This window comes from Ranitomeya variabilis, chromosome 3 (genome assembly GCF_051348905.1).
Source record: "Ranitomeya variabilis isolate aRanVar5 chromosome 3, aRanVar5.hap1, whole genome shotgun sequence".
NCBI classification, from domain to species: Eukaryota; Metazoa; Chordata; class Amphibia; order Anura; family Dendrobatidae; genus Ranitomeya; species Ranitomeya variabilis.
The window spans coordinates 631271613-631509051 of NC_135234.1; the positions used below are offsets into that span (position 1 = coordinate 631271613).

The window sequence follows — 237439 nt, forward strand, 5'->3', positions numbered from 1 at the left end:
ATCCGCACAAAAAAACACTGGAAATCTGCTGTAAATCCGCAGGTAAAACGCAGTGCCTTTTACCTGCAGATTTTTCAAAAATCGTGCGGAAAAATCTCACACGAATCCGCAACGTGGGCACATAGCCTTAGGGTTAGGGTTGGAATTAGGGCTAGGGTTTGAAATAGGGTTAAGATTAGGCTTGTGGTTAGGGTTACGGATAGGGTTAGGGGTGTGTTGGGGTTACAGTTGTGGTTAGGGTTGGGATTAGGGTTACGGTGGGGGTTAGGGTTAGGGTTGGAATTAGGGTTACGGGTGTGTTGCGGTTAGGGTTGTGGTTAGGGGTGTGTTGGGGTTAGGGTTGTGATTAGGGTTATGGCTACAGTTGGGATTAGGATTAGGGGTGTGTTGGGGTTAGTGTTGAAGTTAGAATTGAGGGGTTTCCACTGTTTAGGCACATCAGGGGTCTCCAAACGCAACATGGCGCCACCATTGATTCCAGCCAATCTTGCGTTCAAAAAGTCAAATGGTGCTCCCTCCCTTCCAAGCCCCGACGTGCGCCCAAACAGTGGTTTACCCCCACATTTGGGGTACCAGCGTACTCAGGACAAACTGGGCAACAACTGTTGGGGTCCAATTTCTCCTGTTACCCTTGCAAAAATAAAAAATTACTTGCTAAAACATAATTTTTGAGGAAAGAACAATTATTTTTTATTTTCACGGCTCTGCGTTATAAACTTCTGTGAAGCACTTGGGGGTTGAAAGTGCTCACCACACATCTAGATAAGTTACTTCGGGGGTCTAGTTTCCAAAATGGGGTCACTTGTGGGGTGTTTCTACTGTTTAGGCACATCAGGGGCTCTGCAAATGCAATGTGATGCCCGCAGACCATTCCATCAAAGTCTGCATTTCAAATGTCACTACTTCCCTTCCGAGCCCTGACGTGTGCCCAAACAGTGGTTTACCCCCACATATGGGGTATCATCGTACTCACAACAAACTGGGCAACAAATATTGGAGTCCAATTTCTCCTGTTACCCTTGTGAAAATAAAAAATTGCTTGCTAAAACATCTTTTTTGAGGAAAGAAAAATTATTTTTTATTTTCACGGCTCTGCGTTGTAAACTTCTGTGAAGCACTTGGGGGTTGAACATGCTCACCACACATCTAGATAAGTTCCTTGGGGGGTCTAGTTTCCAAAATGGGGTCACTTGTGGGGGGTTTCTACTGTTTAGGCATATCAGGGGCTCTGCAAACGTAACATGATGCCCGCAGACCATTCCATCAAAGTCTGCATTCCAAAACGTCACTACTTCCCTTCCGAGCCCCGGCATGTGCCCAAACAGTGGTTTACCCCCACATATGGGGTATCAGCATACTCAGGAGAAACTGGACAACAACTTTTGGGGTCCAATTTCTCCTGTTACTCTTGCAAAAATAAAAAATTCTGGCCTAAAAAAATATTTTTGAGGAAAGGAAACACATTTATTATTTTCACGGCTCTGCGTTATAAACTTCTGTGAAGCACTTGGGGGTTCAAAGTGCTCACCACACATCTAGATAAGTTCCCTTGGGGGTCTAGTTTCCAAAATGGAGTCACTTGTGGGGAGTTCCTACTGTTTAGGCACATCAGGGGCTCTGCAAACGCAACCTGATGCCCGCAGAGCATTCCATCAAAGTCTGCATTTCAAAACGTCACTACTTCCCTTCCGAACCCCGACGTGTGCCAAAACAGTGGTTTACCCCCACATATGGGGTATCAGCGTACTCAGGAGAAACTGGACAACAACTTTTGGGGTCCAATTTCTCCTGTTACCCTTGGGAAAATAAAAAATTGTGGGCTAAAAAATCATTTTTGAGAAAAGAAAAATTATTTTTTATTTTCATGGCTCTGCGTTATAAACTTCTGTGAAGCACTTGGGGGTTCAAAGTGCTCACCACACATCTAGATTAGTTCCTTGGGAGGTCTAGTTTCCAAAATGGGGTCACTTGTGCGGGAGCTCCAATGTTTAGGCACACAGGGGCTCTCCAAACGCGACATGGTGTCCGCTAATGATTGGAGCTAATTTTCCATTCAGAAAGCCAAATGGCGTGCCTTCCCTTCCGAGCCCTGCCGTGCGCCCAAACAGTGGTTTACCCCCACATATGGGGTATCATCGTACTCAGGACAAACTGGACAACAACATTTGGGGTCCAATTTCTCCTATTACCCTTGGGAAAATAAAAAATTCTGGGCTAAAAATCATTTTTGAGGAAAGAAAAATTATTTTTTATTTTCACGGCTCTGCGTTATAAACTTCTGTGAAGCACCTGGGGGTTATAAGTGCTCACTATGCATCTAGATAAGTTCCTTGGGGGGTCTAGTTTCCAAAATGGGGTCACTTGTAGGGGAGCTCCAATGTTTAGGCACACAGGGGCTCTCCAAACGCGACATGGTGTCCGCTAACGATTGGAGCTAATTTTCCATTCAAAAAGTCAAATGGCACGCCTCCCCTTCCGAGCCTTGCCGTGCACCCAAACAGTGGTTTACCCCCACATATGAGGTATCGGCGTACTCAGGAGAAATTGCCCAACAAATTTTAGGATCCATTTTATCCTGTTGCCCATGTGAAAATGAAAGAATTGAGGCTAAAAAAAATTTTGTGTGAAAAAAAAGTACTTTTTCATTTTTGCGGATCAATTTGTGAAGCACCTGGGGGTTTAAAGTGCTCACTATGCCTCTAGATGAGTTCCTTGGGGGGTCTAGTTTCCAAAATGGGGTCACTTGTGGAGGAGCTCCAATGTTTAGGCACACAGGGGCTTTCCAAACGCGACATGGTGTCCGCTAACGATGGAGATAATTTTTCATTCAAAAAGTCAAATGGCGCTCCTTCCCTTCCGAGCCTTACCATGTGCCCAAACAGTGGTTTACCCCCACATGTGAGGTATTGGTGTACTCAGGAGAAATTGCCCAACAAAATTTAGGATCCATTTTATCCTGTTGCCCATGTGAAAATGAAAAAATTGAGGCTAAAATAATTTTTTGTGAAAAAAAAGTACTTTTTCATTTTTACGGATCAATTTGTGAAGCACCTGGGGGTTTAAAGTGCTCACTATGCTTCTAGATAAGTTCCTTGGGGGGTCTAGTTTCCAAAATGGGGTCACTTGTGGGGGAGCTCCAATGTCATAGATTGTAAGCTTGCGAGCAGGGCCCTCATTCCTACTGGTATCTGTTTTGAACTGTGATTTCTGTTATGCTGTAATGTCTATTGTCTGTATAAGTCCCCTCTATAAGTTGTAAAGCGCTGCGGAATATGTTGGCGCTATATAAATAAAATTATTATTATTATTATTATAATGTTTAGGCACACGGGGGCTCTCCAAACGCGACATGGTGTCCGCTAAAGATTGGAGCCAATTTTTCATTCAAAAAGTCAAATGGCGCTCCTTCCCTTCCGAGCCCTGCCGTGCGCCCAAACAGTGGTTTACCCCCACATATGAGGTATCAGCGTACTCAGGACAAATTGGACAACAACGTCCGTGGTCCAGTTTCTCCTTTTACCCTTGGAAAAATAAAAAAATTGTTGCTAAAAGATCATTTTTGTGACTAAAAAGTTAAATGTTCATTTTTTACTTCCATGTTGCTTCTGCTGCTGTGAAACACCTGAAGGGTTAATAAACTTCTTGAATGTGGTTTTGAGCACCTTGAGGGGTGCAGTTTTTAGAATGGTGTCACTTTTGGGTATTTTCAGCCATATAGAACCCTCAAAATGACTTCAAATGTGAGGTGGTCCCTAAAAAAAATGGTTTTGTAAATTTTGTTGTAAAAATGAGAAATCACTGGTCAAATTTTAACCCTTATAACTTCCTAGCAAAAAAAAAAATTGTTTCCAAAATTGTGCTGATGTAAAGTAGACATGTGGGAAACGTTATTTATTAACTATTTTGTGTCACATAACTCTCTGGTTTAACAGAATAAAAATTCAAAATGTGAAAATTGCGAAATTTTCAAAATTTTTGCCAAATTTCTGTTTTTTTCACAAATAAACTCAGAAATTATCGACCTAAATTTACCACTATCATGAAGCCCAATATGTCACGAAAAAACAATTTCAGAATCGCTAGGATCCGTTGAAGCGTTCCTGAGTTATTACCTCATAAAGGGACACTGGTCAGAATTGCAAAAAACGGCAAGGTCATTAAGGCCAAAATAGGCTGGGTCATGAAGGGGTTAAATGTACCATATTTTTATGTGTGATAAAATAGATGGACACGAACAGAAAGCAGGTCAGAGACCGAAGTTCCATATTTTAGACTGTTTGCCTAATTGAAGTGAATAGCTACTCTACATCTGAAGAACAGCTGAATACTGGAGTGCTGAGCGGGGCAAGAACTGGTGGGAACCCAGAATAATCTTGCCGATGGAGCTGCTTAGGAACACTGCTAAGGTTAGGTTTACATTTTCAGATCAGCTACCGTTGGGCTGCAGTTCTTTTGTTTTATTGAGACTGTAAGGGAAAACCTAGCCAATGTTTGTTTGATTGCAAGCAGCATAGCAATATTCAGTTCCAGTTCCAGATTGACAGAGTATTTCTAGTGAGAGCTTCTTAGCTCTGACCACCCACTAACAGTATCCTCCACTATGGTTTGGTTAGGTTAGGACTTCACTAACCCTTCAGGACCGATTTGACACCTTACACTGTAGCTCTCTCCTTCTAGTGGCCTACGGGCTCTGTTTAATGCTATAGCAGGTACTCTCTGTTGGTGAAGGATCTTTCTTATTAGTATAAGGGGCGATATGTGTTCCTGTGAGCTAACTTCTGTCTCTGCACTCTGACCTTGCAGATGGTAAGCAGTAACAGTGTTCTGAACCTTAATGTAACACCCCAGGTAACCAGTTGTTACAGTGATGTTGCCTTCCTTTCAGGGAGGGCGATATCATGCGTGGAGGCAAAGGGGATTCTCTTTACCAAGTAAGCACACACATGCAACACATTCTGAGTCCAGGCCAGGAGGGGGAGCTCAGGACATGGATTCAGGGGAGCTTCCCTCAAATATGGACATATGTCCTGGTCTGGAGGAGGAGTTGGAGAGTCTGGGAGAGACAGTGGATGGAGACAGTTGGTCTCCAGGAGGGAGAGATAGAGGAAAGATGTCTGGAATAGACAGGGAGGCCAGCAGCCACGTGGGACCTGCAGCCTCCAGGAAGAGGAGAACCTGAGGGGTTGTTGCATGCAGTGGAGAATTGAGGAAAGGAGCGCAGGAGTGGAACAGGGCTCAGCAGGGAAACAGTGGCAGGACACCCTCAGAGCCAGAGCGCAGCAGCCGGGTACCGTGAGCCCGAGGCCTTAGTGGAACTGTAGGACACTTGGCAGAACCGGAGGACTAAGAACTTTATGTGATTGGCCCACACCACACCTGAGACGCAGCAGCACCTGAAGAGCCCAGGGCATGATAGAGTCCCTGTAAAATGGCTCAAGCTGCCCATTGTGCAGGTGCCTGTCTTAGGACAGGGGGAAAAGAGGACTTTGCTAAACAGCTTGAAGCATCAGGGACCTCATAGGACAGCGCTAGTTGGAAATGTTTACTTACCTCACCTGGGAGAGGGATTCCCCAATTGCCTCCAAGCCGGCTGGACCCTAACTACACTTGTACCTGGTACCCTGGACTGAGGCCTGCTACATCTACAGTAAACCAGGTAAAGACTTTACAACTTGTGTCCTTTACTCATTTACCGGCAAACACCATCATCGCCACACACCTTAGGACCCCTGGGGACCCCGCTTCACCTGTGGGAAGTGTTACCATCATTGCTGTGACAACATCCCCCAGAGGACCCCTTTAAAGCAGCATCTGTCCCCTCTATTGACCGAACACGACAGGTGGTGTCACGACAGACTTTACCACAATTCCCCTTAAAAGACCTTTCCCCTTTAATTGGACGCCCAGGGCCACGGACCGGGTGGCAGCCACCATGACATCCCCTTTGAGAGCGACTGGACCCGGTACCGAGTACCCCACGGCCCAGGTGGGGCGCTCCATTAACACTCTCCACTTGTGGCCTACTGATCAATAATACTTTTTATCTCTTCAGAATCTATTCAATAACTCTCAGTAACCAGAAACTCTTCTGGAAAATGCCCATGTAACTCCTCTCCACCTGGGCTGACACTATCTGTTAACCCTGTCACAGCCTAAGAAACTGCAGCAAAACAAATTACATGTAAGGTCACATATGAAACAGGTTATTGCAATGCATTAATACAAGAAGTCTTTAGAGAGGGTGTCAGGACAACTTCTCCACCTTTACACCACCCAATTCAGGCTTCGTCAATCCAGGATCTGAAATAGATATAAGCAGTATTGCAATATATTTATACAGCATTCAATTCTTAGACTGGTGACATCTGGATCTCTTTTTCGGGATGCAGCAGCCCTTGGCGCAGAATGCAAACCTTCTCGGTTAAGGACCCCGAACAGGAGATGGAGAAACTCTATTACAGTCTGTAAATACGATTTAATCTAGCCTTTCTTGGTAAGGATCCCAGAACATGAGGTAGAACACAGTCCAGAACATCACCAAGATTCCATTGCTTAGAGAGTAAAACTCTCCAGCGGTACTGGCACCCTTAATATAGCAGGAAAGAGCGCAACAGGAGCAACAGAAAATACAATAAAAATAAAAATTTTGCCTATCTGACTATCTTCAGGCCTATATTCGTCCACAAAGGTAACATAACAGCCCCTCCTTTTTTTTCTTCATTAACAATGACACATCAGAACACAGGGGATTAGCCTTAAACAACAGTACCTTTTTTTTTTAGACTTGTCTGGTCTCAGGTCATCCATCAAGTCACAGGGGTCTTCACAACCCAAACCTGACTCCCTTTTACAGAACATGTGGCTTACATGGCCTATAGCAGTGACTCTGATGGGAAAACAAGGAACACCACTCTCCTCTTCCTGATCTTCACTTTGATGTTCTGTCTTAGTGAGGCGACCTTCTCCACCCACAGGGTAGGTCCGAGTACCTTTTTCTGCAGGGCAAATCCATCCTGCCGATTATGCGAATTTGCGTGTAAGGGACAAAATTGGGCAATTATTGTTTAATTTCAAATGGCATAACTTTTTAGAGTGAAAGAATATTTCTCCTGAGAACGTCTTAGCTCTGACCTCCCACTGACAGTATCCTCCACTACGGTGCAGCACCCATTGCTCTTTCCTGGTCAGGTATTTTCTTCTTAGGGCTGTGCTTAGCATGTGATGGGCAAACTTTTCTGCTTTTCCATGTCCTCCACTCACACGATGGTCGGTGCTCTCCTTCTCTCCCGTAACACCATCCACCATCTTTGCAACTGTGTTCAAGTTTCATTTTCACTGCGCCATATGTCTTCCCCAAAATATTTTCTGCAGGGCAAATCCATCCTGGCGACTATGCAAATTTGAGTGTAAGGGACACAATTGGGCGATGATTGTTTATTTTCTAATGGCATAACATTTTAGAGTGACAGAATATTTCTTCTGAGAGCTTCTTAGTTCTGACCTCCCCATTGACAGTATCCTCCACTACTGTGCAGTACCCATTGCTCTTTCCTGGTTGGACTATGACTAAACCTCTATGACTGTTTTGACACCTTGCCCTGTAGCCCACTCCTTCTAGCTGCCTACGGAAAATACGCCTCCGTCAGCTCTGTTTATGCTACAGCAAGTACTTACTGTTGGTGAGGATCCTTCTTCTTAGTATAAGGGTCATATGGGTCAATGTGTGCTACATTTACAAATGACAGACTCTGTATTGGGGTCGGTTTTTATCAGTAACGTGACAGATCTGTTTCCTTTATGAGTTCAATGTTTCTATACCTGTGAAGGAAAATTAAGTAGATTTGAGAACGTGTGAATGTAGCCTAAGCCAATATCTCCTTAAGCCAAGTTTACATGAGTGTATTTCACAGTCTGTATTTGGATTGCAATGCTCTGACTCACCGTGGGTCTCCTGACCCTAACATACAGACTCAAAATCACATATGTATAAACACTGTATTGTCGAGTCAAGAGACGTGCCATTAGTCCTGATATTGCATTCTGGATGCAGACTGTAAAGCATGCCCTTGTGAACCCTACCTCAAAGTGACTATACACCTAAGCACAACTGTATGTACAAGAATCTAGACACAATTTCTGTAATGGAAGCTGCATATTTTTAACAGTGCAAACTCTTTGAAGGGAGTATGACCAGCAGGGTCGGACTGGCCATCTGGCAATTCTGGCAAATGGGCCACCTTGTCTGCAACATTGTTGACAGAATCGGTGTTCTCAAGACTCCCATACTGTTAAGAGTTCTGACGGAGCACAAAGTCGCTGAGTCCGACACTTCCCCCACCAGGCCATGTGTATCATTAGAAATATTGGTCTGGTAGTAAATCTTGCTTTCCTCCATCCAGGGTATATATCCCATCTGGTGCTTGGGGACGGGTACAGCATGGGCCTGTGTGATTTCAAATGCCAGGGCTGAATTTCAGCCCCAGTCCGTACCTGATGACCAGCATACTGTCTAAAAAGGTTAGATGTGTGCTGGAATCTCATAATAAAAACTGCATTTCAGCAAATTAATTGCCCATAACTAATCACTGGAGAAGGACATCATGACTGCAAAAACAAGGTGAAGAGGAAAACCAGCAACCTGATTGCTTGATACTAACAAGATAATGGTGGAGAAGATGGACCTATTTAGGCTTCCATCTTCCTATAGATTATTCATCCATCAAGTTGACATGGCTCGAGATCGAGTCGATTAACATTAAAAAAAATGTTGAATACATTCTCCAGGCTAAGGCAAGCTTTTACCAAGCAATGTACAGGTCCTTCTCAAAAAATTAGCATATAGTGTTAAATTTCATTATTTACCATAATGTCATGATTACAATTAAACTTTCATATATTATAGATTCATTATCCACCAACTGAAATTTGTCAGGTCTTTTATTGTTTTAATACTGATGATTTTGGCATACAACTCCTGATAACCCAAAAAACCTGTCTCAATAAATTAGCATATTTCACCCGACCAATCAAATAAAAGTGTTTTTTAATACCAAACAAAAAAAACATCAAATAATAATGTTCAGTTATGCACTCAATACTTGGTCGGGAATCCTTTGGCAGAAATGACTGCTTCAATGCGGCGTGGCATGGAGGCAATCAGCCTGTGACACTGCTGAGATGTTATGGAGGCCCAGGATGCTTCAATAGCGGCCTTAAGCTCATCCAGAGTGTTGGGTCTTGCGTCTCTCAACTTTCTCTTCACAATATCCCACAGATTCTCTATGGGGTTCAGGTCAGGAGAGTTGGCAGGCCAATTGAGCACAGTAATACCATGGTCAGTAAACCATTTACCAGTGGTTTTGGCACTGTGAGCAGGTGCCAGGTCGTGCTGAAAAATGAAATCTTCATCTCCATAAAGCATTTCAGCCGAGGGAAGCATGAAGTGCTCCAAAATCTCCTGATAGCTAGCTGCATTGACCCTGCCCTTGATGAAACACAGTGGACCAACACCAGCAGCTGACATGGCACCCCACACCATCACTGACTGTGGGTACTTGACACTGGACTTCAGGCATTTTGGCATTTCCTTCTCCCAAGTCTTCCTCCAGACTCTGGCACCTTGATTTCCGAATGACATGCAAAATTTGCTTTCATCAGAAAAAAGTACTTGGGACCACTTAGCAACAGTCCAGTGCTGCTGTTTATGGTTTAAAAGTGGCTTTACCTGGGGAATGCGGCACCTGTAGCCCATTTCCTGCACACGCCTGTGCACGGTGGCTCTGGATGTTTCCACACCAGACTCAGTCCACTGCTTCCTCAGGTTCCCCAAGGTCTGGAATCGGTCCTTCTCCACAATCTTCCTCAGGGTCCGGTCACCTCTTCTCGTTGTACAGCGTTTTCTGCCACATTGTTTCCTTCCAACAGACTTACCATTGAGGTGCCTTGATACAGCACTCTGGGAACAGCCTATTTGTTGAGAAATTTCTTTCTGGGTCTTACCCTCTTGCTTGAGGGTGTCAATGATGGCCTTCTTGACATCTGTCAGGTCGCTAGTCTTACCCATGATGGGGGTTTTGAGTAATGAACCAGGCAGGGAGTTTTTAAAAGCCTCAGGTATCTTTTGCATGTGTTTAGAGTTAATTAGTTGATTCAGAAGATTAGGGTAATAGGTCATTTAGAGAACCTTTTCTTGATATGCTAATTTATTGAGACAGGTTTTTTGGGTTATCAGGAGTTGTATGCCAAAATCATCAGTATTAAAACAATAAAAGACCTGACAAATTTCAGTTGGTGGATAATGAATCTATAATATATGAAAGTTTAATTGTAATCATTACATTATGGTAAATAATGAAATTTAACACTATATGCTAATTTTTTGAGAAGGACCTGTAGATTAACAATTTCTTACAGTGTGTAAAGTGCACACATTTGGGATTTGGCTCTGCTTGTCATAACATGACCTCAAGTAGGCTGACTTGTTTCAGTGAAAAGACGCAAGAAGAGTATCCTGTCTGTATGAGACCTCAAGTATGCAAATCGCATACTTGCAGTCACGTGAGGATAGAACGAATTGGCAAGCAAAGCTGAAACCTGATAATCTGCACATTTCACACTGTTAGGCCGGGGTCACACTAGTGAGGAATACGGACGAGGGAGAGGCGCAAAAACAACGCATTGCATGCGGACCAATGTTTCTCTATGGGGCAACTTCCATCAGCCGTATATTTCTCGGCCATATTTTACGGGCTGAGAAAATCGCAGCATACTGTGTTTGTCAGCGTATGGCGCAAAAAATCCGCCACTGAAAGTCTATGGGGCGAAAAAAATACAGATTACACACGGACCATCAGTGTGTCTTGCGAGAAATATGCATCAGTGTTCTATAGAAAAGCCTGCAATTCAGTGCGTTGCACAATAAAATCACACTGACAGGTTAGAATAGAATAGCTAAAATAAATGTGTACACATAAAATAGGTATATATAGGGCACACCTTCTCATTTTAAGATTTTTCTGTATTTTCATGACTATGAAAATTGTACATTCACACTGAAGGCATCAAAGCTATGAATTAACACATGTGGAATTATATACTTAACAAAAAAGTGTGAAACAACTGAAATTATGTCTTATATTCTAGGTTCATCAAAGTAGCCACCTTTTGCTATGATGACTGCTTTGCACACTCTTGGCATTCTCTTGATGAGCTTCAAGAGGTAGTCACTGGAAATAGTCTTCCAACAATCTTGAAGGAGTTCCCAGAGATGCTTAGCACTTGTTGGCCCTTTTGCCTTCACTCTGCGGTCCAGCTCACACCAAACCATCTCGATTGGGTTCAGGTCTGGTGACTGTGGAGGCCAGGTCATCTGGCGTAGCACCCCATCACTCTCCTTCTTGATCAAATAGCCCTTACACAGCCTGGAGGTGTGTTTGGGGTCATTGTCCTGTTGAAAAATAAATGATGGTCCAACTAAATGCAAACCGGATGGAATAGCATGCCGCTGCAAGATGCTGTGGTAGCCATGCTGGTTAAGTGTGCCTTCAGTTTTGAATAAATCCTCAACAGTGTCACCAGCAAAGCACCATCACACCTCCTCCATTGCTGGTGCAATATGCCTTCAATTTTTAATAAATCCCCAACAGTGTAATGAGCAAAGCACCCCCACACCATCACACCTCCTCCATGCTTCACAGTGGGAACCAGGTATGTAGAGTCCATCCGTTCACCTTTTCTGCGTCGCACAAAGACATGGTGGTTGGAACCAAAGATCTCAAATTTGAACTCATCAGACCAAAGCACAGATTTCCACTGGTCTAATGTCCATTCCTTGTGTTCTTTAGCCCAAACAAGTCTCTTCTGCTTATTGCCTGTCCTTAGCAGTGGTTTCCTAGCAGCTATTTTACCATGAAGGCCTGCTACACAAAGTCTCCTCTTAACAGTTGTTGTAGAGATGTATCTGCTGCTAGAACTCTGTGTGGCATTGACCTGGTCTCTAATCTGAGCTGCTGTTAACCTGCGATTTCTGATGCTGGTGACTTGGATAAACTTATCCTCAGAAGCAGAGGTGACTCTTGGTCTTCCTTTCATGAGGTGGTCCTCATGTGAATCAGTTTCTTTGTAGCACTTGATGGTTTTTGCCACTGCACTTGGGGACACTTTCAAAGTTTGCCCAATTTTTCGGATTGACTGACCTTTATTTCTTAAAATAATGATGGCCACTCGTTTTTCTTTACTTAGCTGCTTTTTTCTTTCCATAATACAAATTCTAACAGTCTATATATACACTGTACATACACTTTATTTTAACACCTAGAGCTTCAAAATTTTGCACACAAACATTACTAACATTATTAGTGAGGAATATGTAAAAATATAACGGATGTGAAATGGTTTACTGTATGTAAACCATGTCTCCTATCCTGTCGGGTTTGAGAAGGAGTTAGCAAAAGCCAGCAATTGAATTACCGGCTTTTCTGCTATCTAGCTCTGTATGAAATATAAATATACAGTGGGGCAAAAAAGTATTTAGTCATTCAGCAATAGTGCAAGTTCCACCACTTAAAAAGATGAGAGGCGTCTGTAATTTACATCATAGGTAGACCTCAACTATGGGAGACAAACTGAGAAATAAAAATCCAGAAAATCACATTGTCTGTTTTTTTATCATTTTATTTGCATATTATGGTGGAAAATAAGTATTTGGTCAGAAACAAACAATCAAGATTTCTGACTCCCACAGACCTGTAACTTCTTCTTTAAGAGTCTCCTCTTTCCTCCACTCATTACCTGTAGTAATGGCACCTGTTTAAACTTGTTATCAGTATAAAAAGACACCTGTGCACACCCTCAAACAGTCTGACTCCAAACTCCACTATGGTGAAGACCAAAGAGCTGTCAAAGGACACCAGAAACAAAATTGTAGCCCTGCACCAGGCTGGGAAGACTGAATCTGCAATAGCCAACCAGCTTGGAGTGAAGAAATCAACAGTGGGAGCAATAATTAGAAAATGGAAGACATTCAAGACCACTGATAATCTCCCTCGATCTGGGGCTCCAAGCAAAATCCCACCCCGTGGGGTCAGAATGATCACAAGAACGGTGAGCAAAAATCCCAGAACCATGCGGGGGGACCTAGTGAATGAACTGCAGAGAGCTGGGACCAATGTAACAAGGCCTACCATAAGTAACACACTACGCCACCATGGACTCAGATCCTGCAGTGCCAGACGTGTCCCACTGCTTAAGCCAGTACATGTCCGGGCCCGTCTGAAGTTTGCCAGAGAGCATTTGGATGATCCATAGGAGCTTTGGGAGAATGTCCTATGGTCTGATGAAACCAAACTGGAACTGTTTGGTAGAAACACAACTTGTCGTGTTTGGAGAAAAAAGAATACTGAGTTGCATCCATCAAACACCATACCTACTGTAAAGCATGGTGGTGGAAACATCATGCATTGGGGCTGTTTCTCTGCAAAAGGGCCAGGACGACTGATCCGGGTACATGAAAGAATTAATGGGGCCATGTATCGTGAGATTTTGAGTGCAAACCTCCTTCCATCAGCAAGGGCATTGAAGATAAAACGTGGCTGGGTCTTTCAACATGACAATGATCCAAAGCACACTGCCAGGGCAACGAAGGAGTGGCTTCGTAAGAAGCATTTCAAGGTCCTGGAGTGGCCTAGCCAGTCTCCAGATCTCAACCCTATAGAAAACCTTTGGAGGGAGTTGAAAGTCCGTGTTGCCAAGCAAAAAGCCAAAAACATCACTGCTCTAGAGGAGATCTGCATGGAGGAATGGGCCAACATACCAACAACAGTGTGTGGCAACCTTGTGAAGACTTACAGAAAACGTTTGACCTCTGTCATTGCCAACAAAGGATATATTACAAAGTATTGAGATGAAATTTTGTTTCTGACCAAATACTTATTTTCCACCATAATATGCAAATAAAATGATAAAAAAACAGACAATGTGATTTTCTGGATTTTTTTTTCTTAGTTTGTCTCCCATAGTTGAGGTCTACCTATGATGTAAATTACAGACGCCTCTCATCTTTTTAAGTGGTGGAACTTGCACTATTGCTGAATGACTAAATACTTTTTTGCCCCACTGTATATACGGTATATATATATATATATATATATATATATATATATATATATATATATATATATATATATATACATATATATATGTGTCTCACTGACATATATATAAATAAATATATATATATATATATATATATATATATACAGTGCCTACAAGTAGTATTCAACCCCCTGCAGATTTAGCAGGTTTACACATTTGGAATTAACTTGGCATTGTGACATTTGGACTGTAGATCAGCCTGGAAGTGTGAAATGCACTGCAGCAAAAAAGAATGTTATTTCTTTGTTTATTTTTTTTTAAATTGTGAAAAGTCTTTTCAGAGGGTCATTTATTATTCAACCCCTCAACCTACCAGAATTCTGTTTGGTTCCCCTAAAGTATTAAGAAGTAGTTCAGGCACAAAGAACAATGAGCTTCACATGTTTGGATTAATTATCTCTTTTTCCAGCCTTTTCTGACTATTTAAGACCCTCCCCAAACTTGTGAACAGCACTCATACATGGTCAACATGGGAAAGACAAAGGAGCATTCCAAGGCCATCAGAGACAAGATCGTGGAGGGTCACAAGGCTGGCAAGGGGTACAAAACCCTTTCCAAGGAGTTGGGCCTACCTGTCTCCACTGTTGGGAGCATCATCCAGAAGTGGAAGGCTTATGGAACTACTGTTAGCCTTCCATGACCTGGACAGCCTTTGAAAGTTTCCTACCGTGCCGAGGCCAGGCTTGTCCGAAGAGTCAAGGCTAACCCAAGGACAACAAGGAAGGAGCTCCGGGAAGATCTCATGGCAGTGGGGACATTGGTTTCAGTCAATACCATAAGTAACATACTCCACCGCAATGGTCTCCGTTCCAGACGAGCCCGTAAGGTACCTTTTCTTTCAAAGCGTCATGTCAAGGCTCATCTACAGTTTGCTCATGATCACTTGGAGGACTCTGAGACTGACTGGTTCAAGGTTCTCTGGTCTGATGAGACCAAGATCGAGATCTTTGGTGCCAACCACACACGTGACGTTTGGAGACTGGATGGCACTGCATACGACCCCAAGAATACCATCCCTACAGTCAAGCATGGTGGTGGCAGCATCATGCTGTGGGGCTGTTTCTCAGCCAAGGGGCCTGGCCATCTGGTCCGCATCCATGGGAAGATGGATAGCACGGCCTACCTGGAGATTTTGGCCAAGAACCTCCGCTCCTCCATCAAGGATCTTAAGATGGGTCATCATTTCATTTTCCAACAAGACAACGACCCAAAGCATACAGCCAAGAAAACCAAGGCCTGGTTCAAGAGGCAAAAAATCAAGGTGTTGCAGTGGCCTAGTCAGTCTCCTGACCTTAACCCAATTGAAAACTTGTGGAAGGAGCTCAAGATTAAAGTCCACATGAGACACCCAAAGAACCTAGATAACTTGGAGAAGATCTGCATGGAGGAGTGGGCCAAGATATCTCCAGAGACCTGTGCCGGCCTGATCAGGTCTTATAAAAGACGATTATTAGCTGTAATTGCAAACAAAGGTTATTCCACAAAATATTAAACCTAGGGGTTGAATAATAATTGACCCACACTTTTATGTTTAAAATTTATAAAAAATTTAACTGAGCAACAAAACTTTTTGGTTTGTAAGATTTATGCATCTGTTAATAAATCCTGCTCTTGTTTGAAGTTTGAAGGCTCTAACTTATTTGCATCTTATTAAACCTGCTAAATCTGCAGGGGGTTGAATACTACTTGTAGGCACTGTATATATATATACAGTGCCTACAAGTAGTATTCAACCCCCTGCAGATTTAGCAGGTTTACACATTTGGAATTAACTTGGCATTGTGACATTTGGACTGTAGATCAGCCTGGAAGTGTGAAATGCACTGCAGCAAAAAAGAATGTTATTTGTTTGTCTATTTTTTTTTTAAATTGGGAAAAGTCTTTTCAGAGGGTCATTTATTATTCAACCCCTCAACCCACCAGAATTCTGTTTGGTTCCCCTAAAGTATTAAGAAGTAGTTCGGGCACAAAGAACAATGAGCTTCACATGTTTGGATTAATTATCTCTTTTTCCAGCCTTTTCTGACTATTTAAGACCCTCCCCAAACTTGTGAACAGCACTCATACATGGTCAACATGGGAAAGACAAAGGAGCATTCCAAGGCCATCAGAGACAAGATCGTGGAGGGTCACAAGGCTGGCAAGGGGCACAAAACCCTTTCCAAGGAGTTGGGCCTACCTGTCTCCACTGTTGGGAGCATCATCCGGAAGTGGAAAGCTTATGGAACTACTGTTAGCCTTCCACGGCCTGGACAGCCTTTGAAAGTTTCCTCCCGTGCTGAGGCCAGGCTTGTCCGAAGAGTCAAGGCTAACCCAAGGACAACAAGGAAGGAGCTCCAGGAAGATCTCATGGCAGTGGGGACATTGGTTTCAGTCAATACCATAAGTAACGTACTCCACCGCAATGGTCTCCGTTCCAGACGAGCCCGTAAGGTACCTTTACTTTCAAAGCGTCATGTCAAGGCTCGTCTACAGTTTGCTCATGATCACTTGGAGGACTCTGAGACTGACTGGTTCAAGGTTCTCTGGTCTGATGAGACCAAGATCGAGATCTTTGGTGCCAACCACACACGTGACGTTTGGAGACTGGATGGCACTGCATATGACCCCAAGAATACCATCCCTACAGTCAAGCATGGTGGTGGCAGCATCATGCTGTGGGGCTGTTTCTCAGCCAAGGGGCCTGGCCATCTGGTCCGCATCCATGGGAAGATGGATAGCACGGCCTACCTGGAGATTTTGGCCAAGAACCTCCGCTCCTCCATCAAGGATCTTAAGATGGGTCATCATTTCATCTTCCAACAAGACAACGACCCAAAGCACACAGCCAAGAAAACCAAGGCCTGGTTCAAGAGGCAAAAAATCAAGGTGTTGCAGTCTCCTAGTCAGTCTCCTGACCTTAACCCAATTGAAAACTTGTGGAAGGAGCTCAAGATTAAAGTCCACATGGGACACCCAAAGAACCTAGATAACTTGGAGAAGATCTGCATGGAGGAGTGGGCCAAGATAACTCCAGAGACCTGTGCCGGCCTGATCAGGTCTTAGAAAAGACGATTATTAGCTGTAATTGCAAACAAAGGTTATTCCACAAAATATTAAACCTAGGGGTTGAATAATAATTGACCCACACTTTTATGTTTAAAATTTATAAAAATTTAACTGAGCAACAAAACTTTTTGGTTTGTAAGATTTATGCATCTGTTAATAAATCCTGCTCTTGTTTGAAGTTTGAAGGCTCTAACTTATTTGCATCTTATTAAACCTGCTAAATCTGCAGGGGGTTGAATACTACTTGTAGGCACTGTATATATATATATATATATATATATATATATAGACTGTATATATGTTTTTACGAATATTTGAGCCCATGGATCCATTCTACGTCCATTTTGCAAGCCGGTGAGAAAATCTCGCCCTACGGATACCATACGGATGACACACGGATAATTTTTGGAGAAAAAATTGCATCCTCGCATTGAATACGGATCACTATTCAGGAACTTTTCTGCGTATCTCGGCCGTAAAAAAACGGACCATATTTTGATACGTTGGGTGTGACTCCGGCCTTAGGTTCAGCAAGTAACACTGATTGATGAAAATTTGTCTTAGACTGGAAAATCTCTTTAATCACTAGTATAGAAATCAGTAATATCTATATATTACTTGATGATTCATAATAGTTATAGGACATATATAAAATACAGAATAAGACTGTTCACATCTCAGTTTTGAGTTGTGATCTGTTACAGAAATATAAACACAGAATTCATGTGGAAAATGGATACCTGAATGAGGCCTTATGTAAGGAGGTGGCGGAGAACCTCATTGCATTTTATATGGTACCCGAATGGTGTACCCGTTTAGCAATGTTCGTATTTCTTATGCCTTGCATATTAATGTATAAACCTTTTTATTCCTATGCTGTGATCTGTGTTAATTTGTAATGTAATGTATGTGTCATGTTTGTAATGTCTGATAATGTTATGTAGAGGCAGGGACAGAAGGAGTTAACCCAGAGGGTTGGGTTAACAGTCCCCAAAAGGAGCAGGACATGCCTGCTCCTCAGTTAGAGCCGAGGCAGGCTTGCCTACGACAAAACGTGCTCCCCTGTGGGGAGCTGACCAAAGCCCAGGAGGGGAAAGACTGCTGCCCCGGAACCACAGGCAGTGAAACGGACACTAGGACTACGGATGTGCCCTGCCAGTAGTGTAGCTACTGGGGGGGCAGAGGGGGCCATCGCCCTGGGCCCCGTTCTCTGAGGGGGCCCACCCGGAGCTACGCAACTGTAACTGCATCAGCGTGCACAGTGCAGCTATACAGTTACATTCTGTGGCAGAGCAGGAAGAATCGATCTCCCTGCTGTGCCGCCTGGCCGCTATGGGGCCCATGAACAGGCGGGGGGGCCTGGTGCCAGCAGTGGGCCCCCTGCCCATCATCGCAGGTTCAACTGTATTTGCTAGATGCCGATACAGCTGACCACATTGATGAGAGAAATAGCATTATGCCCATTCTCTCATCCTCCCCCTGTCAGCGTCTGACGTCACCGACGCCGACACTGACAGCGGGCGCGATGACATTACTACCCAGCGCCCACTGTGCAGGAGATGAGCAGGAGCTCAGAGCAGCGCAGGAACCAGGAGGAAGAGAGGTGAGTATTGGTTTTTTTTATTATTGAGGTGCATCATATTATAGATAATATGAGCGCTGCCTTATATTGGAGTCTACAAAACAAAAAGACAAGGCCTGCACCCGCTACCCAGTAGGGAAAGGTGCAATAATTAAAGGGTAAGTGCCAACAATGAATAAAAATCATATAAAAGAAAAGCACCACAACAACCAGAAATAATAAAGAGTACAAAATTTTATTAAGTAAATATATTTAAAAGGTAAGAACCAAAACAACAAGGGATGTGACAAGGTAAGCCAGAATCAGGTGGCACCATAGGCAGAGACAGGTACATTCAGGTACAGGAAGATACAATGCCAATGCTCAAGACTATACTACTACTACTATATACCTGTTTCTGCCTATGGTGCCACCTGATTCTGGCTTACCTTGTCACATCCCTTGTTGTTTTGGTTCTTCTTACCTTTTAAATTTATTTACTTAATAAAATTTTGTACTCTTTATTATTTCTGGTTGTTGTGGTGCTTTTCTTTTATATGATTCTTATATTGGAGTCTGCCTGGGGGTGCATTATATCAGAGTCTGCCTGGGGGTGCATTATATTAAAGTCTGCCTGGGGAGTGTATTATATCAGAGTCTGCCTGGGGGTGCATTATATTAGAGTCTGCCTGGAGAGTGCATTATATTAAAGTCTGCCTGAGGGGTGCATTATATCAAAGTCTGCCTGGGGGGGTGCATTATATTAGAGTCTGCCTGGGGGTACATTATATTAAAGTCTGCCTATGGGGGCTGCATTATATCAGAGTCTGCTTGGGGGGTGCATGATATTAAAATGTGCCTATGGGGGGCGGCATTATATCAGAGTCTGTCTGGGGGGTATGTGGCGCCCCTGAGGGTCCAGTCGCCTCAGAGGTACTGCACCTCAGCCAGAGGTGTGGTACTCCGCTCTCGGGTAAGGAAGGGGCACTACCCAGGACTCGCACATGTGCATTCAACACTACACTGCTCCAGGCAAGGGGGGGGGGCCAGCTCTGGCAGGGAGTGTTGTGACAGTTGGAGGGAAAGTAGTCAGGAGTTGGTGGGAAGGAGTTGATCAGAGCAGATGTGAAGATAGGAGCTCCAGTAAGAGAAGAGGTCCTAGGGGCCAGGGAAGTGAGGAATCCACCCATGGCGCCCGAATCCATGCCGACCGTAGTCGGGTGGAAGGACCAGGTTGCAGTGGGGGACCGGCCCCAGACTAGTGGAGAGACTGTAGGACTCAGCTAGCAAACCGGAAGCTGTGGTATCTGTATATGCCACAGCCAAATCCACACACATTCACTGAAAAGGCAGCCATATAGGATCAAGGGGACCAAGAGAGAGTCGCCCGACAGGACCCGAGGCTACTGACTTGGGACACTGTGTGTGAGGCGCAGGGCAGGAGGGCGAAGCCACCGTAGAGAGACGGCCTGGGAAGGTACACCAGAAAAGGAGTCTCGGGAAAGTGCACCCAAATTACCTGAGTGCTGGCAGGACCACAGACCCGGAGGACACAGAACCCGGCTGGAGACTGTATCCCATAAACTGTGAGTAAAGAGTCAAAACTGCACCCTGCTGTGTCCTCAGAATTATTACTGCGTCACCTGTCCTGCACTACAACAGTTCATCATTGACTTTAACACTTTAACTGCCCTCTACCCGTGGAGAGCTGTAACATCTCAGCTGCATCACCAACTGCCCCAGTGGACCTGAATCACAGTGTCGGCCATCTTCTTATTGCCGAACACCACAGGTGGCATCATAAACTAATCCCCTATAAACTTTATTCCCCTTCTATTTCAATTTTATTGGATGTCCAGGGGCACGGACCGAGTCACTGCTGCCATGACAACCCCCGAAGAACTGTCAGTCCTGGACTGAGTACCCCATGGCCCTAGGGGGCATTCTATTTTGGCGTCACGAACAGGATGGATCGACCAGGTAAAGCGGGTCCTGTGCACCTGTCGTGGGCCGGGTTGCCAAGCGGTGCAAAAGCCATAACCTCCCACTGTAAAGACTGCAATGAAAAATAAACTTGTTCGTCGGCCAGGGGGATCTGCCTCCTGGCTTGGAGTGGCAGGAAAAGGAAAAAGGGACCGCCCACGAAGGACAGAGCGGAAGAAGCACGCAGGAAAGTGTGCTGCAGGAGAGGCAGCAAAGAACCCGGTGAGCACCATGGTGAGCACTGGATGGAGGGATCCGGAGCGTGGGGTGGAAGCTGTGAACTCCCCCAGCCGATAGGAGGACTCAGACCAGCTGTCCGCAGTGGACCCGGAGTTCCTTGGAGCAGAGGTGAAGGAGCTAAGTCGCCAGCTCCTGAAGACGCAGCATAATGCGGTTGTGGGATGGAAAGAGGCCCTGCTGAAGAAGATGTCCAGACGGAGGGGGTGGTACACCCTCAATGTAAAGAAATATACGTGGGGATGTGTTGTTCCCGTGCTAACGGGAGCAATGCCAAAAAGGCAACTGGCAGCTTCAACCCCGGATGCTGCACCAGTCCCTGCAGCTCCAGTAAACATGGCAGTGCGGACACAGGCCACTCAGACCCCGACTGCAGGACTTCCTCCATTTTAGTTACCTGCCGTGATGCATGACCAAAAACTTGGCCAGAAGGTTGCAGGCACCAAGTACTGCTTTGGAAAAGGAAGTAGAAAGTGACTACTAAGACAAGTTAGACTGAGTGTGCAGTTTAAAGACAATGTGGTCATGGACGGTGAATGGCCAGAACTTTTATTGTAAATAGTTAGCACTTAACTAAAGTTAGTTAGCACTAAACAAAGATGGCTACAGCAAAATAATAAAGAAGGAGGAGGGAGGGGCAAGGGCTAACATCATCAACTACCGACGGGACAAAAAGACAAACTTAGAGGGTAGAGCTTCTCCATAGCAACAACAGAATGCAATGCATGCATAGAAAAACACAAGTTGTTCCCATTCATGGGACACAACAGGGTTCATTATTCTGTATGGAGAATTATATGGGTCCATCCTGTATGGAACACTATATTAGGCTCATTATTTTGTATTGAGCAATATATGGGGCTCATTATTTTGTAGGGAGCATTATATGGGGTCCATTATTCTGTATGGAGCAATATATAGGGCCCATTATTTTGTATAGAGCACTATGTGGTGCCCATAATACTGTATGGAGTAATATATGGGGCTCATTATACTGTATGGAGCACTATATGGTACCCAAAAAAATTTGTGGAGCAATATATGGGGCTCATTATACTGTATGGAGCAATATATGGGGCATGTTATTCTGTATGGAGCGCTGTGCGGTGCCCACAATACTGTATGAAAGACTATGTGGTGCCCATAATACTGTATGGACGAATATACTGTCTGGTTTCTGAGCTTTAGTATCACTCATGTAATGTAAGAAGTAAGTGAAATATTTGGCATTGTACTATACCTATATTTCTCTGCCGTATCTGTGCATCATGAATTGTGGTGTGTGTTAAAGGGGCCCACTGCGACTCTTTCGCCAGGGGCAAAGGAAAACCTGGAGCTGGCCCTGTATAGGAGGCTATATGGGTGCTCATACTGTATATAGGGAGGTATGTGTGGGTTCATACTGTATACAGAAGGCTTTATGGGGCTCATATTGTATCTAAGTCGCTATGTGGGGGATCATACTGTATATTGGGGGCTATGTGAGGATTCATACTGCATGTAGGGGCTGTTTGTGCTCTCACACCAAATATAAGGGGCTATGTGGAGGCTAATATTGTATGTAGAGGGCTTTGTGGGGCATATTGCCTGGGCCTGTGAGCTGTTATCCTCTTTGCAATATGGCTTATGGTCTCCTTTTCTTGTTCTGATTGAAGGAATTCCCTGATGAACCACTGAATGACCGAAAGAGGGGGGAAATACGTCAGAGGAAGATGCCATTAAGATAAGTACACAAATGATCAGGTCATTTAAGGTCTCTCTCTCTCTGTGACTATGTGGTATATGGGTTTTAAAACTAACTAAATAGAGAATTTTTTTATGGTGTACATATACTGTATAAGGCTCCTTGGGAAAATTAATCTCCCACCCCTGCTCTATTTTGTATAGCACCATGTTATGTATAGTGCTGTACATAAGGGAAAAATTTGCACTGTGTGCTTTGAGTGCCTCCATAATTTTCCATTTACAGATGTGCACCAGAGCACCTGTGTGTTACTGAAATGACCTATCACATGATCTATCAAAGAGGATCATGTGACATGTCGCGTGATACATCAGGTACCTAGGGTGCCGCCTTCTAAACTGCCCTGGGGCCCTGACTACTCTTAATCCGCCCATGCTTGTGAGTAGTGACTGTAGTTGCTCCGGGCATGCCTGCAAGTGTAACACCACAGGTAACCAGTTGTTACAGTGATGTTGCCTTCCTTTCGGGGAGGGCGATGTCATGCTTGGAAGCAAGGAGGATTCCCTTTACCAGGTAAAGCACCTACATGCAACACATTCTGAATCCAGGCCAGAATTGGGAGCTCTGAACCCAGATTCAGGGGACCTTCCCTAGATATATATATTCTGGTCTGGAGGAGGAGTTAGGCAGATGGTAGCAGACGTTGGAGGAGAGAGGAGTGGGAGCAGAGAGTGGGGCCGTGCAGCCACATGTGTGCTGCAGCTCCAGGACGGAAGAGAACCAGGAGGGTTGCAGTGATAGTGAGCACTTGAGGGGAGAAGCAAAGGAGAAGAGAAGAGCTTGGAAGGGAACTGTGACAGGGCACCCTCTAAGCTAAAGCGCATAAACCGGGCACTGGGAGCCCGAGGCTGTGTCGAACTTCAAGTCTCACAGCAGAACCGGAAGGATAGAGGATTGCAAGTCATCTGTCCACACCTATGTTAGGCTAGGTTCACATTGCGTTAGTGGGTGATCGCTAACGAACAGCGTTGCACGGTGAAAATGTCGCAATTAACGCCGTGCAACGGGTCCGTTAGTGCACCCATTGACAGCAATGTAAATTTCGCCTGTAGCGCATCGCTAGCGCGTGCCATTTTCGGCTCGCGCTAGCGATGTGCCGTTCTTTTGTAGCGCGCCTCGGACGCTGCTTGCAGCGTCCGCGGCGCGCCCGAGGTCCGTTCCCTGCTCTCGCAGATCGGGGATCTGCGAGAGCGGGGACGTTAGCGCGACCCCTAAACGCGGCCCCTACAAAAACATTACGTTAGCGCAATCCGCTAGCGCTAGCGCTAAACGGATTGCCCTAATGCAATGTGAACCTAGTCTAAGAGGGTGGTGCTGTTACGGACAGTAAGGAACACGCTGTCACTTTAAGAGACTGCACCCCCTTGTCTGGCATGATGGAATGTTCTGCTTCTCCCCTGCAATAGACTGTGTGAATGAACTGGACTGAGCAGAGGGTGGGGGTGGAGCCTGGACAGAGTGTGAGAACTGAAGCTGCTGCAGAGAGAACATTGTGCTGTTTGCTGCAAGAGAGGACCCACAGCCTGTAATGGAGTGGACTTGTGAAATTTGACAGACTTTTCCGGGTGCAACAAGAGTGGCTGTCCTGTGTGAGTTTGAGAAGCCACGAAGATACCGAGAAAGGGATTTACAGTTTCCAGGAGCATCTCCAGGACCCGAAAGCAAGTAGAAGACCATGTTTCGTGGAGCTGGCAGAAAGCCGTGAGCACCACCATACTAGACTGCTGGGGGGCCCCCAGGACTGGATCTGAGTCCTCAACATCACTGTGATTTTGTTAATGTTTTGTGCACATGTTGGCGCCTAGTGTAGGCCTCAATAGTCAGAACACGGCAGCCGTGAGGCCTGCTTAGTAAAGGCCAGGGAGAATATATGTATATGTTTGCATTTACTTGTGTGACATATATTGAGCCTGTAACAGTTGGAGCAAAGTGCTATTTTACGGACAAGCTAAAGAATATAACTCTTGTAAATTATCTTTTGCCATTGCATACCGCTGTTTGCATCTTCCTTATCCACTTCATTACTTGCCTTTCTATAAATCTACCCTTTGTTGTTTGCACCTCATCTTGTGTACGGTAGTATTCCTGCACCGTGGTGGTCCCCCGGCCATCGCTTCAAGTGGCGCTGCGAGCAGGGTACTGTCACCAAGATGGAGACAGCAGACAGCAACGGTGGGAATGTTAATGAAGATGCTGTGGGCATTTGTGGAACCCCTGCAAGGACACTCCCTATGGGCACCATATTTAGTGTGCTACCAAAGTTTGACAGCAATAATTTGCCACTGTCCGCCTGGGTGTCCCGGCTGCAAAGCACCCTGAAGATTTATAACATCAGTCCAGACCTTGAAGCGGACATTGCTTTAACTGCCCTAGAGGGAGAAGCCCGTAGAAATGTCTGCCTACAACCAGAACTCATCCGCAGTACCCTGAAGGAGCTGATGGAGCAAACTGTCACCTCATGGGTGAAAGTGCATCGGCAACGATTACAAACGATACGGCGGTTGGCGGGTCAGCAGCTGCAAGAAAAAGAACATACAGGCCGTAAACCGACTCAAGAGTTACCGCTCCAACCCAGAGACCGAGTATTAGTCAGAGAGAAACGCCCCAAGGGAAAACTAAGTGAGAGATGGAAAGTACAGCCTTATAGAGTAATTGAGCGAGTGTATGCTAACGGCTGTGTCTACAAGGTGCAGATTGAGAGTGGGGTGTCTGCCCCTAGAGTACTTCACAGAAATATGCTGCGGCCCTGCTGGTCTGAGATCTGTTCTACGCCATTGTCGCCTGAAAGCGCTACTCCACATCCTGAATCTGTCATGCCTGATGGTGAAATCGATGACGAGTGGTGGACCGCCCCTGAGACAGTAGGGGGTCCTCAGCCGCACAGAGACGGTAATCACATGGATGTACCAGTACCGTCACGCGAGGACGAGACCAGACAAGAGCCCACGATGACTCCTGCAGCAAGTGTTCCTCTGGAAGATAGTCAAGCCTTGCCTGACAGCCAAGAGCTCCGGAGATCCCAGAAGTCTAATGCAGGGGTTCCACCAGTCAGATATGTAGAACAATGTGCTCTGTATGTTTTTCAAACTTTGTTGCCTCCTCTATAGGTGCTGTTTCTGCATTGCACATTCCTTCATTACACTTTGACCTTGATGCTGTGATGGTCGAGAATGACCATCATTAAGAAGGTAGGCATGTAAGAGGGTGGTGCTGTTATGGACAGTAAGGAACACGCTGTCACTTTAAGAGACTGTACCCCCTTGTCTGGCGGGATGGAATGTTCTGATTCTCCCCTGCATTAGACTGTGTGAATGAACTGGACTGAGCAGAGGGTGGGGGTGTAGCCTGGACAGCGTGTGAGAACTGAAGCTGCTGCAGAGAGAACTTTGTGCTGTTTGCTGCAAGAGAGGACCCACAGCCTGTAACGGAGTGGACTTGCGAAATTTGACAGACTTTTCCGGGTGCAGCAAGAGTGGCTGTCCTGTGTGAGTTTGTGAAGCCACGAAGATAACGAGAAAGGGATTTACAGTTTCCAGAAGCATCTCCAGGACCCCGAAGTAAGGAGAAGACCACGTTTCACGGAGCTGGCAGAAAGCCGTGCGCACCACCATACTAGACTGCTGGGGGCCCCCCGGGACTGGATCTGAGTCTCCAACATCACTGTGAGTTTGTTCCTGTTTTGTGCACATGTCACGGCCTAGTGTAGGCTTCAATAGTCAGAACACGGCAGCCGTGAGGCCTGCTTAGTAAAGGCCAGGGAGGTTATATGTAGAGTAGCATTATTCTTTGTTTATTGTTTGCATTTACTTGTGTGACATATATTGAATCTGTAACAGTTGGAGCACCGTGCCATTTTACGGACAAGCTAAACAATATAACTCTTGTAAATTATCTTTTGCCATTGCGTACTACTATTTGTATCTTCCTCATCCACTTCATTCCTTGCCTTCCAATAAATCTACCCTTTGTTGTTTGCACCTCATCTTGTGTTCGGTAGTCTTCCTGCACCCTGGTGGTCCCCCGACCATCACTTCACCTACACCTGAAGGTGCAACAGTACACAGAGAAGCCTGGGTCATGATAGAGACCCTGTAAAAAGGCTCGCACTGCCCACCATACAGGTTACTGTCCCGGGACAGGAGAGAGAGGACTTTGTAGGGGAGCCGCAGGCAGCAAGAACCTCACATAAGAGCACGAGCAGGAAGGCTTACAAACCTCACCTGGGAGAGGGATCCATCACTGCCTCCAGGTCGGCCGGACCACATCACCACCTGTCGCTGGTACCCTGGACTGTGGCTTACTACAACCAGTAAACCAGGTAAAGAGACTGTAACCGTGTGTCCTCCGTTTATTTCGGGCACCACACCACTCTGGTCAAACAAACCTGGAGCCCTGGGGACCCCGCTTCACCTGTGGGAAGCGACACCATCTTTGCTGCAGCACCATCACCCCCAGAGGACCCCTTTAAGCAGCGTCAGTCACCTCTGACTGAGAACCACAGATGGCATCACAAACTTTTATTATTTTCACATCCCCTTTCAAGACCATCCCTTTTACTTGGGTGCCCAGGGCCACGGACCTGGTCGCCACCACCGTGACCACCCCTTTAACAACAACCGGACCAGAGTACCCCTAGGCCCTGGCAGGCATCGCACATGACTGAAATCTGGTGGCTCCCCAGAGAAATAAAGTTGTTTTTCTCCTGGGTACTGCGCTTTCAGTAGTGTAGTTGGGCACCTACAGTTGTGTGAAAAGTGTTTGCCTCCTTCCTGTCTGTGACACACGTTTGTTGTGAATTTGGATTCTGGGCTCCCCCGGTGGCCGCTTGTGGAATTGGACTTGTCATCCTTTTTCCTGTTTCACCTGGTTCCATCAGTAGTGGGTGTCGCTATTTAAGCTCATTTCTCTGGTGGTTTCTTGCCGGTCAACAATGTTATCTGATGCCTCTCAGTGCTTGTTCCTGCTTCTGACAACTACTAGATAAGTTGGACTTTTGTCCATGTTTTGTTTTGCCTATTTGTTCCAGTTCACAGCTGAAGTTTTGTTACTGTGTCTGGAAAGCTCTCGTTGATCAGGGATTGCTACTCTGGCGTTATGAGTTAATGCCAGAGTTTAAGGTAATCTCTGGATGGTGTTTTGTTAGTGTTTTTCTGCTGACCATGAAAGTATACTATCTGTCTTCTGCTATCTAGTAAGCGGACCTCAAATTTGCTAAGACTATTTTCCTGCTGCGTTTGTAGTTTCATCTGAACTCACCGTCATTATATGTGGGGGGCTACTGTCTTCTTTGGAATATTTCTCTAGAGGTGAGCCAGGTCTTATATTTCCCTCTGCTAGCTATTTAGGTCTTAGGCCAGAGCTGGGCATCTAGCGATAAATAGGAAATGCTACCTGGCTATTTCTAGTTGCGCGGCAGGCTTAGTTCATGGTCAGTATAGTTCCATCTTCCGAGAGCTTGTCCCTCTATAGGCTTGCTATGATCTCTGCCTGCAGAGATCATGACAGTTTGACCGGCCAGTAAAGTGTTAAAGACCCAGGTTGAGAAAGGAGAGTTATAAGAAGTCTGCTGGAATTTTTTTTTTTTCTCCAGTCTGCCTTGCTGCAGTCTTTTTTCTCTCTCTCCTCCTAATCTCTGTATGCTCTGTGTGCACCTGACAATAATGGATCTCCAGAGTGTAACTGCGGGTTTGAATAATCTCATCACGAAAGTACAAAATTTACAAGATTTTGTGGTACATGCTCCGGTATCTGAGCCGAGAATTCCTTTGCCGGAGTTCTTCACAGGGAATAGAGCTAGCTTCCAGAATTTCCGAAATAATTGTAAGCTTTATTTGTCCCTGAAGTCTCGTACAGCTGGAGACCCTGCTCAGCAGGTTAGGATTGTGATTTCCTTGCTCAGGGGTGACCCTCAAGATTGGGCCTTCTCATTGCCAGCAGGGGATCCTGCGCTACGCGATGTGGATGCGTTTTTTCTGGCCTTGGGCTTGCTTTATGAGGAACCTCATTTGGAACTTCAGGCAGAAAAAACTTTGATGGCACTATCTCAGGGGCAAGACGAAGCTGAAGTTTTCTGCCAAAAATTCCGTAAATGGTCTGTGCTTACTCAGTGGAATGAGTGCGCTTTGGCGGCAACTTTCAGAGAAGGTCTCTCTGATGCCGTTAAGGATGTTATGGTGGGGTTCCCTTTGCCTGAAGGTCTGAATGAGTCCATGACAATGGCTATTCAGATTGATAGGCGTCTGCGGGAGCGCAAACCGGTGCACCATCTGGCGGTGTCTATGGAAAAGACGCCAGAAAGTATGCAGTGTGATAGAATTCTGTCCAGGAGCGAGCGACAGAATTTTAGACGGAAGAATGGATTGTGTTTCTATTGTGGGGATTCTACTCATGTTATATCAGCATGCTCTAGGCGTACAAAGAAGCTTGATAGGTCTGTTTCCATTGGCACCATTCAGTCTAAGTTTATTTTGTCTGTAACCCTGATTTGCTCTTTGTCATCCATTGCCACGAACGCCTATGTTGACTCTGGCGCCGCTCTGAGTCTTATGGATTGGTCCTTTGCCAATCGTTGTGGTTTTAATTTAGAGCCTTTGGAGACTCTTATTCCTCTGAAGGGGATTGACTCCACCCCATTGGCTAATAATAAACCACAATACTGGACACAAGTAACCATGCGTATCAATCCGGATCACCAGGAGATTATTCGTTTCCTGGTGCTGTATAATTTACATGACGATTTGGTACTGGGATTGCCATGGTTGCAGTCTCACAACCCAGTCTTGGACTGGAGAGCAATGTCTGTGTTGAGCTGGGGATGTAAGGGTATTCATGGGGACGTACCTTTGGTTTCTATTTCGTCGTCCATTCCCTCTGAAGTCCCTGAGTTCCTCTCTGATTATCAAGACGTCTTTGACGAACCCAAGCTTGGGTCGTTACCTCCGCACCGTGAGTGCGATTGTGCCATAGATTTGATACCGGGTTGTAAATATCCAAAGGGTCGTTTGTTTAATTTGTCTGTGCCGGAACATGCTGCTATGCGGGAATATATAAAGGAGTCTTTGGAAAAGGGACATATTCGTCCATCTTCTTCTCCCTTGGGAGCTGGGTTTTTCTTTGTCTCAAAAAAAGACGGCTCTTTGAGACCATGTATTGATTATCGGCTTCTGAATAAGATCACTGTTAAGTATCAATACCCATTGCCATTGCTTACTGATTTGTTTGCTCGTATAGAGGGTGCTAAGTGGTTCTCTAAAATTGATCTTCGTGGGGCGTATAATTTGGTGCGGATCAGGCAGGGGGATGAGTGGAAGACCGCATTTAATACGCCCGAGGGCCACTTTGAGTATTTGGTCATGCCTTTTGGTCTTTCTAATGCCCCTTCAGTTTTCCAGTCTTTTATGCATGATATTTTCCGCGATTTTCTGGATAAATTTATGATAATATATCTGGATGATATTCTGATTTTTTCTGATGACTGGGACTCTCATGTCCAGCAGGTCAGGAGAGTTTTTCAGGTTTTGCGGTCTAATTCTTTATGTGTGAAGGGGTCTAAGTGCGTTTTTGGGGTCCAGAAAATTTCCTTTTTGGGGTATATTTTTTCTCCCTCTTCCATTGAGATGGATCCCGTCAAGGTGCAAGCTATTTGTGACTGGACTCAGCCCTCCTCTCTTAAGGGTCTTCAGAGATTTTTGGGCTTTGCCAACTTTTACCGCCGATTTATTGCTGGTTTTTCGGATGTCGTTAAACCACTGACTGATTTGACCAGACAAGGCGCTGATGTTGCTAATTGGTCCCCTCATGCTGTAGAGGCCTTTCAGGAGCTTAAGCGCCGTTTTGCCTCTGCCCCTGTGTTGCGTCAGCCTGATGTGAATCTGCCTTTTCAGGTTGAGGTTGACGCTTCGGAGATCGGAGCTGGGGCAGTGTTGTCGCAGAAAGGTTCCGACTGCTCCGTCATTAGGCCTTGTGCCTTCTTTTCTCGCAAATTTTCGCCCGCAGAGCGGAATTATGATGTTGGGAATCGGGAGCTTTTGGCCATGAAGTGGGCATTTGAGGAGTGGCGCCATTGGCTCGAGGGGGCTAGGCATCAGGTGGTGGTATTGACTGACCACAAAAATTTGATTTATCTTGAGACTGCCAGACGCCTGAATCCTAGACAGGCGCGCTGGTCTTTATTTTTTTCTCGCTTTAATTTTGTGGTGTCATACCTACCGGGTTCTAAGAATGTTAAGGCAGATGCCCTTTCTAGGAGTTTTGACCCGGACTCTCCTGGTAATTCTGAACCCACAGGTATCCTTAGGGAGGGAGTAATTTTGTCGGCCGTTTCTCCTGATCTGCGGCGGTCCTTGCAAGAGTTTCAGGCGGATAGACCGGATCGTTGTCCGCCTGATAGACTGTTTGTTCCGGATGATTGGACCAGCAGAGTCATCTCTGAGGTACATTCTTCTGCATTGGCAGGTCATCCCGGAATTTTTGGTACCAGGGATTTGGTGGCAAGATCCTTCTGGTGGCCTTCCCTGTCACGAGATGTGCGAGTCTTTGTGCAGTCATGTGACGTTTGTGCTCGGGCCAAGTCTTGTAGTTCTCGGGCTAGCGGACTGCTGTTGCCCTTGCCTATTCCTAAGAGGCCTTGGACACACATCTCGATGGATTTTATTTCAGATCTGCCTGTTTCCCAGAAGATGTCTGTCATCTGGGTGGTCTGTGACCGTTTCTCTAAAATGGTCCATTTGGTTCCTCTGCCCAAGTTGCCTTCTTCTTCTGAGTTGGTTCCTCTGTTTTTTCAGAATGTTGTCCGATTGCACGGTATTCCTGAGAATATTGTTTCTGACAGAGGTACCCAATTTGTGTCTAGATTTTGGCGGGCATTCTGTGCTAGGATGGGCATAGATTTGTCTTTTTCATCTGCTTTTCACCCTCAGACTAATGGCCAGACCGAGCGGACTAATCAGACCCTTGAGACATATCTGAGGTGTTTTGTCTCTGCTGACCAGGATGATTGGGTTGCTTTTTTGCCATTGGCAGAGTTCGCCCTCAATAATCGGGCCAGTTCTTCCACCTTGGTGTCCCCGTTTTTCTGTAATTCGGGGTTTCACCCTCGATTTTCCTCCGGTCAGGTGGAATCCTCGGATTGTCCTGGAGTGGATGCGGTGGTGGAGAGATTGCATCACATCTGGGGGCAGGTTATGGACAATTTGAAGTTGTCCCAGGAGAAGACTCAGCGTTTTGCCAACCGTCATCGTCGTGTTGGTTCTCGGCTTTGTGTTGGAGATTTGGTGTGGTTGTCTTCTCGTTTTGTCCCTATGAGGGTCTCTTCTCCTAAGTTTAAACCTCGGTTCATCGGCCCTTATAGAATATTGGAGATTCTTAATCCTGTTTCTTTCCGTTTGGACCTCCCTGCGTCCTTTTCCATTCATAACGTTTTTCATCGGTCGTTATTGCGCAGGTATGAGGTACCTGTTGTACCTTCAGTTGAGCCTCCTGCTCCGGTGTTGGTTGAGGGTGAGTTGGAGTACGTTGTGGAGAAAATTTTGGACTCTCGTGTTTCCAGACGGAAACTCCAGTATCTGGTCAACTGGAAGGGTTACGGCCAGGAGGATAATTCTTGGGTCAATGCATCTGATGTTCATGCTTCTGATCTTGTTCGTGCCTTCCATAGGGCTCATCCTGGTCGCCCTGGTGGATCTGGTGAGGGTTCGGTGCCCCCTCCTTGAGGGGGGGGTACTGTTGTGAATTTGGATTCTGGGCTCCCCCGGTGGCCGCTTGTGGAATTGGACTTGTCATCCTTTTTCCTGTTTCACCTGGTTCCATCAGTAGTGGGTGTCGCTATTTAAGCTCATTTCTCTGGTGGTTTCTTGCCGGTCAACAATGTTATCTGATGCCTCTCAGTGCTTGTTCCTGCTTCTGACAACTACTAGATAAGTTGGACTTTTGTCCATGTTTTGTTTTGCCTATTTGTTCCAGTTCACAGCTGAAGTTTTGTTACTGTGTCTGGAAAGCTCTCGTTGATCAGGGATTGCTACTCTGGCGTTATGAGTTAATGCCAGAGTTTAAGGTAATCTCTGGATGGTGTTTTGTTAGTGTTTTTCTGCTGACCATGAAAGTATACTATCTGTCTTCTGCTATCTAGTAAGCGGACCTCAAATTTGCTAAGACTATTTTCCTGCTGCGTTTGTAGTTTCATCTGAACTCACCGTCATTATATGTGGGGGGCTACTGTCTTCTTTGGAATATTTCTCTAGAGGTGAGCCAGGTCTTATATTTCCCTCTGCTAGCTATTTAGGTCTTAGGCCAGAGCTGGGCATCTAGCGATAAATAGGAAATGCTACCTGGCTATTTCTAGTTGCGCGGCAGGCTTAGTTCATGGTCAGTATAGTTCCATCTTCCGAGAGCTTGTCCCTCTATAGGCTTGCTATGATCTCTGCCTGCAGAGATCATGACACACGTTACTTGCTGCTTTGGCGGAGGAAGTGGGCCCCTTTATCTCTGGTGTTGATGTGTGGCTGCACAGGTTGCACCAATGGTATGTATAGATGATAATAGCACATGCTGCACATTTAAATAAAGAAATAGTTCAAATACTGATTTGAAAAACACATGTGAAGGAGGCCTAAATGCCACTTCTACTTGACTTTTCCAGAGTGCCCTTCATTTTTGTGTGGTGGTGGGTTAGAGCATAAAATGCAACAACAAATATGAGACAAATAGCAAATATTTCTTTATATGTTGATGAAAATTGGGGGTTGCAGGATGGTATTTTTTTACTTAGTATATCTTTTTTACTGCCAAGTTTTGTCTGTTTATACTGTACAAATAATTATTATGTTTTTGAGATGTGTTTTCAAATATCCCTTTTTTTCAAGTTTGACTGTTTTATTTGGACAAACTACATATACATGAGGGTTATTTTCCTATCTTCAATGCCTAATCTGCCAACAATAACCTAAAAATGTAAAAATAAAAAATACACAATTCAGCCTAAAATCTCCCCTTTGTTCCATGGAGGAGGGTCAATTTGTGGCATTCACTCAAGTGATTGCATCAATTATTCTCTCTTGAAAGCACTTCTATCAGCATTGTTCCTTTAAGGAGATGAGCGGGTGTGTCGGGAGTAGCTATGGAAACTTCAAGCCGAGAATAAAGGCGAATCTCAGGCAAACCGTTTAGAGAAGACTGTAACGCACACAGGCAAGCACAGAACAGGGATATGAGGATTTTGGATACTGAAGTTCAAGAGGGTGGCCATAACTCTTGAGAAGAAGAAGAATATCATCATCCATGTCACAGGTGTCTTCTATTGACCCTCCCTCATCTTATATGTCTTCTGCTGGTCTCCTGGGGAGAGATGGACATCAGGTGAGAAGATGCAGGTGTTAATGGGTTTGTCGCACCTTTGTCTCAAGTGACTGAGTTTCCTTCATTGTCTTGTATGAGTCTCTATAATGGTGAAAGGTTTAGTCACGTTTGCACTTATTACACAGCCAGAGCTAAGTATAGATCGCCTTGCCGCCCCTTTATCTTAGATAGTCATCTAATCTATGTCAGCACGAGTTCCAGGAAAATTGGCGTAGCCGGCTTAAAGTATTTGCAAACAACTTGGGCACAGATGTCCTTCAATGATATCCACAGCCGAAGGCTATTTCCAAATGCTCAGTTCTAGGGTCTACAGAATAGTGGTACAGGCATGGTGAATGCGGAACTACAGGAAATATTCACTGCCGAGTAAATCACGCTGTGACCCAGCATTTACTGACAGGCAGTGCTTGATTTTTGATAATAATTTGGCCCCCTAACCACAGACAGTCACATGGCACAAATCAGCGGCCGCCAGCCTGTCCGGTGCCGCAAACACAAACATTGGAACATACTTTGTAATAGCTTTTGTCAGGCAGATTGGTGACAGATTTGTCTGTTTTTAGTTCCAGCCCGTGCTTGGCGAGCGGGTACAGTGAGAAGTAGATGATGCCAGCCATGAGAGGGCTGCTTGCTCCTCAGAATACATTCCTAGATACCATAGCGACCAGGTTCGATGGAACACGTAAGTAATACACCTATCATCTTACTTCTCGCTTATATATATCTTTAATTGCAAGGAAGAAAGTATCCAGCAGGACAGGTATAGATGCTATGGGAAAAGTTAGCAATTTGACCATAGAGGACATTCATGAACAATTATTGGCACATTTATGGGACTAAAATAATCAGATACAACCAATGGATCGATAAAGGAATAGATTCTAATTGCTTACACAGTATGTTGCTTGCTATACAGAATATAATGATAGAGGATCACTGGTATCATACATGTTCTGTGATTTTGCACTTTGTAAGTGATAATTGTGGAGCAGCCCCCAAACGCAAGACGGCGGGGTACTCGGTACCGGGTCTATCGGTTCTGAGGATGTCACGGTGGCCTGACCCGGTCCGTGGTCCTGCTAAGGGGCGCCCAATAAAAGGTGAAGGTGGTGGTGTAGGTCGCAGTAAATAACGAGGACACAGGGTTGCAGTCTCTTTACCGAAGGCTTCGACATCCGCAATCCAGAGCACTGTTAACAGGGCTGGCTGAGACCGGCCGGTCTGAAGGCACATCCAGAGTTCCCTTTGCAGGTGGAAATTAGTGCCTACCTACTAGCGCCTGGGTGTTGTAGTACTTCCCTGCTGAGCACCACAGGATAGTCCTCACAACTGTCATGTATGTTTCTGTTCTTTCTCTCCGTCCCCCAGATAATATGGATAGGACGCACCCGTATGACGGGGTAGGCCTGGAGTTATTTTATAGGCACCCTAGAGACGCCCCTCTCCCACAATTGCCTCCGTTGTCTTCATTAGGTGATTTAGGTGAGGCAGCCAACCTATAATTAACTGCCCTGCCGTTGGTTTGAAGTAAGGCGTGGAGCCCAATACTTCCTCGGCGTTCCGGCCACCGGCTACGCGCCTCAGTAGGATGTTGCCGATCTCGGGGCACGACTCCTACTGGTTCTATCGCCTTTGTGCTGTGATCTCGTTCTCACTTCTTCACAGTATACTTCGCTTTGTGTCCTTTCTTAAGATGCCGCCGCAATGAGGTGCAGGCACGGCTCCGTAACGATCTGTCCTTTTCGCTAGGCCTCTGCCAGGATCCCACCCCTGACAGGGGCCCCCTGGATCTTCCCAAACAACGCTCTTCTCTCACAAGGTGTTACCTGGGCAAAACCCAGTCAGCTTCTCACTAACTTCCTATCCAGCCCCCAGTTTTACCAGAGTGTGAGGAGTGGCCTAATACATAGAACCTTTTGCTCCCCCTGGTGGCCAGAGTGTGAAGTGTAATGTGTGACTGTGATACCTGGTCAGGTGAACTCCTTAAGTGCCATCAGACGTACCATCACTCCCCTTAATGGCGGAGCGACAGTACTGCAACGACCAGACCAGGACTCTGGGGCGCTGCACTTGCAAGGCCCAAAAACCTATCATGATTGTATATTTCACCTTCTAAAGGGGTTTTCTGGCACAAATTTACTTTTTCCTATTGGGCTAAGAACTGACAGGCAGGTAGTTACTAATTACCTGCCTCTTCTGTGCAGAGTGGTCACAGACTGCTCCTGCCGACAATTCTGCTGTTTTACGTTAACAGAGCAGTTCTTCTTCTGGGCTCCTCTCTTGATAGAGCATGATTGTTGACATCATGCTGATTGACAGCCGCCTCCCTGCATTATGCAATGGGGAGCCAACTGTCATTCTGCATGACATCGGCAGAGATGCACTGTCAACAGAGCAGAGCAGAAAAGAAGCAGCTGCTCTGTCGACGTGCAGTGAAATGACGAGTCGACGGATGTTGTGAAAACAGATGAAAACGTGTGTGACGCATCCAGTATTATGACGGATGCGTCGTCTGAGTTCGTGGCCGAATTTTATAATATAAGATTCGAGAGAGATAGAGGAGAGAGACTTTTCCCCGGGTTGGAATATGCTTCCAGGCATGCTCAGATGTAAAAACTGCATCCGTCACTGGATTCCTGCGTTTCACAGTGTGCGCAGGATCCAGTGTCCATAGGCTCCCATTCTGTGGAACTACGTATGCCGCAGGAGGCGTCGGGGAACGTTTTTCCACTGCACACAAAAAACGTTTCATGGAACGTTTTTTTGCAAAAGACGGGCAGTCAAATTCCGCAGGATCCAGTGCACGACTGATGAAACCTGTGGCCATCCATCGCGATACGTCGCTAATACAAGTCTATGAGAAAATGCTGGATCCTGCAAATTTTTTTGCAGGATCCTGTTTTCTCAAAAAACTACGTATCTCGACCGGTCTACAAAGACGGAAGTGTGAAAGAGGCCTTAGGCTGCTTTCACACTAGCGTCGGTACGGGGCCGTCGCGCTGCGTCGGCCCGACGTACCGACGCATGCTGTGAAAAAAATGCCCAACGTGGGCAGCGGAAGCAGTCTTAGGACGCTTCCTCTGCCTCATTGCAAGGTCTGGGGAGGAGGGGGCGGAGTTTCGCCCGCACATGCGCGGCCGAAAATGGCGGTCTCGATGCACAAAAAAACGTTACATGTAACTGTTTTTGTGGTGGCGGTCCGCCAAAACACGACGCAACCGTCACACGACGGTTGCGACGTGTGGCACTGCGTCGCAATAAAAGTCTATGGAGAAAAAACGCATCCTGCGGGCAAATTTGCAGGATGCGTTTTTTTCTCCACAACGACGCATTACGACGTGCAGTGCCCGACGCTAGTGTGAAAGTAGCCTTATTTTCTCTCCTGTGTCACGATTTGCATTCGTGTTGCATCTGTTTTTTTTTCTCATCCACTTTTAAAAACTGAAGCAGGTAGACTGCTAGACTGTCTGTTTTTTTAATAGTCTTCCTTGTTTCATCCATTTTAATATGAATCTCCAAAGACTTAGTAGCTGAGTCTGATCTGCAAAATAGATCAGAACTAAACAAGCTCTGAGTCTCACGGATCGGAGACATGAATCCGTTTTTAAAACTGATATGCGCATGGATCAATTAAACTCTATGGTTCAGTGTGTGTTCTGAGAAAACAACAGACAGCACTAGCATGTGTCACACGTATGTGTGAATGTAGACCTAATGGACGATGAGGCAATAAGTGCTAACTATGATCAGGATAATTCTAGTATCTACTTGTATTTTGTAAGGCAATGGTATTATGTAACAGCTCTTTATGGCCAAAAGTTTTGATACAGCAGTCTAAACTGATAGGAACGTAATTATATGAGAAAGATTATAGACAACATGTGTGTCACGGGTTTACCGTGGCAGAGAGGAGCCAGAAGAATGCAGTGTCTGATTGCTCCTACTTCTGCTCTGATTATAAGCACTTCACCTTCTTATTAAATGGTGTCAATTTCTTTTGGCAGTGCAGGGGTTAAGCTGCTCTGTTGAGAGCTCCTAAAGCATTAAGGCTCTCAGCTGTGCACTGTTAGCCACTCCCATCTCCTATATAAACTGGGCCCCGGCTAGCACTCATTGTCAGAACTAGCTTATGCTGCATGGATGGAGGTTGTTGTTGGTTAAAATAGGAGAAAGGCATTTGTTGGATTTATCTGTGACTGTTGCTAGGTTTTGAGTGTGTGATAATTCCCTTTCTTCTCCTACTTTGGTTTACCCCCATCCTCCACTCCCTGGTGCATTAAAGTTATATGTGTGAGTATATTTGTATGTTAGGTATTTTTCATTACCCCTGTACCTATTACCTTGTTGGTGTGGTTGGTGTACTACGGTACACTACTACCCCCCTCTTCCCTTGGTGGGGGAAGGGTATAGACTGAGGGTGGACATACAGAAGCTAAGGTAAGGTACTTGGCCCAGCGTCTTCATCATCAGAAGTAATCCGGGGAGCAGGGCGAGCTGGGGCGCCGCTTGTGTTAGGTGTTATGGTTCTGGTGGTAAGAACACATGAACTGACCTGATAGGTAAACCAAAAAATAGGACAAGCTCTGGGAATGTGGGAACTTTACTGACCGCAATCCTGATCCTATCAACACACACTATAGGCAGCCGTGGAGCGTTCCTAACTTGGCCTAGACGCCTCTGCACAGCCTGAGAAACTAGCTACCCCTAGAGAGAAACAAAGCCTCACTTGCCTCAGAGAAATTTTCCCCAAAGTGAGAGCAGCCCCCAAAAATAATGACGGTGAGTTAAGAGGAAAACACAAACATAGAAATGAAAATAGGTTTTAGCAAATGAGGCCCGCTAATAACTAAATAGTCAGAGGATAGCAAGGAATCTGTGCGGTCAGTATAAAATACTACAAAAATTATCCACGCAGAGAATACAAAAAGACCCCCACACCGACTCACGATGTGAGGGGCGCAACTCCGCACCCCAGAGCTTCCAGCTAGCAATCAAATAGCATATAAGCAAGCTGGACTGAACTCATCATATACTGAGAAACATTTTCAAATAGCAATGAGCAAAAATAGACTAGCATGAACTTAGCTTCTCCACGAGGAGACAGGTCACAAGAGAAGTCCCAGAGAGATCTGAACCAGTACTGAATACAACGACAGCAGGCAACAAGTAAAGGTCCAGGTGGAGTTAAATAGGCAGCAAGCCTAGCAGGAAATGAGGCAGCTGGAGTCCAGCTACAGATCAGCCGTAACTGTTGTGAATTTGGTTTTTGGGCTCCCCCGGTGGTCACTGGTGGTACTGGACTTGTGTGCTTCACTTTCTCTGTTCACCTGTTTCCATCAGGATATGGGAGTATCCTATTTAGCCTTGCTGCTCAGTTATTCTAGTGCCGGCCATCAATGTAACCAGAGCCTTTCTGTTGCATGTTCCTGCTTCTAGACTACTATCAGCTAAGTTGGACTCTTAGTCCTGTTTGTTTGCATTTTTGTTCCAGTTCACAGTTATGTTATGTTTCTGTAGCTGGAAGCTCTTGTGGGCCGAAATTACCACTCCGGTGTCATGAGTTGACACATGAGTCTTAAGGTAATTTCTGGATGGTATTTTAATAGGGTTTTCAGCTGACCGTGAAGTTCCCTATTGTATCTTCTTGCTATCTAGTAAGCGGACCTCGCTTTGCTGAACCTACCTTCATACTGCGTATGTCTTTTCCTCTGAACTCACCGTCAATATATGTGGGGGGCTTCTGTCTCCTTTTTGGGGGAATTTCCCTAGAGGTAAGCCAGGTCTGTTTTTTCCTCTATTAGGGTTAGTTAGTTCTCCGGCTGGCGCTGGGCGTCTAGGGATAAAACGTAGGTACGTCACCCGGCCACTGTTAGTTGTGTGGTAGGTTTAGCTCACGGTCAGCTCGAGATTCCATCACCCAAGAGCTAGTCTGTTGTTTAAGTTCTCTGACGTTCCCTTGCCATTGGGAACCATGACACGTAACATTCAAAGCCACCAGAGGGAGCCCAAGAACAGAACTCACAAAGTACCACTCATGACCATAGGAGGGAGCCCGAGAACGGAATTCACAACAGTACCCCCCCTTGAGGAGGGGTCACCGAACCCTCACCAGAGCCCCCATGCCGATCAGGACGAGCCAAATGAAAGGCAAGAACCAAATCGGCAGCATGGACATCAGAGGCAACAACCCAGGAATTATCCTCCTGACCATAGCCCTTCCATTTAACCAAGTACTGAAGCTTCCGTCTCGAAATACAAGAATCCAAGATCTTCTCCACTGCATACTCCAATTCTCCCTCGACCAACACCGGAGCAGGAGGAATCAACAGAAGGAACCACAGGCACCACATACCTCCGCAACAATGACCTATGGAACACATTATGAATGGCAAAAGATGCTGGGAGGTCCAAACGAAATGACACAGGATTGAGGATTTCTGAAATCTTATAAGGACCGATGAAACGAGGTTTAAACTTAGGAGAGGAAACCTTCATAGGAACGTAACGAGATGACAACCATACCAAATCCCCCACACGAAGTCGGGGACCCACACAGCGACGGCGATTAGCAAAGCGCTGAGCCTTCTCCTGTGACAACGTCAAATTGTCCACTACGTGGTTCCAAATCTGCTGCAACCTATCCACCACAGAATCCACCCCAGGACAGTCAGAAGGCTCAACCTGACCTGAGGAAAAACGAGGATGAAAACCAGAATTACAAAAAAAAGGCGAAACCAAAGTAGCAGAACTAGCCCGATTATTGAGGGCGAACTCAGCCAATGGCAAAAAAGTCACCCAATCATCCTGATCAGTAGAAACAAAACATCTCAGATAAGCTTCCAAGGTCTGATTAGTTCGTTCAGTTTGGCCATTTGTCTGAGGATGGAAGGCCGAAGAAAAAGACAAATCAATGCCCATCTTAGCACAAAAGGACCGCCAAAATCTGGACACAAACTGGGATCCTCTGTCAGACACAATGTTCTCCGGAATACCATGTAAACGAACCACATTCTGAAAAAACAGCGGAACCAAATCAGAGGAGGAGGGCAACTTAGGCAAGGGCACCAAATGGACCATTTTAGAAAAACGATCACAAACCACCCAGATGACAGACATCCTCTGAGAGACTGGAAGATCCGAAATAAAATCCATGGAAATATGCGTCCAAGGCCTCTTCGGGACAGGCAAAGGCAAAAGCAATCCACTGGCACGAGAACAGCAAGGCTTGGCCCGAGCACAAATCCCACAGGACTGCACAAAGGAACGCACATCCCGCGACAAGGAAGGCCACCAAAAGGACTTGGCCACCAGATCCCTGGTACCAAAAATCCCAGGATGACCCGCCAACACCGAAGAATGAACCTCGGAAATAACTCTACTGTTCCATCTATCCGGGACAAACAGTCTCTCCAGTGGACAACGGTCAGGTCTATCGGCCTGAAATTCCTGCAGCACCCGCCGCAAATCAGGGGAGATGGCAGACAAAATCACCCCCTCTCTGAGGATACCAGCCGGCTCAGAAACTCCCGGAGAGTCAGGCACAAAACTCCTAGAAAGGGCATCAGCCTTCACATTCTTTGAGCCCGGAAGGTACGAAACCACAAAATCAAAACGGGAGAAAAACAGCGACCAACGAGCCTGTCTAGGATTTGACCGCTGGGCAGACTCGAGATAAATCAAATTCTTGTGATCCGTCAAGACCACCACGCGATGCTTGGCTCCCTCAAGCCAATGTCGCCACTCCTCGAATGCCCACTTCATTGCCAACAACTCCCGATTACCAACATCATAATTCCGCTCGGCAGGAGAAAACTTTCTAGAAAAGAAAGCACATGGTCTCATCACCGAGCCATCAGAGCTTCTCTGTGACAAGACAGCCCCTGCTCCAATCTCAGAAGCATCAACCTCGACCTGAAAGGGAAGAGAGACATCAGGCTGACGCAAGACAGGAGCCGAAGAAAACCGATGTTTCAGCTCCTGAAAGGCCTCAACGGCCGCAGAAGACCAATTCATCACATCAGCATCCTTTCTAGTCAAATCCGTCAAAGGTTTAACCACACTAGAAAAATTTGTGATGAAGCGACGGTAAAAATTAGCAAAGCTCAAGAACTTCTGAAGACTCTTCACCGATGTAGGTTGAGTCCAGTCATAGATGGCCTGGACTTTAACTGGATCCATCTCGATAGTAAAAGGGGAAAAAATGAAGCCCAAAAAGGAAACCTTCTGGACTCCAAAGAGACATTTAGAGCCCTTCACAAACAAGGCATTGGCACGCAGGACCTGAAACACCATCCTGACCTGCTTCCCATGAGACTCCCAATCATCAGAAAAGACCAAAATATCATCCAGGTACACAATCATAAATCTATCCAGATACTCTCGGAAGATTTCGTGCATGAAGGACTGAAACACGGAAGGGGCATTAGAAAGCCCAAAAGGCATCACCAAGTACTCAAAATGACCTTCGGGCGTATTAAATGCTGTTTTCCATTCATCGCCCTGCTTTATACGCACAAGATTATAAGCTCCTCGAAGATCTATCTTGGTGAACCAACTAGCCCCCCTAATCCGAGCAAACAGATCGGACAGCAGAGGCAAAGGGTACTGAAATTTGACCGTGATTTTATTTAGAAGGCGATAATCTATACAGGGTCTCAGAGAACCATCCTTCTTGGCCACAAAAAAGAACCCTGCACCCAAAGGTGACGAGGACGGACGAATATGCCCTTTCTCCAAAGACTCCTTTATATAAGTCCGCATAGCGGTATGTTCTGGTACAGATAAATTAAAAAGTCGACCCTTAGGGAACTTACTACCAGGAATCAAATTTATAGCACAATCACAATCCCTATGAGGAGGTAGGTCACTGGATTTGGGCTCATCAAATACATCCTGGTAATCCGACAAAAATTCAGGGACTTCTGAAGGAGTAGAAGAAGCAATTGACACCAAAGGAACATCGCCATGTACCCCTTGACAACCCCAACTTGACACAGACATTGCTTTCCAATCCAGGACTGGATTATGAACCTGCAGCCATGGCAGACCCAACACGACAACATCATGCAAATTATGCAACACCAGAAAGCGAATAACGTCCTGATGTGCAGGAGTCATGCACATAGTCACTTGAGTCCAGTACTGAGGCTTATTCTTGGCCAATGGCGTAGCATCAATTCCCTTTAGTGGAATAGGGAATTGCAATGGCTCTAAGATAAAACCACAGCGCCTGGCAAATGACAAATCCATCAAATTCAGGGCAGCGCCTGAATCCACAAAAGCCATAACAGAGTAGGATGACAGAGAGCAAATCAAAGTAACAGACAAAATGAATTTAGGCTGTACAGTACCAATGGTGACAGACTTAGCGAACCTTTTTGTGCGCTTAGAACAGTCAGAAATAACATGAGTGGAGTCACCACAGTAAAAGCACAACCCATTCTGACATCTGTGATTTTGCCGTTCAATTCTGGTCAGAATCCTGTCACATTGCATAGACTCAGGCTTCTGTTCAGAAAACACCGCCAGATGGTGCACAGGTTTGCGCTCCCGCAAGCGCCAATCAATCTGAATGGCCAAAGACATTGACTCATTCAGACCCGCAGGCGTGGGGAACCCCACCATAACATCCTTAAGGGCTTCAGAAAGACCCTTTCTGAAAATCGCTGCCAGGGCACACTCATTCCACTGAGTGAGCACAGACCATTTCCTAAACTTCTGACAGTAAACCTCTGCTTCATCCTGACCCTGAGAGAGCCAGCAAAATCTTTTCTGCCTGGTCCTCTAGATTAGGTTCCTCATAAAGCAATCCAAGCGCCAGAAAAAACGCATCCACATTTAGCAATGCAGGATCTCCTGGCGCCAGGGAGAATGCCCAATCTTTAGGGTCACCACGTAACAAAGAAATAATAATTTTAACTTGCTGAGCAGGGTCACCAGAGGAACGAGGTCTCAGAGAAAAAAACAATTTGCAATTATTTTTGAAATTCAAAAACCTAGACCTATCTCCAGAGAACAGCTCAGGAATTGGTATTTTAGGTTCTGACATAGGACTGTGAATTACATAATCCTGAATGCTTTGTATCCTTGTAGCGAGCTGATCCACACAAGAAGACAGACCTTGAATGTCCATATCTGCAGCTGAGTCCTGAACCACCAAGAGATTAAGGGGTGGAGAGAGGCTAAACACACTGCAGAGGAAAAAAAAAACCTCAGAGCTTCTCTTATCCCTCTTTTGCGATGCATTAACACTTTACGGGCCTGCTGTACTGTTATGGTTCTGGTGGTAAGAACACATGAACTGACCTGATAGGTAAACCAAAAAATAGGACAAGCTCTGGGAATGTGGGAACTTTACTGACCGCAATCCTGATCCTATCAACACACACTATAGGCAGCCGTGGAGCATTCCTAACTTGGCCTAGACGCCTCTGTACAGCCTGAGAAACTAGCTACCCCTAGAGAGAAACAAAGCCTCACTTGCCTCAGAGAAATTTTCCCCAAAGTGAGAGCAGCTCCCACAAATAATGACGGTGAGTTAAGAGGAAAACACAAACATAGAAATGAAAATAGGTTTTAGCAAATGAGGCCCGCTAATAACTAAATAGTCAGAGGAGAGCAAGGAATCTGTGCGGTCAGTATAAAATACTACAAAAATTATCCACGCAGAGAATACAAAAAGACCCCCACACCGACTCACGATGTGAGGGGCGCAACTCCGCACCCCAGAGCTTCCAGCTAGCAATCAAATAGCATATTAGCAAGCTGGACTGAACTCATCATATACTGAGAAACATTTTCAAATAGCAATGAGCAAAAATAGACTAGCATGAACATAGCTTCTCCACGAGGAGACAGGTCACAAGGGAAGTCCCAGAGAGATCTGAACCAGTACTGAATACAACGACAGCAGGCAACAAGTAAAGGTCCAGGTGGAGTTAAATAGGCAGCAAGCCTAGCAGGAAACGAGGCAGCTGGAGTCCAGCTACAGACCAGCCGTAACACTCAAAGCCACCAGAGGGAGCCCAAGAACAGAACTCACAAAGTACCACTCATGACCACAGGAGGGAGCCCGAGAACGGAATTCACAACAGTTAGGGACAGGGCAGGAGCCCCTGGTCCCAGGACACCCAGCAACAGAGACGTGACAATGTGCAGTTGAAAGATTTGCCAAAAGTTAGCAAAAGGCCAATTTGGCTCTCTCATCTGTGTTTTAAGAATAAGAATCAAGGTTAAAATGCCCTCACTGGTTTGCAATGTAGAAGAGCTGGAAAAAACAATGTGCAATAGTGTTTTGTCCAAGTGACAGGAACACTAGGGCACAGGGAATTGCTCACCTGGTCAGGTTCTGAACCCCAAAACACAATACCCTGGATGAAGCTGCTGCAGGCCCGCACCAGTGTCCACGAAACAAGAAGTAAGGAAAAAGCATTGTGTAATAAGACTCTGCTGACTGCTACATGCTGTACAGATAAGAGTGACCTGGGGGGCAGCAGTCCTCTTCCCACACTTCCAATGCATCATTGCTGACAAGAAGTAAATTCTTGAAATCCTGAATCTAACCGTCTTTTATCTTCATCTAAATTGCTGCTTCATACGCTTTCCTTTCTTACGTCAGTCACTAAGTTATGCTAGGTTCACACCAGCCATCTGAGTTCTATATTAGGAACAGAATGAGAGAACTGATGGCAAATATGTAACCTAATGGATCTTATTAGAACCAGATAGACCCCACTGACCTAAAGGGAGTATGCCACCGCAAAGATGCAAATTAAAATACCTAAACATCAAACATTTTAGTATTTTAGTTACAGAGAAATCAACGTATATTTAATGTGGATATGAGGGCGCTTCGGTGCACCTTGGAAGTGTCCAAGGACTCATTGCACCAATACATCATCCAATTTTCATATGGAGCACTTTCTGTGATCTTGATTAATAGCATTTGCTTGCCCAGAGCAAGCGCTGCCTAAACTCAACCTGCATTGCTGCACATGTGTACTGACACAGGAAGAGCCCAGCGGCACGCATGCAGTGTCAATGCGCATTCAGTGTGGCTGCAGGTGCATTTTGATCCCAGGCTTCTTTTTGAAATCGCTCACTCAATATATAGGTGCTTCTCACAAAATTAGAATATCATCAAAAAGTTAATTTATTTCTGTTCTTCAATACAAAAAGTGAAACTCATATTATATAGAGTCATTACAAACAGATCTATTTCAAGTGCTTACTTCTGTTAATGTTGATGATTATGGCTTACAGCCAATGAAAACCCAAAAGTCATTATCTCAGTAAATTAGAATAGCTAACAAAAACACCCGCAAAGGCTTCCTAAGCGTTTCACAAGGCCCCTTAGTCTGTTTTAGTGGGCTCCACAATCATGGGGAAGACTGCTGACTTGACAGATGTCCAGAAGGCAGTCATTGACACACTCCACAAGGAAGGTAAGCCACAAAAAGGTCATTGCTAAAGACACTGGCTTTTCACAGAGTGTTGTATCCAAGCATAGTAATGGAAAGTTGAGTGGAAGGAAAAAGTGTGGTAGAAAAATGTGCCCAAGCAACTGGGATAACCTCATTTTGGCCTATATTCAAGCCAGTTGATGTCCAAGGCACAAAACAAAATGGTGACTCTCCCTCAACTGAAAATCAGAAAGAAACAATGTGTGTGCTCTTAATAACACTTAAAGCAGAAATAGTAACACAGTTTTACATATTTCCAGTATAATCATGGAGCATGATACATTTCTTTATTCTACCACCCAACACTGTCATTCTCTACCATATATTGAATGTAGCAATCCTAAAATCATATAGCAATGATTTAGGAAAGAAGTTAAACCCCAAACTACAGACACGTAATTAAGGGGTGTTTGGCTGGGTGAGAGGCCTATCACAGGTGTCTATGTATGCAATCAGGAAAGTAAATATGAGAAAGTCTGTTACATGTTACATACATTGAAAAAAGATATTGGTCCATCAAGTTCAAAACTTCTCCACCAGCTATACATTGTCTATCATTAGATTATTTATAACCCACAATGCCATTTCTTGTGAGCAAAGCATCTGGCCCTTTTTTAAAAGCTGTTATAGTGTCTGCCATTACTACCTCTTGTGGTCGGCATTCCACAGTCTGATTGCTCTAACTGTAAAGAACCCTTTCCTATGTAGATGTAACATATAATATCTAAGTAGCATTTACTGGTCATTACAGATCTTGTTGGACTTAGATGACGTATGTGCCAAAATGCTAAGGCTCATTTAGCATAGTACGCTGTTTATGAATCGATGTCTTAGTATTGTATAATCATTCTGTCCCAATCTTCTAGTCTTCTCTTCTCCATGGAGTCGTTTTCTGATGAGGATGTGAGACTTTTCCAAAGTTTTTTCCCAGTGATTACAATCTGACATTCTTATAGATCTATAGAATAGATGTCTATTGCAGTTAAATAAGTAGATGGAATAAAATGTTAGGTTATTAATCATGCAAATCGCCTCTTATGAGAAAAAGGGGACTTAACTCTATAGCGCCACCTGTTGGAAGTAGCGATCCTACAAGTCACAATCAACCCTCTAGTAACGAGTCGTGCAATATGACTTAGGATAAAAGCCAAATCAGTATCTCAATTCGCAGACACGGTGTTTCGGGCTGTTGGCCCTCGTTATTAATCAACACTGTAATTTGCTATACAACTCCTGAAATTCCTGTATTTTCCTATTTACCTACACAAGCCTCCTGTACATTTTATGAGGACACTCGCGAAATAGAGATGTCAGAAGCATTATGGGGATTCGAATCCAAAGAAAAACATTTAGCTCATATGGTGCGTACGGCGCCTCCTTAATTATACAGTTCACAGTGTCTTTTTCCAGTAGTGTCAGCGAGGCACCTGTTCCAGATAACTAGCCGAGAATTTGTAGAGAATCCACTGAAGTTTAATCAGAGGCTCTGTGGCAGCTTGTGCCGAGCACAGACACTTTTAAGCCTCCTTCGTTTCTGTCCTCCCCCTGTGTAACTAGAGGTGATAGGGAGGGCTGAGAGCCAGCAGTAATAATACTCTCTGAGAACGCTCACTCCCCCAGGAGCACATCAATACATGTTATTTAGATGAAGGATTGCATGGTGTAACAAGTCAACAACAAGAAAAATGGTTTAGAAATGCAAGCAAGAGACCGGCCATGCCTGGTGTAAACAGACAAATTTACTTTATGCCTAGGAAGTGATAAAGACACATGCTAGAGTGAATCTAAAAGAATACAAAAGGTTTTGGTATCATGTTAGCCAGCTGAAAAAAAGATTGATTTCTCTCAATGGGAGGAACAAAATAATAAACTTGTTGTTGTGATACCTTTTAATGGATGACAAAAATAAAGTTAGCGATGCTACAAAGCAAGTTTTCGGGACTACTTAGGTCCCTTCATCAGGCTGGGTATAACAAAGAAAAACCAATCGAAATGAACTGGAGTATAAGTTGGTATTCATGCAATGTGTAGGAAGGAACATGTTCACACCGTCCATTAACATGACAAAGATAAGAACCAAGATAGAAACAAAATGAACATATAGCCTGCTGCAAGTAAGTAAAAAGCAATAGTACATATAAATATCATACAGTACGTAGTAAACACTGTTTAATATTTTTTCTTAAAAAATCGTAAAAGCCATCCCATCCTTACCATGTGTCAAAAATTACCTCTACGTAAATTAAGACCGAGCAGGACAAAGCCCAACTGTGGACACTGAGCAATGGGAAGCTACATAAATGTAATGCCTAACCCTTGTTCACTAAGTGCCAAAACCTAAGGCCTCTTTCACAGGTCAGTGTGTCCTGTATGTGTGGTGACAGTTTTCACATGTACTAGAGACATTGGAATAGAATTGGTCTGTGCATATCTCAGTGTGCTTCCACAAAACGTATGTCCGTGGGCAGAACATGCTGACATGTCTGTTTTTTAACAGCAGCACAGGCCACAAAACGTCCCGCACATGTGCACACGAATGACATCCGTGTGTCATCAGTGTGACACGTACTGACACATGGGAAGCAATGGTACAGTCAGGGTCAACCTGGCCCACCGGAGAGCCGGAGGATATATATGCATAAATATGGTGTTCCAAATCTATTTTTGGCAAGAAAAAGCTTCTTTTATTGGTATCACTGTAATCATACTGATTTGAAGAATGAAGCTGCCTTATCAATTTTACCACATTTGGAATGGTATGAAAAAACCCTCCAAAATGATTCCTGAGTTACTGGTTTTTGTTCATTCAACCTCCAAAAAATCGGTATAGAAAGTGATCAAAAAATGTCAGCCGCCAAACATAAAAAAGCTATAAATCTGGCATCGCTATAAGCGTGCCAACACGAAGAATAAAGTCGCCATATCACTTGTACCACACGATGAATGTGTAGAAGATAAATAAAACTACTGCTCTTGCTGTTGATTTTTCATTCTGCCATCCAAAGATCGCAGTAAGACTTGGCTTCTGTACTCTGCGCTCTACGCTTACACCGGGACTTCCGTGTAAATCTCTGAAATATGTGATTCAGATGGAACTCCCCAGCAGAAGATTCCCTACAATGAGGCAGATGCATGCACTGTAGATGCCATGTGAATGACTATGTTCCGTCAGTGTCAAACGTGTGTAAAAGTGCGGTCCTCCACAGTTTTGTGCACCTATGAAAAGATGGACATAGCTAAACAGAGGCCAGACATATGGGGTATTGGCGTACTCAGGAGAAATTGCACAACAAATTGTGGGGTCAATTTTCCATTGTTAACTTTGTGAACATAAAAAAATTAGGGCTAAAAGGACATTTTTGTTGGAAAAAAATGTGATTTTCTTTTTTTCACGGCTCAACGCTATTAACTTCTGTGAAGCACCTGGGGGTTCAAGGTGCTCACCACACATCTAGATAAATTCCTTGAGAGGTCTAATTTCCAAAATAGGGTCACTTGTGGAGGGTTTCCACTCTTTAGGCACGTCAGGGGCTCTCCAAATTTAACATGGCATCCGCTAATGATTCCAGCAAATTATTCATTCAATAAGTCAAATGGCGCTCCTTCCATTCCAAGCCCTGTCATGCGCCCAAACCGTGGTTTTCCCACATATATGGGGTATCTGCGTACTAAGGAGAAATTGCACAACAAATTTTGCTATCTATTTTTTCCTGTTACCCTTGCGAAAGTAAAAACATTTGGGGCTAAAGTAAAATGTTTGTGAAAAAAAAGTTAAATGTTTATTTTTTCTTGTCACGTTCCATTAATTCCTGTGAAGCACGTAAAGGTTTTGAACACCTTGAGGGGTGCAGTTTTTAGAATGGTGTCACTTTTGGATATTTTCTGTCATATAGGCCCCTCAAAGTCACTTCAAATGTGATGTGGTCCCTAAAAAAATGGTTTTGTAAATTTTGTTGGAAAAATGAGAAATCGTTGTTCAATAGTGATGAGCGAGTAACTTGTTGCTCGGGTTTTCCCGAGCATGATTGGGTGGTCTCTGAGTATTTGTGACTGCTCGGAGATTTAGTTTTTGTTGACTCAGCTGCATGATTTATGGCTGCTAGCCAGCCTGAGTACATGTGGGGGTTGCCTGGTTGCTAGGGAATCCCCACATGTAATCAAGCTGTCTAGTAGCCGGACATCTGATTATCAGGAGCGCTCCAGGTATCCGGGTTCCCTCTACAGCTTATTCGGTAACTGCTATAGCTTGCTGAATAAGGAGGGAGCTTAAGATATTCACTCATCTCTAGTTATGACCCTTTCCAGATTTCAGGTTATTGCTTGTGTAAGGGGTCACAGAGACTGTTTTATACCCCAAGTACGTCCCATTTAAACGTTGCTGAATGTTGCTAATTGTATATGTTTTAATAATTAATAATAAGCGCTATAGCTTGCCGAATAAGGAGGGAGCCGAAGATATTCGCATATGTCTAGTCATAACCCAAAAAGCGGTTCAAGGGATTTGAAATCGCAAAAAAAATGCACTTTTACCGTTAATGTTTGACTAGTTGGAACATATATCCTTGTGGAGCCCAACATATGATTGAAGTGGAATCAGCAGCAATTCCAAAGCCCAAATTCACACACTGATTCATCCCATTCACTCATGCTAAACCATGTGTGGCTACCCACAACAGTTTCCATGTGGTTTTAAAAAAAAAAACACTTCAATACGTGGCAGGTTACTCATTGAAGCGGTTTTCACATTTTCAACTGAAGAAAATCTGATTCTATGCAAACGACAAAGCAAATGTTAATAGGAACATTTTATGCATAAAAAAAGCAGAGTGCAAAAGAAAGAGTCCAAGAATATTCAGTCTGCACTCAACCAGCCTGACTGACAGCTCCAGCATTTACTAAGCAGTGTGAGATTTCAGTAGCAGAAAGTTGGAAGAACACTGAGAAAATGGTCAATGGGTGGAGATCGAGTTTAAAGTTTCAAAAAGGAATTTACAGCCATTCTAATATGGGCTTTCTTAGTAAGAAGGTCAGCCTCATCAGGTGTATGAGATCAGTTTAATCATTTATGAAGGACTGTAAAACCTGGTGACAGATTTGGTTTATTTTGTTATTCAGCACCTTTTAACAAAGGGAGATGAATGAATACATATGGAGGTGTAACAAAACCATAACGATTCAGCAGTACTCTGCAAAGTCATTCGCATCCTTTGGTGAACACCATAAAAATCTGCACTAAACAAAAAGGCCCATATCTCTGGAATCATATGATGGATTTGAAAAAAAAAGCAAATACAAAAATACTCAGGAGAGTAGTAAGAGTAAAATAAGTGATAAATTGTCCACTTTTGACCTGTTGAAAAGTCTTCTTTAATACACTGTGTGCAGAATTATTAGGCAAGTTGTATTTTGATCACATGATACTTTTTATACATATGTTGTCCTACTCCAAGCTGTTCAGGCTTGAGAGCCAACTACCAATTAAGTAAATCAGGTGATGTGCATCTCTGTAATGAGGAGGGGTGTTGTCTAATGACATCAAAACCCTATATAAGGTGTGCTTAATTATTAGGCAACTTCCTTTCCTTGGCAAATTGGGTCAGATGAGAGATTTGACGGGCTCTGAAAAGTCCAAAATTGTGAGATGCAGCAGTCTTGAAATTGCCAAACTTTTGAAGCGTGATCACCGAACAATCACGCGTTTCATGGCAAATAGCCAACAGGGTCGCAAGAAGCGTGTTGGGCAAAAAAGGCGCAAAATAACTGCCCATGAATTGAGGAAAATCAAGCGTGAAGCTGCCAAGATGCCATTTGCCACCAGTTTTGCCATATTTCAGAGCTGCAACGTTACTGGAGTAACAAAAAGCACAAGGTGTGCGATACTCATGGACATTGCCAAGGTAAGGAAGGCTGAAAAACGACCACCTTTGAACAAGAAACATAAGATAAAACGTCAAGACTGGGCCAAGAAATATCTTCAGACTGACTTTTCAAAGGTTTTATGGACGGATGAAATGAGAGTGACTCTTGATGAGCCAGATGGATGGACCAGAGGCTGGATCAGTAAAGGGCAGAGAGCTCCACTCCGACTCAGACGCCAGCAAGGTGGAGGTGGGGTACTGGTAGGTGCTGGTATCATCAAAGATGAACTTGTGGGACCTTTTCGGGTTGAGGATGGAGTGAAGCTCAACTCCCAGACGTACTGCCTGTTTCTGAAAGGCAACTTCTTCAAGCAGTGGTACAGGGAGAAGTCGGTATCATTCAAGAAAAACATGATTTTCATGCAGGACAATGCTCCATCACATGCCTCCAACTACTCCACAGCGTGGCTGGCCAGTAAAGGTCTCAAAGAAGAAAAAATAATGACATGGCCCCCTTGTTCACCTGGTCTGAACCCAATAGAGAACCTGTGGTCCCTCATAAAATGTGAGATCTACAGGGAGGGAAAACAGTCCACCTCTCGGAACAGTGTCTGGGAGGCTGTGGTGGCTGCTGCACGCAATGTTGATCATAAACAGATCAAGCAACTGACAGAATCTATGGATGGAAGGCTGCTGCGTGTCATCATAAAGAAAGGTGGCTATATTGGTCACTAATTTTGGGGGGGTTTGTTTTTGCATGTCAGAAATGTTTATTTCTAAATTTTGTGCAGTTTTATTGGTTTACCTTGTGAAAATAAACAAGTGAGATGAGAATATATTTGGTTTTTATTAAGTTGCCTAATAATTCTGCACAGTAATAGTTACCTGCACAAACAGCCAAATCTAAAAAAACCCACTCCAACTTCCAAAAATATTAAGCTTTGATATTTATGAGTCTTTTGGGTTGATTGAGAACATAGCTGTTGATCAATAATAAAAAATAATCCTCTAAATTACAACTTGCCTAATAATTCTGCACACAGTGTATATAGATTTTTTTTAGATTGCATATCTGCTATATTTATTATACTTATATTTTTATCAAACTGTAAGAGCCCACATTAAAAAAAATGCACTTTGTATTAATGCAGAACACATTCTGTGAGCTCCTTTTATCTCTGGTATAGTTGTAAAGTGACCGAGAGTGGTAGGCATGGATGAGCTGCTGCTCCATAACGTCCTGGCACTTTACAGAAATATCATGTCCCAGTCCAAATGTGCTGTCAAGTATGGGGTATAGCATACTTTCTTGTAGGCTGCAGGCCTCTGCTACCCAAGGGTCTCCATTTCCCGAAGCCGCACATGACTTCGGGGACATGCAGTTCCTTTCAACACACAAAAGTTTACTGGACAGTTCAAGTTCATTGGATTGTAACATGAAGTTTCAGGCACAACACTTCTTATCTCTTGTTTCCTTAATACACTACATTTTCATCATTGCTATTCGTTCCTCATGGACTATCCCCACGTTTACTGGCTCTGTCAGCTGCAGGGATTTCCCATCCAGTTCTTCAGTACGCCTGGGATCCGTTATCTTCCCTTTACGCAGTTCCATGTTCAACTTCCTCTGTACGCCAGAGGAAAAGGCACTCTTCATAGTACCTGTCCATGAGCTCTGGACATTGCAGGAATATCCACAAGGGATTCCAGTAAGGCCTCCCACTGTCCCGAACCATAGATCATTGCCCACTGCAACTTGAACTTGACCTTGTTAATGAACTTCCCTATCTGACTACAAGGAAGCAGTCCCTTTTTACTGGGGCTTACCCCTCCGATTATAGGCTAGTCCCAAACTTTAACTGTGTGTGTCTCTACGTCTGTAGCTGACAGATCTCTTTCATAACATTATGCAATACATTTATGTACATTATACCTATTACACCTATAATGCTTACCAAAGTCTATCTTACCGTATAGTCACTGCCATATGTCGTAAACGTAACCTATGTATTACTCTATGCTTTATACATTACCATATCACAGTCTATAACACAAAGCACACTAAAGACCGCAGTTCATAGTTCACACTTCACATGACACAATATATGTATATAAACGCATGACATCATTTACATAACCCGATAGTTGTCTTTAGGAGCAGGAACGTGACAGCACAGTCCACTACTCTTAGGCTGCGTGCCCACGATCAGGAATAGTAGCGTTTTGGATGCAGCATATTTTCGTTAAGTCTAAAACACTGCGTTCTACATTACAAGCACAGTGGATGGGATTTATAGAAATCTCATTCCCTCTGTGCTTCTTTTTAATGCTGCATAAACTTACCCACGGTGCGGGTTTCCGAGCCTCTGCATGTCAATTTCTGTAGCATTAGTTCTAAAAGACAAATACATATGTAGAACGCTGCATTTTGGGCACAGAAAAAAACACTATTATTCCTGATCGTGGGCACGTAATCTTACATAGGCAGAGTAAACATAGATGTACAACAGTGCGGAGATCTCTTGTACAGCATTATGGCCAGCGGGGCGCTGCCTCCAGCACCAAGGACAGAGCATTGTCCTCTGTGGCAGTCAAGAACCATTCTACTCAAAGTGTGAATATCTACTAAGTGGTTCTGCAAACCATAGTTTACGCATAAAGCAACAACGACTTTGGTGTTGTGGCATGTTAGAGCTTTAAGTTTAACAGCTTTAGAATAAATCATTTATTCTGCAATTATGTAGCTATTATATAATTTCATCTTCACCGCGGCACATGGGAATCCAGCATTCACAATCATTACCTTAGTCTACAATCTAATAGTTAATTCTGTGTTCATTGTTAGGACTATATGGAAAATGAATAGGGTTAAAACTGAAATCTGGCTACATGGAAAATCAATAGTGTTTTCCTAAAGACTCCTCCCTCCGGCAAGGAAAATTAGTGTCTTCAGTGATTTAGTGGTACATTAAGATGGTCGTTGGTATAAAATCCTGAGCACAAACAATATATAGGCGATATTTATCAAGCTGTTCAGCAGCGAAGCAGAAGAATTGAAAACAAATTGCTGGGCAATAATTTGATCTATGGGAGCGAGCACAGCAACTCATCAACCAATAATAATTATGTCGCTGGAGATGCCGCTAATATTTTTGTCCTTGGAGTGTCCAGTAATTGCCAGTGATGTGTTCTGGTTTACAAGCTTTTTATTCCCCATCAATTGCCAGCACTATAGGGACGTTACTGCAAACTTTGTGTTCAAGTTCTGCTGGAATAGGAAAAAAGATAAAGCCGGACTTGAGAATTATTGGACTTTTAGCATTCAATCAACATCCTGGAGAATTATCTTTCTATGCTTCTGCACAAGGTCATTTCCAAGCCATCCACGGAGGACTCCTAAGTGGGGATTTTCACCACAGATAAGCCCTTTAGGCTATGTGCACACGTTGCGGATTTTGCTGCGGATCCCCAGCGGATCTGCAGCTGCGGGTCCGCAGCAGCTTTCCATGCGTTTACAGTACAATGTAAACCTATGGAAACGTAATCCGCAGTGCCCCCAAAAAACGCGCAGAAGTGCTGTGGGTTACATTCCGCAGCATGTCAATTCTTTGTGCGGATTTCGCAGTGGTTTACACCTGCTCCATAATAGGAATCCGCAGGTGTAAAACCGCAGGTGAAATCCACACAAAAACCGCAGTAAATCCACAGTAAATCTGCAGGTAAAACGCAGTGCCTTTTACCTGCAGATTTCTCAAATCCGCTGTGGAAAATCCGCAAAGCTCAAAACTACGTGTGCACATAGCCTTAGAATGAGAGCTGCTATGACAATCAGTATTGTTCTTGAGGGCTCCAACAAGCTTGATTTTGTTGCAACTACATAAGGGGAAATATAGCATTACATGGTGCCCAACTAGAATATTCCACTCTGGCTAGTAGACAGATGTCTTGAACAGCTGTACTATAATGTCTTCATAGGACATACGTAAACGGTGTGTCAAGTTAAAACGAACCTTTCAGCAGGATTTTGCTAAGTAAACGACAGGCTCTGTCAGGTTGGTGCCGTTATACTGATTACTGATACATCGGTTGATGAAATCTGTCTTGTGGTTGTTGTTTAGTATTTATTTGTAACTTCGGTTAATGAGATTCTCATTCTCCGGGGCGGCCTGTGGGGGGATTTTAATGTGGTGCTCTGCTTACATATTCATCTGTCAGGGCTTATGACAAGTCACTGATTCCTCAGTGACCTGCCCTCTATTTTGCTTACTGTATATCTTATTGTTTTGAAAAAAAAAATTACATTCTTCATGCAGGTATCGACGGCTGTAGCATGATCAGATCTATAATATCCATATATTCATTTTATTTAGTGATATAAATTTCTTGAGAAAAAAAAAATCTTCCTCAAAATGGTGCCGTCTGCGCCTGCACAGTAGCATCATTTGGAACGTGCAATGGATCACCGATCGATGCTACTATGCAGGTGCAGCTGACAGCTTCTTGGTGGAGACAATGTTTTTTTCCTCTAGCAAAATGGTGCCGGAGGTGGCGCCCGCGCAGTAGCATCTATTGCGCATTCCAAATTATGCTACTGTGCAGGTGCAGACAGCACCATTTTGAGGAAGATGTTTTTTTTCTCAAGAAACTTATATCACTAAATAAAATATTAATATTTGGATATTATAGATCCGATCATGCTACATTGCAGTCGCCGGCGCCTGTATGATGAATGTAATTCTTTTTTTCCAAACAATAAGATATACAGTATGTAAAATAGGGGACAGATCAATGAGAAATCAGTGACCTGTAATAAGCCATACATATGTATACTTAATCAGAGCACCACATGAAGCCCCCTTCACAGGTCGCCCCGGAGCATGAGAGTCTCATTAACTGAAAACTACAGATACAGATTAAACAACAACCACAAGACGGATTTCATCACCCAGGTATCATTTTAGTCAGTATAACGGCGCCAACCTGACAATGTCTGTTGTTTACTGATCACATTCCTGCTGACAGGTTCGACAACGGTTTTAAATACAATCTGATGATTTCCATCTATAACACAATATCTGCTGACACTAGTTAGCTACATTTCAGGCAATATTACTTCTGTGTTTGGACCCTGAAAATTCTTAATTATAAGAAGATTTCAGATCAATTTTGAGTTTTAGATGATTTTGATTTTGCTTGACTAACTGGAAATCTACATCTTCATCCAATGACAGATTAGTTACTATCAAATTATGGGGTAAGGTTTCTCCTTGTGGAGAGTGACATGCCATGTCTAGCATGCCAGAATGAGGAGACTTAAAGACTCCTCACACTGGCGTGCCATACCTGACATGTCACTCTCCACAAGGAGAAACCTTACCCTTAGATTCCAGTCTTAAGGCCCCGTCTCATATAGCGAGATCGCTAGCGAGATCGCTGCTGAGTCACAAGTTTTGTGACGCAACAGCGACCTCAGTAGCGATCTCGCTATGTGTGACACGTACCAGCGATCAGGCCCCTGCTGCGAGATCGCTGGTCGTGTCGGAATGGCCTGGGCCGTTTTTTGATCGTTGAGGTCCCGCTGACATCGCTGAATCGGTGTGTGTGACACCGATCCAGCGATGTCTTCACTGGTAACCAGGGTAAACATCGGGTTACTAAGCGCAGGGCCGTGCTTAGTAACCCGATGTTTACCCTGGTTACCAGCGTAAATGTAAAAAAAAACAAACAGTACATACTCACCATCTGATGTCCGTCAGGTCCCTTGCCGTCTGCTTCCCGCACTGACTGAGCGCCGCAAAGTGAAAGTGAAAGCACAGCACAGCGGTGACGTCACCGCTGCGCTCTGCTCTCACTGTACGGCGGCAGTCAGTCAGAGCAGGAAGCAGACGGCAAGGGACCTGACGGACATCAGATGGTGAGTATGTACTGTTTGGTTTTTTTGGTAACCAGGGTAAACATCGGGTTACTAAGCGCGGCCCTGCGCTTAGTAACCCGATGTTTACCCTGGTTACCCGGGTGCTGCAGGGGGACTTCGGCATCGTTGAAGACAGTTTCAACGATGCCGAAGTCGTTCCCCTGATCGTTGGTCGCTGGAGAGAGCTGTCTGTGTGACAGCTCCCCAGCGACCACACAGCGACAAAACAGCGACGCTGCAGCGATCAGCATCGTTGTCTGTATCGCTGCAGCGTCGCTGTGTGTGACGGGGCCTTAATCCTCTCACCTAGCCAAATCAGATCTCATACTTTGCACTGATGAGGGGCAATACCCTGAAACACTGTGTCTGCAAATTGAGTTTCTGTTTGGCTTTTAGCCCAAGTCACATTACAAGGCTCGTTAAAGGGTCGATATTGACATGTAGGATTGCTACTTCCATTAGGGGGCACTAGAGTTCAAGTCCTCTTCCTTTCTGAAGAGTCAATTAAAAAATAGTCAGTGATATTACCCAAAATATACTTCTCAACATTAAAATTGCAAACAAAGAAGGAAACATCATGGAATTATGGAAATTTCAGGATCAATAGACTTGTTAAAGGGGGTGTCTGGTCTTAAACTACAAATCTGCAGTCACTTTACATGACTGCAGACTTGTGAATCCTCACATCGCATGCTCTGCACTGTGAGGATTCCCCAGTGCTGGGAACAGTGGTCATGTGACCGCAAATACAGTGCCTACAAGTAGTATTCAACCCCCTGCAGATTTAGCAGGTTTACACATTTGGAATTAACTTGGCATTGTGACATTTGGACTGTAGATCAGCCTGGAAGTGTGAAATGCACTGCAGCAAAAAAGAATGTTATTTCTTTGTTTATTTTTTTTTTAAATTGTGAAAAGTCTTTTCAGAGGGTCAGTTATTATTCAACCCCTCAACCCACCAGAATTCTGTTTGGTTCCCCTAAAGTATTAAGAAGTAGTTCAGGCACAAAGAACAATGAGCTTCACATGTTTGGATTAATTATCTCTTTTTCCAGCCTTTTCTGACTATTTAAGACCCTCCCCAAACTTGTGAACAGCACTCAAACATGGTCAACATGGGAAAGACAAAGGAGCATTCCAAGGCCATTAGAGACAAGATCGTGGAGGGTCACAAGGCTGGCAAGGGGTACAAAACCCTTTCCAAGGAGTTGGGCCTACCTGTCTCCACTGTTGGGAGCATCATCCGGAAGTGGAAGGCTTATGGAACTACTGTTAGCCTTCCACGGCCTGGACAGCCTTTGAAAGTTTCCTCCCGTGCCGAGGCCATGCTTGTCCGAAGAGTCAAGGCTAACCCAAGGACAACAAGGAAGGAGCTCCGGGAAGATCTCATGGCAGTGGGGACATTGGTTTCAGTCAATACCATAAGTAACGTACTCCACCGCAATGGTCTCCATTCCAGACGAGCCCGTAAGGTACCTTTACTTTCAAAGCGTCATGTCAAGGCTCGTCTACAGTTTGCTCATGATCACTTGGAGGACTCTGAGACTGACTGGTTCAAGGTTCTCTGGTCTGATGAGACCAAGATTGAGATCTTTGGTGCCAACCACACACGTGACGTTTGGAGACTGGATGGCACTGCATACGACCCCAAGAATACCATCCCTACAGTCAAGCATGGTGGTGGCAGCATCATGCTGTGGGGCTGTTTCTCAGCCAAGGGGCCTGGCCATCTGTTCCGCATCCATGGGAGGATGGATAGCACGGCCTACCTGGAGATTTTGGCCAAGAACCTCCGCTCCTCCATTAAGGATCTTAAGATGGGTCGTCATTTCATCTTCCAACAAGACAATGACCCAAAGCACACAGCCAAGAAAACCAAGGCCTGGTTCAAGAGGCAAAAAATCAAGGTGTTGCAGTGGCCTAGTCAGTCTCCTGACCTTAACACAATTGAAAACTTGTGGAAGGAGCTCAAGATTAAAGTCCACATGAGACACCCAAATAACCTAGATAACTTGGAGAAGATCTGCATGGAGGAGTGGGCCAAGATAACTCCAGAGACCTGTGCCGGCCTGATCAGGTCTTATAAAAGATGATTATTAGCTGTAATTGCAAACAACGGTTATTCCACAAAATATTAAACCTAGGGGTTGAATAATAATTGACCCACACTTTTATGTTTAAAATTTATAAAAATTTAACTGAGCAACAAAACTTTTTGGTTTGTAAGATTTATGCATCTGTTAATAAATCCTGCTCTTGTTTGAAGTTTGAAGGCTCTAACTTATTTGCATCTTTTTAAACCTGCTAAATCTGCAGGGGGTTGAATACTACTTGTAGGCACTGTATGTGATATGCATATTCCTGACCACATTCTGTGTAGAGTGACTGCAGATTTGTAGTTTAAGATGAAAAACCTCTTAATGATATGCAGATGTTGAAAAATTGGAAGAAAAATTGTCAAAACCACAAATTACACACATTTACATGCCTTGGCTGCTATTAGTGAGGTTATTAGTGGTTGTCTGGGTTATTAGTGGTTGTCTGCTGCTCACAATTGGCAATCAATGAAGTCCCACACATGCTCGTTACAAGACAAGCCCAGAGATGCTGCAGTCCTTGTTAGCATGTTTAGGCCATAAAGGCTGCTCAAAGTAGCAAAAATAACATACACTGACGTTGTGTCGAAAAATGGCTTTTTCATGTTCTCTCATGATGGTCTTTTCATGGAGTTGCTGACTTGGTCTCCAGATTATTCTACAGCTATTGTTGCATCCAAGAAATAAGCGGGACGCATTGCTGAAGAGGACATACCTCTTTTCCCACCTCCATTGTCATCTTGGTCTGCACCGTGATAATCTTTGAAAGCAGGGATGTAAGATCAAAAGAAACCCTGCAGCTGGGCGCTTGGTTCCTAGCACAATGTTTTGCAAACGCCTTCTGATGGTTTGGTTAGACACTGTTTGATGTCTTCTGCTTGGTTCTGTAACATCTAATATCAGTTGCAGTACAGAATGGATCTCTATGCGCTATTTTTTTTAATCTGACATGACCACTTGGACAACACCATGAAGAAACTTTGACAAGGTTATGTCACACCGGTCCTACTCCCAGTATTATGATTTATGATAGCCGGAGTCTTTTAGTCTTTTATTCTAGGTACACTGACAGCTCAGCATTACATAGATTTGGTTGTGGCCCCAACAACAATTTCTCCCAATTATCTAAGGGGTTATTTTTCAACACAACACCAGGTGCATGTTTTTGGTGCTACTGTGAGTAGCCTGTGTGGCCTACATGTGCTACCATTGCCTGCAGCATCTTCGGACTTGTCTTTTATCAAGCACATCTGGGAAATGATTGGTCTCCAATTGCAAAGTGAGCTGCCAGCAGTGGATGGTCATGATTTGTGTGCCCAATTGCAGAACATTCCTCAGACAACCATCATTAACCTCATATAATGTTAAGGGTAGGTTAATTTTAACATTGAGAGATAGAATATCAAAAATAAAATCCAGAAAATCACATTGTATAAATGATATACATTTATTTGCATTTTGCATTGAGAAATAAGTATTTGACCCAACCATTAAGAGTTCTGGCTCCTACAGACCAGTTAGACGCTCCTAATCAACTCGTTACCTGCATTAAAGATAGCTGTCTTATATAGTCACCTTTACAAAAGACTCCTGTGGACAGGAGTCTTTTGTAAAGACTCCTGTCCACAGACTCAATTAATCAGTCAGAGTCTAACCTCTACAACATGGGCAAGACCAAAGAGCTTTATAAGGATTTCAGGGACAAGATCATAGACCTGCACAAAGCCTGAATGGGCTACAAAACCATAAGTAAGAAGCTGGGTGAGAAAGAGACAACTGTTGGTGCAATAGTAAGAAAATGGAAGAAATGGAAAATGACTGTCAATGGACATCGATCTGGGGTACCATGCAAAATCTCACCTTGTGCGGTATCCTTAATCATGAGCAAAGTGAGAGATCAGCCTAAAAATACACAGGGGGAACTTGTTAATGATCTCAAGGCAGCTGGGACCACAGTCACCAAGAAAACCATTGGTAATACATTTCGCCGTAAAGGTTTAAAATCCTGCAGTGCCCACAAGGTCTCCCTGCTCAAGAAGGCACATGTGCAGGCCCGTCTGAAGTTTGCCAGTGAACACCTGGATGATTCTCTGAGTGATTGGGAGGAAGTGCTGTGGTCAGATGAGACAAAAATTTAGGTCTTTGGCATTAACTCACTTGCCGTGTTTGGAGGAAGAGAAATGCTGCCTATGGCCCAAAGAACACCATCCCCACTGTCAAGCATGGAGGTGGAAACATTATGTTTTGGGGGTCTTTCTCTGCTAAGGGCACATGACTACTTCACCGCATCAATGGGAGAATGGATGGAGCCATGTACCGTAAAATCCTGAGTGACAACCTCCTTCCCTCCTCCAGGAGATTAAAAATGGGTCGTGGCTGGGTGAAGACAATGACCCAAAATATACAGCCAAGGCAACAAAGGAGTGGCTTAAAAAGAAGCACATTATGGTCATGGAGTGGCCTAGCCAGTGTACAGACCTTAATCTGATAGAAAACTTATGGAGGGAGTTGAAGCACCGAGTTGCCAAGTGACAGCCTCAAAATCTTAATGATTTAGAGATGATCTACAAAGAGGAGTGGACCAAAATTCCTCCTGACATGTGTGCAAACCTCATCATCAGCTACAAAAAAGTCTGACTGCTGTGCTTGCCAACAAGGGTTTTGCCACCAAGTATTAAGTCTTGTTTGTCGGAGGGATCATATACTTATTTCTCACTGCAAAATGCAAATACATTTATATAATTTAAACAATGTGATTTTCTGGATTTTATTTTTGATATTCTATCTCTCAATGTTAAAATTAACCTACCCTTAAAATTATAGACTGTTCATGTCTTTGTCAGTGGGTAAATCTACAAAATCCGCAAGGGATCAAACATTTATTCCCCCCTGTTGTGAACTCTATTTTTAGGCTCCCTCTAGTGGTCACAAGTGGTACTGTGTAGTGTTGTCTTCTGCAGGTTGGCTGCATCAGCTGGTTCGTTATCCTTGGTTCGTTTCCTATTTAACTCACCTGGATACTCAGTTCCTTGCCTGCTATCAATGTATTCAGTGCTCTTCAGATTCCTTGTGATTACCTTGCTCCCAGCCTCTCCAAGACAAGCTAAGTTTTTGTCTGTTCATTTTTTGATTATCAGCATTCATCATGTTTCTTGTCCAGCTTGCTAAGATGTGATCTCCTCGCTTGCTGGTTGCTCTAGGGGACTGAGTTTCTCCCCCCACACCGTTAGTTGGTGCGGGGGTTCTTGAAATCTCAGTGTGGATATTTTGTTAGGGTTTTTTACTGACCGCACAGACCCCTTACTATTTTCTGCTATCTAGTATTAGTGGGCCTCATTTGCTGAATCTGTTTTCACCCCTGTGTATGTGCCTTCCTCTTACCTCACCGTTATTATTTGTTGGGGGCTTCTATATCTTTGGGGATTATTTCCCTGGAGGCAAGAGAGGTCTTTCTTTCTCTCTAGGGGTAGTTAGTTCCTCAGGCCGGCTCGAGACGTCTAGGATTTTTTAGGCACGTTCACCGGCTACTTCTAGTGTGTTTGGATAGGTTCAGATTTGCGGTTAGTCCAGTTTGCCACCTACCTAGAGCTTGTCCTATGTTTGTTACTTAGCTGGAGTAATTCGTGATCCTCAACCACTAAGGATCATAACAGTATAGCAGGCCTAAAGAGTGTTTAATGCATCGCAGAAGTGGGATAAAAAGAAGACCTGAGTACATTTTTTTTTTTTTTTTCCCGCTTTTCCTTTGCTGCAGTCTGTTTAGTTTCTTTCATCCCCTTGAACTCTGGGTGGTTTTGAGCTCAGCTGCAGACATGAATATTCAGACTCTGACTTCTAGTGTGGATCATCTTACTGCACGGGTGCAAAGTATTCAGGATTTTGTTATTCATAGCCCTATGTCAGAACCAAAGATACCCATTCCTGAGTTGTTTTCTGGAGATAGATCTAGGTTTCAGAATTTTAAAAATAATTGTAAGTTATTTCTGTCTCTGAGACCTCGTTCCTCTGGTGATTCCACTCGGCAAGTTAAAATTGTTATCTCCTTGTGGCGCGGCGACCCTCAAGATTGGGCCTTCTCTCTGGCGCCAGGAGATCCTGCATTGCTTAATGTAGATGCATTTTTTCTGGCTCTTGGACTGCTTTATGAGGAGCCTAATCTTGAGAATCAGGCAGAAAAAGCGTTGCTGGCTATCTCTCAAGGTCTGGATGAAGCAGAGGTGTATTGTCAAAAATTTCGGAGATGGTCGGTGCTTACTCAATGGAATGAGTGTGCCCTGGCTGCAAATTTCAGAGAAGGTCTTTCTGAGGCCGTTAAGAATGTTATGGTGGGGTTTCCCACCCCTACAAGTCTGAGTGATTCTATGGCTTTAGCCATTCAGGTTGATCGGCGTTTGCGGGAGCGCAAATCTGTTCATCCTTTGGCGGTATTTTCTGAACAGAGACCTGAGTCTATGCAATGTGACCGAACTCTGACCAGAATTGAGCGACAAAGTCATAGACGTCAAAATGGGTTGTGCTTTTACTGTGGTGATTCTACTCATGTTATCTCAGCATGCTCTAAACGTTTAAAAAAAATCGCTAAACCTGTCACCTGTCACTGTTTCTTGATTTATATCTAGTTACCTTGTATTTTGGGTATGGCGCCCCCGTCTGGTGTCCCTCTGTCACTGGAGATTTAGGACTTGTCCGCTGTGTATGTTGAAGTCTGGTCCACTGTCTGGCGTTCTATCTTCATCCTGGCACACTTCAGCTCACCAAATTGGTCTGGAATGAATAAGAAGTTGGGAGTCTTGTTCAGCATTATATATTTGTAATTTTTATATGACACTAATGAAATTAATTGTATTAATAATTTTTTTTTTATAATGTGTTAAATGTATGTTGGTTATTGTTTGCATCACTTATTGGTCACTAAGCATACTTGATCTTTACATTTTGTATTTATATATGAATCTGTAATTTTTATTCTCCCTATGTGGAGTTCTAATCATTATTTCCCTTTTAATTAATCACTTTTTTCTAATTGCACATATTTCACTTTCCCTTGTTGTTGCTTTTGCCGTATTCTCTAAATCTTTTATTGCGGTTCTCCTTCCTCTCCAGCGTTTATTAACATACCACTCCGCCTCTGTATTGAGGGCGGTCGTTTCCAGGCCCACCGTGCGCATGCCATGTGACGTCCTTGATCCAGGGCATTGTGGGAGGCGCTGCTGGATGACGTGTGCGGTTCACGGGGGCCAGGTGACTGGCCTGCTGAACCACGGCGCCATTTTTGATGCCTGGCCGCGATGCAGTTCCTGGCGGGGCGTCATGCGGCTATGCGCCGAGACAGGTGGACGTTTTATAGTTATATTGGGGACACTATATAATGTAGTGCCGGAACAGCCAATAACACTGCCCCCTGAGGAAGCAAGCTAACGCGAAACGTGCGTTGGGGCTGCGGTGTGGCTCGGTCGTGGTGCTAATCCATAGGTAAGAGTCCGGGGGGAGGACTTATGGTTCGGATATGTGATATATGAGTCTGTGTACAGGGCTCTTGCTATTTGCTAATTGATATATATTCTAGTATATGCCCCCCATCTCTGTACCTATGTTACACTTTGCACTATGCAAGTAAGCCTTTCTGACATTTGGCATCTGACCGATTCCCGCACCGTCTTCTGGTCTGTGCTACCCCTACTCTTCTAATGCTTGATATTTTAATCGTTTTATGCATTTTCTATGTATTTGGAAACTATTGGTTAAAATTAGTCTTTTGTAAATTAATAAAAATATTTAAATGTTTTTGGACATGCAACTCCGTTTTTTGTTTGTTTTATTATATTGGTTATAGGAGTGTCCCTATCATACTGAACGCATCCTCCGGGTAGTCTCCCCCACTTGGGTTGTGAGCATGCGGAGGAATTTGTTGTTGTTTTCTTTCATTTTGGGTCTTTTTTACCTGTCACCATTGGTACGATACAGCCTAAATTTATTTTGTCTGTTACTTTGATTTGTTCTTTGTCGTCCTACCCGGTTATGGCTTTTGTGGATTCGGGTGCTGCCCTGAATCTGATGGATTTGTCATTTGCCAGGCGCTGTGGTTTTGTCCTGGAGCCTTTGGAATTTCCTATTCCTCTGAGGGGAATTGATGCTACGCCATTGGCTGAGAATAAGCCTCAGTATTGGACGCAAATGACCATGTGCATGACTCCCGTACATCAGGAGGTGATTCGTTTTCTCGTTCTGCATAATTTGCATGATGTTGTCGTTTTGGGTCTGCCATGGCTGCAGGCTCATAATCCAGTTTTAGATTGGAAAGCTATGTCTGTGTCAAGTTGGGGTTGTCAGGGAATTCATGGCGATACTCTGTTGGTGTCTATTGCTTCTTCCACTCCTTCTGAGGTCCCTGAGTTTTTGTCTGACTACCAGGATGTATTTAATGAGCCCAGGTCCAGTGCCCTGCCCCCTCATAGGGATTGTGACTGTGCTATAAATTTAATTCCTGGTAGTAAATTCCCTAAGGGACGACTTTTTAATTTGTCTATACCAGAGCATGCCGCGATGCGGAGTTATACAAAGGAGTCTTTGGAGAAGGGACATATTCGCCCATCCTCTTCCCCTCTTGGTGCAGGATTTTTTTTTTGTGGCCAAGAAGGACAGTTCTTTGAGACCTTGTATAGATTATCGTCTTCTGAATAAAATCACAGTCAAATTTCAGTATCCTTTGCCACTATTGTCTGATTTGTTTGCTCGGATTAAGGGGGCCAGTTGGTTCACCAAGATAGATCTCCGTGGTGCGTATAACCTTGTGCGCATTAAGCAGAGAGATGAATGGAAAACAGCATTTAATACGCCCGAAGGCCATTTTGAGTACTTAGTGATGCCTTTTGGACTCTCTAATGCTCCTTCTGTGTTTCAGTCCTTCATGCATGACATCTTCCGAGAATATCTGGATAAATTTATGATTGTTTATCTGGATGACATTTTGGTCTTTTCTGATGATTGGGAGTCCCATGTGAAGCAGGTCAGGATGGTGTTTCAGGTCCTGCGTGCTAATGCTTTATTTGTGAAGGGCTCAAAATGCCTCTTCGGAGTACAGAAGGTCTCCTTTTTGGGTTTTATTTTTTCTCCTTCTACTGTGGAGATGGACCCAGTCAAGGTCCAGGCTATTCATGACTGGACTCAGCCTACGTCTGTTAAGAGTCTTCAGAAGTTCTTGGGTTTTGCTAATATTTACCGTCGTTTCATCGCTAATTTTTCTAGCGTGGTTAAACCTTTGACGGATTTGACCAAGAAGGGTTCAGATGTGACTAATTGGTCTCCTGCGGCTGTGGAGGCCTTTCGGGAACTGAAGCACCGGTTTCTTCAGCTCCAGTCTTATGTCAACCAGATGTCTCTCTCCCCTTCCAGGTCGAGGTTGATGCTTCTGAGATTGGAGCAGGGGCTGTTTTGTCGCAGAGAAGCTCTGATGGCTCTGTGATGAAGCCATGTGCTTTCTTTTCAAGAAAGTTTTCGCCTGCCGAGCGGAATTATGATGTTGGTAATCGGGAGTTGTTGGCTATGAAGTGGGCATTTGAGGAGTGGCGACATTGGCTCGAAGGAGCTAAACATCGTGTGGTGGTCTTGACTGATCACAAAAACCTGATTTACCTCGAATCTGCCAAGCGCCTGAATCCTAGACAGGCTCGTTGGTCGCTGTTTTTCTCCCGTTTCAACTTTGTGGTCTCATACCTGCCTGATTCGAAGAACGTGAAGGCTGATGCACTTTCTAGGAGTTTTGTGCCTGACTCTCCGGGAGTTTCTGAGCCGGCTGGTATTCTCAGAGAGGGAGTGATTTTGTCTGCCATTTCCCCAGATTTGCGACGAGTGCTGCAGAAATTTCAGGCGGATAGACCTGACCGTTGTCCACCAGAGAGACTGTTTGTTCCGGATAGATGGACCAGCAGAGTTATTTCCGAGGTTCATTCTTCGGTGTTGGCGGGTCATCCTGGGATTTTTGGTACCAGAGATTTGGTGGCTAGGTCCTTCTGGTGGCCTTCCTTGTCGCGGGATGTGCGTTCCTTTGTGCAGTCTTGTGGGATTTGTGCTCGGGCTAAGCCTTGCTGTTCTCGTGCCAGCGGTTTACTTTTGCCTTTGCCTGTCCCGAAGAGGCTTTGGATGCACATTTCCATGGATTTTATTTCGGATCTTCCAGTATCTCAGAAAATGTCTGTCATCTGGGTGGTGTGTGATCGTTTTTCCAAGATGGTCCATTTGGTGCCCTTGCCTAAGTTGCCTTCCTCCTCCGATTTGGTTCCTCTATTTTTTCAGAATGTGGTTCACTTGCACGGCATTCCTGAAAATATTGTGTCTGATAGAGGATCCCAGTTTGTGTCCAGGTTTTGGCGGACTTTTTGTGCTAAGATGGGCATTGATTTATCTTTTTCGTCGGCCTTCCATCCTCAGACTAATGGCCAAACCGAGCGAACTAATCAGACGTTGGAAACTTATTTGAGATGTTTTGTTTCTGCTGATCAGGATGATTGGGTGACTTTTTTGCCATTGGCCGAGTTTGCCCTTAATAATCGGGCTAGTTCTGCTACTTTGGTTTCGCCTTTTTTCTGCAATTCTGGTTTCCATTCTCGTTTTTCCTCGGGTCAGGTTGAGTCTTCTGACTGTCCTGGGGTGGATTCTGTGGTGGATAGGTTGCAGCAGATTTGGAACCATGTGGTGGACAATTTGAGGTTGTCACAGGAGAAGGCTCAGCGCTTTGCCAACCGCCGCCGCGGTGTGGGTCCCCGACTTCATGTTGGGGATTTGGTGTGGCTGTCTTCTCGGTATGTTCCTATGAAGGTCTCCTCTCCTAAATTCAAGCCTCGCTTCATCGGTCCTTATAAGATCTTGGAAATCCTTAACCCGGTGTATTTTCGTTTGGATCTCCCAGCATCGTTTGCCATTCTGTTATGACCCCAATGGCAGAGGGTCTCAAAAGTGAATAACAAGTCTGCAAACACAAAAAACCAGCTCATAGGGCAGTGGTAACTGGGCTGACCGTATATCTAATCCTAGCACCACAAATAGCAGCAGCCGGGGAACGTGCCTACGTTGGTTCTAGACGTCTCGCGCCAGCCGGAGAACTAACTAACCCTAGAAGGGAAAAGATAGACCTTTCTTGCCTCCAGAGAAAAGACCCCAAAAGTTGGATACAAGCCCCCAACAAATAATAACGGTGAGTGTTGTGAATTTGCTTTTTGCTCCCTCTAGTGGTTACTAGTTTTTTGACTCTGGTTTTTCTGTCATTCCTTTTATCCGCACCTGGGTCGTTAGTTAGGGGTGTTGCTATATAAGCTCCCTGGACCTTCAGTTCAATGCCTGGCAACGTAGTTATCAGAGCTAGTCTGCTGTGCTCTTGTCTACTGATCCTGGTTCCAGTTATATCAGCTAAGTCTGCCTTTTGCTTTTTGCTATTTGTTTTGGTTTTGTATTTTTGTCCAGCTTGTTCCAAATCTATATCCTGACCTTTGCTGGAAGCTCTAGGGGGCTGGTGTTCTCCCCCCGGACCGTTAGACGGTTCGGGGGTTCTTGAATTTCCAGTGTGGATTTTGATAGGGTTTTTGTTGACCATATAAGTTACCTTTCTTTATTCTGCTATCAGTAAGCGGGCCTCTCTGTGCTAAACCTGGTTCATTTCTGTGTTTGTCATTTCCTCTTACCTCACCGTCATTATTTGTGGGGGGCTTCTATCCAGCTTTGGGGTCCCCTTCTCTGGAGGCAAGAAAGGTCTTTGTTTTCCTCTACTAGGGGTAGCTAGATTCTCCGGCTGGCGCGTGTCATCTAGAATCAACGTAGGAATGATCCCCGGCTACTTCTAGTGTTGGCGTTAGGAGTAGATATATGGTCAACCCAGTTACCACTGCCCTATGAGCTGGATTTTTGTAATCTGCAGACTTCCACGTTCCTCTGAGACCCTCGCCATTGGGGTCATAACAGTTTGCCAGGCCAGTATTAAATGTTTAATGCATTGCAGAAGAGGGATTATAAGAAAGAAGATTCTGAGTTTTTTTTTTTTTTCTTTCTCCTTCCCCTTTACCTCAGAGTGGCTATGCTTGCTGCAGACATGAATGTCCAGACCTTGATTACAAGTGTGGACCAGCTGGCTACTCGTGTGCAGGGCATACAAGACTATGTTATCAGAAATCCTAGGTCAGAACCTAAAATACCGATTCCTGAACTGTTTTCCGGAGACAGGTTTAAGTTTAGGAATTTCGTGAATAATTGTAAATTGTTTTTGTCCCTGAGACCCTGTTCATCTGGAGATTCTGCTCAGCAAGTAAAAATTGTTATTTCGTTCTTACGGGGCGACCCTCAGGATTGGGCTTTTTCGCTGGCGCCAGGAGATCCGGCATTGGCTGATCTTGATGCGTTTTTTCTGGCGCTCGGTTTACTTTATGAGGAACCCAATCTTGAGATTCAGGCTGAAAAGGCCTTGCTGGCTATGTCTCAGGGGCAGGACGAGGCTGAAGTGTATTGCCAAAAATTTCGGAAATGGTCCGTGCTGACACATTGGAACGAGTGTGCACTGGCCGCTAATTTTAGAAATGGCCTTTCTGAAGCCATTAAGAATGTTATGGTGGGTTTTCCCATTCCCACAGGTCTGAATGATACTATGGCACTGGCTATTCAAATTGACCGGCGGTTGCGGGAGCGCAAAACCGCAAATTCCCTCATGGTGTTGTCTGAACATTCACCTGATTTAATGCAATGTGATAGAATCCTGACTAGAAATGAGCGGAAAATTCATAGACGCCGGAATGGCTTGTGCTACTACTGTGGTGATTCTACACATGTTATCTCAGCATGCTCTAAACGTATAGCTAAGGTTGTTAGTCCTGTCACCGTTGGTAATTTGCAACCTAAATTTATTCTGTCTGTAACTTTGATTTGCTCACTGTCATCTTATCCTGTCATGGCGTTTGTAGATTCAGGTGCTGCCCTGAGTCTCATGGATCTCTCATTTGCTAAGCGCTATGGATTTACTCTTGAACCATTAGAAAATCCTATTCCTCTTAGGGGTATTGATGCTACACCATTGGCAGCAAATAAACCGCAGTATTGGACTCAGGTTACCATGTGCATGACTCCTGAACACCGCGAGGTGATACGTTTCCTGGTTTTACATAAAATGCATGATTTGGTTGTTTTAGGGCTGCCATGGTTACAGACCCATAATCCAGTCCTGGACTGGAAGGCTATGTCAGTCTCAAGTTGGGGCTGTCGTGGTATTCATGAGGATTCCCTGCCTGTGTCTATTGCTTCTTCTACGCCTTCGGAAGTTCCGGAGTATTTGTCTGATTATCAGGATGTCTTCAGTGAGTCTGAGTCCAGTGCACTGCCTCCTCATAGGGACTGTGACTGTGCTATAGATTTGATCCCAGGCAGTAAATTTCCTAAAGGAAGACTGTTTAATCTGTCGGTACCTGAACATACCGCTATGCGTTCATATATCAAGGAGTCTCTGGAAAAAGGACATATTCGTCCGTCTTCTTCCCCTCTTGGTGCGGGATTCTTTTTTGTGGCAAAAAAGGACGGATCTTTGAGACCTTGTATTGATTATCGGCTTTTGAATAAGATCACTGTCAAATTTCAGTATCCTTTACCGCTGTTGTCTGACTTGTTTGCCCGGATTAAGGGTGCCAAGTGGTTCACCAAGATAGACCTTCGTGGTGCGTACAACCTTGTGCGCATTAAGCAAGGTGATGAATGGAAAACCGCATTCAATACGCCCGAAGGTCATTTTGAGTACTTGGTGATGCCTTTTGGGCTCTCCAATGCGCCTTCAGTTTTTCAGTCCTTTATGCATGACATTTTCCGGAAGTATCTGGATAAATTTTTGATTGTTTATCTGGATGATATTTTGGTTTTTTCTGATAATTGGGATTCGCATGTGGAGCAGGTCAGGTTGGTCTTTAAAATTTTGCGTGAAAATTCTTTGTTTGTCAAGGGCTCAAAGTGTCTCTTTGGTGTACAGAAGGTTCCCTTTTTGGGGTTCATTTTTTCCCCTTCTGCTGTGGAGATGGACCCAGTCAAGGTCCGAGCTATTCTTGATTGGACTCAGCCCTCGTCAGTTAAGAGTCTTCAGAAGTTCTTGGGCTTCGCTAACTTCTACCGTCGTTTTATCGCTAATTTTTCTAGCATTGTGAAACCTTTGACGGATATGACCAAGAAGGGCTCCGATGTAGCTAACTGGGCTCCTGCTGCCGTGGAGGCTTTCCAGGAGTTGAAACGCCGGTTTACTTCGGCGCCTGTTTTGTGCCAGCCTGACGTCTCACTTCCCTTTCAGGTTGAGGTGGATGCTTCGGAGATTGGGGCAGGGGCCGTTTTGTCGCAGAGAGGCCCTGGTTGCTCTGTTATGAAACCTTGTGCCTTTTTCTCTAGGAAGTTTTCGCCTGCCGAGCGAAATTATGATGTGGGCAATCGGGAGTTGTTGGCCATGAAATGGGCATTTGAGGAGTGGCGTCATTGGCTCGAGGGTGCTAAGCATCGTGTGGTGGTCTTGACTGATCACAAAAATCTGATGTATCTCGAGTCTGCTAAACGCCTTAATCCGAGACAGGCCCGCTGGTCATTGTTTTTCTCCCGCTTTGATTTTGTTGTCTCGTATTTACCAGGTTCAAAGAATGTGAAGGCCGATGCTCTTTCTAGGAGCTTTGTGCCTGATGCTCCTGGAGTCGCTGATCCTGTTGGTATTCTTAAAGATGGAGTTATCTTGTCAGCTATTTCTCCGGATCTGCGACGTGTGTTGCAGAGATTTCAGGCTGATAGGCCTGAGTCTTGTCCACCTGACAGACTGTTTGTCCCGGATAAGTGGACCAGCAGAGTCATTTCCGAGGTTCATTCCTCGGTGTTGGCAGGTCACCCGGGAATTTTTGGCACCAGAGATCTGGTGGCCAGGTCCTTTTGGTGGCCTTCCTTGTCAAGGGATGTGCGGTCATTTGTGCAGTCCTGTGGGACTTGTGCTCGAGCTAAGCCTTGCTGTTCTCGTGCCAGCGGTTTGCTCTTGCCCTTGCCTGTCCCGAAGAGACCTTGGACACATATCTCCATGGATTTCATTTCTGATCTTCCGCTATCTCAGGGCATGTCCGTTATCTGGGTGATATGTGATCGCTTCTCCAAGATGGTCCATTTGGTTCCTTTGCCTAAGCTGCCTTCCTCTTCCGATCTGGTTCCTGTGTTTTTCCAGAACGTGGTTCGTTTGCACGGCATCCCTGAGAATATTGTGTCAGACAGAGGATCCCAGTTCGTTTCCAGGTTCTGGCGATCCTTTTGTAGTAGGATGGGCATTGATTTGTCGTTTTCGTCTGCTTTCCATCCTCAGACTAATGGACAGACGGAGCGAACCAATCAGACTTTGGAGGCTTATTTGAGGTGTTTTGTCTCTGCTGATCAGGACGATTGGGTGATATTCTTGCCGTTGGCTGAGTTTGCCCTTAATAATCGGGCTAGTTCCGCCACCTTGGTTTCGCCTTTTTTCTGCAACTCTGGTTTCCATCCTCGCTTTTCTTCGGGTCATGTGGAGCCTTCTGACTGTCCTGGGGTGGATTCTGTGGTGGATAGGTTGCAGCAGATCTGGAATCATGTGGTGGACAACTTGAAGTTGTCACAGGAGAAGGCTCAGCGCTTTGCCAACCGCCGCCGCGGTGTGGGTCCCCGACTACGCGTTGGGGATTTGGTGTGGCTTTCTTCCCGCTTTGTTCCTATGAAGGTCTCCTCTCCCAAATTTAAACCTCGTTTTATTGGGCCTTACAAGATATTGGAAATCCTTAATCCTGTATCTTTTCGTCTGGATCTTCCTGTGTCGTTTGCTATTCACAATGTATTTCATAGGTCCTTGTTGCGGCGGTACATTGTGCCTGTAGTTCCTTCTGCTGAGCCTCCTGCTCCGGTGTTGGTTGAGGGCGAGTTGGAGTACGTGGTGGAGAAGATCTTGGATTCTCGCCTCTCCAGGCGGAGGCTTCAGTACCTGGTCAAGTGGAAGGGCTATGGTCAGGAGGATAATTCCTGGGTGGTCGCCTCTGATGTTCATGCGGCCGATTTAGTTCGTGCCTTTCATGCCGCTCATCCTGATCGCCCTGGTGGTCGTGGTGAGGGTTCGGTGACCCCTCACTAAGGGGGGGGTACTGTTGTGAATTTGCTTTTTGCTCCCTCTAGTGGTTACTAGTTTTTTGACTCTGGTTTTTCTGTCATTCCTTTTATCCGCACCTGGGTCGTTAGTTAGGGGTGTTGCTATATAAGCTCCCTGGACCTTCAGTTCAATGCCTGGCAACGTAGTTATCAGAGCTAGTCTGCTGTGCTCTTGTCTACTGATCCTGGTTCCAGTTATATCAGCTAAGTCTGCCTTTTGCTTTTTGCTATTTGTTTTGGTTTTGTATTTTTGTCCAGCTTGTTCCAAATCTATATCCTGACCTTTGCTGGAAGCTCTAGGGGGCTGGTGTTCTCCCCCCGGACCGTTAGACGGTTCGGGGGTTCTTGAATTTCCAGTGTGGATTTTGATAGGGTTTTTGTTGACCATATAAGTTACCTTTCTTTATTCTGCTATCAGTAAGCGGGCCTCTCTGTGCTAAACCTGGTTCATTTCTGTGTTTGTCATTTCCTCTTACCTCACCGTCATTATTTGTGGGGGGCTTCTATCCAGCTTTGGGGTCCCCTTCTCTGGAGGCAAGAAAGGTCTTTGTTTTCCTCTACTAGGGGTAGCTAGATTCTCCGGCTGGCGCGTGTCATCTAGAATCAACGTAGGAATGATCCCCGGCTACTTCTAGTGTTGGCGTTAGGAGTAGATATATGGTCAACCCAGTTACCACTGCCCTATGAGCTGGATTTTTGTATTCTGCAGACTTCCACGTTCCTCTGAGACCCTCGCCATTGGGGTCATAACAGGTGAGGTAAGAAGAAAAGACAAACGTAAGAATGAACTAGATATTTAGCAAAGAGAGGCCCACTGACTAATAGCAGAATATAGTAAGATGACTTATACGGTCAGCAAAAACCCTATCAAAATTTCCACGCTGGATATTCAAGAACCCCGAACCGTCTAACGGCCCGGGGGGAGAATACCAGCCCCCTAGAGCTTCCAGCAAAAATCAGGAATCACATTTAGTACAAGCTGGACAAAAAATAAGAGCAATGCAAATAACCAAAAAACCAAGAAGCAGGACTTAGCTTAATTTTGCAAGATCCAGGACCAGCAGACAGGAGCAAACAGAAAGGAACTGATTACAACGATGCCAGGCACCAGACTGAGAATTCAGGAAGTTTATATAGCAACACCCCTGGACTAACGACCCAGGTGGGTGCCAAACTGAGGAAAGACAATCCCAGAGTCATATCACTAGTGACCACAAGAGGGAGCCAAAAAAGTCTAATTCACAACAGTACCCCCCCCTTTAAGGAGGGGTCACCGAACCCTCACCAAGACCACCAGGGCGATCAGGATGAGCAGCGTGAAAGGCACGAACTAAATCGGCCGCATGCACATCAGAGGCAACCACCCAGGAATTATCCTCCTGACCATAGCCCTTCCACTTGACCAGATACTGAAGCCTCCGCCTGGAGAGACGAGAATCCAAGATCTTCTCCACCACATACTCCAACTCGCCCTCAACCAACACCGGAGCAGGAGGCTCAACAGAAGTAACCACAGGCACAACGTACCGCCGCAACAAAGACCTATGGAACACGTTGTGAATGGCAAACGACACCGGAAGATCCAAGCGAAAGGACACAGGATTAAGGATTTCCAATATCTTGTAAGGACCGATGAAGCGAGGCTTAAATTTAGGAGAGGAGACCTTCATAGGAACAAATCGAGAAGACAGCCATACCAAATCCCCAACACGAAGTCGGGGACCCACACCGCGGCGGCGGTTGGCAAAACGCTGAGCCTTCTCCTGTGACAACTTTACGTTGTCCACCACATGATTCCAAATCTGCTGCAACCTATCCACCACGGAATCTACCCCAGGACAGTCAGAAGGCTCCACATGTCCCGAGGAAAAACGAGGATGGAAACCAGAGTTGCAGAAAAATGGCGAAACCAAAGTAGCGGAACTAGCCCGATTATTAAGGGCAAACTCAGCCAACGGCAAGAAGGTCACCCAATCATCCTGATCAGTAGAAACAAAACACCTCAAATAAGCCTCCAGAGTCTGATTAGTTCGCTCCGTCTGTCCATTAGTCTGAGGATGAAAGGCAGACGAAAACAACAAATCAATGCCCATCTTAGCACAAAAGGATCGCCAGAACCTGGAAACAAACTGGGATCCTCTGTCAGACACAATATTCTCAGGAATGCCGTGTAAACGAACCACATTCTGAAAGAACAAAGGAACCAGATCGGAAGAGGAAGGCAGCTTAGGCAAAGATACCAAATGGACCATCTTGGAAAAGCGATCACATACCACCCAGATGACAGACATGCCCTGAGACACCGGAAGATCTGAAATGAAATCCATGGAAATGTGTGTCCAAGGCCTCTTCGGGACAGGCAAGGGCAAGAGCAACCCGCTGGCACGAGAACAGCAAGGCTTAGCTCGAGCACAAGTCCCACAGGACTGCACAAAAGACCGCACATTGTTATGACCCCAATGGCAGAGGGTCTCAGGAATAAATACCAAGTCTGCAAACATAAAAAACCAGCTCATAGGGCAGTGGTAACTGGGCTGACCATATATCTAATCCTAGCACCACAAATAGAAGTAGCCGGGGAACGTGCCTACGTTGGTTCTAGACGTCTCGCGCCAGCCGGAGAACTAACTAACCCTAGAAGGGAAAAGAAAAGACCTTTCTTGCCTCCAGAGAAAAGACCCCCAAAGTTGGATACAAGCCCCCAACAAATAATAACGGTGAGGCAAGAGGAAAAGACAAACATAAGAATGAGCTAGGTATTTAGCAAAGAGAGGCCCACTAGCTAATAGCAGAATATAGTAAGATGACTTATATGGTCAGCAAAAACCCTATTAAAACATCCACGCTGGATATTCAAGAACCCCCAAACCGTCTAACGGCCGGGGGGAGAACACCAGCCCCCTAGAGCTTCCAGCAAAGTCAGAAATCACATTTAGTACAAGCTGGACAAAAATAGAAGCAAAGCAAATAACCAAAAAACAAGGAAGCAGGACTTAGCTTAATTTTGCAAGAGCCAGGACCAGCAGACAGGAGCAACAGAAGGATCTGATTACAACGATGCCAGGCACTGGACTAAGGATCCAGAAAGTTTATATAGCGACACCCCTGGACTAACGACCCAGGTGAGTGCCAAACTGAAGAAAGACAATCCCAGAGTCATATCACTAGTGACCACAAGAGGGAGCCAAAAAGTCTAATTCACAACAGTACCCCCCCCCTTAAGGAGGGGTCACCGAACCCTCACCAAGACCACCAGGACGATCAGGATGAGCAGCGTGAAAGGCACGAACTAAATCGGCCGCATGCTCATCAGAGGCAACCACCCAGGAATTATCCTCCTGACCATAGCCCTTCCACTTGACCAGATACTGAAGCCTCCGCCTGGAGAGACGAGAATCCAAGATCTTCTCCACCACGTACTCCAACTCGCCCTCAACCAACACCGGAGCAGGAGGCTCAACAGAAGGAACCATAGGTACAACGTACCGCCGCAACAAAGACCTATGGAACACGTTGTGAATGGCAAATGACACCGGAAGATCCAAGCGAAAGGACACAGGATTAAGGATTTCCAATATCTTGTAAGGACCGATGAAGCGAGGCTTAAATTTAGGAGAGGAGACCTTCATAGGAACAAATCGAGAAGACAGCCATACCAAATCCCCAACACGAAGTCGGGGACCCACACCGCGGCGGCGGTTGGCAAAACGCTGAGCCTTCTCTTGTGACAACTTTAAGTTGTCCACCACATGATTCCAGATCTGCTGCAACTTATCCACCACAGAATCTACCCCAGGACAGTCAGAAGGCTCCACATGTCCCGAGGAAAAACGAGGATGGAAACCAGAGTTACAGAAAAATGGCGAAACCAATGTAGCGGAACTAGCCCGATTATTAAGGGCAAACTCAGCCAACGGCAAGAAGGTCACCCAATCATCCTGATCCGCAGAAACAAAACACCTCAAATAAGCCTCCAGAGTCTGATTAGTTCGCTCCGTTTGTCCATTAGTCTGAGGATGAAAGGCAGACGAAAACGACAACTCAATGCCCATCCTAGCACAAAAGGATCGCCAGAACCTGGAAACAAACTGGGATCCTCTGTCAGACACAATATTCTCAGGAATGCCGTGTAAACGAACCACATTCTGAAAGAACACAGGAACCAGATCGGAAGAGGAAGGCAGCTTAGGCAAAGGCACCAAATGGACCATCTTAGAAAAGCGATCACATACCACCCAGATGACAGACATGCCCTGAGACACCGGGAGATCTGAAATGAAATCCATGGAAATGTGTGTCCAAGGCCTCTTCGGGACAGGCAAGGGCAAGAGCAACCTGCTGGCACGAGAACAGCAAGGCTTAGCTCGAGCACAAGTCCCACAGGACTGCACAAACGACCGCACATCCCGTGACAAGGAAGGCCACCAAAAGGACCTAGCCACCAGATCTCTGGTGCCAAAAATTCCCGGATGCCCTGCCAACACCGAGGAATGAACCTCGGAAATGACTCTGCTGGTCCACTTATCAGGAACAAACAGTCTGTCAGGTGGACAAGAGTCAGGTCTACCAGCCTGAAATCTCTGCAACACACGTCGCAAATCCGGAGAAATGGCTGACAAGATAACTCCCTCTTTAAGAATACCAACCGGTTCTGCGACTCCCGGAGAGTCAGGCACAAAGCTCCTTGAAAGAGCATCAGCCTTCACATTCTTTGAACCTGGTAAATACGAGACCACAAAGTCAAAACGGGAGAAAAACAATGACCAGCGGGCCTGTCTAGGATTCAGGCGTTTAGCAGACTCGAGATACATCAAATTTTTGTGATCAGTCAAGACCACCACACGATGCTTAGCACCCTCGAGCCAATGACGCCACTCCTCAAATGCCCACTTCATGGCCAACAACTCCCGATTGCCAACATCATAATTCCGCTCAGCAGGCGAAAACTTCCTCGAGAAAAAGGCACAAGGTCTCATCACAGAGCAACCAGGGCCTCTCTGCGACAAAACGGCCCCTGCCCCAATCTCAGAAGCATCCACTTCAACCTGAAAGGGAAGTGAGACATCAGGCTGGCACAAAACAGGCGCCGAAGTAAACCGGCACTTCAACTCCTGGAAAGCCTCCACGGCTGCAGGAGCCCAGTTAGCAACATCAGAACCTTTCTTGGTCATATCCGTCAAAGGTTTAACAATGCTAGAAAAATTAGCAATAAAACGACGGTAGAAGTTAGCAAAACCCAAGAACTTCTGAAGACTCTTAACTGACGTGGGTTGAGTCCAATCATGAATAGCTCGGACCTTGACTGGGTCCATCTCCACCGCAGAAGGGGAAAAAATAAAACCCAAAAAGGGAACCTTCTGTACTCCAAAGAGACACTTTGAGCCCTTAACAAATAAAGCATTCTCACGCAAAACCTGAAACACCATCCTGACCTGCTCTACATGCGAGTCCCAGTCATCAGAAAAAAACAGAAAATCATCCAGATAAACGATCATAAATTTATCCAGATACTTCCGGAAAATATCATGCATAAAGGACTGAAACACTGAAGGAGCGTTAGAGAGCCCAAAAGGCATCACCAAGTACTCAAAATGACCTTCGGGCGTATTAAATGCGGTTTTCCATTCATCTCCTCGCTTAATGCGCACAAGGTTGTATGCACCACGAAGATCTATCTTGGTGAACCACTTGGCACCTTTAATTCGGGCAAACAAGTCTGACAACAGAGGCAAAGGATACTGAAATTTAACAGTGATTTTATTCAAAAGCCGATAGTCAATACAAGGTCTCAAAGATCCGTCCTTCTTGGCCACAAAAAAGAATCCCGCACCAAGAGGGGAAGAGGAAGGACGGATATGCCCCTTCTCCAGAGATTCCTTGATATACGAACGCATTGCGGTATGCTCAGGTACAGACAGATTAAATAGTCTTCCCTTAGGAAATTTGCTACCTGGAATCAAATCTATGGCACAGTCACAGTCCCTATGAGGAGGCAAAGCACTGGACCTGGACTCGCTGAATACATCCTGATAATCAGACAAATACTCAGGAACTTCCGAAGGAGTAGAGGAAGCAATAGACACCGGCGGGGAATCACCATGAATTCCCTGACAGCCCCAACTTGACACAGACATTGCCTCCCAATCCAAGACTGGATTATGGGTCTGTAACCATGGCAGACCCAAAACGACCAAATCATGCATTTTATGCAGAACAAGAAAACGAATCACCTCCCGATGTTCAGGAGTCATGCACATGGTTACCTGTGTCCAAAACTGCGGTTTATTTTCCGCCAATGGCGTAGCATCAATACCCCTAAGAGGGATAGGATCTACCAACGGCTCAAGAACAAAACCACAGCGCTTGGCAAACGACAGATCCATAAGACTCAGGGCAGCACCTGAATCCACAAACGCCATAACAGGGTAGGAGGACAATGAGCAAATTAAAGTCACAGACAAAATAAATTTAGGTTGCAAATTACCAATGGCGACCGGACTAACAACCCTTATTAGGCGTTTAGAGCATGCTGATATAACATGTGTAGAATCACCACAGTAAAAACACAACCCATTCTGACGTCTATGATTTTTCCGTTCATTTCTAGTCTGAATTCTACCACATTGCATTAAATCAGGTGTTTGTTCAGACAACACCACCAGAGGATTAGCGGCTTTGCGCTCCCGCAAACGCCCGTCAATTTGAATAGCCAGCGCCATGGAATCATTCAGACTTGTAGGAATGGGGAAACCCACCATCACATTCTTAATGGCTTTAGAAAGGCCATTTCTGAAATTTGCGGCCAGAGCACACTCATTCCACTGAGTAAGCACGGACCATTTCCGAAATTTTTGGCAATACACTTCAGCTTCATCCTGGCCCTGAGAAATAGCCAGCAAGGCTTTTTCTGCCTGAATTTCAAGATTGGGTTCCTCGTAAAGAAATCCGAGCGCCAGAAAAAACGCATCAATATTTGCCAATGCCGGATCTCCTGGCGCTAGCGAGAAAGCCCAATCCTGAGGGTCGCCCCGTAAGAAAGAGATAACAATTTTAACTTGCTGAGCTGAGTCTCCAGATGAACGGGGTCTCAGAAATAGAAACAATTTACAATTATTCCTGAAATTCCTAAACTTAAATCGGTCTCCAGAGAACAGTTCAGGAATAGGTATTTTAGGTTCAGACATTGGACTACTGGTAACAAAATCTTGTATGCCCTGCACACGAGCAGCAAGCTGATCTACACTTGTAATCAAGGTCTGGACATTCATGTCTGCAGCAAGCTCAAGCCACTCAGAGGTAAAGGGGAGGAAGAAAGAGAGGAAGAAAAAAAAAAAAAACTCAGAATTTCCTTTCTTATTATCCCACTTCTGCAATGCATTAAACATTCAACTTTGGCCTGGCATACTATTATGACCCCAATGGCAGAGGGTCTCAAAAGTGAATACCAAGTCTGCAAACACAAAAAACCAGCTCATAGGGCAGTGGTAACTGGGCTGACCGTATATCTAATCCTAGCACCACAAATAGCAGCAGCCGGGGAACGTGCCTACGTTGGTTCTAGACGTCTCGCGCCAGCCGGAGAACTAACTAACCCTAGAAGGGAAAAGATAGACCTTTCTTGCCTCCAGAGAAAAGACCCCAAAAGTTGGATACAAGCCCCCAACAAATAATAACGGTGAGGTAAGAAGAAAAGACAAACGTAAGAATGAACTAGATATTTAGCAAAGAGAGGCCCACTGACTAATAGCAGAATATAGTAAGATGACTTATACGGTCAGCAAAAACCCTATCAAAATTTCCACGCTGGATATTCAAGAACCCCCGAACCATCTAACGGCCCGGGGGGAGAATACCAGCCCCCTAGAGCTTCCAGCAAAAATCAGGAATCACATTTAGTACAAGCTGGACAAAAAATAAGAGCCATGCAAATAACCAAAAAACCAAGAAGCAGGACTTAGCTTAATTTTGCAAGATCCAGGACCAGCAGACAGGAGCAAACAGAAAGGAACTGATTACAACGATGCCAGGCACCAGACTGAGAATTCAGGAAGTTTATATAGCAACACCCCTGGACTAACGACCCAGGTGGGTGCCAAACTGAGGAAAGACAATCCCAGAGTAATATCACTAGTGACCACAAGAGGGAGCCAAAAAAGTCTAATTCACAACACCATTCATAATGTGTTCCATAGGTCTTTGTTGCGTAGGTATGTGGTACCTGTGGCTCCTTCTGTTGACCCTCCTGCTCCGATACTGGTCGAGGGTGAATTGGAGTACGTGGTGGAGAAGATTTTGGATTCTCGTATCTCTAGACGGAGGCTTCAGTATTTGGTGAAGTGGAAGGGCTATGGTCAGGAGGATAATTCCTGGGTTGTCGCCTCTGATGTTCATGCGTCCGATTTGGTTCGTGCCTTCCACGCGGCTCATCCTGATCGCCCTGGGGGTCTTGATGAGGGTTCGGTGACCCCTCCTCAAGGGGGGGTACTGTTGTGAACTCTATTTTTAGGCTCCCTCTAGTGGTCACAAGCGGTACTGTGTAGTGTTGTCTTCTGCAGGTTGGCTGCATCAGCTGGTTCGTTATCCTTGGTTCGTTTCCTATTTAACTCACCTGGATACTCAGTTCCTTGCCTGCTATCAATGTATTCAGTGCTCTTCAGATTCCTTGTGATTACCTTGCTCCCAGCCTCTCCAAGACAAGCTAAGTTTTTGCCCGTTCATTTTTTGATTATCAGCATTCATCATGTTTCTTGTCCAGCTTGCTAAGATGTGATCTCCTCACTTGCTGGTTGCTCTAGGGGACTGAGTTTCTCCCCCCACACCGTTAGTTGGTGCGGGGGTTCTTGAAATCTCGGTGTGGATAATTTGTTAGGGTTTTTTACTGACCGCACAGACCCCTTACTATTTTCTGCTATCTAGTATTAGTGGGCCTCATTTGCTGAATCTGTTTTCACCCCTGTGTATGTGCCTTCCTCTTACCTCACCGTTATTATTTGTTGGGGGCTTCTATATCTTTGGGGATTATTTCTCTGGAGGCAAGAGAGGTCTTTCTTTCTCTCTAGGGGTAGTTAGTTCCTCAGGCCGGCTCGAGACGTCTAGGATTTTTTAGGCACGTTCACCGGCTACTTCTAGTGTGTTTGGATAGGTTCAGATTTGCGGTTAGTCCAGATTGCCACCTCCCTAGAGCTTGTCCTATGTTTGTTACTTAGCTGGAGTAATTCGTGATCCTCAACCACTAAGGATCATAACACCCCCCCACTGTATGTGCATGGTGCATACTCAATACTAATTAAATTAAGATGTTTTGAAAATGGTGTTTCCATTTTTTCATCACTTGCATATCATTAACATGTCTAATTCATCCTGTGATTTCCATGATTATTCCTTCTTGATGTTGTAATTTCATGGATGTGCTGGTATTTTTTTCTATTTGTATTAAAGCCTTTTTGGACATGTGCACTCCCATCAGCCACAGGTGATTTTAAGTAGTTAGCTGGTCCACTCCTGTCCCATAAATGTTAGGCTTTTTTGACCAGGACAGGTGACATATCAGGACAGGGACCCAATTTTCGAAGGACGCCTTGATGTGGCAGTTGAGCTCACATATTAGCCAATCTATGCGCTGTAGCATGGCTAAAGGTTGTATAGTCGACGGGAGGTATGTATCACAGAGAAGGCTTGTCCCTGTGATGTAACCCAGAGTGTTTTCTTTAATGCACATAAAGCAATAAGGAATTGTTTGGTATATTTGGGTCCGGGTTACGGGTAGCTATGAGAGATGGGAGGGTCTGGCTACCCATATACCTCACCCTTGGGTAAGGGGCATAACCATGCCTATCTATGTTTGTTTCAGGACCTGTGGTGATGTCAGAACCACATGTCTAATCATGTGACAGGTACCTGGGTGTGGTTTCAGGCTACATAATGGAGGTGTGTTTGGCACATGCTGGGGAGTGTTTGGAAGTCTGTCAGAGTGGACACACTTCCATGTGTCTTGGCTGGACACTGCAGAATGGCCTGTGTGTTGGACGGTTCCAAGTGGGGACAGACGTCCTGGAAGCACACAGAGACCATATTTAGGCTGGAGAGCCTACGTGCTGGACATGGCACAGCCTGTATGCCTACAGGTCTGAGAGAGAGCAGAGCTCTACTATGGACACTGAGGATTTATCCATCTGATGTAAGACTGTTTACCTTTGTTTTGCTGCCTTAAATGGTTTATGGAGTGAATAAACCTACAGCGCTAAGTACCTTCCTTTTTTTCATAGCAATTTTTGCAGATGAATATTTCATATATACATTATATAGCACTTTTTTCCCATTTTCTATGGCAGCAATGCAGTTTCAATGTTCTACAGTAGTCATTCTTGGTAAATTATGGTGCAACCTTTAGGGTATGTGCACACGTCAGGATTTCTTGCAGAAATTTCCTGAAGAAAACCGGAAATTTTCTGCAAGAAATCCGCATGTTTCTTTTTGCGTTTTTTTCACGTTTTTTCGCGTTTTGTTTAGCATTTTGCAAGCGTAATTAGCTTGCAGAATGCTAAAGTTTTCCAAGCGATCTGTAGCATCGCTTGGAAAACTGATTGACAGGTTGGTCACACTTGTCAAACATAGTGTTTGATAAGTGTGACCAACTTTTTACTATAGATGCAGCCTATGCAGCATCAATAGTAAAAGATAGAATGTTAAAAATAATAAAAAAAATAAAAAAATGGTTATACTCACCTTCTGCAGACAGCCGATCTCCTCAGCGGCTTCCTTTCCTATAGATGGTGTGTGCAGGACCTTCGATGACGTCATCGGAGGTCCTTCACACACACCAGCTGTAGGAACGGAAGTGGCAGCGTGCACCGCTGAGAGGCGGGAAGACTGCGGGGGCCATCGAAGGTGAGTATATGACTATTTTTTATTTTAATTCTTTTTTTTTTACCAATTATACGGTGCCCAGTCTGTGGAGGAGAGTCTCCTCTCCTCCACCCTGGGTACCAACCGCACATGATCTGCTTACTTCCCGCATGGTGGGCATAGCCACATGCGGAAAGTAAGCAGATCAATGCATTCCTAGGTGTGCGGAATCCCCGCAATTCCGCAAATTTAATGAACATGTTGCTTTTTTTTCCGCTATGGGATTTTTTCGCGGAAAAAAATGCAACATTTGCACAAGATATGCGGAATACACTGAAAATAATGGGAGGCATATGTAAGCGTTTTTTTCGCGTTTTTTTGCGTTTTTATCACGTTTTTATAGCGAAAAAACGTGAAAAAAACGCGAAAAATACTGAACGTGTGCACATGGCCTTATTGTTTTTTAACTTATTTGACATTTTATGTTATATTTATGAAACCTTCCACAGACAACTGTGTCATAAAAGTGTGTTCTTCAGAGTGACATATGTACGGTCATTGATCTGGAGCAGTTTATGGTGATGTGCCTTGTAGATGAATGCGGCACATAGAGCACATTGTGCCAGACACGTGCTATCATTTATAGATGCTTGGTTGTTCAGTTTGCTAAATTTGAAATTCATGCTCCAAAAAAACAGGTTGTTAAAATTAAACAGTTATACAAACATACATACACATAGAAATATACATATATATAAACACATACATACATTATACTGATCATGCAAATATATTGTCCTTTATACATCATGATTTGCACTTTCAGCTGCTGATTCTGGGACTATCTCATTATCATTAGTAAAAATGTAAGCCTCCTAAAATGTTCACTTACATAATAAGTAAAAAAAAAAAATTAAAGGAAATGTTAAAATAATGTATAATTAGCTAGAAGGAACGTTAAGTGCAGCTCGGAAGAAGAGCAATTACAGTCATTCATATGTATGTAAATGTTTCTGGAGGTTCTCAGGACTAGAGATGTGTGAGAATAAGTAGTGATCCTGGGAGCTGACATTTTTCAGATTTCTTGGCTGCTCAATTACAATATTTTTAGTGTCTAACTTGACCGAAATAGACGATGAAAGGCAGGAGCGAACACAGACAAGAGAGCGCCCTTGTGTAAAAACAATATCTGCATCCTCTGCAGTTCAATAGCTCATCATAATGCACAATTCCACCTACTTTGGAGGTAGATGTGGCACTCTTACCTCTTGGGTCCATATGCGGCTTCACTGGCTGCACCAATGGTATGTGAGCCCATAATTAAAGGTCCCTGTATAGTTTAAATGGAATCTGTCAGCAGGTTTTTGCTGTGTAATCTGAGAGCAGCACAATGTAGGAAAAGAGACCCTGATGAGAGTGATGTGTCATTTACTGGGCTGTAGCAATTTGTGGCAAAAATGCCCTCTACTGCTATGTGTATGGGTACCCTAGTAAAATATTATATAGAATTCACCTATCACTACAGACAATATAAATGTGGTTACCCATTTCTGGTGACTCAATTTCTTCATATTAACCACTATTATTAATCACTCCATTTTTCGTTTTCTCCATCATGTTTCCATCCTCCCCTGTCTGTCCCTCTCTCCTCTCTCCGCTCTCTTTGTCTATACAGACAGCAACTTTGTCCTTGGCAATGCTCAGCTGCCACACTCCTACCCTGTGGTGTATTGCTCAGATGGGTTTTGTGAGTTGACTGGCTTTGCCCGTGCGGAGGTCATGCAGAGGTCCTGTGCTTGCACCTTTTTGTATGGCACTGATACCGGAGAACAGGTCAAGCAATGCATCCAAAAAGCTCTGAACGACAAACAAGAGCTGAAGTGTGAGTTATTGCTTTACAGGAAAAACGGTGAGTGAATGGGCCGGAATAAACTATTACTACAGTAAATGAGAATACTTATCGGTATGCTATATAATAACTGGGTGTGAGTTAAGCGAAGAGATCTATACATTAGTATGTTTGTTATGTTTCCATGCATCCATCTATCTGGACCACTGTTCATCTTCTCTGGTTTCTGGAATTGTATCACTATGTCACAAAGACTGGATTGGCAAAAAAATAACCAGCTGATATATAAATCTGCCCCAGTTATGTGATTTTTGCCAAGAGATCCCAAAAATCTTGCTGGCATCCATTGACCGTTCTCATTTTAGCAATGCATGCATGTCTATTTCAATGAGGAGTGAAGGATAAGCTGCTGCCAAACCCCTCAAGCAACAGCTTATCTTCCATGGGAACCAAAGATTAGCAACGCTGAAACCCAACAAGTCCAATTTATCTGCTGTCAGGAGACAGTAAGGATACATTCTTACTAATATAATTCCTGTCATTTCGACACCTCCAAGTTCTCTTCCAGTTTGTATTGAATATTTCCTGTCTCGCAATAGGACCAGAGTTGTTTTTGAAGTGTACTGGATGATCATCCACTGCAATAGCTAAGCCAGCCCCGCTCCCGCCAACAGAGGCTGTATAGACCGAGAATGGGGCTTACCAATTGAATGGTGCTTTCTTACCAATATTTCAGCAAGAGAGGTGAAATTTATAAAAAACAAACATTTTATTCCACCCTGCAATATTACATGTCCAGTTCAACATGAAACATTTGGTGAAAGGTCCTCTTTAACAACACTTTTTTATATATCTGGACAGTAGGGTTGAAAACCTGATATTTTAATTTTTCTGGACAATGTATCCAAAAATCACAGACAACCAACATTTTTATGGACAAATTAGAAAAATATAATGGCTTAAAAAGATTCTAAGTACATGTCTAGAACTCCAATATACGGATATAAATGTATTTATTAAGAGCTATAAGATGATGAAAACAATTACAATAGTCTGGTCAACTACCACCAGTCTAAAGCAAAGCGTCGATGGATCAAATTTCTTATTTTTATGGACTTTTCAGGAATTTAAAGAGAGATGACAACTCTGCTGAACCCTTCCATTTATTAAAAAAACTGTCCTCAGGATTTTATGCCCCAATCTAATGACATGTATATAAACATGCTTAATGCTGAATAAACCCCTAGCTTTCTTTTAGAAATCAGTTTTTCTGTTTCAAAGAAATCCATTGTTGAAATTGTATGCTAATGAGTTGTAAGTGCAGTGGGTGGGCGCTGCACTTACAGCTCTCCTGCTTCTCTCCTTATTACCCATCTGCTGCCTGCCCCCCTGTATCTAGCGGACAGGTCACTGAAACATTAGTGACCTGTAAGTCAGAGACAGATGGCAGGCAGCAGGAAGGGAAAATGGAGAGAACAGGAGAGCTGTAAGTGCAGCGCCCACCCACTGCACTTACAACTCATTAGAATACAACTTCAACTAGTGATTTCTCTAAAACAGCAAAATGGATTTCTACAAGAAAGGTAAGAAGTTACTCAGCATTAAGCTTCTTTATATACATGTTTGGGGTATAAAATCCTGATGACAGGTTCTTTTTAAGCAATGTCTTGGATTGAACATTTACAGCATTGTACTTTGTTAATAAAGCCCCCATATGCAATAGATATCTGTCAGCTGAATGACGGTTTCACAATCTTTTGACGCAGCGTCAGTCAGAGAAGAATTAAGTGGCCCCCATTCACACTGGACTGCCGATTGATATTGGTGGATACAGCCGAAATTAGTCTAATGGATATGGGGGTCTTTAGTAATTAGTGTTTACTTGCATTATACCACTTTATGTTGCCAGGTAGGACAATGCTATAAATAATATCACTCCGTGGATGTCTCATCAATTGAAGCAATTTTATGCATTCAATACATTTTATAAAAAAAGAGAGTTGTTTTTTTCATGTGATTTTTTTTTTTTGCTTTCAGGCTCACAGTTTTGGTGTTTGTTGGATGTTGTACCAATCAAGAACGAAAAAGGAGAGGTGGTTCTCTTCTTAGTTTCACATAAAGATATCACAGATGTCAAGAACCGTACAGGAACAACGAGCTGGAAAGAGATAGGTGCACAAAATTTGTTCTGTCACCTGAGTAATATGGCCCCGATTCATCAAGACTGACATGCACCCCTTAATGAAACTGGCGCATCTTTCAGCTTCCATGTGCCAAAGAAAGAGATAAAAGGCAATCACAAGCTGGCGTACAATTCTGTTAAAATACACTCCACTTTTATGGCATAAAAACAGGATGAATTTGTTGGGTGCGCATAGCCATGTTATGTTCAGCTCAAAGGTTTGATCCCTTTTAAAAGGGACTAGAGTTGAAATTACAAAAGTTACAAAATTTTTGCACAACTATGAGTTGTACAAACATTTTGGGACATTTCAAGCAGTTTTACTCCAGAAAACCGGTAAACTGATTGATGGATTGTCCCCCCCCATATTTTAGATTTCAGATAAAGTGGCGCTATGAAATCGACTGATGTTTAATGTCCTCTCTTAGCAGGAAGGGGGGAGCAGCCTTCTCGTGCCATAGGAAAAGGTTTTAATGCCAATCGTAGAAGAAGCCGAGCTGTACTTTACCACCTTTCAGGGCATCTGCAAAAGCAAAATAAAACTAAAGCAAAAATTGGAAAGGTATGGACACTGTTCAGTTCTACATGTGTGTTTATAGATTGGTGAGAAATAAACCCATATGATCCATAGTCTATGTGTCTGTTGTATACTGTGAAAACTACAAATTATTTCAATCACCAAATAAATTAATTAATTAATGCACATGTGATGCACGTAGAAATAGATGAAGCAAATACAAAACAAACATTTGAAGCAATAGTTAAATGGGCAGCATAATTTTATAAAACAGAGGTCTTAGGCCGGCGTCACACTGGCGAGTTTTACGGACGTAAGAGCGCAGAAATTACGTCCGTAAAACTCGCAAAATAAACGGCACAATTATTCTCAATGGGGCTGCTCCTATCAGCCGTATATTACGGTTCAGTATTATACGGCTTTCTACGGCCGTACAAAATCGCAGCATGCTGCGTTTGTCAGCGCATTGCGCAAAAAAATCGCCAATGAAAGTCTATGGGGGCGAGAAAAATACGGATTCCACACGGACCAGCAGTGTGACTTGCGAGAAATACGCAGCGGTGTTAGTGAAAAGTCGGTAATTCAATTGCCGGCTTTTCATTTCTCCTGCACAAACCCGACATGATATGAGACATGGTTTACATACAGTAAACCATCTCATATCCCCTTTTTTTTTGCATATTCCACACTACTAATGTTAGTACTGTGTATGTGCAAAATTTCAGCGCTGTAGCTGCTAAAATAAAGGGTTAAATGGCGGAAAAAATTGGTGTGGGCTCCCGCGCAATTTTCTCTGCCAGAATGGTAAAGCCAGTGACTGAGGGCAGATATTAATAGCCAGGAGAGGGTCCATAGTTATTGCCCCCCCCCCCTGGCTACAAACATCTGCCCCCAGCCACCCCAGAAAAGGCACATCTGGAAGATGCGCCTATTCTGGCACTTGGCCACTCTCTTCCCACTACCGTGTAGCGGTGGGATATGGGGTAATGAAGGGTTAATGCCACCTTGCTATTGTAAGGTGACATTAAGCCAGATTAATAATGGAGAGGCGTCAATTATGACACCTATCCATTATTAATCCAATTGTTTGAAAGGGTTAAAACACACACACACACACACATTATTAAAAAGTATTTTAATGAAATAAACACACAGGTTGTTTTAATATTTTATTGCTCTCTCAATCCATTTGCAGGCCCTCGCTTGGCAAAATAATAAACGCACAAGATACATACCCTCAGCTGAACCGTCACGTCCCACGATGTAATCCATCTGAAGGGGTTAAAATAATTTACAAGTAGGAGCCCTGCTAATGCAGCTGTGTGCTCGTGCTTGTAATTCCCCGGCGAATGAATGAAATGTAGGTCATTGACCTACATTTCCTTCAGTCGCGGTGAAGCGCCCCCTGGTGGATGTCCTCATATCACCTGGAGCGTGGGAAAAAGTTCCCAGGCTGCAGTTCATGAGAACATCCAGCAGGGGCGCATCACCGCGACTCAATGTAAGTACAGATCCAGCTTTCCTTTCAGCACCCGGGGGATTACAGGCGCGAGCGAGTGGTTTTTCGCAGCTCGTGCCTGTAATATTAGTTAACCCCTTCAGATGGATCACCTCGTGGGACGTGATCGGAACTCAGAAGGTATGTATCTTGTGCGTTTATTATTTTGCCAAGCGAGGGTCTGCAAATGGATTGAGAGAGCAATAAATTATTAAAACAACCGCTGTGTTTATTTCATTAAAATACTTTTAAATAATGTGTGTGTGTGTTTTTTAACCCTTTCAAACAATTGGATTAATAATGGATAGGTGACATAATTGACGCCTCTCCATTATTAATCTGGCTTAATGTCACCTTACAATAGCAAGGTGGCATTAACCCTTCATTACCCCATATCCCACCGCTACAGGGAGTGGGAAGAGAGTGGCCAAGTGCCAGAATAGGCGCATCTTCCAGATGTGCCTTTTCTGGGGTGGCTGGGGGCAGATGTTTTTAGCCACGGGGGGGGCCAATAACCATGGACCCTCTCCTGGCTATTAATATCTGCCCTCAGTCACTGGCTTTACCATTCTGGCGGAGAAAATTGCGCGGGAGCCCACGCCAATTTTTTCCGCCATTTAACCCTTTATTTTAGCAGCTACAGCGCTGAAATTTTGCACATACACTACTAACATTAGTAGTGTGGAATATGCAAAAAAAATGGAGATATGAGATGGTTTACTATATGTAAACCATGTCTCATATCCTGTCGGGTTTGTGCAGGAGAAATGAAAAGCCGGCAATTGAATTACCGGCTGTTCACAGATATCGCGCTGAATTAAATCTAAATACAGAATATATATATATGTGTCTCAATGACATATATATATATACTGTATATATGTTTTCCCGAACATTTGAGCACATAAATCCATTAGATGTCAGTTTTGCAAGCCTGCGCGAAAATCTCGCAGTACGGATGCCATACGGATTACATACGGAGGATGCCATGCGCAAAATACGCTGACACACCCTGACTACGGATCAATATTTTGGGAACATTTCTCCGTATTACGGCCGTAGTACGGACGTATAATACGTGGCGTGTTGTCTTACGCTGAGTGTGACGCCGGCCTTACTTTGTGTCTGAGCTGCAATATTAGACGTATCATATGCACTAATTCTGAGACAAAAACAGACCTTTAGACCTATGAACTAATTTCTTACAACTCCTTAAAAGAAAGCCATCATTGGGAAATGACCACAAGTTTTTATGTTAAATGTATTTTCTTTTTTTATAATTTTTGTCAATGTGTTTTTGTTTTTGTCTTTTTTTACATGTCCAATTCTGTATTAAAATTAAAAATCCGACAATTATCACATTGGCAACAAAGGCTTTTTTTTTTAGAAATAATTCATGTTTTATGTATACATGTATATATGTATACCACAATTATTAGATCCCGATCTTATCTTTTGTATTGAAGTGTCTAACGAACATTTGCAAAGGTCATTGCAAAGGGAAGAGGCAGAGTCAGCTGTGACAATGCCCATTGTTATTGGTCAATCCTGTGTTATCATCTGGGTATAGAGGTGTTATCTGTCATTTTAATCCTGCCTCTGATGATAATGTGGAGTCTTTCTGGAAACTCTTCCTGACATAACAACATGAAGCATGAATCAAAAAAATCCCCAGTGGCTGGTGTGAAAATTGCATTTTTGGAATATGAAAAAAAAATTAGTAAATTTACTTTAGCCCCTTTCTGACATCGGATGTACTATCCCGTCGAGGTGGGGTGGGCCCGTATGACCACCGATGGGATAGTACGTCCAGCGCGATCGGCCGTGCTCACGGGAGAAGCGCGGCCGATCGCAGCCGGGTGTCAGCTGACTATCGCAGCTGACATCCGGCACTATGTGCCAGGAGCGGTCACGGACCGCCCCCGGCATATTAACCCCCGGCACACTGCGATAAAGCATGATTGCAGTGTTCCGGCGGTATAGGGAAGCATCGCGCAGGGAGGGGGCTCCCTGCGTGCTTCCCTGAGACCCTTGGAGCAACGCGATGTGATCGCGTTGCTCCGAGCATCTCTTACCTCCTATCCCTGGAGGCCCCGGATCCAAAATGGCCGCGGGGCTGCATCCGGGTCCTGCACGGACTACTTCCGGGTCCAGGTTTTATTATATAAAAGCGCCAAAACATTAAAAAAATATAAATGAGGGATTGGTGTAATCATTCTGACCCGAAGAATAAAACTGACTTATCAATATTACCAAACACGGAACGGCATAAACCCCCACCCCCCTCCAAAAAAAAGAGAAACACATGAATTGCTGCTTTTTGGTAATTCTGCCTCACAAAAATCGGAATAAAAAGCGATCAAAAACTGTCAAGTGTCCGAAAATGTTACCAATAAAAATGTCAGCTCGTCCCGCAAAAAACAAGACCTCACATGACTCTGTGGACCAAAATATGGAAAAATTATAGGTCTCAAAATGTGGAGACGCAAAAACTTTTTTGCTATAAAAAGCGTCTTTTAGTGTGTGACAGCTGCCAATCAAAAAAATCCGCTATGAAAAACGCTATAAAAGTAAATCAAACCCCCCTTCATCACCCCCTTAGTTAGGGAAAAATAATAAAATTAAAAAAATGTATTTATTTCCATTTTACCATTAGGGTTAGGGCTAGGGTTAAGGTTAGGGCTAGGGTTAGGGCTAGGGTTAGGGCTAGGGTTAGGGTTGGGGATAGGGTTGGAGCTAAAGTTAGGGTTAGGGTTGCGGCTAAAGTTAGGGTTAGGGTTGGGGCTAAAGTTAGGGTTAGGGTTGGGGCTAAAGTTAGGGTTAGGGTTGGGGCTAAAGTTAGGGTTAGGGTTGGGGCTAAAGTTAGGGTTGGGGTTTGGATTACATTTACGGTTGGGATTAGGGTTGGGATTAGAGTTAGGGGTGTGTCAGGGTTAGGGGTGTGGTTAGAGTTACCGTTGGGATTAGAGTTAGGGGTGTTGTTGTGAATTCTGTTCTCGAACTCCCTCCTGTGGTTATGAATGGTACTTCGGTGAGTTCTGTTCATGGACTCCCTCTGGTGGCTGTGAGTGGAGCTGCTGGTTCTGAGGTTCCTTCTCCAGCTGACCTCGTTTAGGCCTTGGCTGGCTGCTCTATTTAACTCCACTCAGATCGTTGCTTGATGCCAGCTGTCAATGTCCTAGTACTGGTTCAGTTCACTTGGATCTTTCAGATGACCTGTCTACTTCAGCAAAAGCTAAGTCCCTGCTAGCTTATTTGTTACCACTGTGTTTTTGTCCAGCTTGCTATTATGATTTTGTCTTGTTAGCTGGAAGCTCTGGGATGCAGAGTGGCACCACCGCGCCGTGAGTCGGTGCAGTGCTCTCTTTTGCACACTCTGCGTGGTTTTTTGTTAGTTTTTTATGCTGACCGCAAAGATACCTTTTCTATCCTCAGTCTGTCTAGTTAAGCCTGGCCTCCTTTGCTGAAACCTATTTCATTCCTGTGTTTATGACTTCCATCTTAACTCACAGTCAATATGTGTGGGGGCTGCCTTTTTTCTTTAGGCAGAGTCAGGAACGCTCCATGGCTATTTCTAGATGTTGTGATAGGATTAGGGGTTGCGGTCAGCAGAGCTCCCACTTCCCAGAGCTCGTCCTGTATTACTAGTTTGCTCATCTGGTCATTTCTAGTACTCCTAACCACCGGTTCAATCATATCAGTACAGCTGGCCAGTAAAGTGTTAATTCATCTCAATAGAGGGATAAGAGAAGTCCTGAGACCATTTTTTTTTTTTTCTCTGCAGTGTGTTTTGTTTCTCTTTTCCCCTAAATCTCTGGGTGGTTCAGGACACAGGTGTAGATATGGACATTCAGGGTCTGTCCTCTTGTGTGGATCAACTCACTGCAAGGGTACAAGGCATTCAAGATTATGTAGTTCAGAACCCGATGTTAGAGCCCAGAATTCCAATTCCTGATTTGTTTTCTGGGGATAGATCTAAGTTCCTGAATTTCAAAAATAATTGTAGACTGTTTTTTGCTTTGAAACCCCGCTCCTCTGGTGACCCCATTCAGCAAGTAAAAATCATTATTTCTTTGCTGCATGGCGACCCTCAAGACTGGGCATTTTCCCTTGCGCCAGGAGATCCTGCATTGCGTAATGTAGATGCGTTTTTTCTGGCGCTTGGATTGCTTTATGATGAACCAGATTCAGTGGATCAGGCAGAGAAAATTTTGCTGGCTTTGTGTCAGGGTCAGGATGAAGCGGAGGTATATTGTCAGAAGTTTAGAAAGTGGTCTGTGCTTACTCAGTGGAATGAATGTGCCCTGGCGGCAATTTTCAGAAAGGGTCTTTCTGAAGCCCTTAAGGATGTTATGGTGGGATTCCCAACGCCTGCTGGTCTGAATGAGTCTATGTCCTTGGCCATTCAGATCGATCGACGCTTACGTGAGCGCAAAAATGTGCACCATTTGGTGGTGTTTTCTGAGCAGAGGCCTGAGCCTATGCAATGTGACAGGACCTTGACCAGAGCTGAACGGCAAGAGTACAGACGTCAGAATGGGCTGTGTTTTTACCGTGGTGACTCCACTCATGCTATCTCTGATTGTCCTAAGCGCACTAAACGGTTCGCAAGGTCTGCCACCATTGGTACGGTACAGCCAAAATTTCTTTTGTCCGTTACTCTGATTTGCTCTTTGTCGTCCTATTCTGTTATGGCATTTGTGGATTCAGGCGCTGCCCTTAATTTGATGGACTTGGAGTTTGCCAGGCGCTGTGGTTATTTCTTGGAGCCCTTACAGTATCCTATTCCATTGAGAGGAATTGATGCTACACCTTTGGCCAAGAATAAGCCTCAGTACTGGACTCAATTGACCATGTGCATGGCTCCTGCACATCAGGAGGATATTCGCTTTTTGGTGTTGCATAATCTGCATGATGTGGTCGTTTTGGGTTTGCCATGGCTACAGGTCCATAATCCAGTATTGGATTGGAAATCAATGTCTGTATCCAGTTGGGGTTGTCAAGGGGTACATGGGGATGTCCCATTGTTGTCTATTTCGTCTTCCCATCCTTCTGAAGTCCCTGAGTTCTTGTCAGATTACCGGGATGTATTTGATGAGCCCAAATCCAGTGCCCTACCTCCTCATAGGGATTGCGATTGTGCTATTAATTTGATTCCTGGTAGTAAGTTTCCGAAGGGCCGACTGTTCAATTTATCTGTGCCAGAACACGCTGCAATGCGGAGTTATATAAAGGAGTCCTTGGAGAAAGGGTATATTCGCCCGTCGTCATCACCGTTGGGAGCAGGGTTCTTTTTTGTGGCCAAGAAGGATGGTTCTCTGAGACCTTGTATAGATTACCGCCTTCTTAATAAAATCACCATCAAATTTCAGTACCCTTTGCCGCTACTGTCTGATTTGTTTGCTCGGATTAAGGGGGCTAGCTGGTTCACCAAGATAGATCTTCGAGGGGCGTATAATCTTGTGCGTATTAAACGGGGCGACGAATGGAAAACAGCATTTAATACGCCCGAGGGCCATTTTGAGTACTTGGTGATGCCATTCGGGCTTTCTAATGCTCCATCTGTGTTTCAGTCCTTTATGCATGACATCTTCCGAAAGTACCTGGATAGATTCATGATTGTATATTTGGATGATATTTTGGTCTTTTCGGACGATTGGAAGTCTCATGTGAAGCAGGTCAGAATGGTGTTCCAGGTCCTTCGTGCTAACTCCTTGTTTGTGAAGGGGTCTAAATGTCTCTTTGGAGTTCAGAAGGTTTCATTTTTGGGCTTAATTTTTTCCCCTCCTACTATCGAGATGGACCCTGTTAAAGTTCAGGCCATTTATGATTGGACTCAGCCTACTTCTGTGAAGAGCCTTCAGAAATTCCTGGGCTTTGCTAATTTTTACCGTCGCTTCATCGCTAATTTTTCTAGTGTTGTTAAACCATTGACTGATTTGACCAAGAAAGGTGCTGATGTGGTCAATTGGTCCTCTGCGGCCGTTGAGGCTTTTCAGGAGCTGAAGCGTCGTTTTTCTTCTGCCCCTGTGTTGTGTCAGCCAGATGTTTCGCTCCCGTTTCAGGTCGAGGTGGATGCTTCTGAGATTGGAGCAGGGGCTGTTTTGTCTCAAAGAGGTTCTGATGGCTCTGTGATGAAACCATGTGCTTTCTTTTCTAGAAAGTTTTCGCCTGCTGAGCGCAATTATGATGTGGGCAATCGAGAGTTGTTGGCTATGAAGTGGGCGTTTGAGGAGTGGCGACATTGGCTTGAAGGAGCCAAGCATCGCGTGGTGGTCTTGACGGATCACAAGAATCTGACTTATCTCGAGTCTGCCAAGCGGTTGAATCCTAGACAGGCTCGATGGTCGCTGTTTTTCTCCCGCTTCAATTTTGTGGTTTCGTACCTTCCGGGTTCTAAGAATGTGAATGTGTACCCCAAGAAAATATTTACTGACAACTCAATAAATAATTTTTGATCAAATTCATTTTATTTATATTAATAGGACATTACACAACAATTGTCAATATTTTATTAAAAAGTTTTTGCCGTTAAAATAACTAAAGATATATAAAAGTATATAAAAATTATATATTATTATTAAGACTGTATGTGGGGGGCTGTGGTACACAGAACTCGACTGGCAAAGTCAATAACAATAAACCACATAAAGTGCTAATGCAATCAAATCAAAATTGTCTATACATTGAATATTAAAAACACAATCATGAACCGGCCATAATGTGCAAAATATGCAAAAGAATTGGAGGAAAAGTTTTTTATATATATATATATATATATATATATATATATATATATATATATATATATATATGCAAGATACAAATATGAGAACCTAATTGATATACAATTGGAAAAATCAAATAAATATATAAATATATATGAATATAAAAAATATATATAAAAAATATATTATAATGAATATATAAAAAAAATGTGTAGATATAATATGTTAAAGTGAATACTGTGCAATGAAACAATGTCTATATATGTATATATACTAATAATTGATTAGTGAAAATTGCAATTAACACACAATTTACAAAATCATATATGAAAAAGCTAAAAGGTCAATATCTCTAAATTTTATATAAATGAACACATCAAGAAAATACCTGTGAATGTGAATAAAAAAATATATATTATATATAATATATATATGTGACGAAGCAGGTGCGAAACGTGCGTTGGAGTGGTGTGTGTGGGGGCTGCGGTGCACTTCTCTGTTTGGTAAGGTCCGGCTTCCATTTGTGTATGCTTTTACATACTTGTGCATATTTTGAAGAGTGTGTTATAACTAATTACATTATCATTGCACTTTAGAATTTGGAGGGTTAGCAATATACTATGGTAGCATTATAGATGTACAATTGGCTATAGTATAATTGATTACATTGTTATTATATGTTCACATTTTGGCACACATATATATATTATATATAATATATATTTTTTTATTCACATTCACAGGTATTTTCTTGATGTGTTCATTTATATAAAATTTAGAGATATTGACCTTTTAGCTTTTTCATATATGATTTTGTAAATTGTGTGTTAATTGCAATTTTCACTAATCAATTATTAGTATATATACATATATAGACATTGTTTCATTGCACAGTATTCACTTTAACATATTATATCTACACATTTTTTTTATATATTCATTATAATATATTTTTTATATATATTTTTTATATTCATATATATTTATATATTTATTTGATTTTTCCAATTGTATATCAATTAGGTTCTCATATTTGTATCTTGCACATATATATATATATATATATATATATATATATATATATATATATATATATATATATATATATATATATATATAAAAAAAAAAACTTTTCCTCCAATTCTTTTGCATATTTTGCACATTATGGCCGGTTCATGATTGTGTTTTTAATATTCAATGTATAGACAATTTTGATTTGATTGCATTAGCACTTTATGTGGTTTATTGTTATTGACTTTGCCAGTCGAGTTCTGTGTACCACAGCCCCCCACATACAGTCTTAATAATAATATATAATTTTTATATACTTTTATATATCTTTAGTTATTTTAACGGCAAAAACTTTTTAATAAAATATTGACAATTGTTGTGTAATGTCCTATTAATATAAATAAAATGAATTTGATCAAAAATTATTTATTGAGTTGTCAGTAAATATTTTCTTGGGGTACATGTTTGTTGTGCAATATTTACTGGATAGATTATATTTTGAGAACTATTTGGTATTTCTTTTCTATATAGGATTTTTTTCTAAGAATGTGAAGGCTGATGCCCTTTCAAGGAGTTTTGTGCCTGATTCTCCGGGAGTTCCTGAGCCGGCTGGTATTCTCAAAGAAGGGGTAGTTTTGTCTGCCATCTCCCCTGATTTGCGGCGGGTGCTGCAGGAGTTTCAGGCTGATAGACCTGACCGTTGCCCAGCGGAGAAGCTGTTTGTCCCCGATAGATGGACTAGTAGAGTTATCTCTGAGGTTCATTGTTCGGTGTTGGCTGGTCATCCTGGAATCTTTGATACCAGAGATTTGGTGGCTAGATCCTTTTGGTGGCCTTCTTTGTCACGGGATGTGCGTTCTTTTGTGCAGTCCTGTGGGACTTGTGCGCGGGCCAAGCCTTGCTGTTCCCGCGCCAGTGGGTTGCTTTTGCCCTTGCCGGTCCCGAAAAGGCCCTGGACGCATATTTCCATGGATTTTATTTCAGATCTCCCTGTCTCTCAGAGGATGTCAGTTATCTGGGTGGTTTCTGATCGCTTCTCTAAGATGGTCCATTTGGTACCTTTGCCTAAATTGCCTTCCTCCTCTGATTTGGTTCCATTGTTTTTCCAGCATGTGGTTCGTTTACATGGCATTCCGGAGAACATCGTGTCGGACAGAGGCTCCCAGTTTGTTTCAAGATTTTGGCGGTCCTTTTGTGCTAAGATGGGCATTGATTTGTCTTTTTCTTCAGCTTTCCATCCTCAGACAAATGGCCAAACCGAACGAACCAATCAGACTTTGGAAACATATCTGAGATGCTTTGTTTCTGCTGATCAGGATGATTGGGTATCCTTCTTGCCTTTGGCTGAGTTCGCCCTTAATAATCGGGCCAGCTCGGCCACTTTGGTTTCGCCCTTTTTCTGTAATTCTGGTTTCCACCCTCGTTTTTCTTCAGGGCAGGTTGAGCCTTCGGACTGTCCTGGTGTGGATTCTGTGGTGGACAGGTTGCAGCAGATTTGGACTCACGTAGTGGACAATTTGACATTGTCCCAGGAGAAGGCTCAACGTTTCGCTAACCGCCGTCGCTCTGTTGGTCCCCGACTTCGTGTTGGGGATTTGGTTTGGTTGTCGTCTCGTTATGTTCCTATGAAGGTTTCGTCTCCTAAGTTTAAGCCTCGTTTCATTGGTCCTTATAAGATTTCTGAAATTCTTAATCCTGTGTCATTTCGTTTGGACCTTCCAGCTTCTTTCGCCATCCATGATGTGTTCCATAGGTCGTTATTGCGGAGATATGTGGCTCCTATGATTCCCTCCGTTGATCCTCCTGCCCCGGTGTTGGTTGAGGGGGAGTTGGAGTATGTGGTGGAGAAGATTTTGGATTCTCGTGTTTCGAGATGGAAACTTCAGTACCTAGTCAAGTGGAAAGGTTATGGTCAGGAGGATAATTCCTGGGTGGTTGCCTCTGATGTTCATGCTGCCGATCTTGTTCGTGCCTTTCATTTGGCTCGTCCGGATCGGCCTGGAGGCTCTGGTGAGGGTTCGGTGACCCCTCCTCAAGGGGGGGGTACTGTTGTGAATTCTGTTCTCGAACTCCCTCCTGTGGTTATGAATGGTACTTCGGCGAGTTCTGTTCATGGACTCCCTCTGGTGGCTGTGAGTGGAGCTGCTGGTTCTGAGGTTCCTTCTCCAGCTGACCTCGTTTAGGCCTTGGCTGGCTGCTCTATTTAACTCCACTCAGATCGTTGCTTGATGTCAGCTGTCAATGTCCTAGTACTAGTTCAGTTCACTTGGATCTTTCAGATGACCTGTCTACTTCAGCAAAAGCTAAGTCCCTGCTAGCTTATTTGTTACCACTGTGTTTTTGTCCAGCTTGCTATTATGATTTTGTCTTGTTAGCTGGAAGCTCTGGGATGCAGAGTGGCACCACCGCGCCGTGAGTCGGTGCGGTGCTCTCTTTTGCACACTCTGCGTGGTTTTTTGTTAGTTTTTATGCTGACCGCAAAGATACCTTTTCTATCCTCAGTCTGTCTAGTTAAGCCTGGCCTCCTTTGCTGAAACCTATTTCATTCCTGTGTTTGTGACTTCCATCTTAACTCAGTCAATATGTGTGGGGGGCTGCCTTTTTCTTTGGGAAATTTCTCTGAGGCAAGGTAGGCTGTATTTTTTATCTTTAGGGGTAGTTAGCTCTTAGGCTGTGAAGAGGCGTCTAGGCAGAGTCAGGAACGCTCCACGGCTATTTCTAGTTGTTGTGATAGGATTAGGGGTTGCGGTCAGCAGAGCTCCCACTTCCCAGAGCTCGTCCTGTATTACTAGTTTGCTCATCTGGTCATTTCTAGTGCTCCTAACCACCAGTTCAATCATAACAGGGTGTGTTTGGATTAGGGTTTCAGGTACAATTGGGGAGTTTCCACTGTTCAGGCACATCAGGGGCTCTCCAAACGCGACATGGCGTCCGATCTCAATTCCTGCCAATTCTGCATTGAAAAAGTAAAACAGTGCTCCTTCCCTTCTGAGCTCTCCCGTGCACCCAAACAGGGGTTTACCCCAACATATGGGGTATCAGCATACTCGGGACAAATTGGACAACAACTTTTGGGGTCAAAGTTCTCTTGTTATCCTTGGGAAAATAAAAATTTAGGGGGACTAAAAATCATTTTTGTGGGAAAAAAAAGATTTTTTATTTTCACGGCTCTGCGTTGTAAACTGTAGTGAAACACTTGGGGGTTCAAAGTTCTCACAACACATCTAGATAAGTTCCTTGGGAGGTCTAGTTTCCAATATGGGGTCACTTGTTTGGGGTTTCTACTGTTTGTGTACATCAGGGGCTTTGCAAATGCAACGTGACGCCTGTGGACCAATCCATCTAAGTCTGCATTCCAAATGGCGCTCCTTCCCTTCCGAGCTCTGCCATGCGCCCAAACAGTGGTTTTCCCCCACATACGGGGTATCAGCGTACTCAGGACAAATTGGACAACTTTTGGGGTCAAATTTCTTCTGTTCCCCTTGGGAAAATACAAAACTGGGGGCTAAAAAATCATTTTTGTGAAAAAAAAATTATTTTCATGGCTCTGCGTTATAAACTGTAGTGAAACACTTGGGGGTTCAAAGCTCTCAAAACACATCTAGATAAGTTCCTTAGGGGGTCTACTTTCCAAAATGGTGTCACTTGTGGGGGTTTTAATGTTTAGGCACATCAGGGGCTCTCCAAACGCAACATGGCGTCCCATCTCAATTCCAGTCAATTTTGCATTGAAAAGTCAAACGGCGCTCCTTCCCTTCCGAGCTCTGCCATGCGCCCAAACAGTCGTTTACCCCCACATATGGGGTATCAGCGTACTCAGGACAAATTGAACAACAACTTTTGGGAAAATAAAAAATTGGGGGCGAAAAGATCATTTTTGTGAAAAAATATGATTTTTTATTTTTACGGCTCTACACTATAAACTTCTGTGAAGCACTTGTTGGGTCAAAGTGCTCACCGCACATCTAGATAAGTTCCTTAAGGGGTCTAGTTTCCAAAATGGTGTCACTTGTGGGGGGTTTCAATGTTTAGGCACATCAGGGGCTCTCCAAACGCAACATGGCATCCCATCTTAATTCCAGTCAATTTTGCATTGAAAAGTAAAATGGCGCTCCTTTCTTTCTGAGCTCTGCTATGCGCCCAAACAGTAGTTTACCCCCACATATGGGGTATCGTCATATTCAGGACAAATTGCACAACATCTTTTGTGGTCTAATTTCTTCTCTTACCCTTAGGAAAATAAAAAATTGGGGGCGAAAATATCATTTTTGTGAAAAAATATGATTTTCTATTTTTACGGCTCTGCATTATAAACTTCTGTGAATCATTTAATGGGTCAAAGTGCTCACCACACATCTAGATAAGTTCCTTAGGGGGTCTACTTTCCAAAATGGTGTCACTTGTGGGGGGTTTCAATGTTTAGGCACGTCAGTGGCTCTCCAAATGCAACATGGCGTCCCATCTCAATTCCTGTCAATTTTGCATTGAAAAGTCAAATGGCGCTCCTTTGCTTCCGAGCTCTGCCATGCGCCCAAACAGTGGTTTACCCCCACATATGGGGTATCATCGTACTCAGGACAAATTTCGCAACAACTATTGTGGTCTAATTTCTTCTCTTACCCTTGGGAAAATAAAAAATTGGGGGTGAAAAGATCATTTTTGTGAAAAAATATGATTTTTTATTTTTACGGCTCTGCATTATAAACTTCTGTGAAGCACTTGGTGGGTCAAAGTGCTCACCACACATCTAGATAAGTTCCTTAGGGGTTCCACTTTCCAAAATGGTGTCACTTGTGGGGGTGTTATGATTGAACCGGTGGTTAGGAGCACTAGAAATGACCAGATGAGCAAACTAGTAATACAGGACGAGCTCTGGGAAGTGGGAGCTCTGCTGACCGCAACCCCTAATCCTATCACAACAACTAGAAATAGCCGTGGAGCATTCCTGACTCTGCCTAGACGCCTCTTCACAGCCTAAGAGCTAACTACCCCTAAAGATAGAAAATACAGCCTACCTTGCCTCAGAGAAATTCCCCAAAGAAAAAAGGCAGCCCCCACACATATTGACTGTGAGTTAAGATGGAAGTCATAAACACAGGAATGAAATAGGTTTCAGCAAAGGAGGCCAGGCTTAACTAGACAGACTGAGGATAGAAAAGGTATCTTTGCGGTCAACATAAAAAACTAACAAAAAACCACGCAGAGTGTGCAAAAGAGAGCACCGCACCGACTCACGGCGCGGTGGTGCCACTCTGCATCCCAGAGCTTCCAGCTAACAAGACAAAATCATAATAGCAAGCTGAACAAAAACACAGTGGTAACAAATAAGCTAGCAGGGACTTAGCTTTTGCTGAAGTAAACAGGTCATCTGAAAGATCCAAGTGAACTGAACCAGTACTAGGACATTGACAGCTGGCATCAAGCAACGATCTGAGTGGAATTAAATAGAGCAGCCAGCCAAGGCCTAAACGAGGTCAGCTGGGGAAGGAACCTCAGAACCAGCAGCTCCACTCACAGCCACCAGAGGGAGTCCATGAACAGAACTCACCGAAGTACCATTCATAACCACAGGAGGGAGTTCGAGAACAGAATTCACAACAGTACCCCCCCCCCTTGAGGAGGGGTCACTGAACCCTCACCAGAGCCTCCAGGCCGATCCGGACGAGCCAAATGAAAGGCACGAACAAGATCGGCAGCATGAACATCAGAGACAACCACCCAGGAATTATCCTCCTGACCATAACCTTTCCACTTGACTAGGTACTGAAGTTTCCATCTCGAAACACGAGAATCCAAAATCTTCTCCACCACATACTCCAACTCCCCCTCAACCAACACCGGGGCAGGAGGATCAACGGAGGGAACCATAGGAGCCACATATCTCCGCAATAACGACCTATGGAACACATTATGGATGGCGAAAGAAGCTGGAAGGTCCAAACGAAATGACACAGGATTAAGAATTTCAGAAAAGGACCAATGAAACGAGGCTTAAACTTAGGAGACGAAACCTTCATAGGAACATAACGACACGACAACCAAACCAAATCCCCAACACGAAGTCAGGGACCAACACAGCGACGGCGGTTAGCGAAACGTTGAGCCTTCTCCTGGGACAATGTCAAATTGTCCACTACGTGAGTCCAAATCTGCTGCAACCTGTCCACCACAGAATCCACACCAGGACAGTCCGAAGGCTCAACCTGCCCTGAAGAAAAATGAGGGTGGAAACCAGAATTACAGAAAAAGGGCGAAACCAAAGTGGCCGAGCTGGCCCGATTATTAAGGGCGAACTCAGCCAAAGGCAAGAAGGACACCCAATCATCCTGATCAGCGGAAACAAAGCATCTCAGATATGTTTCCAAAGTCTGATTGGTTCGTTCGGTTTGGCCATTTGTCTGAGGATGGAAAGCTGAAGAAAAAGACAAATCAATGCCCATCTTAGCACAAAAGGACCGCCAAAATCTTGAAACAAACTGGGAGCCTCGGTCCGGCACGATGTTCTCCGGAATGCCATGTAAACGAACCACATGCTGGAAAAACAATGGAACCAAATCAGAGGAGGAAGGCAATTTAGGCAAAGGTACCAAATGGACCATCTCAGAGAAGCGATCACAAACCATCCAGATAACTGACATCCTCTGAGAGACAGGGAGATCTGAAATAAAATCCATGGAAATATGCGTCCAGGGCCTTTTCGGGACCGGCAAGGGCAAAAGTAACCCACTGGCGCGGGAACAGCAAGGCTTGGCCCGCGCACAAGTCCCACAGGACTGCACAAAAGAACGCACATCCCGTGACAAAGAAGGCCACCAAAAGGATCTAGCCACCAAATCTCTGGTACCAAAGATTCCAGGATGACCAGCCAACACCGAACAATGAACCTCAGAGATAACTCTACTAGTCCATCTATCGGGGACAAACAGCTTCTCCGCTGGGCAACGGTCAGGTCTATCAGCCTGAAACTCCTGCAGCTCCCGCCGCAAATCAGGGGAGATGGCAGACAAAACTACCCCCTCTTTGAGAATACCAGCCGGCTCAGGAACTCCCGGAGAATCAGGCACAAAACTCCTTGAAAGGGCATCAGCCTTCACATTCTTAGAACCCGGAAGGTACGAAACCACAAAATTGAAGCGGGAGAAAAACAGCGACCATCGAGCCTGTCTAGGATTCAACCGCTTGGCAGACTCGAGATAAGTCAGATTCTTGTGATCCGTCAAGACCACCACGCGATGCTTGGCTCCTTCAAGCCAATGTCGCCACTCCTCAAACGCCCACTTCATAGCCAACAACTCTCGATTGCCCACATCATAATTGCGCTCAGCAGGCGAAAACTTTCCAGAAAAGAAAGCACATGGTTTCATCACAGAGCCATCAGAACCTCTTTGAGACAAAACAGCCCCTGCTCCAATCTCAGAAGCATCCACCTCGACCTGAAACGGGAGTGAAACATCTGGCTGACACAACACAGGGGCAGAAGAAAAACGACGCTTCAGCTCCTGAAAAGCCTCAACGGCCGCAGAGGACCAATTGACCACATCAGCACCTTTCTTGGTCAAATCAGTCAATGGTTTAACAACACTAGAAAAATTAGCGATGAAGCGACGGTAAAAATTAGCAAAGCCCAGGAATTTCTGAAGGCTCTTCACAGAAGTAGGCTGAGTCCAATCATAAATGGCCTGAACTTTAACAGGGTCCATCTCGATAGTAGAAGGGGAAAAAATTAAGCCAAAAAATGAAACCTTCTGAACTCCAAAGAGACATTTAGACCCCTTCACAAACAAGGAATTAGCACGAAGGACCTGGAACACCATTTTGACCTGCTTCACATGAGACTCCCAATCGTCCGAAAAGACCAAAATATCATCCAAATATACAATCATGAATCTATCCAGGTGCTTTCGGAAGATGTCATGCATAAAGGACTGAAACACAGATGGAGCATTAGAAAGCCCGAATGGCATCACCAAGTACTCAAAATGGCCCTCGGGCGTATTAAATGCTATTTTCCATTCGTCGCCCCGTTTAATACGCACAAGATTATATGCCCCTCGAAGATCTATCTTGGTGAACCAGCTAGCCCCCTTAATCCGAGCAAACAAATCAGACAGTAGCAGCAAAGGGTACTGAAATTTGACGGTGATTTTATTAAGAAGGCGGTAATCTATACAAGGTCTCAGAGAACCATCCTTATTGGCCACAAAAAAGAACCCTGCTCCCAACGGTGACGACGACGGGCGAATATGCCCTTTCTCCAAGGACTCCTTTATATAACTCCGCATTGCAGCGTGTTCTGGCACAGATAAATTGAACAGTCGGCCCTTCGGAAACTTACTACCAGGAATCAAATTAATAGCACAATCGCAATCCCTATGAGGAGGTAGGGCACTGGATTTGGGCTCATCAAATACATCCCGGTAATCTGACAAGAACTCAGGGACTTCAGAAGGATGGGAAGACGAAATAGACAACAATGGGACATCCCCATGTACCCCTTGACAACCCCAACTGGATACAGACATTGATTTCCAATCCAATACTGGATTATGGACCTGTAGCCATGGCAAACCCAAAACGACCACATCATGCAGATTATGCAACACCAAAAAGCGAATATCCTCCTGATGTGCAGGAGCCATGCAAATGGTCAATTGAGTCCAGTACTGAGGCTTATTCTTGGCCAAAGGTGTAGCATCAATTCCTCTCAATGGAATAGGATACTGTAAGGGCTCCAAGAAAAAACCACAGCGCCTGGCAAACTCCAAGTCCATCAAATTAAGGGCAGCGCCTGAATCCACAAATGCCATAACAGAATAGGATGACAAAGAGCAAATCAGAGTAACGGACAAAAGAAATTTTGGCTGTACCATACCAATAGTGGCAGACCTAGCAAACCATTTAGTGCGCTTAGGACAATCAGAGATAGCATGAGTGGAGTCACCACAGTAAAAACACAGCCCATTCTGACGTCTGTACTCTTGCCGTTCAGCTCTGGTCAAGGTCCTGTCACATTGCATAGGCTCAGGCCTCTGCTCAGAAAACACCACCAAATGGTGCACATTTTTGCGCTCACGTAAGCGTCGATCGATCTGAATGGCCAAGGACATAGACTCATTCAGACCAGCAGGCGTGGGGAATCCCACCATAACATCCTTAAGGGCTTCAGAAAGACCCTTTCTGAAAATTGCCGCCAGGGCACATTCATTCCACTGAGTAAGAACAGACCACTTTCTAAACTTCTGACAATATACCTCCGCTTCATCCTGACCCTGACACAAAGCCAGCAAAATTTTCTCTGCCTGATCCACTGAATCTGGTTCATCATAAAGCAATCCAAGCGCCAGAAAAAACGCATCTACATTACGCAATGCAGGATCTCCTGGCGCAAGGGAAAATGCCCAGTCTTGAGGGTCGCCACGCAGCAAAGAAATAATGATTTTTACTTGCTGAATGGGGTCACCAGAGGAGCGGGGTTTCAAAGGAAAAAACAGTCTACAATTATTTTTGAAATTCAGGAACTTAGATCTATCCCCAGAAAACAAATCAGGAATTGGAATTCTGGGTTCTAACATCGGGTTCTGAACTACATAATCTTGAATGCCTTGTACCCTTGCAGTGAGTTGATCCACACAAGAGGACAGACCTTGAATGTCCATATCTACACCTGTGTCCTGAACCACCCAGAGATTTAGGGGAAAAGAGAAACAAAACACACTGCAGAGAAAAAAAAAATGGTCTCAGGACTTCTCTTATCCCTCTATTGAGATACATTAACACTTTACGGGCCAGCTGTACTGTTATGATTGAACCGGTGGTTAAGAGCACTAGAAATGACCAGATGAGCAAACTAGTAATACAGGATGAGCTCTGGGAAGTGGGAGCTCTGCTGACCGCAACCCCTAATCCTATCACAACAACTAGAAATTGCCGTGGAGCGTTCCTGACTCTGCCTAGATGCCTCTTCACAGCCTAAGAGCTAACTACCCCTAAAGATAGAAAATACAGCCTACCTTGCCTCAGAGAAATTCCCCAAAGAAAAAAGGCAGCCCCCACACATATTGACTGTGAGTTAAGATGGAAGACACAAACACAGGAATGAAATAGGTTTCAGCAAAGGAGGCCAGGCTTAACTAGACAGACTGAGGATAGAAAAGGTATCTTTGCGGTCAACATAAAAAACTAACAAAAAACCACGCAGAGTGTGCAAAAGAGAGCACCGCACCGACTCACGGCGCGGTGGTGCCACTCTGCATCCCAGAGCTTCCAGCTAACAAGACAAAATCATAATAGCAAGCTGGACAAAAACACAGTGGTAACAAATAGGCTAGCAGGGACTTAGCTTTTGCTGAAGTACACAGGTCATCTGAAAGATCCAAGTGAACTGAACCAGTACTAGGACATTGACAGCTGGCATCAAGTATCGATCTGAGTGGAATTAAATAGAGCAGCCAGCCAAGGCCTAAACGAGGTCAGCTGGGGAAGGAACCTCAGAACCAGCAGCTCCACTCACAGCCACCAGAGGGAGTCCATGAACAGAACTCGCCGAAGTACCATTCATAACCACAGGAGGGAGTTCGAGAACAGAATTCACAACATGGGGGGTTTCAATGTTTAGGCACATCAGGGGCTCTCCAAACGCAACATGGCGTCCCATCTCAATTCCAGTCAATTTTGCATTGAAAAGTAAAATGGCGCTCCTTTCCTTCCGAGCTCTGCCATGCGCCCAAACAGTGGTTTACCCCCACATATGGGGTATCAGCGTTCTCAGGACAAATTGTACAACAACTTTTGGGGTCCATTTTCTCCTGTTACTCTTTGTAAAATAAAACAAATTGGAGCTGAAATAAATTTTGTGTGAAAAAAAGTTAAATGTTCATTTTTATTTAAGCATTCCAAAAATTCCTGTGAAACACCTGAAGGGTTAATAAACTTCTTGAATGTGGTTTTGAGCACCTTGAGGGGTGCAGTTTTTAGAATGGTGTCACACTTTGGTATTTTCTATCATATAGACCCCTCAAAATGACTTCAAATGAGATGTGGTCCCTAAAAAAAAATGGTGTAGTAAAAATGAGAACTTTCTGGTCAACTTTTAACCCTTATAACTCCCTAACAAAAAAAAAATTTTGGTTCCAAAATTGTGGTGATGTAAAGTAGACATGTGGGAAATGTTACTTAATAAGTATTTTGCGTGACATATCTCTGTGATTTAAGGGCATAAAAATTCAAAGTTGGAAAATTGTGAAATTTTCAAAATTTTTGCCAAATTTCCATTTTTTTCACAAATAAACGCAGGTAATATCAAATAAATTTTACCACTATCATGAAGTACAATATGTTATGAGAATACAATGTCAGAATCACCGGGATCCGTTGAAGCGTTCCAGAGTTATAACCTCATAAAGGGACAGTGGTCAGAATTGTAAGAATTGGCCTGGTCATTAACGTGCAAACCACCCTTGGGGGTAAAGGGGTTAAAAAATACATTGAACACAAAATGTGATATAAACTATAAGTAATTTCCCGATGATAGTTTACATTTTCAACGGTGTAGGTAAATGCTGCAACTGACCACACCGCCAAAACTATTCCCCCTGCAGTGGACCAATGGCTGCACATTCGTGGAAGGAACAAAATCGTGCAGCCATTGACAAGCCACAAACAAGCAGAGTTTCAGCCATAGCATGTGGCCGTACTCTTAAGCTTTATAAATCAGATTTCGCAAAATTTACAGTTAAAGCACCATTCCAGCATTTTTTTTATTTCAGCACTGGAGTGGTGCCATTATTGTAAATTATGAGCAAAAAAGGGCGAAAAGCTAAATGAGAACGGCACTCACCACTGGTGTGTGAAAAAGCAGCACTTTATTGTGGTCGTCACATGAGGAGAGGGGACTTAGCAGGAGGAAGCGTAGTTTACGTCACTTACCTCGTTATGTCTCCTCTCCCCATGTGACGACCACAATAAAGTGCTGCTTTTTCACATACCAGTGGTGAGTGCTGCACTTATTTAGCTTTTCATGCTTTTTTGCTCCCAATTTTATACAGCTGAGCATCACTATATCTGGTAATCCGCAAAGATTGCCTGAATGTATTCCTGGAGGGTCTTTTAGCGGTGTCAGTATTTCATTATCATAAGTTCCCTGACCATAATAATATACTTACCAGCCGCCATTTTGGAAAAAAAAAATCGCTGAAGTGGTGCTTTAAATAACCACAGTTGACATCAAGTAATCTTCTTCCCTTCATCTTATCTCAGGGTGTTTTTGGTGAGAAGCCTCGAGTTCCAGAATATAAAGTGGTCTCTGTGCGTAAATCTCCTTTTATTCTCCTTCACTATGGTCCATTCAAAGCTTGCTGGGACTGTTTAATCCTCCTTGCCACCCTCTATGTAGCGGTGACTGTACCATACAGTTTCTGCTTCAACACTGGAAAAGAGGAAGGTGTTCAGAATCAAAGGAGTCCACCAAGTGCATGTGATATTGCAGTGGAAATCTTGTTCATTTTAGGTAAGTAAGATACAAAAATAGTTTTTAATAAGATTACACTTCCAGGACTAATCAATGACTTTTAGCCTTGTGACAGGAGATTGCCATGTCCTACTGCCATGATGGCAGGACTTGATTTCTGCTGACTGTCAGGCAGTAATCATGGCCCCTTTTTGGGTTTGGAGCCCAAACCAATTCGCTATAATTAAGTCACTGCCACAAGTCACCTTGCAGCCACAAGCCTAAGTAATGATTATAAAACATGCATTAATTGCAATACAATGTTTTTAAAGCAACTTCCTTCACTAGAAGGCAAAGCACATTACATAGCGTGGAAACACAGTTAATAAGTTATTACTGATGATTCCCATAGCTCAATCTAAAGAAATATTTGCACAGAAGGATCCTCCTGAACTGACTAGGAGAGTGAATTACACCTTACTAGAGAATGTACTGTATTTTTCAGACTATTAGACGCATCGGACCGTAAGACGAACCTAGGTATTAGAGGAGGAAATTAGAAAAAAAATTGAAGCAAAAAAATGTGGTCAATTCTGTACTAATATCACCTATCCTGCAATATATGGTCCCCTCATCCCTATCCTGCAATATATGGTCCCCTCATCCCCATCCTAGTATGCATGACCCCCTCATCTCTATCCTGGTATACATGGCCCCTTCATTCCTATCCTGTATGCATGGCCTCCTCATCCCTATCCTGGTAAGTATGGCCTACTCATCCCTATCCTGGTAGGCATGGCCTACTCATCCCTATCCTGGTATGCATGGCCCCCTCAACCTATCCTGGTAGGCATGGTCCCCCTTTCCCTATCCTGGTATGCATAGCCCCCTCATCCCTATCCTGGTATGCATGGGTAGGCATGGTCTCCTCATCCCTATCCTGGTACGCATGGCTCACTCATCCTTATCCTGGTATGCAGGGCCCCCATCTCTGTCCTGGTATGCATGACCCCATCCTTATCCTGATATGATTGGCCTCCATCCTGGTATGCATGTCCCCCATCAGAAAAACATAAAAAAAACCATAAACCATTATACTTACCTTCCTGTGCTCCTTTGCACTGTCTTGTTCCGATGCCAGCAGCTGATTTATGCTTGTAACAGCGCATGGCAGTGACGTCATGCACTGCTTACAAGCCGAGGGCAGCTGCCAAAATACTCACTGCTCCCCACGCTAGGACTATGTGTGTGGTGAGCAGTGAATATTCATTGCTCTTTAATAGCGGGCACAGTGTTAGCCTTCAGCTGCCGGGCGTTATCGTGTGCCCGCTACTAAAGGGAATGCATATTCACTGCATTCCAAGCCTCCTCATTTTTCTTTTTGCTGATGAGAGTTCCTAATGACATTCGCTATACATTTGGGGTAGTTGTCCTGCTGCATAATAAATTTGAAGCTAATCAGATCCCTCCATGATAGTAGTACTGCATGATGGATAAGTATCTGTCTTGATTTCTCAACATTGAGGACATTAACAAATAGGCATCGTTGTGGACCTCAGAGTGATCAACTAAGGAAACTGTTCAGTATCTGAAAAACACATCATGCTTGCTTCCCTTCGAAATTGGAAGAGGTTTACCAGCGCCATCTGCTTAGAAATTTCAGCAGCCCATGGGACTCAGCTACGCCCATCTACTGATTGGAGAAGTCTGTCCAGAAGTGGTCTTTGTTGACAAATTGAAGTCAAATAGCCATACCTTTGACATGGAAACAAGGCTGTGACTAAACTATGCACAAAAACATAGGAACTGAAATGCAGAACAATGGCAGCAAGTGCTCTGGACTGATGAGTCAGTATCTCAAATTTATGGAAATCGCAGAAAGTAGTTTGTTCATTGAAACACTGGAGAATGGTACAATAATGAGTGTCAGCAGGCAACAGTGAGGCACGGTGGAGGTTCCTGTGCAATACAGGCAGATACTTATCCGTTATGCAATACCATCTGTGAGGCTCAAAATTTATTCCGCAGCAACATGTCATTAAAAATTATCTTCAGTGTAAAGACCAAAGAATCCTGGAAGTGATGATTTGATCTCGACAGCATCAAAAGTGTCTAGGGTTGCATAATGGGACATAACAACAATCCACTACATCCACAGAAGATCTGTTTTTAGTTCTCCAAGATGTTTGGAACAACCTCCCTGATGAGTTGCTTCAAAAACTGTGTGCAAGTGCTCCAAGAAGAATTGGTGCTTTGATGCTATTTTGAAGGAAAAGGTTCGTCATACCAAATATTGATTTGATTTAGATATACCTTTTGGTCACTCACTTTGCATTTTCCTAATTGCTAAATTATAACTAATAAAACTTGTAGCATTTTTTCAAAACCTGCCTACAACTTTTGCACAGTACTGTATACATGCCAACTGTGTAGCAAAATTACACCAAATGGCTTGCACGTGACCATGGAGACAACAGTGCATACATTAGGAGATGTTTTTGGTGTACATGCCAACAGTGTACCACAGATGTGGTCAGAATGGCTTCTTCAAAATTGATTACCGGTACTTGAAATACTCACATGAAATGTAGATATCTGGATGGTCAGTTCTTGGCAGAGTGGAGGAGATGATTAGCATTGATCGGTATGTTATGATTAGTTTATTTGCGTGGAACAAATGAATTTTCAGCATCGACTTTGAATGGTGAAGCAAGGGTGAACGTGATCAATAAGATATCAGTAAAATTATGATTATTCTGTCACAATTAGTAAATTAATTAAGAAGTTTCAGAAATTTTCCTGAAACTACAGGTGTAGCATGCATTATTAGGACCTTTATTGGTAAATCTTTCTTAAAGAAAGCCTGTTAAATATTTTGTAAAAATTCCTGAGCTCACCTGTTTCTGCTACTATTCTCTGTTTTTTTGCTGTGTTGTTCAATGATGGAGATAATGTTCATTTGCTTCTTCGCGAGCACACTATGTGAAATGTCTACTTTGCAGTTCAACTGAGTATATGTTCACAGTTTTCTCTGGAAATGTGCACTTTCCCCTCTCCCTTCCATATGCTGCCAGTCACCGCTCAGCAGCTGATCTAGCAGTCCATCGGTCTCAGATCCTGCTGAGCTATGGTTGGCAGTGTCTGGGAGGGAATGGGGAAAGTACACGTCCTCAGAGAAGACTGAAGAAATGACTAGTTAGACTACAAGCAGAGATTTCACATACTGCACTCCAGAGGAAACAAATGTGAATCTCTCTGCAAAAGGGTGGTGCAGTGCAAAAAGGAAAAAAACAGAATCAGGGCAACTGGGGGAAATTTAAGTGGTAGTTAACTCAGGTTTTATAAGAATGTGACTGGTCTTCTTTAAAGTCTGTCGGCAGCACACCAAATCAAAGCTTCTTGCCACTAAACCCATACAACAATACAATGTTTAAAGAAGCACTCCCATAAAAAATGTTCTCCTCCTAATATATTGTAGTCAACCTATTATATAGCACTGTGTACTTACAATTGCTCATTACGCCTTTCTACCCAGCTAATTCTTCTCTTCTCCATTAGGTCTATGACATCACGTGATTAAGAACTGCCGTGCTAAATCCTTCTAAGCTCTATGTAGGAACAGGAGGTCAATTTTCCCTGCATGACTCCCATCAGTCACTGCAAAAGTCGTTGGCGGGGTGGAGGAATGGAACAGCTGTGCCAGGAGTTGAAAATGGGACAAGAAACATCTTGTTTCTTCATAGAGCAGAAAAAAGAAGAACTGACTGGGTAGAAATGCAAAATTAGCAATTTTATATGCATAGTGCCATATAATATGATGACTGCAGTATATTGAGAGGATAAAAAATTTAATGAGAGTGCTTCTTTAAACACCTTTTTATGTCTCCTGTCTGATGATGTCAGTAGTTTTACAAAGTCAAAACTTCTGTTCTGACAAAGTCCCTTTAATGACTAGTCAAAATCTGTGCATTTAGTTGTGTCCCCAGTAAAGCCTAACATCTTCCTTGTTTGTCATACATGGTGCCGAAAAGCTGAGATATGTGAACTGTTTGTTCATGTCTGTGCCAATAATAATGCAGGTTATCATTGATCACAAGCTATACACTGCTAACATTAGTGTAGACATGCTTCTTTTGTAAATAGGCAAAGGTAATTTTCTTCCATGTCAAAGGCAGCTATCATCTATATATATAAAAACGAGTGTACAGTATATATGTGTGTGTGTGTAACGTTGATGATGTCATAATGGTTGCCATGGTGACGATATCATAAAGGTTGCCACGGCGAACGATTATGTAATAATAGGTTGCAAACGGGACGGTGATGTCACAATGGTTGTTATGGAGACGATGCTGTCATAGTAATAGTGCTATAATAGTGACGGTTATGTCATAATGGTTGCCATGGTAACGATGATGTCATAATAAGTTGCTATGGCGATGATGATGTCAGAATGGTTGCCAAGGCGAAGATGATGTCAATGGGTATATTGGCACGGAACTATGGGATGGAGGATGTGTGATGGGTATATGGGCACAGGAAAATGGGATGGAGGATATGTATGATGGGTATATGGGCACAGGACTATGGGATGGAGGATGTGTGATGGGTATATGGGCACAGAACTATGGGATGGAGGATATGTATGATGGGTATATGGGCACGAGACTATGGGATGGAGGATGTGTGAAGGGTATTAGGGCACAGGACTATGCGATGGAGGATATGTAGGATGGGTATGTGGGCACGGGACTATGGGATGGAGGATGTGTATGATGGGTATATGGTAATGGGACTATGGAATGGAGGATGTGTATGATGGGTATATGGGCACAGGACTATGGGATAGAGGATGTGTATGATGGGTATATGGGCACGGGACTATGGGATGGAGGATGTGTGATGGGTATTAGGACACAGGACTATGCGATGGAGGATATGTAGGATGGGTATGTGGGCACGGGACTATGGGATGGAGGATGTGTATGATGGGTATATGGTCATGGGACTATGGAATGGAGGATGTGTATGATGGGTATATGGGCACAGGACTATGGGATGGAGGATGTGTATGATGGGTATATGGGTACGGGACTATGGGATGGAGGATATGTATGATGGGTATATGGGCACGGGACAATGGGATGGAGAATAATTATTATAATTTGTTATAACTAACCACAGCTAGTTACTATGCCCGGGCAACACCGGGCTCTTCAGCTAGTTTTATAATGAAAGCAACTTTACAATGCAAGAACCCCACTAATTCCCCATAATTTAGTTTCTTCATCTGGGAAGCAGAATATTCGTTTCTGCTGTGATCACATAAAGTGGTATTCCCTTAATCAGAACTCATCATTTATCAACAGGATAAGTGTCTAATCGCTGGAGGCAAATGGATCCCCACTGTTCATGAGAATGGTAATCAAAGAGCTTTTGTAAAAAATTTACATATTGATTACCTATCCCTGAGATAGATCATCTATATGAGCTAAATGTGGGTTTAGCAGCCAGGGATCAGCTGATATGTGGTCCTGTAGTGACCAGATGTAAGCCATGTATGGAGCAGGACATAGCAGCTATGTACAATGATTAGGTGCTGAGTACTTGAAGCTTATCACATATTCAGCTTTTTGGCAGGGATGCATGATGTTTGACCCCCACCAATCTTATATTATAGGTCATCAATATGGATGTCCTATGCAACCCCTTTAACAATATTTATGTTTTATAAATAAATGTATTTCATTAATGTATAGAGAATTTTCTACAGTAGTGTATCATTCAACAGATATCATCTTGAATTTCCGCACAACATTCGTCAGTGAGTCAGGACAGGTCGTGTTCTCTTCACGTCTTATCTTCCTCCATTACATCAGGACATGGTTTCTGTTGGATCTTCTAGCTGCTCTCCCTGTGGACCTGCTCTACAGCTTCAACATCAATATAGTGAGTCGCTGTGGTTTATATTTAATACCTTCTGTAGTTTATATTATATCACGACTGTTCCAGTGTCTCGGTGACTTGTATATAAATACCAGCTCTACTAACTAGGACCTTTCACCTAAGAACAAGGTGAAAGAATCCAGACATGAGATGTGATCTTATCAAATGTATTTGATATCTTTAACTGTGGCAGGATGTGAAGCCAGTGTCTATATGAATACATTATGATGCAGGTATGGAAATGCAATAGCAGAAGAGTAATTTACACAAAACAAAGCTTCTAGATTCCATCACAAAATCATTATTAAGGCAACCCACCAACCATGTGCTATTTATGCTTGTGTCTTCTAAATTGGCAGAAGGATCCTAACTAGTGATGAGCAAATATACTTGTTACTCGAGATTTCCCGAGCACGCTCGGGGGTCCTTCGAGTATTTTTTAGTGCTTTGAGATTTAGTTTTCCTCACCTCAGCTGAATGATTTACATCTCTTAGCCAGCTTGATTACATGTGGGGATTCCCTATCATCCAGGCAACCCCCACATGTACTTATGCTGGCTAACAGATGTAAATCATTCAGCTGCGGCGATGAAAACTAAATCTCCGAGCACTAAAAAATACTCGGAGGTCACCAGAGCGTGCTTGGAAAATCTCGAGTAACGAGTATATTCGCTCATCACTAATCCTAACCTCACTTTCCACCCATGCACAATAGATAGCTGTCAGCCAACACATCGTTCGGGAGCTCTCTCCCCAATTTCTCCATGCACGGAAGAGCTTGGATCATCCATCTGCTGCCATACGCCTCTGGCGGCTGTTTATCTCCCAGATAACAGAAAGGTTGTCAGTCCAAAATCAGACATGCCAGATCCTTCACAGCCTCAACATTATGTGTGGAGGGAGAGTTGCAAGGCCCATACATATAAGACTGTCAGTTCATCCTGCCGGGTTCAGCCAGTCAGTCTGTGTATGATAGCCTTTTGGCTACCCTTCGGCACTAGGTCCCAGGTTCAACTGCTACCTTTACACAGCCTACAGGTATAGTACAACAGGACTGTTTAGATCAGAGGTCTCAAAGGTCTCAAACTGCATTCCTCAAGGGCCGCAAACAGGTCATGTTTTCAGGATTTCCTTGTACTGCACATGTGATAATTTATTCACCTACACAGATAATGATTACAGCACCTTGTGCAATGCTAAGGAAATCTTGAAAACACGCATGGTTTGCAGTGCTCAAGGAATGCAGTTTGAGACCCCTGGTTTAGATAGAATGCGTTGTACAAGATCCACCCAGACAACATTAAAATTTCATTAAACACTAGTGATGAGCGAGTATACTCGTTGCTCGGGTTTTTCCGAGAATGCTTGGGTGGTATTCGAGTATTTAGACGTGCTCGGGGATTTAGTTTATGTTGATGCAGCTGCATGATTTGCGACTGCTTGACAGCTTGAATACATGTGGGGATTGCCTAACAAACAGGCAACCCCCACATGTATTCAAGCTGTCTAGCAGCCACAAATCATGCAGCTGCGTCGACATAAACTAAATCCCCGAGCACACCGAAATACTCTGAGACCACCTGAGCATGCTCAGGAAAACCGGAGCAACGAGTATACTCGCTCATCACTATTAAACACCTGTGGTTTGAGGTATCATATTAGTGGAAATTTACATTTTTGGTATTTCGGTTTGACAATTCTGAGGCGTTGAAAGCACTTACTAGTTTTCCATTTGATATAGTTTGGATTTACCCTGTGTGTACAATTATTAGGCAATTGAGTATTTTGACCAAATCATCATTTTTATCCAAATTTTTCAACTCCATGCTGTATAAACTTGAATGCTTATTGGATGAAGCAGATTAGGTGACGTGTATATCTGTAAGGGTGCAGCCTAATTATATCACCACCCTATATCAAGGTGTGCAGAATTATTAGGGAGCTTGTTTTCCTTATGCAAAATTGCCAAAAAATGTAACTGACTCTAAAAAGTCAAAAATTGTTACAAGTCTTATAGGGGATGCAGCACTCTTGAAATTACTAAGATATTGGGTAGTGATCACAGAACAGTCAAAAGTTGTGTGGCAAATAATCGACAATGTGGTGTAAATTATGTTGAGATAAAAAGCCGCGCATTAACTGCCCAATAATTCTGCACAAAAATATTCTCCTAAGAAAGACAAAACCTCATTTTTACTGTAAGTGTTTAGATTTCAGGTTCATTAACCTTTTGGATTGACCAACAGCTTTGTAGTTGTTCAATAAATGAATTCATCATCAAAAATACAAGTTGCATAATAATTATGCACCCAATGTATGTATGTCTCATATATATATATCTAATATATAAAGCTGAATGTGTGTGTGTGTGTATGTATGTATGTATGTATGTATGTCCGGGATTGGCATCTGAACCGTAGCAGCTACAGCCACAAAATTTTGCACAGTCACACGTCTGGACCCCGAGAGCGTCATAGGCTATGTTGTGAGGTGAAATTTTAACCCCGCGCTTTCCAATTCACCAAACAATTTTGCCCCTATCTACATAATGGGGAAAAAGTGAAAGGAAAAGTGTTGGAGGCGTCGCAGCTACAGGCACAAAATTTTGCACAGTCACACGTCTGGACCCTGAGAGCGTCAAAGCTATATTGTGAGGTGAAATTTTAACCCCGCGCTTTCCAAGTCACCAAACAATTTTGCCCCTATCTACATAATGGGGAAAAAATGAAAGGAAAAGTGTTGGAGGCAAATTAACAGCTGCCAGATGTGAACAAGGGGGACTTAAAGAATGACAGCGATGGCACCAAAGAGTATATACTGTACAGTTGCTAAGGTGGGGCCCCAACATGGGATAATCACACCACCACGGGGATATGAACACACACACAAAATGCGCCACACACTACCACGTGCTCGAACACATATACCACCCTCAGTGCACATTTCACCACACATACACCAACCTCGCCACATAAAAGTAGAAACACAAAAGTCGCCGCTCAAAACTCGCCACGCGCAAAACTCTCCACATGCAAAACTCGCCACACGTGCAAAACTCGCCACACGCAAAACTTGCACACGCAGAAAAATTGCCACACGCAGAAAAATTGCCACATGCACAAAAGTTGCAACACATGCAAAAGTTGCCTCACACAAAACTTGCACATACTCAAAAGGCACCACACATAAAACTCGCCACGCGCAAAACTCGCCATGCGCAAAACTTGCTGCACACAACTTGCTACACTAACCTGTCACATGCAACTCGACACACAAAAAGTTGCTACACGCATGTCGCCACACAAAACTCATCTCACAAAAGTCCCTACATGCATGTCGCCACACGCAACTCAACACACACAACTTGACACACGAAACTCGCCCTAAAACACACACAAGTCTGGTATCCTTCAAAAATAAAAATCTGATTAATAAGCAGACAAACTACAAGAGCAACAAATGTACCATATAGGAATCCGGCAGCTGTCAGTCACATGACCAGTCTATTATGTGTATGTGTGAGCTAATATATACTGCCAGGGGGTGGGCTTACTGTTGGCTGGGGATTTATCAGGCTGCCATTTTAGCTTACAAATACTGAGGTAAAAATACTGACCAAATAACGTGTGAACGAGGGCTAATACAGGAGGAGATGGCATACAGCTATATACTATATACAGGAGATGACACACAGGTATATACTATTTACAGGGGAGATGACACACAGGTATATACTATATACAGGAGGAGATGACACACAGATATATACTATATACAGGAGAGATGACACACAGGTATATACTATATAGAGGAGGAGATGACATACAGGTACATACTACATACAGGAGGAGATGACATACAGGTATATACTATATACAGGAGGAGATGACACACAGGTATATACTATATACAGGAGCAGATTACCTACAGGTATATAGTATATACAGGAGGAGATGACACAGGTATATGCTATGTATAGGAGGAGATGACATACAGGTATATACTATATACAGGAGATGACACACAGATATATACTATATATAGGTGAGATGACACACAGGTATATACTATATACAGGAGATTACATACAGGTATATCTAATATATAAAGCTGAATGTGTGTATGTATGTATGTGTGTATGTCCGGGATTGGCATCTGTACCGTCGCAGCTACAGCCACAAAATTTTGCACAGTCACACGTCTGGACCCCGAGAGCGTCATAGGCTATGTTGTGAGGTGAAATTTTAACCCCGCGCGTTCCAATTCACCAAACAATTTTGCTCCTATCTACATAATGGGGAAAAAGTGAAGGGAAAAGTGTTGGAGGAAAATTGACAGCTGCCAGATGTGAACAATGAGGACTTAAAGAATGAGAGCGATGGCGACAAAGAGTATATACCGTACAGTTGCTAAGGTGGGGCCCCGACATGGGATACTCACCACACACGGGGATATGAACACAAACACAAAATGCGCCACACACTACCACGTGCTTGAACACATATACCACCCTCAGCACACATTTCACCACACACACACACCAACCTCGCCACATAAAAGTCGAAACACAAAAGTCACCACTCAAAACTCGCTACATGCAAAACTCGCCATATGCAAAACTAGGCTCACGCAAAACTCGCCACACGTGCAAAACTCACCTCATGGAAAACTCACCTCATGCAAAACTTGCACACACAGAAAAATTGCCACATGTACAAAAGTTGCACCACATGCAAAAGTTGCCTCACACAAAACTTGCACATACTCAAAATGCACCACACATAAAACTCGCCACGCGCAAAACTCGCCATGCACAAATCTTGCTGCACACAACTTGCTACACTAACCTGTCACATGCAACTCAACACACAAAATGTTGCTACACGCATGTCGCCACACAAAACTCATCTCACAAAAGTCGCTACATGCATGTCGCCACACGCAACTCAACACACACAACTTGACACATAAAACTCGCCCTAAAACACACACAAGTCTGGTATTGTCCTTCAAAAATAAAAATCTGATTAATAAGCAAACTACAAGAGCAACAAATGTACCATATAGGAAATACGGCAGCTGTCAGTCACATGACCTGTCTATTATGTGTATGTGTGAGCTAATATATACTGCCAGGGGGGAGGGCTTCCTGTTGGCTGGGGATTTATCAGGCTGCCAATAGCAACCAATCACAGCTCAGCTTCTATTTTGCTACAGTTAATTAACCTGAGCTCTGATTGGTTAATATAGGCAACAAAGACATTCTCAGTATAACAAAGCTAATATATGTTGTGAAATGCTTCTATTTGCTTAGTTTTTGCCTTTTAATAATTACATTTCTATCTATTTGTTTTGTGGTTTTTGTGTGCAGAATAAATTTTTGTTAACACATTCTATTTTGCTAACAGCAGTCATTAACCCGGGCGAAGCCGGGTAGTACAGCTAGTATATATATATATATATATATATATATATATATATATATATATATATATATATATATATCTCCACATACATGCAATTATTATGCTATATATATATAGACACACACATACATATTTATACATACATATACACACGAACACCAATAATATGTTTTATGTCTGTTCACTTCTAGTATTTGTTAATGTGTTGTCTTCCTTCAGTATTTTGGGGCTCACCTCCTAAAGACTGTACGTCTGTTACGGCTGCTGCGCCTTCTCCCAAGACTGGACCGCTATTCTCAGTACAGTGCCGTTGTTCTCAGCCTGTTGATGGTTGTCTTTGCTCTCCTGGCTCATTGGGTGGCCTGTGTCTGGTATTTCATTGGTCAGCAAGAAATTGAAAGCAATCAGTCAGAAGTCCCAGAAATCGGTAGGTCTATTAATCCATGATTTTTTACATTTTATTCTTTGTTCCATTTTTTTACGGTTTCTCTGTTTACTTTTTTTTTTAATTTTTGGATCTCAAATAACTTTCTACTGCATTTCAGCAGTAGGTACTCTTCTTCTTTTCCTGGTTAGGATTGTTTAGAAAAGGTTGAAAAAGTGTGCAAATTATTTTTTTTAGACTTTTGTATGAAAAGAAATGCTAGGCAAGTGGAGCTCCTTGCAACATTTGGCTAAGTTCACACGCACATATAAAAAAGTCTGATTTTCAGACAGACAATTTTTCATCTGTATTGTCATCTGTAGGGCATTCTTATGGCATTTGTTTTTATCCATCAGCAGTGAACAAAACTTATAAGACCAAAAACAGATTCCTATATTAGGATGTACTTGTAAAACTGTGGTGCTATACGATTGATCTGTAGGCAATCCAATTTTTTCCATTGCGCACCTATAGACTTGAAAAGGCAAGGTGCCCTTCAAAACCCAAAAGAGACTAGTGTATGGTGCATTTTATTTTCACGCAGACATTCTGTCCTGTGAAAAAAAGTCATGTGAACTATCCAGTTGAATAACACTAATTTTAGTCCTTTTTTGTTCACAGCGCTTGGACAAAAATACAGTTGTATGAATCACAGCCAAAATAAGCCAAATTCAGGAGTGGGACCATCAGAGGAAAAGTATGATAGAAACACGTCACCACTTCTGCATTACCACCCACTGATTTTGGCTTACAAATACTGATGTAAAATACGGACCAAATACTGAACGCGTTCTTTTTGTGTGGATTACCTTATACTGGATGTACCAGTTCTAGAAATGGAAACCTGTAGACAAGAAATATACCGTATGTAATGATAGCCTGTGAGCAGTTTTTTACTGTTTTATCATGTATTGACCACCACTAGGCCAAGGGCTAAGATCTAATTTTTATTGCTATTTATTACAAACTCAATATGGATTTCTTTGATTTTTTTTCCAAGGTTATATATCTTACTTTAATCCTTGTGGAAGTATTATGGTTCAGTTTTACAAACTCTAGAATGATCCTTACCTACTGAATTGAAATTCTCTTTATGAAGGCCATGTCTTGGACACAAAACTTGTCTTTTGGACCAGTAATTGTTTACTCCTGTCCTCACGGCCCCCAACAGAACAGGTTTGCAGGATTTCCTTAGTATTGCACAAGTGATGTAATTATTAATGTAGCGCCCCCACTGCCGCAGGGCTGAGGGGTACCCAGTACCAGGTCTCTGAGTCTCTGTTCTGGGGTTGTCACGGTGGCTAGACCTGGTCCGTGACCCTGCTGAGGGGCGTACAATGAAGGTGGAGAGAATGGTGGTGATGTTGTGGTGGTGCGGTGCAGGGTAAATAACGAGGACACCAGGTTGCAGTCTCTTTACCTCTTTACTGAAGGTCCCAGGATCCTCAGTCCGGAATACGGTTAACCGGGCTGCGCAAGTCCGGCCGGTCCGATGGCACCTCCAGAGTTCCCTTTGCAGGTGGAAATCTGTGCCTACCTTCTAGCGCTTGTGTGTTGCGGTCCTCCCCTGCTGTGCTCACGGGATAGTCCCCACAACTGTTGTGTCTGTTTCTCGTGTTCCCTCACAACTCGATTCTGATGTTCTTCTTCGTCCCCCAGATGATATGGCTAGGACGCACCCGTATGACGGGTAGGCTCGGAGCTCTTCCGGGACCCTAGTGTCGCCCTTCTCCTATTGTTGCCCCCTGTGTCTTCATAGGTGATTTGTGTGAGACAGCCCGCCTATAGCTGACTGTCCTGCCGTAGGTTTGAAGTATTGCTTGGAGCCTAATACCTTCTCGGCGTTCCGGCCACCGGCTACGCGCCTCAGTAGGATGTTGCCTCGTCTTACAGCACGACTCCTACTGGTATTTCTCCTTGTTGCGTTGATCTCGTTTCTCACTCAGCACAATATACCTCGCTTCTTGTCCTTTCTTAGAGCAACGCCGCTATCTAGTGCAGGCGCGGTCCCGTAACCTTCTCTCTGTTCGCTAGGCCTCTGTCAGGATCCCACCCCTGACAGGGACCCCCCTGAGTTTCTCCCCGCAACACCCTCTGCCACAGGATGTTGCCTGTTCGATTCCCAGTCAGCTTCTGTCTAACTTTCTGCCTAACCCCCAGTTTTACCAGATTGTGAGGAGTGGCCTAATACATAGTACCCTTAGCTCCCCCTGGAGGCCAGACTGTGAAGTGTATTGGTGACTGTGATACCTGGTCAGAAGAACTCCTTCAGTGCCATCAGACGTACCATAGCCCCCCTTAGCGGCGGAGCATCAGTACTGCAACGACCAGGGCTCTGGGGCGCTGCATTAACAAGGCATCAGAAAATGGTTTTTACTCTAGGATATCCTGAAATTAGGATTGTTAGGGGATTGTTTGGAACTGGGGTAGAGAATCACTGTATTAGGCAATCCATACATATTAAAGACCCCAAGATAGTCCTTTTATTCTTGGTGAAGAATTTTTCTAAAATTTAGAGTCAAAAGAGAGTCTTTGTCAGCCTTTGTATTTTCATACAAATTTTCCCAAAAATGATACCCAGTTGACCGTCTATTGTTTTGTAAGGTCATAACAGAGACAATAAATTGTTTTGAGGAACCAAATGTAAGTTTGTACCCCAAATAAAAGGCTAAGTAAGGCTCAAATTATACAATTAGTGGAAACTGCATAGTGAAAGTGGGTATAATATACATGCATATAATGCATAACAGCAAAATAATGACACTGCTTCTAATATCTAACTTGTTTTTCTTAGATAATTGAGAGTTTCACTTATTTGAAGTACTCAAATAGAACAAAAACAGAACAGAAGTTCAGGTATGAGGGTCCCTTAGGGCATGACAATTGATCACATGAAGTCAGACATTCTTATTAAACCTTTTCTGCCTTTTTTTTAATTGAAAAGGGAAAATGAAGAATATCAGATGAGCCCTAATATAAATAGGAGAAGTGCCTCCTAGGTCAGGATACATGACAACTGCAACTTGTATTCCTCCTGGTCACTCCATTCAAGAGTCTTTTGTCTTGGTAGAGTTCATCCAAATGCAGAAAAAATGGGAGACTATAAGTTATGTCCACAGGGCGTGAAGATGTATAGTGGACTCACTAGACCACTGATGGTGCACTTGTAGCTGTATACCCGATACTCAAGAGACAGGAGAATGAGCTTCATAAAATCAAAGATATTTATTAAAGGAAGTTTAACAAAAGGGAAAAGGTGTCTGAGGGGAGGACCCTCTGGATCACGACACTGTACCATGTAGTGGAGCACCGAGCAAGGTATACCCCGATACAGGGATTTCTCCATCACAACACCAGGAGGCCTTAATGCTGCGAATACCGGACCAGAGAGACAACCCGTAAAGACCAGATAGCAGAGACTGTCGGTGGAGAGAATCCCAGGAGTTCCGTGTAATCCTGGAAAGACTGATCCAGCCGATACTGGTATCTGGATAGATCCCAGAGGAATCCAGGATAGGGAAGTGCCAGCAGAGGATTCTGTGGAGAAAGAGATATTAATATAGTGCAAAATCACAGACTTCCAATCACAGAGCATAGCAGAGAGTGGCCTGAGCAGGAGGAAACGATCCTAAGAATGAACATGTTGCCCAGGTACCTTCCTTAAGAGGAGGATGCCTTTTATGCACAAAGCATCCCAGCATCTAGAACGCACCAGGCTCTAAAGATGTCACCGTGTCTCCTGGGTATTAAGGCGGACAGGTAATGTGAAGTTCAGCTGTCCTGCCAGTCTCTGATGTAAGTCATAGAGGGCCTTACAACCTCGGTGTTCCGGCTACCGGTCTCTACGCCTCAGAAGGAGGCAGCCTGCTCATGGCTGGTCTCCCGCTGGTATCCTCTTCTGTGCTTCGCTCTCCTACATGCTTACTGCAATGTATTCGGCTTTCTGTATGTCTCTTTCCAGGAGCTGCAGCACTGTGGCTACACAGCTCTGTAAACCCTCTTCTGCCTCAGACTGATCCAGTCTATTTCCTGGCAAGAACTGTTCTCTGACCTTTCCTTCCAAAACTACCAGATATATGGGGAGTCACCTAGTAAATAGGATCAAAAGCTCCCCTGGTGGCCTGGAGTGTGAATGTGTTGCATATTTGTGTTTACCTGGTGACAGTTATCCCTTTTTGCCTCCAAGCGTAACATCACCTCCCCCGTGAGGGAAGCAATGCTACTGTGACGACCAGGACCCTGGGGCTTCACACATGTCCCTGCATACTCAATGATAAAGATAGGTACGCAGGACGATGCATGACGCATGCGGAAGTAGGCGGAGCTTAAGGGAGGATGTACGCAGCCATATGCAGACCAGCCAAACGCAAATGTGAAACCAGCCTAAGTTAGTTGAATACCAGAGTATTTCAGCTCTACCTTTCTTCTATTTTTCAGGTTGGCTACAAGAACTAGCCCGACGTTTGGAAACTCCTTATTACATAGGAAGAAAAAATATTACCACAGTATTACCAGCTCAAACCAATTACAGTGAGGAATCCTCCAATGAGACTGGATTGGTGTTATTAGGAGGACCTTCTTCCAGGAGCTCGTATATCACATCCCTATACTTTGCCCTCAGCAGCCTAACCAGTGTTGGCTTTGGGAATGTATCGGCTAACACAGACACTGAAAAAATCTTCTCTATCTGTATCATGCTAATAGGAGGTAAGATCGTTATTGAGGTACTGGACAAAATTAGATTAATTTGGGAAGATGTATATTTCAGAGATTCATTCATAGTCAAAATACGCGGGTGCAAAGCTCTTTTATGACATTATTGAACATTAGCAGATTTTGGCATGGCTAGTCTTCTGAATTCGTGCTACTTGTATGTTCTAGTTTTATTTTCATAAATTATACTAAATAGGGTACACTCACACATGGCAGATTTGTTGAAGAAATTGATTTGACTGTCCTATTAATTGGAACAACCCTTGCAGAAATCCATGTGCTTCCTGCCAAAAGAAACCCATTCAGATGTATGGAACAGATTTCAGCCCCAGAAATGTCTGCAATAAATCTGTTGAGTGTGAAAATACACTTAGATGTAGAAAAGCAACACTGTTCCAATATCATAACAAACTTTTTTCTTTTGTATTCATTTCTACAACCTATGCCAAGGTTTTTCTAAAATTCTATTAAAATCCTAGAGAATAAGCCTCTAATACCCATTATATTACAATTTTACCATATTCTTACTCTCTGTGGCCGCTGCTTTATAGGGATAAACTGCATAACTATACACACATTATTTCTTTGACATGGAGGTGAAGTCCGCATATATTTCTTGCTCTGTTAGACCAACTCCTCTATGAAAATATATCTTAGGTACTGTAGCTGTGTGTTTCTCTGATATATTCCTTAGCCATATACAGTATTTCTCTGATATGTTGTGTAGCCATGTGTTTCTCTGATAGATATCGTTGCTATGTATTTCTCTGATATGTACTGTAGCTGTGTATTCCTCTGATAAGAGCTGTAGCTATGTGATTCTCAGATAGGTACCAAGAGTTTTATTGTTCTCTGGTATGTACCATAACTGTGTTATTATCTGATAGGTACCCGAGCTGTATGCTGCTCTGATGATATCACAGATGTATGCTTCTCCGATAGGGACCATAGCTCTATGCTTCTCTGTTAGTTACTATAACTGTTTGATTCTTTGATAGGTATCGCAGCTGTGTATTTCTGTGTTAGGTACTGTAGCTGTGTGTTTCTCTATTAGGCACTGTGATTTGGGTATCACAAGACATTCACTTTTCAGTTTTGGAAAGTATTCTCAAAAAAGTGACCTAACATGAAACAAATTCTGCCAGTTAGAATAAAGTTTTCATGACTTTGCTGTGAAAGACATGACATTCACAAAAATCGAAAAGAAAGAATTAAGTACATTCTCCTTAAGATGAAAATATTGTAAAATGTAATAGAAACCTGCTGATTTATATCATAATACATAAATGTAAATACAGTGCCTTGCAAAAGTATTCGGCCCCCTGGATCTTTTCAACCTTTTCCCACATATCATGCTTCAAACATAAAGATACCAAATGTAAATTTTTGGTGAAGAATCAACAACAAGTGGAACACAATTGTAAAGCTGAACGAAATTTATTGGTTATTTTACATTTTTGTGGAAATTCAAAAACTGAAAAGTGGGGCGTGCAATATTATTTGGCCCCTTTAACTTAATACTTTGTTGCGCCACCTTTTGCTGCGATTACAGCTGCAAGTCGCTTGGGGTATGTCTCTATCAGTTTCGCACATCAAGAGACTGAAATTCTTCCCCATTCTTACTTAGCAAACAGCTCGAGCTCAGTGAGGTTTGATGGAGATCGTTTGTGAACAGAAGTTTTCAGCTCTTTCCACAGATTCTCGATTGGATTGAGGTCTGGACTTTGACTTGGCCATTCTAACACCTGGATACATTTATTTGTGAGCCATTACATTGTAGATTTTGCTTTATGTTTGGGATCATTGTCTTGTTGAAGACAAATCTCCGTCCCAGTCTCAGGTCTTTTGCAGACTCCAACAGGTTTTCTTCAAGAATGGTCCTGTATTTGGCTCCATCCATCCTCCCATCAATTTTAACCAGCTGAAGAAAAGCAGGCCCAAACCAGGATGCTGCCATCACCATGTTTGACAGTGGGGATGGTGTGTACAGGGTGATGAGCTGTGTGGCCATTACGCCAAACATATCGTTTGGCATTGTTACCAAAAAGTTAGATTTTGGTTTCATCTGACCAGAGCACCTTCTTCCACATGTTTGGTAACTCCCCCAGATGGCTTGTTGCAAACTTTCGATTTGTGCAGTGTACCTGATTATTGTCCCATGGATAGACTGTCGCATCTCAGCTGTAGATCTCTGCAGTTCATCCAGAGTGATCATGGACCTCTTGGCTGCATCTCTGGTCAGTATTCTGCTTGTTTGAGATGAACGTTTAGAGGGACGGCCGGGTCTTGGTAGATTTGCAGTATTATGATACTCCTTCCATTTCAATATGATCGCTTGCACAGTGCTCCTTGGGATGTTTAAAGTTTTGGAAATCATTTTGTATCCAAATTGGGCTTTAAACTTCTCTACAACAGTATCACGGACCTGCCTGTTGTGTTCCTTGGTCTTCATGATGCTCTCTGTGCTTCAAAGAGAACCCTGAGACTATCACAGAGCAGGTGCATTTATACGAAGACTTGATTACACACAGGTGGATTATATTTATCATCATTAGACATTTAGGACAACATTGGATCATTCAGAGATCCACAATGAACTTCTGGAGTGAGTTTGCTGCACTGAAAGTAAGGGGCCGAATAATATTGCACGCCCCACTTCTCAGTTATTGAATTTCCACAAAAATGTAAAATAACCAATAAATTTCATTTAACTTCACAATTGTGTTCCACTTGTTGCTGATTCTTCACCAAAAATTTACATTTGGTATCTTTTTGTTTGAAACATGATATGTGGGAAAAGGTTGAAACGTTCCAGGGGGCTGAATATTTTCGCAAGACACTGTACATTTAAAAAGACACCTATTCAAGTACAAAGAGCTTCTTTAGCTCAGTGTTTGATATACTGTGTACTTCATATATGAAGAGTGATAGGGGGTTAATGACTGCTGTGACAGCTGATAGCATTCATTATAAAAGGTCACATACATTGCAGGTCTCAGTATATTGGTCTTAGAAGACAGAATATAACTGAAGTATGATAATGTCAAAAGAGCATGTTAGATTGCCCAGCAGGTCTCATTGACATTATTAATGTGGTTATATACATGAGAGATATATACAGTACCACTGATAAGTTTGGAACCTTTGAAAAATGTAAAAATTCCATTGAACTTTTATTCTCCGAAAGGTTATTGACTTAATAAAAAAAATTGTATAATCAAGAAAATAATAATTTGAAATTAAAAATTTCTGCAAGAAAAAAAAGATAATTTTTCAAACTTTGTTTCAATCTATTAATCCTCAGTTAGCAGCAATTATAGCCTCGCCTACATCTTAGCTGTCACATCACTAAGGTAATATGCACATACTTCACTCCATGCTTCCAGAAGCCCATCCTAGTTGGCTGAGTTTCAGAGAAAATATAGTTTAAACTGGGATAAGAAGCAAGTCCATTAGGCTAGGTTCAGATTGCGTTAGTGCAATCCGTTTAGCGCTAGCGCTAGCGGATTGCGCTAACGCAATGTCTTTTTCGGGGCCGCGTTCAGGGGTCGCGTTAACGTCCCCGCTCTCGCAGATCCCCGATCTGCGAGAGCGGGGAACGGACCTCTGGCGCGCCGCGGACGCTGCAAGCAGCGTCCGAGGCGCGCTACAAAAGACCGGCACATCGCTAGCGCGTGCCGAAAATGACACGCGCTAGCAATGCGCTCTAACATTGCCGGCAATGGGAGCGCTAACGGACGCGGTGCACGGCGTTAATTTCGCCGTGCAACGCTGTCCGTTAGCGCTATCCCATTAACGCAATGGGAACCTAGCCTTAGTGATCGAGGTGGGACTCCGTCAACTTCTATCTAAACGGCTCTGTGTGACTGACAGACAGGTCAATGTGTGTATAGTGAGAAAACTGTCAATGCTTCTGAGAGTGACAGGAAGAAGTGAGCAGGGACCCACCCCAATTACTAATATTTTCAGTCTCCTCATTCTTGGCCACTTTTTAAGAGCCACAGTATTTCAGAGAAAAACATTGATATTTGCAATGAGCAAGTCCCTGACTCATGCTGCTTGAACTATGGGCAGCAGGAACCTGACACTTTCCACTTCTCGGCCAATCCCTTCTGAATCCCTTTGTTTGCCCCCAGTAAAATAATACCACTTTTACTAACCTCTGGTTTTGACACTGTTCCAGCGGTTTCCGCACTGGCTGTCTTTGGAATTTCCATGTCATTATGTTATGCGATCACTGCAGCCAATCATCACTGACTTATTAGTTAGGGAGGGGGCCAATATCCATGGCCCCTACCCAGCCTATTAATACCATCCCGCAGCTGTGTGTTTAGCCTTTGCTGATTATTAACATGGAGCTCCTTGCAACATTTGGCTAAGTTCACACGCGCATATAAAAAAGTCTGATTTTCAGACAGACAATTTTTCATCTGTATTGTCATCTGTAGGGCATTCTTTTGGCATTTGTTTTTATCCATCAGCAGTGAACAAAACTTATAAGACCAAAAACAGATTCCTATATTAGGAATTACAATGTATTCGTAAAACTGCGATGCTATACGATTGATCTGTACGCAATCCAATTTTTTTCATTGCGCACCTATAGACTTGAAAAGGCAAGGTGCCCTTCAAAACCCAAAAGAGACTAGTGTATGCTGCATTTTATTTTTCACGCAGACATTCTGTCCTGTGAAAAAAAGTCATCTGAACTATCCAGTTGAATTACACTAATTTTAGTCCTTTTTTGTTCACAACGCTTGGGCAAAAATACGGTTGTATGAAACACAGCCAAAATAAGCCAAAATCAGGAGTAGGACCATCAGAGGAAAAGTTATTAACATTAGGGGGGATCCTACGTAATTTATTTTTTGGGGGGTCACCCCTTTTCAATAACCAGCAAAGGCTAAACAGACAGTGCATGCATTGGCGCGCATCTCATTTAAATGTTGATGTCAGAGATCATCTTCGGCCGCGGCTGTTAGAGACTGATGACAGATTTTAATATAGCCTGCATCAGCTGCGTGAGGAAGTAGCTCAGGTGTCGATGATTCTACACATGCGATCACCAATGCAATCATATACTTATATGTCATATTGCGTTAAGGGTTTAAGCAGCAAAAAAAATCATCTATGATAATATAGGGGTATCCTTGTTGCCCTAGTGCACAGGATTCTCCATAATTACAGTCTGGGATTCTCTACAGTAAGAGCAGTGAGACTTAGGAACTGTCTGACACAATGATTAATTCACTGAACAAGTTCCGGGATGCCTTTCATAAAAATATAATATAGCAGGTTATGGACACTTAGATTTCTGGAGACGGGAGGCAATTCAGACATTTATTTTCATATTTGAAATCGATCAATACTTTTTTCCTCAATATGGTACAAAAGCAGCATCTGCCTTTTTTGATTCTATCTCCTATTTAATCCACAAATTACTTGATAGCTTGATGGACCTGTGACTATATTTTAGTCGTGGTGATTCACCGGGCTGGCAGCTGACTTACAAGCTTTATTTGACAGATCCCAGTGTCAGTAGGAACAACCTACAGCCAAACACAAGAGCAGATGTGTGAGCAGATTTTTCTAAATAAATAAATATTAATTTATGTAAAATTCCATATTGATGGGTTGGATATAAAGGGAAACAGATCATAATGTGGAGAAGGAAGGAAGCTGCGATAAGTCTACTGCTCTATACTGTAGAGATGTACACAGACGAAGGGTATTGGGCTCATTGTAATTATACAGATAAATATTGTGCTGCTAAATACGTCTATACAAACATTATATATCCATCCTACTAGACATTATGATAGTGGCTTCTATATATACATACATTATATTTTCCATGTCGCTTTTCAATTACAAGATGCTTTGTAACTTCCGTGGGTGGATTTTATTACCGGTGTTACATTTAACCCACAAATGTTGTCTTTACTTTGTATGAAGATCGGAAGACTTCTTGTAGGGAAAATATTCAGATTCAGACGATATGTATTTTTACCATAAAATGAGTGCGCGTGTTAGAGATCTGATTAGTTAGACATGTTCACTGTTGATTCTTTACACTACCTGTCATTATCTCTATTTTTTTTTTTTTTTTTACTAAATCCTTGTTGATTGGAAATTTACAGAAGTGGGCAGATTTCTGAGCTGTGTGTGTGGGACAAGCGTGGGACATTTCTATGGAGACGGCATGTTCATACGTGTGCGTGGGCGTATGTGTCTGCATGTGCTGGTTGGTGGATCATGGCCCAATTTGTGTATTAATAGCTTCCTCTGAAGTGGTAGCGCTCAGAAGAGTAATCAATAATCGTGATATAATAATACATCTAGCAGCTAATATACTGTGCTGTGTAGTATATAACTCTACACACAGTCCTCCGCTAGAAATTCACCATGGACACCTTGAAAAACATCTGTGAACTTAGTCGCTTCACAAATATTTAAATCGCAGCCATCTTATATATAACGGCGGATGCGTCCTACTGTCGGAAGCCGAGCTGGGCGGCGTCAGTGCACATAGCGTCAGAGTCAGCGCATACCGCACTACGGCGCCATTTTCATTGTTATGTCTAATGTGTGTATTCAGTTTGAGTATGACATGTGTGCTGCATGTATCCAATGTATGCATAATGGGTAACATTTAGTAATCTATTAGTTCTTTTTCAAGGCCTTGTAAATGTTTCATTACGTGTTAATGCCGAAAATGTTTGCTACATGCTTAAAGGGGTTATTCAGGACATTGGTTACTTTTTCCTATGGGGCTAAGAACTTACAGACCAGTGACATCAAAAAGACAGAGCAGCTCCTTCTCTTCTACTCTGCACATGGGGTGTGACTGCCAATGTCATGCTGGTTGAAAGACTGCTCCCCACAGCATAGCTGCAGGGAGCCAGCGGTTAATCAGTATGATGTTGGCAGTGGTGCCCTGTCAGCAGAGCAGACTGGAAGAAAAAGAGCTGCTCTGTTGACATGAGTTGAAATTAAGTAGCAGATTCGCCAGGCTGAGCTGTCTGTGATGATTCTGAGCCGGCAGAGATAGGTGTCAGGCAGGTAATTAGAAATTATCTGCCTGTAAGTTCTGAGCCCCATAGAAAAAAATAAGCAAAGACCCAGATAACTCCTTTAATAATATGATGACTTAAATTAATGTATTTCAGTTATAGGATCATGCGTTCCGTTTTACTTGGTGGTACCATCTTTATGAAGTTTGTTAGTTCTTCTCAATTTTGATTGGTTTCTTCTCAGCAGTTCAGTGTTTTGCCATAGTCCTAAACAAATACTAACTATATGAGAATCCTACTACTGACAAATTTAAAAAGTTTGTGCTGGCACCATGTAAATGAATAATAAAGAGATACAGAAAAAGGGATATTTCGTTACTACCTTCATCACTTCACAGTTGTCTTTAACAATTAATCTTTTCTTCTCACCAGCCCTGATGCACGCTCTGGTGTTTGGAAATGTCACAGCAATCATCCAGCGTCTCTATGCAAGGAGATTCCTGTACCATAGCCGTACGCGGGATCTACGGGATTACATCCGCATTCATGGGATTCCCAAACCTCTAAAACAGCGCATGTTAGAGTACGTCCAGACAACATGGGCAATGAACAATGGTATCGATACCAATGCGGTAAGAGAATATTACCTTTCCAAATGCTAAAGTGATTATTTGGACCAACATACAAATGATTGATATATATATATGATAAAGTCTATAAAGCACTGTGGGATAAGATGGCCCTATATAAGTAAATAAAACAAATAAATAAATCTTTGTCATATTAGCTGATATATGTGTCTACTTTCTGGTTTTCCAGGTATTATTTTTACCAGTTAAAGGGAATCTTAGCAGGTTTTTGCTATTTAATATGCGAACAACATGATGGAGGGGCAGAGACCCTGGTTCCAGCAATGTGTAACTTACTGGCCTGCTTGTTGTAGTTTCAATAAAATCAGTGTTTTATCAGCAGGAGATTATCAGTAGAGGACTAGGCGTCTCCTGTTATGTAGTCCTCCTGCTCTGTGTAACCGCGCCCCCACCACTGATTGGTAACTTTCTGCCTTTGTACAGTGTCACAGAACGCAGCCAATCAGTGGTGTGGGCAGGGTTATAAAGAGTTTTGCATTCAGAGAACTTCTATATTTGCAGCAGAAAAAACTGTGATTTTATCAAAGCTTCAGCAACCAAAGCAGTAAGTGATACATCGCTGGAATCATGGCTTCTACCCCTATATCATGCTGCTCTCAGATTACAGAACAAAAACCTTTTGCCACATTTCACTTAAAAAAAAAAAAAAAAAAAGAAAACTGGAAGAATATACATTCAAAGCTATTTCTATTTTTTGAAAACAGACTCCCCCAGAATTATGAAACAAGAATTGCAATGAGGAAGTGCAGATCTGCGTAATTTTTTTCAGCTGTATTTGGCATGATAAAAAATTTGTAGCATGATGTGATTTGTCTCCAAAATCTGACAGTGCAAGAAAAAAAAAAATCGCATGCCATAGTATGGCTTCCAATTTTTACAGATACATTACAGTTCTGTAGCATAAGGCTGCGTGTCCACGCTCAGGATGGCCGGCGGTATCACCGCAGCGGCGAAGCCGCTCGGCGCTAAGCCCCGCCCCCTTTCTGGGACGCGATCATGCCGGATGTGTACAGTACACATCCGGGATCATCGCACCCATCGCCATAGGGCCCTGTGATATTACCTGCGGCGACGCAGCGTCGCCGCAGGTAGCACGGACATGCTACGATCTGAAAAGACGCGCAGCATGTCCGGAGTCGCAGGGCCGCCGCGTGCGGGTTTCCACGCATAGTGGACACGGGATTTCACAAAATCCCCTCCACTATGCTGGAACATCTGGACGCTGCGTGTTTGACGCTGCAGCGTCAATCACGCAGCGTTTACTTACCGTGGACACTCACCCTATGAATCTATAAATGGTTCTGCAAAAGATTAATAGCTGCTGAGTAAAAAACAGAGAGCGTACGGACAGTACACGGATAACACATGGATGACAAGTGAGAATAACTTGTCCCACTTTCCTGGATGGGACTGATCTGTACGTTAGGGCTCATACCAATTTGAGAGAAAAAAAAAGGACGAGTGCCATGCGAGTGTCGTGCGAGTGCCATGCGTGTACAATGCGATTTTTCTCTGCTACTATTTTTCTACAATCATTTACAGGACCATTTACAGTGTTCTATGCCACAGAATGGTAAGGTATCTGTAAAAAACGGGCGGCATACGGATGGTCCGTATGTCGTGCGATTTTTCTCTCGCACCCATTGACTTGCATTGGCGAGTCTCATCCGAGATACGCAGCAAATCGCAGCATGCTGCGATTTTTTTCTCAGTCCGATTTCAGCTGAGAAAAAAATCGCAAATCAGATGTCACCTATTGACTAACTTTGGTCCGAGGGCAATCCGATTTTTTTATCGGATTTAACTCGTCCGTTTTTCTCACAAATGAGTATGAGCCCTAAGTATGAGTGAAGATTTAGCCAACGTTCAGGAGGCATTCATTTTACCCTTCCCTCACAAGAATATGAGAATGTGTTGCTTACCACTATGCACGATGTGGTACCAGTGAGATTTCAACTGCAGCTGAGGCCCCTTCACACGTTCCTAGAATACCGGTATCTCATAGTAATCGATCTACCTAATATCAATCTGTGTTTTTGCACAACTTAAACACCTAAACATCTTTCATTTCTATTTTGCATTCTATTCCGGTATGTTTCTCATGGATTGTGAACACGGACGACACACTCATAAACATGGATGTCACATCAAAACATCGTATCTATTCCAAAATCGTATCATTAAAAATGTAAAATCGGCGCAAAAAATAAGTCCTCACCCAGCCCCAGATCACAAAAAATGGAAACACTGCAAGTCTTGGAACATGGCAACATTTTATTTTTACTTACATACTTTGGATTTTTTTTTCACCACTTTAATAAAAAAACCTATACATCTTAGATACAATGGGTAAGATAGAATTCAGACACCTTTAAATGTTTCACTCTTTGTTCATTGCTGCCATTTGGTAAATTGAAAAAAGTTCATTTTTTTCTCATTAATGTACACTCTGCACCCCATCTTGACTAAAGAAAACAGAAATGTAGAAATTTCACAAATATTCCGACCCTTTGCTCAGATACACATATTTAAGTCACATGCTGTCCATTTCCTTGTGATCCTCCTTGAGATGGTTCTACTCCTTCATTGGAGTCCAGCTGTATTTATTTAAACTGATAGGACTTGATTTGGAAAGGCACACACCTGTCTATATAAGACCTTACAGCTCACAGTGCATGTCAGACCAAATGAGAATCATGAGGTCAAAGGAACTGGCCAAGGAGCTCAGAGACAGAATTGTGGCAAGGCACAGATCTGGCCAAGGTTACAAAATAATTTTTGCAGTAGTCAAGGTTCCTAAGAGCACAGTGGCCTCCATAATCCTTAAATGGAAGAAGTTTGAGACCACCAGAAGTCTTCCTACACCTGGTCGTCCAGCCAAACTGAGCAATCATGGGAGAAGTGCCTTGGTGAGAGAGGTAAAGAAGAACCCCGAGATCACTGTGGCTGAGCTCCAGAGATGCAGTAGGGAGATGGGAGAAAGTTACACAAAGTCAACTATCACTGCAGCCCTCCACCAGTCGGGCCTTTATGGCTGAGTGGCCCTTTGCTCAGTGCAAGACATATGGAAGCCCGCATACAGTTTGCTAAAAAACACATGAAGGACTCCCAGACTATGAGAAATAAGATTCTTTGGTTTGATGAGACAAAGATAGACCTTTTTGGTGATATTCTAAGCGGTATGTGTGGAGAAAACCAGGCACTGCTCATCACCTGCCCAATACAATCCCAACAGTGAAACATGGTGGTGGCAGCATTATGCTATGGTGGTGTTTTCAGCTGCAGGGACAGGATGACTGGTTGCCATTGAAGGAAACATGAATGTGGCCAAGTAAACAGATATCCAGGATGAAAACTTCTTCTATAGTTCTCTGGACCTCAGACTTGGCCAAAGGTACACCTTCCAACAAGACAATGACCCTAAGCACACAGCTAAAATAACAAAGGAGTGTCTTCAGAACAACTCTGACCATTCTTGACTGGCCCAGCCAGAGCCCTGACCTAAACCCAACTGAGCATCTCCGGAGAGACCTGAAAATGGCTGTCGACCAACGTTCACCATCCAACCTGACGGAACTGGAGAGGATCTGCAAGGAAAAATGGCAGAGGTTCCCCAAATCCAGATGTGAAAAAGTTGTTGCATCATTCCCAAGAAGACTCATGGCTGTACTAGCTCAAAAGGGTGCTTCTACTCAATACTGAGCAAAAAGTCTGAATTCTTATGACCATGTGATATTTCAGTTTTTGTTTTTTAATAAATTTGCAAAAATTTCTACATTTCTGTTTTTTTTCAGTCAAGATGGGGTGCAGAGTGTACATTAATGAGAAAAAAATTAATTTACCAAATGGCTGCAATGAAACAGAGTGAAAAATTTAAAGGGGTATGAATACATTCTATACCCACTGTATCAGTGTACTTGTAATGACCTGGAGAATCATAATGTCACGTCAGTTTTAGCATTTAGTGAACATGGTAAATAGAATAAACAAAAATCAATTGTGGAATTGTACTTTTTTTGCAGTTTCACCATACTTGGAATTTTTTTCTCGGTTTCCAGAACACTATATGGTAAACTCAATGGTGTTATTCAAAAGTATGACTCAATCCTCATATGGCTACATTGACAGAAAAATAAAAAAAGTTATAGGTCTGGGAAGAAGGGGAGAAAACAAAAACAGATAATCGCCCAGGAATGAAGGGGTTAAATATTCAATGTACTGGAAAACAAGGAAGAAAAATTTCAACTGTGGTGAAATAGTGAAAAAAATGCAATTCTCTGAATCATTTTTACAGTTAAACCCAACTTTATTTTTGTGTCTGCAATTTTGGAGACCCAAAACGTTTTTATTTTTCTTTCGATTGAGCTGGGTGAGGGCTTGTATAGTTGTGTAGCGAGTAGTGTTGAGCGATACCGTCCGATACTTGAAAGTATCGGTATCGGAAAGTATCGGCCGATACCGGCAAAGTATCGGATCTAATCCGATACCGATACCCGATACCAATACAAGTCAATGGGACTCATGTATCGGACGGTATTCCTGATGGTTCCCAGGGTCTGAAGGAGAGGAAACTCTCCTTCAGGCCCTGGGAACCATATTAATGTGTAAAATAAAGAATTAAAATAAAAAATATTGCTATACTCACCTCTCCGACGCAGGCTGGACTTCAGCGAGGGAACCGGCAGCGTTGTTTGCTTAAAATTCGCGCTTTAACTTCCTTACTTGAAGTCCCGGCTTGTGATTGGTCGCGCGCCGCCCATGTGACCGCGACGCGACCAATCACAGCAAGCCGTGACGTAATTTTAGGTCCTTCAGGATTTTACGTTCCGGCGTTGTGATTGGTTGCGTCGCGGTCACATGGGCGGCGCGACCAATCACAAGCCATGACGTCACGGGACGCAGCCAATCACAACGCCGGAACGTAATTTTAAAATCCTGAAGGACCTAAAATTACGTCACGGCTTGCTGTGATTGGTCGCGTCGCGGTCACATGGGCGGCGCGACCAATCACAAGCCGGGACTTCAAGTAAGGAAGTTAAAGCGCGAATTTTAAGCAAACAACGCTGCCGGTTCCCTCGGTAAGGTGCAGGCTGCGTCGGAGAGGTGAGTATAGCAATATTTTTTATTTTAATTCTTTATTTTACACATTAATGTTGTTTCGATACCGATACCCGATACCACAAAAGTATCGGATCTCGGTATCGGAATTCCGATACAGCAAATATCGGCCGATACCCGATACTTGCGGTATCGGAATGCTCAACACTAGTAGCGAGCTGACGGCTTTATTGATATCATTTTAGGGAACATATTACATTTTGATCAGTTTTTCAAATGATAACCAAAAACACTTCTAGAATTTAATTTTTTTTTTTCTCATTCTGGCATTTACAGATCGGGTTAACTAATTTTTTATTTTGATAGACCGGACTTTTACAAATACAGCTATACCAGATATGTTTATTTATTTCTCTATTTTTAATGAGGGAAAAAGTGGGTGAACTTTTATAGTTTTTTAATTAAAAAAACAAACTTTTTTTACTTGTATATATTGCAGTATATATTCAAAATTGCAGTCTCTTTTGAAACTTAGCATATAACTGATCTCCAGAGGATCAAGAGGCCAGTCATGGTACTGATTGTGGGATGCCAAAGTCAAACGGTACGTGTCAAATACACACGCCAGGAGGTCACGCTGAACCCACCACTGTTAGCACTTTGTCACAGTTGACACCGGAGAGATCACACAAATCCCACCGCTGCCACCAGTTGTCATGGAAACGTAACTCCGCTGCCTCCAATCGTCAAGAAAATTATGCAGTTGTATGACGAGTGATAGATGAGGCCGCAGCTGCTTCAGCTAGTAGGCTTGTAATTGGGGAACTAACAGAGAGAATATGGTATATACACCTCCAATTCAGATTCCTGAAAGTTATGTATCCCCCCCGCCCATGTACGGTCACTGCCAGCTCCACAATAACAAAAAATGAAGCACTACCTGCCACCATCAATCCTTTATACAGGCTGATTGGACATTCGTTACAGGTAGCGTATGGCTTTCTGAGGTGCGGTTTATAGAGCAAGAGGAACAGAGCTATTAAATTTTAAAGCACGCAAGATTTTATCTGCAGGTAAATAGCATTTCTGCACATGACAGTTTCTCTTTATGGTCTTTGATTTCCTCTGGTTGTAAGAAGGTTCTCAAAGGGTTTTAAAAAAAAATTGTGTTTCTGTGATGCATATTGAAAATGCATCAGTATAATTATCTCTCTGCTAATACACACATGTTCTGCAGAAGTAACATTCTGGGTTTGTATACTCTGACCCTTTTTAAGTCATTTTTTATGTGTTGCAGCTCTTGCGCAGTCTTCCAGATGAACTACGAGCTGATATTGCCATGCACCTCAATAAGGAGCTTCTCCAAATGCCTCTGTTCTCCTTAGCAAGTCGCGGCTGCTTGCGCTCTCTGTCGCTAAATATTAGGACTTCATTCTGCACTCCAGGCGAATACCTCATCCGGCAGGGGGATGCTTTGGAAGCTCTGTACTGTGTGTGCTCTGGATCAATGGAAGTCCTCAAGGATGGAGTTGTGTTGGCGATACTGGGTGCGTAGAGACACTGTTGACAATAAGCACTCATAAAGCCCTTGAAGGGAACCTTGTACATGCAATCCGACCTGAAGACAGTATGATATAGAGAAGAAGCTGAGCAGAATTGTTTATAAAAGATTGTAAAAAATAAAGACTCAGTATACTTTTATTACATTCATTGAAATCCTTGGTGTCTGTATGTATGAGTCCAGTGGGCGGTCCTACTAGTGACTGACAGCTATCTCTATATGTACAGTCATACAGGAAAGACTGTCAATCACTGAGCAGCACCGCCCACTGGACCCATATGCAAATAAACATCAGACATTTCAATGAAAAAAATACAAGCTTTACTAAAATTATTGCCACAAAAATATCAGCTCCTTCTTATCTGTATAACGTCCTGCCTGCAGACACATAACATTTTCAACTTGACAGGTTCCCTTTAAACTCATCTTATTTTATTTCATCACAAAACATACAGCTTTGGCAAAAATTAAGAGACCACCACATCAAAACCCTGTCATGGGCAGCCCAATCTCCATACCTGAACCCCATTGAAAACCTTTGGAATGTAATCAAGAGGATGATGGAAAGTCACAAACCATCAAACAAAGAAGAACTGCTTACATTTTTGTACCATGAGCAGTGTGAAAGACTGGTGGAAAGCTGGGATTAAAAATCATGGTTATTCCACAAAATATTGATTTCTGAAAAACATTAGTATTGTTGTTTCTAAATTATTAAATTTATGAACTCGTTTTCTTTGCATTATTTGAGGTCTGAAAGCACTGGGGGTTTTTAAATTTTGACCACTTCTCCTTTTCAGAAAAAAAATACAACATTTATTGCTTGGAAATTCGGATACATGTTGACAGTAGTTTATAGAATAAATGAAAAATTTACATTTTACTCAAAAATATGCCTATAAAGAGAAAAATCAGACAAACTGAACATTTTGCAATGGTCTCTTAAATTTTGCCAGAGCTGTACATTTAGAAGTCCTAAATAATTTTTGGTGGTAGTTAAAACATTTGTAAAAATTAGATGCAGATGGATATAACCATGCAATTGACTTCAGGGCACTTATTCACCGAGTCCTGCTCTGCTACTTTCACATATTTAGAATGTTTTATAAGGCTATATTCCCATGATGAGCCTTTGGTGTGTTTTTGAGTTTGCAGATTTTTCTGCACCTATTAAATAAACTAGCTGTTTCCAGCCAGCTAACGCTCGGTACGCTCATTGCCATCTAATTAACACTGCTGGTGATTATGCAATTAAATGTACGTTTACCTTGGCTGAAGTGGTTGAATTACATAGAAAGGAAGTGCTGCATGTGGTAATGTGGGGGGAGGAGCCTCGTGTGGTAATGTGTGGGGGCGGAGCCTCATGTGGTAATGTGTGGGGATGGAGCCTCGTGTGGTAATGTGGGAGGAGGAGCTTCGTGTGGTAATGTGTGGGGACGCAGCCTCCTGTGGTAATGTGTGGGGACGGAGCCTCGTGTGGTAATGTAGGGGGGCGGAGCCTCGTGTGGTAATGTGTGCGGAATCAGCCTCATGTGGTAATGTGTGGGGACGAAGCGTCGTGTGGTAACGTGGGGGCGGAGCCTCATGTGGTAATGTGTGAGGGCGGAGCCTCATGTTGTAATGTGTAATGTGTGGGGACGGAGCCTTATGTGGTAATGTAGGGGGACGGAGCCTCATGTGGTAATGTGTGGGGACGCAGCCTCATGTGGTAATGTGTGAGGGCGGAGCCTCGTGTGGTAATGTGTGGGGACGGAGCCTCGTGTGGTAATGTAGGGGGATGGAGCCTCGTGTGGTAATGTGTGGGGACGGAGCCTCATGTGGTAATGTGGGGGGCGGAGCCTCGTGTGGTAATGTGTAGGGACGCAGCCTCGTGTGGTAATGTGTAGGGACGGGGCCTCGTGTGGTAATGTGTGGAGACGGAGCCTCGTGTGGTAATCTGTGGGGACGGAGCCTCGTGTGGTAATGTGTGGGGAGGGAGCCTCGTGTGGTAATGTGTGGGGACGGAGCCTCATGTGGTAATGTGTGGGGGACAGAGCCTCATGTGGTATTGTGTGGGGACGGAGCCTCATATGGTAATGTGTGGGGAGAAAGCGTCGTGTGGTAATGTGGGGGCGGAGCCTCATGTGGTAATGTGTGGGGACGCAGCCTCATGTGGTAATGTGTGAGGGCGGAGCCTCGAGTGGTAATGTGTGGGGACGGAGCCTCGTGTGGTAATGTGTGGGGACGGAGCCTCGTGTGGTAATGTGGTGGGGGGCAGGATTATCTGTGGTAATGTGGTGGGGGGCGGGATTATGTGGTAATGTGGTGGGGGGCAGGATTATGTGTGGTAATGTGGGGGGCGGGATTATGTGTGGTAATGTGGTGGGGGTGGGATTATGTGTGGTAATCTGGTGGGGGGCGGGATTATGTGTGGTAATGCAGTGAGGGGCGGGATTATGTGTGGTGATGCAGTGGGGGGGCGGGATTATGTGTGGTGATGCAGTGGGGGGCGGGATTATCTGTGGTGATGCGGTGGGGGGCGGGATTATGTGTGGTGATTAGGTGGGGGGTGGGATTATGTGTGGTAGTGTGGGGGGGCGAGATTATGTGTGGTAATGTGGTGGGGGGTGGGATTATTTGTGGTAATGTGGTGTGGGGGCGGGATTATGTGTGGTAATGTGGTGGGGGGCGGGATTGTGTGTGGTAATGTGGTGGGGGGCGGTATTATTTGTGGTAATGGGGTGGGGGCGGATTTTTGTGTGGTGATGTGGTGGGCGGGATTGTGTGTTGTAATATGGTGGGGGGCGGGATTGTGTGTGGTAATGGGGTGGGGGCAGGATTGTGTGTGGTGATGTGGTGGGGGGCGGGATTGTGTGTGGTAATGTGGTTGGGGCGGGATTGTGTGTGGTAATGGGGTGGGGGGCGGGATTGTGTGTGGTAATGGGGTGGGGGGCGGGATTCTGTGTGGTGATGAGGTGGGGGCGGAGCTACTGTGCAGGGGGCGGGATTAGCGAGTAATCACGATGCCTTTTATATATATAGATTAGGTTACTTGCATTTTTTCATTACAATTTTTTTTTACATGCATTGTTATTGCATTTTTGACACAGTAGTAGTGCAGCAGGGTTGGTGCAGTTCGATAGATAGGCAGGGACCACAGAAATGTACAACATAAACAGTGTCTTTTCTGGCAGACTCTCAAACAGGAGTGATATCCTCAGGATCACAGCTGGGTTTCCATATACACAGTACGTGTTCACAACTAGTGATGGGCGAACACCCCGATGATCGAGCTCGGGGCCGGAGATGACGCGAACTTGCGTCTGAACCCCGAGCTTGGACTTTACATACATGGGATGGGGCGGGGGGCTGTAAAACAAAGAATAAAATCTATATATATAATCATCTAAGGGGCACTTCCATCTGTTTGACTGTCTGTCTGTCTGTTACGGAAATCCCGCGTCGATGATTGATCGCTGCCGCCAGGCTGCACAGTCCGGCCGCGAATTCGCCCCTTCCTACTCTCTGTCAGTGCCCCCTCCAGTCAGCGCTCACACAGGGTTAATGGCTGCGTTACACCGCGTTATGCCGCGGTGTAATGCAGTCTGTTAACGCTGCTATTAACCCTGTGTGACCAACTTTTTATGCAGCATCAATAGTAAAAAGATCTAATGTTAAAAATAATTTAAAAAAAATAAAAAATCATTATACACTCACCTTCCGGTGCCTTTCTCGCTCCTCGCGATGCTTCGGGCCATGCATTGCGGTCTCGTGAGATGATGACATAGCGGTCTCGTGTGACCGCTACGTCATCATCTCGCGAGACCGCAATGCATTCTTGGGACTGGAGCGTCACGAGGAGCATCACTAAACGCCTCGCCTGGATCCGGGGGCCGCCGGAAGGTGAGTATATAAGTATTTTTTATTTTAATTCTTTTTTTTAACAGGGATATAGTGCTCACATTGCTATATACTACGTGGGCTGAGCAATATACTACGTGGCTGTGCTATATACTAGGTGGCTGTGTTATATACTACGTGGGCTGTGCTATATACTATGTAGCTATGCAATATACATGGTTGGGCAATATACTACGTGGCTGTGCTATATACTACGTGGCTGTGTTATATACTACGTGGGCTGTGTTATATACTTTGTGGCCTGTGTTATATACTACATGGGCTGTGTTATATACTGCGTGGGCTGTGTTATACACTGCGTGGGCTGTGTTATATACTATGTGGGTTGTGCTATATACTACATCGGCTGTGTTATACACTGCGTGGGCTGTGCTATATACTACATGGGCTGTGTTATACACTGCATGGGCTGTGCTATATACTGTAGCACAGGCTCCTAATACACCCTAATACTCCCTAATGTACCCTTCCTGACAGCGGAGGTTGGCACCCTAACTTGTACACAAAATGGCGCCCCCACTCACCGTCGGCTCACCCTAGATACACACTGTTGAACCCTAGAAAAATGGCAACAACACATCAACACAGATAAACCGGTTCCAAACAAAGCGTGCCATACAGGAAAAGAGGTAAAGAAAAATGAAATTGGGAGGGTGATGCCGTAGCCTAGAAGAGCAGACACAATTCGTCTTGTTCTTTCAAAAAGGAGCCAGATACCAATTGACATTAACACACATGACTAAAAAAATTGGAAATCCAGATAAGCAAACTAAAGGCTCGTGTAAAGGGTTAATGGAAAAAGGCCTAGTCTAACTGGCCCTTACAAAACCCTACTGCCACTGTCCCTGCCTGACAGCGGAGGTTGGCACCCTATACATAAACGTCAGTGGCGCCCCCGCTCCCGTCGGCTAACCCTCAGTCACCCTACACACTTACCCTCTAGCCTCTCAACAAATAAAGGTGGCGAGGGAACCACGTGTGTATGAAGAGAAAGGGGAAAGAGTGCTAAGGACAGTATTAATAGCAAATTATTATATGCAAAGCAGGCGGTCAAATGGAGGGTCACAGACACAATAAATAGGGTACATCACAAGAACCAACATAAAGGTAAATAAAGGTAACAGTCGCAACCTATATAGTGGCTATATTGGTGTAGTTTGTCCCATATGAAAATACATTACTGCGGCTGACCAAACCTAGAGGTATTCCCCCATACAAAACAGATAGTTCAATATTACAAATCCCCCTTATTGCACAACGCCCTTCAAAATACAAAAAGCCACATTTAGGCAAAAAAGTCTTATCTGGGATCCACATGATAAACAGACTCCTCAACGCATTTCCCTTCCATGATGACAGTTTGTCAGGAGGCTAATGGGAAAAATCGGTGCCAGAAGATACAGCATACGGCAGTCATGACATCCTGGTTGCACACCTGCAACCAGGATGTCATGACTGCCGTATGCTGTATCTTCTGGCACCGTTTTTTTGTTGTGTTTTAGGGTGTGGGTTTGTGGTAATTTGTCAAAAAGTTTTTATGACTCATTAATAAAGAATTATTTTTAGGTATTAGTTATTTTGTTAGAAGTACAGTATTAGATTACTATACCATTATATCGTCTGTGTAATAATATGCTGTGCTATATACTACGTGGGCTGTGCTATATACTACGTGGCTGTGCTATATACTATCTGGCTGTGCTATATACTATGTGGCTGTGCTATATGCTACGTGGCTGTGTTATATGCTATGTGGCTGTGCTATATGCTACGTGGCTGTGCTATATGCTACGTGGGCTGTGCTATATGCTACGTGGGCTGTGTTATATACTACGTGGCCTGTGCTATATGATACGTGGCTGTGCTATATGCTACATGGGCTGTGTTATATGCTACGTGGGCTGTGTTATATTCTACTTGGCTGTGGTTTATTTCTCTGCTGTATCTGTACATTATGAATCGTGTTATGTGTAAAAGAGGGGGGCCCACTGAGACTCTTTCGCCCGGGGCCCTCAAAAACCAGGAGCCAGCCCTGGCTTCACTGATTGATCACGCCCAGCCGACCACGAACAATCAGCGACAGGCGCAGTCTGGCCACGAATTGGCGCGGAATTTGAACCACGCTTCACTAATTGGTCGCGCCCGGCCGGCCGAATCCTGTGTATAAATTGCATTATTCTGAAAACTTCATAAACTACATACATATTCTAGAATACCCGATGCATTAGAATCGGGTCACCATCTAGTTAATAATAAACATTATAATTATACTTACCTGTCCAGCGACGCGTCCTCCCGTCCCACTGTCTCCCGGCCGCATCTGCTTCCCGGGCTGCTCATTAACTTCCGGCGGTATTCACTGCAGTTTTATTCTTTTACAGGCTCTTGACCCGAACTGGTCCCGAGCTGTAACATGGAAACCCGTGTTTGGGACCTTGTGACCAAACTCTATGTGTTAGGTACAAGTCCAGAACTTTACAGTTAGGGTTCGCTCAACCCTATTAACAACCCGTCGCTGTGGACAATTGCACCTCCGTGTCTCTATGGTGCATTGGCCGCCTTGAGTTCCCTGGCTCTGTGTTAGCTCCACACAGACCTGGGTTGCACAGAGACACCCGCTCTGCAGCTTGCAGACTCAAAATTGACACACCCAAGGCAAAAACTGACAGATTTAAATGGAATCATGGCCATAGAGCCACTTCCAAAACCCGAGAGGGATTCGCCCCACTACCAAACCTGCAAATCCCTCTAAAAATAAAAGCTCTTAACGGGTTTTCCTAAAAATCTGACTGAGTCACTACCCAGTCCACTCTTTCTTTTATTTTGCCTTGTGACTCACAGGCATCCTGCTGTGAACACAAGGCACTCCAGCAGGTTTAATAGGACTCTTTCCACATCCTGGGAGACGCATATCGACCCTCACATATGATCCCCCTCACTGCCTCACAACGGTTTTTGACACTGTTTTTGGGACTAAATGGTATGTCAAATTTAATTAAAGCTGCTTTGTTTTTGCTACATCCTGGTATTTGGCTTTGGTAAAACTTTTGATATAGTCATGTTCCACCCTACCCGTGCCCTCCGCTCCGCTAATGACCTCAGGTTAGCATCCTCAATAATCAGAACCTCCCACTCCCGTCTCCAAGACTTTACACGTGCTGCGCCAATTCTTTGGAATGCACTACCTAGGTTAATACGATTAATCCACAATCCCCACAGTTTTAAGCGTGCCCTAAAAACGCATTTGTTCAGACTGGCCTACCGCCTCAACGCATTAACCTAACTATCCCTGTGTGGCCTATTAAAAATAGAAAAAAAACAAAAAAAAAACACATAATCAGGTTCCTTGCATCGTGTTCTCATACACTTTATGCAGTTAATAGCCCTTTGTGTCTGTACTGCTACATACTTAGGCTGTTAACTGGTTCATGCAGCTTTACATGAACACCCGAGCCTTACACTATGGCCGGTCCAAATAACTAAAGCAATTGTTACCATCCACCTCTCGTGTCTCCCCTTTTCCTCATAGTTTGTAAGCTTGCGAGCAGGGCCCTCACTCCTCCTGGTATCTATTTTGAACTGTGATTTCTGTTATGCTGTAATGTCTATTGTCTGTACAAGTCCCCTCTATAAGTTGTAAAGCGCTGCGGAATATGTTGGCGCTATATAAATAAAAAGTATTATTATTATTATTGATTTGTTAATGTAGAGGAAAATCAACGGATTTTCTGCATCTAATACAAGTCTACTTGTATCTTCTGCACATAAAACTCAGCGTACCCGCAAGAGATATTGACATGTTGTGGGTTTGAAACACGCACCGCAGGTCCGTTTACGTTGAGAAAAAAAACACATAAGGCATGAGATTCTATAAATCCCATCTACTTTGCAGAAACTGTAAGATGCTGCATGTTTGACGCAGTGAAAATACACCACGTCAGAAAATTCACCAAAAATGGAGCATAGCTGTCATGCAAAGTTCAAGTGACACCCCCAACCACGTTAGCCTTACTATTTATATGCTCATGAAAAAAGTTTTATGCTTTATTTCCCTGCATTCTATTTAAGGTTTAGCCTTTGTGTTTTCACATATCTTTACACAGAATATTAGCACACCCAACCATCCTCAGGCAACTTCAGCTTGGAAGCAGCTCACTTGTTTATTTAGTACAATTTAATTAAAAAAATAGTCCACAAAAGATGTCAGAAAAGACGAGTGAACACAAGAAAACGAGCGAATGCAAAAAAAAGTAGCTTTCGCACAAAAGACACCGCTGCGTCCTGAAGTGTCTTCTGCCTGAAAACTTTAAAAGATATTGTGTGCACGTACCCTGAAAGTGCCCATACCCTTTAGATAGTAGGTAGACCGTCCCATACACATTAGACTAAAGTTGTCTGAATCCGCCAATATCGACTAGTTCAGCCCATAGTCTCATGTGTATGGGACTCAGGGCCGGACTGGCCATTGGGCATTTCTGGCAAATGCCAGAAGGGCCGGTCCCTGTAGTGGGCCGCTCGATCTGTTGACCCCCTTCAAGCTGTCAGCCGGCGTTCTGTTTTCTGCAGCCAGCACACTAGGCAGCATCAGCTTGCCTTGTGCACACGATCACGCTGCACTTCCAAAATCACCGCTGCCGACAGGATGAAGTGGATGGCCGCGGTCTGATGACCTGATCACCAGCTGCGGTGAGGTAACAGCCACAGGGCATGAGGAGGGGGAGAGGCGCGCTCTGCTCTTCTGTGCTGCCCCGACCCTGCCACTTAATGCAGCCGCTTGTTGTCAGGAGTCAGGACATCAGACCGCCCACTTCCTCCTGTCCAGCAAGGCGGCAGGGACAGAATGGATTTATGAGCTGCTGCTGATAACCTTGCCCTGCGTGCACGGAGCAAAAGCACAAAAGCCCCGGAGTTGTACCTGGAGCTAGCAAAGAAGTTACAGGCAAGCGTTAATAGAATTAAGAAAAAAAAAAGCTGTGTCCACTCTTCTTCCATGGCACTATCTGAAAAGAAAACCACCATTCCTGTGAACTATAACTCCCACTCAGCATGCCACAGGAGCTGCTGTACATGCTGGGAGTTATAGTTCTCCTCAAAAGCAGGGATAATGGTCAACTATGGGATCTTAAAGGAAATCTGATGGCTGAGGGTATGTTTCCATGTGGCGTACTTGCTGTGGATTGGATGCAGCGGCCAGATGTTACAGCATAGTGGATGGGATTTTATGAAATCCCGTCTCCACTATGCATGTAGGGATGCCTCTGGCTTCCCTGCGGGGACGAATATGCGGCGTGTCTCTCCAGACCGCACCATGTCTATTTATCTTACGGAGACGCTCAGTCTCCACAAGATAAATCTCACCGTTCTATGTACAGGATGCGGTGATTCCGCACGGTTAATGAACACTTGCAGAATCACCGCGCGTACTAAAGCTGGCACCGCTTTGGACGGGGTGGGTGTCCACTGCGTCCAAAGCGCTTGGAATACGCCACGTGGAAACATAGCCTTATGCATCCACAGGCTGCATGTATCAGATATTGGCTGTATGATTCGAGAAAGGTATGGTTGACTCTGAAATGCTGCTGTGTTTCAGGCTAAAAGCTGCCCAGGACCAAGGCATACCGGGCTTAGATTATACAGACGGTGCCGAATATGTGCTACCCATGGGTCACACAGCAAGTATCAGCGGTCAGGTTCACTTTAAAGGGTTTGCTCAGTGCTGCTTTCTTCTGCATTGGGAGGCGAGCAGCGGTGAAGACATAGTGTACAAATACCCAATGGGACAGATGCATGAATGACAGCTATCATGGCCGTGTCTTGGTGGGTATGGTTTCACCACAGGGTATCACCACCACTCAGTTCCCAATGTAGAAATAAATGATGCCGGAGAAACCCTTTAATCCAACTGTATAACAATGACAACTCCAAACAGAAAAATTACTGTTAGTGGTCAATGATTTTTTTTGAGGAAAAGAAAAATGTAAAAAAAAATAAATTAAATTTGATATCTTTCTAATCATATCAAGAGCCAGAATTAAGTTATCTTGTCATTTATACTTCAGTGAGCTTAAAAAAACTAAATTTAGATATACACATACACTCACCGGCCACTTTATTAGGTACACCTGTCCAACTTCTTGTTAACACTTAATTTCTAATCAGCCAATCACATGGCGGCAACTCAGTGCATTTAGGCATGTAGACATGGTCAAGACAATCTCCTGCAGTTCAAACCGAGCATCAGTATGGGGAAGAAAGGTGATTTGAGTGCCTTTGAACGTGGCATGGTTGTTGGTGCCAGAAGAGCTGGTCTGAGTATTTCAGAAACTGCTGATCTACTGGGATTTTCACGCACAACCATCTCTAGGGTTTACAGAGAATGGTCCAAAAAAGAAAAAAAATCCAGTGAGCGGCAGTTCTGTGGGCGGAAATGCCTTGTTGATGCCAGAGGTCAGAGGAGAATGGGCAGACTGGTTTGAGCTGATAGAAAGGCAACAGTGACTCAAATCGCCACCCGTTACAACCAAGGTAGGCCTAAGAGCATCTCTGAACGCACAGTGCGTCGAACTTTGAGGCAGATGGGCTACAGCAGCAGACCACATCGGGTACCACTCCTTTCAGCTAAGAACAGGAAACTGAGGCTACAATTTGTACAAGCTCATCGAAATTGGACAGTAGAAGATTGGAAAAACGTTGCTTGGTCTGATGAGTCTCGATTTCTGCTGCGACATTCGGATGGTAGGGTCAGAATTTGGCGTAAACAACATGAAAGCATGGATCCATCCTGCCTTGTATGGAGCATCTTTGGGATGTGCAGCCGACAAATCTGCGGCAACTGTGTGATGCCATCATGTCAATATGGACCAAAATCTCTGAGGAATGCTTCCAGCACCTTGTTGAATCTATGCCACGAAGAATTGAGGCAGTTCTGAAGGCAAAAGGGGGTCCAACCCGTTATTAGCATGGTGTACCTAATAAAGTGGCCGGTGAGTGTATATACAGGTCCTTCTCAAAAAATTAGCATATAGTGTTAAATTTCATTATTTACCATAATGTAATGATTACAATTAAACTTTCATATACTATAGATTCATTATCCACCAACTGAAATTTGTCAGGTCTTTTATTGTTTTAATACTGATGATTTTGGCATACAACTCCTGATAACCCAAAAAACCTGTCTCAATAAATTAGCATATTTCACCCGACCAATCAAATAAAAGTGTTTTTTAATACCAAACAAAAAAACCATCAAATAATAATGTTCAGTTATGCACTCAATACTTGGTCGGGAATCCTTTGGCAGAAATGACTGCTTCAATGCGGCGTGGCATGGAGGCAATCAGCCTGTGACACTGCTGAGATGTTATGGAGGCCCAGGATGCTTCAATAGCGGCCTTAAGCTCATCCAGAGTGTTGGGTCTTGCGTCTCTCAACTTTCTCTTCACAATATCCCACAGATTCTCTATGGGGTTCAGGTCAGGAGAGTTGGCAGGCCAATTGAGCACAGTAATACCATGGTCAGTAAACCATTTACCAGTGGTTTTGGCACTGTGAGCAGGTGCCAGGTCGTGCTGAAAAATGAAATCTTCATCTCCATAAAGCATTTCAGCCGATGGAAGCATGAAGTGCTCCAAAATCTCCTGATAGCTAGCTGCATTGACCCTGCCCTTGATGAAACACAGTGGACCAACACCAGCAGCTGACATGGCACCCCACACCATCACTGACTGTGGGTACTTGACACTGGACTTCAGGCATTTTGGCATTTCCTTCTCCCCAGTCTTCCTCCAGACTCTGGCACCTTGATTTCCGAATGACATGCAAAATTTGCTTTCATCAGAAAAAAGTACTTGGGACCACTTAGCAACAGTCCAGTGCTGCTTCTCTGTAGCCCAGGTCAGGCGCTTCTGCCGCTGTTTATGGTTCAAAAGTGGCTTTACCTGGGGAATGCGGCACCTGTAGCCCATTTCCTGCACACGCCTGTGCACGGTGGCTCTGGATGTTTCCACACCAGACTCAGTCCACTGCTTCCTCAGGTTCCGGTCACCTCTTCTCGTTGTACAGCGTTTTCTGCCACATTGTTTCCTTCCAACAGACTTACCATTGAGGTGCCTTGATACAGCACTCTGTGAACAGCCTATTTGTTGAGAAATTTCTTTCTGGGTCTTACCCTCTTGCTTGAGGGTGTCAATGATGACATCTGTCAGGTCGCTAGTCTTACCCATGATGGGGGTTTTGAGTAATGAACCAGGCAGGGAGTTTTTAAAAGCCTCAGGTATCTTTTGCATGTGTTTAGAGTTAATTAGTTGATTCAGAAGATTAGGGTAATAGGTCATTTAGAGAACCTTTTCTTGATATGCTAATTTATTGAGACAGTTTTTTTGGGTTATCAGGAGTTGTATGCCAAAATCATCAGTATTAAAACAATAAAAGACCTGACAAATTTCAGTTGGTGGATAATGAATCTATAGTATATGAAAGTTTAATTGTAATCATTACATTATGGTAAATAATGAAATTTAACACTATATGCTAATTTTTTGAGAAGGACCTGTATATACAATATGTACAATTGAAGACTTACACCTGTTCCTCCTCTGCAGTTTGTTGTAAAAGAATACCCACTGCTGCTGCACCCGGCCTCTGTTATTGTCTGCATCTCTGACATCACGGCAATAGCGCTGCAGAGAATTAGCTTCTGAGCTCCTGATTGGCTGCAGCATTAATGACGTGACATGAGAACTGTAGACACTGGATCTGCGGAGTGTGGATAAAGCGCAGTTTGTTTGGGGTGTAGTGCTATGTGATGTATCGGATAGCACTCGGCCCAGTGTTACTCTATGGGGCAGAGCAGTTCAGCGATTATTTTCTCATGCTGAATTGGCATGAGAGAACAAGGCAGCATGCTGTAATTGGCAGCGAGATTTGGCTCACTCGCACCCCCATACAAGTCAATGGGTGCGAGTGACACAACGCACTGCACTCGGATATCATACCAGTGCAGTCCAAGATATGCCAAGTGTATGACCCCAGCCTTAGGCTACTTTCACACTAGCGTCGTATGACGCACGACGAATTGCGTCGTTGCGACCTACCGACGCAAGCAGTGAAAGCGCCGCACAACGGGGGCAGCGGATGCTGTTTTTCAACACACTTGCTGTGCCATTGTGATGTGCGGGGAGGCGGGGACGGAGTTCCGGCCGCGCATGCGCGGTCGGAAAAGACGGTCTCGATGCACCAAAAAACGTTACATGCAACGTTTTTTGGTGGCGACGGACCAACGCAACACGACGCAACCGTCGCACGATGGTTGCGACGTGTGGCAATGCGTCGCACTCCATCGCTAATGCAAGTCTATGGAGAAAAAACATATCCTGCAAGCACTTTTGCAGGATGCATTTTTTCTACAAAACGACGCATAGCGATGTGCAGTGCACGACGCTAGTGTGAAAGTAGCCTTAGAGCAATAAATAATTCTGAGCTGTAATACTGGGCCTTCTGTGACTGTATGTTATATAGTCGTGTTACACTCACCACATGTCTTGTAACCTACAGGTGCACAAAGATATTATACAGTCACCATGTGACAAGTGGGCCTGTGTACCTTCAAATGCCAGGGCTGAATTTTAGTCCCAGTCCGGCCCTGATGGGACTCCTTGACTGATGATGTCGGGGGAAATCATGAACCGGCATGTGTGATCAAGGACTGAAGAACCTTCTGTTTTCTAAATGATAAGCCTCCAGAAATATCTGGCAGCAGCTCACTTATAGAGAACACAGGACTAGTGATGAGCGAGTATGCTCGTTGCTCGGGTTTCCCCGAGCACGCTCGGGTGGTCTCCGAGTATTTGTAACTGCTCAGAGATTTAGTTTTCGTTGCCTCAGCTGCATGAATTACAGCTGATAGACAGCTTGAATACATGTAGGGATTCCCTAGCAAACAGGCAACCCCCACATGTACTCAGCCTGGCTAGCAGCCATAAATCATGCAGCTGTGTCAACAAAAACTAAATCTCCGAGCAGTTACAAATACTCGGAGACCACCCGAGCATGCTCGGGAAAACCCTAGCAACGAGTACACTCGCTCATAACTACACAGGACCGCTCAGCAAAGTGAGTGGTCCTGTATATGGGAGAGTTGGGCGAGATAGCTACCAGCCGAATGATCAGACAGCTGTCTATAATGTATGTGGGCATTAGTCAAACACTTGTTCGGCTGACAAATATGGCCTTATTCAAATGGCTGTATTTAGTGATGAGCGAGTGTTCTCGTTGCTCGGGTGACCTCCGAGTATTTATGACTGCTTGGAGATTTAGTTTTCATGGCAGCAGCTGAATGATTTACAGCTACTAGCCTGCTTGATTACATGTGGGGATTCCCTAACAACCAGGCAACCCCCACATGTACTCAGGCTGGGTAGTAGCTGTAAATCATTCAGCTGCCGTGATGAAAACTAAATCTCCGAGCAGTCATAAATACTCGGAGGTCACCCGAGCATGCTCGGGAAAACCCGAGCAACGAGTACACTCGCTCATCACTAGCTGTATTATCATTCCAGCACACTGAACCTATAATGATGAAGTATCATGTCTAATAAATTAAAGATTACAACATCTACATTGATAAATTACCAGAAACACAGGTTCGCACACGACTACATTAAAAGAACCATTATCAACAAATACATCACAAGAACCCTGTCAGTACCCAACTACATCATGAAAACCACCATCAGTACATAAATATGTCACCACGGTTAGTATATGACTACATCACAAAAACAATCATCAGCACAGAAATACAGCACCAGAACCAATGTCAGTACATGAATACATTATCAAGGTTAGTACAGTGATCACCTGCAATGCCAGGTTAGTCCCCAACATATACACTTGTATTGCATTAAACTGCAACTCCCAGTATGTCCTTAACGATGGTAAGGAGATGTTTGGCATTGTTGATGTTACCAGGAAAAATATATCTTTGTACCGTGTTAGTCGGTAGGTAGAAAAATATTAAAATTTCAGAGTTGAGTCTGAGTGGTTGATACCTTTCAATGGCTAACTGAGTAGATGGTAACATATAGTCCTCGGACAATAAAACATGAAATTGCTGGTATTGAAAGGCAACTTCACATCCCAAAGAGACAGAAGAGTAAGGGAGTACAAACTTATGATGACCTTTGACACATTCAGAGCAGGAATGAATGTGTTGCATGGTTTTATGTCTTTGTACATCAATTAAGGAATGTGCCCTTGAGACTGTTGCATCACAACCCTGGACTAGACTCTTATCTATGAACTCCTCCAATATTTATTGACACAACAGTTTTCTCCCTGTCTCACACTGATAGTTTTGCTTCACATCACTTGTTTTATCTATAAAGTTTAAGTCCTCTTTTTCTCTGAAGAGGCAATTTGCATATTATATTTCCCAGAGGAGCATTGTACGGCGAACAAGCCTCCTTACCTTGACAAGCCAGAGCTGGTATGTCACTCTCCACAATGAGAAACGTTACCCCTTAGACCCCAGTCCAGAGCCTCTCATCTAGCCAAATTAGTTCTCATGCTTCGCACTGATGAGGGCCAACAGCCCGAAACACCGTGTCTGCGAATTGAGATACTGATTTGGCTTTTATCCTAAGTCATATTGCACAACTCGTTAAAGGGTTGATTGTGACGTGTAGGATCGCTACTTCCAACAGGTGGCGCTATAGAGTTCAAGTCCTCTTTTTCTCTGAAGAGGCAATTTGCATATTGTTTTATCTAATGCATTATTTCAGGGGTCTGTTGTGTATAAATATGTGACTATTCAGATTTTGTGCCATTCTATGTCTGAAGAAGAGACCTGAGTTGTCTTGAAAGCTTGCTATTTGTTACCACCTTTTCAGTTAGGCATTAAAAGGTATCAACCACTGAGGACTCTCAAATTTTAATATTGTTGTTACCAGCCACCATCAAACTTCAGACCTGTAGTGAACGCTGTGTAAAGAGGAATTAAAGGGCTGACGGCCAGCAAGATGGGACCGCCCGCCCGAGCACTGCGGTCCCCGGAAATCTGACTGTGCTGAGTAGAACAGCAGGTAGTTAACAACTAGCAGACATTTTTTTTTTACTATAAGCCTAAAAACTGAGTCAAAACTGAGTCTTGGACGAACGCTTTAAGCTCATGCCTCATTAGCAGTGGATTATACTGGTATACTAAGGACAACTTCCCATAGAGTGAATGCACGGCAGATTTTCTGATATCGAATTTCGTGCTGAAAACCTGCTTATTGCATTATTTGCTGAAATCCAATTCAGATGCTTCAGATAAAAATCCGAAAATTTACCCGCACTACAGATTTGAAATTCGCAGCATTTCAATTTATACTGCCTATATCCTCATGTGTTTACTCGACGATATGAAGGCTGAATTGTGCTGCAGTAAATACCATAGTGTATACACAATACTGCCAAGATGTAAGGAGTGGAAAACGAAGACATTAATCGCATATTAATCGTATATTGAAAGGTACATGTGACATTTTAACAATAATGGTTATTGAATGTATCTTTGATTGTAGGCAAAGGAGACTTGATTGGATGTGAGGTTTCTTTTGAGGACTCTGTAATTAAAGCAAACGCGGATGTCAAAGGATTGACATATTGTGACCTTCAGGGGATCAGTCTGAAGGGACTTCGTGACACGCTATCACTATATCCAGAATATTCCTATAAATTCACAAGTCAGATCACACAGCAGCTCAGTTACAACTTGGGAAGCAGCAGATGTGAGCCGGAGGTAAGGACCACCAGCCAGCAATACAGACAAAATGGCACTGATATCTATTAAAGTGGATCTCATGTTACGGTACAAGAAATTCTCAAATATTCCTAAAATGTTCTTAATATTGCGAAATGCTTACATTTTAAAGACTTTAAAAAAAGCAGATCTGTCAGCTACCCAGACATGGCTGATTGACATGTTGCACAAATTTAGCGACTTTTGTCGTTTTTGGTCAGTTTCTGCCGGCTACATCAACTTTTTGAAAAGTAAGTAGAGCTCAACAAGACATCACGTTGGTAAGTGCGAACAACTAATTTATCACAATTTACTCCCCAAAGCTAAAAGATGCGCCAAATTCATAATGAGAAGAATGCTTCTTAATTAATTTGGCACATTTCCCTCTAGCGCTTCCTTCATCAAGACTGGCGTTAGCATTCCTCTTGTCAATTGGGTTGGGATAGCATAAGAAAGCATATGAACATACCTCATTGACAAGAGGCTACATTAAAGGGAATGTGTCACCAGGAAAATGCAGTCACCATGGTCTAGACCAGGAGAAGCTGAATAGATTGATATATAATTTTGTGAGAAAAGAGTTGGTATAACCTGTTTTAGGGCTCATGCCCACTTGCGATGAAATCGAACAAATTCAGTCCGATAAAAAATCGGACTGAATTCGGACCAATGTTAATCTATGATTGTGTGTTCATCTGCGTTTGTTTTTCCAGCTCGCATCGGATCACGATTGGGCTGGAAATAAATTGCAGCATGCTGCAATTGTAATCAGAAATCGGATTGCATCCCACAACAGAAGTCCATGGGTGCGAGAAAAAAAAAATGGCACAGCACTCACACCATGCGAGTGCTGTCCGATTTTTACGCACCGGTGTCCTTTGAAAAGCCGGCAATTCATATGCAAGTAGATATATGCACATAGAATGTGTATATATATATATATATATATATATATATATATGTATGTATGTATATACACTGCTCAAAAATATAAAGGGAACAATTAAACAACAGAGTATAACTCACAAGTAAATCAAACTTCTGTGAAATCAAACTGTCCACTTAGGAAGCAACACTGTTTGACGATCAATTTCAGATGCTGTTGTGCAAATGGAATAGACAACAGATGGAAATTATTGGCAATTATCAAGACACCCCCTATAAGGAGTGGTTCTGCAGGTGGGGACCACAGACCACATCTCAGTACCAATGCTTTCTGACTGATGTTTTGGTCACTTTTGAATGTTGGTTGTGCTTTCACACTCGTAGCATGAGAAGGACTCTACAACCCACACAAGTGGCTCAGGTAGTGCAGCTCATCCAGGATGGCACATCAATGCAAGCTGTGGCAAGAAGGTTTGCTGTGTCTGTCAGCGTAGTGTCCAGAGGCTGGAGGCGCTTCCAGGAGACAGGCAATTACACCAGGAGATGTGGAGGGGGCTGTAGGAGAGCAACAACCCAGCATCAGGACCGCTACCTCAGCTTTTGTGCAAGGAGGAACAGGAGGAGCACTGCCAGAGCCCTGATAAATGACCTCCAGCAGGCCACAAATGTGCATGTGTCTGCACAAACGGTTAGAAACCGACTCCATTAGGATGGTCTGAGTGCCCAATGTCCACAGATGGAGGTGTGCTCAAAGCCCAACACCATGAAGGATGCTTGGCATTTGCCATAGGACACCAGGATTGGCAAATTCACCACTGGCGCCCTGTGCTCTTCACAGATGAAAGCAGGTTCACACTGAGCACATGTGACAGATGTGACAGAGTCTGGAGACACTGTGGAGAGCATTTTGCTGCCTGCAACATCCTTCTTCATGACTGGTTTGGCAGTGGATCAGTAATGGTGTGGGGTGGCATTTCTTTGGAGGGCCGCACAGCCCTCCATGTGCTTGCCAGAGGTAACCTGACTGCCATTAGGTACTGAGATGAGATCCTCAGACCCCTTGTGAGACCATATGCTGGTGCAGTTGGCCCTGGGTTCCTCCTAATGCAGGACAATGCCAGACCTCATGTGGCTGGAGTGTGTCAGCAGTTCCTGCAAGATGAAGGCATTGAAGCTATGGACTGGCCCGCCCATTCCCCAGACCTGAATCTGATTGAACACATCTGGGCATCATGTCTCACACCATCCACCAATGTCACGTTGCACCACAGACTGTCCAGGAGTTGGCGGATGCTTTAGTCCAGGTCTGGGAGGAGATCCCTCAGGAGACCATCCGCCACCTCATCAGCAGCATGCCGAGGCGTTGTAGGGAGATTATACAGGCACACACACTACTGAGCATCATTTCCTTGTCTTGAGGCATTTCCACTGAAGTTGGATCAGCCTGTAACTTCATTTTCCACTTTGATTTTGAGCATCATTCCAACTCCAGACCTCCGTGGGATATTAGTTGTGATTTACGTTGATCATTTTTAGGTTTCATTGTTCTCAACTCATTCCACTATGTAATGAATAAAGATTTACAACTGGAATATTTCATTCAGTGACATCTAGGATGTGGGATATTAGTGTTCCCTTTATTTTTTTGAGCAGTGTAATATATATATATATATATATATATATATATATATATATATGTCAGTGACATATATATATCTTTATATTTCATAGAGAGATAGAAGATTAGCTGGTAATTCATTTGTCGACTTCTGTAAAATCACTGCAGGAGCCGGCAGGATATAAGGCATGGATTACTTACACTAAATAGATGCAGAATAGGTAGATATATAGATGTCGGTGACCAATACAATTAGTAGTGTGTGTGTGCAAATTAGGGGACATGCATGTAATTAATAAAAGATTCTTTTTGAGGGGAAAAATGGAGTGGGCTCCTACCCAATTTTTTAAACCAGAAAAGGTAAAGCCAGGGACTGGGGGCAGTTATTAATAGCCTAGGAAGGGACCGTGGTTACTGGGCCCCCTGGCTAAAAACATCTGCCCCCAGCCTCCCCAGAAATGAGGAATCTCTAAGATGTGCCAATTCCGGCACTTAGCCTCTCTCTTCCCACTTGCCCTGTAGCGATGGCAAGTTGGGTAATAGTTGTGGGGTTGATGTCACCTTTGTATTGTAAGGTGACATCAAGCCCATGGCTTAGTAATGGAGAGGTATCAATTAGACACCTATCCATTACTAATCCAATAGTAGTTAAGACACAGCCAGAATAAAGTATTTTAATGAAATCAAACAAAACAGTTTCCCATCTTTATTGTACTCCTAATTTCTGCGATGTCCTCTTTCTCCTATAATAAACATAAAATAATAAAGCAACAATATACTCATACCTGTCCGTTGTTCTGTCCTACGCTGTAATCCCTATCTGGGGTATATACAGATTTTAACCAGGACGGTGCAAAGATGCGACTGACTGGTTGAAAACCACGGGTGAATGAGGAGATGCTGCCAGTGCAGCTTCAATGACTAGCGGTGCCATCACTGAAGCTGCACTGCCTCACAGCCTGACCTGCACTGAACTCTGGAGCGTACGAAAATGCCAGTTCAGTACAGAAGCCGACAAATGAATTACCGGCCTTTCTTCTATCTTTCTGTGCAATATAAATGTATATATGTATGTATGTATTTTGTGTGTTTCACTGATATATATATACAGTTTAGACCAAAAGTTTGGACACACCTTCTCATTTAAGGATTTTTCTTTATTTTCATGACTATGAAAATTGTACATTCACTCTGAAGGCATCAAAACTATGAATTGACACGTGAAATTATATACGTAACAAAAAAGCGTGAAACAACTGAAATTATGTCTTATATTCTAGGTTCTTCAAAGTAGCCACCTTTTGCTTTGATGACTTCTTTGCACACTCTTTGCATTCTCTTGATAAGCTTCAAGAGGTAGTCACCAGGAATGTTCTTCCAACAATCTTGAAGGAGTTCCCAGAGATGCTTAGCACTTGTTGGCCCTTTTGCCTTCACTCTGCGGTCCAGCTCACCACAAACCATCTCGATTGGGTTCAGGTCTGGTGACTGTGGAGGCCAGGTCATCTGGCGTAGCACCCCATCACTCTCCTTCTTGGTCAAATAGCCGTTACATAGCCTGGAGGTGTGTTTGGGGTCATTGTCCTGTTGAAAAATAAATGATGGTCCAACTAAACGCAAACCGGATGGAATAGCATGCCGGTGCAAGATGCTGTGGTAGCCATGCTGGTTCAGTATACCTTCAATTTTGAATAAATCCCCAACAGTGTCACCAGCAAAGCACCCCCACACCATCGCACTTCCTCCTCCATGCTTCACGGTGGGAACCAGGCATGTAGAGTCCATCCGTTCACCTCGCACAAAGACACAGTGGTTAGAACCAAAGATCTCAAATTTGAACTCATCAGACCAAAGCACAGATTTCCACTGGTCTAATGTCTGTTTCTTATGTTCTTTAGCCCAAACAAGTCTCTTCTGCTTGTTGCCTGTCCTTAGCAGTGGTTTCCTAGCAGCTATTTTACCATGAAGACCTGCTGCACAAAGTCTCCTTTTAACAGTTGTTGTAGAGATGTGTCTGCTGCTAGAACTCTGTGTGGCATTGACCTGGTCTCTAATCTGAGCTGCTGTTAACCTGCGATTTCTGAGGCTGGTCACTCGGATAAACTTATCCTCAGAAGCAGAGGTGACTCTTGGTCTTCCTTTCCTGGAGCGGTCCTCATGTGAGCCAGTTTCTTTGTAGTGCTTGATGGTTTTTGCCACTGCACTTGGGGACACTTTCAAAGTTTTCCCAATTTTTCGGACTGACTGACCTTCTTTTGTTAAAGTAATGATAGCCACTCGTTTTTCTTTACTTAGCTGCTTTTTTCTTGGCATACTACAAATTCTAACAGTCTATTCAGTAGGACTATCAGCTGTGTATCCACCAGACTTCTGCACAACACAACTGACGGTCCCAACCCCATTAATAAGACAAGAAATCCCACTTATTAAACCTACAGGGCACACCTGTGAAGTAAAAACCATTCCCAGTGACTACCTCTTGAAGCTCATCAAGAGAATGCCAAGAGGGTGCAAAGCAGTCAACAAAGCAAAAGGTGGCTACTTTGAAGAACCTAGAATATAAGACATAATTTCAGTTGTTTCACACTTTTTTGTTAAGAATATAATTCCACATGTGTTCATTCACAGTTTTAATGCCTTCAGTGTGAATGTACAATTTTCTTAGTCATGAAAATACAGAAAAATGTTTAAATGAGAAGGTGTGTCCAAACTTTTGGTCTGTACTGAATATATATACAGGTCCTTCTCAAAAAATTAGCATATAGTGTTAAATTTCATTATTTACCATAATGTAATGATTACAATTAAACTTTCCTATATTATAGATTCATTATCCACCAACTGAAATTTGTCAGGTCTTTTATTGTTTTAATACTGATGATTTTGGCCTACAACTCCTGATAACCCAAAAAACCTGTCTCAATAAATTAGCATATCAAGAAAAGGTTCTCTAAACGACCTATTACCCTAATCTTCTGAATCAACTAATTAACTCTAAACACATGCAAAAGATACCTGAGGCTTTTAAAAACTCCCTGCCTGGTTCATTACTCAAAACCCCCATCATGGGTAAGACTAGCGACCTGACAGATGTCAAGAAGGCCATCATTGACACCCTCAAGCAAGAGGGTAAGACCCAGAAAGAAATTTCTCAACAAATAGGCTGTTCCCAGAGTGCTGTATCAAGGCACCTCAATGGTAAGTCTGTTGGAAGGAAACAATGTGGCAGAAAACGCTGTACAACGAGAAGAGGTGACCGGACCCTGAGGAAGAAGTGGACTGAGTCTGGTGTGGAAACATCCAGAGCCACCGTGCACAGGCGTGTGCAGGAAATGGGCTACAGGTGCCGCATTCCCCAGGTAAAGCCACTTTTGAACCATAAACAGCGGCAGAAGCGCCTGACCTGGGCTACAGAGAAGCAGCACTGGACTGTTGCTAAGTGGTCCCAAGTACTTTTTTCTGATGAAAGCAAATTTTGCATGTCATTCGGAAATCAAGGTGCCAGAGTCTGGAGGAAGACTGGGGAGAAGGAAATGCCAAAATGCCTGAAGTCCAGTGTCAAGTACCCACAGTCAGTGATGGTGTGGGGTGCCATGTCAGCTGCTGGTGTTGGTCCACTGTGTTTCATCAAGGGCAGGGTCAATGCAGCTAGCTATCAGGAGATTTTGGAGCACTTCATGCTTCCATCGGCTGAAATGCTTTATGGAGATGAAGATTTCATTTTTCAGCACGACCTGGCACCTGCTCACAGTGCCAAAACCACTGGTAAATGGTTTACTGACCATGGTATTACTGTGCTCAATTGGCCTGCCAACTCTCCTGACCTGAACCCCATAGAGAATCTGTGGGATATTGTGAAGAGAATGTTGAGAGACGCAAGACCCAACACTCTGGATGAGCTTAAGGCCGCTATTGAAGCATCCTGGGCCTCCATAACATCTCAGCAGTGTCACAGGCTGATTGCCTCCATGCCACGCCGCATTGAAGCAGTCATTTCTGCAAAAGGATTCCCGACCAAGTATTGAGTGCATAACTGAACATTATTATTTGATGGTTTTTTTGTTTGTTATTAAAAAACACTTTTATTTGATTGGCCGGGTGAAATATGCTAATTTATTGAGACAGGTTTTTTGGGTTATCAGGAGTTGTAGGCCAAAATCATCAGTATTAAAACAATAAAAGACCTGGCAAATTTCAGTTGGTGGATAATGAATCTATAATATATGAAAGTTTAATTGTAATCATTACATTATGGTAAATAATGAAATTTAACACTATATGCTAATTTTTTGAGAAGGACCTGTGTGTGTGTATATATATATATATATATATATATATATATATATATATATATATATATATATATATATATATATATATATATATATATATATAATGTACATCTATTCTATGTGTATATTTCTATTCTATCTATTCTAACTTGTCAGTGTGATTATACTGTGCGCCGCAGATCATTTGCCGGCTTTTAATCTATTGATCTAAAATATATATATATCTATATGTATACACAGTATATTATACACAGCTCTGGTAAAAATTAAGAGACCACCGCATCAAAACCCTGTCATGGGCAGCCCAATCTCCAGGCTTGAACCTCATTGAAAACCTCTGGAATGCAATCAAGAAGATGATGGATACTCACAAGCCATAAAACAAAGAAGAACTGCTTACATTTTTGCGCCAGAAGCAGTGTGAAAGACTGGTGGAAAGCATGCCAAGACGCATGAAAGCTGTGATTAAAAATCATGGTTATTCCTCAAAATGTTGATTTCTGAACTCTTCCTGATTTAAAACATTAGTATTGTTGTTTCTAAATGATTATGAACTTGTTTTCTTTGCATTATTTGATGCCTGAAAGCACAGTTTTGTTTTGTTTTTTTAATTTTGACTCTTTTGCTTTTTCAGAAAAAAATACAAAAATGATTGCTTGGAAATTCAGAGACATGTTGTCAGAAGTTTGTAGAATAAAAGAACAATTTACATTTTACACAAAAATATACCTATAAAGAGAAAAACCAGACAAACTGAACTTTTTGCAGTGGTCTCTTAATTTTTGCCAGAGCTGTGTGTGTGTTTTGAAGAATATTTTGTTTGAAAACAATGTGTAAATGACAAAGAATTTCTCTATGTAAAAGCTCACGTTAAAATCACACTGCATTCTGATGTAAATCTGATGCTAGGTGTGAAAAATCGGATTGTACTCGCATAAAAACGCATGACACTCGCATTACACTCGTCCGACTCTCCTGCATCAAAATCAGACCGATTTTAAAATCGCTAGTGTGACTCCAGCCTTAGTCATTTAAACCTCTGCTCTTTTCTGTGATGTCCCATGTAGTAATTAATAATAATAATAATCTTTATTTATATAGCGCCAACATATTCCGCAGCGCTTTACAGTTTAACAGTTTCAAACACAACAGTCATAAGTAACAACGTTAACAATACAATAATAAAGCAAAATAAGAGGACCCTGCTCGTGAGAGCTTACAATCTACAATGAGGTGGGGAGATACAAAGCACAGGTGTGTATTTACAATGATGTATTTACAATGATGGTCCAGCCATCTTCAGGGGGTGGGGGGTAGATGGAGATAGTGAATGGGCTACACACACAAAAACATAAAATGACTTTGATTAGGGAACGTGATAGGCCGTTTTGAACAAATGTGTTTTGAGCGAGTCCCTAAAACTATACAAGTTGTGGATGGTCCTAATATCTTGGGGTAGAGCATTCCAGAGGATTGGCGCAGCACGGGAGAAGTCTTAGAGTCCGGAGTGGGAGGTACGGATTAGTGCAGAGGTTAGTCGAAAGTCATTAGCAGAGTGCAGCGGTCGGCTAGGCCGATAGACAGAAATGAGGGAGGAGATGTAAGGGGGTGCCGCACTGTGGAGAGCTTTGTGGGTGAGAACAAGTGCTTTGAATTGTATCCTGTAATGAATGGGCAGCCAGTGTAACGACTGGCGAAGAGCGGACACGTCCGAGTAACGATTAGCCAGATGGGCGACCCTGGCTGCTGCATTAAGGATACACTGGAGAGGGGAAAGTCGAGTAAGGGGGAGGGCAAGTAATAGAGCATTGCAGTAGTCCAGGCGGGAGTGGTTTAGGGCGACAGTGAGGGTTTTTGTTGTCTCCATGGTGAGAAAAGGGCGGATTCTAGAGATGTTCTTTTGCTTTAATTGCTCAATGATCCTCTATGTTCTAGAGTGAAATCCATATGCAGCAGTATCCTATTAAGGATCCAGCAGAAGATGTGTCATTGAATGTAAACGTTCCTCTGCTTACCCCAAAGTCATCTCCCCGACTTCGATTCTCCCCATCTCGCTCATCGAACTACAGCACTGAAAATAGGTCTCAGGATGTGACTCCCATTCACACCCCTCGAAAGAGTTGTGCTACTGAACTGCAAATACCACTTATCCCCTGTACCCGGCCGCCAGATCTAAGCCCAAGGTAAGAGGTCAGAAAATGATTTACTTCTATCTGGGAAGGTTCAACATCCAGAGTTATGTATTAATATTGTGGGTTTTATTTGTTTGAAATTTCTAAAAAATCTCTGATGGGGACGAAATATTGCATATATTCTTCTTAGAATAAGATGCAGAAGACTTGCCAATGGTGGACATGTCCCTGCTGGTGTCTGTAAATGAGATGTCACTGGCCCCGTTCACATTCAAATCAAACTTTACATCGCGTCATCATGTAAGAGCTGCCGCTCCTGATAACATGGAGATGTGCTATATGGTACAAAGGTGCAAAGAGTAGGCAAGCCGGGTAGAAACATTTTCACCTTTTTATTTTTGGTTATTCTAGCTCTAAGTCCTGGATCGTACTGCAAGTTAATGAAAAAATAAAATTGACCCGATTCATCAAAACGTTTATGCCAGTATTCTGATGTGAAATCTTTGATTAGGTTTAGAGTTTTGGTGCAAGTGCCCTAAAATTATGCAATATTTGGCATTCTCACCCCATTTTTACCCACCTCTAACAAAGTGAGTGGAGCTGGGAAAGTATAGGGGGGCAGGTTATTGGCTGCACCACAAGTCTTACTCAGGCAGAGACTGTTGTACGATTTATGGTGAGATGTACGCCACTCACTCGGTGCTCCTGATTCATGAAGAGGCATCCAGCACATGTCCAGACCGGTGTGAACAATGCAAGGCTTGATAAATCAGACCCTTAGTCCAACCACAATGTTAAAGGCAACCTCTGCTCAAAACTACAAATGACTATATACTATATTAAAGTTGTTTTCTGACTAGAGATATTTACCACTTATCCACAGGATACTGTAGATGACAAATGTTTGACTGATGGGATCTCATACACCCGTCCTATACACAAAGCTTACAAAAGTTAATTTTGTATAAAAGGTAAAATGATTAAAAATCACATGATTACTGTTGATTTTTTGTTTTTACAGGATTGTGGATGGGAAAGAAGGGACTACTGGGTTGGTTCAGCAGAAATTCACATTTTCAACCTGTAGCAGCCTTCAAAACACTTCAGGTAAGACAAACGTGGAAATAAGAAATTAACCAGGATATATACTGGGAAGAACGCCAAGAGAGCTAAAACTAATAGAAAAAGCTACTAACATCCAAATTCTGGAAAGAAATGCAATGGAAAATAACATTTTTCAGTCCTTTGAGGTTCCCATCTAGAAAAATATATAGAAGAGTCAGTCCTATAAGTGGAATGAGCAAAGATACATAGTCTCTGAAGCTGTGAGGGGATAGTTACGTTTTGAGAGGAAGGATACTATTCTAACAAAAAGGTTCATAGGCCCACGCCTAATATTTTTTCATGTAGACAGTAGAGACTTTTACACTCCTCAACAGTGAAATTGCAATTCCAAGAAAAAGTTGTGGAATTATGAAAATCGCAAGCATGACAGACATTTTCATGTTCTACAAACAATAAAAAAAGAACAATTTTGAAAAATTTTAATTAATTCAATATCAAGTATTAGCCTCACGTGCAAAAACACGTGTGCATACATGCTTTCCATGCTATCATTGAGATTATCAATGGTTGTCATACTGAGTGCCTTTGGGCATGCAAATCATCAAGATCCGCTGCTGGCAGCTCCTTTTGCAGTTACGTCCAAGAGAAGAGTAGGACTCTGTTGTGGATTCTGTTGGTGGGCTCCCTCTGGTGGTTACTGCTGGTACTGGGTGACTTTGGTGGGTTGCGGCCTTTGGTTTCCACCTGTCCATCAGAGGCTGGGTGTTTCCTATTTTACCTGGCCTTTCTGTCATTTCCCTTGCCGGCTATCAATGTGTTCAGATGTGCTCTGTTTGGTTCCTGCCTACCTGCTCCCAGATCTTTCAGGATAAGCTAAGTGCTGATTTTCAGTTGTTTGGTTTTTGGTCCAGCTTGCTTAGAATGTCTCTATGCTAGCTGGTTGCTCTAGTGGACTGAGGTTCTCCCCATGTGCCATGAGTTGGCACATGGGTTCTTGTAATCTCAGGATGGTTTTTTTGATTAGGGTTTTTTGCTGACCGCTCAGTCCCCTTTTGTATCATTCTGCTTTCTAGTTTTTAGCGGGCCTCTATTTGCTAAAGCTATATACATCATCTCTATGTGTGTGCCTTCCTCTCATTTCACCGTCAATACATGTGGGGGGCAACTATACCTTTGGGGTTAATTCCTCTGGAGGCAAGTGAGGTCTTGTTTTCTCTGCAGTACTAGATAGCTCTTAGGCTGGTGCGTGGCGTCTAGAACCAACGTAGGCACGCTCCCTGGCTATCTCTAGTTGCGTTTGTCAGGCGTAGGGCAGCGGTCAGCCCAGGTTCCATCACCCTAGAGCTCGTCCGATATTTTGTTATACTTTGCTTGTCCTGTGCTATCCCTAGCCATTGGGGATTCATGACAGTATAGCCGGCCCACAAAGTGTTAATTGTTTGGGCTGAAGCAGGAGGAAAAGAAGTGTTCAAGGAAAATTTTTTTTTTTTTTTTTCCTTCAGAGTTTTGCTGCCTAGCCCTTAATTGCTGTCTAGCTGCTTCTTACCTCCTCTTAACCCTTGAATGGCTCTGATCTGAGCTGTTTATCATGGATGTCCAGAGTTTGGCTTCCAGCCTGAGTAATCTCGCGGCAAAGGTTCAAAACATACAGGATTTCGTTGTTCACACTCCCATGTCTGAACCTAGAATTCCTATTCCAGAGTTTTTTTCTGGAGATAGATCTACCTTCCTGAATTTCAGGAACAATTGTAAATTGTTTCTCTCTTTGAAATCTCGCTCCTCTGGAGACCCTGCTCAACAGGTCAAGATTGTTATATCGTTCCTACGGGGCGACCCTCAGAATTGGGCATTTGCATTGGCACCAGGGGATCCTGCGTTGCTCAGTGTGGATGCGTTTTTTCTGGCATTGGGATTGCTCTATGAGGAACCTAACCTAGAGATTCAGGCTGAAAAGGCTTTATTAGCCCTCTCTCAGGGGCATGATGAAGCGGAAATATATTGTCAGAAATTTCGGAAATGGTCGGTGCTTACTCAGTGGAATGAGTGCGCCCTGGCTGCAAACTTCAGAAATGGTCTTTCTGAGGCCATTAAGGATATTATGGTGGGGTTCCCTGCGCCTACAGGTCTGAATGAGTCTATGGCTATGGCCATTCAGATTGATCGGCGTTTACGGGAGCGCAAACCCGTGCACCAGTTGGCGGTGTCTTCTGAACAGGCACCTGAGACTATGCAATGTGATAGAATTCAGTCCAGAAGTGAACGGCAAAATTATAGGCGGAAAAATGGTTTGTGTTTTTATTGTGGTGATTCAGCTCATGTTATATCAGCATGCTCTAAACGCACAAAAAGGGTTGATAAATCTTTTGCCATTGATACTCTGCAGTCTAAGTTCATTTTGTCTGTGACTCTGATTTTTTCACTGTCTTCCATTTCCGTCGATGCCTATGTGGATTCAGGCGCTGCCCTGAGTCTTATGGATTGGTCATTTGCTAAACGCTGCGGTTTTAGTCTAGAGCCTCTGGAAGTTCCTATTCCTCTGAAGGGAATTGATTCTACACCATTGGCTATGAATAAACCGCAGTATTGGACACAAGTGACCATGCGCATGACTCCCGTTCATCAGGAGGTGATTCGCTTCCTTGTACTGTATAATTTACATGATGTACTAGTGCTTGGTCTGCCATGGTTACAAACTCATAATCCTGTCCTGGACTGGAAAACAATGTCTGTGCTAAGCTGGGGATGTCAGGGGGTTCATGATGATGCACCTCCGATTTCAATCGCTTCATCGACTCCTTCGGAGATCCCTGCGTTTTTGTCAGATTATAAGGATGTTTTTGAGGAGCCTAAGCTCAATTCGCTCCCTCCTCATAGAGAGTGTGACTGTGCTATAGAATTGATTCCTGGCAGTAAGTTCCCTAAGGGTCGTTTATTTAATCTGTCACTGCCAGAGCATACTGCTATGCGGAATTATATTAAGGAGTCCTTGGAAAAGGGACATATTCGTCCATCTTCGTCCCCTCTGGGAGCAGGTTTTTTTTTCGTGGCAAAAAAAGATGGTTCCCTGAGGCCTTGTATAGATTATCGCCTTCTGAATAAGATTACAGTCAAATACCAGTATCCATTGCCATTATTTACTGATTTGTTTGCTCGCATTAAGGGGGCTAGGTGGTTCACTAAAATAGATCTTCGTGGTGCGTATAATCTGGTGCGGATAAAACAGGGTGATGAGTGGAAAACCGCATTTAATACGCCTGAGGGCCATTTTGAGTATTTGGTAATGCCTTTTGGACTCTCCAATGCTCCGTCAGTTTTTCAGTCCTTTATGCACAATATTTTCCGTGAATATCTGGATAAGTTTATGACTGTGTATTTGGATGATATTTTGGTGTTTTCTGATGACTGGGAGTCTCATGTTCTACAGGTCAGGAAGGTGTTTCAGGTTTTGCGGGCCAATTATCTGTTTGTGAAGGGCTCAAAGTGTCTCTTCGGAGTCCAGAAGATTTCTTTTTTGGGGTACATTTTTTCTCCTTCTACTATTGAGATGGATCCCGTTAAGGTTCAGGCTATTTGTGACTGGACACAACCTACATCTGTTAAGAGCCTTCAGAAGTTCTTGGGGTTTGCTAATTTTTATCGTCGGTTCATTGCTAATTTTTCCAGTATTGTTAAACCTTTGACTGATTTGACTAAAAAGGGTGCTGATGTTGCTGATTGGTCTCCTGCGGCCGTGGAGGCCTTTCGGGAACTTAAGCGCCGGTTTTCTTCTGCTCCTGTGTTGTGTCAACCAGATGTGTCACTTCCTTTTCAGGTGGAGGTTGATGCTTCCGAGATTGGAGCGGGGGCGGTTTTGTCACAGAGAAGTTCTAATGGCTCGGTGACGAAGCCATGTGCTTTCTTCTCTAGAAAATTCTCGCCCGCCGAGCGCAATTATGATGTGGGTAATCGGGAGCTTTTGGCCATGAAGTGGGCATTTGAGGAGTGGCGTCATTGGCTTGAGGGTGCTAAACATCGCGTGGTGGTCTTGACTGATCACAAGAATCTCATTTACCTTGAGTCTGCCAGGCGTTTGAATCCTAGACAGGCTCGTTGGTCATTATTTTTTTCTCGTTTCAATTTCGTGGTTTCATACCTGCCAGGTTCAAAGAATGTGAAGGCAGATGCTCTTTCCAGGAGTTTTGTGCCTGATTCTCCTGGAGACACTGGGCCTGCTGGTATCCTTAGGGATGGGGTAATATTGTCCGCCGTATCCCCAGACTTGCGACGCGCATTGCAGGAGTTTCAGGTGGATAAACCGGATCGATGTCCACCGGAAAGACTGTTTGTTCCGGATGATTGGACCAGTAGAGTCATCTCCGAGGTCCATTCTTCTGTGTTGGCTGGTCATCCTGGAATATTTGGTACAAGAGATTTGGTGGCCAGGTCTTTTTGGTGGCCTTCCTTGTCTAGGGATGTGCGTACCTTTGTGCAGTCTTGTGAAGTGTGTGCTCGAGCTAAGCCTTGCTGTTCACGGGCTAGTGGGTTGTTGTTATCTTTGCCCGTCCCGAAGAGGCCTTGGACGCACATTTCCATGGATTTTATTTCTGATCTCCCGGTTTCACAGAAAATGTCCGTTATCTGGGTTGTGTGTGACCGCTTTTCTAAGATGGTTCATTTGGTGCCCTTGCCTAAGTTACACTCCTCCTCTGAGTTGGTTCCTTTGTTTTTTCAGAACGTGGTTCGTTTGCATGGGATTCCGGAGAATATCGTTTCTGACAGGGGATCCCAGTTTGTGTCTAGATTTTGGCGGACGTTTTGTGCCAAGATGGGCATTGATTTGTCTTTCTCGTCTGCATTCCATCCTCAGACGAATGGCCAGACGGAGCAAACTAATCAGACCTTGGAAACTTATTTGAGGTGTTTTGTTTCTGCTGATCAGGATGACTGGGTTGCTTTTTTGCCACTGGCCGAATTTGCTCTTAATAATCGGGCTAGTTCTGCCACGTTGGTCTCTCCTTTTTTTTGTAATTCGGGGTTTCATCCTCGTTTTTCCTCTGGTCAGGGGGAATCTTCGGATTGTCCTGGAGTAGACGTGGTGGTGGACAGGCTACATCAGATTTGGAATCAGGTGGTGGACAATTTGAAGTTATCTCAGGAGAAGACTCAGCAGTTTGCTAATCGCCGTCGCCGCGTGGGTCCCCGACTTCTTGTTGGGGACTTGGTGTGGTTGTCTTCTCGTTTTGTCCCTATGAAGGTCTCTTCTCCTAAGTTCAAGCCTCGGTTCATCGGTCCTTATAGGATCTCGGAGATTCTTAACCCTGTATCTTTTCGTTTGGATCTCCCAGCATCGTTTGCTATTCATAATGTGTTCCATCGGTCGTTGTTGCGGAGGTATGAGGTGCCCGTTGTTCCTTCGGTCGAGCCTCCTGCTCCGGTGCTGGTGGAGGGAGAATTGGAGTATGTTGTTGAAAAGATCTTGGATTCTCGTGTTTCCAGACGCAAACTCCAGTATTTGGTTAAGTGGAAGGGTTATGGTCAGGAGGATAATTCCTGGGTGGTCGCCTCCGATGTTCACGCGACTGATTTGGTCCGCGCCTTCCATAGAGCTCACCCTGATCGCCCTGGGGGTTCTCGTGAGGGTTCGGTGACCCCTCCTCAAGGGGGGGGTACTGTTGTGGATTCTGTTGGTGGGCTCCCTCTGGTGGTTACTGCTGGTACTGGGTGACTTTGGTGGGTTGCGGCCTTTGGTTTCCACCTGTCCATCAGAGGCTGGGTGTTTCCTATTTTACCTGGCCTTTCTGTCATTTCCCTTGCCGGCTATCAATGTGTTCAGATGTGCCCTGTTTGGTTCCTGCCTACCTGCTCCCAGATCTTTCAGGATAAGCTAAGTGCTGATTTTCAGTTGTTTGGTTTTTGGTCCAGCTTGCTTAGAATGTCTCTATGCTAGCTGGTTGCTCTAGTGGACTGAGGTTCTCCCCATGTGCCATGAGTTGGCACATGGGTTCTTGTAATCTCAGGATGGTTTTTTTGATTAGGGTTTTTTGCTGACCGCTCAGTCCCCTTTTGTATCATTCTGCTTTCTAGTTTTTAGCGGGCCTCTATTTGCTAAAGCTATATACATCATCTCTATGTGTGTGCCTTCCTCTCATTTCACCGTCAATACATGTGGGGGGCAACTATACCTTTGGGGTTAATTCCTCTGGAGGCAAGTGAGGTCTTGTTTTCTCTGCAGTACTAGTTAGCTCTTAGGCTGGTGCGTGGCGTCTAGAACCAACGTAGGCACGCTCCCTGGCTATCTCTAGTTGCGTTTGTCAGGCGTAGGGCAGCGGTCAGCCCAGGTTCCATCACCCTAGAGCTCGTCCGATATTTTGTTATACTTTGCTTGTCCTGTGCTATCCCTAGCCATTGGGGATTCATGACAGGACTCATTGCTGAAAATACACCGACATTCCAGCCTCAATTGCCATCTTGCTCTGCACCATGAGTCTTTAAGAACAGTTGTGTGAGGGCAGTAGAAAACATGTAGCTGGACGTCTTCCTCGTAGCCCTACATTTAGGCTTGGTACAGGATGTTCAGTTTTACTTTCTGTACAGAATTGATCACTACATGCCATTCTTTTAGATTCATAACATGATGATCTGTCCATGCAGTGATTCGCCTGTGTGCACCTCTTTTTGTCATTCCAGGTTATCATTTTTCTGCAAACCACTGGGACATACAACGTTGAACAGTGCTGACATCCTGTGGTATGCATGTACAGTTGTGCTCAAAAGTTTACATAACCAGGCAGAATTTTTTCTTTCTTGGCCTTTTTTATAATATGAATGATAACACCAAAACTTTTTCTCCACTCATGGTTAGTGGTTGGGTGAAGCCATTTATTGTGAAACTACTGTGTTTTCTATTTTTAAATCTTAATGACAACCCAAAACATCCAAATGACCCTGATCAAAAGTTCACATGCCCTGGTGATTGTGGCCTGATAACAGGCACAGAAGTTGACACAAATGGGTTTGAATGGTTACTAAAGGTAACATCCTCACCTGTTTGCTTGTAATCAGTGTGTGCATAAAAGCTGAATGAGTTTCTGGGATCCAGACAGACTCTTGCATCTTTCATCCAGCCACTGACATTTCTGGATTGTGAGTCATGGGGAAAGCAAAAGAATTGTCAACGAATCTATGGGAAAAGGTAGATGAACTGTATAAAACAGGATAGGGATACAAAAATATATCCAAGGAATTGATAATGCCAGTCAGCAGCATTCAGACTGTGATTAACAAATGGAAAATCAGCGGCTCTGTAAAAACAAAACCACGGTCAGGTAGACCAACAAAAATGTCGTCCACAACAGCTAGGAAAATTGTTAGGGATGCAAAGAAAAACCCACAAACATCATCAGCTGAAATACAGGACTCTCTGAAAACTAGCAGTGTGGTTGTTTCAAGATGTACAATAATGATGTACAATTAACAAATTGTATTGTGGTACCGTGTTAGCCAGAAAAATCGATGTGAATACTTTTCTGCCCAATGATGACAGAAGTATTCTAAGAGTGATACCTTTATTTGCTAACCAGAAAATAAAAATAAAAAAGCTTGCAAACATTATTTTCTGGTTAGCCAATAAAGGTATCACTCCTAGAATACTTCTGTCATCATTGGGCAGAAAAGTATTCACATCGAAGATGTACAATAAAGAGGCACTTGAAGAAAAATTGGGCTGCCAGAAGAAAGCCATTACTGCGCAAATGCCACAAAGTATCTCGCCTACATTAGGCAAAACATTACAGAGACAAGCCTCAAAACTTCTGGAACAAGGTAATTTGGAGTGATGAGACCAATGTTACATTTGGAGAGAGGTCAACTAGGCCTATGATGAAAGGAACACCATTCCTACTGTAAAGCCCAGAGGTGGATTGCGGATGTTTTGGGGTTGCATGAGCGTCAAAGACACAGGAAACTTGGTCAAAGTTGAAGGATAGATTAATGCAGCATGTTATCATACTGGAGGCAAATTTGCACTCATCAGTCCGGAAGCTGTGCATGGGACGTACTTGGACGATCCAACATGACAACGATCCAAAACACAAGGCCAATTCGACCCGTCACTGGCTACAGCAGAGCAAAGTGAAGGTTCTAGAGTAGCCATTTCAGTCTCCTGCCCTCAATATTATTGTGCCACTCTGGGAAGATCTCAAACGCGCATTTCATGCTAGACAGCCCATGAAGTTACAGGAACTCGAGGTTTTTTGTCAAGAACAGTGGGCAGCTTTACCATCTGAGAAAATAAAGAACCTCATCCACAACTACCACAAAAGACTTCAAGCTGTCATTGACTTTAGAGGAGGCAATACATGGTATTAAGAAATGGGGTATGTGAACTTTTGATCAGGGTCATTTGGATGTTTTGGGTTGTTATTATGATTTAAAAAGAGAAAACACAGTAGTTTGACAATAAATGGCTTCAACCAACCACTAAACATGAGAGGAGAAAAAGTTTTGGTGTTATCATTGACATTCTCTAAAAAAAGGCCAGGCCAAAAAAGCAAAAATTCTGCTGGGGTATGTAAACTTTTGAGCACAACTGTAGCTATCAGCCAAAGTGATAAACTAAGTGATAACTAGCACGTCGATGAACAGGGGGTTTCACACAATCATCCCACAAGACTTGAGCTGATTTTTGACGTTTCATATGACTAAACATTTTTTTGCTTTCAATATTGCTTTTTTACGTCTCCAACAAGCCACAGTTTGGAGCTAGATGCTTAAACATTTAGTCATTTGCGGCTCTTAGTGACACTGGATACGTCCTCAATTTGCATGACCTTATGGCTTGTACTTTTTGTTGTTACAATTTCAATGTTGAGGAGTGTATATTGATAAGCAGATGAGGGGAATTATGATAGTTTTGATGACCGCAAAGCAAAACTAGAATATAAAACTGGCTACAGCCAAGCTGCCCTACTGCCCAGAAGTTATAAAAGTATCAGATCTCTCGTGTTTTTAAACGTGAGGACAAGCAACACACAAAGGATACTAAGGAAAGCAGAAGAATGGAAAGAACTGATCATTTTGGAGCTCACAAACCAAGAATCACAATGTCTACTTGAAAAGATCATATATAAATGAAATACGGTACATGATGACATATACACTAGGAATTCAATAAATCTGGATAATCATTGACTCAAGAGGCAGACAATTGGGTGAGGGAGGGAGACGGGGAGAGAAATGGAAGGGGATATATTAAAATGTATGCATATTTCTGGAATATGGTTGGTTTGTGTTATAATTTAAAACATATTTAATGAAACTTAAAAGTGAATACAGAACTTAAGAAACACAACTCAGACTGAAGTTGGTATATCCAATATTTAGACAGAAGGAATATAAACCAGCTCACCCGTGATGCATAAACCTATCTTCGGGAGCACGGACCCGCTGTGTCCAAGCGTATAAAGTCCAAAAAAGAAGAGAATGTCCAGCTTCACAGAATCCGTAAAAAGAGTTTTCTTTATTCACAAACTTTAAACATAGAGGATACAGACTTCAGCACAAATCCAATATTACCAATTCATTTATGAGGATAAATACAGAAGGTGACAACGAATAGGATGTGGCCTTGTTTTTAGCTAAGACAATTCGATAAAAGCCCGATGTCTCCTAAATGTTTTACTGTTGTAATCCAGAACCATATTTCTGCTGCTAGGATAAAATATGAGGGCGCAGGATGCTCGGCGTGAAACAAATATTTATTTATCTCACATATATTGCTATTAATTCCACTTTACATTATCGGCACTGTCCCCATTGGGGCTCACAACCTAAATTCCCAATCAGTATGTCGTTGAAATGTGGGAAGAAACTGGAGAGTCGAGAGAAAACCCACACAAACACAGGGAGAACATACAAACTTCTTGCAGATGTTGTTCTTGGTAGGATCTGAACCCAGGAGTCGACGTAAAAGAGAAACAATGAGATGTTTAAAACAATTCTGAACGTCTTAGTATAAAGGTGTCCACAGTGAGGTTTCAGATTCTGAAAACTTCATTACCTAAGGGTATGGGAATTCTACAACCACTGTAAATATTGGGAGTTGTAGTATCAAAATACCCAGAGAGCCAGAAGCTTGAAATCACTGCATTGGAGTATATGTAACATTTAAAAAAGACCCAACGCCTTTTCAATTATTTGTTATATCCCTCCTGAGAATATAACAAGACGATTTCTCATCTTCATTCTATTAACAGATCATTTATTGTTGACATCAGAACCACGATCCACTGAAAGTATGGATCGTCTCAGTCAGGCGGTAAGTGACTGGTGCTCGGACTACAATTGTATTAGATATTTCTATAGCAATGGAAGCTGGCAGCAATTTTTTTTTTCACTGAAAAAAGGCCATCATATATTGTTCTTTTCTCCCAGGTATCTGATCTCTCGTGCCAAGTACAGGAGCTGAGAGAAGGCCTCCAGACCCTCCGTCATGCAGTTCACGTTTCCTTAATGCCATGCAGTCCATCATCCTGCCACCATGGAGGAGACTTCCATTCACACTATGGGGGAGGGGTCCATTCACCGGTAGATGCAACAAGTACATGTCCTTCACTTTTTCATCCTGTTCGAGTAGAAAAACCATCTCAGGTCTGTTATATACACAGTCCTTCCCCAGCTTGCTCAGAAGGACACTTATCTTGGCTTTGGGCTCCCCCTACCCCTATGTGGTTGCATTGCACAGGATTTGAACAAAGAGACCTTATCCAGCCAGGTGCAATGGGGGAGCCGTACCCTGCTACAGACACACATTCTGTAGAAATGCACTTTATCCTTCCACAAAGAGGAAGCAACACAGAGTCGGAAAGCTGGTCCAGGGAAGAAGGAACAGGAGTGTGAGGATGAGCCGGAAGCGTATTAGTAAAGATACAAGGTTGTGCAATAGGTCATGTTTTGGAAGAGAAGACTGTATACGGAACAGTTCAATGTTCTGATTAACAAGAGGCGAAGAACAAAGGGTTGGACTTGGCGTAACGCGGCACCTTAGTCATTTATACTTAAGCCAATACTTTTCCCAAGCATAACTTTGTAGAAAACAAAAAAAGCTTTATAAACCACTTCCATTGGATTTTTTTAATTTAAAAAGGTTTTCTAGATCTTCTATTTAAGGGGTGTTATAAAATTAAAAAAATTCCTTTCTTCATCACTCATAGTTGAGGTCTGGTATTACAGCTTTAACCCATTCATGTAAATGTCCACTCTGCAATGTTGCACTGTATGCGACATACATCCACAGCTATATACGTACATACTCAGGGAGAAAGTGCCAGCACCAACCCCTGCAAGGTAACATAGAAGATATACCCTGTATTATTGTAAAGCTAAACCAATCAATTACACAATCCATTAACACACTGGAACTTCAGACTCATGGCAAACTAAAATAGTCTAAGATTTGCTCACCTTAAATTTTCATTTTCTGGAGTCCGTAGGCAGCACATAAGGAGTTAATCTTTTACCCCTAACCGAAACAGAAGATTGCTTATTAACTTATTAAAATAATTAACTACATCAAATTGACCACTCCCATACTCTATCTAATAAAGGGAGTAAGGAAACCACACACCATGTATATATTTGCAGCAATAAACAAAATATATTTAATAAAGGGTGGGGAAGTTTGTGCTGCCTACAGACTACAGGAAATTAAAATTTCAGGTAAGGTGAGTAATTTTTACACTTTCCAGGACGTCCTACGGCAGCACATAATGGGATTTATAAAGCAATAAACAAAAAAAATTATTTAGGGTGGGGAACAGGAACCAACTGCTTTCTCCGGCACACTTTTACCAAAGGCTGAACCCTCTGTAGCAAAGATGTCTAATTTGTAATGTTTCACAAAAGGTAGACAGACAACCAGGTGGCCACTCTACAAATACAGGTGCTTCTCACAAAATTAGAATATCATCAAAAAAGTTAATTTCAGCTTTTCAATACAAAAAGTGAAACTCATATTTTATAGAGTTATTACAAAAAGAGTGATCTATTTCTAGTGTTTATTTCTGTTAATGTTGATGATTATGGTTTACAGTCAATGAAACCCCAAAAGTCATTATCTCAGTAAATTAGAATACTTTATAACCCCAGCTTGAAAAATTATTTTAAAATCTGAAATGTTGGCCTACTGAAATGTATGTTCAGTAAATGCACTCAATATTTGGTCGGGGCTCCTTTTGCATCAATTACTGCATCAATGCGGCGTGGCATGGAGGCGATCAGCCTGTGGCTCTGCTGAGATGTTATGGAAGCCCAGGTTGCTTTGATAGCAGCTTTCAGTTCATCTGCATTATGGGGTCTGGTGTCTCATTTTCCTCGACAATACCCCATAGATTCTCTATGGAGTTAAGGTCAGACAAGTTTGTTGGCCAATCAAGCATAGTGATACTGTCGTTTTTAAACCAGTGTGGTAGAGCGGCTCACTCGGAGGTAGTCAATGGAACACTGTGCCTTTAAGGATGCAATTGGTTTATTATACCGCATTAACCAAGGTCTGGTAAAGAAAATACAGCCCTCTGGCCAAAACAAAACAGTATCACTTCATGCAGTCCTTGCACTAATGGGGGTCAGCCCACTCAGGGTTAACAATGTCCTTGCACAAGCCCTATGTGCACAAACACTCTCCTGGAGTCTTCCTCTCCAAGCCTTCAATAGCCCAGACCTCTCCAAGCCTTCAATAGCCCAGACTAACCCTGGAGTTCAGCTACTTAAAGCCAGACCATGTGATTCTCCATCATGTGACTGATCACATGATCCTGACATCACACAGGTCCTGTCAGCACTCTGCATGTGGAGATATGCAGACATTCTCCCTCCCGCTCTATGAATGTCCACTAAAACTAGCCCATAATATAACTTTCAATAAACCGACCCAACACATAGTGTGCTGGAGGAAACAATTCTGGTTTTACATCACTGATGCCATCATGCGCCGTGACACATATCTCCCCTCCATCACACCAGGTATTGGTACTTTTGGCAGTGTGGACAGGTGCCAAGTCCTGCTGGAGAATTAAATTTCCATCTCCAAAAAGCTTGTCGGCAAAGGGAAGCATGAAGTGCTCTAAAATTCCCTTGTAGATGGCTGCGCTTACTTTGGTCTTGATAAAACACAGTGGACCTACACCAGCAGATTACTTGACTCCCCAAAACCATCCTCTATTGTGGAAACTTCACACTAGACCTCAAGCAGCTTGGATTGTGTGCTTCTCCATTCTTCATCCAGACTCTGGGACCTTGATTTCCAAATGAAATGCAAAATTTACTTTTCTTGTGGAGTGTGTCAATGACTGCCTTCTGGACATCTATCAAGTCAGCAGTCTTCCCCATGATTGTGGAGCCTACTGAAACAGACTAAGGGATCTTTTTAAACGCTTAGGAAGCTTTTGCAGGAGTTAATTATTCTAATTTACTGAGATAATGACTTTTGTGTTTTCATTGTCTGTAAGCCATAATCATCAACATTAACAGAAATAAACACTTGAAATAGATCTCTGTTTGTAATCACTCTATATGAGTTTTCACTTTTTGTATTGAGGAACTGAAATAAATTAACTTTTTGATGATATTCTATTTTAGTGAGAAGCACTTGTATGTTCTAGCAGAACATGTGGCATCTCAGCCCGAGAAGCAGAGGTTGCTCTAATGCAATGAGCCTTGACAGGAAGCGATGGATCATAATGATTTTGCAAGTAAATGTTGCAGATTAGGTATCTGATCCATCTTGACAATGTACCCTCACTGGCTTTCTTGCCTCAGGGTATGTGCACACGTCCAGATTTCTTGCAGAAATTTCCTGAAGAAAACCGGAAATTTTCTGCAAGAAATCCGCATTTTTTTTTTGCGTTTTTTTCCCGTTTTTTTTCGCTTTTTTTAGCATTTTCCAAGCGTAATTAGCTTGCAGAATGCTTAAGTTTTCCAAGCGATCTGTAGCATTGCTTGGAAAACTGACAGGATGATCACACTTGTCAAACATACTGTTTGACAAGTGTGACCAACTTTTTACTATAGATGCTGATTATGCAGCATCTATAGTAAAAGATAGAATGTTTAAAAATAATAAAAAAATGGTTATACTCACCCTCTGCAGACAGCCAATCTCCTCAGTGGCGTCCTTTCCTATAGATGCCGGTGTGGTTCAGGACCTTCGATGACGTCGCGGCTTGTGATTGGTCGCGTGAGCGGTCACGTGACCAATCACAAGACAGTGACGTCATCACAGGTCCTGAACCACACCATCTATAGGAACGGAAGAGAGAGCATGCACCGGAGAGGCGGGAAGACTTCGGGGGCCATCGAAGGTGAGTATAGGACTATTTTTTATTTTAATTCTTTTTTTTTGACCAATTATATGGTGCCCAGTCTGTGGAGGAGAGTCTCCTCTCCTCCACCCTGGGTACCAACCGCATATAATCTGCTTACTTCCCGCATGGTGGGCACAGCCCCGTGCGGGAAGTAAGCAGATCAATGCACTCCTAGGTGTGCGGAATCCCCGCAATTCCGCATTTTTAATGAACATGTTGCTTTTTTTTCCGAGATGCGATTTTTTAGCGGAAAAAAATGCAACATTTGCACAAAAAATGCGGAATACACTGTAAATAATATGAGGCATATGTTAGCGGTTTTTTTCGCGTTTTTATCACGTTTTTATAGCGAAAAAAACGCGAAAAATACTGAACGTGTGCACATGGCCTCAGTTTGGACCGCCAACCTGAACAAACAGGTTTTCATCCTTCTTGAAGACTTCTGAAGATGAAAGGAGCAGGATCCTTCTGACATCTAACAAATGTAAATGCTGTTGCTCGTCCCCTATTGGATTAGGGAAAAGACCAACATTACTACTTCATGATTGATGTTGGAGATCGAATTGAATTTAGGAATAAATCCTGGTATAAGCCTGAGGACAATTTGATCCCAGAATATGCGCAAGTAAAGGTACCTTCACACTAAACGACTTTGCAACGATAACGATAGCGATCCGTGACGCTGCAGCGTCCTGGATAGCGATATCGATGAGTTTGACACGCAGCAGCGATCTGGATCCTGCTGTGATATCGCTGGTCGTTGCTGAAAGTCCAGAACTTTATTTGGTCGTCAGATCGGCGTGTATCGTCATGTTTGACAGCAAAAGCAACGATGCCAGCAATGTTTTACAATGGTAACCAGGGTAAACATCGGGTTACTAAGCGCAGGGCCGCCATTGTAAATGTAAAAAAAAAAAACAGTACATACTCACCTTCTGATGTCCGTCAGGTCCCTGGCCGTCTGCTTCCGCACTGACTGTGAGCGCCGGCCGGCCGTAAAGCACAGCACAGCGGTGACGTCACCGCTGTGCTCTGCTTTTACTTTACGGCCGGCCGGAGCTCACAGTCAGTGCGGGAAGCAGACGGCCAGGACCTGATGGACATCAGAAGGTGAGTATGTACTGTTTTTTTTTTTACATTTACAATGGTAACCAGGGTAAATATCGGGTTACTAAGCGCGGCCCTGCGCTTAGTAACCCGATGTTTACCCTGGTTACCCGGGGACTTCGGCATCGTTGGTCGCTGGAGAGCTGTCTGTGTGACAGCTCTCCAGCGACCACACAGCGACGCTGCAGCGATCGGCATCGTTGTCGATATCGCTGCAGCGCCGCTTAATGTGACGGTACCTTTAGGCTCTCTTGAAGACAAAGCTCGAATCTTCCGAAGATGTTTAGTGGTTGTAAGGGCTACCAGAAACAGTGTCTTCAATAACAGATTTTTTAACAGATAACAGATCAGATTCCTGCAAGACCCTCAGTAGAAAGGCCAGATCCCACAAGGGCACCGAAGCGAGAAAGGGAGGTCTGAGTTTTTTGACAGCTTTGAAAAGTGGGCATATAAGGTGGTGACTTGAAAATGAGCAATTCAGATAGGCGTTGACTGCCGAGAATTGAGATTTCTTGAATCCTTCCTTGGAGAAACTGCAGAATGGAAAGCTAGAGCTTTCTAATCCAGTTGCTTTGGAACACCAGGCAGAATACATTTTCCATATTCTGGAATAGACCTTTTGTGAGTTTGGTCTTCTAGTGGCAGACAAGGTCAGATGTAACCTGGCAGTATGCAAATAATGGTTGCACTGCTGTATGAATAGGTCTGGAAGGAGAGCTAACTTACAATACCTGCCCTCCAACAAATGCCATACAAGTGGAAACCAGGCTCTTCGAGGTCAGAAGGGAAGGATTGGTATCGCCTCTGATTTTACTTGTCTGATTTTGATCAGCGGTTTCATTATTAATGGAATTGGAGGAAACTCATAAATCAGCATGCCCTTAAAGGGAAAAAAGAGACCGTTGACCTTCCACGTATGGTCAAGAGGGCAGAGAGCACAAAATCAAAGAGTCTTCACTTTCTGGCATGCAACCATGATGTCCAGATCTGAGAGCCCCATATTGTGATTGACCTGCAGGAAAATCGTGTGGTTCAGACTCAACTTTCCCAGATGAATCCTGTTGCAGCTCAGGCAGTCTTCTCGGACATTGGATATCCCCAGAATATGGATAGCTGAAATGCTTAGATTTCTTTCTGCCTAGTTGAACAGTTGCTGACATTTCACCACCAGGGACAGACTCTTGATTCCAAGACCAAGTTGTCAGGCTGAACCACCACTGCTTGCTGGACTAGCATGGACTAAAATGACATGGGGCCTGCTCTTAGCTCCTTTAGGTTGGATGATAAATGGAACTCCTGGCTCAACCGGACTCCCTGGACCCAATTGTCACTGACACGGTAACCCCAACCTGAGATTGATGCATCCGACATGAGAGTCACTGCTTGTTGAGGTGTCAAGAGTCCTGCCTTTCCGCAAACTGCTTGGAGATAACCACCAATGAAGATTTTGTTTGGTGGACCTCAAAAGAAACATCATTTAGGGAAGTGAGGCTCCTGTTCCACTTGCTCAGAACCTCTCTCTGGAGAGAACAGAAATGCACTCGAGCAGCAGGTACTGCCTTTATGGTGGAAGTTAGGGTTCCTATAACACTCATTGCTGATCTGACAGTGACATTGGGGCTGTGGATAAGATGTCTCACACTGAATTGTAGATTGTGTATTCTCTTGTAGCATACCCTGATTGAAGGAACGTGTTTATTGATGATAAATTTGGTGAATTTGTGTTCTTTGGAGGGCAACAGATGGAACTTGGCCTGATTTATCAGAAATCCATGGGATCTGAGTAACTTCAGGGTTATGTGAAGGTGACCCAATAACTCCTCCTTGGATGATGCTTTCACTAACCAGTCTTTGCAATCTCAGGGCTGCTGCAAGCATTACAGAGACCTTGGTGAAAACTCTTAGAGCTGCTGCAAGACCAAATGGAAGACAGGTTAACTGGAAATAGAATATTTGAGAGCTCACTTCACCGACCAATCAAAGAAATTTCCGATGGGCTCGTAGAATTGGAATGTGCAGGAATGCATCCTGAAGATCTATGGTTCACAGGAAGTCTTCCTTCTGAAAAATTGCTGTCCTGAAACGAATGGTCTCCATTTTAAATTCCTGACCTTTTTTGCTGAACTGGGACTTGTTCCAGGGCCCCTTTATGAATGAAGTCTTGTATCAGATGCCAGATCACTGGATTTTTGCTCTGATGCAACAGAAGGGATTAGATAGGAAGTCTCTTAGTTCCAAAGATTAACCCCTCCTTATTACCTGTAAGATCCAAAGATCTTAGGAAGCAACTGACCATGCTGTAAAAAAAAAGAATAATCTTCCTCCTAAATATAGCTGTTTTTCGGCATCATAACTGAAGATTTATGAAAGGAATTTAGTGATGAGTGAACGTGCTCGGATAACGTCCTATCCGAGCATCTGGGCATGTTCGTTTATTATGTTAGAGTCCCTGCAGCTGCATGATTTGCAGATGTTAGACAGCCTCAAACATGCGAGGATTGCAAAACAGCCGCAAATCATGCAGCAGCAGAGACTCTAGCATAATATTGGAGCACGCCCAGATCCTCGGATAACACCCAAGCATGCTCACATAAGACATTATCTGAGCACATTCGCTCATCACTAGAAAGGATGTCTTGTTTTTTTGCTGGAACTGCTTCATGCTTTGGTCTGTACTGCCTCCTTTCCAAAAACCTCTTTCAAAATCTTAGAGAGTTTTTTCTTTGAGACCGAAAAGACTTGAAGAGGTCTCTTAGGGTATGTGTCCACGTTCAGGATTGCATCAGGATTTGGTCAGGATTTTTCATCAGTATTTGTAAGCCAAAACCAGGAGTGGGTGATAAATGCAGAAGTGGTGCATATGTTTCTATTATAATTTTCCTCTAATTGTTCCACTCCTGGTTTTGGCTTACAAATACTGATGAAAAATCCTGACCAAATCCTGACCTTATGTTGTGGAAAAGAAAAACCCTTACCTTCACCCAAAGATTTAATCATTTCCTCAAGTTGTGGACAGAAAAGATCTGAGGGCTGAAAGGGTAAGGATCGGTGTCCCACTTGCAACTGCTATGCGAGTCTCTCGCCTCAATTCCCGGCACTGCCCCAGCATTTCGGACTGGAGAACTCAGCTGCGTAGAAATACATGCAGCCACACATTCCGGTCCTGAGTGCCAGCGCCGGTGTGGGGTATTTGAGGGAGAGACTCATGCAAGTTTCTCGCATTGCAGTTGCAAGTGGGACAAAAGTCTTAGAAACAAAAATAGTTCTTTGATGGAGCATCACCCAACTATTGCTTAATCCACAACGCTCTTTTCACAGAGAAGGCTGTATCTTGAGCTCTTGAGGAGCATCTCAGAACATCAGGAGGAGTGTCACATTAGAAAACAGAAGTCGACTTCATAATTGGCAATTTATCCAGAATTTCTTCTCGTGATTTTGTGCATAAGAAAGTTGTCAGCCAAAATATTGAGAATACCATCATTTCTGTCTAGGCCATTTTGATGAATTTTTTTTTCTGTTGACCTGCAATTCAAAAACAATGTCTGATTTTCATTAGTTGATATTCAGTAAATTTAAATTGAAAATTACTTTTGTTGGTTACAAGCTATTTCAGTGACCATTGTGGGTTTTTCTTTTTTTATCAGAAAGATGCCATGTCTGTAGTTCACTAATCACCTTATACTACTGGTGGTCACTGGAGTGAGAAGTACAGTAACACATCAATGAATTTACTCAGACTGTGATTGCGCATGCAACTCTGTATTTAAGTGTCCTGATTTTGTCAGAGATGCACGTTCTCCTTTGGTTTTTCTAGGTCAATGATCCACTCTTTGCTATATGAAGTACACTAGGTTAAAAAGAGTCCATACTTGTGACAGTACGACCTATTGTTTATCTAGAAACACAGCAAACTATTAACTTAAAATAATTCAATAAGTTATGTATCTAAAATTTGTTGTCAGAGCAGAATTACACACCTGTAATACACTGCAAAAAAAAAATCCTACTGCATAAAATTAAGAGAGTTTTTTTTTTTTAAATTACGGACTATGGCCAAGGAATTTTCCATTTTCATATTTTACAGCAAAGATTGATAAATAAATGTTTCCTGTTGGTTATTTTTTTTATGCATGCAGTAAAGACACGTTTCTTTACAAAGGACATGTCATTTAATCAGAGTGCAACGCCATTAAGAAAAGCATATAACAAGGACATCCAAAAATATTAGCAGAAAATCCACTATGCTATATAACAATGTTCTTAAATGTGTATGAAGAATGCAGGATGGGTCTATCCCTGCCCTCAGTAACAGTCTCTGGTCACCCACTTAGCTAGTACAGACAGTACTTGAGGGTCCACCTGAAAATCATTTTAAAAAGTCTTAAAGGAAATGGACACCTTTGGGAAACTTACATTTTAATTTTTACTGAAATGAATGGATTTTAGAGCCACAATTTTTTTTTTCAATTTGGTTTGTTTACAAAATATTGCACAATTTGTCTTCCGCAGAATCTGTTGCACCCTCTTGGAGTCTGCAAAAAAAATATCCGTCAGTGAGCTCATTCTGAGTTTGTAAATCTAAGGACTCGTGCAGACATGCAATGCACAGACTGGCCGCGGCTTCCCCGACCTGAGCGTGACCGCTTCATATATTTCTATAAGGTTGCAATGCTCGAGTGGGGAGAGCCGCGGCCAGTTGGTGCATCAGCGGTCTGTGCTCAGACAGATTTGTACAGACGTCTACATGAGCCCTTAGGGGTTCATTCCACCATCAGCAAATTTTCTTAAATGCAAAAAACGGTCCACGTTTCATCAGGGTTTGGTCTGCGTTCATAACTTTTTCTCAAATTGAAATCAACAAAACTGAGGGAGGTTTCTCAAGCTTCTCCTATCAAACAGTCTGAGTGCTGTCTGATTTTTTTGGTTGACCCATAGACTTGCGCTGGCGAGTTTGATCCAGAGCTTAGGCCAAAATCAGTCAAGTCTTCGTGATTTAGGCAAGTCAATCAGTCCGCAAAAATACGTGGTCATGTGAACAGTTCCATAGAGTTTAATAGATACAAGTTCTATCCATGAAATCCACATGTAGAACTTGTGCAAGAAAAACGGACGTCTGAATGAGCTCTTTTCTGTCTTTCTCAGTTATTACAGCTGATCTATGATCAAATGAAAGTTCAGTTCAACTTGATGTGGTTGGAGGTATAAAAAAAAAATCAGCACAGAGGAGCTTGTCAAAAGGCAGAGAAAAGTCAAACTCCAATCAGGATGAGCTCAAATAAGGATTCAGAGTTGAAGGCGTCCTCCAAGAATGTGACAAAATGGCCCTTGTCCCATATTTCAAACTGCAGCCCATCCCAGCCATGTGTCAGGATGGTTTGCAGTGTGAAGAAACACAGCTTGAGACGTATGTCTCAAATGACAGAATAGCTGTATGGTAAATACACATACCTTTGTCAGCCATGGATGGGATGTGACATGAGAAGAATTCATCTCCTCGTTGACTGAGCATCATGGGGGTTTTAACTTCATCGTCCTTTATGCTTATTTGTATATTCACTCTACTGCATCATAGAGAGCTTTATAGCAACTGAGCACAGGAGACTGAGGTTGGAGCAAAAAAAAAAAACCTCAATAAAAAAATGTATTTCTTCTCATGTCACAGCCCTGCTTCATGTATGAAAGTATGTGTTTACAATGCTGCTCTTTAGTCAATCGAGATACATGTCTTTAGCCCAAAACACATGACTAAATGTTAATAAAAATTAAACTAGCCACCCAAGACGTCCATATCATTTAAGCACAGTGTAAGGCAAACAAAAGCGCTATATATATCTCCCTAAACAGCTCATGTACTGCAGATCGAAAACCAGCTTTCTTCAAGACTGAATCATCTTGGCAGCTTCAGCTTTAATGAGAGCTATGAGATCTTGATTGATTAGGAACACAAAGCGAAGGCCAGAAATCTATGGAAAAGAAATGGAGAGACAAATCATGAATTCAATTAAAAGAATCATATCACCAAGGGTATTTTTTTTTTTACGAATTAAAACCAGATACAGCTACATATTCTTATTATTTCTAATAGCGATTTTTTTATTATTCTATTTTCTGTATACAGTTATAAGGGCAGGCATCTTGGCTGAGTCTCTGTTAACAGCAGCTGCATGAACCATACAAACCTGTAGTCCAGAGTTGCTCACTCACTTCTATAGGAGAGTTGTGTGTGTTTGCTGTGATACTGGTACAGAACATTGTGAACATTACTATTGAGCACAGTATGACCCCTGGGGTATGTGCTTAAAACCTTACCCTTCAATGTTATCTAGCATGTGATAAATGAAAACCACAATATATGTCAGGATTTATTTCTACATATTGTCAGATAAAAAAATACAACTATTTGTAAAAACAGTTGAACAGAAATACATGATTTAAAGAGGACCTATTGTCTGTACTGAACCTAAATGATTTTAATTCCCATAATATAACATTTAGGGTACATCTTTTCAGCTCTACATTGTGCAGTTCCTCTGTTATTCCTCCCAGAAATGTATTATCAAGGTGACCTGTGCGTTACCAGTAGGGAGTGTCCCAGCACACTGACACTGTCCAATCAGTGCTGGCTATGAAAAGACACACCCACTGACAAGAAGAATGGTAACACCTAGTTGTCAATTTATTCATAAATTTCAATGAGAAAAATAATAAAGGAATGTAGAGTATTAAGAAAGAAAAAAAGAAAAGCGGAATACACATATTTAGTATAACAGACATGTTAGAGGAGCCACCAGATCATCTTTTAATAATTACCGGTAGGTCATTTTCTAACAAAACATTACTTTATACAGGTGCATCCAATGTTCGGTACTGGATCCTGCACCATACCCAGCAGGCTCCGGCTGTATTACGCAGCCAGCATCTACCTCCCTCTAACAACAGCGACAAAAACATTGCTCCTAACCTAATAAACTCTACGGCCAATCTTGGACTGTACCATCTATGGCATGGGATCCTTGGGTAGGGGGGCACGTATTTGCATGTGCCCAAAGGTTACCCCGTGGTCCCAACAAAAAAATAAAAAATGTTTTTAAGTATATCCTGAATTTCTGGGAAACTCAGCACTGGATTAAAACACTAGAGGCACAACTGTTATTATGGCCATGTTTCCGACAAGGTGCTGTATTTAGGACACTCATATTTGTGCCGACAGATTCACATTAAGGTCTCATTCAGACAGTGGTTTTCACATTGGCAAAAAACGGAGCGTGTACTCAGTGTTTTGGATCCAAGTGTCATTGGTGCTTTTTATAGATTGTGAGGGGCCGATTCACTCAGCTGCTTGCAGAGGTAGACACAGGAACACTTCTTGGGGCAAATCACCTGCTGGTTTATTAGAGCACAGCATAAACCGTAGCAGGGCTGAACAAAATAAACGTGGCCTTTCTGGCCTAATATCAAAACAAAAAGATAAAGTCCAATAGAGTACTTTGTTTCCGCGAGATTTACCCACAGGCAACACTCAAAGTCCTTAGCTCTCCCTGGAGCCACGTCTGGAGACTTTCCTCTCCTAACAACAGTGGCTGAACATTTAACTCCCCAGCCACACCCTGAGGTGGAGATATGGTGAGTAGGCGTTCCACCCATCTCTCACCTACTCACCAAAACCCAGTCCCTTACCATGGCTGGTTAACCCCTTCAGCACATAGCACGCTGGAGAGAAACTTATGGGTTTTAGATCACAGAAGAAAGCAATCTCCGTGACACATATGTCCCCTCACATATATTGTGACAGGGTCACTGGCACAGTAAGTACGGGTAAAGTACAAAGCTTCTTCTATCCTTTGCAATGTTAATCAATGACAGCACAAGGATGGTAGACTGATGCCCCCGTGTGCTGGCTGTGATTTTCATGGACCAATAGACTTGTATTGATACTTTTCATCTGTGCTGCTGGAAAAAAGCGGACAAGTCTCTGCGATTTTTGTAGATATACGGTCTTTAAAAAAAAAACGTGCATGTGAATAACAGCATGGATTTCAATTGGTATGCATTTTATCCGTAAAAAACACTTAAAGCACCTATGTGCAATACGAACATGTGAATGAGGCCCAAGTAATAAACCGATAAGTAGCGGAAATATATTAAATATAAAGCAAAAGCACATTTACCTCCACCACGGAGTTGTGACTAAGCTTCCATTTACTCCCGGGTAATACAGGACGCCCATCAATATAAAGAGCTCTTCTTCCTTCATTTGCAATGAAAAATTCACCATTGTTCTTCAGCTTTATAACACCTTCAATACAAAAAATGCAGAAGTGTTTGCCATTTTAAGCGGACTGTAAGGTTGAAAAATATTCATTGACAAACTACAAAAAACTAAAACGGTACAATGAACTACACTCTTCATACCTCACAATCCTTAGGCCATGGCATTAGGGGGAGATTTACTAAGACTAGTGTCTCGTATACCAGTAGGAAAATCATTTGTGTCAGATTAAAGTGAACCTGTCAGCAGGATTGTGCTCAGTAACCTACACACACTGTCAGGTCGGTGCCGTTATACTGATTACAATGATACCTGGTGATGAAATCCGTCTTGTGGTTGTTGTTTAATCTTTATTTTAAGTTTGTAGTTAATGATATGCCCGTGCTCCGGGGCGGCCTGTGGGGGGGGGTCTTCATGTGGTGCTCTGATTAGGTATTCATAATGCAGCCCTCAGTGACCTGCCCCCTAGTTTACATAATGAATATTATATATACATACTGGAAATAAAAAAACAAAAACCTTCTGTAGGCAGGTGCCAGCGCATAACACATGTGTACTGTGTATAAAATATGTTAATATGCTTGAGGTTATCCTGATCGTAAAAAAAAAATCTATTTGAAAATGGCGCTCGCAACGCCTGCGCAGTAGCAGCTATCGGTGTATATAGAGGTGATCGAATAGCTGCTACTGCGCCAGTGGCACCATCTTAATATTCCTCCTCCTAGATTGAGCTGTCGGCGCCTGTACAGTAGCAGCTATCGGCAATCGCTAACAGCTGCTATTATACAGGCACCAGTGGCGCCATCTTGCTAGAAAAAGAAAAAATAATGTCATCCTCCAAGATGGCGCCAACAACTCCTGCGCAATAGCAGCTATCACCGATCAGCGATCTTTGGGAGGCAGAATGAAAAAAAAAAAAAAAAAAAATCAACAGCAGGTGAAGAATTGGTTTTATTTATTTTTTACGCGGTTCCTCATGCGGTATAAGCGATAGGCGACTATTCTTCGGGTTGGTGTGATTACAGCGATACCAGATTTATATTGGGTTTTTAGGTTTGGCTGCTGTCACACACTAAAAGACGCTTTTTATTGCAAAAACTAGTTTTTGCATCACCACATTTTGAGAGCTATAATTTTACATATTTCGGCCCACAGAGTCTCATGAAGGCTTGTTTTTTGCGGGACGAGTTGACACTTTTATTGGTACCATTTTCGAGCGCATGACATTTTTTGATCGTTTTCTATTCCGATTTTTGGGAGGCAGAATGAACAAAAAGCAGCAATTCATGTGTTTCTCTCTTTTTTTTGGGGGGGGGGAGGGGGGATTATGCCGTTCCATGTTTGGTAAAATTGATAAGGCAGTTTTATTCTTCGGGTCAGTACGATTACAGCAATCCCTCATTTATATATTTTTTTATGTTTTGGCGCTTTTACACAATAAAAACTATTTTGTAGAAAAAATAATTATTTTTGCATCACTTTATTCGGAGAGCTATAACTTTTTTATTTGTCTGCTGATGGGGCTGTATATCGGCTTGTTTTCTGCGGGACAATATGATGTTTTCAGCGGTACCATGTTTATTTATATTCGTTATTACACTTTTTGTTCGGCAGTATGATGATAAAGCATTGTTTTTTTTATTTTTTTTATGGTGTTCACTAAAGGGGTTAACTAGTGCGACAGTTTTATAGGTCGTGTTCGAATGCAGTATTTTGGGGGTTAAAGTGCAGGGAGCGGTCTGTGACCACTCGTGGAACCTAGTGCCTGATGTCAGCCGATTCTGAGCACGGCCGATTTGCGGTGACGTAATATTCCATCCGTGGTCAAATAGGCCCAGGTCACATGGACGGAATATTACGTCCAATGTCAGAAAGGAGTTAAAGCTGTGCTAAATTTCAGAAGTATGCAAAAGAACATCTAAACAAGCTTGATGCATTTTGGGAACAAGTCCTGTGGACTGATGAGGTTAAAATAGAACTCTACTTTGGCCACAATGATCAAAAGATATATATGTGGAGAAAAAAAGGCACAGAATTTCAGGAAAAGAACATCTCTTTTCAGCAAAAGAAAAGATATATCTATATCTACAGAGGGGAAAAAAGTATTTAGTCAGCCACCAATTGTGCAAGTTCTCCCACTTGAAAAGATGAGAGGCCTGTAATTGACATCATAGGTAGACCACAACTATGAGAGTCAAAATGAGAAAACAAATCCAGAAAATCACCTTGTCTGATTTGGCAAGATTTGCAAATTATGGTGGAAAAGAAGTATGTGGTCACCTAAAACATGCAAGATTTCTGTCTCTCACAGACCTGTAACTTCTTCTTTAAGAGGCTCCTCTGTCCTCCACTCATTACCTGTAGTAATGGAACCTGTTTGAACTTGTTATCAGAATAAAAGACACATGTCCACAACCTCAAACAGTCACACTCCAAACTCCACTATGGTGAAGACCAAAAAGCTGTCGAAGGACACCAGAAACAAAATTGCAGCCCTGCACCAGGCTGGGAAGACTTAATCTGCAATAGACAAGCAACTTGGTGTGATAAAATCAACTGTGGGAGCAATAATAAGAAAATGGAAGACATACAAGACCACTGATAATCTCCCTCGATCTGGGACTCCACGCAAGATCTCACCCTGTGGGGTCAAAACGATCACAAGAACGGTGAGCAAAAATCCCAGAACCACATGGGGGGACCTAGTGAATGACCTGCATAGAGTTGGGACCACCATAACAAAGGCTACCATCAGTAACACACTACGCTGCCTGGGACTCAGATCCTGCAGTGCCAGACCTGTCTCCCTGCTTAAGCCAGTACATGTCCGAGCCCGTCTGAAGTTTGCTAGAGAGCATTTGGATTATCCAGAAGAGTATTGGGAGAATGTCCTATGGTCTGATGAAACCAAAGTAGAACTGTTTGGTAGAAACAAAACTCGTCGTGTTTGGAGGAGACAGAATGCAGAGTTGCATCCAAAGAACACCATACCTACTGTGAAGCATGGGGGTGGCAACATCATGCTTTGGAGCTGTTTCTCTGCAAAGTGACCAGGACGACAGATCCGTGTACATGAAAGAATGAAAGGGGCCATGTATCGCACGATTATGAGTGCAATCCTCCTTCCAGGAGGGCATTGAAGATGAAACGTGGATGGGTTTTTCAACATGATAATGATGCCAAGCACACACTGCCAGGGCAATCAAGGAGTGGCTTCATAGGAAGCATATGAAGGTCCTGGAGTGGCCTAGACAGTCTCCAGATCTCAACCCCCATAGAAAACCTTTGGAGGGAGTTGAAAGTCTGTGTTGCCCAGCAACAGGCCAAAAACATCACTGCCTTGCATGGAGGAATGGGCCAACATACCACCAACAGTAAATAATCAAGGAGAAAATCGAGTCTACATAGACAATAACATTGGATCAAAATTTATTTATACAAAAAATATAACGCCAATACATAAATTGACCTAACATATACAATGGAACAATACATGGGTTTTTAGAATCAATAGGTGATTAAATCCACAAGTGTGAAAAACTGAGGCCGAAGAAAGGTCAGGACATATGCATATGTGGGGTGCAGCTGCTAAATATATAACATGTCGCCATGGATTGCAGCATATCACATCTATATAACTAAATGTGCTCAAGCTGACCGCCTTGACACGTGGTACAACGATCACCACTGCTGCCCACAACATCAATGTGAAAATATATTTAAGTAAAACAATAATTACCCATAATGGTGGTTTGTCCTGCCTTAACCTCGGCCACGTACCCCAAAGTGCGTTTTGCGTTCAAAATACCGCTTCCTCAGGGGCGTGTGTGCCAACCTTGTGAAGACTTACAGAAAACGTTTGACCTCTGTCATTGCCGACAAAGGATATATAACAAAATATTGAGATGAACGTTTGTTAATGACCAAATACTTATTTTCCACCATAATTTGCTAAATAAATCTTGTCAAATCAGACAAGGTGATTTTCTGGATTTGTTTTCTCAATTTTGACTCTCATAGTTTTGGTCTACCTATGATGTCAATTACAGGCCTCTCTCATTTTTTTAAGTGGGAAAAAATGCACAATTGGTGGCTGACTAAACACTTTTTTTCCTCACTGTATATATCTACTAGGTACTAAATATGCAGGGTGCCCAAACTTTTGCACTAGTCCATTTTCCTTTTTGTAGTTTTTGAACTGTAAACAGTGAAATATACATATATGTCATTGTTTACATTTTGAAAACTACAAAAAGGAAATGGACTAATGCAAAAGTTTAGGCACCCTGCATACATAGTACCTAGTAGCACCCCTTTTGAAAGTATCACAGCTTGTAAACGCTTTTGCAGCCAGCCAAGAGTCTTTCAATTCTTGTTTGAGGGATTTTCATCCATTCTTGGAGCGATATTGTTTTCCTGAAATTCTGTGCCCTTTTCTCTCCACACATACCTTTGATCATTGTGGCCAAAGAGTTCTCTTTTAACCTTATCGGTCCACAGGACTTGTTCCCAAAATGCATCAGGCTTGTTTAAAATGTTCTTTTGCATACTACTGATGCTGAATTTTATGGTGAGAATGCAGGAGAGGTTTTCTTCTGATGACTCTTCCATGAAGGCCATATTTGTGCAGGCGTTTCTGAACAGTAGAACAATGTACCACAACTCCAGAGTCTGCTAAAAATCTTTCTGAAGGTCCCATACGTGATGTATCAGCACACTGCGATTAATGAATACACGAACTCCGCCGTTGCTATATACGTTAAAAATGTAAGGGTCTTTAGCGTTTTTTATGAAAAAAAAAAATGAAAGCCATCCAACAACATCAAGATGTATCTAAATATGGATGGTCCCCATCCCTAATGTCCTAACCTCTCCATGTGTCAAACCAAGCCTCATCTGAATGGGGAATGAAAGGAAACCAGGCTTAAGGTACCTTCACACGAAACGACGCTGCAGCGATAGCGACAACGATGCCGATCGCTGCAGCGTCACTGTTTGATCGCTGGAGAGCTGTCACACAGACCGCTCTCCAGCGACCAACGATGCCGAGGTCCCCGGGTAACCAGGGTAAACATCGGGTTGCTAAGCGCAGGGCCGCGCTTAGTAACCCGATGTTTACCCTGGTTACCAGCGTAAAATGTAAAAAAAACAAACACTACATACTTACATTCGCGTCCCCCGGCGTCCGCTTCCTGCACTGACTGACTGACTGAGCGCCGGCAGTAGCAGGGCACAGCGGTGACGTCACCGCTGTGCTGTGCTTTCACTTTCACTTTGCGGCGCTCAGTCAGTGTGGGAAGCGGACGCCGGGGGATGCGAATGTAAGTATGTACTGTTTGTTTTTTTTACATTTTACACTGGTAACCAGGGTAAACATCGGGTTACTAAGCGCGGCCCTGCGCTTAGTAACCCGATGTTTACCCTGGTTACCAGTGTAAAATATCGCTGGTATCGTTGCTTTTGCTGTCAAACACAACGATACACGGCGATCGGACGGCCAAATAAAGTTCTGAACTTTATTCAGCGACCAGCGACATCACAGCAGGATCCTGATCGCTGCTGCGTGTCAAACTAAACGATATCGCTAGCCAGGACGCTGCAACGTCACGGATCGCTAGCGATATCGTTACAAAGTCGTTTCGTGTGAAGGTACCTTTAGCTCACAATTAAAACTTTGTTTGGGAAGGTTGTGTATATATAAAAGTGCTTAGCCCTGGAGGGGGCCACTCCCCAATGTACACAAAAAAAAAGGGGGCCTGCACGCCTTCAATATTAAATTAACATACAAATGCACCTTTCCCAAACAGGTTTTTAAGTGCCAGTGAAGCCTTGTTTCCTCCACTTCCCCAGTTGAGATGAGGCCTGACTTGCACAGAGGTGATACAGAAGGGGATTATCCATAGGACAGGTACACCTTGACGTGGTTGGACGACTTCACACATATTGATCAGAGAATGTTAACCAAGTGCCTTATGGTTTTAATGTTTATAGCAATAGTAGAATTCATGTATGGAAATGTTCCCAATCCGCCATACTTCAGAGTCCCTTAAATGAGTATTCCCATTGCAGTAAAACTGTAAGAGATGTGGGTCCCACAACCTAGTCTCCAAAATAAAAACAGGGCCCCAATGCACACCATTTTCATGGGGAGGAGGTTGGAAATCTCCTAAAAAAAATTGTTAAATTCTGACCTCCTATACACAGACAGTGGCTTGCATCAGGGTTCTGTTCTGGAGATGGAGTCCGGTCCATATGTGTGAGGGATCCAGTGCATATGCCATACATTTACATGATTCCAGACACATTACAAACAGTTACGTCATATGTTGGGTCCATGCAGCTGTTTACATATTAAATGCCGCTGTCAATCTTCGACAGAGTCACTTAACACTCACCAGCCGGGGGGAGCACATCGTTTCACAAGACTATCGGTGTGTAATTGCCATGATCGAGCAGCGGCGATGGGTTTTACTGACAGCCGGGGGTCTGCTGATGATCCCAGTGCTTGCCATGACAATTCTCTTGTGAAAGGAAGTTGTGCTATACATATGATCGCAGCCTCAAAGTAAATAAAAAATAATAATTATTTAAATATTAAAAATACAAAAGTTCAAATTAGCCCCTCCTTTTACCCAATTTAAAAAAACATATTTCATATCGCTGCTTCCATAAAAGTCTTATCTATTAAAATATAAAATAAATACATTTGGCATAAAGAGAAAAAAAACATCAAACACCAGAATAACAGCTTACCTGTTGTTTTGGATTGTACACCGGGTAACAGTTACATGGTTAAAACAATTATAAAATATATATCTCTAAAGTTTACCTGAGGGATGGGAAATAAAGGGGGTATCTCTACAACCAAAATACATGATCAGGTCTGTCCTAAAGAGCTAATCTTTCTCTCCTGATAGCAATTGTCAGTCCTCTGAACCAAACATTCAGAAAAGCACTTTATACATTTATATAATTATATATTTTATTTTCTTCTAAAAAATCACCTAAGCCTTTTTAAAAATTATCAACAGCTCCTGAAGTGCCCAGCTCCAGACATAGACTATTCCATATAGTAATAGTTCTTATGGTAAAGAATAGTGATGAGCGAATGTGCCCGAATAAGGTGTTATCTGAGCATGCTCATGTACCAACCAAGTGACTTTGGCGTGCTTGAATAATATGTTCGAGTCCTCGCAGCTGCATGTCTCGTGGCTGTTCGACAGCTGAAACATATGCAGGGATTGCCTAACAAACAGGCCATCACTGTTTGTGATACCCAGATAGATTAGCGAAATTACGATTATTTAGTCTAGAAAAAAGATGACTGAGGGGCGATCTAATAACCATGTATAAGTATATAAGGGGACAATACAAATATCTCGCTGAGGATCTGTTTATACCAAGGAAGGTGACGGGCACCAGGGGGCATTCTTTGTGTCTGGAGGAGAGAAGGTTTTTCCACCAACATAGAAGAGGATTATTTACTGTTAGGGCAGTGAGAATCTGGAATTGCTTGCCTGAGGAGGTGGTGATGGCGAACTCAGTCGAGGGGTTCAAGAGAGGCCTGGATGTCTTCCTGGAGCAGAACAATATTGCATCTTACAATTATTAGGTTCTGTAGAAGGATGTACAGGTCCTTCTCAAAAAATTAGCATATAGTGTTAAATTTCATTATTTACCATAATGTAATGATTACAATTAAACTTTCATATATTATAGATTCATTATCCACCAACTGAAATTTGTCAGGTCTTTTATTGTTTTAATACTGATGATTTTGGCATACAACTCCTGATAACCCAAAAAACCTGTCTCAATAAATTAGCATATTTCAACCGGCCAATCAAATAAAAGTGTTTTTTAATAACAAACAAAAAAACCATCAAATAATAATGTTCAGTTATGCACTCAATACTTGGCCGGGAATCCTTTGGCAGAAATGACTGCTTCAATGCGGCGTGGCATGGAGGCAATCAGCCTGTGACACTGCTGAGATGTTATGGAGGCCCAGGATGCTTCAATAGCGGCCTTAAGCTCATCCAGAGTGTTGGGTCTGGCGTCTCTCAACTTTCTCTTCACAATATCCCACAGATTCTCTATGGGGTTCAGGTCAGGAGAGTTGGCAGGCCAATTGAGCACAGTAATACCATGGTCAGTAAACCATTTACCAGTGGTTTTGGCACTGTGAGCAGGTGCCAGGAAGCATGAAGTGCTCCAAAATCTCCTGATAGCTAGCTGCATTGACCCTGCCCTTGATGAAACACAGTGGACCAACACCAGCAGCTGACATGGCACCCCACACCATCACTGACTGTGGGTACTTGACACTGGACTTCAGGCATTTTGGCATTTCCTTCTCCCCAGTCTTCCTCCAGACTCTGGCACCTTGATTTCCGAATGACATGCAAAATTTGCTTTCATCAGAAAAAAGTACTTGGGACCACTTAGCAACAGTCCAGTGCTGCTTCTCTGTAGCCCAGGTCAGGCGCTTCTGCCGCTGTTTATGGTTCAAAAGTGGCTTTACCTGGGGAATGCGGCACCTGTAGCCCATTTCCTGCACACGCCTGTGCACGGTGGCTCTGGATGTTTCCACACCAGACTCAGTCCACTGCTTCCTCAGGTTCCCCAAGGTCTGGAATCGGTCCTTCTCCACAATCTTCCTCAGGGTCCGGTCACCTCTTCTCGTTGTACAGCGTTTTCTGCCACATTGTTTCCTTCCAACAGACTTACCATTGAGGTGCCTTGATACAGCACTCTGGGAACAGCCTATTTGTTGAGAAATTTCTTTCTGGGTCTTACCCTCTTGCTTGAGGGTGTCAATGATGGCCTTCTTGACATCTGTCAGGTCGCTAGTCTTACCCATGATGGGGGTTTTGAGTAATGAACCAGGCAGGGAGTTTTTAAAAGCCTCAGGTATCTTTTGCATGTGTTTAGAGTTAATTAGTTGATTCAGAAGATTAGGGTAATAGGTCGTTTAGAGAACCTTTTCTTGATATGCTAATTTATTGAGACAGGTTTTTTGGGTTATCAGGAGTTGTATGCCAAAATCATCAGTATTAAAACAATAAAAGACCTGACAAATTTCAGTTGGTGGATAATGAATCTATAATATATGAAAGTTTAATTGTAATCATTACATTATGGTAAATAATGAAATTTAACACTATATGCTAATTTTTTGAGAAGGACCTGTAGATGTGGGGATTTATTATGATGGAATATAAGCTGAACTGTATGGACAAATGTATTTTTTCGGCCTTACTAACTATGTTACTATGTTACTGCATGTGTTGTGGCTGTCAGACAGCGGTGAGACAAGCAGCCGCAAGGACTCGAACATATTATTCAAGCACGCCAAAGTCACTTGGTTGGCACATGAGCATGCTCAGATAACACCTTATTCGGGCACATTCGCTCATCACTATTATAGAAGCCTGGTCTCCCCTGGAGATTTAGCCTGCCTTTCCCCAGACACATGAAGCACCCTTTTGTCTTTTGAGGTGGTTTCACATAAAACCGCTTTTGACCATACTTTTGTACGAGACATTTATGTTCTTGTATAAGTTAACTATGTCCCTCTTCTCAATACTAAAATAAATGCAATGCTTTTAATTTTTCCTCATAACCAAGATCCTATACTCTGTGCCCCACATCAGTTTTGTGACTCTTCCTTGTACATCTTTTAGCTTCCATACATTTTTAGAAACAGAACTGCAAATTCCAGGTGAGGTCGCACTAATGTAAAGGGGTAATATTACAGCCATGTCCCGTGAGTTCAGACACAACAATATCTTGCTGGCTTTACAAGCTGCTGCCTGACATCGCATGCTGTTATTTAGTCAGTGATATACAAGTACACACAGATTCTTCTCTACAAGTGACTCTTCTAGTTTCTCTCTCTCTAGAACATATGATGCCCGCATATTATCAGTGCCCATGAGCAGAAGTCTAACTTCCTCCACAACAAAACATCTGCCAAATGGAGGTCTGTTTGTCCACATCAACTTGTAACTTATGAACATACTCCAACGACTGCACTATACTTATACTACATAGCTTGGTAAAAACCTGCTAAAATAGAAATAACACTATCAATCCCGCCTGCTAAATCATTAACTGCTGATTAATAGCGGATCCAGCAATGAGCTTTGGGGTACACCACTTCTAACCAGAGACCATTGTGAAGAGGTTTCCGTATAAGAACCACAATAGCAAGATCTAGAAATTGAGATACCATATTTTTCGGATTATAAGACGCACCCAAAATTTTGAGGAGAAAGATAGGAAAAAAAATTTTGTTCAATAAAATGGTGGTGCTTCTAATAACCCATGCTTCTTATTGCTTACCGGGGGTGGTGGCCGCAGTGAGGCGGGGTCCCAGGGTCGCTGCAGGCTGGGATGAGGGGGTGGTCTGATGTGTGGCGCGCCGCTTTGGGTGTCCGGTGCTGCTGCGGCCGTCTCCGATGCTGCTGCGAGGGGCTCTGCCGACATTTTGTGAAAGGCCAGAAACCACTGCAGTTCCATGGTTTCCAGTGCGGTGAACTCTGGGAAAATGGCTGCTGGGGGCGGTGCAAGCACAGATGGAGTTCTTGGCGTTGAGATCTCATCTCCCGAGATCTCCATCTGCGTATGCGCCGCCCCCGGCAGCCATTTTCCCGGAGTTCATCGCACTGGAAACCATGGAACTGCGGGGGCTCTGGCCTTTCACAAAATGTCGGCAGAGCCCCCCACAGCACCAGAGACAGCAAAAGCAGCACCAGAGACACCTGCAGCAGCACTGGACACCACCGCAGTGCCGGACACAAGCAGCAGTACCGGACACCCCCTCATCCCAGCCTGCGGCAACAGTACCAGTAAGGTATAGCCGCATTATAAGACGCACCCTCATTTTCCCAAATTTTGGAGAAAAAAGTGCGTCTTTATAACCCAAAAAATACAGTATATCCACATTTAAATGTGGGCATTTATAAATCCATTGCAGATGAGCCAATAGTAGCAGATGATCTAGAGATCTTATCACACCCAAAGTTACCTTGTTTGCGGGAAATCTTCCATGCTGGGCCCTCTAGTGACAGGTCCACATCAATCTGGTTGTCCTTAGTGGCTCTACCTAGTGTTATCTGGTAAGAAGAGAAAACAAACTGTTTTATTAAAAAAAAAAAAAAAAAAACAGCAATAAAAGACATTTTTATTAAAGTATATTACCTCTCGAGACCTCATGAGATATCGCACCATGCGCCCTCGTAAAACTGCCAACGTCTGTGTGTCGAAATCTGGAGAGCTCATTCCTACACACAACAAAACTCATTATAGTCACAAAATAATGTATTAGTATCCAATAGATACCGGTCCCAGAGGTGGCACCATGCTTGTGTCTAATACACCGTCAAGTCTCTTCCGCAGCACTTAAATGGAACCTGTTATGTGCCTAAATATGCAGGTCATCAGCGTCCCAAAGTCCCTAGGGGTCATTCCATGTCAAGTGAACCAATGATTTTTACCACTATATTTTTAATTCTTTTGAGATTTTGTTATTTGGTAATAGTGTGTCAGAGAATGCAAAATGTGAAGAAAAAAAATTCTAGATTTTTTTTAATTTTTTATTGATTTTCAAAGTTCGGAAAAAGTGCGAATTTCGGTGTTGCCTGCCTTTACATTTCTCCCCATAACTCAGGCTAGAAAAGAGATAGAGAAACAAAATAAACAGCATTATACTCAGAACTGTACAGGCTTCCACCAGATATGTCACAAGAGTATCTTTAATATTTTACCTATGCGGACGCAAGCGCAAAACTTTAAAACGCATTTCTGAAAAAAACGTTTAATTTAAAAATTTCAAAAACTGCACATGTGCCAGTTATGCTCCTAGCCACTTCTGCACCAAAATACAAGCTGGGATCGGGATGGGATATTTTAAAAAATAAAACTATTACAGTGTCAGTTCAAAAATCTTGATTTCAGGTCTGTTCAGCCTGTGGTCTAAAAGTGTGGGGTCCATATTTACCAAATAATCCATGATTGCTAGATATTCCTGTATTATTTTATTATGTTACCACTTGGAAGCAGGAGAGGACAGAGGAGAAGCTTTGTTAGGGCTGAGAATGACCAGGGGTAGACAGTGACTGCCGAGCAGATGACCGGCCGGCAGCTCGGGCCTCCACAGACCGTATTCACACCAAATCTGAACACCCAGGCAACTCCTCAAATGGAGGGAGAAAAATACTCTTAACGTCCAGTTCATGTATTGTACAAACCAGGACTACGAAGAGGAGGAGAGTTTGTTATAACATCGGTTACAGGAAGCAGAACCCATCACAGGGACTCCGCAATACCGGACTGTCATTCCATGTAGTGGAAATAAAGACAGTGACGTCCATGACGTGGTAGAAGGCGGCACAAGATCGGCAATGGATGACACAACTGGCTATTTGACCTGTGAATATGATGGGCGCTGGCGGCTACTGGACTCTCCAAAGATTGTGAAAATGAAGAAGTAGAAGTGACTTTTCTGCACCTTCTGGTCCAGCGCCGTCCTTTGTGTATCCAAGAAAATCAGACATTGTAAAAGTTACAAAAATCAGATATAACTCCGGTGAAGCCGAGCACCATGACAGCCGCACATACTCTGAACCAGAAGGAGACGGCCATTGCTAGTGAGCGCTTATGGGCAAGATGACATTTCATCCTCTAGAAGGGACACATTGATGATAACAGGCCAGTGTAATAACCTACTATTAATTGTTTGATTAGTTCATATTTTATAGTACGAGGATTTAACTACTGTACTATTCTTCTTAAACACTTCAGAAATGAGATGTTTAGTGATATAGTAGAAAAAAAATTGTTCAATGTATAAATAGGTGGTAGAAATATTGGTTCTTTTAATCTTGTTTTTAACATATTATTAGGATCAGACTGTATTTAGAAAATCACACTTGAGGATGTGATCACCTTTTATCTTTTGACTTGTTCAATGAATTCAGGTTGAAAATGCTGAGCAAGTTGTTATGATGATTAAGATGTATTTATTCTGGCACTTCGGTATTTGTTTTTTGTGTTTCTTTATTGTTACATATAAATGTTGAATGCAGTAAGTTGTAATTTGAAAAGAAAAAGGGAAGAAACTCACACAAACATAAAATCAGATGATTCAAGGCTTAAAAAAAATATATAAATTTGATAGGTCCCAAGCTTAATCCCTGTACAAATATAAACAAGAACACAAGTAACACACATGCCTGTTTTCACAATTTTAAAACATAAGTTTTTTTCAGAATTGCGCATCAAAATGTTTAATTTGATTTCACCAAAACAAAATATAAAGAAACATAGTCTTGTGACATATCAAATGAAAGCCGGTACCGTTCTGAGAAAAATGATGCCTCTCCGAACTCTATATCTTAATTCTAGCCCGAGATATGATAAAAAATGTAAAGCCATACCAGGCAAAAATCTGCACTTTTTTAAAACTTTAAAAATCTGTAAAAAAATTAACTGATGTAGAAAAAAATTCTAAACTTTTAATTTGTAATTAACTAAAGTTGTACTTCATAAAAACAAAAAATAAAAAAAATCTAAAAGACGTCAGGTAAAAAAAATATTCATATTTGGATCACTTGATATGGAATGACCCTCAGCTGCTATACTGAAAGCCCAGCTGCCAGGAGGAAATAAACTGTATTCCTGCCGGCAGCCTTCGATTTTCAGTAATACAGGCGTGCTGGTGCGACTTCGTCCAGCTCTCAGTATACAGTGACCAGAGGGTGTGAGCACACCACGGCACATTGATTTACAGCAATCTCCGCAGCGTACCAGTGCCTTACAGACAGCCGTCACACACACGGTTTGGCCAGCTGTTATCTCGCCACCTTTGCCATACACAGGACCGTTTGGTCTATCGACTTCTCCTTGTTCACCATAAGAGAGTCACTGCCAGATGCCTCCGGCTGAACTCAAGGAACTAAAGGATCGGCAGTCATGCACGATGCTTACCACCCTTGACATTCATCTGTCGGGGGCTTCTATACCCATTAGACTGTCAGCCGAACTTGTCAATATCAACCAATGTGTATGGGGCCTTTACAAATTATTTGTGTATTGGGAACAGGTAAGTATGAAGTTACCAGTAATACAAAATGTTATATACCTAAAACTTGGCTACAGAGTTTCTAGTGACAAATCCTACTGATTTTATTGACACAGTATTCTGTCTATGGGCTGGGCAATCAGCTTTTAATGTCAGTCACTGGAGGAAAGAATCAGCACATTAATAAGAGAATCAGCATTTTATGGTCTCACTATTAATATCTAATGTCAATATAAATACAATTCACTGATGTAGCATTAAACATAATAGACTGATTGTATGCAAACACTTCAGTTTCACTGGTACATAAGTCAGTGATGTATTTAATGGAAAATATATTAAAATACTGACCTGTTATGCTGTCCACCAGAACTTGCCAGCGATGTAGTTCTTGCTCTAGTTGACGGATTTCACGTTTCTGTCGACGGTCCGCAACAGTAAGTTCTGAAAAAAAAAAAATTGTTTATACAGTACAGACCAAAAGTTTGGACACACCTTCTCATTTAAAGATTTTTCTGTATTTTCATGACTATGAAAATTGTACATTCACACTGAAGGCATCAAAACTATGAATTAACACATGTGGAATTATATACTTAGTGTGAAACAATTGAAATTATGTCTGATATTCTAGGTTCTTCAAAGTAGCCACCTTTTGCTTTGATGACTGCTTTGCACACTCTTGGCATTCTCTTGATGAGCTTCAAGAGGTAGTCACCGGGAATGGTTTTCACTTCACAGGTGTGACCTGTCAGGTTTAATAAGTGGGATTTCTTGCCTTATAAATGGGGTTGGGACCATCAGTTGTGTTGTGCAGAAGTCTGGTGGATACACAGCTGATAGTCCTACTAAATAGACTGTTAGAATTTGTAGTATGCCAAGAAAAAAGCAACTAAGTAAAGAAAAACGAGTGGCCATCATTACTTTAAGAAATGAAGGTCAGTCAGTCCAAAAAATTGGGAAAACTTTGAAAATGTCCCCAAGTGCAGTGGCAAAAACCATCAAGCGCTACAAAGAAACTGGCTCACATGAGGACCGCCCCAGGAAAGGAAGACCAAGAGTCACCTCTGCTTCTGAGGATAAGTTTATTCGAGTCACCAGCCTCAGAAATCGCAGGTTAACAGCAGCTCAGATTAGAGACCAGGTCAATGCCACACAGAGTTCTAGCAGCAGACACATCTCTACAACAACTGTTAAGAGGAGACTTTGTGCAGCAGGCCTTCATGGTAACATAGCTGCTAGGAAACCACTGCTAAGGACAGGCAACAAGCAGAAGAGACTTGTTTGGGCTAAAGAACACAAGGAATGGACATTAGACCAGTGGAAATCTGTGCTTTGGTCTGATGAGTCCAAATTTGAAATCTTTGGTTCCAACCACTGTGTCTTTGTGCGACGCAGAAAAGGTGAACGGATGGACTCTACATGTCTGGTTCCCACCGTGAAGCATGGAGGAGGAGGTGTGATGGTGTGGGGGTGCTTTGCTGGTGACACTGTTGGGGATTTATTCAAAATTGAAGGCATACTGAACCAGCATGGCTACCACAGCATCTTGCAGCGGCATGCTATTCCATCCGGTTTGCGTTTAGTTGGACCATCATTTATTTTTCAACAGGACAATGACCCCAAACACACTTCCAGGCTGTGTAAGGGCTATTTGACCAAGAAGGAGAGTGATGGGGTGCTACGCCAGATGACCTGGCCTCCACAGTCACCAGACCTGAACCCAATCGAGATGGTTTGGGGTGAGCTGGACCGCTGAGTGAAGGCAAAAGGGCCAACAAGTGCTAAGCATCTCTGGGAACTCCTTCAAGATTGTTGGAAGACCATTCCTGGTGACTACCTCTTGAAGCTCATCAAGAGAATGCCAAGAGTGTGCAAAGCAGTCATCAAAGCAAAAGGTGGATACTTTGAAGAACCTAGAATATAAGACATAACAAAAAAGTGTGAAACAACCTAAATTAAGTATATAATTCCACATGTTTAATTCATAGTTTTGATGCCTTCAGTGTGAATGCACAATTTTCAGTCATGAAAATACAAAAAAATCTTTAAATGAGAAGGTGTGTCCAAACTTTTGGTCTGTACTGTACATATGTGGCCTTTCAGAGAGACTGAAAACTGCAGAAAAATGGAATAACAATACTAACAATCACACTAGTAAAGTACAGTAATGGAGTGTAAAATAGCAGAAGACTGAATCTTTACAGTTCTTATTTGCCACGGTAAGGCAGTCACACCGGATTTGCAGCGACTCATTTCATTCACTTTGACAGGAGGAGACTAAACTAAAAAAAAAAAAAAAAAAAAAAAAAAAAAAACACACTTACCATGTTCCAGTACTTCATCTCGGGAATCCCTACAAAAATAATCAAAGGATCAAAATGACAGAAAAAATGAATGCTGCATAACAGATCAATACTCCCAAAATATATGACTCCACTATTAAACACATAGAGATTGCTCAATAAGAAAGTGAGCACCTCTCATCAAATGTTAGATTTGGCAAATCAGGATCAAGAAATACACAATGTACCTGGAGAGGTCACAGAGCAATACAGTCATAGTGTGGCGCTAGGGGCACCAGGGCATTGGGTGGCCATTAGTATGGGTAAGTGGATCTGGGGATTTTTCTGCCCTTAATACAATGTCAGTGAGTTATGGATCTTCACTGAACTAGTGATTATCCCTTGGATTTCATCACTTTGACGCAAATCTCCTGTTTCTCCCTGCCCTGCTTCTTTGCAATTCATGGGGATATTCCAGTGCACATATTCATTCATTATTATGCACTATGCACCTTATGAATAACTGATAATGTTATAAATAATTTAATCATATGTGCATCTGGATGCCTCTATGCATTTGCATTGTGCACCTCCCATCGCTTTCCATGGTCTAGTATTGCTGCCCGCTTGCTCTCCTTTTAATATAGATAGGACTTTTTTGATGGACTAAATTTGTTATGGTTGTAAACAATAGGATTGTATAAATAAAAGACATTTTGTAACTTTACAAAATTGTAAGTGAGGATTTATTGACAACCTTGATTTATTTAGGATTATATGTATTGATTAGGATCGAAAAACTCTGTGGTCTCTCTGCATCAATTATCGTATTTTTGAGAGGATCCCATTTTTTCCCCTTCCCCGTTTCCTCCTTTGTTTTGGGGTTTTGGGAATACGTATTACATTTTTCATTGGTTCCGGTATGTTTTCACATTTTAATAATATAAAGACAGTGGGAAAAACCGTTTGAACAAGATTACAGGATTATACAATTGAACAAAGCAAGAGTGCAATATCCAATATCTTGCAGTTTTAGTACCGTATATACTCGAGTATAAGTCGAGATTTTCAGCCCATTTTTTAGGCTGAAAGTGCCCCCCTCGGCTTATATTCGAGTCATTGTCCCAGCGGGTTGGCAGGGAGGGGGAGCGGCGGCTGTCACATCGTGCTCACCTGCTCCCGATGCGTCTCTGCATGTCCCTGCTTCTCCGGCGCCTGCAGCTCTTCCTGTGTTCAGCAGTCACATGGTACCGCTCTTTAAAGTAATGAATATGGACGCGACTTCCCTCCCATAGGGGTGGAGCGCATATTCATTACTTTAATGAGCGGTGCCAGTGACCGCTGAACACAGGAACAAGCTGCCGGCGCCAGAGACCATCGCATCGAAGAAGCTGCCAGGGACCGCGCCGGGAGGGTGAGTATAACGGGGGCTGGTGAGCCATGCGATATTCACCTGTCCCCGTTGCATCGCCGCGCGCCGCTGTGTCTTCCTCTGGCTGTGACGTTCAGGTCAGAGGGCGCGATGACGTGTTTAGCAGCGGTGGAATGGGGACAGGTGAATATCGCACCGGTGTCTCCGCCTGCTCAGGACAAGAGGTGAGTATGTCATTTTTTTTTTTTAATCGCAGCATTATATGGAGCAAACGTTTCATTGGAGCATCTTATGGGGCCATAATCAACCTTATTGCAGCATTATATGGGGCAAATGTTTCTATGGAGCATCTTATGGGGCCCATCATGAACTTTATGGAGCATTTTATGGGGCTCCTGATTCAATATGGATATTCAAAAACACTTAACCTACTGATGTCTCTAATTGGGGGACACAAGACCATGGGTGTTGTGCTGCTGTCCACTAGGAGGCGACACTATGCATAATCTGAAAAAGATTAACCGTGGCTCCTCCTCTGCAGTATACACCCCTGGACGGCGTCAGCCTTCTCCAGTTTTGTGCAAAAGCAGTAGGAGGAACGTAACATGAATGACATAGACATGCCTATAAGAAGGCCACTATGTACAAGCTCAAAGAACAATATGAGAACTCAACAGTAACAAAGGCCCGAAAAGGGCAACAGGGTGGGAGCTGTGTCCCCCAATTAGAGGCTAAGAGAAAGATTTTACAGTGAGTACACAAAAATCTCCTTTACTCTGTCGCCTCATTGGGGGACACAGGACCATGGGACGTCCCAAAGCAGTCCCTGGGTGAGAAGCAATGAACAGATATTGTGCAGACAGGCCCCAATACTTGGGGCACCGCCGCCTGCAGAACACATCTACTAAGGCTCGCTTCCGCTGAGGACTGGGTATGAACCCTGTAGTGTTTAGTAAACGAGTGTGGGCTAGTCCAAGTGGCCGCCTTACACACTTGTTGTGCCGAAGCCTGGAGCCGAATGGCCCAGGAGGCCCTTACCGCCCGTGTAGAGTGTGCCATAATACCAGCTGGAAGAGGAGAATTCTTAAGGCGGTAGGCCTCTTGTATGGTGGATGTGATCTTCCTGGCAAGGGTAGCTTTGGAAGCTGGGAGACCCTTGTGGCCGCCTTCCGGAAGAAGGAAAAGGGATCAGACCACCGGAAGGACGCAGTCCTAGACACATATATACGCAATGCCCTGACAAGGTCAAGTGCATGCAGAGCCTTCTCCACTCTATGAACCGGGACCGGACAAAGGGAAGGCAGAGAAATTTCCTCATTGAGGTGGAAGTTGGACACAACCTTCGGAAGGAAGGATGGGACCGTACGGGGAACTACCTTGTCCTGGTGAAAAACCAGGAAAGGCCGTCTGCAGGAGAGTGCTGTCAGTTCAGACACCCTGCGTAGTGAGGTGATTGCCACCAGGAAAACCACCTTCTGGGAGAGAAGGCAGAGCGGGACCTCCTTAAGGGGTTCGAAGGGTGGTTCCTGCAATGCTGTCAGGACCAGGTTGAGGTCCCACGTTTCTAGTGGTCGTCTGTAGGGGGGAACCAATCGGGAAACCCCCTGAAGAAAAGTCCTTACTCGCAGCTTGGTAGTAATGCGCCTTTGAAAAAAAGCACTGAGAGGGCTGACACCTGCCTCTTAGGCGAGCCCAGGGACAGCCTGGCCTCCAGACCCGATTGGAGAAAAAACCAGGTAGTTCGGGGAGGGAAGAAGGGAATGGGGTCTGGCCGCGAGTTTCGCACCAAGTAAAGAGAACTTTCCAGGTACGGTCATAGATCTTGGCAGAGGCTGGCTTCCGTGCCCTGATCATGGTCCTAATGACGTCCGTCGAGAGCCCTGCCTGGGTTAGAACCCAGGTTTCAAGGGCCATGCCATCAAATTGAGAGCCCCTGAGTTCTGGTGGTAGAACGGGCCTTGTGATAGAAGATCCGGGCGGTCGGGGAGGCGCCAGGGGGCGTCTGCTGAAAGTTGTACGACGTCGGCGTACCATGTACGTCTGGGCCAGACCGGTGCGATTAAGATGGTTGGAACTCTATCTTGCTTGATCTTCCTCACCACTCGATAACAGGGGGAGAGGTGGAAAAATGTACAGAGGCTGGAACTGGGTCCAGTCCTCAACCAGAGCGTCTGCTCCGAGTAACCGCGGATCGTGTGTTCTGGCCATGAAGTTGGAGACCTTGGCATTGAAGTGGGATGCCATTAGGTCCACATCTGGGGTCCCCCAGCGATGGCAGATCTGACGAAAAATTTCGGGATGGAGAGACCACTCTTCCGAATCTATTCCTTGTCGTCTGAGGAAGTCTGCTTCCCAGTTGTCCACACCCGGAATGTGGACCACCGAGAGAACAGAGCCTGTGTCCTCCACCCAGTGGAGGATGTGTGACACTTCTCGCATCGCCTGGGTACTGCGGGTCCCCCCTTGGTGATTCACATATGCCACAGCCGTGGCATTGTCCCACTGTATTCTGCTGTGAGAGGCTGCCAGTAAGTGATGGAAGGCCCTCAATGCCAGGAGGATGGCACGAATTTCCACGATGTTGATGGGCATGGTCGCTTCCACTGGGGACCACTTGCCCTGTGCCCTGAGGTGTAGGTGCAGGCTCGCATTGGTGGTCAGAACCTTCCACTGACCTGTGAGAAAGGATTTCCTCCTTACTAGCGAGGTTGGCTTGAGCCACCAGTGCAGGGACCTCTTGGTTGACGACGTTAGCCGGAACTCCCTGTCGAGAGAGAAAGGGATTCCTGTCCCAGGACATGAGAATGGCTAGTTGGAGAGGCCCGAGGTGAAACTGGGCCAAATTGGGACCGCTTCTATTGCTGCCCCCATCCTGCCGAGGACTCATGGCAAAAAGGAGAGATCGAGGGGGTTTGCGGAAGAGGATGCGAACTCATAGGCGGAGAGAGCCAGTGCCTTGTGCCTGGGAAAGAGCACTACACCCCTGGAGGTGTTGTATAGCATTCCCAGGAAGGTCAGAGACAGACTCAGGGTTGGTGATGACCTTTGTAGGTTGACTAACCAGCCCATGCGACTGAGAGTATCGGTTGTGATTGAGACGCTGAGCTCGCAGTCCTTGAAGGTCGGAGTCTTGATGAGTAGATCGTCCAGGTATGGAACGACTACTATGCCTCTGGAGTGCAGGACGTCCATGGTGGTTGCCATGACCTGGGTAAACACTCTGGGAGCCGTGGCGAGTCCGAACGGAAGAGCCACGAACTGGTAGTGGTCCTGGTCGATTGCGAACCTGAGAAAACTCTGACGAGCAGGTGCAATTGGTATATGCAGGCAGGGTGGATTGATTTAAATCACGCCGATTTAAATCATGATTTAAATCACGATTTAAATCAAAAGATTTTTTTCTATTTAAATCGGATCGATTTAAATCATGATTTTAATCATGATTTAAATCACTGATTTAAATCAAAAGGTTTTTTTTAATATAAATCACGATTAAAATGAGAAGTGAGAGCAGTGCGCATGTGCGCCCATAGTTACACGGACGAAACTAGGGGCAACGATCTAACGCCAGGGTGAGGGGGGGACCCCAAAGTAAGTAAAAATCTTTTTTGTTTTACTATATGGCAATAGGTAGGTGTTTAAAAGCAGCATGTCTTAATTGTATAAACTATTAATAGCCTCCACATTTTGTTCATACTGCCCCTTTAATTCCACACTTCTAGCTTGGTTTCACTTTTGGTTTAGTTTCTTTTTCCATTCAGTTGACATGCCCAAACTTGTTGGATAGTCAGCATCCTACAGAAACCTCTGGAAGAGCATGGCATTGTGAATGTTACACATATACAGCCTTTATTCTACTGAGTTAAACAACTCAGCTTTATCTCATGATGGAAGAACCTTTGGATGGTAAAATATTTTCCTCAAAAAGCAGTTTATTGAAAAAAATCCGATTTAAATAAAAAAAATCCGATTTAAATCAAAAAAATCCGATTTTTTTAAAAAAACATTGATTTTTATCCACCCTGTATGCAGGTATGCGTCTTGTAATTCTATGAAGGCGAGATATTCTCCCTTCTCCATGGATGCAATGATGGACCGAAGGGGACTCCAGCGGAAGTGACGGACCCGTACATATTTGTTGAGCTGTTTTAGGTCTAGTTTGGGCCGTACGCTGCCTCCTTTCTTGGGAACCACGAACAGATTGGAGTAGAACCCTCGGAAGCGCCCGGCCGTGGGAACCGGTACTATGACTCCTGCTTGAAGAAGCGAGGGAACTGCTTGGTGGAAGGCACGAGCCTTGGCTGGCGGTTTTGGGGGAACAGAGAGGAAGACGGTTCGGTGGGTTGGAGGTTGAACTCTATCTTGTATCCGGAAGACACTAGTTCCTTGACCCACCTGTCTTCTGTAGTAGGCATCCAGACTTGCTGGAAGAGCAAAGTTGGCCGCCTACGGGTGGGATGTCTTCCGGGGTCCGTGAGTCATGAGGAGGAAAACATCTGAGGTTTACCTCCTTTGGGCTTTGACTGGCCTGCTTTTAACTGCCAGGTCTTGTCCGACCTTTGCGTCGACCATGAGTTGTCCCGTGTGGGGAACGGTTACGATTTTGTGCTGGACGCGAGATGGACCAGCCCGAGGAATTCCGAAAGGATCGGAATTGGATGTGTTACACTTCTTGTAAGTGCATATAGGTTTCAGTTGAGGGAGAGAGGTACTCTTTCCCCCCCGGTGGCGTTGGATATCATTGTGTCCAACTTTTCACCGAAAAGTCACCCACTGATACGGGAGGTGCGTGAGGGACTTCTTTGAGGCTGCATCCGCTTTCCATTCCGCAGCCAGAGGATACGCCGAATCGTGATGGCATTTGATGCTATCCCTGCTACGCCCCTTGCTGAATACAGAGCTGCATGAAGCATGTAATCTGCTACAACTGCTATTTGAACCGCTTGGTCCGACAGCTCAGGAGCAGATGCTTGGAGGCCAGCTTGTAAATTTTTGGCCCAAGCCAGTATGGCCTTGGCAGCCCAAACTGAAGCGAACGCGGGAGCCAGGGAGGCCCCTGCCGCCTCGAAAATTGAACGAGCCATGCGTTCTAACTGCCGGTCTGCTGCGTCCCTGAGGGTTGAGATATCTGGCAGTGAAAGGAGAGTCTGTGCTGCTAGTCTAGTGACTGGGGGGGTCCACTTCGGGTGGATCTGTCCATTCCTTGGTGTCCTTCTGTGGGAAAAGGTACCTTGCCTCCAGATATTTGCGATTAGCGAATTTTTATTTTTTTTTCCTCAGGCTGTGAGAGCTGCTCTATAAGGATCGCTTTAAACTCTGAGTGGTTAGAGAAAACCTTAGGCGGCTTCAGAGGTCCTTCAAAGGAAATCCTCTGGTGGCAGATTAGAAATGTCCAGCACCCGATGGATGGAAGAGATTATGTCCTCGACTAGCTCTGTATTGCTATGGGGGATTGGGATGAGGGATCCCTCCGTTTCCCTGTCTGAGTCGGAGTCACAGATGCCTTCCGAATCCTGTGTATCACTGAGGCGACCCCTGCTGGGTGAGCTGGGGAGGAGGCCTTCTCTGGTCGGGGACTGCGGAGATCTGCATTGTCTGCCCCTGGAAGGGGACGGTCTAGATGACTTGGAACTACGGTGTCTCTCCCTAGAAGGGGATGACCGTGTGCTATGGGTTGACGCAGATGGACTTGACCTATGGGTCCGCTTGCGTCCTGACCTAGATGTGGATGTGCCAGGTCGTTCTGTTCCTGAGTCAAGCTCTCCCTTTGCTGGGTAGCGGTCATAGCCGAGGCATGAATCTGCAGAGCCTGAAGCTATAGCTAGGCCGAAGCCGGGGCCTAAATTAGATGTCTTATGCCCAGAAAGGCTCCAGGCCGGCGTGGAAGTCCGGGGGGGGGGGGGGGGGTTCGGATCTGAACCGGACCCCCCCCCGGATTTAAAGGCAGGATAGCGGTGGGGCTGAAAGCGGAAGGGGGGGCCCTGTGAGGGGTCCCCCTGAGGCAGTATAGAGCTGGTGCTGCCGCAGAGACAGGGGCGCAGGGAGCCCTGTGTCTGTCTGTGCCATGCCTGCCTGCACTCCCCCTGGCCCCAACAGGAGCCCGCAGCTGGGCTGGGGTCCCTGGATGCAGGCGCAGTGTGCTGGCCCATTGCTGGGAGCTGCAGAGTGCTGCCTGTACAGGCCCTACCTGAGGCATCTCAACCTAATGCCTAATAGGGAGGGTGCTGTTGTCACCTTCAGGGGGCTTTATCCTCGCCTTGACCTCAACCCAGAAACCAAAAGGAATTGGGGAAGGAGGGGGAGTCTCGACTTCGAACCAGCACCCGAGGGACTGGGGAAGGAGCGACATGGGGAATAGCCATCTCTACTTCAACTGGGCACCCCGTAATAGGGGGCCGAGGAAGGAGCCATGCCGGGAGTCTCACAGGAGACCCACTTTTCTTCATCTGTAATCCGTCGGAAAAAAACGGAGTAAAAAATCTTAGGTGTGCCTCCTATGCGACACTAAGCAAAAACTGGAGAAGGCTGACGCCGTCCAGGGGTGTATACTGCAGAGGAGGAGCCACGGTTAATCTTTTTCAGATTATGCATAGTGTCGCCTCCTAGTGGACAGCAGCATAACACCCATGGTCCTGTGCCCCCCAATGAGGCGACAGAGTAAAACTGAAAAATAAAAAGCAGCAATTTCTTACCTAAGTTTATCATCATCAAGCATGTCCTCTGCATCAGAAAAGTTTAGAATTTGATCCCCTTTGGGTAAAGGCTGAACTAAAATATAGACAAAGAAAAAAAAGAAGAGATTACCCCTAGTAGGAGTATTTAAAAGGGGTTGGGTTTCAGTTAAAGAGTTTCCCTTTCAGTTAAAGGGAACCTGTCACCCCCAAAATGGAAATGACCTAAGCCCACCAGAATCAGGGGCTTTTCTACAGCATTCTGTAATGCTGTAGATAAGCCCTCGATGTATCCTGAAAGATGAGAAAAAGAGGTTAGATTATACTCACCTGGGGGGGGCGGTCGGTCCGGTGCCTCCCATCTTCATTCCATGACGTACCTCTTCTTGTCTTCACGCCGCGGCTCCGGCACAGGCGTACTCTGTCTGCCCTGTTGAGGGCAGAGCAAAGTACTGCAGTGCGCAGGCGCTGGGCCTCTCTGATCTTTCCTGGCATCTGCGCACTGCAGTACTTTGCTCTGCCCTCAACAGGGGAGACAAAGTATGCCTGTGCCGGAGCCGCAGCGTGAAGACAAGAAGAAGACGTCATTGTAAGAAGATAGGAGGCCCCGGACCGGACAACGACGCCCATCGGACCGGACCGCCCAGGTGAGTATAATCTAACCTCTTTTTCCTCATCTTTCAGGATACATCGGGGGCTTATCTACAGCATTACAGAATGCTGCAGATAAGCCCCTGATGCTGGTGGGCTAAGCTGACCTTCCATTTTGGGGGTCCCCTTTAATCTTCAGCTTGGTGAGTTGTCCCCAGGTCCACTAGTGGATCCCGGTGTTTGCCATTGACTGCAGCGAAGACATCATGTCAACAGCCAATCAATGAACTTAGCGACTCTGAAGCATCTGTCTACACAGGTGTACCTACGGAGCTCACTGATTGGCTGCTACGCTGTCTACTTCTGCGCCACAGTGAATGCAGACATTGGATGCAGCGCTGGAGACTAACCGGTTGACCTGAGGACAAGGACTATATGTATTTTTTACAATATATATATATATATATATATATATATATATATATATATATGTATCTCAAACTTCATCCTGGAACAAAGATGAAGTATCATCAGTACAACGGGCAGGACATGAGCTACACACCGGTTTGGTCCTCCAGTAGATAATACTGCTTCATAAGCTGCCAGTGCACCTGGAGAGACTTGGCCGTGCGCGACATGTAGAAAACCTCCGGATGCTTGTTTAGTAGATCCTGGAACGTCTCCAGCGTGGGCTGAGAGCTCTGTAAGGAATACCAGCAATGTAATAGAATGTGCAGCGCAGTCTGTGCTTCAGGATATACCCAAAATAATCATCCAAAAACCTCTAGCCCAACTTGGGTTCAGGTGACCCTTGCATGAATGCAGCTAGAACTCTGTGAAAATGAAGGAGTGAAGGTCCCCAGACTAGAATCCCCCCCCCGTAGATGCTGACTATACCCATGGGGGGCAGATTATGTTTGAAATTAACGTTATGTGTTTGAAAACTATAAGTATCAATTATATAGCTACTACACGTTGATGGCTGATATATCTCTATATGATGTGCTTTCTCAAATATTTTAACTCCTTATGGACCTTGGCAATTTTTGGCTTTTTTCCTCCCCTTCTAAGAGCCAGCCTTTTTATTTTTACTTGTAAAGAAGAAAAAAAGTTTGTAAGCCAGCTCACCGTTGATGAACGCAGGTGCACGGAACTCCGCAGCAGGAAATCGAGTAAGATCCAAAGGACAAAGAAAGTTGAGTTCCAGCTCCGTAAAATACAAAAAGTTTAATTCAGTCCAACATTAAAATAAGACAAGTGACTGTGCTCCCTCCGGATTACAACTCCCGGTGTGAAGGGCAAACGGCAACGCGTTTCGATCCGAAGATCTTTCTCAAAGCCATGTCCAAATCTGATTAAGTTTCCCCTGTATACAGGGACCCACCAATCAGATTCAATTACTGTGTCACATGATATTTTAAAAAAGTCATGGTAAAAACATTAACAATCCATACAGATACATTTAAAATATTCACTTCATACCTAGCAATAATGCAGCATAGTTTCTACACGTCTATTTAGTCCCATCGGGTGTCTGGTATTTAAATGAAATATCCAGTACGCCTCTCGTGTTAGGAGACGTCTTCTCATATCTCCGCCCCGCCGAGGCATATTGACCTGCTCTATAGCCTGAATCTGATAATGATACCCTCATTATTTGGAGGGGGGATGTATCTGCCATACCACAATTTGTGAATTATCTGAGTGACAACGAATACAACATTAGATTCACATATAAAGTCGATAAGGTTAGGATTTCTTTTTTGGACTTGGAACTCAGTGGATCTGTTGATCAAAAAATCATCACCAGAACCCATCATAAACCAGTTAGTGGTAACACTATATTACATGCGGACAGCAGCCACAGCAAACATACTATTAAGGCAATCCCGGTGGGGGAGTTCACCAGAATTAAAAGGAACTGTTCTTTAATAGAAGATCTTCATGGGGAATTTAAGCAGATCGAAAATAAATTAAAAAAAACGCAAATATCCCAACTGGGTAATTAATAGAGCAAAAAAAATAGTGGAAAAAAAAGATCGGGTAGATCTAATAACATCAGAGAGACAAATAGATGCTAATCGGGCAAAAAAAACATATATATGCTTTCAATACAGCCCTCAATATAATAAATTGAAAAATATTATCCACAAGTATTTACCTGTGCTTTACGAGGATCAACAACTAAATGACATTCTAAAATCCGGTATTAATGTAGTATCCAGAAGGGCTCCAACTATAGGAAGCCAAATATCCCCCAGTCTGTTCCAATCACACACAATAGGACAAAAAAGAACATGGCTGGACTATCCAGGTTTCTTTAGATGTGGCACAAATAATTGCAGCACGTGTAAATATGCTTTAGTAACCAAAACCTTTCAAAATATGGAAGGTACAATTAAATTTAATATCAAACAATATATAAATTGCAATTCTATGAATTTGGTATACAAAATTGATTGCAATAAATGCAACATGTCATATGTCGGATGCACATCAAGGAAACTCAAAACCCGTATCCGGGAACATTTATACGATATCAATAATATAACAAGTAATAATAGAAATATGTCAGCAGCATCTAGACATTTTGTTACCTGTCATGCACGTAATACTGCAAGTTTCCAGATTCAGGCTATAGAGCAGGTCAATATGCCTCGGCGGGGCGGAGATATGAGAAGACGTCTCCTAACACGAGAGGCGTACTGGATATTTCATTTAAATACCAGACACCCGATGGGACTAAATAGACGTGTAGAAACTATGCTGCATTATTGCTAGGTATGAAGTGAATATTTTAAATGTATCTGTATGGATTGTTAATGTTTTTACCATGACTTTTTTAAAATATCATGTGACACAGTAATTGAATCTGATTGGTGGGTCCCTGTATATAGGGGAAACTTAATCAGATTTGGACATGGCTTTGAGAAAGATCTTCGGATCGAAACGCGTTGCCGTTTGCCCTTCACACCGGGAGTTGTAATCCGGAGGGAGCACAGTCACTTGTCTTATTTTAATGTTGGACTGAATTAAACTTTTTGTATTTTACGGAGCTGGAACTCAACTTTCTTTGTCCTTTTTTATTTTTACATTTATTGTTTTATTCTATTCCGCCATTTTAGTTTTAGTTTTTTTTTAATGGCGTTCAATTACAATTATATTATGCAATTAGTGTCGTGGTTAATTCCCTACATACCGTTCAGTATATTACCTATAATTGAGAACTAATATCTATATTCCAGAGTTCCGACCATAAAAAAATGTATATTATCAAAAATTATTCTAAATAATGATGATTCTCAAGAACAAGTAGATTACAGCGATATTAAAAAATTATGTAAGTTTGGTATTGAAATGGAGAGAAAAAAATGCAAAAAAGGTTTTCTTTAAAAAAAAAAAAAAGGTTTTGGCTTGTATCACCTACTTATGAAAAACAACATTTTTATCTTTTGTCTACGAAGCTATTGAGAACTTATTTTTTGCAATATAACTAATGTGGGATAGATATAATCAGCCTATCAGTTGTTTTGTTTTTGTTTGTTTTTTTAAGGAGGAGTGGTGACCGAATAAAAAGCAATTCTGCCATCTTCATTTTTTTTCTTGTTGTTACAGCATTTACGTATTGGGTTAATAAATTTTTTATTATGATATACCTAACTTCTATTTATGTGGTGATATTAAATAGGTTTATTTTTTATATTTTTAATGAGGGAAAAGGAAGGGGAATTCAAATATACATTTTTATATTTTATTCTATTCTTTAGTCCTCTTAGGAGTCTGAAACCTGCGATCGTCTGCTCACTTATACTATATATTCAAACACTACAGTATTTCAGTAAGTAGTGTAAATCATGATATTCACTGGCTCCCAGTCTGTGGCTGAGCTTCACAGGAGTAACAAGAAGGAAGCTATAGTAACCTATGGGTGCATTGTGGTCATCACTAGGTGGGGGAGGACACCACTGTCAGAGATTGACAGCTCCATCGAAATGGATATCAGCAGCAGTAATCAGATGGGCACAGATATTAGACACCGCTGATGGCTATGTAGCATAATTGTCATCTACGGTGTATGGAGAATTCCATTTCTGAGCCCCCTCCACCCACGGGAACCCTGACAATCCACATTCACGTACGTGATCATGCACTAACCCATTGACGACATATGACATTCCTACATGTCATGGTTGGATAGGGGGTTCCCAACCGATGACGTACAAGTACGTCATGGCGACCGTGCGCGGCACAAAAGCTGTGCGCTAGGAGGAAATCGCCGCTCGGAGCTCAGTTGAAATGATTACAGAGCCCCGGCTCTCATTGCCAGGAGTGATGCCCGCACCAACCTAGGCTGTTTAACCCACTAAATGCTTAAATCTATATTGATAGGAACATTTAGGAGGATGGGAGATGGTGGGGGCTCCGTCTCCCGTCCAATCAGTGCCCCTGCAACGTCATCATAATGACCTCCAGGTCTGCCACCTAAGGCAACCCTGTTAGACCATGATCAGAGAATGGTTTAAGAGGCTTCTGCCAGTGTAACACTGACAGGTATAAAGCATTGCAATGCTTTACAACAGTGATCAGATTAAAAAAAGTTAAAATAAAACCAATTCTTCAACTGCTATTGATTTGTTCATTCTGCCTCCCAAAGATCGCAGTAAGGCTCAGGACTAGGGTTTCTGTGTAAATCTCTGAAAAACGTGATTCAGACGGAACCCCGGGGAATGATTTCCTATAATGAAGCAGATGGAGGCAATGTGGCTGTCATCTGGCCTGTGATTCGCCAGTGTCCGTCTCTTTAGGATAGCATAAGCGCCATAGGTCACAGTTTTGTGCACTTCTGAAAAGAAGAACATTGCTAAACAGTGGCCAGATGGAGTCCAGAGTAACTCTGCTTCCTCATTATAGTGAGTGGATCCATCCGGGTTTCATTTCAATCACGTCAGTGTTTTAGTTTTTGCACCTTTATTTATAACCCGAATATGGGACTTGATCATGTGATTGTTTGGTCACTTAAGTAAATTGCAATCTTTCCAAATTGAAGTGCATTTGGTCTGTCCATATTATCTGATATATTGTAGGAATAGTAAAGGGCTTACAGGGGGTGCTCTTTCCTTATGTAATACCACTAAGGCACAGAGGTTGCAATGCAATGTGGAATTTAAAAATGGAATCTGTCAGCAGTTTTTTAACTATGTAATCTGACAGCTCCTTGATGTAGGGACAGAGACCCTGACTCCAGCAAAGTATCAGCTTACTTGGTGCAGCCGTTGTGATAGATTAACAGTTTTCTCTGCAGCAGAGCTCAGTTGTTGAGCTGTGTATAACCCCGCGCACACCACAGCTTACTGTATACATTGTTGGAGCCTTTTCAGCAGGGGGTCAGCAGTATGCCAATACTGGCACTGAAGAACAATAAATTCATAAAGAAGTTGTCAGACAGTCTCTCGCTCACCGAGCTGATGGTACATAGCAACTGTTCTTCTGCTTTATTAAACAGCACTTTACTTTGGATGGCAGCGATAGCTTCTGGATGTAGCTGTCTGATGGCCTGGCATGCTAGTCTACAATAAAATGTAATAAAGAAAAGCACTCGTGACTCATTTTGCCCATCCTGAATACATTTACTGTTAAATTACACTTTAAATAATATTAAGTTTCCGATAGCAGACCTAAAAATGAAACGCTACTTACTTAGAGATGACCGGGTCGTACAGAAGAGCATACCACCGCTCCTGGATTTCATTAAGAGTGAAGCGACAGCTGAACTTCACACCGAGATGCACGGCCTGAAGATCATTCGTCTGCAGATCGAGGTGACAACTCGTGTTACAATGTGGTGGGAATTATAATGTAACAATGTAACTAAATGTAAGCCTGAAAGAACAGAAGTGAAACCCTACCTGCAGTACTGTGTTGATTAGAAGCAAGTCATCAGTCGGCTTCCATCTGCCCAGGTCCTTGGTCACCTGCAGCGGCTGCTTACTCTTCTTTATCCTCTTGGCGATGCTGGGGCTCGGCGCGGGGGACGGTGGAGCTGGAGTGGGCACTGTCTTGCAAACTTGCTTCAATAAAAAGACACAATGGGACATAATTCTTTGGAATTTGCATCATATTTATGGCATTGGGGCATCCTTTATCGAAAAAGGACCTAAGATGCAGCACAAGGCGCAAAAAAAGTGGCAAAATTGTGGAGCACGTTTCTGGCACAAATTTAGCTGAATAACAGGTGGTGTAAACGTAGACTAGACAGTGCTAATATATAACAGATGTATCCAACCCCATGACAGATCTGACACACTGAGGCAGTCTAGTCCAACTTCTTGTCCCAGTTATATATGTATAAGGCTACACATTTAAAGGGAACCTGTCATGTACAGAATCGATATACACCTGTGATTAATCTGCAAGCAATTAGCGTAAAAACAATTCTATCTGCCTTAGGCAAGCTTCAGAGGACCGCATTTCACAGCCACGTACTGACCTAGGGTCTCCCATCCGGAACTCTCAGCCTCAAGTTTCGATCAGGAGACCAGCTGGGAACAGCTGATAGGAGGGGAAGATTAGCGTTCAACCCCCCAATCTGGGAATGATGACCTCTCCTAAGGGTAGGCTAAGAATATTAAAATACTGGACAACCTAGACAGAAATGACGGACTGAGGACAGACTAGGATCAATTTCTTATTATGAATGTGGTTTTATGACTTTTTTTGTAACAACCTCCGACATGCTGGGTCGGCACATTCCTGCTGCAGTGGAAGGATGAGGAAATGAACAATGAGGTTGCAAAACCTGCTGCCCACGAGCTCCGCACAACTCTTATCGTGCAGACATTGGACAAACCCTTCATGGAGACAGATATCACTCAGGACGGTCATGGATGTCACTCACCTTCTTCTTCTCGCTGGAGGAAGGTTCGCTGCCCGATAGTCTTCCCGATTCTCCTCCGCTGGGGCCTCGGGCTCGACTCGAGGATTTGGCAAGGCTGCTCTCAACCAATTCATCATCGAATTTCTTACGTTTAATAAACCTGACAAGACAGGAAGCAGAACATTATCAACAGCACAATCTTAGGTTTTGTGTGTTTAGTGGCCAGTGTGAACATGCGCCTACACGCTGGACGCACAGCAACTTATATTCCAGTTCCAATCTTTAGGTAAACTGGGCACAGTGGGCGTCACATAGTAGGGAGAGGTCACTCTGGCACACCCTGGCGCCAACAAGGGGGTGAGGTCACTCTGGCACACCCTGGCGCCAACAAGGGGGTGAGGTCACTCTGGCACACCCTGGCGCCAACAAGGGGGTGAGGTCACTCTGGCACACCCTGGCGCCAACAAGGGGGTGAGGGGTCACTCTGGCGCCAACAAGGGGGTGAGGGGTCACTCTGGCGCCAACAAGGGGGTGAGGGGTCACTCTGGCGCCAACAAGGGGGTGAGGGGTCACCCTGGCGCCAACAAGGGGGTGAGGGGTCACTCTGGCACACCCTGGCGCCAACAAGGGGGTGAGGGGTCACTCTGGCACACCCTGGCGCCAACAAGGGGGTGAGGTCTCACTCTGGCACACCCTGGCGCCAACAAGGGGGTGAGGGGTCACTCTGGCACACCCTGGCGCCAACAAGGGGGTGAGGGGTCACTCTGGCACACCCTGGCGCCAACAAGGGGGTGAGGGGTCACTCTGGCACACCCTGGCGCCAACAAGGGGGTGAGGGGTCACTCTGGCACACCCTGGCGCCAACAAGGGGGTGAGGGGTCACTCTGGCACACCCTGGCGCCAACAAGGGGGTGAGGGGTCACTCTGGCACACCCTGGCGCCAACAAGGGGGTGAGGGGTCCCTCTGGCGCCAACGAGGGGATGAGGGGTCACTGATGCTGGAGGTCACTGGCACCCGTAGAGGGGGATGCTGTCACTTGAGCAGATGGGGGGACGCTGACTGATACAGCACAGACTCTCTGCCGGACTACTGAGCAGTTATCATTTTACAGCTCCTGCTGCTGTGGAACTACAAATCCCATCCAGCCCAGCGACCGTATTCTGAGGCTTATCGCGGCTCTGCAGCCGGCCCCGTTCACACTATGCTGGGTGTATGCGGTCAGCAGGCTCCGGGCGGCGCTGTGCGTCACCTGGACGAGCTCCTCCTCTTGGGTATGAGGCCGGACCCCTGGCAGAGGCTCCGCTTGTGTCCGGCGGAGGAGTCCTCGTCCTCGGAGCGGCTGGCGGACGCGAGCAGGGAGTCCATCCCCTCCGCTATTCTCCGTACCACATCCGGTCACCGTTCTACCGATTAATCCACCATTGTCCTGTCCTGATCTCGGCCTGACGTAGAAACTTCCTTCCCTGGCCGTGACGTCACTTTGGTGAGCCGGAAGTGAGACCATCATGCGGTGCAGTGACTCTTCTGCCGGAGCCGCCATGTTATTGGTGGGAAGGGCTTCTGTGCACTGATTCATACAATGTCTGTAGGTAAAGGGGCAGTCTTCACAGTAGGTGATCACTATTAGATCTATGTGTTGGGCGGACCGTAGAGACCACCGCCCATCCCTAGGGTCTGCAGACCACCCTCTGAATGGAGCGTATGTGCATTAATGCACCATGCTTCATGGTAGTGCTGGAGACACTAGTACAGCTGTGATGAGCTCAGTTGCCTCCCATTAGATATATCACGTGATCGCAGGAGCCAATCAGCTGATGTCTGCTGTGATGGACTAGTAACCACTGCAGCCAATCCATGGCCACTGATAGACTGCAGCTCCCACATGACATAAACGTGAGCGCGCTATATGTTGCAATTGGGGACATTGGGAAGGTTTAGTCCAGCGGTGACCAGCCCGTCTAGTTAGCTGTTAGAGATGAGTGAACATGCTCAGATGAGGTGTTACCCATGCGGAAATGGGCCAAAAACGCCATGGAATCCTTATGCCAGCTACCTCAATGACAATCCTGAAGTGCTGTGCACATGATCAGTCATTTTCCTTTCCCACGGTGGTCTCACTTGTAGAACAGTCACATCGGGAGATGTGACTGCTCTAACCGGCCGCCAGCTACACAGTGACAGGAGGTAATCACTCCCGCAGTGTATAGAGCTGTGCTGCCATAAGAGAGGTCACATGAGTTCATCAACTGATGAGCTCCGGTGCCCTCACAGCACCACCGATGAGTCAGTGTGTAGCCGGCGGGCGGTTAGAGCAGTCACATCTCCCGCTGTGACTGTTCTGCAGGGGAGATCACCATGGGACACTCTGGACTGGAGAATGTATGGTTGTTTATTATCTTTGATTGTTTACGGGGGACATGGGTATCGGGGATTAGGCCATCGGTGAGTATGGTACATTTAATAAAGGAGTCTGTGTCACGTTTTTCAATAAAGGACTTTATTCTGGGTGTTTTTTAGTTATGAACAGTTTCTATGGGCTTAGTAACGGGGACGTCTTATAGACGCATTGCCATTACTAACTTGGGTTACATGCCAGCTGCCACTACAAGGCTGACATGAACCCCAATATTGTCTTCCCACTTGCAAATGCACCAGGGCAGGTGGGAAGAGCGAGGCTAAGCGCCAGATTTGTCACATTTTATTGTTTCTGGGGTGCTGAGAGCTGATGTTTATAGTCTGAGAGGGGGTCAATATGCATGGCCCCTTCCAAGGTTATTAATATCAGCCTATCCTTTGTTGGTAGATTTTATAGGACGACCCTACAACATACAGTCCCCCTGTAAACTAGCCAGTAAAGGCTAAGTAAACAGCTGTGAGCTGATGGCTCCTCCCCATAATATTAACATCAGCTGTTGGCTTTCCCTCTGCTGGGTATGAAAATTACATGGGAGCTCACACAATTTTTTTTTTCATTTTTTGTAAAAATTAACAGGTATCATGGTACACTCTGACTTCTGCCAGTTGCTTTTTGGTTCCAGCCTATGTAGATTCATTCTGTTAATGCTCCTACATAGGCTGGTGACAATGTGTGTTTGTGTTTAACTGTTTACTTACCGGTTTAGTAATGATGGTGTTTGGCTGACACCTCTTCATTACTAAACATAGGGCTTGATGTCATCAACAACTGCTGACACTAAGCCCTAGACCCATTACCCTGATGCTACTGCATCACAATGAAAAAGAAATTGTTGAACCAGGAATTACATCACAAAACATTTTTTTTTTCCAAATATCTTTATTTTGCTCAAAAAAGCCATCATTGCTATACAAAAATGCTCATTTTTGCCACAGTGTTTTTGCTGCCTAAAGATGCAGAAATCTTGCAGAAATTTCTGCAAGCAAATGCTCAGCGTGCGTACATAGCCTTATGTTTTTTTATAAAACTATGTGAATTATTGATAATTTCCCATTGGCTGCAGTTGAGTGAATTTTGTTAAGGGTTTTAGAGCCGAGGAAAATCTATGTTGAGCGGGCGCGCCCCAACTTCTGTTGCTTCTAGGGTGCCAACCCCTGTGGCAAGGCAGTACCAGACAATAGGGCTGTTTAGTGACAAATTATTTTCCTCCCATCAAACCTATATCCCTCAATAAGTTGTTTATTTATGGGTGCAAATCTCGTTTTTAACATATACACACAAAACCGTGGTGTATTATGTTGTTCCCAAAGATACCTCTTTCATGGCCCCCATAAAGTATGATGCCAACAAATGTGGCCCTCAAACACAGTAAAATACCCCCACAGTAAATTCATACACAGCACCATATGTATTATGATCTTACAGAGCCCCTGCAAAGTAAGACACCCCTACATTATTCCTAACACAGAAGGATTGCCCCCTTATTCCCCCACACAGTATGATGGCACTGACACAGCCCTCTATACAGTATATGGTATAGTGGCCCCAAATCAACCCTCCATACTGTTTAACAGCCTGAACACATAATAGCCCCCAATAGCCAACCAAACAGTATAATGGCCCCCAACATAGCCCTCCAAACAGTATAATGGCCCCACACAACTCTCCACAGTATATTGGACCCCGCACAACCCTCCACACAGTATATTGGACCACGCGCAGCCCTCTAAACAATAATTAGCCCCCCAAAAAGCTCTCAAACAGTATACTTGACCTCCACACAGCACTCTAAACAATATAATGGTCCCCAGACAGTCCTCAAAATAGTATGATGTCCCCACCAATAGCCCTCCTAATAGCATGATGGCGCCCCACATAGCCCTGCAAAATTGAATGATGGACCCCCATATTGCCCTCCAAATAGTATGACGGCCATCACATAGCCCTCGAAATATCTTGATAGTCCCCCTATAGCCCTCCAAATAGCATGATGGCCAAATAAATAACCCTCCAAATAGTATAATAGACCCACAAATAGCATGATGGCCCCGGCGTAGTACTCCACATAGCATGATAGCCCCCCAAATAGCATGATGACTCCCACATAGCACTTCAAATAATATGATGGCCTCCATATAGGATGATGCCCCCCCATATAGCATTATGACGGAGGGAGTGTTATCTGATGGCTCCCTCTTCCATCATTTGTTTCAACTGTAGCTGCATCTAGGAGGCAGATACAGTTGAAAGTCGAGCAGGGGGCCTGGAGCTGGCACGGGCCTCAGACTCATGGACCCCATAGAGGCCGCGTGGTCTGTCGGTATTAGTGGTATGCCACTGCTCTTCAGAGAGGAAGAGGTAACCGTAGTGCCACCTATTGGATGTAGCAATTCTAAAAGTTAATACTGACGCTAAAAATGGACCTTGACCTTGCCACATGGCTTAGGATAAGTAGCCAAACCAGACACTCCATTTCAGACAATGTTTCAGAGTCTTTGCCCCTCATAAATTGAAAGCAGGGGAGTTAATTTAGTTGGGTTAGAGAGCTCTTTTCATGAGTTATAAGTATCCTTATGCTGACATGGCGTTCTGTTATGATCTGGTGGCCTAAGAGCAGCATGAGACGTACTCTGGAGAAGGTGGTACCTGTACTGACCGCAGACCCTGAACTTAACACCGCAACTAGAAGTAGCCGTGGAATGTACCTAGCGCTCCCTAGACATCTCGACACAGCCGGAGGACTAATTACCCCTAGAGATAGAAAAGGGAAAACTATCTTGCCTCAGAGAAAATCCCCAAAGGATAGACAGCCCCCCACAAATATTGGCTGTGAGAGGAGAGGGAAAAAACATACACAGACTGAAATCAGAATTTAGCAAAGGAGGCACTTCTAGCTAAATAGAAAGGATAGGACAGAGTACTATGCGGTCAGTATTAAAACACTAGAAAATATCCACCACAGAAAATACAAAATCTCCACAGCTAACTAAAGATATGGAGGGTATATCTGCATCTCCAGAGATACCAGCTTGGCTAAACAAATCCTTATACAGACCAAGCTGGACAAGACAAAAACATGGAAAAGAACTGAACAATAAGGCCACAGCATGTGGACAGCAAAAAATCAAGGCCAGAACTTATCTTTGTTGAAATGAACTGCAAAGCAGGAGAGACCAGGCAGAGATGTGAATCCTCCAGGAACAATGGACAACTGGCACTGAGTAAAGGGTGAAGCAAGACTAAATAGCCCAGTCAGAAATGCAAAAAGTGAACACACCTGATAAATGCTGCGATTCAGAGACAGCAGTGCTACCACTTACAACCACCGGAGGGAGCCCAAGAGCAGAATTCACAACAGTACCCCCCCCTTGAGGAGGGGTCACCAAACCCTCACCAGAGCCCCCAGGCAGATCCGGACAAGCCAAATGAAAGGCACGAACCAAATCATCAGCATGAACATCGGAGGCAACAACCCAAGAATTATCCTCCTGGCCATAACCCTTCCATTTGACAAGATACTGAAGCTTCCGCCTCGAAAAACGAGAATTCAAAATCTTCTCAACCACATACTCCAACTCCCCATCAATCAACACCGGGGCAGGAGGATCAACAGAGGGAACAACGGGCACCACATATTTCCGCAACAAAGATCTATGAAAAACATTATGGATGGAAAAAGAGGCTGGAAGGGCCAAACGAAAAGACACTGGATTGATAATCTCAGAAATCCTATAAGGGCCAATAAACCGAGGCTTAAACTTAGGGGAAGAAACCTTCATAGGGACATGACAGGAAGACAACCAGACCAAATCCCCAACCCGAAGCCGGGAACCAACACACCAACGACGGTTAGCAAAACGCTGAGCCCCCTCCTGAGACAACACCAAATTGTCAACAACATGAGCTCAAATTTGCTGCAACCTGTCAACCACAGAGTCCACCCCAAGACAATCAGAAGGCTCAACCTGCCCCGAAGAAAAACGAGGATGAAAACCAGAGTTACAAAAGAAGGGTGAAACCAAGGTAGCAGAACTAGCCCGATCATTAAGGGCAAACTCGGCCAATGGCAAGAAAGCCACCCAATCATCCTGATCAGCAGACACAAAGCATCTCAAATAAGTTTCCAAAGTCTGATTAGTTCGCTCGGTTTGGCCATTTGTCTGAGGATGAAATGCGGAAGAAAAAGACAAATCAATGCCCAGCCTAGCACAAAAGGCCCGCCAAAACCTAGAAACAAACTGGGAACCTCTATCGGACACAATATTCTCCGCAATGCCATGCAAACGAACCACATGCTGAAAAAACAATGGAACCAAATCAGAAGAGGAAGGCAACTTAGGCAAAGGTACCAAATGAACCATCTTAGAAAACCGGTCACAAACCACCCAGATAACTGACATCCTCTGGGAAACCGGAAGATCCGAAATAAAATCCATAAAAATATGCGTCCAAGGCCTCTCAGGGACCGGCAAAGGCAAAAGCAACCCACTAGCGCGGGAACAGCAAGGCTTGGCCCGCGCACAAGTACCACAGGACTGCACAAAAGAACGCACATCCCGTGACAAAGAAGGCCACCAAAAGGACCTACCAACCAATTCTCTGGTACCAAAAATCCCAGGATGACCAGCTAACACAGAACAATGAACCTCCGAAATCACTTTACTAGTCCATCTGTCAGGAACAAACAATTTCCCCACTGGACAGCGGTCAGGTTTATCAGCCTGAAATTCCTGAAGAACCCATCGTAAATCAGGGGAGATGGCAGAAAGAATCACCCCTTCCTTCAGAATACCGACTGGCTCAAGGACCCCAGGAGAATCAGGCAAAAAGCTCCTAGAGAGGGCATCAGCCTTAACATTCTTAGAACCCGGAAGATACGAGACCACAAAATCAAAACGGGAGAAAAACAGGGACCATCGGGCCTGTCTAGGATTCAGCCGTTTGGCAGACTCGAGATAAATCAGATTCTTATGATCGGTCAAGACCACAATACGGTGCTTGGCCCCCTCAAGCCAATGTCACCACTCCTCAAATGCCCACTTCATAGCCAACAACTCACGATTGCCGACATCATAATTGCGTTCCGCAGGCGAAAACTTTAGAGAAAAGAAGGCACACGGTTTCATCAAAGAACCATCAGAATTCCTCTGAGACAAAGCGGCCCCTGCCCCAATCTCAGAAGCGTCAACCTCAACCTGAAAAGGAAGAGAAACATCCGGCTGACGCAACACAGGGGCAGAAGTAAATCGGCGTTTAAGCTCCTGAAATGCAGAGACAGCTGCAGAGGACCAATTCGTCACATCAGCGCCTTTCTTCGTCAAATCGGTCAGGGGTTTAACCACACTGGAGAAGTTGGCAATGAAACGGCGATAAAAATTAGCAAAGCCCAAAAATTTCTGAAGGCTCTTCACGGATGTGGGCTGGATCCAATCATGAATGGCCTGAACCTTAACCGGATCCATTTCTATAGATGAGGGAGAAAAAATGAAGCCCCAAAAAGAAATCTGTACTCCAAAGAGGCACTTAGACCCCTTCACAAACAAGGCATTATCACGAAGGATCTGAAATACCATCCTGACTTGTTTCACATGAGACTCCCAATCATCTGAAAAAATCAAAATATCATCCAAATATACAATCATGAATTTATCAAGATAATTCCGAAATATATCATGCATGAAGGACTGAAACACAGATGGAGCATTAGAGAGTCCGAGTGGCATCACAAGGTATTCAAAATGGCCTTCGGGCATATTAAACGCAGTTTTCCATTCGTCACCCTGCTTAATACAAACAAGATTATATGCCCCTCGAAGGTCATTCTTAGTAAACCAACTAGCCCCCTTAATCCTAGCAAACAGATCAGAAAGCAAAGGCAAAGGGTATTGGAATTTGACCGTGATCTTATTCAAGAGGCGATAATCAATACAGGGTCTCAAGGAGCCATCTTTTTTGGCAACAAAAAAAAACCCTGCTCCCAATGATGAAGAAGATGGCCGAATATGCCCCTTCTCCAAGGACTCCTTCACATAGCTCCGCATGGCGGTATGTTCTGGCACAGACAGGTTGAAAAGTCGGCCCTTAGGGAACTTACAGCCTGGAATCAAGTCAATAGCACAATCACAGTCCCTATGCGGTGGAAGGGAACTGGACTTGGGCTCATTGAATACATCCTGGAAATCTGACAAAAACTCAGGAATTTCAGAAGAGGGGGAGGAGGCAATTGACATCAAAGGAACGTCACCATGAACCCCCTGACAACCCCAACTAGTCACAGACATAGATTTCCAATCTAATACCGGATTATGCACCTGTAACCATGGGAAACCCAGCACAATAGCATCATGCAAATTATGCAACACCAGAAAACGACAATCTTCCTGATGGGCTGGCGCCATGCACATGGTCAGCTGTGTCCAAAACTGAGGTTTATTTTTAGCCAACGGTGTAGCATCAATGCCTCTCAAAGGAATAGGACTCTGCAAAGGCTGCAAGGGGAAACCACAACGTCTGGCAAATTCTAAGTCCATTAAGTTTAGAGCGGCGCCTGAATCCACAAATGCCATGACAGAAAATGACGATAATGAGCAGATCAGGGTCACAGATAACAGAAATTTAGGTTGTACAGTACTGATGGTAACAGAACTAGCGATTCTCTTGGTACGCTTAGGGCAATCAGAAATAACATAAGCAGAATCGCCGCAGTAAAAACACAACCTATTCTGACGTCTGAATCCTTGTCATTCAGCTCTAGACACAATCCTATCACACTGCATAGGCTCAGGACTCCGCTCGGAAGACAATGCCATAGTGTGCACAACTCTGCGCTCGTGCAAGCGCCGATCAATCTGAATGGCCAGAGACATAGAATCACTCAGACCAGCAGGTGTGGGGAACCCCACCATAACATCTTTAACGGATTCAGAAAGACCCTTTCTGAAGATTGCCGCCAAGGCATCCTCATTCCATTTAGTCAGCACAGACCATTTTCTAAATTTCTGGCAATATGATTCTGCCGCTTCTTGACCCTGAGACAGGGCCAACAAGGTCTTCTCAGCATGATCCACTGAATTAGGTTCGTCATACAATAACCCAAGCGCCTGAAAAAAGGTGTCTACATTAAGCAACACCGGATTCCCAGGTTCCAGGGCAAATGCCCAATCCTGGGGGTCACCACGCAGCAGAGATATAACAATTTTAACCTGCTGGATGGGATCACCAGGAGAACGGGGTTTCAGAGCAAAAAACAGTTTACAGTTATTTTTAAAGCTCAGAAATTTGGACCTATCCCCAAAAAACAAATCAGGAGTTGGAATTCTAGGCTCTAAAACCGGAGTCTGAACGATATAATCGGAAATACCCTGTACTCTAGCAGCAAGTTGATCCACACGAGAAGCCAATCCCTGAACATCCATACCAGCGTCAAACTCCTCAGCCACCCAGAGGTAAAGAGGGAAGAAAAAAAAAAAACAACAGACTACAGAAAAAAAAATGGCTCAGCACTTTCCTTCCCTACTTCTGAGATGCGGTTAACTCATTGTTGGCCAGTTGTACTGTTATGATCTGGTGGCCTAAGAGCAGCATGAGATGTACTCTGGAGAAGGTGGTACCTGTACTGACCGCAGACCCTGAACTTAACACCGCAACTAGAAGTAGCCGTGGAATGTACCTAGCGCTCCCTAGACATCTCGGCACAGCCGGAGGACTACTTACCCCTAGAGATAGAAAAGGGAAAACTATCTTGCCTCAGAGAAAATCCCCAAAGGATAGACAGCCCCCCACAAATAGTGACTGTGAGAGGAGAGGGAAAAAACATACACAGACTGAAATCAGAATTTAGCAAAGGAGGCACTTCTAGCTAAATAGAAAGGATAGGACAGAGTACTATGCGGTCAGTATTAAAACACTAGAAAATATCCACCACAGAAAATACAAAATCTCCACAGCTAACTAAAGATATGGAGGGTATATCTGCATCTCCAGAGATACCAGCTTGGCTAAACAAATCCTTATACAGACCAAGCTGGACAAGACAAAAACATGGAAAAGAACTGAACAATAAGGCCACAGCATGTGGACAGCAAAAAATCAAGGCCAGAACTTATCTTTGTTGAAATGAACTGCAAAGCAGGAGAGACCAGGCAGAGATGTGAATCCTCCAGGAACAATGGACAACTGGCACTGACTAAAGGGTGAAGCAAGACTAAATAGCCCAGTCAGAAATGCAAAAAGTGAACACACCTTATAAATGCTGCGATTCAGAGACAGCAGCGCTACCACTTACAACCACCGGAGGGAGCCCAAGAGCAGAATTCACAACAGCGTTCTCCACAATGAGAAGCTTTATCCCTTACACCCCATATAGGAACCTTACCTAAATAACACAGCTCTCCTTTGCACTGATGATGAGCAAACGCCCTGAAACACGCGTCTGCAGTTGTTGTTTCTGGTTTGGCTTCTTATCCAAAATCATCTGGAAAGTGTCTTTTAGGATTGCTACTTCCAATAGGTGACAGAGTAGTGATGGGCTGTCTGGTTTTCTTTCGCGAACTGGTTCATTTGGCTATGCTTACCAAAAAGAACCGTCTCATTTGGTTCCTAAGTGGATCCCTATTAGTGATGAGTGAGTATACTCGTTGCTCCTGTTTTCCTGAGCATGCTCGGGTGGTCTCCGAGTATTTCGGAGTGCTCAGAGATTTAGTTTATGTCAACGCAGCTGCATGATTTGCGGCTGCTAGACAGCTTGAATACATGTGGGGATTGCATGTTTGTTAAGCAACCCACACATGTATTCAAGCTGTCTAGCAGCCGCAAATCATGCAGCTGCATCAACATAAACTACCGTTTTTTCTGGAAAATGGGGCTGCGTTTTATGGTGGGAATATACTTACAAATCCGGTGGCGACGGTCCCGATGCAGCCTCCCGTTCTAGGCTGGTGCGGCTGTGGTGGTGCTCTTTGGTGTTGTGGTGGCAGGGCTATGTGGTGGTGGCAGTGCTCCGTCGGCATTTCTTTTAAGCCCGGAAGCACCCTGAGCTCCATTGTTGCGATGCAGTGCGGTGGTCTCCAGCAAAATGGCCACTGGGGCAGCGCATGCTCAGATTCAGATCTCAGCAACAAAATCTCGTCCCGACATTTCGTCTCCTGAGATCTCGGGATGAGATCTCGCTGTTGAGATCAGAATCTGAGCATCCGCTGTCCCCGGCAGCCATTTTGCCGGAGACCACTGCATCGCAGCATTGGAGCTGCGGGGGCTTCCGAGCTTTGAAGAAATGCCGGCGGAGCACGGCCACCACCACAGAGCCCCGCTACTACCACCACACCACAGAGTGTTGCCTCTCCACAGAGTGCTGCCACTCCGCCACCACCACAGAGCCCCACTACCACCACCACACTACAGAGCGTTGCCACCCCACAGCACTGCCGCCCCAGTATTCTACAGAGCCCCATCACCCCACAGAGCCCAGCCACCCCACAAAGCCCAGCCACCCCACAGAGCTACACCACCGCACCAGCCTGGGATGGGATTTCCCAGAGGCCACCGCACCAGCCTGGACCACCGAATGACCCCTGTGACCATTTCCCCACCTGTGCCAATCCCTTCACTGGTAAGCTGAATTCGGACTGTAAGACGGACCCCCCATTTGACACATTATTTTTTTTCCATATTTTCCTTCTGAAAATTTGGGGTGCGTCTTATGGTCCGGTGCGTCTTATAGTCCGAAATATACGGTAAATCTCTGAGCATGCCAAAATACTCTGAGACCACCCAAGCATGCTCGGAGAAACCCGAGTAACAAGCATACTCGCTTATCACTAATCTCTATTAAATCTGTTTACCCACAGGTAGATAAAATTACTGCAAACTACTGCAAACAAAACCCTGTCTCCTCCACTGCCGAACACCATGTTTTTACCCCCAGTTAGAGACACTCAAACTGCAAGTGGCTCTCACTGAGGTGTCGGCTCTTTGTACCAGATCAGTTACGAACATCCTATCACTACAGGAGATTTCCAGTCCTCTTCCTCCTTGAAGAGGATAATTGCATATTTGAATTCCCAGAGGAGCATTGCATGGCCTATAAGTCTCCTTACACTGGTTTGGCACTCTTCACAAGGGAAAACAAAAAGGAAAAGCTATACAGATATATGAACCTAGACTTACATAATTACTGTGCAAAGAAAGAGTGCATTACTGAACTACAGACACAGGTGGCAAAGATTAAGCGATGCACATACAGTCTCATACTTACACATCCATTAAAATTTGCAGTCTACAAAATGTGATATCCTGCTGAACTCACTCATCATTCTAATTATGCTTCATCTTGCAGTTTTGCATA

General features: G+C 43.7%; 2 protein-coding genes across 3 annotated transcripts; one reads left to right on the forward strand and one right to left on the reverse strand.

The window, feature by feature from the left end:
* The first annotated feature begins 33822 nt into the window (after positions 1-33822).
* Positions 33823-180182, forward strand: KCNH3 (potassium voltage-gated channel subfamily H member 3). Of its 2 annotated transcripts, none has more exons than XM_077297496.1 (16): positions 33823-34076; positions 34640-34758; positions 87068-87301; positions 89279-89413; positions 89852-89985; positions 111433-111682; positions 117414-117571; positions 123214-123421; positions 127856-128125; positions 135577-135776; positions 142150-142399; positions 158880-159097; positions 167828-168075; positions 169046-169131; positions 179322-179383; positions 179500-180182. In XM_077297496.1, exons 2-16 carry the CDS (start codon positions 34680-34682, stop codon positions 179962-179964), a joined length of 2997 nt encoding a protein of 998 aa, XP_077153611.1. In that variant the 5' UTR covers positions 33823-34076; positions 34640-34679; the 3' UTR covers positions 179965-180182. The 2 variants fall into 2 exon arrangements, with proteins under 2 accessions (XP_077153611.1, XP_077153610.1); XM_077297495.1 differs by having other exon boundaries at positions 33886-34076; positions 89855-89985.
* Positions 180183-188678: 8496 nt separating this feature from the next.
* Positions 188679-226165, reverse strand: MCRS1 (microspherule protein 1). Its single transcript, XM_077297497.1, has 13 exons — positions 225931-226165; positions 224702-224840; positions 223713-223874; positions 223504-223613; positions 223265-223373; positions 218369-218507; positions 217237-217312; positions 209215-209243; positions 207239-207331; positions 204007-204089; positions 203834-203921; positions 192701-192828; positions 188679-190495 (listed from the first exon to the last, which is right to left on the reverse strand). The coding sequence occupies exons 1-13, from the start codon at positions 226044-226046 to the stop codon at positions 190409-190411; spliced, it is 1359 nt and encodes a 452-aa protein (XP_077153612.1). The 5' UTR covers positions 226047-226165; the 3' UTR covers positions 188679-190408.
* Between the last annotated feature and the right edge of the window lie 11274 nt (positions 226166-237439).

Bases quoted from the DNA above. Each gene is read 5' to 3' on its own strand.
- KCNH3 (XM_077297496.1), top strand. From the start codon at position 34,680: ATGATGCCAGCCATGAGAGGGCTGCTTGCTCCTCAGAATACATTCCTA. The intron at 89,414-89,851 runs GTGCACAAAATT...GTCCTCTCTTAG, and splicing joins AACGAGCTGGAAAGAGATAG to CAGGAAGGGGGGAGCAGCCT. The intron at 179,384-179,499 runs GTAAGTGACTGG...CTTTTCTCCCAG, and splicing joins TGGATCGTCTCAGTCAGGCG to GTATCTGATCTCTCGTGCCA.
- MCRS1 (XM_077297497.1), bottom strand. From the start codon at position 226,046: ATGGACTCCCTGCTCGCGTCCGCCAGCCGCTCCGAGGACGAGGACTCC. The intron at 203,922-204,006 runs GTAATATACTTT...TCTTCTTACCAG, and splicing joins ATCTCATGAGGTCTCGAGAG to ATAACACTAGGTAGAGCCAC. The intron at 192,829-203,833 runs GTAACTTTGGGT...TTTGTATTGAAG, and splicing joins GAAGATTTCCCGCAAACAAG to GTGTTATAAAGCTGAAGAAC.